At 36.4% G+C, this 271,155-nt stretch overlaps 8 protein-coding genes and 1 long non-coding RNA gene across 20 annotated transcripts; 4 read left to right on the top strand and 5 right to left on the bottom strand.

Moving 5' to 3' along the window:
• Positions 1-48,286: 48,286 nt before the first annotated feature.
• gna11b (guanine nucleotide binding protein (G protein), alpha 11b (Gq class)) lies at positions 48,287-88,542 on the top strand. Its single transcript, XM_058799342.1, has 7 exons — positions 48,287-49,143; positions 72,561-72,745; positions 75,925-76,079; positions 78,396-78,524; positions 81,180-81,309; positions 81,754-81,907; positions 83,742-88,542. The coding sequence occupies exons 1-7, from the start codon at positions 49,008-49,010 to the stop codon at positions 83,930-83,932; spliced, it is 1,080 nt and encodes a 359-aa protein (XP_058655325.1). The 5' UTR covers positions 48,287-49,007; the 3' UTR covers positions 83,933-88,542.
• Positions 88,543-89,564: 1,022 nt separating this feature from the next.
• On the top strand, positions 89,565-117,043 carry chico. Of its 2 annotated transcripts, none has more exons than XM_058753480.1 (7): positions 89,565-90,143; positions 108,782-108,879; positions 111,028-111,091; positions 112,432-112,476; positions 112,863-112,925; positions 113,120-113,194; positions 114,439-117,043. In XM_058753480.1, exons 1-7 carry the CDS (start codon positions 90,117-90,119, stop codon positions 114,661-114,663), a joined length of 597 nt encoding a protein of 198 aa, XP_058609463.1. In that variant the 5' UTR covers positions 89,565-90,116; the 3' UTR covers positions 114,664-117,043. The 2 variants fall into 2 exon arrangements, with proteins under 2 accessions (XP_058609463.1, XP_058609453.1); XM_058753470.1 differs by having other exon boundaries at positions 114,436-117,043.
• A 4,209-nt stretch (positions 117,044-121,252) lies between these two features.
• On the top strand, positions 121,253-142,255 carry tle2c (TLE family member 2, transcriptional corepressor c). The gene is made up of 14 exons (XM_058745657.1): positions 121,253-121,550; positions 128,790-128,890; positions 129,455-129,518; positions 130,627-130,671; positions 132,577-132,639; positions 133,073-133,147; positions 133,888-134,065; positions 134,582-134,598; positions 135,345-135,494; positions 136,619-136,669; positions 137,619-137,768; positions 138,461-138,580; positions 138,753-139,038; positions 141,901-142,255. Exons 1-12 carry the CDS (start codon positions 121,512-121,514, stop codon positions 138,578-138,580), a joined length of 1,053 nt encoding a protein of 350 aa, XP_058601640.1. The 5' UTR covers positions 121,253-121,511; the 3' UTR covers positions 138,753-139,038; positions 141,901-142,255.
• Positions 142,256-144,620: 2,365 nt separating this feature from the next.
• On the bottom strand, positions 144,621-176,039 carry plpp2a (phospholipid phosphatase 2a). Its single transcript, XM_058745658.1, has 6 exons — positions 175,755-176,039; positions 154,075-154,226; positions 150,000-150,262; positions 148,637-148,694; positions 147,966-148,142; positions 144,621-146,935 (listed from the first exon to the last, which is right to left on the bottom strand). The coding sequence occupies exons 1-6, from the start codon at positions 175,816-175,818 to the stop codon at positions 146,789-146,791; spliced, it is 861 nt and encodes a 286-aa protein (XP_058601641.1). The 5' UTR covers positions 175,819-176,039; the 3' UTR covers positions 144,621-146,788.
• A 13,636-nt stretch (positions 176,040-189,675) lies between these two features.
• On the bottom strand, positions 189,676-212,760 carry LOC131552597 (interleukin-6 receptor subunit beta). 8 transcript variants are annotated; one of them, XM_058796498.1, is made up of 14 exons: positions 212,518-212,760; positions 205,362-205,479; positions 204,399-204,577; positions 203,974-204,122; positions 202,361-202,520; positions 200,987-201,069; positions 195,556-195,778; positions 193,894-194,085; positions 193,480-193,578; positions 192,427-192,570; positions 192,215-192,343; positions 192,028-192,118; positions 191,695-191,776; positions 189,676-190,281 (listed from the first exon to the last, which is right to left on the bottom strand). In XM_058796498.1, exons 1-14 carry the CDS (start codon positions 212,591-212,593, stop codon positions 189,805-189,807), a joined length of 2,202 nt encoding a protein of 733 aa, XP_058652481.1. In that variant the 5' UTR covers positions 212,594-212,760; the 3' UTR covers positions 189,676-189,804. The 8 variants fall into 8 exon arrangements, with proteins under 8 accessions (XP_058652481.1, XP_058652488.1, XP_058652497.1 ...); XM_058796505.1 differs by having other exon boundaries at positions 205,362-205,476; XM_058796514.1 differs by lacking the exon at positions 212,518-212,760 and adding an exon at positions 207,968-208,639.
• Positions 212,761-215,650: 2,890 nt separating this feature from the next.
• On the top strand, positions 215,651-218,782 carry LOC131527335 (uncharacterized). The gene is made up of 5 exons (XR_009267632.1): positions 215,651-215,738; positions 215,833-215,930; positions 216,030-216,125; positions 216,360-216,455; positions 217,536-218,782. It is a non-coding gene; the product is annotated as an uncharacterized LOC131527335 (long non-coding RNA).
• Positions 218,783-222,458: 3,676 nt separating this feature from the next.
• Positions 222,459-240,361, bottom strand: spmap2 (sperm microtubule associated protein 2). 3 transcript variants are annotated; one of them, XR_009273685.1, is made up of 8 exons: positions 240,327-240,361; positions 239,971-240,063; positions 239,107-239,168; positions 238,931-238,997; positions 229,588-229,714; positions 226,922-227,081; positions 223,966-226,770; positions 222,459-222,571 (listed from the first exon to the last, which is right to left on the bottom strand). XR_009273685.1 is itself a non-coding variant. In XM_058793567.1 (7 exons), exons 2-7 carry the CDS (start codon positions 240,030-240,032, stop codon positions 226,529-226,531), a joined length of 720 nt encoding a protein of 239 aa, XP_058649550.1. In that variant the 5' UTR covers positions 240,033-240,063; positions 240,327-240,361; the 3' UTR covers positions 223,784-226,528. The 3 variants fall into 3 exon arrangements, 2 of the variants coding, with proteins under 2 accessions (XP_058649550.1, XP_058649557.1); XM_058793567.1 differs by lacking the exon at positions 222,459-222,571 and having other exon boundaries at positions 223,784-226,770; XM_058793574.1 differs by lacking the exon at positions 222,459-222,571 and having other exon boundaries at positions 223,784-226,770; positions 229,588-229,711.
• A 6,997-nt stretch (positions 240,362-247,358) lies between these two features.
• On the bottom strand, positions 247,359-260,219 carry shda (Src homology 2 domain containing transforming protein D, a). 2 transcript variants are annotated; one of them, XM_058763998.1, is made up of 8 exons: positions 259,868-260,219; positions 258,589-258,653; positions 258,061-258,397; positions 256,148-256,301; positions 255,727-255,924; positions 251,285-251,465; positions 250,185-250,304; positions 247,359-248,007 (listed from the first exon to the last, which is right to left on the bottom strand). In XM_058763998.1, the coding sequence occupies exons 3-8, from the start codon at positions 258,391-258,393 to the stop codon at positions 247,821-247,823; spliced, it is 1,173 nt and encodes a 390-aa protein (XP_058619981.1). In that variant the 5' UTR covers positions 258,394-258,397; positions 258,589-258,653; positions 259,868-260,219; the 3' UTR covers positions 247,359-247,820. The 2 variants fall into 2 exon arrangements, with proteins under 2 accessions (XP_058619981.1, XP_058619990.1); XM_058764007.1 differs by lacking the exon at positions 259,868-260,219 and adding an exon at positions 259,628-259,739.
• A 967-nt stretch (positions 260,220-261,186) lies between these two features.
• yju2 (YJU2 splicing factor homolog) lies at positions 261,187-267,946 on the bottom strand. The gene is made up of 8 exons (XM_058751616.1): positions 267,791-267,946; positions 267,383-267,483; positions 266,123-266,267; positions 265,869-266,003; positions 264,688-264,869; positions 263,996-264,140; positions 262,498-262,669; positions 261,187-261,769 (listed from the first exon to the last, which is right to left on the bottom strand). Exons 1-8 carry the CDS (start codon positions 267,812-267,814, stop codon positions 261,645-261,647), a joined length of 1,029 nt encoding a protein of 342 aa, XP_058607599.1. The 5' UTR covers positions 267,815-267,946; the 3' UTR covers positions 261,187-261,644.
• Between the last annotated feature and the right edge of the window lie 3,209 nt (positions 267,947-271,155).

The following is a 271,155-nucleotide window of genomic DNA, read 5'->3' as shown; positions in this document are numbered from 1 at the left end:
CAACTTTTTGGAACAATTTTTTTTTTTTTCACAGTGTATATGTTCTTCTGATGCCATTAACTAATCAATGTTGTCATGATTTCTGCAGCTCCAGAGTTATGGCTTAAAACCAGTGGGGTCCAGAACTGAGCGTCTGTGCACAAAGATGGTAGTCTACAAATCATGTACTTCTGATGGGTCCTGCGCCAGTCGAGAATGGATAGATTTCTCCAGGTATGATGGTGCATACTCAGAAGGTTTATTGTGGAACAATATCAACTACTATTTTAAAAACAGTGTTTATTTAAGTAGCAAACTAGTATTCCATTCCCAACATCGGCAAAGAGCCATTGTGTCCAGTGTTATTCCGGTCATAAGCATTAGATCAACCCACTGGCTCTATGGCTGCTGAACCGGTGACTGATGGCCATCTGTGTTGTGTCAAAAGCACCAAATTAACCCACACAGATAGCAGTAATTGCTCTAGTGTGTCGTCCCAATGGGTTTATGTGTGTGTGCGTGCACAGTTTGGCATCAGGATTCAGGGCTTTTTGTTGTTGTTGTTGTGAATCCGTGTGGAGACTTTCTCCTTATCTGTCGTAAAAACACATGTACTTGTTTATTTGGGTCTTATTTTGGTGGCATGAACAGGAATGATCAGTAATTTGAAGTATAGTATCTCAAGTTTTAATCTATTTCATTTTTCCCCGTGGTCTATTGATAATGTTATGGTTTCTTGTGCCAAACCAGTTTAGTTTTCATGACCGTTTTCCACCTTCTCTTTGACCCTTAGAAATAAACAGGCTATTTTTGCAGTTGTACCTTAATGAGTGTGTGTAAACACTCTTTTCACTTGCGCTTTGCTGCTTTTCCTCATGAGCTGTGGGTTTACAAATAATAAATAAATTAGTAAGCCTCACTAATTGACTTGTCATTCTAGTTTTATGTAATGGTTTGTTTAATGGTTTAGTCTCAGTGTAATGAATTCCGTTGCCACACATTTAGATTCGTAACAAGTCATTTTTGTAGCATAGTTTTTGAAACAATCTCTTTGGATGGAAGAATTGAGTTATTTATTTATTTTTTATTTTATTATTTATTTTTTTTTATACAAACCTCAGCACTGTATTGGGTGTTCATTTATTTATTTTCAACTACCAATAAGAGTGTAGCACTTTTCAGAGTTATTTTAGAATTATTTATATATGATAGGTTTTTTTTTTTTTTCATATTTAGAATTTTTTCATATTTTCTGTTTTCATTTTAGCTGTAGTTTAATTATTAGTAATTTTGTTTGTTTAATAATGTTACTATTTAGGTTTATTTATTTAGATTTAGTTTTAATTTGATTGTCAGTTAGAATGTAGTACTTTCTTTTTATTTTAGTATTATGTATATACTATTGTAGTGTTTGTTAATTTTGAATTGGCTTTTATTTTTATATTTTAAATTTTCAGCTTAAACATTTTTTATGAATTTGTCATTGTAATTATTATTATTATTATTAAATATTACTATTTAGGTTTTTTTTTTTTCAGTTGTAGTTATATCTTTCTAGTTAGTAATTTCTAGTTAGCTATATCTTGTAGTTGTATCTAGTAAACTTATTTCAGTTTGTTGCCAAGCAGGCAACATTTTCATTTTCAATTCTCAGTTTCCTTTTTTCATTTAAATTATTCATCTAATATTTGAATTTTATTTTGTTTTGGTATTAAATAAAATAGTTTTAATTCCACAGATTTTTCCCAGTAACAATCATGCTCCATAAACACACTCTTTTTTTCTCACTCAATCTATTTTTCCCCAAAGCAATTAAGTATCTCTCTGTATTTCCCGTGTTCACTCTGTGAAACTGAAATTGCTCAAATAATCATTCAGGGGATGTTTTGTCCTCCTCATTAGGAGACGTGTGAATGTCATTTACACTCGTGCGGGAAGACGAGTGGCCCATTTAGTGTCACTGTCACTAACCTTCCCAGCCTTTTATAATGAGCGTGCGGCATATCAGTGCCGGGATTCAAAACACCCCCCATCTCCTTCTTCATGTGCAGATTTTTTTCCGGAGATGTGGACTTGGAGTTATGAATAATCAAGCTATTAGTGCTCGGAGGGAGAACAGAACTCGAGAGATGCTGGTAAATCGACCACCAAAGATGCTGCAAACCATAGCAGCTAATGTTTTCCAGAAAATTAAAGATCAGAGATGACTGGAACAACAGGAATGGTTACCTTATAAATTTCCCTCCCTTGCTGAAGAAATGCTTAGAAATGCTTAGAATTTAAGACAGGTGGTTGGGAAATTAAATGCGTCAAGACACATGTTTAGATTAAGTTGTGTTGAGAAATAGTGCTCTTGTGGTTTATTTCAGTCAAACGTAGCATCTGAATGTGATTTATTAATAAGCCAACTCATTTAGTGTGTTCTTCAGCTTCCTATTCTTCCAGCTTCAGAGTTTATTTCTCTTTCTGTTCATATCATCATGGCTCTGAGGAGGCAAACTGTAGATTGATAAGGAATGATGTCCTGTAGTGTGAATAATACAGACATAGTCAAAACACAATGCTCACATGCAATAATTTATTCCTGTTTTTATCATTTTTATTAATAATATTTATTTTATTTATTGTATTAATGTATTATTATTATTATCCAGTGTCACTATAGTGAATATTATTTGTTTTTACTTTAAATATCTATTTTAATTTTCCCAAAGGGTAGATTTGTAAAATTTCCTTAACCATGGTTAAATGTATTATTTTATTTCTTTTTATTTTAGTGTATTAGAGTTATTTTTCTCTTTCAGATCAGTTACTGTCGTGAATCTCGTTGGACAAATAAGTTAAACTGTTGACCTGTTCATCACCTGTCTTCCTGAATAAACTTGGTTCAGGTGACACTATCATCCCTTAAGTACTGAGGTCGAGTTCTGCCACAATGACAGCAAAATGCATGTAAAATATGTGCAACAGGCTGATCACTTTCAATGCATTGAGCAAGCTTTCACATTTTCATGCTTGTACAGAATATATATCTTACCTGACTACAAATTAGCAGGTTAACAGAAGCAGGTGCTGAAGTAACAAGTTCGGCATCATCAGACGAAACTGTACCTCTCTCCAGCTGTTCTATTTTGTGCTTGTTAAATCAGTTCTCCGTTTCTGATTATGTGTCTATTTGTGTGTGTATTTATGTCTGTTTGCTCGCTGGTTGTAGCAACTCAACAGAGCTTTGTAATGTGCTGCATTAGAAAAAGCAGCAGGAGGACTTTATCAGCAGAGCGGCTCAATGTCAGGACGGTATGTAGAAGATTTCTAGAACATGTCACACTGCTGCAGCTGGGAATTGTGTGGTTATAGCATTGTTCTTGTATAGTATGTACTGTACACTTAAAAATAAAGGTGCTTCATGATGCCATAGAAGAACCTTTTTTGTCTAAATGGTTCCATAAAGAACCTTTAACATCTGAAGAACCTTTCTGTTTCACAAAAGGTTCTTTGTGGCGAAAGAAGTTTCTTCAGATTATAAAAAGGTAAGAAAGAGATGGTTCTTTAAATAACCTTTGACTGAATGGTTCTTTGTGGAACCAAAAATGGTTCTTCTATGGCATCGCTGTGAAGAACATTTTGTAGAGTGTAGTTAGGACCAAAATGCTTTTTGCAAGATTATGCTTGTGTATTCTTGCATATTTCAGAGTGAAACGGGATATTAAACCAAAAATGTAGGGTGGTACTTGACTTTATCCATAGAGAATTTGTTAATCATGGAAAACTGGGCATTATGACCAAGAATGGATGATGAATGGGAAAAGTAAGAGGGATTTGTGATGACAAATCATTATTGAGCAATGTGTAGGGTAGGCGATTTCGGAAAGGCTAGCGATAGGAAGTTAGCTTTGAAAGCAAGATCCCTGCCCTCCATCCATAATCTCTCTGCAAAGCCACACCTCCCCCAAAACACACGAACGCGCTCCGTCAGAGCAGAGACTAACCTGTGACACGATGAGAGATGGCGTTTGTGGAGGATTGAATGCAACACTGTCAGATTACCTCATGTCTCATTCACCTCTGAGAAAACATTACAGTACAAAGCGCATATTATTACAATAATAGTGCCTTTCATTCACTTTGGGACGCGCTGATGATGTATCATGTCTGTGCAAACAGGGTGCACATAGGTATGCAAATACATATTTGACAGGCAGGCAGGGCAGCTTATCGTAATGTTCGGACCGAACATTTTGATTGGACAAACATTTCATGGTCCTACACCTTCCAAAGATGATATGAATACATATAAATAAATTTAGACCACTTGACTTAGTGATTGCTATCGGCATGTGCAGCATGACAAAAACATTTTTTTTAACCAAATCACCTACCTTGAAACTACAGTGGAACTCCTTATATGGGTATTTCTCCCAGAAGAACGCGCCCGCGCACACGTCGACTAGAGCAAGAGCAAGAGCTGTGTGTTTGTTGACGAACGTTTTATAAACAAGACCCAGTTAGACACTGGATTTGCACAATACTGAAAGATGGAGCAGTCCCAGCTATAAAAGGTCCCGATCATGATTCAGAACTGCAGATGGTAAGTGAAACGGCATCAAATGTCTGTGTTTAGTTGGCGATCGGCACTCAAGTGCTCATCACTCTTTAGCTCCGCCCACGGCGTGCATCCAGGGGCTCGGCTTTTTTTCGGAGAGAATCTTTCTTTAATAAATATGATAAAACTAAAGACTTTTTGGAGATATGAAGGGTGCAGTACTACTCTATAGATACTCAAGGTTAACATGAGATTGGGTGAAACTGTGTGTGTTATGCCCTCTTTAAGTTAAACAAATCTCCAGGCCCTGATGGCCTCGCAGCTAATTTTTCCAAATTCTTTTGGAATGATATTAGATTAATATTATTTAATACTTTTGTTGAATCCATTGAAGATGGATCTTTAGGCCCCACTATGAATCAGGGTCTGATTACATTAATCCCTAAACCAGATAAAGATATGAGATGTATGGATAATTTTCGTCCGATCACATTGCTCAATAATGATTATAAAATTTTCACACATATATATGTTAATAGATTAAAAGTGGGCATTAATAATTTAATTAATGAATCACAATCAGGCTTTCTTAAAGGAAGATCTATTCATATTAATATAAGATTGGTGATGGATTTGGTGGAGTACAGTCACTTGATAGAGGATGATGGATTCATTTTATTTTTAGATTTCAAAAAGGCCTTTGATATGATAGAGCATGCTTTTCTTTTTAAATCCTTAGAACTTTTCGGTTTTGGTGAACAGTTTATCAGTGTTATAAAAATGATTTACAAAGACATGAATAGTTCAGTTTCTCTCCCTTTTGGTACCACACAGAGATTTCAGATTGGCCGTGGAATAAGGCAAGGATGCCCACTGTCCCCTCTTTTATCCCAGTTGTCCACTCTGGTTAGTCATGACTTGTCTGTGAAGAGATTACATGTATTTGGGAAAACCTTATCAATCAGTCAGCTAGCAGATGACACTACATTATTTTTACAAAACAAAGACCAAATTCCTCTGGCTATATCTCTAGTCAATTCCTCCTGCAAAACTTCAGGCCTTCAACTAAATTTAAACAAATGTGAACTTTTGGCCCTACACCCCATTCAAGAGTTGTCCTTGTATAACATTCAAGTTAAAGAGACAGTAAAATATTTAGGCATTTCTATTTCCAGAGATTTGAAGATTAGTATGAAAGAGAATTTTGAAAATAAAATACGTAAAGCCGGTGGTGTCTTGAATTGCTGGTTGCAAAGAGACATATCAATTTTCGGGAGGATTCTTCTATCTAAAGTTGAATACTTATCCAGCTTTTGCCTTAGCTCCCTCTTCAGTTATTATAAAAACAACCAATCAAAAAATGTATGACTTTAGGCACAAAACTCATTATATTAGAAAATCTGATAATATTAAAGTGTACGAAGAAGGTGGTCTGAATGTAATTGAATTTGAGAGTATGAATATTTTTTTAGAACTTAAGTGGCTTCAAATGTTTTTAGGTAATACCGAGAGCTTCTGGTATGCTGTGCCTTCAGCTTTGTTTTGTAAATTGCACTGTAAAAAAAAAAAAAAGTTGAGCGAACTTAAAAAAAATTTTTTACCAGCTTCAGCAGATTTTTGAGTTTGCTCAACTTATTTTTGTGGGATATTCTCAAATGTTTGTTGTATAAACTTAAAACGACAAGTTGAGAAAACTCAAAGATCTGCTGAAGCTGGTTGCCTTAAAATTTCAAGTTGGCTCAACTTTTTCTTTTTTTTTACAGTGTGGGTGATATTCGCTTTCTTCTCAAATGTGACTTTGACTTACCCAAACTTCCAGTGAAACGATCAGCATTCCACCAACAAGTCTTATTATACTGGAAATTGGCACATACACACAATTTTACACCTCACAATACTCCTATCTAGGGTTGCAAAAAGTTGGAAAATTTCCAATAAATTTCGGAAAATTTCCGGGATTTTTTGGAATCTTCCTGGGATTTTTGGTAAGTTTCTGGAAATTTACCGGAAATTTTCCACCCCTTTGCAACCCACGTCCTATCTGGAATAACAAATATATTCTACATAGAAACAAATCCTTATTTTATGAGGACTGGGTAAATAGAAATATTTGGTCAGTATTGGATCTAACGGATGAGAGTGGTAATATGTTGGACTACAATTCATTCACTTTAAAACACGGATTTGCCTGTCATCCAAAGCAATTATTTACTGTTATTAATGCAATACTTTCAGGTATAAAAATGTTAATGAGATGTTCCCTTTCCTACTCCAAAATTACTGCTGTCCTTCCTTTGTTGTATGTTGGTGATATTGAAATAGAGGATAAACTCTGCACTAATAAATATATAAGACAATATATCATCCAGTCACGCTACCCTTGCCAAACATTTAATATGTTATGCGTTTTATTAGACAGGTGACGACCGCACAAATGTATCTAGTATGGTAAAACAGCGCTGCATAAGCACGACTGGAAAGAGCGGAAGTAGTCGACTGTGGCATAATAAAAGCTCCGCTGCTTTCGAGCCATGTGTCACGCTCGTTCAGCGGCCTCGTTTCGCTTCGACGGCTTTCAGCCTCACCCTGCTTCATACTACGACGTTAATAAATCTTTAATACATTAGCTCATCCATGAACATGATTTCTGCCCAAGTCCCGTCGGATTGCATTGGCTGTGGGGATGAAGATGACAACTCCCATGATTACACACTCAGTCACGCCTTTGTTTCATTGTTTGATTTGAATACGTGCCCTCTAGCGGCGAAAATTACATATTGTGCCTTTAAGTGGAATAATGTGCACCATATAATCATTCAGAGTAAGACCATTTTTATTTCATGTCATGTCGAGACTTTTAATGTAACATAATTCAATTTTAAGAAATTAAAACTTTTATTCAGCAAGGATGCATTAATCAAAAGTGACAGTAAAGATGTTCAAAATGCTACCGAACATTTCTATTTCAAATCAATGGTGTTTTTAAACTTTATATTCTTAAAAGAATCTTCAAAACAAATTATTACCGTTTACACAAAAATCTGAAGTTTTCAACATTATTAATAATCAGAAATGTTTCTTGAGCAGCAAATCAGCATATTAGAAAAAGGATCACGACTGGAGTAATGATATTGAAAATAATATTTCACAATTTTACTAATTTTACTGTGTTTTTGATTAAATAAATGGAGCCTTGATGAGCATAAGAGACTTTCTTCTAATCATTTTAGAAGATTTTATGGTATATAGACCATAAAAGGGATAAGTAAACCGGTTTGACTTGCTGTTCTGAATGCAGAGGCTTGTACACAAGACCCAAAGCAAGTTCAGATGGAGGTTTTGGCAGAGGCGTCGTAACCATTATAACTAGACAATTTTGCCACCCTCATTTCTGTGCAGATAATCAAAACCCATGTCTTGAATGTGTCCCCATACTTGTCAAATCATTCCTACGCTCTTGGTTTTGGGTGGTGGAGGCATGCTGAGAGAATTATTGAAACATTGAAGCAGCTCTTTAGACACACGTTTGGTGGAAATAAATGAGCATATTCCTCCTCGGTTTCTAAACAGCATTAAATAAATCACTATTTCATAGTCAAAAGATCTTTTTGACTGGTGCTTCATTTTCCAAGTTAAAGTTTGTGTCATGAATAGGGATAAATCTAAATCCATCTTTCAGTCCTCAGAGGATATGAAGTACTTGCCTTGGGATTGTTGCTGTTTGCATAAGAAGTGAATGAAGGGTGAAAATGAAATTATACGAGGCTCAAAGGGTGTAAGATTTTCATATATTCATATTTGAAAGTAATCCAGAGATAAACAATCCTAGACAATAAGATCTAGGTGTACAATATAGTGTATTTATTATCATATTAAGATACGACTGCGAGCTGGAGCTTCTGCCATGCTGAGAGTATCAACTGTGCCATTGGCTGCGTCCCATATCACTAAGGTGCCAGATATGCAGTTTTTGGTGTCCCAACTTTTCACAAAAATTGTAAACTGCTGTTAGGCTGTCTTTCTGGTATGATTTCTGGTTCTCAATAAGGAAAAGCTGGTACTTTGCCATTGTAAGTTGATTTGCTGCTACTTTAACTAAGTGGCTAAGTTGGAGAAATGCTTGTTCAGTGTCATGAAGTCTATCTATTTCTTTTTGTAGTATACACAAATTGAGGTTAGCTGTTTTGTTTTCACTATAAATGTCCACTTAAAAGAAAATTGAAATAAAATGTATTTATTTTTTCTAAATGGTTTTTATTTTATTTGCATTTATTATTATTATTTTTTTCTGTATTAATTTCTCTGTGACCATAAAGATAAGCGGTTAAGAGAATGGATGCATGTATTTGATTTATTTTGTTTTGTTTTATGAAAAAGTATATTGCTTTTGATTCAATACATTAATATAAAATGTGCATTAATCTCCTTTTTTCAGTGGGATTCAATTGGAGATAGAACTGTCTGTTTTATAAGATTAATTCATTTTTAGGTTTATGTTACATTTATAAATTGCTGTGGCATTCTTTGAACTCTCAGCACCCTTACCATTTTTCTACATCTGAAAAAGTGTATTGAGAAATGTCTCCTTCCTTAATAAAAATTATTGTGCAATGCTAGCATGCACTTCAAAAATAAATAAAATATAGCTCAAGTGCTTAAGGCATTTATGCACATATGAAAAAAGAAACATTACATATTATTTAGCAAGCCTGTAACCACCTAAATCATTTATTAAAAAAGAATTTTTGGCAAATCCAGGGTAATTTACCATAGAAATATGATATTTTTAATGTCTGACTGTTATAGTGCCAGCTGTGGTCCGATCCCCTTAAAACTTTGCATGCTTGTTTAGAATCACCTGTCGCGTGTGCTCTGGAGGTTTCGTTAAGTTGAGTTAGGCTTTATAGGATTTTAGGTAAATTTGGACAGGCCCTTTTCTAAACAACCCTGTTATAGATTCCCAAAGGGCAAATTTCTCCTTTATATATATATATAAATTTCTCCTTTATATATATATATATATATATATATATATATATATATATATATATATATATATTTTTTTTTTTTTTTTTTTTTTATATATAATTATTAAAAGATAAGAGAGTCCAGAGAATTGTTCTGCAGTGTTTTTTCTCTAGATTGAGCAAAGAATCTAGGACTAGTTCGCAAAAAGTAGGTTTTTTACATCTTCTCAATCATTTGACAAACGATTTGATTGCCTCTAGAACCACTGCTGTCAAAGTTGTCCGGAATGAGGAGTTCTATCGTATGAAATGAATATTGTGCATATGGGCGAAAAACCGCGCGATGTACAATCATTTATGCCCTTGAAAAATGCGATATAACCCCCACCCAGTGGCCGATTTCTCTTAAATTTCTCTCAGACCTTTGGGGCCGTGAGTCGAACAGGCCCACTGAGTTTCGTTCCGATCAGCCTTCGATAACCTTGTCTAACAGGTTCTCAAATTTGTCGGTCAATGGCGGCCATGTTTTTTGAGGTACGCGAATGTCCTTGTAGACACTTGTGGCACTTTGGACCAAGACTGTACACACCGATTTTCATGTTGATAGGACAAATGGTATAGCAGTTATAGTCATTTTTATGTTTTTTAGTGCCACCAAGTGGCCAAGCTCCGCAATTTTTTTTTCCTGTGACCTCAGACAAAAGCCCCTTTCGCACTGCTTTAGTTCCAGAACTAAAAGTACAGTACTAAAGTACTGGGACGATTTTGCGCAAACTATTTCCCAGTACCATTTAAAAGGTTGCATTTGCACCGACAGTGGGTACTAAGAAGTGACGTAAGCCGGTCGACAGCGACGTCATTTGTGCGTGGCGTTCAACACCGTAAACAAAGAAGAACAACGTTAACAACAGGAGGATGGAGGACGCTGTGATCGGAGCTGTGTTTTTGTTGTGTCTTGTGGGGTTCACAATAATGGACATGGAATGTCGACGTAACTTATACGTCAAGCGATTGAAAGATCGGAAAGGAGTTCAAAATGTTCAAAAGTGCCTGCACTGAAGCGTCCATCCATCTATCGCTGTTCTCCATTCATGCGAAATATAAGTTGATGCGATGTTTACACAGTATGTGTTTACACAGTATGTGTTTACACAGCGTTTTAAATCATGGCGGGTGAGGGCGTTTTCCTACACGTTTAGCCAATCAGCGTACACTTAAGTCACGATAGTTCCTATGGAAATGTTTTAGACCCTACTCTGAAGTAGGAGCTAATTAGTTCCTCCAAACGGAGTTCCGGGAACTAAAACAGTTCCTAGTTCCCGCGGTGCGAACACGCCAAAAAGTGGGTAGTTCCACAATTAGTTGCGGTGCCAAAGGGCCTATAGTCCCTTTTAAGGAAAGTCCCTTCACTCGGCCGCCATATTTGCTACGCCTCCGGGCAGCTCAGACAAGACCAAGTCCTATCTAAATGAATGGGGGAATCCTGAAATCTCAAAAACGGCTCGCTGAACTCGCGATTAAATTACATATTTCAAATCAACAATAAAATCTTAAATGAACTGCCCCATGAATGTTGTTTCTTATGCTCAAATAGCGTTTAAAAAGCTTATTTTTCAGGCTAGACCAGGTCAACAATTGGCTCTTTCATTTAAAAGGCGGGACTATCCCGCCATATTGCGCGTTGCACTTTCTCCCATTCATAAGTATAGGAGTAAACTGTCTTTGTATTTCTATAGTCTTTGCCTCAGATTCAGGTCTTACATAAGCATTCTGAGTTTGGTGAAAAGATCTCATTCCATTCAGGAGTTATAGGCATTTTACTAAAAGTGGCCCTGCCCCTTTCGAACGATTTGGCACCCCTTTGCGACGGTGAACTTTTTTTTGATAGTTATTGATATTCACTCTCCAGAGAATCTTTCTGCACTGGTTTGGTTCCGATCAGGCGAAAAACCTCGGACTAGTTCGCAAAAGTAGGTTTTTAAAAAAATGTGAAATACCCGAAAATTTCAGCAAGCTCACGAGCGAATCTGAGGCATGCGTTTTGTCCGGCGTGAGCCAAGGACTCTTATAACATAAGACACTTGAGCCTGCGACTGACAGAGTTATGAATGATTTCGTACTTTTGATCGCTGTAGCGCCCCTGTCAGGCCGATTGATCACTGATCCGTGACCATTCTAACAATTACTACGCGCTTGAACCCCTAAAAACTATACTGTACCTATCGTATACTATTAAGGATTGCCCAATGGCATACATATGTTTTGACTTTTTTCAGTCAGTCCTCAGACCTCTTCTAATGCCCTCATGTCCGGTTCTTTCTCTGAAAGAATTTTTCCATCGATGCCACAAGAAAAGGAGAATAAGTCACTTTGCATCAGCTTCTTTTTATTTCTCCTCACGTTGTGCGCGAGTCATACTGACACACTTGATTGAGTCGTGGCGCTGTGAGCCGCTGTCAGTCTCTCATGATCTCATGCTGACATTTCCTTTGAAGCACGCTCCTATCCGCCGCGTGATGGCGGAGTATTGAGAACATTGTGACTGTGTTTGTCAGAATCATAATTTCTCTTTCATGTCTCCCCACTGGCAGCCGCTCAGGACGAGCTTTAATAACAATACGAGGAGGACGTAACAAACTGATTTGTCACAAAAGCACAGAGAAATAATATTTATTTATTTTTACATGAAGACACACGTGTAAAATCCCAGCGTATGGAACTGACTCAAGGCCTTTTGGTTTTGTTTTAACAGATGAAATAGAAGTGGAGGGGAAATGGAGAAGTTTTAGGTGTCTGGTTGTAAAGTGCCCTTAAATGTGTCCTGGAGGATTGTAACGTACAGCCGTGATTGAAGCAGCCTTGTACTGTCTTGTCGTATCCAGCTCTGGCTTTGTTTTCTTTCATCTGTGCAGCATCACAAGCTTCGTTTTTTTTTGTTTTTTGTTTTTTTTTCTTGCCATCACAAGCCTCTTTTTTTTTTTTTTATCACAACTCTTTTGTTTCTTCTCCTCAACTTGCCATCTTTAACACACATGCACAGCTGAAAGATGTGTGAAGTGAACTTGCTTTTAAGGCCACAGGTGAATAGGGTAAGAATTTTAACTAGTAGATATTACCACACTTCCCCAGTTAAATAAACCACAGTACAGTAAGTTAGTTTAGTATGTTATACAAATCAGTGCAATATGGATAAACACCTCTGAAAAAACCTTCAGAATATATTGTGGAATAAAACTGTATTGCATGTACACTACTGTTCAAAAGTGTGGGATTAGTAAGATATGCTCATCAAGGCTGCATTTATTTGATCAAAAATTGAAAAAAAAAAAAATTTTAATCCATTTTTTTAAATCAATTTAACATATTCTTGCTGAGCAAAAGTATTAATTTCTTGAAAGAAAAAAAAAGATTTCTATTTTAAATAAATTCTGTTCTTGTTTATTCATCAAAGAATCCTGAAAAACGTATCATAGGTTCCAAAAAATATTAAATATTACTGTTTACATTGATAATAAATGTGCATATTAGAATGATTTCTGAAGGAGCATGTGACACTGAAAACTGGAGTAATGATGCTGAAAAATCCTTGCATTGCATGAATTACATTTTAAAATATATTCAAACAGTTTATTTTAAACTGCACTAATACTTCACAATATTAATGTTTTTACAGAAATTTTGATTTAAAAAAATGCAGCAAAATCTTACTGATCCCAAACTTTTGAATGGTAGTGTACTGTATGTGCTTCTGAAGTGGAGAAGAAAAAAACAACTCATTTAGAGAAAATGGTGGCAAAATAGCTGAAGATCTCAGTGGTTTTGCCTGTTGTGACTTTTTCTTTTTAATTCAGCGGGGCTGATTGTCTCTGGAGGGATATTCAATGTGTTTTCCAGGTTCAATGGAGTGTAATAATTACACTTAGCATCAAGAGGCTTTTCGATCCGTTAGCTTCTTGCTAACGGCACTCAGAATGAAATAGAGTAGCATGACCCTTCACTTATGTGTGCTAAAGAACTATCAATAATCATCCCCTTTAACTGGGAGATATCTGGCTCAATAATATAACTGTAATATAACTCTACAGCTTTCTTCAACATGGCAGGGTGCGCTGAGGGTAGAAACATGCAATTATGAATTTTTATTTATTTATTTATTTTGCTCATTTGCATTACTTGCTGTTTTTAAAATTTTATTTGTCCTATCTTGCTTTTTCTTTTGGATTTAATTATATTAAATTTTATTTATTTACATAATAAACGAAAAGTCCAGTAAGTGTTTGAAAAATGCTAAACTAGACAAAAAATGTTTATGCAACTGGACTTTTGACTTAAAACATCTAATAATATATTTTAATGATGAAATATATGTTTTAAATATGTAAAATGTTTTTTTTATTGATTTTTTTTTTTTTTTTTTGCAAGACTTGAGATGTTGACACGGCTATTTTAGTATCACTGAGATGCTATCATAGTTTTTCTTAATATGTTAAATTCGAATTTTTACTTTTAGTTGAAGTAAAATAATATAACTGTGAGGAGATTTATGTCAAACAAAATACTGTAAATCTGACGCAGGATACCAGATAATGTTGCCTTTCTTTTAATCATAGCATTGCAATGTTCAAGTACACCAAAAATAACAGATTTGAAAATGATTTGAAGTAAAACATTACTGTAGTGGTGCTGTTATCAAAAGCCATTGCCATCATTGTGGAACAGAGCATTTTATAATAATGGAAACGGTAAATTAAAACTTTGTAGCACTGGTGTAGTTGTGTTTGTTGTTTTATTTGAGATAGATAGATAGATAAATCCAACAGGTGAACAATGAATGTTCATGATAGAAAGAAAAATGCATTTGTTGATTTTAGTTAGAATGACGTGTACCTTGAAACACTCTTCTTGTTGCTATGACGATAGGATGGGAGCCATATTATTTTCCATTTCAGCTAACTATCTAATTAGCTGTTGAGTGCTGTTGGTACAAGTTAGCTGCATGAAAACAACTATCTTCCCTATTAAAACACTATTTATCCCAATTTTGGATGGCTGATGGTTTCAGAGTTGGCAGCATTTACTGTTTGAACAGGTTAGAGCTATTTGTAAAAGCTTAAAATCAACATTAAACATTTATTCACATTTACATTTATTCATTTAGGAGACTCTTTTATCCGAACGACTTATAAATGAGTCTGCATTCTTAAGATGGTCTTAACTGGTTTTAGAAGAGCAGTGCACAGTTAGTGGCACTATATACCTGGTTAAGTTTATTAAATCCAAAGAAAAAAAAAAACAAAGTAAGCAAGTAATTTACAATTAATTGAATCAGGATGTGATTTGATGTCATGTTGACTTTAAATTGTAAGATGGTTTTAAAGCAATAGTTCACCAAATAGATGTAGATGAGGTTGTTTCTTCATGGGAACAGATTTTGAGAGAAATGTAGCATTGCATCTCTTGCTCCGCAATGGATCCTCTGCATTGAATGGGTGCCGTCAGAATGAGAGTCTGAACAGCTGATAAAAACATCACAATAATCCACACCACTCCAGTCCATCCAGTCCTTGTGAAGCCAAAGGCTGCTTGTTTGTAAGAAACAAATCTGTCATTAAGATGTTTTAGGAGAAATTTAGAACAATATTGCAAGCCATAAGAAAGGTTGACTGTATACCTGCTGACCAAAACATTACTCAGTGCCGCTTTTCATACAGAATGACCGGCATTATCGCAGCATGAATCAAAAGTGAAGAAACAGTCCGGGGTGAAGTGGCTAATCAAACAAGTGGGGTTCCACAGCCTCCAGCCCTCGACTGCATGCTAAGCGCGCTATTAAAAGAACTCAGTGAGTCAGAAGAGAGCTGCAGCACTGAAGGGTGTTCATGGACGAGCTCCGGTATTTATAGTCATCCATCAAGAAAAATCTGCAGGGGCCTCATCACTGCAGATGATCGGACACGAGCTGGGCATAAATGCCTGCCAATTCAGACCACTTCTCTACAGCTTTCTTCATCATGGCAGGGTGCATTGAGGGTGGAAACAAAGCAATTGTAATGCATTTTTATTTATTTATTTATTTATTTTGCTCATTTGCATTACTTACTGTTTTTTATTTGTCCTATCTTGCTTTTTCTTTTGTATTTCATGATATTAAATTTGCATTATTTACATAATAAACAAAAAGTGCAGTAAGTGTTTGAAAAATACTAAACTAGACAAAAAAAAAGTGTTTATGCAACTGGACTTTTGACTTAAAACCTTTAATAATATATTTTAATGATAAAATATATGTTTTAAAAATATAAAACTGAATGCTTTTTTGTGAGACTTGAGATGTTGACTAGGTTATTTTAGTATCACTGAGATTCTATTGTAGTTTTTGTTAATATTTTGAATTTGATTTTTTTACTTTTAGTTAAAGTTTTGTTGTTTTTAATTTTTTAATACTTTTTTTTTTGCTTTGTTTTGTTTTAATATGTCTACATCACTTTTAATTATTTTAATACTTGAAAACTAAATGAAAATGAGAAATGTTGCTTTGGCTACTAGCTGCAATAAAATAAAATAAAATAAATAGATTTTAACGATAAAATACCTGTTTCAAATCAACAACATTTTATGATTTAATTGTTTCCTCTATATATTTTTTAATTTCATCTAGCTGAAATTAAATGTTTTTTATATTTTATTTTATTTCAGTTAATGTTAATTTATTGTTAAGTTTTTTATTCTTTAGTTTTAGTTGTTGATAATTAAAGCAGCTTGTAGCAGCTGGCTGCAGATGGCAGGTCTGTGTCTTTTATAAAACCGAGATCTGACTGCAAAATCGGATGGTTTCTGACCTCTAGACCTGCGGGTTAACACCTCTCAGATGAAAGCTGTCTCTCACTCTGCAGAGAAGGTCCGGTCCGCAGCCATTCCTGAGGGATGTCCTCTGGGGAGAACATGCATGCCCATCGCTCAGGAATTCAGAAGAACAGGAAGTTTGTTCACTTACATCAAGTGTTCTGTCTGTAATAAAGCTGCTGGTGGTAAGTCGTGTTCTAGAACATTCAGTGTAAAAGGGAAACTCTGCTTCTGCTGAATGAAATGTGAGTGGGTGTTTGGTGCAAAATGTGGAAACATTAAACACCATTAATTAGTAAGAATTAATAAGAACGTGTCTACGCCAGACGTGAGTGGTGTAGCGCAACATGTCTGCGGTGCAATGTGCAGCAAGTAAACAGGTGAAGGTGCACCAAAAATGTGAAAGGTTCACAAACAGCTCAGGATGGTCACATATGTGAGTGTTTCTTCAATGGCCACTGTTGGCCCTGTGTACTTTTTGAATTTAAACTTTCTTAAAGCACACATTTACATTCTTACTAGTTCAATTTGTCTACTACCGGTGTCCAACTGTGGATATATGTGCGTCACAGAAGAATTTAGTCATTTTAACCCCTGACCCAACCACCACATTTCAAAGCCGCATTTATTTTGTGGTGGAAATTATTATTATTATTATTATTATTATTATTTTAAAAATTTGGATTCCTTGTCTTGTGTAGGGTAAATTCATAGCAAGGTTATTTTCGTAAACTGAAATAAAATTAAAATTTCTAAATAAATGAAAAACTAAAACTAAACGAAACTAACAACAGTAACGGAAAAACTAACGAAAATAAAATAATAATTAGCAAAACCTTGTTTGGTCTACACTGAAGAGTCCATTAACTCTATAATTATAGTTAAACTATAATTACTAAAACTGAAACTGAAACTAAAATATATAAAAACTAAATGGAAATGTGTTCACAAAATAAAAACTAAACTAAAACTAACAAAACCATTAATGAAACTAACTAAAACGAAACTGAAATTATAGGAAATTTGAAAACTATATTAAAATAAAAACTAATTTAAAAATTCAAAACTATAATATCCTTGTTTCATAGCTAGCATTTAAGAAATGTATGTATTTAATTATTTATTTAAATAATAAATGTTGTTTTATTTTTTTCTTTACTTTTATTTAGCAAGGATGAATTAATTTGACCAAAATTGACATACTTTTTATAATGTTACAAGGGATTTCTATTTCAAATAAATGCTGTTCTTTTGAATTTTCTATTCATCAAAGAATCCTGAAATAATAAATGTTTAAAAATTGTTTTTACAAAAATATTATGTAGTTTGACTGTTTTCAACTATTTATTTTTATTTTTTATTTTTTTCTGTATTTCTGATCAAATAATCAGCCTTTGTGAGCAACGGGAACTTCTTTTAAAAAATAAAATAAATAAGTAAATTATTATAATGAATTACATTACATTTTACATTATTATTATTATTTTTATTTATCAAATTTTACATTTTCATAATTTATATTTTTGGTGGATTTTCATCATCTATTAATAAATATCTGGATTTGTCACAAACAAAACAATATCTAAATAAATAAGAGTTTATAGTTACTGAATACTTCAGTATTATGTGTGGCCAACTAAACCAGCAAAGCTTTGGAAAACACAGTGATATTGTGTAGTCATACTATTTGGCAAGAAATACCTTCAGCTTTATTAATAATCACTTTGTGAGCAATTTCAAGCCATTTTCCATCGAGTCTCTCTTTGCAGCTGTTATACACTTTCTGGAGCTGCCAGCTGAGTTTCTGACTTGCACCCACATACTGAAAAGCAAAACATGTACATCATACACCACAGTATAAATAACATCATGAATATTTAATATGAATAAATATTGCTAAAATACAAAATGAATGAAAATTGCAGCTTGATACAGTATTAAAACTTTGCACAAGGTCAGTCGGTAGTGCTAGTTGTTAGTAGATGAACAGTGGAGTAAAGTTTACTTATTCTGTTGGCAGGAAACAATATTTTTATCCTGAGGCTGAAGGTCAGAGGTCACCTGAACCCTGTGGTGTGTGGGTGAGGTCAAATGATTTTTATTTGTGCTGCTTTGGTATTCATGCTCGCATCTTTGATTTTAGAGCGTATTGTGCAGTCAGAGAAGCTGCTCTGACTTCAGTGAGATTGTAGTTGGGAAATGATTCAAAACCAGCTGAGAATGCATCATACTGATTTGTTTCTAGATTTGCTAGATGTGTCCGTTTTTCTCAGTAAATTTACATTGTCACTGTCTTGAAAAACAGTGCAATTATACAAATGCTAGTCTTAAAAGTTGCTGTTAATTTTCTCACCCTCAGGCCATCCAAGATGTAGGTGACTTTATTTCTTGAGCAGAACAGTTCAGTGACTGTTGGAGGAACTGGAGCGCTTGGCAAAACCAGCATAGGATCATACAAAGGTATTTTAGCTCATTTAGAGTCTGAGTGACTGCTGCACATCCGAAAGTGAGTTTTAATTGAGTAACTTGTAGATCTGTGCTGCTTGAGCTGCAAATGATTTCAAAGGTTTCAGTCTGATTTGGTGAACGGTTCACTAAAAAGAATTGGTTCGAAATTATTTGTTCATGAACTGGACATCACTCTGGACTGTTCGCCTAAGGCTACAGGTAATGTTGTAAAAAATGTTCAGTATCTTGCACAGACCGACAGTTTTGCTTCATTAGACCTCATTATATCATCATTATATCATTTTTCTTTTTTTTTCTCTCTCTCAAAAGCCAGTAGGCACTGACTTGCATTTCATGAAACACAAAGAACCACCATTTAGCTAAAAAAATCGTCTTTACTTTTCTACTGAAGAAATAGTCACATACATCTTGGATGGCCTGAAGGTGAGTAAATTCACAGCAATTTTTTTCATTCTTAGGTGAACTTTCACTTTAAAACATTGGCTCTGCCTCTGTTTTGTCCATTTTGAAACAATGCTATACATTAAAGTTGAAATCCAAAAGAAAAGCAGAAGCTCCAAGAGAAACCATTGCATTAAATGGTTCAATGATAATAATGATAATAAGAAATAAGGATAATGTTACTTTTTTTAGGACAATGTTTGTACTTAGGCACATAATTTCTTGTTGGAAATAGTAATGTAACCCTGGAGCTTTCTTTGCTGAAAGGCACATAAATGGCTTATGACTCTGTCTTGATTTATTAATTGAATAATTTGATCATTAATACATATTATATGAAAAGTTTGAAATGTAGAAATGTTTGAGCTCATATTGAGGCATTTGACTTGGTGCACACAAGTTCTTGAGATCACATCTGAAATTTAGAGGAGATAAGTGTGAGAGCTTTCGAGTCTTTAGTGTAGGAGAAAAATCTGAGCACAGTGTGTGATTGTCACGTGTTTGAGTTCCTGTTTGTCCATATTTGGTTTAGTTCCTGTTCTCATTAGGTAATCTTCATTCATTCTGATCACCTGTGTTAATTTATCATCTCGTTTGCTCCTCTTGTTTGCCTGTCTTTTATAAGCCATCAGTTTCGTTCCCTTCTTTGTCTTGGATTAATGTCTTTCAATGGAATAGTGTGTTGATGTTTATTAAAGTCTCCTTTTTGTTTACTCCTTCGTCGTGCGCCTGATTTCTACAACCATATCCCGTGACAGAATCCAAGACCTATACAGAGAACGATTATGGAGATCGCTGCGCACGTCGCCGTCCTGGCCTGCCGAGATCTCCCGCTGGAGGAGTTTGCGCGAGAGTTCAGCAGGTTCGCCATGTGGTCGGGGCTCGACGACGCCACGCTCAACTCCTTGTTGTGGATCGGGGCCAACTACCATCGCCCCGTGGACCTCCCAGACACCACCGGACTCAGCTGGAGGCAAGGGATCCTCCGGTGTCTGGAGAGTGTTCAGCCCCGATCCAGAACCAGCCCGCTGTCTGCGGCAAAGTCAATGCCGCCGCTGCCGTCCGCAGCTCACTCAAGCCCGCCGGCTGTTCCTGTGGCAAGCCTGCTGGTCGCTGCTCTGTCTAGCCCGCCTCCAGAATCCACTCCGACTTGTATCTCTGAGCTCATGGATATGGCGCTACCCCTGGAGTTCTCAGCTCCTGTCCTCACCCCAGAGGCCACTCCAGAAAGCCCTCTTTCGTCTCCTGAGCTTCCTTCATCTCTGCTGGTCCCGTCCAGCCCTCCATCGTCTCCTGAATCTTTTAAGCCTCCACTGGTCCTGTCCAGCCTTTCTCCATCTCCTGAATCTCCTTCACCTCCGCTGGTCCCATCCAGCTCCCCATCGTCTCCTGAACGTCTCCTGTGACAGTCAGCTCCGCTACCCGAAAGCACCCTCCAGAGCACCCTCCAGTGCTCGCTCCTCCAGAGCGCCCCCCAGAACTCCTTATTATACCTAAGAAAATTTTTTGGGGGGGCCATATAGCCATGGCCATAGTGGCCGGGCTGAAGGCCCGAGTCTCCTGATCCGCCACGGCCTCACGAGTCTCCTGATCTGCCATGGCTTCCCGAACTATCTTTTTTTCCACCTTGGCTCTCTGATCCGCCCTGGAGGCTCTCCTTGGCTCCGCTCTGTTCCTGTCCTGCACCAGCCTCCAGGACGCCTGCCCTCCCTCCCCAATGGTACTGTTACGGGCGCGGGATGCGCCTTCTTGGAGTGGGGCGATATCTGTCATGTGTTTGAGTTCCTGTTTGTCCATATTTATCATCGTTTGTTGATGCTTATTAAAGACTCCTTTTCGTTCACTCCTGCGTTGGGTGCTTATTCCTACAACCACGTCTCATAACAGTGATGTTGTTGAGATCTTTTCTAAACTTTTGATGAGAGATCCAGAGTCTCTAGCTAAGGAGAAATATCTGAGCAAATATCTGTGGTGTTGTTGAGATCTCTTCTAAAGCTTTAAAGGAGACCATTGTGAGAGTGTTAGAGTTTTTGTCTCAGGAGACAAGTTTGAGAAGCAGGAGACTCAAGCAAAAGTTTCCATTCAATCTTAAGATATCCTCATTTCGGTCTAGGAGAAATATTTGAAATGTTAAAGAGATCTTTTATTTTATTTTTCCTCTGGTTAGCTTCAATGTCATTTATCCACACCAATTCAATTAAAGACAATACATGCATTGTCATATTTTAGACAGTGTTTTATTGCACAATGATTTAATAGAGGAAACCATAACCTATATTTACATGCATGCAAGAATGGGCTGTACAAAACAAAATTTTAATGCTAAACAAAGCAAAAAAAAAAACAACAACAAAAAAAATACGCTGGTACACTGATATATTTGTTACATTTGTTAAAAAAAGGTGTTGCTCTTATACTAAACATCTTGCACATGTAAGTCCTTTTACAATGCTGGACATTGAAGATAAATTTAAACATTTAAACTAGTAACCCTTGATATTCTGAAATGTTTAATGCTATTTAAATTATAGTTTTAGTATTTACAATATTAGTAAAAGTTTAATGTTTCTCCTCAAATAAAACTGAAGACATCTTAAGACAAAACTGATATCTCAATAAGACATACAAGAGAATCACCTCTTAGTATCCTGAGCGTACAATAACCTCTGTCAGAGCCATAGCCTTGTGGGCAACATCAATGTGAAGGTACAATTGCACCTCAGACAGCATGGGTTTGAATCCCAACTCAAGGTACTTTCCTGCTCCTGTTCAATTCTTACCTGTCCAATTGATTCCCGTCTCTACTCCTACTGTCCTGACCATTAAAGGTGAAAAACCCCATTGCAATACAAAAAGCAACCTCTGAGGAGTAAAATGTTTTTATAATGGAGTCTTGCAAGAGATTACAACAAGACAATAAAGAGATCTCCCATGTTTCTCACACGTTTCTCTCCCATTGTCATTTTGGATTCCTTTCTTTCAGAACTTTCTCATGTCTCAGTTGTCGACTTTTATTTCTCCTAAGGATTTTTAGGAGAAACATCTGAGACACTGTTGAGACTAAAATGAGAAATACATGAGAATCACAACTAAGTCTCCTGAGGTTAGAAAAAGCAACCACTGAGCAATAAAATTCCTATAATGGAGTCTTGATAGAGATTGCAGCAAAATAATAAGAGATTCTATGTTTCTTCCACCACATTCTCAGTTTTGACTCTTTTTTTCATTTTCTTTTTTTTTTTTTTCTTTTCCTTAAATATTTCTCATGTCTCATTTGTGTCTACTTCTATTTCTCCTAAGGAATTTGAGGAGAAACATCTGAAATGCTGTTGATACTAAAATTAGAGATATATGAGAGTCTCATCTAAGTGTCTCCTGAGCAACCACCGAGCAATACATTTTTTCCTATGGGAGTTCTTATGAAGTCTGAAATGACCTTTTCAAATTAACCATGAGAGAACAGGCTGTCCTCCAAACAAACGGTTCTGCTAATGAAGTGTTAAGTATGTACCGGATTTAAGAGCATCTTAATCTTCTGTTCTAGGCAAGGACAGCAGACACTGCATGTAAAAATAACTAGCATGTGACACTAACAAATGTCGTGTACAGACAAATATGGCTCTTATGGTGTTTGTTGGGTTCGTTGGGTATGTTAGTGAGCTAGAAAAGAGGCTAATGAGAATGCGTTTACCTGTGGCTTCCAGCCTAATGAGTCGAGATGTACCGCCAAGAGCGAAAGTTGAACATTAGGATGCAGGCCGGTCAGGACGATCTTTCCAGCTCTACATAAATAGCCAAAGCATTAACATTACATTAGAATACTAGTGGTGCGGTCAATGGTAATGAATCGTTTTTGTTAGCTAGTTAGGTTTTTTTTTAAACGTTGCATGTTAATGTTGTTTTTATTTTTTTTAAGTCATTCAAGGAAACGTCATTCTGGTTCCATTTGCAAATCGATTCAGAAGAATTCTTGAGTAACATTTAAAGGTTTGTTCACCCAAAATGACAATTCAATCAAAATGTCAAAATCTTAGACATTAAAGAGATCTTTTCTTATGAGAAATCAAAAGAAAAATGAGTTAATTGTAGACATACTATAAAAGCTATAAAATTGGCATTGCTGTTGTAAAATGGAGACAATGTTGATACTCTTTGATTACATATTTTGTCTTTTTCTTATGAGAAAAACTCTCCTAAGTATACATTTTCTCTGCATTTCATCTCACGCCTGTCCGGGAGAAATAGTTGAGCTTTTAAAGAGATCTCACTGGATATTTCTCTTTTCTATTGGAGTCCACCTCAGTCTTATGATTCTCTTCTTCTAAGAAATGGATGCTGTCATATGGTAGAACTTGAGATGCTCTTTTTCTCCATGATTTTCTGCTCTAATGTCAATAAGGGCACCAAACAGATGGAGAACGATCCATTTTCCAATTTCCGTTCACATATTGGCACCAACCCCCTCCAGGAGTTTATTTTATGGAGCCATTTCCATGGATTTAACTGTCTTGGTAAATATTTTCATTTATAGATTGAGATGAGATGTTGAGTGAATTAATAAGCAAGTGAGTGATGAACACATACAAGCACCTAATTGAACTGAATTGTTCTGGGTGCTCATGCTGATTTGGTTGCAGTCTGCTGCCCCGCGTGAAATGAGAACGTGTGGCAATGGATCCTGTTCTGCTCAGGAAGGTAAATTAAGGCCATGTACACACATTGAACTGAAAAATGCAGTAATGAATCGCCTGTTGTAATGGTTGATAACCATTACAACATTTTGCTGTTTCATGGCTGTAAACAGGAGACATGGACGACAATGCAATGTAGACTGTTTGATGCATTTAAAGCTGCAGTCCGTAACTTCTTTTGGTTAAAAATGATCCGAAATCAATATCTGAGCAAGTACATAACCAGCCAGTGTTCAAAACTATCGCCTTACTTTAGCCCGATTCACATTGGTTAGCTTAATGTTTTCTAATTTGAGTGGTACGGGTAGGTTTTCGTGGGAAATTAGAGCATGCTGCTGTGTCATTACGTCACGTCTGTAAACATAAAGAAGTTGTCCCGGCTACTAGGCTATCTCATGTGAATATCCTGCAGGTGGCGGATCGTTTATAGCCTTTTCTCACAGCAGCTAGAATAATTAAATGTATCATTTTGATGGCGGATTGAAATCCAGAAAGGATTATGTGTTTATGAATGGAATTAAATTATATTCCAGTTTTAAATGTGCTTCTGATTACAGATAGCCTGGGGTTACACAAGATTTGTATTTTAAAGAAAACCAGTTAGAAGGGAGCATAATTTGCTTTTTGGGTTAGAAGAATTTCTTAATATGAAATTCGAATGGCATGACAATTAGAGATTAGACTGTACAGAAATTGAAATCTACATGTTAAGACACACTATACTCATAGTTACTCAATGCTGATGTTGTAAACATTAATAATTTGAGAATAAAGTATAACAATAATAATAATTTGCACTGTTTGATGTGATATGAGCTAACCTATCGTTAGATTTAATCACCATTGGTAGTGAGATTTATGGTAATGCTTTTTTCCTCCGTTGGTCAGAACAAATGTGGCAGACTTGTTTGTTACTTGTTCAGATGGCAATATACGGTGACAATTCTTATTTGGGTCATATATTCCAAGACGTAGGCGAGAATCTGTGATTCTGAAGTACAGTGAATATCCATACCAGTGCAGTGACTGACTCCCACACATTCACCTCAAAACATTAGATTCATCCGCGCTGGAGCCGTGCCAGAGCACATCCCACGCAAGCAAGATAATTCCGCAAGTAACTGCAATTCCAGGTTTTCAAACAGAGATGGCAACAAAGAGGCAAAACTTATGGACTGCAGTTTTATAAACACATATAACACAATAAAACAAAATAATACAAACAGTTAAACCAAAATATTACTTATTATTATTATCATTATGAAAAGGGTTTTTTTTTTTTCTCCAAAAATGGTTTTAAATGTCATCTTATGACTGATATTTATGTTGATGATTATAACTATTATTATATTATTTCTAATACTAACAACAACTAATATATATATTTTTTATCATCTGATATGACTGATACCGATTATTACTATTTTTATTATTATTGTTTGTGTCTGTAAATCAATATGCATTATCATTACAAAAAATAAAACCATATTATAACATATAAAACCTAATAATAATAACTATTATTATAGTGTTATTTTGTTCCACAGATTCATCTAATGGATAGATGTTATATTCTCTTATTTTATAACTCAATATTATAGGTACAACAGGTTATTGTTAGTCAAACCAATTATCATGTTATCTTGTCTTATCACAACAAAAACATGGTATTTTTGTCTCCAGTTTTCCACACACACAAAAAAAAAAAACTTCATGACTTTCATGAAAACTGTCAGGTTGTAGCATGTACGTGATGTTGGGTTTGGCTCTCTGCTGCTAATTGAATTCAGAACAAGGAGAAGACTGTCAATTACGCTCAGTTTCCGGCAGCTTGACCAGTTGCGGCACGTCTCGGAACAGAGGAGCAGAACCGTGAAACATCTGCACATCAGACAAGCTGTGCAGAAAGGAAGGGGGCAGGCAGACGGGGAGATCAGAGGAGGATTGAGAGAATGAAATGCAGATTGGAGGTAAAAGAGAAAGAGCATTGGGAGGGCAGCTCTGTCAGCGCACAGACATACTGGGCCTGTCCAAAGCTTTAATGTTTGTTGGTTTGGGTGCAATTAGGAAGATACAGTGATCCCTCACCAGCCACACAGCACAGGAAACAGTGACTTCTTTCTAACTCTGAGAGTTTCCCCAACCAGTGGACTCGACGGCAGGTCAAATCAGCCATTACTAGAGTGTCACCATCAGCTCATATCAGACGCAGAACTGGTGATTAACGTCAGAGCTCTAGAGCTAACCTCACACCCTTCCACACATTCACTGCTCATTCACTTCTGTACAATAATTGGAGAAAATGTCTATCACTGGTAGCTCTTTTCTTATTGTCCATGCTCACACTCCACAGCTAACCGAAATGAGTGAAATAACTGGAGAGCTGTGGCCACCTGATGTGATTGGTTGAGCATAGTTATCATTTCTCATGAGATTATATGATACTGACACTGATGCATTGTTGATCTTGGGATAATTAGCATAAAATGAATGAAAACAGCTGGGCAAATTGATGTACTTTAGCACAGATGCACTCTAAATGCAGGTGCATGAAACATGAGTAAGTTTTTAAAAAAAAAGATTATTTTATTTATTTATTTTCAGATCAATACACTGCTAACAATGTCTGTATAACTAGAATTGCATATGTTTAATTAAAAAATGAAGCTACCTTTGTAATGGTTAGATATTATTCAAATGTATTACATGGCTCTGTGGGATGCTTGGATTTCAATGCTGTAAGTAACTGAGGTAGACGCTACTTTCCTGTTTCTCCTATCAAAGCGTGAATTTTGTTTCATACAAACACAAATGGTGCATTCTTTCGTGTCAGTTATTGTAGTGAAAATGACTTGAGAGCTTAAGAATAAATACTGTTCTAATATTGTTAAAGTATATGTTTATTAGTTGCTCACTTGGTTGATCAAAAAGTTTGGGGGAAACTTTAAGGTAGGCTAATATACATGTAAAAGTAAGCGGGATTCAAGCCGTTGCCCCAATAACTGACTGTTCATCTGGAGAAACCATCCTTCGTAACCATGCTTGTGTTTTTGCTCCACGTTCAAGTAAGATAATAAAATAAAAATTACAATTAGCAGGATAAATTTTACTTACAGTAAAATGTTACAGTAAAATATTTACAGTAGCGATAATAATATGACTAGCTGACCACTTAATCTTTTCCGTTACATGTAACTAATATAAAATAGCGTAGCAAACAATTTTGCTGGAATTGAGAACCACTGCATTAGTCAAAGTTGAAACCAAAAAATAAGACCCCATGATTACTCCTTGGCTTACTGCTAGTTGGTCAGACTAGTTCTTAAGACACTGTCTTAACATATAGGCCCCAGAGCCCCAGAGGCTGGTTGCATAAACTGCTTAGTCTTAAAAAGCTATAGTCATCTATTATTGTTTTCTTCAAGACTGGTTGTAACTTTTTAAAGTCTATTACAAAAAGGTAGACTGGGCTAGCTAGACTAACTACTAGCTGGTCAAACAACCAGTTTATGCCACTGGACACTGAACACCATGGCAACTGCATATATGTCCCCTAGCAACCACACGGAATCCTGGTGGCAAGTTTGGCATGGGCAAGCAATATTTTTTTCATCAAATGTGAAAATCTAGATCAAAAAATGAACTGAATCAGTAGAGTTAAGAGGAAAACCACTGAAGCTTGAAGGTGCAAGTGGGGTTTCTGAGTTTTCACCGCTGCCACGCTCTGGATTCAAAAGTCCAGGGATTTCGCCGTTCAGCGTGAAAAACACTCCTATTATCGGCGTAATTAGAGAGCGACACCCCCTCACACACCACAATTGACTGCCCACTGAGCTGGAGAATTTCAGAGATGATGATCTCCTAATTCACCGTTCTGGGAATTGCTCCTCTTGTCATTGAGGTGACAGCATGAGCACTCAAAAGACCACTTCAGCTTAGCAGAGCATTTGCGCTGTTTTCTTTTCTGTTTTCTCATAGATGGAGAGGAGCCCAATACAGGAGGCCTTGTGCAACTGTGTCACTTTAAGTTCAACACTATGAGATTATGGGAAATTAGACCGGCATACTTTACCTGCAGAGGTTTATTTAGCACTTTCACATTACTTTGAAGAGATGCATTGCTTGATGAATTTCTACAAAAGTGATGGTTGAGATACAACAAGCAATGCTTGATCTGCACTGATTGTCAATAGTATGTTTCAATCGCTTCAGCCAAACATCATAGGAAAATAGGAGCTCATACTCAAGGAGAAAAAAAAAAATTACATATGTAGGGTTTGATACATAAATTAAATTTATCTCGAACGGAATCATTTATGATTTTATAGGGAATTTGAACAATCACTGTTTTGCGGCTGATCACTGAGTCGGCAGCGATTCACTGAACGAGCCGTATAACATCAACTCTGCACTGGATATTAAAATCCAAAATATAGTGAAAACACTATTAATAAGCACAGTAACAAGATCGGCAGATTAAGACATTAACTTGTAAGCACAAAACACAAGATACTTCTCTTTTCAATATAAATAAGACTTTATTTATATAAACCTAAGACATAAACTAATCTAACACATGAACACACATTCATACGTTGCAGAAAGAGAGAAAGGAGGAGTTTAGAGAATGAAAATGTGATATCCCAAGTTTACAGCAATATGGGCTATTGCACAGACCTGAACAACCATCAATCACTTAATTAACCCTCGCATTGAGTTTCTCAATGAGGCTAAAATTTATATTAAATGCACCAGTTCAGTTAGACCTGGAGGTTACTTGCTTGCGTTGCCTTTGTGTCACAGGGATTCCCTTCTGTCGTCGTCGTTGCAGGAAAGGGGTTTTCCCGAGTTAGTGATTGGCTGGAAGTTCAGTAGTCGTTGAAGGGATGTCTTGGGCGTTGGCTGAGGATGCGGAGTTGGTCTGGTTGAAGTTTTGAGGCGGTCACAGGCTCGAGTTGAACTCGGAGACAAGGCGTAGCGGCAAAACTTAAACTGAGAACACAAAACAGAAAATAAACTAAAATAAAAGAAAGAAAGGGTGTAACGAGACTAGGTGGTTTTTCTTCTCATCGTGGTGTTAAGTAGCAACTGGCCTGTAGGCCAGAGCACGCTCAAAGAGCGCTAAAAAGCAGCGTCAAAACGCGGTGGCGAGAAGAGAGAAGGGCAAGAAGGGAAGATTTGCTGGTGTCCTGAGTTTTAAACTCGGCGTCTGGACACATCCCATTTGGTGTCTTGACCAATTAGATAGGCTATTATCTTAGCTAGGGGTGTTCCTTCCATCATAAATCAGCATGTTATCAGTCACATGGTCCGAATTTTACACACTCTTGCAAAGTATACTTTTGGATGTGATTTCTATAACCAGAATATGATACATTTGACAAAGAATCAGTTGGAAGAAACGTTTCAAGCTAGAATTGTCAAGCTCATACATACCAAACATGAATAAACCTTAAAGTCATTCAATAGTTATTAAAAAGACATACATAATATGTGCTTAAAACATAATAGTCTAATGTGTGGTTACATACATAATATAGTGTTATGCCTAGCAATGTCCTTTTAGGATGATTTTATGTGCATATGAAAAAGAAAGTCTCTGTGTAGTTCTATGTAGGACATAGGGACATGTTCGGTGAAGACCAGAGAGAGGTTAAAAGGTCTCCTAAAGATTTTCAGTCTCAGTCTTTGTCTTGTATGTGTGGGGGAAAAGTCAATCTAAAGAAGCTTGTGATTTCTCTTGTGGAACACATGTGATGGCCATCTCTTTGACCATTAATCTTGATTATTTGCCCCAAATTTGACGATCTCCTTCCTGCGTTGGACTTATCAATAAGTGTTCTTTTGTCTTAATGTTGTGAGCTGTTCTGTGAAAGAGGCTTGTTGGTAAGGCTTCCTTCAGAGGTTGGAGCAAGGAATCTGATTTATGACGTTGTCCTGTTTTCTTGGGGCCTCTTCTGGAATTTCGGCTCTTCATGTTTCGATGTTCTGATCGAATCTTAGTTTTGTCTGACTCGTTCTGATCCTACACATATTACATAAAGATATAGAGCGACAGCTGATATTTATATGCATTTTAAGTAAAATGTTTTAGAAGATAATATTTAAGTGCTTAGTTTTATGATCAAAGCTCTGGAGTTTCAAAATATGTAATGGAAGGCAATGATGATTGAGAGATGAATGAATAAATGCTCCTCCAAAGCCTGATGACCATATTTGTTACATTTGAACATGACTTATCTAAAAAAAAAAAAAATCAAGTAAATCTAGGTTGCTTCAGTCCAGTAAGTTTTCATCTTATTCTTACATATACTTTATTAAATGAATCAAGATTTTACAGCCAATTATTTATAAAATGATACTAAAAGGTCTTTTACATGCTAGAAAGTATGAACTATCGATCAGATGACAGAAGGCATAGACTGTGTACAACAGGTCTCTCAGCAAAGTTTTGATCATGTTGATTTAGAAGCCTTAGAAATTTGTTTAGCAAATATGATAAACAAATAGGCTTTATAGGGTTAAACATTGGGGCATGACTCATCATTCACTTGAATCATGCGCTTGTTGATTGATGTGATTTTTGATGGTTTTAATTGCATCTTTATTTGTAACCGAACAAAGTTTCTGGTCCTTTCTCTCTCCCCCGTGTTGGTCAGTGGTTGTATTTATTGTCGTCTTGTTATGATAAAGACAGATGGGGTTTCTTAGACACTCCTCCCAAACACATTTGCTGTCATCAGTGTGAAAAAAATAGATCTTGTAGGCATTAAAGATGATGAATCGTGTTCGCCCACACATATCGCATATTTCACATGTTGTTGTTTTCAATCCTTTTTCTGTTTCTCTCACTTCCATTCTCTCTTTTTTCCATTGTTTATTTTATTACTGTACAGTTCTTGAGTCTTGTATGGTACAAAATATCACCGTGGTAACCACAGTTTTTGCCATAGTTACAACATTGTATGTAGAAAATTTGAAAATTATGTAGAAAATAACAACAGTGATGGTTGCCTCAGCAAGCAATCAAACTTAGACTAGACACCCAAACAAACTTGAGCTTCAATTAAACTATCTGTTTGGATACATTTTGAAACGCAACCTCTCAGAAACAGGTGAAATAGTCTGATACTTTCTTCTAAAAAATTCTGCCAAACCCCATGTGCTCAAGAGATACTGCGGAGAGGTGATATTTTTTTCTATTGACAGATTAATAGAAACATGCGCTTCTGTGAAAACGTGAGCAATGGCTCAAAACGGCCTGCTCGATTTCGCCAGACCTTCTCATACGGCCATTATAAAACTCTTTTTCTCTCTTAAACTCACAGGTATTATAAAGAGCAAGGACTCAGCTTTAATGAGATATCACAGCCACTTATGGGAGGTGAGCAACGTTTTAGTTTTTTTTTTTCAAAGGATAAAAATTCTTTTCAAATGAACCTCACTTCACGATCTCGGCTTCCTGTAAGTCATTTGAGCTGGGACATAAATGAATGTGTGAGAAATCAAAAGCTTTAGTTACACTTTATTTTAATAGTCCACTTCAGACATTCTACTAACTATAAGTAACTTTGTAACTAATTCTCATTAATTTGCTACTACATGTCTACTAACTCTCAGAGTAGACTGTTAGGTTAGGTTTAAGGTTAGTAGAATAAGCTGACATGTATTTTCAAAGTTTCTGAAAGTCAGTATGTTGTATATTGTAGACCCATCAAAATAAAGTGTTAGAAGATATTAAGCAGACAGTCTGCTAATACTCTAATGACTGCTAGTTGACATGTAGTTGCAAAGTTACTTACTGTTAGAATGTCTAAAGTGGACTATCGAAATAAAGTGTTACCAAACCTTCATGCAACTAGTGAACTAGACAGTTACTGAGAGATTTCATTATTGCACTAATGAGCAATATAAAACTAGAATTTAGGATGTGGTTTGTGCAATATATTTAAAATAACAAAAAGGACAATTAGGAGTCTTAAAACTCGCCAAAAAGCTCCATTCTGAATACTAAATGTTTGCTTATATGTGTGTGGGTTTACTTGGCTTACTTTAGCTTTCTTCTGCAATATATTAAACATGTTCTAATTGATCTGTATGATCCTCTGGAGTGAATGGGTGCCATCAGAATTAGAGTCCAAAGAGGTGATCAAATGATTGTAAAGTGAGAAACTAAATCATTAGATGTTTTAACTATAAACCATTACTTCTCGCTAATAATCCATAATAATGCTTCCTCTAGCAATAAATTCCATCCAATGTTCCATGAATTTTTTTGATTCACAAAACGTTAATTGATAGACTGGAGTGTGGATTGCTTGTGAATTATATGATGTTTTTTATCAGCTGTTTGGACTCTCATTCTGACGGCACCCATTCGCTGCAGAAGATCCATGGGTGAGTAAGTGATGTAATGCTAAATTCCTCCAAATCTGTTCTGATGAAGAAATAAACTCACCTACATCTTGGATGTCCTGAGGGTGAGTGCATTTTAAGCCAATTTTAATTTTTAGGTGAACTATACACTAGTTGCATTTATAACAAGAAGCCAAGTCATAGTTCTTTGTTTCTCAGGCATGATTTTAAGATACTGAAATTGCCATCGTGTCCAAATTTGTAATGTTTCTAGTCAAAGTTTTCGAATTTTGTTAAATTAGTCCCAAAAGTATGCAAAAGTTGCATTTACAATATACTATAACATTTTCATTTGTGTGCAGACTGTGGAGAGTGTGCCGAACAGTCCATACTTGTTCAGGGTTAGTGTCTATTATTATTTGCCTTATACAAAAACAACAGAAGTCTACGTCTTCTTTTAGACAGCGAGGAAGATGTGTGCGTGCTTTAATTGCTCAGACAGGTGTGAAACAGACACCAGCTGTGATGTGGAAGTGAAACAGAGAGAGGTGCTGGGGTGCAGGAACACAGAGCGCAAGAACAGCAGTCAGACCCACTGAGACAATTACTCAGCATCCACACGCTTCCCCTCAATGAAATTAATGTTTTCTTAAGGCTAATTGTAGATTCTGCTCATTGATTTTAGTGTTACTTTTGAAATCGCATCTCCCGTCGCCGAATGTGTGGCTCACAATGTTACTTGGTAAAGAAATCACACGGTATAACAAGACATACTGAGAGGAAGAAACGGTTTTATGATATCGGTGAGGCAAGTAATTAAGAAAGATAAAATTATACAGCTCTATCACAGATCCTTTTATTTTCATAAATGTCTTTGTCAGTCTCTTTGCCACCATAACGTTAACCATGCACAGAAATGAACATGGAAACCATAGTTTCTGTAAAGTATCATAGTTACTATATTTCCATACTGACTGGTTTTCTGGTCTTAGCTGGTTTAAGGTGGTTTAGCTAGTGTCTAAAACTCTCTAAATCAAACTAGACCAATCTGAGCAGGTCAGCTAATAAATGATTTTAATACTGTAAAAACACTGTTTTATGATGGGATCTCTTTCTTTCACTTTGTTTAACTTGTATTCAGCGCTAATGCCAATTTTTAAAAAGGCGCTATTTTAAGTTTAAAAAAAAAAATGTAATTTATGTAAAATGAAAAAGAAATGCATCGTCTAGAAATGTAATGATATACTGTACATCACCTATGCTACTGAAAATGCATTGATCATGGAAGCCTTTTCAATTCCGGACTCCATCTACATGGCTCAAATTCTCCATGCTTTGCGTTACTGTAAAGAGCGTGAGTCACAGTGTAGCTTTAAATGGTCTTCGTTAGTCTTCTACATTCAGATGCGTCATTAAACTTGTGCATGTACGAATGATGAAAGCATCTCAGTGCAGAAGGCTAATCCCTTGCTTTTAAGACCCCTCTCTGGAGTTCAGACGTGTTGTTGCCATGTATTCTTTTGGCTTTATTGCTGTCGCACCAGTGCAGCATGTGAGCGCTAAGAGACTGTCCTCAGTGGGGGGCTCGTCTCTCCAGTTCATACCCGCTCTAATTGGCCACTGTTTGCATGTAATATTTCTCGGCACTAATAATGAAAATAGCTCATAGATGCCTCACATACACCAGTCTGAGTCTGATCAGTAACGACAAGAAAAATAAAAAGAAACTAACCATGCTATCAAAGAGGACGCAATGTGCAATAGTCTAGATAATACAGAGAGAGAGAAAATACATCAACAAGAGCAGGGATAATTAATAAAGGAAATGTTTTTGTTTATTTCATCGAATTGTATGGTCCTGAGGTTTCCTTTAAGAATCAGTTTTACCTCAGATCTTTTTTCTAAAATGCCTTTGGAGAAATATAAAAAACAAATTACACAGTTATTGACATGCAGTTATTGACATGCACTAAAAAAAAATAGTGTGGATAAAATGATAGTATTTGATGAGAAATATTTGAATTCTTGGCTCTTTGCAGACTTTGACATCTTGGCATGTGTGATCTCAGTTTGAGACAATATTGAGAGACTCACCTTTTCAGGAGAAACATCGGAGAAGCAGGTGATGTGAGCAAGAGTCTCAACTTGCTCTTTGTTTAATCTCATGCTGTCTGGGAGAAACATTTGAGATATTATAGAGATCTCAGTTCTTTCGTGTGTTTTGCCACTCATCTTCATTCATTTTATCAGTTTGACTTTTCTCCCTTAAACATTTTTCCCCCTGATGTTATAGTAGCCAGGATTTGCAAGGATTTTCTTGCCTTTTTCCATAATTCTCAGTAGATTTGTCTGATCTGTTAACAATTCATAATATCACACTCTGACGTACATATAGCTAATGTTAACCTGCATCTGATTTCCTTGTTTATGACACTGATGAGCTGTTTTTATGTTGTCATGCAGCCATTTTTGCAAATGTTGAGTGGTGCCTGGTGCTGGGTTCATCACATTCACATAATGTCAAGAAGAACACCATAGTCATTTAACAGGTCAATAGATTATAAAAGGAATTCAAATGAATCGTTTATACTATTATTTTATTCCCTCTCAGGATTTCTCTTTGGAAATCCAATTTTCCCCCTTGGTGGCGGTGATTTAATTTTGGAATTGGAAATGGAATTGAAAAAAATAATTGCTGTGTTCCAGTTCACGGGGTCCCTATGCAGTGTTGACTGCAACGACATAATACAGAGACAAAACATAAGCCGAGCAGACAACACTGAAAGGTGTTTTTAGTATGACTATACTTTCACGTTTATGAAATGTTTTGGTTCATTGCATTCAGGGGTTAAATTGGGATTTGTTATGTGGGGTGTCTCTGTGGTTTAAGTCTTTTGATGGGTGCACATGTGTATGCAAAGCCTACAAAATCTTATATTAGCTGACAAACTGTAAAATATAACAAGTTGAGAGAGACTGTTATGAACAATAAAATGCTGATCAAAATCATGTTGGCAGTGTGGAAAGTTTGAATCAAATTTAAGACTTTTTAAGACTAAAAAATAAATAAAAAAATCATACCATATTAGCAGGGCAATGTCTAAGGAAACATTAAACTGTAAAAACATGATTTACAGTTGAGAAACTGGTTTTCGCAAAAACAAAATATCTAAATTGATAAATCTTACATTTCAGCCTTTAAACCATTTTTTTAGGAAAGAGATGGGTCAGCAGTGTGATGGTTTAATGATCTACAACAAAATAGAATGAGTTTTGGTGATACCTAAAGGAATATTTAATTACTATTATACTGATTTCTTGCTACAAATAACATCAAAAGTGCAAAAAGTTAGCCAGAAACATACATTTACACACAAACTGACCACCAAATGCAGCTTTTGGACGCCATCTTTATTTTTAGCTCAACCGTCATGGAATGGAACGCACAGGATTGTGGGATATCAAAGGCAGCGAAGGATACATCTATGCTGCCTTCAAAATTTGATCAGAAGAAGGTACCTCCGGAGACAAGAAGTGAAGCAGAATTTGGATTCAGACGTACCTCGATGCCTTCCTGCCTTGGAATGCTTCCTCTGAAGGCAGCATTTTAGAGCTTTCGGATGCAGCCAGGCTTATTGAAAATCCAAAGTGACCGATCCTTTGACCGCATGATGTGGGTTCACAGCAACAGCTTCCAACTGCAAATGGCACACATAGAATCAACATCAGAACTTTTACCTGCTTAGTTATAATAGCCCACACCTGTCCATGAGTCAACTGTCCAATAACTTATGGTCCCTTGAAAAAGGGGGGAGGTACATATTAAAGAGATGTTATTCCTTAAGCACTCCTCCAATTTTGTGAATGTGAATACTCTCAAATGTTTTAAGCCCCTATTCATTATCTATCTATCTATCTATCTATCTATCTATCTATCTATCTATCTATCTATCTATCTATCTATCTATCTATCTATCTACTACATTTGTCTCTTTCTCTCTCACTGTATACATATACACATATAAACACACCATATGTTGTTTGTGGTGCCAAATTGAGCATATATGCTTCTTATTATTTGGAATTGTGCTGAATATTTTGTCCACTTTTCACATTGAACATGTTAAAAAAAAACATCCCTTTATCATCCATTATTCAGTTAAGCTGGGATATGAGAAAGCATTTTGAGATCCGAAACAAATCACATTTCTAAAGTTTATTGCTCCTTCTGGCTGATTTTGCATATTGGAGCAAACAAATGATTCTTCCCACTGTTTCAGTGTGACTTTCTTGCCATCTGGAAATGGCTCTCGGTGCCCTTGATACAGCCAAGAAATCTTAGCTTTTTGGCTCTAACAAGATTTTTTTAACAAGAATATTTGGCAGAAGTGTGAAAGGTCTTTAGAGCGAGTTGATTCAAAGTCCAGTTGATTCAGGCACACTCTCATTAACTTTATGCCCACTTCTCTCTCTCAGCAATGAGCATTTCATGATCAAAGGAAACCTCTGAGGTTAACACACTCTTTCCACACAGCCTGGATTAATGAACAGATTTACCCAGCCTTATCTTGGTCTGCTTCACCTCTTTCTCGTTTCCAGCCCTCTAAACCGCAGCAGGAAGCCCAACCGGTGGCACTGCTGGAACATGTGGCGCGCGTGTACCGGGTCTCTAGACGGGTGTCGGTGCACATGTTGCACATGATTAAAACCTTTGCGATGGATTTCTTCAGCTCACGGGACTCTCTTATATAATACCATCTCAATAATGTGGCTCTTTCTCACGCGGCCGACTTACAGAGGGATCAATCCATCTAAATGCCACCTCACAAAGGAATAGCACTAGTTCAAAACGATGAACTTGGCTCTGTAAGGTGGAAGCGCGCGATCAATATTTCCTCTCTTTTGATAAGTTCTGGTCAGTCAATGGTGCATTGAATATCTAAGACTGACCCCGGTACTGGAGACGGCAGGCGACGCCACTCTCCGGTGCTGAAGTCAATTACGGTAACAAAAGCCACTCCAAAATGCCAATTTAGTCACGACGGATTCATTCAGAGCGTACAGAGCACAGCTGTTGCGTTCCCATTTACAGACGTACGGTTGAAAAGAGTCAACAGCAGCGGTTTTAGCTGCAGAATCAGCCGCTGGGGCAACTTTCAATTTCAGCACTCAGTGTGTGCTGCGAAGAGATGGAAACAAAGGGAAAATAACAAAATATATCACATTTCTCAAACTCACACCTCCCACCGAGTACAATTTGCTCGCAGAGTAATTTGCGGTAATGGTTATTTACGATGGGAGGCAGCTGTAAAGTTTCTTTTCGGTCTCTAGAATCAGCCTGTGAAAAAAGCTCAGCGTTTACAGGTTATTACCAACCATAATGGTCGAATTCTGTTCCTGCAAAAAAAAATTTAATATGGCTTCAGATCCAAACAGGCACTGAGGCTTTTTTTTTTTCCTCCAGATTTTGAGATGACAGTATGGAGGTGGACAGCGAATAGTAATGTGTTTTGGAGGTGAAGTCCTGAACGCCCAGGGCTTGACACGGCTCATCGCCTCACCTTCATCTCACACTCCCACACTCCCGTCAGGAACACCTACAGGAAAGAAAAATCACTTTCACTTTAATTTCTCAATTGTTTATCTTGTAGAGCCAATTGAGATTTTTTAACTTTCAAAGGATTTTTTTTTTTCTTATAAAAAAGACTCCACCAATCATTACACGTGTCAAGCGTTTCAGAAGAGATCTCAGATTGTGCTAACTCATTTCAATTGACCAGTAAACATTTGGCAGATCCATTTCACTATAGGAGAACGTTGTTTTTTTGTTTTTGGTAATTTATTGTAATGTTAAGTTTTTTTTATCCAGGGACCTTATATGCAGATTAATATTGTTGAAATCTCTGTGTACTGTACATATTTTTCATTTTATAATGCTGACTTTTTTTGAATGAATGAATGAAAAAAAAAAAACTTACAAGTCTGCAAGCAAAAGTCAGAGATCTCAATATGAACTCAAATATTTTCAGTTATTTTTCCAAAACCATATGATCCGTGTTTTTGTAGTATCACGGAGATACTATTATAGGTTTTATTAAAATTAATTTTAGTTAAAGTATGAGTAATTTTGTTGTGTTTTGTCAAGTTTTTTTTTATAAATGTCTATATAGTTTTTATTTCAGTTTTAGTTATTTTAAGGTAAACAAAATGGGAAATGTAACTATTTGAAATAATTTGGTCGAATAAAATGTTTTTTGTATTTTTTGTATTATTATATTGTATTGTTATATTTAACAATAGCCATGCAAATGATATGAGCTGCTGCCCAGTTTTATATGGATGTGTTACCATATGCCAAAAAAGCGTAGTTTATGCCATAGTACATCAAAGAAATAAAAGTAGACACCACTGAAAATTTCGACGTATTTGTACATTGTAAAAACAGCCCATACAATTTCAAAAAAAAATTTGTTTTGCTTATTTAGGGTATTTAAGGAGAAACAGCTGAAACAAAGTTGAAATCAAAGTTGAGGTTATGAAAAAGCAATCATAGAGCATAGGTAGATGAAATCGGTGGAACTGCGGTAAAGCATGGAAAAAACACACAGTATAGCTTTTTAAAGGTAAGAAGGATTAGCCAGCTTTCAGGTGGGTATTTGCTCTCTTTCTTTAGAGTATGAACTAGTTTTGTTTTTTTTAGTTCACGCTTTCTTTTATTCGCCCTCTTCCTGCTGCTTTGCCAAGACCGCCGTGTAATTACGGTGTTTCTATTCACAGGTATGACTTATCTGTGTGGAAAATCAGCTCCGTGGTGATGACAAACAACTCTGACATTATATTTCACATCTTGATTTCTAACATAACCAATGGCGCTTGTTTGTTTGCATTATTATTGCCATTGCTCCATACTTGGAGTCAGTGATTTGGCCCCTAAATATTTATTATGATCTGATGTTTTCTGTCTTTCATTCAGACATTTTAATGAAAGGGACCCAATATGACAAGCTTCTTCCAGTTTAATGGTACACTGAGTCACAGGAACACCAACTTACTCTCATTATCTAAATAAATGAACATACATGGCTGTGTGACTGAAGATGAGGTGAAGACCAGCTGAGATTTAAGGAAACGTGGCTTCGAGGTTAGTGCACATGCTCTAACATATTGAGCTGTGGTGCTCATGTGTGATAGAAGTTCAAACCAAGTTTTTCCATCATTTACAATATCTTTATCCACAATTTTATGACTATAAAAGGGTAAAAAAAAAAGAAGAATGAAAGGAGCAGATCATACCATTCAGTACAAGTGTGAGTACTGATGTCCATTTTTTCATAACCAATTTTTGGAACAAGTCATTTATTTAGACTAAAGTTATCTCGTTTATGTATTAAATTCATGCAAATTTACAAACAGAAGTCATCTGTAAATTAGGATGGTGAGTCAGAAATATCATAATTTATAGATTTAAGCAGCTCATGAGACTCCAGGCCATTCACAATGAGAACAATTAAGATACCTATAATGATAATTAAATTAGCACCCACATCAATGCATGATAATATTCTGTTTATTATAAGCACAGGCTGCAGTTTTGCTGTCTTCAAATACTTGAGCTCTTCAATGCAATTGGATTTTGATTGGCTGTCAGTGTTTTTATCATTGGTCAGCTGGGGGAAAAAAAAAAAAAATGCTGTGAAATTGATTCCAGAAATATAATTACTTTCTGTCGTTATTGCTATCGTTGAGGTGTGGACTTTACTATTCTTACAGAATTAGAACAATTATTAAAACTTTCTAGTTATCTTAATCATTATAGTTATTGTCATTGGTGTGAACGAGCCTTTAATGTAGTTCTCTGTTGAATTATAAGCTTTGCCTCAGATGTTTCTCTTAAAATCCCTGAGGAAATTTAAAAAAAGACGCAAATAAGACAATAGTTGACATACAGTAAGAGTATAGAGCTATAAAGTTAATGTGGCATAACTCATCATTTGTTCTTGGAAGAATTTGATGAGTTCATTCCTATAAGGCTATGAGATTTTTCCTGGTAAAAGTCAAAAAAGAATATAAAACAATTTTAATGGACTCAGCGCAGTATGACTTTGGTTGTTCTTTATAGCTCTGACTTAAACCGTAACCTTTCAGCCTCCTGTTGCTGGACAATTATTTCCTTGATTTCTCATCCTTGCTGCTGTCACATTACATGGAAGCAGGGAGAACGCAGAAGGCGTGAAATGGCTTCAAACAGTCTTTAATGACAAAAACACAGGGCATAATCTAACATCGGTGCCGTTCGAAACTCACGAACATAACTAGTGACAAAGCATCAAGTAGATCCGACAAATGTAGGCAGAACAAACAAGATCTTAAATGCAGGGGATAATTAAAAAACACAGGTGCAAGGAATCATGATGAACTAAACGAGAAATAATCAATAAACTAAACAAGAACAGGAAAAAGACCATATAAGGAAAACCAGGAACAGAGGTAAAAGAAGGAAAAACAAGTCCAAAAGCCTGACAGCCGCCAGTGGACCTGTTCCAGGACCGACCGCTGTGCTTTCGTTTGCAGCCGTTCCTATTTAAATCCCCTCCCTGGCAATTAATCACTCTCTTAATTGGATCTGTGCATCTTAATTGTAAAGGGCCTCTTGGTTAGTTTCAATCTGTGACTCTGATGTAGAAGGAAGGAGGTTTTAATTAATGACTTGGGTTTGCAAAAGGCAAGATACCAGAGATATCCCACTGTTTTCCTTCACCGCGGGACCCCGTCTACCCCACGCTCTCTGTGATAGATAACTGCAAACTTGTCAAAAACATGCTGTCAGGGATTTTTGGAAACATGGTTTGTAAACGTGCAAGTTTTTTGGAGAACTATAGGGATAAAAAGTTCTCTGGCAAGTGAATTATGCTATGAAAGTAGAAGTGTTTTGGTCTTTGGCGGTGACTGTCCCTCATGTGGCAACTGTCTAATCCTGACATCAAGAACAGAAGACACTGAGCACTCTGGGTATTTGTGTGGCCGTTTCCTGCTGCAGCATTTGGGAATAATCCTAATATTGATGAATGTTTTAACCAAGCAAAACACTGAGCTGCTATGCATGCACCTCAGAAGCATTTAGCAACTAGAGATAGCAATTTTTTAAGCAACAATAGGAGTAGTTATTGCTCATTTAAGGATAGTGATTTGAACAACCTCCTATAGCAACTGCATTATAACATATCAATTTCCTAAAAACCACTCACTATGACTTAGTAATCACATTCTAATATTCATATAACTACATATTTACGTTCTATATTCTCATATATATATATATATATATATATATATATATATATATATATTGTATATATACAAATATAATATATTTACTAAATATTTTCACTTTTCACTGGCCCATCACAAAAATAAATAAATAAAATCAAAATTACACTCTGTATTAATACTTTCATATATACAGTGGTGGGCAAAATGATTAGAACACTCGTATTTTCACCAGATAATTTTTTTTTTATTTCTATCTTTTATTGTATATCAGTTTACATTTCCAAACATTCATTTAGCCAGTAATTGTAATAATCCAGTGAGATTTTTGTTTGCACAAGGAGTCTGGCAACAGCCAGTGCTCCACACGGAGATCTGATCTGATCATCATCAGTCTGTCTGGAATGACATGAAGAAACAGAACAAACTGAGACAGACTAAATCCAGGAGAACTGTGACAACGTCTCCAAGATGCTTCAAGAAAGCTACCTGCAAAGCTACAGAACTGTTAAAAGTTTTAGGCACTTGTGTAAAAATGCTGTAAAATGAGGATCCTGTCAAAAAATAATGTAATAAATAGATTTTCTTTATCAATTAACTTCTATTAACTAAATTAAATCAACATTTGGTGTGACCATCCTTTGTGTTTAAAGCAGCTTTTGCCCTCGGTGCACTTGTGCATGGTTTTTCAGGGAGTTTTGCAGGTAGGTCTCTTGGAGACGTTGCCACAGTTCTTCTGGATTTAGTCTGTCTCAGTTTCTTCATGTCATTCCAGACAGACTGAATAATGATCAGATCAGATCTCTGTGTGGAGCACTGACTGTTGTCAGACAGTGCTAACTGGATTATTACAATTAATATGAATTAAAAATACAATTAATTAAAAACTGATATTTCCTACTGACACACTACAGCGAAAGATAGAAATAACTGACTTAAAACCATTTTTTAGCTGGTGAAAATACTAGTGTTCTAATCATTTTGGCCACCACTTTTGCCAGGACAAATTGATTTGAATATTTTTACGCTTGTTAAATATTTTCACTGGCCCCACGACAAAAAAAATAATAATAATTTTTATATTTGCTAGAAATATTTATTGAAATGCTTAAGTTGAGAAAAAGAACAACAAATTTTTGCGATGTAAATAAAAATTAAAAAATTAAAAAAATTGGAAGTAAGCTGGAAATTGAAGTAAGCTTAATTATGATGCAAAACATTACTATACTGAAACGGTGTGATAGTGAATGGTTTGATTAGTTGGTTTTCAACATATTCTTAAATCAGCAATACATAGAAAACATCACAGTGAAAGGCATAAAAATCAATGTAAAATACTGAAATCAGAATAAGAAAGAGCTTTATTGCAAAGTATGCTTGCGCATACAAGGAATTTGTTTTAGTGACATAAGCTTCCAGTACACCGAGACAAGAACACACAGACAATAAAAATAAGATGAGAATAAAAAAATACACATATGTAAATATAAATGGGCAAAAATGTTAAAGTAAATAAATTGTATGTACAGTTGTGCTATAGATGATAGAATAGAATAGAATAGAATAGAATAGAATAGAATAGAATAGAATAGAAGGAGATGCAGGGATGTGCTAGGATGGAGGTGGTAACAAAAACATATAAGGTTATTGCACATTTTTATTGCATGATGTGGGGAACATTTAACTGTTCATAATGGAGATTGCCTGGGGGAAGAAACTGTTCTTGTGCCTGCTGTCCTGGTATTTGAGGCTCTGTAGCGCCAGCCAGATGGCAAATGTTAAAAAAGGGGGTGACTTGGATGTGAGGGATCCAGAGTGATTTTCTGAGCCCTTTTCCTCACTCTGGATGTATACAGTTCTTGGAGGGAGGGCAGGGGAGCACCAATAATATTGCACAGCTGGTGACAATTAGACCCAACCTCTCTTACAATCCTTATTACTGTACCGTTTTATAGTGTACAGGCCAGTATTTATGTTCTTATGGTCCAATAATAAACATTAATGATTATCACGTACATTTGCTTTTATGCTTTGCAACTTTGTTTAAATACTGTTTTGCCAATTCTTTTCTGCAAAGTAAATTTATCAAGCTGGCTGACATAGATGAGGTTTTGTTGTTTTGTTGAAGTCTGACAGTCTTGAAGTCACAATTGATAAATGACTAATGTTTTGCACTGTAGGCTATGCCATCAGTTTCCAGCAAAACTGTCACAGAGTTACACTATAACTTTACATTTCTTGCTATTATTGCAGATAGAATAGAACATCAATTATTTGTTGTAAAGTGTCTTTTCAGTGTTGATAAAATGTTGCATACATATAGCTTTTTGATACTGTTATAATTATTATTATTATTATTATTTTTTGTGAGGCCAGTGGAATGCAAGGCTGTGACGTCCCTATAAAAAAATCCCTATTGTTGCCCAAAATAATACTTCCCTGATACCAATGGTGAATGTCTCGATTAGCAGATATTTTAGCATCACTGTCAGTGCATTAATTGTAGAGGAAATCCCTGGGGAAGAGCCGGGGTTAAGAGCCCTAATCACGTGTATAATGGCTTGAAGACAGAACTGACGTCTTAATAATACTTCATGGGTCACCCCTTCTCACAAATGATCCCGTGACCTTTATAGCAGAAACGCTAATCCTGAACAATTACTGTGTGCGTCCACAGGCGAACAGTGGCGGGGCTTTCCAAATTATCGTCTTAAAGAGCTGGACGGCAGGCACTAGCAAGGGATTGTGAGATTGACAGTGCAGTGGAGCAAGCGGTGAGGGGGAAAAAAGCAGGATGGCAGCCATTCTCTGAGGTGAAGACAATCCAAGGTTGTGATGTCTGGCACAAATTGCTAGCTTAAAGGAAACATCCTGTCAAAAAATTAACGCACCATATTGTTCTAAACCATTCACACTGTTGAATCCAACTAGAGCAACAACAACTCAAAAACCATGGTTGTCAAGCTGCCAAAAGTACACTTTTAGAATAAAAGGTACAGAGACTATCACTGGGATGGCACTTTATCAAAATGTACATTTTACCTTATTTACCCCTATCGCTTATAAAAATGAACTATGGTTTTATTGTAGTAAAAGTGTATGGCTTTTTGGCGTATTGATTACCATTTGTATAACCACAGTTTTACTACAAATACCATGGTTAAACTATGGTTAGTGTAGTAAAACCATGGTTAATTTTCTTAAGTGATATTAGTCCCTAAATGGTACAAAGTAGTACTTTTTGAAAGGATATCTCTCCAGAGATTTTTGAACTTTTTTTTTTCCTGAGAGTGTAGAAAAAAAACAAAACCCTGAAAATGCAGAATGAGATTTGAGAGCTGCAGCAGAGAGGAAGATTTTCAGTGAATCCCTGCATAAATTTCACCCAGCAAATGCATTTTGCACAACTTCAGCGTGAGTAAATGATGACAGAGCTCTCATTCCTGTGTACAGAGTTCTGGCAACCGGCACGTTCCATTACTGGTCGGGTGGTAAGATCACAAACTTCCCGCTGTGCAATCAGATGACGAGAGAAAGTTTTGCTTCCCAGCAGAACTCTCTAGTTGCTGTGCTGAGCTGCACATATATGGTTGCTATTGGAAACAGAGGCTTGGCGGAGCTCTGGTGGGTATAAAGTGATCTCGGTCGCTCCAAGCTCAGATCCAGTTTAAAGCACATAAATCTAGGGCAAGACCTTCACTATCAAACATCAGTACTAAAATCAATACTGCTTTTATTTCAATCCACCTCATTTTTAACATGAGTGGGCGTGGCCATTTGTAACATTTGAATGGGCGGGCCTTCCGGTGTCATTGGCTTCCATGTACAAAAACAGCTTGATATTGGAAACTGGTATATAATTTTCATTTATTACCATAAATACTTTTTTTTTGTTGTTGTTGACTGCATTTTGATATTTCTTCAAGTTATTTACTTATAGGGATCTAATGAATCAAAGTCTCACACATTCACTGAAAAAAATTTTAATAAAAAATGTTTATATGTAGGCTAGAAGAGGATTTGTGTGCATTGTAAATTGTGGGAATCATTTTTGTATGAAAATTATAGATAATGGGGAGTGTTAAATTTAAAAGTCATATTAAAAGTTCTGCAAAACAGCCATCAAAGGAGTTAGAAGCCGAAGAGCACTTTTTTCCAAAGGCGGGCGAAAGCCTCTAAAGTCTGCATGGGGACGCTTTGGCAGTGTGTTTTTGTGCATAAGCTGCCAGTGGCAGCAATGCTGAAGCATCTTCTCTCGAGCTGTCAGCGGCCATGCATGTTACTCACAGCTTGTCTTTGCGGGTTCACAGCTGTGGAGAGGCCCATATTGCGTCTAGAAGCATGGAAACACAACATTGCCATCTGAAATGAGCTATGTGCTCTAAGAAAAGTGAAGAACATGATATGTGAAGTGAGTTTCAGTTCTGATAGCAATGAAAAAGATTAAACTGTTCTTGAGACTTTTTAGGCGAATTATGAGAACTTGAATTGGATCTGTACAGAGTTGAATAAGTATGCATGTCTGAGAGCATTTGTAGTCAAACAGTGCCCTCTTTTTGTTTGAGGAAATAGCATGTGCACAACAGGATAACCGGATTATTGATCACAAACATCTGCTGCCCTCTTCTGTCAGGATATAATGCACTTTACTCTGCAAATGACTACTGTTTGCAAAATAAAAATAAAAATGTTGATTTGTGAAATAGCAAAAATGTTGTATTGTATTACTGCAAAGACAAAGTCTACTATTATTAATATGGGAACACTATTTCCCATATTCAGACTAGAGTTAAGGATTAATGTAATATTATTTATTTTATTTCTATTATTTCTTTGTATCTACATTATGTGATTGATTTACATGATAGCAGTGTTCTGTATAGATTTATCTGCTATATTTTATACATTTCCATGCATCTTAAAATTAAATATAAATGTCTGCATAACATACAGCATCCACCAGGAGCACTTGATTAAGATTAAGATTAATTTTTTTGACATGTAATACCAGATGTGCCCACTAGATGTAGGCAGAGTTCAACAATTGTGATGTTTAATTACAGCACCGTTAAATCATTGACAGCCTACACATGCCATACCAAGATATCGCCTTGTCATATGCACAAGATTTTCATTACTTACTCCTTTAATTTCTATCAGGTTACATTACTATCGTTTTGTGAGGTACAGTAATTCCAGAATGATATGCTGACAGTCGCAAAGAGATTTTAAATTCCATGTGGCTAGTCAGATAAAAAAGTAGTAGCATTAGTAATCATAACAACAATGCTAATAATAATAAAAGAATACTCATATTTTCACTTTAATAACCATTATTCACATTTTTCTTCACATACTAAAGTAATAAAGTACTTTAATGGTCTCATAAGCAGTGTTGGGCAGTAACTAGTTACTAATAATTTAGTTACTGTAATAATATTACTTTTTGCAGTAACTAGTAGTGTAACTAATTACTAATAAGATTTCAGTAATAATATTACAGTTACCATCCATAAAACAGCTTAGTTATTTTTGATGCCTCAACACCGCTGATTTAAAATCCAACAATCAAATATTACCTAGATTTATTTTCATAATTCTCACGACTCGCACATGCATGTGATGTCCCCAGTGCAGCAGGCAAGCTTGGAATATGGAAAAGCTTACATTCATAGAAATACCGCATTATATTGATTTTGTCAGGAAAAAGATGATCTGAACATTGTTGTGTATTACTTTACTGGCATGACATCCCACCCACATCCCTCTCTGATCAGCATGTGGTACATTATATTACTATAAATAAATAAATATTTTTGGAATATTAAACAGTTTCTTACAAACTTATTTGAGCTGATAAAATACATAATGAAATATAATCACATATGGGTAACAGATAAATTACAATTAGCTTCAAGCTACACATGACGATTAATTAGATTAATACAACACTTCTACTCAAATGTCACTATCAATCACTATTGAGTGTTTGTAATAACTTCTGACTGTGATCCAGTGTGGATGTTGGTCAAATGATGAGGCAGAAATATGTTATTAGTAACATTCTAGAAGAATTTTATGTGGAAGATACACAGTTACAACTTCTGTGGGGCGTGAAGAAAAGTAATGTAACTAGTAGTGTAACTAATTACTGTTGCCAGAAAGTAATAAGTAAAGTAACAATATTACTTTTGAAAGGAGTAACTAGTAATGAGTAATATATTACATTCTTTGAGTAACTAGCCCAAGACTGCTCATAAGTGAAATAGCAGATCATAATTATTTCGTTTTATTATTATTATGAATCGTATTCAAAATTTCCCTTTTGGCATCATTAAAGTATATTGATCTAGTGCGAGCTATGCATGATATATGCAGAAATTAGTTCTATAATGCGAGACTTCAATGCACACTATTCCCTCAGAATAAGCGGCACACCCCGGGAGCGAGCACTTTCTGAATGCCTGACTGACTTGTACCGTCGACCAAACTTGACAGTTCCTGTCATCCGCCTCCAGAAGGTTTTCTTCACAGCTCCCGCCTCCCGTCTCCTGCTCGAGCCCTCGCTTCCTGTCAATCACCCGTTTGGAATCACGCTAGTGTGCGCACGCAGCTCCGCTGATGTAGGAGGAGACGCTGCTGTCATCTGCAAAAAAAAGTGGCATAATCCATTTTTAAAGGCAACGGGCTTTTCCCCCCCTTCCAGGAATTTAAAATTTTCTACAAGTATTGTGACTGAGGACTGAGCGCTCCCGTGACACAAAACGACACGAGAGGGAATGTTTTTGACATTATTCAATTACTCGCTGTGAAGCAGTGACGCTTCATTCACCTTCTTTTCTGAGGAGGAATCTCTTTTTTCCTCCATTTGAAGGGGTGGATAAGGCTGGAGAGGGGGGACATAGGGAAAGTGGATGTCGCGACTGTGCGATCTGTCCCGTTTTCACCGGGACCCGTGTTGGTGGTGAGCCGCCGCGGAGCCGTTGTGGGAGTGTCGCACGCACGCGAGGATAGTTTGCCCTGGATTTTTCAATCATTTGCGAGATAAGGCTCCAGGACCTCCTCCTCCTCCTCGTCGTTGTCGTCGACGCTGCCCTCCCTTCCTCATCCTCCCGGTTTTTTCTTCCTCTCTTACCTCCGTGATTTTGCCGCGGTCCGCACGCGGGGTAGAGGCTCGCGCTCACCGCGAGAGGACTGAACGCAGCGCGCGAGGCCCCCGACCCCCTCCCCCACTCTCAAACCCCCTTCAGATCATCTCCTCACCTCCCTTCTCATTTTTTCCCGTCTTCTTAATATTTTTCCTCAGAGGAGGAGGATTGGGGGTTATTTCATTTTCACCCGCCTTTTTTCCAGCGGCCACTCGAACCGAGTGATATTTTCGTGTTTTTTTTTTTTTTTTCCTCGTTTCTGAAGCCCCGACGAGGCCGGGCTGTGTACAGAAAAGCAGTGGGGATGACTTTAGAGTCGATGATGGCCTGCTGCCTGAGCGAAGAGGCCAAGGAGTCGAAACGAATCAACGCCGAAATCGATAAGCAGCTGCGTCGAGACAAACGCGACGCGAGACGGGAGTTGAAGCTGCTCCTGCTCGGTACGAATTCCGCCGTTGCCGCCGTTAAACTCACTCATACACACAAATATACAGTCAGTCGACAGGTTTCGCTGTGGTTTTCAGCGGTGACTTGTGGTGCTAAACACGCCACCTCTGTTTTATCGCGGTGGCAGTTTTGTAGTTTAGATTTAAAGTGCTTGCGGTTAATGTTTTTTTTTTTTTTTAATCCAAGTGAATAGTTTGAAGGCTGTCGGCGTTAGCGAATGGTGCTAAAGCGTTAGCGCGTTAGCATACGCGGGCCGAATGCTGGACAGGGCCTGGCATGCAACAACACACAAATCTCAGCATGCTCTCTGTTGAATGCATATGCACGTACATGTTGGTGTACATCAGAGGCGAAATGGTTGTACACTGGCTGATTTGTTTTTCTAGCTGTCAGTTTTGTGTTATGAGTCAACCCAAGTGGTCTGTTGTATGATAATGCATGTTGAATGCAGCTAGAGAGGAATATGTTGCAATTGAGGATGATTGTACTGTATGGCAAGAGTTGCTTTGCACAGTGTCAGTAAGTGCAAAGTAAGCGAGAATGTATTGTGGTTTGTGCAACTGCATGAATCCTGTCCGATTACAGTATTCAAATCTTAGGGAAATCAGGCTGAGGTTTGTGAGCATGTCAGCTGAGCATTTATTGCTTTAGTGATGGACGTGTAAATGCTTTTCAGTAGGTGCAGATTATGTTTTTCCCCTTGATAATCTCAAAGTTAATGAGAAAAAATCAATTAGTATGTAAGTATCAGCCTTGAGTGCAAAACATCAATCAACGTGTGCATCTTGGGAGCATTACCACGTCAGTCTGTGCCACCTGTCAAATTTGGGTCGTGTTGCACTTTTAGCATTTATTCCTGGGTTGAATTATCTCAAAATGGTGGACAGTTATTGCCTTATGAGGGCGTGAGTGCTCTGCACACTGGACTCTGGTTACTCCCAAGGAAGGAGAATTGGATGCTTTATCATGCCGTGAAGTTTGGTTGCTGTTCTGTCTATGACTCAGTGAGTTGGTAAGCAGTGATATCTGACACGGACAGCCTTCATTCATTTCCTATTAGTCAGGACTGTTTTTCCGCTTGAAACCACAAAATGAGCTGCTCGTATTAAAATGGATCATTAGGATGAAACCATGAGCTGATGACAAAGTCAGATAGGGAGAGACTGACAGAAGTGTGAGTTTTGGTGAAATCGTGCTGAAATGATGTCCAATTGACCCTCGTTAAACTCCGCCCACCTTGGTTACGGTTGCCAAGTCGGAGAAGCTTTACAGAACATCCCATTGGAATGAACTTGAGATTTCCATGAACAATATGATTTCTTTCTAGTAAAATGTTTTTTCTGAAATTAAAGGTCTACGGGATTCCCGACGAGGATGCATGTGTTTGACGTAGATGCATTTAACAACTGTTCTGTTTCATTAAACCAAAGATATCTCTGCTTATCGATATCAAAACAAGACTTTAGTTGACTGATAAGCATTTGTTCAGTTTCTGCGGGATTTTTAGATGTTAATGTGTCGTTCATGAGCATGTTTCGCTGAAAATGTTAATAGAAATTTCCAAGAGATGTCTGGGATGTTCTGTGACGCTAACCGGGGGGAAGGGGGAGTGTAAGGAAGGGTCAGTTGACTAGAAATTCTGATCTCTGTTATTTTGAATCTGTTAATTGAAACATTGGTCAACCTGTATGCAGGATTATTTTACCTCTCATTTGAAGTTGTCACCACGCAAGCTTTTCAAGGCAACCCAAGCTTTGCATAAGCCTTCCTGAACCCTGGATAGGAAAAGGAGCAGTTCTGTAACAGTGAATGATTCTGAGGACACAGTGGCTCCTATGTGGCTCTGTGACCTCTGTGAAAATACATGAGATTGACCTTTACTGCTATGAGAATTAATAAGTAAAAGTTCTCTCCCATTCACTATCCCTGTGCCACCAAAGGAAGTATAAAAAAAGCAGCTTGTTGGTGCTCAGTCATCCTATTAATGGCCCATCCTAAATAAGTTAAAACTGTCAGCCTAACTCTGGATAAGTCTTGGCTAGTCTGGATTAGCCAAGACCTTAATAGGCTTTGCGAACACATATTTGCTCCATTGCTGATACTATAGCTGCTTTGTGTTAACCAGTCTGTAAAAACAGCTTAGTCTAGATAGTTAAGCTTTAAAAAATTGTGGTTATTAGCAGGGCTGCGTGATATTTCAGATATTCACAATGCATATGCAATGATTTTCGGCCAAATTTGTGCTATCTTGTCTTGCGGCTCGGATGTACAAGAGCATTGTTTCTATGTGGCAATATTCCTGTGCTGAAATGCTTTTTCTTTATCATTTTTTCTTCGTTCATGCTTTCCCTGGGAATCAATCCCCTCTATGATCTACCTGTAGTCAAACAGTAGAGCATGGTGCTAGCAACACCAAGATCATGGGTTTGATTCCCACAAAATGCATGGACTGATAAAATGCAATGTAAGTTGCTTGTATAAAAGTGCTTGAACATTTTCTCATATTCTCTTACAAACCTTTTGAAGTAATTTTTATCATCTAGAGCATTTTTGTTTGTTTTAGTCCAGAAAATAAACCACCTTGTGCCTTTCAGGGCACGGCTGTTTTGAATCTGATTCAAGTTCGCATCCCCAATGCCTGTTTCATTAGGATCATCTCTTTGTGCCTTTAGTTTGCTTGGGCTACAGGTAATGCAGATTCACTGTTGAATTCAGTGAAATGTAGAATTTGTCCTATTTTTGAATGACTTTCATTGTACACTTTCACGCTGAAACATACTGGGACAGTGTTCTATTTTCAATGGGCTGCAAAATGGAAAGCAATGCATTGGTTTAAATTAACAGGACTAACATTTGTATTGCTGATTTTCTCTTCTGAGGTCACTGGCTTAACAATAATTGTTTAAATGTTTTTGCAAAAAAAGTGCATTGTTAAAGTTAAGTTTATGAATTTCCTGCTGTCTGCGCTCTAGTAATGTGCTGTGTATTGTTTGAAAGCTCAGAGAGTCTTTATGTAGCTGTGACCTTTTGAACTGAAATCTGGATGTTATGTCATTCACAATGTGAGATATTAAATCATTTCAGTTGCACAGAGAAACATATTTTCTGTATGACCTCTGAAAACAAAGTAGTGTTGTGCTTTTAGCCTTTAACCAACCTTAACAGTAGTACAGGAGATTAGGCCTGTTTCTGGAGATGTAACTGACTGTAAAGTTTTGTTAGGCCTGCAAAAAATATAGGAAACAGGCTATGATATGTTTTTAATAAATAAGAAATTGGAATTTTAAAATATGCTGGTCTACTTCCCTGCAAGAGGTTAGTCTGTGTTGTTTAGCTTCTCAGATCTTCTCAGAAGTCTTCTACACATTCAAGTTTGGTAGCAACAAAACGCATATGCACAGCTTAGTAGTGTAGCCATATCACTTAAGCATGATTGCTCATTTAAGAAATTCCCAGAGATTCCTAATTATGTAATCAGGAAGCATTCACAAATATGCTGTATCTTGCTGTCATCTTATGGGGTCCAAGTATGAGATTTCCACCAAGTTATAATCTCATGCATGCTCTCAATTATGGAGATGTTCTCCTGATGATACAATCCTACTGTTAATGTTAACAGTGTGTTTTATGAACCACGTTTTATGAGATGCTTTCACCCATGCAACCTTAACATAAATGAACAAGCATGTCATAATGGATTTAATGGACTGTTCATTATTGTATACTGTATATTGCTATCGTATGGACTAGTGTTGTCAAAAGACCCGGTACTTCGGTACCAAGTCGGTACTAAAAAAGTGAAAACGTCACGGTACCAGGTTTTTTTAAGTACCGGTGGTACCGAGTACCCGGTCAACCCGGTTCTTGACGCGTACGGACCGATGATTTCCGCGATGCAGAAAACGCGGACGGAATCTCGGAATCCAGTTATAAAAACGGAATTTACAGTTTAGCACGGAATGTCACGGAGTTTGTCAAAGTTTGGATGAATTAATCAAAAGTAGGTCATTGCACTTAAATCAAATCGCGACGTGGACTAGTATCTGTAAATATTAAGCTGCAAAAGTCGATTCAAATATGAATCCTGCATGTTCTGCGAGCCTCTGTGTGAGTGAATGAATGGCAGAGACGCGCGGTTTTTTCTTTTTTTTACTACATACACTGAAGCGCGCCTGATGCTCGCTGTGATTCATCATCTGCCGTCTCAATGAGGACATAAATACATAAACAACATCTACAGAACTGCTCTGAGAGTCCCCTCGCGAGCATTTTACCGTTTCATTGAGTAAAACCAGCGTCATATAGCTACACAGAAATGTAAAGGTATTCACAGCAACCCGTCAAAATAAAAGTTCATCTTAAAGACATTGTGCCAGAAATATAATTTTACATATATATAATTTTTTTTAATTTATTTTTTATTTTAAATTTTTTTTAAAGAAGTCACAATATTTCTTCCATAGTTTAATTTTAATAGTAAATCCCCTTTATTTACCAAAACAATACAATGTGTTTAAATTTAATTAATTAAAAGACAAATTCAATTTGGGTGAAACTTGTTTACTGTTTTTCATACTTTTATTACTTGCGAAAAAACTTGAAACACAATTTAAATAAAGTATAAAGAATGGCATTGATTTTTGTACATTTTTATTTTTGTTTGACTTTATTAAAAATAGTGTTTTTTTTTTAATTAGCATGTGGTACCGAAATTGGTACCGAGAACCGTGGATTTTGACTGGTATCGGTACCGAATACTGAAATTTTGGTACCGTGACAACACTAGTATGGACATAAGATGTTTGGCCCAGTTCAAATTTCGTTCAGAAGTCATTCACAAACTCGTTGTTCCAGTCATTGTATTTTAACTCGTCCTAATCCGCTTCTTCACCCATTTGACCCCCGCTCGGTAAAGAGTTCGTTTTATCCAGCTTCTCGATGGCTTAGTTTGACAGGGCCATGACTTCCTGCCAGTGCCATTCATTTTGTCTCTCGCTTCACTGAGCTGGCCGCTCCACCCTTTCCCGCTGTCCATGCGGTCTGTGTTGCCTCTGGTCTGCCCTGAAGCCCTTATCAGGCTATGGAAGAGCCGGGTGCACTGGGCCTTGTCACTCTCTGTACTTGGTCAAAACAGATTAAAGTTAGAATTTGTCCCCCAAAATGAGGTATCCTCTTTTGGAATGGACAGTATTGTAGAAGTGATTCTGGTCTGTAACTGGTGCAGAGGTTCTTGCACTGGGCTGCATATATTTCTTGCTTGTTAATGGTTTGAGGTGTGCAGTTGTATAAGGGTCTCTGGTGACGTACTCGCACTGTTCTGGCTTCAACCTTGAAGATTTTATAAAGATGAGTCGAATGACCGCTGCAGCAGTTTTAAACCTCAATCCCCAATCAAGCATGCAACACCGCAATTGTGTCATTTTAGTATTATTTACATATAGTATTTATTCATATTTTGAATTGGCTTTTATTTTTAAATGTTCAGTTCTATAACATTTTAGTACTTTTGTTATTTGTTTTCATTTCTATCTTTATTCATTTCTATTAAAATTTTTAAATGCTTCCATTTAGCTTTTTATTTCAGTTTTAAATTTTGCAATTTTAGTACTTAAACTTAAACTTTATTTCTGTTAGTTACCAAGGCGACATTTCTAAATTTAGGTCATTCGTCTAATATTTATTTTACTTAAGAGACAGAGAGACAGAGCGTTAGGCTATTTATCTATGTATCTATTTATCTTGCCTTGCTTTGCCTTAGTTATTTTTTGATTATTTAAATATTGTCTGTCTTTCAGTGCTTTTTGACATTGTGTTTTTCTTTTGTGTCCTGTTTGTAATTTCTTAGTTTAATGAAGTAAACTAATTCTAGCCAAGAGGTCAATCTATGACGTTTAGATCCTCTGTTGGAGTTTAAACTTCAGTCTGTAGCAGAAGTTGAAATTTTCATTCTCCTACATTTACTTGCATATGAGTGGAGCACAGTGTGTAGTTTCACCACGTCTTTGCACTAAACCTTTTACTTTAAGGGTAGGTTGGCCAGTGTCACAGATAAATGTGAACGACTAAACCAGCCGATTTGGTTTCAGCTTTTTACGCACCAAAAATGGCCTGGTGATTTGGTGTGAGTTTGCATTGTTGACAGCGTGTTAGCATTGGCAGGAGTTGTTTTGGAGTGCTCTGTTCCTGGCTGCCCTACTGAAGATTAAACTTCGCTTCTGTCGGCCACATCATGTTTCAGTAAGGGCCTTGGCTTCTATACACTTTCACTTTCAATTGTGGTGCTCCCAGGACACATCTGTCTTGTTTTTTAATACGCAGTCCTTTAATGAAACCCTGCTTTGTTTTCAGAGCAACACTTGAACTGTTCTCCGATCAGTCACCGTCCCTCTTTCCACTCCCTCCCAAGCAAGGCTTTACGGTGGTTTCCATGGCCAGTGCAAACAAGAGGATTTGCACTTTGGACTTCCACCTAGCAGGTGACGAAACTCTTGGCCGGAGTGTGCATCAGGTGTCTGCGCAGGGCTTTTGTTTGATTGCGACTCACCGTCGCAGGGCATAATGGATATATGAATGTGCTGTGACATCCGTCATGATCAAATAAGGCAATGCAGTCATGACTGTGCCTCTGTGACGAGCCGCTGTGACAGGCCCGTCTAGAGCTGGAGGGTTGCTTCCTGTCACTCCTGTCCATGTTAGGAGAGCTGATAGACCGAGTTTATCACAGAACCACCCGCTTTCTCTGCTTGGAGAGCGGTGGATCTATGCTGGATGTTAGTGCCAGTCATTGAGATGATTTTTCATCTTATCACTACCAGGAACTAGGAAACTCAATAAAAATCTCCAAGATTCACATTTATGCTGCAGCAAAATGTGGCTTTGCTTCATTATGATGTTTTTGTCAGCCGATTCAATCTGTTCGACTGTCTCAGCCCTCTGTCCACATGAATACAATATTTCAAGAGTTTTCTTTGCATTTTAGCCTTAATTACAGCAGAGTTGAGCATTTCAGAATTGAACAACTGACTTGCATGTGAATTTGAGTTGAAAATGGGATTTGTATTCGAATGACAGGAAGTGGAATTTATTGAATTTCAAGAGATTCAACAGGCATTTTAGAAAATGAAAGGGATTGTTCGTCCAATAATGTAAATTCTGCCATGATTTACTCACCCTCATGTCTTTCCAAATATGTATGACGTTCATTTTTTATAGAATGAAAATGAATGGGTTCAATGTTGTTTGTTGAGTAAACATAAGGATTAAAAGGGTAATAAAATCTTCAAACGTCAGGCCTTTTACATTTTTCTTTTAAACTTTTAAATAAGGCTGTCAAGCCAACTTTCAAAGTTTGTCTTGACAGACTTTACTTTTTCTTGCTAAGAATTACATTATTGGGTTTGATGCATTTCAGTAAATTGTAATTCATTATAATTTGCCTTGTTTAAATTCAAATTTCAATTCTGTGTCCTGTTTGCTACGTCAGTTCGAATTCTGGAATTTAATTGGAATCTACAAACCACTTCTGAGCGCAATGTAACACTGGAAATCATGCTTTTTGAAGATGGCTTCAAAAGTGAAGACTTTGGACAACAGTGAACAGTTTGTTTATTTATCAGATTCAAGTGTGCTCGATATTGATAGTTTTAGACTGTGATAATGGATGCCAGGTTGTTGTTTTTTTTGTCGGCTGTTGTAGGTTTGATGACACATTTATAAGTGTTAGGAAGTGGTTTGTATGTTTGTTTGACATCAGGAAAAAAGGAACTTCAGTTGACATATGCTTTGTGGCACAGTTTCAGCAATTCCTTGCCAAGCATAATCATGTCAATTGTATTATCACATGGACTAACTGTAGGTGTGGACAGGATTAGTTTTTTTATTTTTTGGTCCACAATTATTATTTTTACAACATTTCCTTTTCTTTTTTTTCTTTTTAAGATTTATTTTTGTCGTTTTATGCCTATTTATTTAGATGGGACAGGAAGTGAAGTGGGTGAGAGAGAGGGGGATGGGATCGGGGAAGGTCTGCGAGCCTGGACTCGAACTCGGGACTCCCAATGTGCAACCGCGCTACAGGTCAGCATGCTGGCTACGAGCGCTCATCAGCGCTGACAGATACTTTTTGTAAAATAAATGGTCTACATTTTCATGCAGCTGTGGAAAAGGTCTCAAATCTACCCTCACAATATTTGCCCTAGCATTTTTCAATATTTATCCTGCCTCCATTCACTCTCCTATCGGTCCTTTAAGGCCTGTATCAGAATTTTGCATGACAGCGGGCAAGTGTCCCTAACGGTAGGTGATCTACTCTTTAATGAGGCTGGATTTTAATTGGCTGCGATTCCCTGCTGTTACTCTTACATAAGCAGCCCCGCATCCTAACCGGCCTATAGCGAGCGCTGTTGTCTGAATGCACATGCTACCACACACGGCACCTAGAGCCAAACGGGGCCAGGTGGTCTCGGAGGAGAGCTAAGTGAAAGCGAAGCGATGCAGGCTGTGGTGCCTTGCCTTCACGATGATCAGAGAAATTTGTGAATATTTTCATGCCAAACCTGTGAGATTTCTATGTAAAGAGTCTCGTTTTCACTGACACGCATGTATTTATAGACGTATTCTCTGTTATCCTTGATGAAATTCTTCAAAGAGGTTAACTGACCTGAGTTCGTCCGCTGCTCCCCCTGTGGCAGTATTTATAGAACAGGTGCCATTCTCCAACAACGTCACAGAGACCTGCAGGGATGGATGGCGCACTCATGTCATTCTTATTGCTCCCTTTCTTTTCATCATTTTTCTTCAGCTTAAGCTCAGCCACTTTGTATGACAAACAGAAATTGGGTGGCCAAAAAATATGACTGTATGGTGACCGTGTATCTAATTATACACAGCAAACCTTGAATGGCCTTTCCTGTCAGCCATGTTGCTATACAGCCATACACGCTTTTCCTTATCTTGGACACATTTAACGGATCAATTTCCTTGCAAAGTAGGCCAAAGAAACGCAAGCCCACTAAAGTGAAGGAACAGATGAGAGAATGGGAGCTTTTAGCGAGTAGATGTGGAATACAGGCAATCTCCTTGCCATCTCATTGGTAGCAAATGTGCGGTTTCTAGTTTGCTGACGCTTGATCGCAGATGATCGACTATAAATGTGCTCACATTCCAGTCATTTTAGTATAATGCAGTAATTGAACTTAGCATGATTTGCCTCTTTTTGTTAATCTTTGGTTTATTGCTGGTGTAATTTGAAGGATATTCTGTGTTCATCTACAGGTTTGATGGCAAAGCCTATCAACTATCTGGTTTCCAGGGTTGTGCTTCATTCAGAATTGAATTGAAAATGGCTTTTCTAGTTCAGTTTTTGAATTAGATTTTGAATTGAGGTAGAAAACAGAATGTAGAATTGTCATTTGAATTTGAATGTATATGTAAAATTATTTAAAATTCAAAGAAATTATGTATCTGCAGTTTGTAATTAAAAAAGCAAAGTTTGTCAATACGAAGTTGGAAAGTTGGCTTAATAAAATGTATAAACTAAACTAGGTTTTATAATGTATGATATTTCGTCATATTTAATTAATTCACTGTGGTGTTACATAGTTGAAGAACACTTCATTTTCTGAGCATTACCTGTATTCACTTTCTTTGAATTTCTGTTCTGTAAAGTGCACTTCCTGTTATTCTAATTCAACGCCCCGTGTGTTGTGGGAAGTTCAATTTAAATTTACACTTATGAACTGAAAGGAGCCAATTCTGCAATTCAGAATTTTGCAAAATCCTGCTGATTACCAGCGTACGTTGTGTTTTGGATGCTGATCTCCAGCAATGAATGTAGGTGCAAGGAAAATATCATTTTATATACTATTTTTGTCTTGCTTTCCAGTAAATGTAACATTCAAACTGAATGCATCTATTTGCCAGCGGGGTTGGAAAAATAAACTTGTTTTCTCTTTGAATTAAGTTTATTTTTCTTACCCCATTGGATTTTTTTTTTACTTATTTTATGCATACAGATCACTAAATTATGCTTGAATCCTCTGAAAATCAGACTTATGTAATTTTGATTCTTAATTAAATGAATTGTTTTAAGGATGTTTAGATATGTTTACAGGTAAGCCAAACATCTTAGTTTTGCTGGTCCAGTTTTAACTAGTGCAGACAGGCATTCATTTTTTTAACCACATCTCTAGTTGATAATGCTTTCACATTGTTGTCTTTAAGAATGAAGCGTCGATTCAGGGTTTTGTTTATATGTTGGTTACTGTTCTTCTTTGTAGAAGGGGAAAGGCTTCTTTAATTGTTATTGGCTCTGTCCCTGCAGCATTTCCTGTTTTCCTGTAGTCGCATTGAGGCATGGAGCGTCCCTGGTTTTCAGCATTTCCCTCCGTCACTCATAAAGAGGACAGAGGGAGCGGGAGGCAACGCTACCAGTCTACAAGTAGCCACTTATTAACATTACATTCCATCTAGACAGCAGCTTTAACTAGGAATCATAAGGCAACTAGTGTGAGGAACTGCATACTTTTGAGAGATGACAGACAGCTCCAAAATGAGCACTTTTTTAAGGCGGTAAAATAGTCTTTGGTTCCATTAATAACCTTTTAAAACCAGCCAAGATGTTTTTGTGGACAGTATGTCCGCCTGATGTAAGAGCAGCTGTGCTTGTATACATTAAAGGGTGCTTACACAAATTTCTCAAAGTTTCACCAACTCATTTTGGCCTCTTGAGAGCTTTGTGTTTTAGAAAGTTCTACTGCAAATTCTATTGATTTATGGGATTGGAGAAATATGGCTATGCATTATGTTGTCAGGCAGGGTGTGTCTGTGAAGTCATGCTCATATTATTATGGTGGCATTCTGTTTAAAAATAAATCCACATCATCCAGACATGTTATTTGTGTAAATGATTAAATAATTAGTTTTTTTTTTGTTTTGTTTTGTTTTTTCAGTCATATAGCAGCATGCTCAAAACCCCTCAAAAACAGCTTGCAGTAGTGACTTTTGTGCGATCAAGCACCACTAAAATTTTCTTCAAATACTATTTGTCTTACATTTTGCTCGTCTTGATTTTTGTTTTGTTATGGAGTTCGACAGCAATCATGTGACTCTAGAGGTCATTTTTTTTAATGAAATCATCAGTTTGGAGCACATAATCAAGTGTCAAAGGTCACAAGCATGTTGAAGTTTGAATTTTGGAGGGTTTTAAATGTGTTTAAACGTGTTGCATGCAACCAACTGTAAGTTAATGGTAGTACAAGAATGAACTAAAAGAGCTTATGGTCATCAGGTTTGTAGGTAATGCTTTTAAATCTGTAAAAAAAAAGAATTAAAATAGGTTAAACTGGTACCTCATTGTTTAACATTGTGCATCAATCTCAATGACTGATGCGCACACATTCATTCTCATGTTTTGCAGACTAAAAGCCATATTTTACTGTATGTATTTTAAGACGTGTCCATTACTGCATTTATTTGATCATGAATATGGTGGGGAAAAAAAGTGAAATATTATTACAATTTAAAATAAGTTTTTTCCATTTGAATATTTAAAAAAAAAAAAAAAAGTAATTTATTCTTGCAAAGGCAAGGCTTAATTTTCAGCTGCCATTACTCCACATGATCCTTGAGAATGTGCTCGGATGTGGTTCTCAAGAAATAATGATTATTATGCTCTGTTAGCCAACTTCATATTGGTAACAAATCAGCAGCCCATATTTCTTTTTTTTGATCCGTGGAATTTTTGTTGTTGTTAAGACTTGAAATGTTTTACTGGCTGAACGTTTCAGTCATGTGACATCCAATATTGCATCTCTGCAGAATAAGATCCATTGCAGCCTGTTTTAATGCACGTTTATGAGTCAAGCTTTGAGACTCGTTGGCCTTTAGGAGAAAGTTTACCGCAGCCGGTGCTATTTGAGTTCACACAGTCAAATAAAATAACCGAGCACTTCCTTTTTGTATCATGTAAACCTCAGTAGGTAATCTCTACCGCTCATGCAAATTCTGTGGTTGCTGTTTATCTGATACGCTCACCTCAAACAGCTCACTGCGGTTACGACACTCTGCAAATGGCCTGCTGGCTAGATTTGTATGCTTTCCAGGAGCAGCCGTGTCACTTCCTCACGGTCTGGGCGTCTGCAATGATTCAAACCTGCACTGAACGTAGGGTCAGTGTAACGTACGGAGGAGGGAGCCCAGTGGAAGTGGGTGCAGCTTGTTGTGTGCTCATGCTGCTCAAAGCAGGAAATGCTTTATTAAAACAGAGCCGCATTTGCTGCTTGACCCCAGTTTTGGAGTGTTTTTTTTTTGACCAAATCTCTCCGTTTCTATCTCTCCTCCTCTTCCCAGCATCATCTCCTCGCTTGACTGCAGTGAAGTGATAAGATACAAGTGCTCTTGTTTTATACGTACACTCAGGGATTGGCGTGGTGGTTTGTAGCAGGGGGAGGGGGTTTGGCCTGTCGCTATGGCAACAACACAGTTTCTCGGCTCCGTCCGCCCACGTGGTGTTCGCCATGCGCGTGTTGGCCTCTTCCCCAACACATAGCCGCACGGTTTCAGGCTGGTCTCTGAATGAGACTCCTGCAGGACTTGAGGGACAGTTGTAGCCTAGATTAGAGTGACTTTTCTGGCTCGCGCGCTCAACTGCTGCCAGCGTCTCTGGTGTTATACAGGCCACTCGTGCTGGGCTGTAGCCCGAGGTGCCGCCATATCCTACATCCCAAACTGCTCTCCTATTTCCACTGTTCTTGGAGTAATTATTGGGCCTGAGAATTGGCAAGTGGTTTTGGGATGCTGTTCAGCCCAGATTCTCTGAGTTTTCCCTGATTAATTTGACTCGGAAATGGTGAGTGTTAAAGAGGACGAACATTGTTGAACTAGAATGTACTGCTGTCGGAGTTTTGAGATCTGAACATTGACATAACTAAGTTGCTGAACTACAAACTAAAATTCATATATTCGCAAATATATTTTTATTAGTGCTGTCAAACGATTAATCACATCCAAAATAAAAGTTTTTGTTTACATAATAAATGTGTATACTGTGTGTATTTATTATGTATATATAAATACAAACACATACATGTATATATTTAAGAAAAATGTTGTTTATATATTAAATATATTTATATATAATATAAAACATAAGAATATAAATGTATATACATGTAAATATTTTCAAATATATACTGTGTGTGTCTTTACATATACATAATAAATATACACAGTACACATACATATATTATGTAAACAAACTTTTATTTTGGATGCGATTAATCGTTTGACAGCACTAATTTTTATACAGAATATATTATGTGTAGTACTATGGGTGTAACAGTACAAACATGACGGTTCGGTACGTACCTCGGTTTTGACGTCACTGTTTGGTATGGTTTTGGTACAGCAGGGGGAAAAAGTGAACAATTTTTTTTTTATTTTTTTTAATTAAACAGTGGTTTACTGAACAAATTGCTCCTTTAAATTCAATTATAATTAAAATATTCTTGGAAAAAAATTTACTTCAGCTTATGCTCTAAACTATAGGGAGTTCTTTTACTTTACTGTAAAGTTAGTTAACAACAGAGCCCAAACTTAAATGTAATTACTGTTTATTTTTAAATATAAAAATTAACACTCAACAAAAATGTATGCAAACATGTAAATTGCGCATAATGCAGTTTTTAGATTAACTTTAAATAAAATATAAAATTTCAATTTGTTGTTGAAATATTCATTTACACAGACATCACTAACAGGTAAAGTAAAATATATTGAGTATATAGTCTAATATTTCTCGAATTTTCTTCTCTAGACTTAATTTCTTTAGCGAACTAATGAGCTGTGGACACTGATGACTTGCCTGAGGTTAATGAAATACTATGTGATTTAGTTTCCAAGCTGTTTTATTGATGTATTTCTGCAGTTGATACACTGAGCGATTACATGAGGCGTGAGATAGTCATTCATGTTTATTTCGCATTCAAACTAGTTACAGTACATAGATGGTGCTCACTCACGCTCTGAGTGATTTTGTTTGCTTGCCAAGGCTACATTTATTTGATCAAAAATACAGAAAAACAGTAATACTGTGAAATATCATTATAAATTAAAATAACTGTGCTCTATTTTAATATATTGTAAAATGTAATTTATTCATTTGATGGTAAAACTGATTTTTTTTCTGTTTTCAGTGTCACATGATCTTTCAGAAATCATTCTGATATTAACATTTCTTAATATTATCAATGTTGAAAACACTTGTGCTAATTAATATTTTTGTGGAAACTGATACACTTTTTAGGCTTCTTTGAGTCATTGTCAGACTTAGTCATTGTTTTGTAACTTAACATTGTTAGTATTCCCGTTCCTTGACTTCTGACATTAACCGTTTTTGGTTCTGGTTGAAGACTAGGGTTTAGAATTTTTTCTTCTTTTATGGCTGACTGAAAATACTTTTATGGTGCTGTATGAATGTAATTCACCATTGACTGTCATTGGGGTGAGTAAATTTACTAAATTGATAAGTCAACTGATAAGTCACGTATCTGCTTCCGTTGACATGTTTTTTTGCTCTGTCATAACTGTACTTTTCTTTAGCCCATAAAAAGTACAAACGTACTCTTTCCCTCCCTCCAGCTGAGCCGCTTGTCCAGTCGACGGGTCCTGTGTTTGGTTTTGTAAGGGAACTGAAGCCGAAGCGTGACCGCAGGCCTGCACCGTACTGGCTGGAGACTATAATAGCTGCCCCCTTATTTCTAGGTCGTTTCAAAAAATAGCATAGAGAAACATTTGAGTTATGAATATGCCTAATACTGGACGAGGAGGAGGGCCGGCTGTTCAGAGGAGCTAAACGACTGATTTAAGAGGAGCGGCTGTCTGTCCTCGTACACAAAGCAGAAGGAGAGAGGGAGCGAGAGGACGGAGATAACAGCAGCCCGGCTGCTGGAAGGGTGGAGTGCATGTTGGGGGGTGTTGTAATCTTGTGACAGGGTCACGAGAAATAAATCAGACGCTTTAAATTATTCTATTTCTTTTCCTCGGCTCGTCTGGGAAGGGTTTGGAGGAGGAACCGCTCGCTTCATGAATGAACGAGTGTGTTTAGAGCTTAGTCGGAGGAAACGCCATATTTAATTTGATGTGAACGAAAACAGCGCTGTGAGGGACAGAAGTACAGGCCGTTCAGTGTCATACTGGCCTGAGGTCATGTCTAAAATCGCCACATTTTAAGTCAACGATTAGTCTGTGACACAAAGCCACTGGTCAAAACCTATCTATACCGGTCATCCATATATCTATAGTTCCATCCATCTATCCATCATTCTATCTATTTATGCATCTATCTCTCTGTTTGTCTGTCTGTTTATCTATCTGTCTGTCTGTCTATCGTTCTGTCTACCTACCTACCTGCCGTTCTATCATTGTATCTCATTCTTTCTCATTCTATCTATCTATCATTCTTTCTGTCGTTCTTTCATTTTGTCGTTCTATCTATATCTGTCTTGTCTGTCTGTCTATCCATTGTTCTATCATTCTATCTGTCATTCTACCATTCTATTTATTCCTTCCATCAATCCACCCATCTATCTATTTGTCCATCTATCATTCTGTTGTTCTATTATTGTTTCTGTCGTTCTGTCTATGTATTTGCCTGTCTGTCTATCTAAATATCATTCTATTGTTCTATCATTCTATTTATTCCTTCCATCGGTCAGTCCATCCATCTATCTTTCTATTGTTTGTCTATCTGTCTATCTATCTATCTATCTATCTATCTATCTAAGCATGTAGTCAACTGATTGACCAAGTGAAATGTGACGTGCCAAAGTTAACGTTGTACTGCAGCAGGTGTTTTTTCAGATTCTTCCTACTGTAACCGCTCATTCACAAGAGATCCAGCACAGAGAGATGCTGATGCGTATAGTATTTCTGTGACGGAAACTGAATGCACTAAAACAAACAAAGGGGAGGCATTGTTACTATAGAAACCAAATGACTGGCACTTTGAACCTTGAATGCAGATTGTTTTTCCTTTAAAGCACTGCAAATATTTGTTATCAAACTTTCATTCTTTATAGTCATAGTTCGTAAAGGTATAGAAGAGTTTGTGCAACAATGCCGGATGTTTGGCTTTTTTAAGATATCCCACTTCATTGAAAGCATTTTGAACATGAGTCTGTTTGGGTTAAAGGCATGCACAGAGTGAGGAGCGGCCTTCGATTTTCACTCAGTGTATTGAGAATTAATTTCTCTTGAGATTTAATGAAGATCTCAGTAATGGAATGTGACTGAATGAGACAATTATAAACTTAAATACGAGAACTTAAAAGAACTTAAATTCTTGAGTTCCTATTGAGATCTCTGACTTTTGATCGCAGACTTTGGTATTTTGGCAGATCTAAGTAAGCACAGTTTGAGACGTTGTTGAGATCTGTTTTACTGGGGTCGTTTTCTCAGGTTAAACATCTTAGAAGCAGAAGACTTCAGCAAAAGTCTCCATTTAATCTCTTTACTGTCTTGGAGAAACCAATTTGGGATTTATTTTTCTGTCTTTTGGGTTTGCTGGACAGGGATGAAACGTTCAGAGATGAGAATGAGTCACATACTCATTAGATGCTTTCAAGAGCTAAAACAGGTCTATTCAACATCAGACATTTCTAGAAAATTCCCTGCTACCTGAAATGAATCATTGGCCATTACAGCCCAATCTCATCTATCTCTTCCCCAAAAAAGGCTTGGGGTTTGTTTTGATGGACATCCTATAATAAGCCAGGAGTCTCTTGGCATTAATGCATCCCTATATTTGGATGAGATGGGTTTTTTTTTTGTGATCGGGAAAATCCCCTTTTCACATGCTTTCCACGTTTAGGACATTTCCTGGTTGTGCGGGCAACAAAACCATCTTTTCTGCTTTTGTGCAAAGATTCAGTTAGAAACATTGTGGCATGTTGCTCAGCTGAAAGATAAAACAATTAGACCTGACGCATGTTTTGTGGGTTGCACGTGATTTTTGATCGATGCACGGATACTGTAATTTGATGCAGTTGGATTTGCATCTGTTTAGAATGGGAAGCAAACGCTGTTTGACCTGTTTGATATGAAGCACATTGACTCTCCAGGGATCCAGCCCTGTCATAACATAATCAGCGCTGACCCATTAAAAACCAGCTCGGGTTGAACTCTTCGTTTTGCTTTTGAAAAGCATTGTTCACTTTTATCTTCTCCCTTGGTTAAATCTCGGGTGTTGCCACTTCAGTTGTCTAATGCATCACTTCTTAATGTGTTTTCATTTTAGACCTGCTACACAATCAGCATGTTTAATGGTGATCTCCATTAGCATGAATCCACTGAGAGAAAAGAGAAAAATAACATTCTTTTTGTTTCTCCTAAAAGATAACCTAATTTCTATAGTTTGTATTTGGTACTTATAATATCTGCAGAGAGGCGGTTGAATTTGACCTGTATGATTGTGAAGAGCAGATCAATTTTTTTAAGGGCAGTAACTGCATTATGATGTTTCCTTTTATCTAACAACCTTTTCTGTATTGTAATTACCTATGCAAGTTTCATTTTTTTTTTTTTTTTTTTTTTATGTGCAGTTGTAGAGTTGCCATTTTTCTGCTTTGACACTGCAAAAGCCTAAGGCACAGATCTGAAGCATTCTATGATTTTTCTATAATTCTGTACTTTTTAAAATTGTAAGATTTAGAATTTTAAATGTTAGACAAAAATATTTAAAATTTTAGACAAATAGTTTAAGTATAATCGGCAATGTGCAATTTAATGGCACCAGTTAGTTAAAATAAAATAAATTATATTAAAATAATTAAATTACTTTTATTATTTATTATAAATTTAAATATTTAATTAAACTATATATTTAATCATTTATTAATAAATGTCTGTATATATTGAGGATAACATTACAAGCCCTTTGCCCTATGTCATGAAACTTCCAGGGGGTTTCTAAAAAATATTTAAATTGATTGTGGGGGAGATGACGTGACCCGTCGGTGGCAATGCACGCATAGTCCTTCGCTCTGCTCACTTTGTCAGAAATTGTATATATCCTGTCAGTAAATTTTGAACCACTCTTTATTTGGCTCACTATGAGTGCCCCAGCAGTCAAGAACAGCCGGAAAAGAGAGAGTGAACAATCGCCAATAAAGAAAAAATTCAAAGATTTCACCATCTCTAGAGAGGATCTCGACGCTGCTATAGCTAACGGTATCAAGCTAGCGCTTAAAGAGCTACAAAGTACGCTCGATTCGGTAGTGGCTTCGACTGTAAGAGAAGCGATAGACTCTGTACTGACCGCAGCACTTCGTGATCTACATTTGGATATACAAACGACCAACGATTCTGTAAAAGAGCTAAAAGCAGAAATTGAAAAGCTAGCCATTGCGGCGAAACAGACACGTGACCTGGTCGATTCCGTTCAAGCAGCTGCACGTGAGGATAGGAGGACAGTCACAACTTAAGAAATCACCTGGAGCAACTCACCGAAAAAATGACAGACATTGAAGATAGGAGCAGGAGAAATAACGTACGACTGGTGGGGTTGCCAGAGGGGGCGGAAGGCTCCGATGCAGCTGGCTTCCTCAGAGCTAATCTTTCCAAGTGGATCCCTTTACTGAAAGGCCGTGACATCGAGATTGACCGGGCCCATCGCGTGTATGACGGAAGGAAAAACTCCAATCGGCCGCGTTCTCTCATCTTCTGTGTACTAAGATGGCATGACAGATCGGCGATCCTGAGGGGTGCTCGGCAGGCTTATCCGGTGAAATATACACAGGACAATGTCATGCTACTATTTTTTCCCGACTTTAGTCCAGCCACGGCTACCAGGAGAAAGAGCTTTAATCCAGTCTTGAAGAAGATGACAGCACTTGGTCTCCAGCCCTTCCTCACCTATCTGGCGGTAATTAAACTACGGCACAAATGTGAGCAGATGATGTTTGACTCTCCTCAAAAGGCGGAGGATTTTGTTACTTCACTGTCACTGAAGACATATTCTGTAGCGCTACAAAGCAGCGGGAAGGCGTTGGCTACCGTCTCCTAGCTTGACTACGTCAGACTTCGTACTTCGGCTCAATTTCAGTTTGCTTCTGTACTCAGTCTGATATAGCAAACCATCTCCCAGATTATCTCCGGTTCCGCAGCAGCCGACCAACCAACAAACAGAGGGCGGGCTGCGAGCCGTGAAGTAGACGCTAAGCGCCGAATTTAAGATTGTAGTTTAGGTTAGGGAAATCTAAAATGACAGCGGACATGGAGACACGGGATGCTATTCACTCTGTTGTGGAGAATATTCGCGGCATTTGCCAACTGAAGCCCGAACAAGAAGACTGTTTGGTTCACATTTTGAATGAAGGTGATGTTGTGGCCCTACTCCCGACAGGTTTTGGGAAAAGTTTAATTTATCAACTGTTACCGATCGTCAGCGAGAAACTGGGGGGGCCAAAGTCCGGCAAGGCGATAATTGTGGATGCGTAGATTTACTTCACATAATCTGCAAAAGTCGTTCACAGCCATCTTCACTCCGGTATTTCGCTTGATGGTTTTGTTTTCTCCGCAAGCCCATAGACATAATATACTGTGTTTACAGTGGAAGTTCGAGGCGCCTGAGCCGGCGCATAACATACGTCATAACCAACCGTTATGTGATTGGCTTACGGGTACACCAGTGATTATAAACTTCAGACAAGCGCCCGCCCACGAGAAAGTAAAAGCTTGTCAGTTATGCCCTTTCAGACTCTGTCTACGAAGCAAAGCGAAGTAGCAGAGTTTGGTATTACCAGGCTAACCGTCTCCATCCTCTCAGCTCAACGAGGGAAAACTAACAATGAGGTCTGTGGTGACCCTAACTGCCCTGAAGAGGACAATAACAAGGTGGCCATGGACACTTGTTCATTTCTTTTTGGAATCTTGCCCCTGCCCTGTACGCTCATCCGCTGATTGGTAAATAATGATTTATTTTCTTTATTATTATTATTATTTTTATTATTATTATTATTATTTGGGTTGATGGAGAGCAGATTCAATCACTACGCTTTTGTCTCAGTGGGCCTTTTGGGGACATGTCTTGCGTTGAAGTGGACTGGTTACGCATCAACATTTGTTTCTGATGTTTATGCAGACCTACACTCTCGGTAATGTACGGTCTGCTTTGGTTTTTATACACAGTTGTTTGCCGTTACTACTTTTTGTTGTTGTTGTTGTTGTTGTTGTTGTTGTTTCTATGCCCTTCAACAGACATCAATACTTTTATTTATTCTGCTTTTCTTGGACTATGCATTTAGGTGGTTTGGTATCTAGGATACTAATGTTTACATGTCACTGGCAGTATGGCATTGATTTTAATGCTGTTTTAAATCCTGCACTGGATAAATCTCACCCTAGTGCTACAACTAACCCATCCTCTATGCTATTGAATAAATTTATCACTGAACTTAATTTAATCGATCTATTCGAATACAGAATACTACATCTAAGGACTTCACTTTTTTTTCTAAATGATGGGAGGACCTTTGAAATTTTGTAACAACACACCCTTATGGTACAACTTTAATTTTTTGTGTTGAAATTGGCCATTTGAAACACATGTGGTGACTTATATGATAACCAGGGACTCTGCTCACTTCAAGAACTAAGTTTTGTTTACCAGCATCATATTTTGTCTTTTTTCACTTACGTTCTGCTCTCAAGGCCTATGGAGTTCCCTGGGCATCCCCTATTTCTTCTCATCCTATGTGGGATTGGATCGCACCACCCTCTGGTCGGCCATCTGTTTCTTTAATGTATAGTAAACTTAATGATCACACTGCAAAGTCTCTTTCTATTAAATCTATCTGGAATCGTGAATGAACAGATTTTGATTTATCGGTCGACTGGGAGAGGGTGTGGTCTAATCTAATCTTAACTTTTAAAAACTTGGCTCATCATCTTATCCATTTCAAAATCATCCATAGAGCATGCATAACTCCTTACAAGAGGTTTAAAATGAAACTGCAATCGACCTATAACTGTCATATCTGTAACACTGTATCAGCAGGGACTTCTCCACAGGTTTTGGGAATGTCCAGTTGTTGTCAATCTGTGGACTCATGTGAATTCTGTTTTGTTCCTTTTACTACAAATTGAAATTGCTGATGGTGTGTCTGTTGTTCCCCCCTCCCTGTTGTTTGTTTGAGTGGATGTTGATTTGGAAAAATAAAAAGGTGATCACAAAAAAATAAATGTTGTTTGTGGGAACATCCCTAGTTAATTTTTTTTTTTTTTTTATTCCAACTAAAAAGCAACAAATATCAGGCCGAGAAAATATTAGCTTGTAAAAGGTTGACCCTGCCTGTTAAATGCAGCCTTTTTTGTTGAAAGAGAATGTTTATTGCTCTTTTATAAGATAAAGTGTTCCATTAAGTGGTTATGAAGAAGAATATTATAAACCACTTGACCAGCAATATCTTTTAAGAAGCAAAATATAACATTTGTGCAAAGTATAACATTTCATACTTGTTTAGTTAGGTAGTTAAGATGGTCAAAAATGCAGATGGGGAATTGTTTGGGAAACCTGTTAGTGGTGCTTGGCATTGCCTGGTGGACAATAAAAGTGGCAGAAAAATCTAGTAGGTTTTGTACTGCAAGTAGCATTGAAATCTCTCAAAGCAGCTTTAACTGCAGCAGCACATTTACATTCCTCAGAGCCTCAACGTTTTTCCAAAAACTGAGTAGGATTTGGCTTTATTTGTACAGATATGCTCGTGCCCCTTCGCTGATCGGTTCACTTCCTGCAGTCACAGAGGGGATGAAGGACTCCTCTCATTCTGAAAAAGCGGCCTTCCTTTGAAATCCTCACTCGGCTGAACCGAGAAGCAAAACAGGAGTGTTATGTAACAAGAGAGAGGGAAGGAGAAAGAGCTTTTAATTGTGTGTAAAACAGAGGAATTGAGAGGGGATGTTTTTTGTTTGAGAGGTTTGTACTTCAACAAAAAGAAACTGCATCTTTAGACATTGTCGGTGTCTCTTGAAAGGTTTGTGTTTCTGGTGCCGGAGGTGTTGCTCTTTAGAAAATGTCTGTGGTTTTCCCACCAAAACCTACGCAAAGGTTTCACCACCTCCTGCTGTGGCTGCAGTTTGAAAGATGCCACTTTACACAGTGATACCATGGAAGCACCATTTTTCCCCTAAATAACATTAGGGGTTCTTACCATTTTTTTTTTTTCCTAGTATGAATAACATTTTAAAAATGTAAACAACCTTTTTTCACTGGAAAGAACATTTTGTAGAATGAATAGGTTCCATGGACATTGAAGGTTTTTCATGGAACCGTAGATCCCAATAAAGACCATTTATTTTTAAGAGTTAAGATTGGAACAGTCAACTTGACATTAAAATTTACCCAATCTACTTTCACTATGTTCTGGTCATAGTGCTCTAAGCGATTCATGCTATTTTAAAGGACTTTCTCATTGAGTATCCTGTTGCATTTGGAAATGTTGCAGAATTAAAATGTGAGCGTCATTTCATGTTGACTTTAATCTGTGTTTCAGTATGAGGGTGGGTTGATGTGTCCGTCCGTGTGTGTGTGTGTGGGCGAGTTCACGTGTGACAGATCATACGAATCCTTTTGAAGTTCAGCCTGTACACTGGGCTTCAAAGACAGTCAACATTTATTTAGATTTTATTTTTAGATTAAAATGCATTGAATTAATGTAACCCAGGAGTTTCCCAAAGTTTCTTGTCAGCTGAACCTTTTAGATGTAAAATATTTACTTAAAGTACCCCTGAATTATTATTATTATTTTCAGTAAATGTTGTTTTTATTTGAAAATTACATTGCACGTTGTATTCCCAAAATGCATGCGTTAAACTCACAGCGCATACAGAGATCGAGATTGTGAGAAGCAGCGTTTACTGTGAATTGAGACACTGTTAATTATACTGTGATTTCTATTTCGTTTTGGTTAATTGTTCAGATCTGTGCAGTTGCTTTATGAACCCCCAAGGGTTTGCCATTTGGGAAATGCTGATGTAACCAAAAAGAGCATAAAACAAACCAAGAAGTGTGCTGCTTACAATTAAACGAGTAAAATAAATCCCATAGACTTACATTGAAGTGAGCCATGTAGTTTTTTGTTTTTTGTTTTTTTTCTGAAAAAGGACTGGCAGCTAGTATCGCACAGGCACGTATTTGCTCTCATTAATTAGAAGTGGCTCTTTTCTCTCAAATGAACGATTTAGAGTTTTTGTTGTTTAATTAAATAATTTCAAGTGTCCTGATTTGCTTCCACACTGTGACCAAACCACACAACTGAACGGATGATCATGAATGAAGGATGCTGTACCAATGATCTTAATCGTAGATCCAGAGTTTGAATGTAAACCTGACCTCCGACCCTTACCTCTGTTCTAGGCACGGGTGAGAGCGGCAAAAGTACGTTCATCAAACAGATGCGTATCATCCATGGCACCGGGTACACAGACGAAGACAAACGTGGCTTCACCAAGCTGGTGTACCAGAACATCTTCACCTCCATGCAGGCCATGATCCGCGCCACAGAGAACCTGAAAATCGGCTACAAGTATGAGCAGAATAAGGTGAGAATGAATCATGTTAAGTGTTTTAAGTTTTAAGGGTGGAACTGATGAAAACATGTCTAGTTCATGTTTCACACCTAAATCAAAAGACATGCTTTTTTTTTCCATAAAGGAAGTTGAAGCCTTTTTTGCATTATCTATGTGACATGTAATTTCTGCTCCACTACTATCATCAAGTGCAATTTGACCTTCAATCACCTTTAAATAAATAGGTCACCTAAAAATGAAATGTACTCACCCTCAGGCCATCCAAGATCAGGGCTCTAGACTCATTCTTCCCACTGGTCGGACTTTTGCGACTAACTTTCTCAGTCGGTCGCACGAGCACATAATTTGGTCGCAATATTTTTTTTTTATTTTTTTTTTGCTATAACATTTGATTAATCAGCACATGCTGATGAACTTTTATCACAGTTAATAGGAACCGGCTTTACTGACGAGATGCGCATGCATATTGCATTCGATATATCGCCCAGCCCTAGGCTACATAACATTTATTAACAAAAACAAATAAGACGAGGCATGGCATAGGATACATCACATGCTGTATTATATACCGACTAATAAATTACAGAATGTTTAGCAAACACTGAGGAATCAAATAAATAATATAAAAAAAATTAAGGAAAGCCTCCATAGCGTAACGTGAGGTAACCAGCAAAGATAACAAGCTTTTCAAAACGAAAACAAAAAGAAAAAGTAAAACTAAACTGGCTGTCGCTGACAGGACTTGCATGTTTTTTTTCTACAAGAATACCAACATGTTCACCTTCTCTGGTTTACGAAGTGGTCTTTTACTTTAGTTTGAAAAGCTAATCCTCCGTTGCGCGCACCTTCACACTCGTGCTGACGCAGCAAGTATAAACCGGGCTCTACACCTAAAGCGCCTCTCTTTCAGTGATCAGTGAAATCTGACTCCTGCTACAATGTGCCACGGCTCTGCAGCGTGCGCTGTATGAAGCAGACGCTTTGGAGCAGCACAGACCATGCACTCGCACAAAAGGGACCACGTCAAATTTTAACTCGCACATTCTCAAAAAATGGTCGCAAATGCATTTTGGTTGCAGTCTAGAGCCCTGAAGATGTAGATGAGTTTGTTTCTTTGTGGGAACAGATCTGGAGAAATGTAGCATCACATCACTTGCTCACCAATGGATCCTCTGCAGTGAATGGGTGCCGTCAGAATGAGTGTCCAAACAGCTGATTAAAACATCACAATAATCCACAAGTAATCCACACCCCTCCAGTCCATTAATGCTTTGTGAAGCTAAAAGGCCGTGTGTTTCTAAGAAGCAAATCCATCAAGATGTTTTTAAGCAACTTCAAACCATTGCATCCAGCTAAAATACCAGTCCTCTCTCCATAATATAGCTTTCTGCAGTGAAAAAGTTTGTCTCGTCTGAATCAGGTGAGAAATATGCACAGATCAAGATTAATTTATAAGCTATATGTGGGTGGATTTTGATGTGGGAGGACAACAGGGGATGGACTTTTTCCCCTGAGGGAAGCGTTATTATGGATTATGGCTGGAAGAAACCATTTGAAATTTAAAAACATCTTAATGATGAATTTGTTTCTCACAAACATGCAGCTTTTCACTTCACAAGTCATTAACTGATGGACTGGAGTGGTGTGGATTTCTTGTGGATTATTGTGATGTTTTTATCAGCTGTTTGGACTCTCAATCTGATGGCACCCATTCACTGCAGAGGATCCATTGGTGAGCAAGTGATGTAATGCTACATGTCAACAAGTCTGCTTCATGAAGATACAAACTCATCTACATCTCTAAAAAGATTATTTCTATATTTTGGCTGCTGTAACTGGTTGTCATTGCTTCTAACCAGCCATTTTAACCATGAATTGGTTTTCACAATTCATATTTTACTTTGGTGTGGCAAATGAAAAAAGTACATATATTCCAAGTGGTCACACTATTAATAAAACGTCATGCATAATAGAAGCTCCATAATTATAGAAGGACCAGAGCATGTTGAAAATAGGTTAGATGGAGTATTGCACATCTGCACTGCTGTAGATTATCAATATTTTCCTCCATTGCTTTTGCCTTAAAGGGGTCATATGATGCGATTTCAGGTTTTCCTTTCTCTTTGGAGTGTTACAAGCTGTTCATGCATAGATAAGATCCCTAAAGTTGCAAAGACTAAAGTCTCAAACCCAAAGAGATATTCTTTATAAAAGTTAAGACTCTGCCACGCCTTCCTAAAACGGCTCATTCAAACACGCCCCCACATGTCTACGTCACGGTGTGGGGAGATTTGCAAAACACAGCCCAAACGTATACGCAAAGAAAGAAGGCAGAACTATTATTCTCGCTGTAGTATTGTTGCTGCCGCCGGTGCCATGTCGTGGAGACGCTGTGTTTCGTTGTGAAAGCGAAACTAGTTTGGGCTTCCAAAAGAGAGAAGTTGTATTTACAACACTGTTCCAGAACAGTTCATCCCAAATATTAGAGTGTGTGCAGCGCATTTTACGGAGGACTGTTTCCTGAACCTGGGAGGAGAGTAGCCTACAATGCCGGCTGTGCACAAAGGCTGTTTCTATAAAGTGGGGCAATTCCAACTTTGCAAGGACAGTCTGGCGCTTCTGACTCACAGGCTGTAAGTACGTTTTCTTATTTAAAGAATTTGCTACTTAATATTCAAACGCGAGTTTTGAGCAGTGTAGAGTAGTGCTTGTTTGGCGTTTCTACGATCACTAATGTAAACATGGTGTTATGTTTACGCGGCGTGATGCAACACAACGCGTAAAAAGGCAGTATAAGTCATTATAATCAGTAATTATGTCCCCACTGGATGCAACAAATGCCTCGTTTGTAATGGGTTTTATTGTTTTTGTGTCATCGCACCGGGACACGGCATCACATTATGGTAAGGGGCGGTTAATACACGGATACCTCACACGCTTGAGGTATTCGGCCAATCACCATGCACTGGATAGCTGGCCAATCAGAGCACACCTCGCTTTTCGGGAACGATGAGCTTTGTAAAAATTGATGCGTTAGAGGAGCAGCAATAATGTACAGTATGTGGAAAATAATGTGTTTTTTGAAACTTAAACCACATAAACACATTGCATTACACCAAATACACAAAATAATGTTCTTTTTAGCAACGTCATATGACCTCTTTAAACTGTTCATCTGCTCTGGGCTGCAGGCAAACGCCATGCTGGTGAAGGAAGTGGACATTGAGAAGGTGTCATCATTCGACCACCCCTACATTGGTGCCATTAAGATGCTGTGGTCAGATCCAGGCATTCAAGAGGCCTACGACAGACGCCGAGAGTACCAGCTGTCAGACTCCACAAAATAGTGAGTATATCTGTCATCATCTTTGTATTGAATATAGTATGATCATTTATAAATAATAATTATATATGCACACTGTTGTGTATCCTCACAATCTACATGAACTCAAAAAAGACCCTGTTTACATTCCTAATATGTGTTCCTGGTGATATTGTGAATGATTAATTGGTGCATGTTATTTCATTGTAAAACATTTGTACATCTGGAATTTTGTCATTGTTTGCTAATCCTCACGCCATTCCAAACACTTGTGTGACTGTATTTCTTCCGTGGAACACTAAAGGGGATTTTTTTCAGTGAATTAGAGCTGAGGCTTTCCGGCTTGCAGAAGTTTTATTTGACTCACATACTCTAGTCAACTGAAGTAGACTGAAATGTGGGGTGGGGGGATAACTAATTCAAATGGTAAGTTCGAATTCTCATGAACTCTGAACGAGAACAATTTTCAGTGAATAACTCACACAATGCTATCATGTGACTTCAGAAGATTTACAATAAAGCACATGAGTCATATAGACTCCTTTTATGATGCATTTGTGTCCTGTTTAGAGCTTGAAAGCTCGTGTTCCTATTCATTGTAAATGACAAATACAATTAAGAAATTGTCCTCAGTTAAAAAGTCATGCAGGAATGAAACGACAGGAGGGCAGGTAAATGAATTGTTATTTTTGGATAAACTATTGCTTTCATGCGAACCGATATTAAATCTGGAAAAAAGAGGGGGAAAATCAATTTCTGTTTAAAAATAACATGTCTTTCAGTTTGTGCAAAACATTCAAATCAATTCATGTCTCAAAGACTGTTTTAGTGTTTCATGGCCTTTTTTCTGAATGGGTTTGTGTCCATGTCTCTCTGATGGTCTAATTGAAGAGTTTGGCGGCAGTCAGTCTTGTCCTATTTCTTTCACTGGCCCAATAAAATATAGAGGCAGTGTGTATTTCTCCACATTAATACACACAGACGTATGAAGCCTGGAGTCTGTTCAAGAATTATTGGCATCATGTGAATCGCACCCCCTGCTGGTTTGTTGGGGTAAAACAGGTCACATCAGTGCAGTAGGAATATCTGGGTGACAGCAATAAATTAAACAGATTTACACAAATTCAGCTAATAAAATTAGATATAATTATATAATTAATCTGCGTGGACAGCTGTGACAAATTACAGAATTTGACGAAATATCTTGCTACAAAACGCAAAGGTGTTGAAATGAATCAGTGAATCATTTTTTGAACAAGGTTATTTACATGAACCATCTAAATGAACATTTTCAATCAAATTAATCAGACTTTTCCAGCACTACATATGAGAAGATGGGATATTCTACAAAAGTATATTTTCTGTAAATATATATTCTGCGGAATATATTGTAGCTTAATTGGTTAAACAAATATGATGTTGTTTTACAGGTAAAACGAAAGTCAAGGATGCATATGGCCGCATCTCATTTAAAGTGTTCATTTTGTAAGATTTTGACAGCATTTGCAGAATTAAACATGCAACATAATGAGGTCATGTGACAACATTGTAGCCAGACTACTGTTTTACATGCTATTAAAAAAAATAGTATGCAATGTACAGTATGCATGTTGCTTGTTAAATTCAGAAAATGCAATTGAGGAATAATTTGTATTTTTTGTGCATTAAAAAAGTAAAATGAATAAAACAATGTAACATTAAAAATGAATAACATTAATTTCTTTATTCTTTTATTTATATTTTTATATATTTATATATATATATATATATATATATATATATATATATATTTTTTTTTTTTTTTTTTTTTTTGGTTGTTCTAGGAAGATTTTTAATTTTCCAGGGTTTAATTGCGTGAAAATAATTTCACAATGCAATAAAATCTTAGTTGTTCTAAAAACACCCTAATATTCTTTATGCAGAATATAATTTCTTTTGATTTTGGATAGGTTCTTGGCAGTTTTCATGGTGTTTTCCTTCTCCTTCGACATTAAGTTCAAATAAGCCAGTAAAGAGATTTATCGTTACATACCGCTGCACATACTTTTTCACTCATATGTTTTTCAGAAATATTAGACAGTATGCAATGTACATTCTGAACATAAGATAAGTCTACCTTAGTTTGACCAGACACACAAAACGTTTGTCTTCCCTATTTAGCCGTTGTGTTTTTTTAGATTGTCTCACAAGACAGCTTAATGAGCATCCTGTGAGATCTGCTGACGGGGGACGTCGTCTGACTCTGGAGGGTTCTGCTGGAAACATCCTTTACCAAACCATCCGCTTGTGATATAAAGGGGTTAATGATGTTTTTATCTCTCTTTCCTTGTCTTTCTGTAGCTATCTATCTGATCTGGATCGTATCTCCGAAAACTCCTACCTTCCCACCCAGCAGGATGTTCTGAGGGTTCGAATCCCGACCACGGGGATTATTGAATACCCATTCGACCTTCAAAGCATCATTTTCAGGTAGAGGACACAGAGCAATTATTCATCAGCTTTCGTTTGAAATTTAGGAACTTAGCACTGAATGTAGGTTAGCATTGAGAATACATCCATGGAGGAGAGTTATTAATATTTTCCCGAGCTGAAGATGACTTTCTAGTGTGTGACCTACAAAGATACAGCCCACATCAGTCAAAGTTGTCTAAATTGCACTTCTGTTGATTCTTGTCTTTATTGAGCCATCAAAACCCACAAAACAACTTCTCATTTTCTCTTCAGAGAGAAGCACTGTCATGGGCGGAAGCACAAATAAGTATTATGTACACTAATGTTCAAAAAGTTTGGGGTTGCATAATGTACTTTTAATGCTGTAAAAAGAAATGTTCACCCCGGCTTCATTTATTTGATCAAAAATACAATAAACACTGTAATATTGTGAAATATTACAAATAAGTATAATTTAATCATAATTATTACAGTGATGCAAAGCTTAGTTTTCAGCATCATTACTCCAGTCCTCAGAAATCATTCTAATATGCGGATTTGATACTCAGGAAACATAAAAAAAAGTTTTTTAAATTATTTTTTTTAACAGTATTCTTTGATTAATAAAACTTTCAAAAGAACAGCATTTATTTGAAAGAAATCTTTTGTAACATTATAAATGCCTTTACTGTAAGCTTTGATTAATTTAATGCATCTTTACTTGATAAAAGTATTAATTTCCTTTGAACTGTAGTGAGCGCAGAGACATGGCAACCCCTTGCTTATTGAAAGACGTTCGTTATATTTTAAAGAGGTTTGTTTTTCATGGTTGCAGTTTAAATGACTCTAAGAAGAAGCCTCTGTCATCCGGTCGCTGTGGTTAAACAAATGCACAAGGGGTAAATGGTAATCCCACCATGATTAGCATTTACCGACTTCCTCCTTTTAGCAAATCTAAATTCTAGATGTTTGAAACATTTTATTGGTAGCACTTCGCATTTTATTGCCTGCTTAGGATGAATTACTTCGTAGTACTTGTCATTTGTAAGTCACTTTGGATAAAAGCATCTGCTTTTAATTCATAATTTTAAATGTAAATCAGTGATGGTGAACATCATATATTGTAATTAATATTCATTAACCAGGGTGTTTGTTGAAGATTCATAACAAAATTTCTATAGTTGCACACATTTGTGGACATTTCATTTTATCATGTCAATTGTGGCTACACATTTAAAACATGCTTATGAAGAGACGCTGATGAGATTTACTGTGTTTTTGAATCGCTCCCACGTGCGTGATATGAAAATTCATGAAAACACACAAGAGATTAATTCTGCCCTCTCTGCCATATTGACTCCATAAATGATTACCATCAGGTCTGTGGTTGTTAATCTCTGTAAAACTGTCTTAAACCCTCACGCACCTTGTGTTGAGCTTCCCGGAAGAGTAAAAGTGAGCGCACGGCCTCTCTCGCTCTCTCTCTGTCTGTCCTCCTGCCAAAGTTCGCTAAGTGCAGAGTGAATGTGGAGACTCGTCCTACATTAAAGAGCGTGTGTATGTTCAGAAGTAGGTCACCGAGCCCCTGGCTGAAGGAAATGAGGACGCTTCTATCTGAAGGAGCTTTATTTTGGGCAGCCAATCCTAGAGGGCTTCATTTATCAAAGGCCCCTCTGTGAACTGCTGGCTCAGGACTGGAGCTCTGACTCCACTAGGGGGCACCGTAGAAATCCTGAAATCAGTGCTGGATAAATAACACCAGTACTGGCTGCACACATTTACCATGTTTCTGTAATCTAGGGCTGCGAGTATGTTCAGGAAAATAATTCTAAAATACTACTTTTACTCTTAATGCAGTATGCATATTGTGTGTAGTATGCAAATATTTCCACAATATTTATCTTTGACTCATTATGTGATTGAACTGACAGATGTTTACATAAAAACATTTGCATAATACCTTCTGGTTCAAATATGATTATTTTATTTTTTTTAAATAGTAGTCAGTATTTGTTCAGAATTAAATGTTTGCATACTACATTGTATGTAATATTGCTTACTGTTTTTTTAAGTATCATGTAAAACTGAAAAGTGTGCTTTATGAAATGGTACATAAACAGTGCCATACTACGTTGTTGCATCATGCCTTTTTGGAAATTTCCAAGATTCCAAATTTTCAAGAAAAAAAAAAGAAAAAACGAAAATATATATATATATCAAATATGATATTTTAAAAAATAATATACAGTATATACTGCACAGTATGCATAAAGTGACAGATTTTGTTTAGAATTAAATGCTTGCATACTGTGATGTATGCATATACTGTATATTGCTTTTTTTAAACAAACAGTACTATACTGTGTTGCTGTCACAACCTCGGTATATTGTAGATTCAACCCACCCAGCTGTCAGTCCAAATAATTTTATTCCAAATATGCTTTAAAGTTTCTTAACTGGCACATAACAGTGTGTCAAAAAGGAGTTCAAGTGTTTGCTTCCATTGCATTCAGCACACTAGAAACTGTGTAAGGTCTTTGCATTATGGGACACAGTGCTCCATGCAGCGTGTTCTGGTTGTGTACTGTGCATTTTAACATGTCTTTCCATGCATACAGAGGATTTGCATACTGTATGTAATGTAATGTCAGTAACAAATCAATAATGCAAACGCTTGCTCTCTTTGTCTTTCAGGATGGTTGATGTAGGGGGTCAGAGGTCAGAGCGCAGGAAGTGGATCCACTGTTTTGAGAATGTGACGTCCATCATGTTCCTGGTGGCTCTGAGCGAGTACGATCAGGTTCTTGTGGAATCGGACAATGAGGTGAGCAAGTCATTTATTATGGATGTGTTTCTTTACACTGCATACTATTTCACATACTGTTTCTATGCAAAGCAAGTTTAGTTATATAGCACAATTCATACTCAATGGTAATTGAAAGTGCTTTACATAAAGGGGATTTAAAGATGATCATAAAAAAATGCATAAGAAATAAAAAATCAGTAGAAGTTGGAAATAAAAACTGATTAAAAATTTAATTAAAATATTAAAGCTAATTTTAAGAAATATTATCCATATTCAGTCTAAAATTGCAGTAAGCAGCATACAGCTGTTGCTTGAAGACCAACAATGTAAACATTTCTACATCTTTCATAAATGCTAGCTCTGGACTCAAGGCTCTAAAAGCTTTATTTTATTGGTCGGGGAGTAATTTTTCACTATGCATTTTGACATATATGGCGATCCACTCTTTGTGTCTGTGTTCAGAATCGTATGGAGGAGAGCAAGGCTCTGTTCAGGACGATAATCACATATCCATGGTTCCAAAACTCTTCTGTCATCCTCTTCCTCAACAAGAAGGACCTGCTGGAGGAGAAGATCTCCTACTCCCACCTGGTCGACTATTTCCCAGAGTTCGATGGTATGGGTTTCTTTGCGTTTTTTTAAATTTTTTTAATGCAAACAGTACCAATGTATGCATGTGTTTTATTAGCTACTGATATTATTAGTTTTCTTTTAAATATTTGAAGGGCCACTATAGAGTGTAACAGCAGTGAAAATGTTTCGAATCTCTGAATCGACAAAAGGTCGTGGAAATTTCTATTGTCAATACATTTTATAATCTATACATTACTGTTCAAAAGTTTTAGGTCATTAAATTAATGCTTTTATTCTGCAGGGATACATTAAATTGATCAAAATTGACAGTGACAATATTTGTAATTTTACTAAAGATTTTTATTACAAATAAATGATTTAGCCTATATTTATCAAAGAATCCTGAGGAAAAAAAGAAAAAAAAAGATCAGTTTTTTCACAAAAATATGAAACAGTTTCAACTGTTTTGAACAGTGATATTATTAAAAAGAAATCTTGAAAAGCAAATCAACATATTAGAATGATTTCTGAAGGATCATGTGACACTGAAGACTAGGGTTGGGTACCGTTCACATTTGAACCGGTATGGTACCGGTATCGGTACCTGAATTTTCGGTACTTTACTCTGTGTAATAACAAAAACATTTATTTCAGTGAAAAAATAAGTCCCAAACTCTCAATTTCAACATTTTGAACAATAGGACCCTACGATTTTTTTTCTTCCAGAAATTCTTGTTTTATTTTTTCTGATAATCAAATGAAGGCATGAAACATTTATTTATTTTTAATCAAATCAAAATGAAAGCCTTTTATTTTATGGCAAACAAACAGAGGTTTACTGTTAAAATTAATACATGGTAGAAAAATTGTGTGAATATACCTTTAAAAAGGTTTTAAAAAAAATTCTACAATTAAGTCGTTAATGTGGTTGTAATTATTTTTATAATTTAATTTTTATTTAAATTTGTCAGTAAATGGAATATATAAAGACGTACATTATACTGTACAAAAAAGTAATACAAGAGTAATATATTTCTGTTACATGTTAAACCGCACTTTTATTTTGACAGGTTGCTGTGAAGTTTCTGTGTGTATACAGTATGATATGATGCTAGTTTTCTCAAATGAAACGGTAAAATTCATGAAAAAACATGAAGTGACTCGCAGCCTGTAAGTTCATGTGTTCATGTTGTGAGATGCAGAGTCCGAAAATCACCGTGAGTTCACGTGTGCTTCAGTATTTGTGTAGTAAACAAAACCGCGTCTCCGCCATTCATACATACCAAGACTAACGGAACATGCAGGATTCATATTTAAACCGTCTTTTTGCGTTTTAATATTCACATACACTAGTTCATATCGCGATTCGAATTAAGTGACAGAGCTTCTTTATTCATCCAAAACTTGTCTCTCTCTCTGTCTCTCTCGTATGCGCCCAAATGCGTTCTCAGGTACCGAATGATTTAATGTGAATCGATACTCGGTAGTACCGACGCAATTCGGTCCGTACCCTTAAAAGTACCGAGTTCGGTACCCAACCCTACTGAAGACTGAAGTAATGATGCTGAAAATTCAGCTTTGATCACAGAAATAAACTACAATTTAAAATATAAACGTCATGTGACCCCTTTAAATAAACTACTGGAAAAATCACAGAAATTCATTGATAGTTGGGTTATTCTGACCTTAGACAAGTTTCTCATTAAAAAATACACAATACTTTACAAACACTCTTTTGGCTCCAAATCAAATATTATAATGTGATTCATCTTGGAGCTGGTTGGTTTGAATCGTATGGAACAAATAAACAAAATAGGAAAGATGAACTTGTTCAGGTCTCCTTAAGTGATTAACTCCATCTACACATTGTTTTGTAGGGCCCCAAAGGGACGCCCAGGCTGCACGGGAGTTCATCTTGAAGATGTTTGTGGATCTGAACCCTGACAGCGACAAGATCATCTATTCGCATTTCACCTGCGCCACCGACACGGAGAACATCCGCTTCGTGTTCGCGGCGGTGAAAGACACCATCCTGCAGCTAAACCTGAAGGAATACAACCTGGTGTGAGACGTGCGACGAGTCCGACACAAGAATCAGCATAGAACAGGCACCCACAGAGCGTGCGCACACCTACGTCCACACACCCCACACACACACACATACATACACGCACCATGTACACTTTCAGAAACACGGTTCTATTGATTTCTCTTTCCCAGCTTCCAGAGTTTTTCTCTTTCTGTCCAGCGGAATCATAATGGATGTGTCCTGCTCGTCATTTGTTTTTTATTTGTTTGCCAAAGTCTGTCCCCGGCAGCTCTCGTCAAAGGCCTCTTTCCCTTTTATCAAATTTGACCACCGAAATAAAGTGGCTCGGATTTGACAAAGGGCGTTAGACTCCGACTCGCCGCTCCAACGTTCACGTATTTCATGGAAATGTTGTATTGGCGGAGCTACGATGAGAATGATCTGTGATACGCTGGCCTGAAAAACTGGAAGTGACGTTCCTTCCCCTTTCCCGTACTATCACTCGCTTCAATCACGCCATCTGCTCCGAGTGTTTCTCGGGAATTCTGCCTGGATAAATGGAAAAATGTGGTTTTCACAGCTCTGCAAAAAGACAAAAAAAAAAAAAATCACAACATATTTACATACTTGTACATGGACACATGGACTAGTGCTGTGGTGCCGGAAGTTCCAAAATGGGTCCTTCTAGAATTCCGAGGATTCCGGCGGATTCTGAAATCCAGTGGGTTCCAGCGGGTTCCACTGATGGTGTGGAGAACCTTTTACTCGCAGAGATGATTCTCTCGACGAGGCTAGTCTTCAACTCGCATCGATGAATGTAAACTTCATGTGAGAGCATCGCAAATGCAAAAAAAAACAACGACAAAAAAATCCTAAAAAAATGATAATGAACGAAAATAGTGTAAGAATGCCTATATAAGCAAAACGATACAAAGCACGCAAGGGAGAGATGAAACTAATTAAATCTGTGTATATTGCTGAGATGATCATTTTAAAAACTTTTTAATGATAAGTAACTATAGCTACTTCTACTGCTATCGAATATAAAGTAAATTATAACAGCAGTCGAATTATTGATGGGTAAGAGACAACGTTAAGGATTTTTAAATGTGCGCAAAACAGGATTACACATTTACGATAGGTATTGTTCTGTATTTCCACATTTAACGTTGAAAATGATTGCATTGCTTCCTTTCCCCACGGTTGTTATGTTTTATCCTCCTTCCTGGTATCGTTTTAATTTCGCAGTCTAAAAAAGTAGTTTCGGAGTGCGCGATTATCTTTTTTCGCTCATGAACAGATACTTTATTAATTCACGATCCAGGCCACAGACTCGCGGGTATCGTTGTCGTCTAGCGGCACGGATGCACACAATCCATTATTTGTTTACGCAGTTTTTTTAATTGTCATAACGTAACTTTTTCGGTCGACAATTTCAAGAATTTCGCACGAGTTCTGGGGGTATCGCGGGAGGACGGGGTCAGGGGGACAAGAAAGCATTTATGCGCTGAAGTTAATTGATTGTGTATATTTATATTTGTAAATACGTATACACATTATTGCTTATGTACAAAACGTCTGTGGTACACTATCTTTGGCAAAAAAAGAAAAAAAATCACTTTTTCGTAATTGTGTACGGTTCTGTTGGTTTTCTTATGAATTACAATATTATTGATACTGTGATTCTTCGTTTTAATTTTTGATTTTTCTTTTTTGGTCACTATGAATACGTCAAATGATATACACATAGCTGTACCTGACGGTAATGTGTGGAGGACGGACGTGATGAGCAATAGTCTAGAGCAGACTTTGGAAAGCGTTTGGAAACTTCGGAGACGGATAGGGAAGCAGCCTCCTCTACTGTGTGAATGTTATATAACATAAAAAAATACAAATATGATTTTTAAGTAAAAGAAAAAATTAATTAAATAAAGAACATTTTATTTATATAATTTATGGACCAGATCTGAAGTTGTTGATAATTTGAATGCTATTGTTTCCTCTTTCCTATTTGAAGCACTCCCATGTTATGAGACAGAAATAGGAGACTAGTGTCTGTACTGCTGTATAAACCTCCGTTCTGGATAAAATAATCAGCCTTTTTTTTTTTTTTTTTCCAAACACACAATAAATTGTACTATAAATATTTTCCCTAACCACACTTTTCACTTTCCTACAGATATTTTTTTTTTTTTTTTTTTAATTATTAAATTTCCAAATGATGTTTAGGTGAAGTGCTTAAAAACAAACATAGGAAATGTACCATATGAAAATAGACAGCTTTTTATCTGTGATTGAAGATCTATTTGGTCAACGCTTGCAAGTAGTGACTTTTTCTTTCAATTCTAATTTCATTTTGATTTCTTTATAAATTCACAGCTTGTTTCCTTCATTGTGTATGTGATGCACACATAGAAAAAAAGTGTTCTATGATTCTTTTACAGTCGATATTTTATACAGGTAATGTTTCATTCATTTTCATCAAGGGCTACGAAAAACACGCCACATGAAAACCAGAAACGATTGGTCACAGCTCTAAGTGTGATTCGGTACCGGGAGAAACGCGATCAGAAATGCACCCATTTGCTGCCATGCATCCGAGTTCATCACTTGCCACGGTCATCGGACGCCCACTAGAGAAGCAAACTCCCAAACGCTTTCTTGATGGATATAAAACCTGACGTGTTATTTGTGAACTGAACCCTTGTAATTAAGTGTTTAAGTGGGGTTTGGAAATGTCACAGCATTTTGTAAATCCTGCAGTGTTTTCTTCACTGTTCGTAGTGAGTTAGATTTTAAGAAACTGATGAAACGAAGCAAACTGAGCACTAAATCTTCTGAAATACCATCATTTTGATGTATGTCTTACTCTAAAGTGTTCGAGTGGATCTTAGTTTACTGCGACTGTCGAGCTGATGTCTGCTCGCTATGAGAACGTGTTGCTTTGTTTTATCAAGCCATCGATTGTAAGATCAGAAGGGGGCGTTATTCGGCGCAGCTTGATTGTTCTTAACGCACTTTTTGTTTTTTCCGTGCCACAAGGCAAACGCTTCGAGCTGCAGGCCGACCGTTCGAGCTACACATATCTATAAATGTGCCAGTCCCAGAAGTCTCGTATTCGACGTTCCCTCAAGAACCTCTACCTCTGTGAACCATGAGATGGTTTTCGGGCATTTCAGGATCGGTAGTCACGTGACAAGCACACTTTTTAGTCCGTAGGGCACAGTCAGTGAGGTTTGGAGGCCAAAATTAGATCTTGCCAATGACCCGCATGTTAACACGGCAAAAACAACACCTTTCTCAGGCCAAACCAATCTTCCTAAATGGTCCGCCGAGTGGTACATGGAAAATAGTGTCTGTCCCATGGCTTTTGTTTCAGTTCTGCAGCGGACAAGTGAATAGACATATCAGTTATGAAGGCTTTGGCTGCTCTGGGTAGCAGCTTAGATATAATTTGGGCTAGAAAATACCATATACAAATGCGTAAATGCTTGACCAAAGCATTGCAAACATGGTCCTCAGTACTCAAGAGGGAGCTAGAGTTTCCTTCAAATGTCTGTGCCATTAAACCGGATGTTATTATTCCTGAAAAGGAAGATAGGCTGTGGGTGTTGCTTTTGTGGCAGCCAATTTCACTGTATTCACTTTTCGAAAAAAAAATCTTACGCATTCCTATCTTTCTCTAGTGTGCATAAAATAAGTCTCCAGGAGCAGAAAAGAAGGTCGCTTGCCTCTTGAGTTCTGTGTCTATTTGAGTTCTAATGATGGTTGTGATTCAGTTCAATGACTCTTTGCATTTGAGTGCTTGTAAGACTCGCTTGGTGAGATGCAGTGAACACACAAGCGTATTGACATGGAGTCAGATTTGCTGGCCCACTGCAGACAACAGAGCGAGACGATTATATTATTTCCATGCAAGCATGTTTACCGGTACGGTTAGGTGCATCTGTGTGGTGGACGGTCGAATAGTTGACGTCCTGACCCAATGAAAGAGTCATTAAAATGTGATTTCTGCTTTCCATCCCCTGTCCTTTCATTGTAATGCATTGCCTGAAAGCTGTTATGTCCAGGACCACTTGATCATGTACATTTTATTTGTTTTTTTTCTTTCTCTGCTTCTTTGTACCCTTTTATTTTGTAATTACACCAAATGTAAATGTTGTATAATATTGTGCGTGCCAATCCCCTTCTCTGAGACTGACTCATAACAAGTGCCAATTGTTGTCCAAATCACATGCGGACTGTGAAATTAGACACGGTCCCCTTTTAAAAACGAGTAAAACACTAAAGAAGAGAGTAAATGGATTTTTACTTTGTATTTAAGTTGGAAGATAAACTGCTGTTTTTCTCTTTTTTTTTTTTTTTTTAAGGAATTGTAATTATTAACGCATGTGCTCTTTGTCCAGGTGGGAGTTGTGGGCTCAGACAAACATCAAAATCCTCAAGATGAGGAAATGTAGTGGAATTTTATTTTACAACATTCTCGCCATATTTTATTGTTGTTTTTATTTGTATTTGTTTCATTTCAACCACTGTTGCCTGAACCTCATTCAAACATGGAAATGATTTTCATAACCGCCTTCTAAAAAAACAAAACAAAATTATAAAGTATCTGTTTTAAATTTAAATAAATTTGTTCCTATACTTGCTGATGGTCTTGTAACTTGTTTTCTTTGCAATGCCTGAAATGCTGAAGTGTTAAAAACCTGCTTTGAAAGTCATTTAGTTTTATCTGCATTATAATTCCAGCACATAAAGTCTCTCATGCCCTTTATTTTAAATTGTTTGCCAAATATGATTTAGTTGTTTTGTCCAGAAGGGGGCACACAGAGCTTGCATAGAGCAAAATGATCGTAAATCTTAAAAACTTATTGTATTATATTATATTAATCCAAGGATGTCGTCTTCAACATGCACCTGCAATATCTCCTCTATTAGAGGCATTAATAAATAACGTGTTCAATACAGTGGAAATGCTCCCATGGGTGCAGTTGCTATTATTGCAGGTTGGAGTCGCTGTACACTTAGCAGGAACAAAAGCAGCGCAATTCCAACACCTTCCACCGACAGAACGCACTTCCGGCCACTGTCATTTCATCCATTTGACATCTTAAAATGGGCCTCCTGAGCGCCACCTTAAATCCCGCATGCGAATGTAACAAAGTACGAACCCTACTACGATAAAGGATAGTCTCATGAATATTAATGACGCAACGTGGCGTTCGCCTGGTAAACCTGTCGGATTGGCTGCAATGTAAACAGGACCAAACAGGTCTTGTTATAAAAAAAAAAAAAGCTTATTAATGAATACAAACTAGTTGATTTTCCCAGTTACGCCTTCCTAAAATAAATATTAATTAGTAATAATATAATATTGCATATACAGTTACTGTAAAACAAATTTATTTTGAGATGTTAAGTAGGTGTCAAAAATATACACTTGGGTCGCCAAAGAAGCGCAAAATAAAACGAAGTAAAAAAAAAATATATATATATATATATATATATATATATATATATTTCGCATCGGAGACCCATGAGCCAGAGCAAGCCAGACAACTCATTGAATATTAATTAGATGATGTAAACATACGCTCCTGGAAGGTTGCCAGGCAACGCGCACACGGCGTAATTAATATTCATGAGTAACGCCTTTCCCGTAGTAGAATTCGTAATTTGGCGTCTTGCATCACATGAGTCCGTCCATACGAGTCCTGAAGCGGCGGAAGAGGCATGATTTTCCAAGCGCAGGCTGCTCTTTCACCGCCTTTAACCAGACAGACGCAAGATTAGCGCACACACGACCAGATTTAGACGTTTTTCCCTCATTTTCAAACGCGTTTTGCTAATTTCCTGCAGTATAAACTTATTTATTAGCTTTAGCCAGGTAGCTTGTATTTCGAAATTGGATAAGTATGATCAGCCTGGCGGTGGATTAATCGGCCTGTTTCAGCAATGTCACATACTGTAGTAAAGATAGCCTGTTGTTTTTGTTCTTCCAAAAGCAGAGCAGTCTGAAGTTGAGTTAGGTTTGTAAAGCTGAACAAAATCCAGGAAAACTGGAGATCACAGCCAGGAAATCTGTTCAGGAGAGCAGACTAAAGCCCGTTTTGCTTTTAAACTCACCGGTTTAGACCAAATCAAGGCCTAACAAAGAGGACATCCTTCCAAAGCCTTTGCATTTCATCTTCAGAAAGAGAATAAAGCACAAAAACAGGCTGATATGATGTTTCCACAAGCCAGGCACTCGGTAAGTGTCTCGTTCTCCTTCATTCATGCTGATTGTCACACAGCAGGTGTTGTGGACATTGTATCACTCGATGTATTTTACGGATGATACCAACGCAAAAGTACCATTTTATTCATATCTGTAATGTTTTGTGGACATGAACCGTCATAATACCAAGTTTTTTGACTAGCACCATGGTAATAGCATGTTTTTCGAAATGGTACAATGGGAAAACTATGGTAAAACGTGTGCCATGGCAATACCATTGTTTTTAGATATTTATCCCTTTACTAAAATGTACTTTGGCAGTACCATGATACAGTCACGGTATCAGATGGCACTTACCTTTTATATATGAAATTCATGCTTTTTGTTGTATTTTTTAAAATATGCTGGCGTTACATGTAAATACTATGCTATTTGAATATGCTAGTGATTCAGTGTCATGAAATTATCATTTGTACCGTGGTATTACCATTATTATTGCCACGGTATGGACAGTAATATTTTTGTAAGGGGTCATCCTGAGCTTTTCTGTTGTACCAGTCAAATAACTGATAATAACAATTGTTTATATTTATATTAAAGTGATGTTATTGATGATAATTGTTCAGTTGTATATACGCGCGCGCACACACACACACACACACACACACACACACAAACACAAACACAAACACACACAAACATACATACATACTAGGGATATGCCGGTATAAAATTTTCATGTTGCGATTGATTGCTAATGCTTTTATCACGGTATTGAAATTTAGTTGCAAAAAAGTGGTGTCAATACAGTATAACAGGTTTAATAACTTAACAAAAATAACTGAACATTTAAATACAATAAAGCATACACAAAAAATTTATAAAGTTAAACATTTTACACTGATTAAAGTGCAAAAGAATTAGAAAAGACCAGTAGGTATCACTTTACAATAAGATATCATTAGTTAACCTTAGCTAATGCATTAAAGTGCCCCTTTTATGGGTTATGAAAGGTTCATATTTTGGTTTTGGGAGTCCCAAACAACAGGTTTACATACATGCAAGGTCAAAAAACACTTTCATTTTCTTATAATATTGCTCAAAGATTCATTTTTCCAAACCCCTCCTTTGTGACTCTAATCTGCAGCGATTGGTCGATTTCATTTAAAGCAGCGTTTGTGAGCGCAGTGCTGCTTTGTGTACAGCCGTTACCAGGGAAACAGCTATTTTTAATGCTCAAAAAGGGGCACCTAGTGGCAAAGAATGAATTTGCATTTTCATTCAGACCAATGCGAAAATCAAGTTTTCCCAAGTCTGCGCGCACAACAAGTGGGCGGGCAATATGCTAATGTTTCATGTTGACGTCAGCATGAACGGCTTGGGATTCGTTTTAAAAATGACTTGTTTCAATGATTCAGAGTCGACTCTTTCTTTTGAGAGACAATAACTTTATACATGGTGCACTTTCAGATTTAAAACTTTGCAGGATGTTTTCATTCACTTAGAGCTGTGTTACACACTGCATGAAAGGTAATTTTCTAAAATCCATAATAGGGGCACTTAAACATTCACAATGAGCAATACCTACATTTGCTACAGTTGTTATTAATCTTTGTTAAAAAAAAAAAATACAACTCTTAGTTCATGTTAGCTCATTAAATAACGCATTTGCATCTTTTGATTTTAACAATTTGTTATTAAATATTGGAATTACCTAAGATTAATTAATGTTTAGAAGAATTTTTCATTGGCAGTTTAACTAATGAATTAACTAATGTCAACTAATGAAGCCCTGTAAAGTGTGACCAAACAATAAGGAATCAAAACACTTTCAAACAATACCTAGGGCATGTTGTAGTCCAGATTAAAATGTAAAAAAGTTTGAAAATAATTAGCCTATTAGGTCTAAATATTTAAGCATTTGGCGCTGTGATGAACACCATAGCGAATACAAAAATCTGAATAGCTATTTAGATCATTTTAATGCGTTTTAGAAACAGAAAGTAGCATCTGCTTTGTTTACGGGGTTTCCGGGGTAACGTCTGCATTTCTGCTGTTTAGCGCCATCTGCTGTCAGAGAGTGAATGTGTGCTTTCATCTATCCTTCGCTCTGCCATGCGCATCTCATCCCTGCTTGTTTACATCAGAGTGTGCATGCGCATACAGCGGTGTTGTGCATTGTGACCAGTTGATGGGAAAAGTATTCTTAATGCATTCAAAATTCTGAATAATTTGTAATAAATAATTATTCTCTGTATTTTGAAGTGCCCACAAGAACAATATCGTGCATTATCGTGAAATGTCTGTCTATCTATCTATCTATCTATCTATCTATCTATCTATCTATCTATCGTGAACACTACTACTGAAAGACATAGGCCTACATAAAGCATATTGTTTGCATGCATTGTCAAAATAAGCCTCAGAACACATTACTAATACTAATATTTACTAATATATATCAATCCAGTGTCATTAATTCCAGTGGAATGTTAATTTATGCAAGATTTTTGCATCAACCTTCACCTCAGAGACACATTAGATATTAATTAATTTTGCATTGCTATTTCATTGCATTTTTCCTCTTACTATGTTTATTTCTTGTTCTCTGGCAGCTTTATTTTAGATATTTGGTCTTCATCTCATGAATCAGATGTCAAATTTGCATGTAGCATGTCAAAATGATAGTGTTTCTGGTTCAGGTAGAGTCTGAGATGTTTGTTTGCACACCAGTTGCCTGGTTCCCTCCCTGTAGAGGCATAATTGTGTCGTTTCCATGAATTGTTCCTGTGCACACAGTGGGCAGCTTGTGTTAATGAGTCCCCAGTCATTATTTTGTTTGCACTCAAGCCTAATTACCTTTTCCCCCCATGCACACAGTCGTATGTGAACACACAAACATGGGAACCCTAAATGAAAACCTCACAAGTGGATGGTTTGTTTAATTGAGGCCTTTTTGCTATTCAGAGAGTAGATTTGGGAGAACATTTCAGTCTTCAGCTAGCTTGGGATGTGTGTGAGGAAGTGAATGGGACCTTCTGACACTTGAACCTGAAACTGAAATTTGACTCTGAGAAACATCCTGAAGCAATTCCTGATTCCGATATTTCATTTTGTAGTATGTTAATGATGGTGTTTTCTGTTGGTATTGATTTAGCCTTATATACACATTTTTGTGTATCTTCAGCCCCTTGTCCAGAAATCTGTGAATGCCCATGGAATTTGTTCGCAATTTGAAACTAGTCTTAATAAGATCAAACAAGAATACTATTAAATAAGATCTCACTGTATTATTTATTTTCTTTCTTTATCTATTTTTATTATATTACAAATAGTACATTATAATATATCATGTACAGTATATCCAAGTACATGTGATTAATGTTAAATAAATACATATTTAAACATTTACTAAACTTTTAATAATTTTTATGTTTATGTTTGTATATATTACATAGAATATTATAATTAATGTACACTAATCTAAATATACATTATAAGATTAGAAAATATTTTGATGTTAATATTATATATATATACGCAAACTTTTATGAATGATATAACATACCTAGATATACATAATACATTTTAAAATTCATGCAATATTAATAATATATAATAAAATATATTCTTAAAATAATATCTTCTATCTTTTTTCATATAATGTCAGTTTATTTTTAATTTTGGTTTAATCCTATTAGGGTTGTTTTCCAAAATATGACAGTAACATTTCTTTAGCGTCTTTTTGTTGTTGTTGTTGACAAGGCTCTAGTGTCTTAAAACAACAGATTATACCTCAACAGTGAAAAATGACCACATTACAGTCGTTAACTTGACATGTCTTACTGCCGCTGATGAATTCTTAAGTGCACTGACCAAACTTTGATCTTAAACCTCTGAGATTTCAGCAGAAGTGGGAATCAGCCGGAGATTAACTGCGGGATCCCAAATCTTGGATTAGGAGTTACAGACGACTGCTCCGTTTAATCTCAGCCTCAAAGATTTACTGTGTTCTCTGGAATTCCGGATCTTCGGGATCAGTTTGACTTATCAAACCTCTAAAGTTACTTAAAAACAGACTTTCGGTCGATAGATTTAATAACTTGTTGTGGGACAAATCCTTCACAGAACTAGGAAGGGCAGAATATTTTGCTGCAAACAGTGGCGCTTGTGCTCACAGTCAGGACTGAGAATGAAAAACATGCAATTCTAAATTAAGTGTTTGGGAAACCATTACTCTTAATCCAATTGTTGGTCCTTTTCGGCTTGTTTGTGGTCATCAGTCAGACCCAGTGGATTATGAGTAGGGATTACTGCTTCAGATGGGTTTGGTGACCGTAAGCAGCTCTTCGTCAGATTGTGTTGACCATCCTCATTCTCTCTCCATCTGAACTCTTCAACTCGGTGGGAATAATGGACAAAACCAGACTCCATTTCTCTAAATTCAGCAGCCGTTTTGCATTTTGTCTTTAAGGAACATTAGTTTTTCCTTTTGTCTTTTTCATAAAATCTAAGAAATTTATGGTTCCAATTAGCTCCTGCTTACCTGTGGTTATGTGCCAAAGTGAAGTGCTTGGTGTTAAGGGTTTGTTCAAGTCTCTGACCCTGAGTTTGAGCAGTAACAACAGTGATGCTTGACTTGGCAAACACTGCAAGGATTTTACAGTCTGATGCCATAAAGAACCTGCTTAACTTCCACAAAGAACCTTTTATACTCGTCTACATACTGGTGCTTTGAAGAATCCAGAAATCAAAACACTGATTTGAAGAACCTATAACAAATCATCAAGAGCTTTAGAAGTATCCAAAGAACCATATAACATTACATGGTTGTTCGAATATCACACTAAGAATAACGGATGATTCATCTGGAAATTCTCAGAAACGCTGATTGTAGGTCAGTCGTCATATTCTGGGAAATTGGACGTGAGTGATTCGTGTTGTTTCAGCTTGTTCTTGTGATGTTATAACTGAGCCGTTAGAGATGTAATTGATGCAGTTCTTAACTCATGTTATGATGTCACAGCATAATTGTTAGGGGTGGGAGAAAAAATTGATTCTCCGATGCATCGCGATTCTCTCTTCAACGATTCTGAATCAATTCTGAGCTTGTTTTTTTTCCCCCCGCATTTGGCACGTGTGCCCGCTAGAGATGCGGCGGGCTTCATTGCACAGAATTTGCGTGTGAGACACATGCTCATTGCTTGACGGTGTGTGTGCGCTTCCACCCACCGTGTTTTACTTTAGATATGCTTTCATTTCTGTCGTTTGAAATGCAGTACTATTAGATGCACGAAACTCGCGCACTGACAGACTTTCAAGTGCTTTGTGTTTGTTTGTCCTGAAGCTCGATTGCGACTGCGGTTAAATGCGCTTGCATTTTCTAATACTTTTATACGAAATTGATGTAGGCTACACACAGTAGTGCTGTGCTCCGAATATCGATACAGCGATACATCTTCATCAACTCCTGACGATGCGCGTATCGGTACAGCTGCTCCTGTGTCGATACTGCCGCATCACGTGACGTCGAGTGGCCATTTTAGCAACATGAGCAGCAGCGCACTATCAAAAATATGGGACAGTTTTGTGTTTTACACTCAACCGGAAAGTGAGACATTAGACATGAGTCATGCCATATGCAAGAGCTGCAAAGCCAAAGTTAAGTATTCCAGCAACACGACGAACCTCTCTCTGCATATGATGAGACATCATCCAGGCCAGCTAGCCTCAGTCGGAGCAGGTAGCAGCACACACCTGTCGTCTCAGAAGCAGCCAACTTTTCCTGATGTTTTTAACTCGAAACTCCCATCCACGTCTCAGCGCTCTCAGAAGATAACACATGCTTTAATGCGTTTCATATGTAATGATTTACGGCCATATAGCATTGTCGAGAATAACAGCTTCAGACAATTGCTTCACGAGTGTGAGCCACGTTACACAACACCGACACAATACTGACTCACGTCAGTTTTTAACAGAAACGGCAATTCCTCGCTTGTATGATGGTTAAACAAGACGTTCAGCTGTCACTCTCTTCTGCAGAGAGAGTTTCCATTTCCTGTGATACATGGACTTCGCAAGCAACCCAGTCGTATGTTACGATAACCTGCCACCACATAACGCCACAGTGGGAACTTGTCTCCAACGTTCTGCAGACTAGAGCAATGTTTGACAATCACACAGGAGCGAACATGGCAGATTTGCATGGCAGATATGATGTGATGCACGAATGGGGAATAAAGGACAAAGATCCAGTGCTAGTGACTGATAATGTATTTAATATGTCAGTAGCTGCAGAAATAGCCAAATTAGTTCACGTGAGATGCTTTGTGCACTGTTTGAACCTGGCTGCTAAACAGGCTCTGAAGTTACCGACAGTTTCCCATCTTCTCGGAAGAGTTCGGAGCATCACAACATTTTTTAGGAAAAGTACAATTGCCTGCCATGCCCTGCACGAGAAGCAAAAGTTACTTGGCCTTCCTGAGCATAAGCTGATTACCGATGTCTGCACGAGGTGGAACAGCGCACATGACATGTTGGAGCCATTCGTAGAATAACAGCCTGCAATTTGCACTGCATTACTCTCAGCTGATTTTTGGAAAAATGCCAAAGATCTGTGGGCATTAACAGAAGCAGACATAACCTGTGCTGAAGATGTAATAAATTCACTGAAGCCACTTAAATTGGCAATGCACGTTATGTCTGATGAGAAAACCCCTACAGTTTCAATCATCGCACCTTTGCATTCTCAGTTAAGTCGCGGCACTCGGATTGAAAACACTGACTCGGCAGTGCCATGGGACATAAAGATCGCTGTGGCTGGAGATTTGGAGAAAAGATATGAACGTGAAAAGCCCTTTCTGAACATGACCTCAGCGCTGGATTCACGCTTTAAAGCACTGCCCTTTTTGGAGGAGGGGAACAGACAGGATGTCTACACCAAAATGGCAATGGAGTTATTCATTATAACACATTCATTATTTCAGATCCAGAATAATGAAGAAGAACAGAACAGAGAGCATGCTGAGACAAATCATTCCCCACTCTGCAAAAGAAAGAAAGTAGATGCTTGTGCTCTTGAGGACTTATTTGGAGATGCATTTTCCCCTCCCAAAACAAAACATCCACCCGTATTACCGTATAATCAGGCAGAGGATGAAGTCAGGAAATACAGAGATGCAGAGGCTTTACCTCTTACAGGAGATCCACTCATCTGGTGGAAGGAGCACCAGTCTGATTTTCCATTACTATCAAACTTGGCAAGCTGTACCCTCTGTATCCCTGGTACAAGTGTAGCATCCGAGATGGTGCTCTCCACTGCTGGAGATATCATTACAGCAAAGAGGAGTGCTCTAAACCCCGAGCATGCTTGTTACAGTTTTTTGCTTTTATGGAATATGTTTCAAGTTTTGTTCAGTCATTGAGCCTTGTTGACATGTTGCAGCACTTGACATTATACTTAAGTTATTGAGCCAGAGACTTAAAAAGCCGAAGGAAGATCTATTCTCTTTTTTTCTTTTCTTTTTTTTTTTGTAACAATTATTTATTTATTTTATTTCACTTACAGTGCCCTCCAAAAGACAAAATTGCTCTGTTGGCTGTGGAGTCAAGGCGTTTGCAAATATGATGAAAAGATGAATATGAGACAGAATGTCACATTTTATTGTTGGGTGATTCAACACATAGATGTTTTACCAGCTAATAAATTTAGCACTTTTAGAGTTTCATCCCTCTAAGTATTGGAACAGTTGCCTCACAGGTCTTTCTAAGTGATCAGCTGTGTCCTGTTGCATTAATTCTTCAGATATTAAAAGCAGGGAATGTGTAGTATCAGTTATATCCATTACTTCTGCATTCTGAATCTTGACATGATTACATACACAAACCAGGATGAAGACGAGGGAGGTGACTTTGAGAGAAAAGCAAGCAATTTGGATGCTAAAAGAACCAGAGGAAGTCAATTAGAGCTATAGCAAAAACAAAGGGCTTGGAGAAATCAAGAGTTTGGAAACCACCAGCAACCAACAACTACCTGATCGGCTGAGAAAACAACAGTAGTTGATGACAGACAAATCATAAAAGCTGTGAAAATGAACCCTAAAAGACGTGTCTGTAAAATCACCAACAACTTCCAGAAAGCTGGGGTGATGCTCTGACAATCTACTGTCCTCAGGAGACTTTGACACAGAATTACAGATGCTACACAGCAAGCTACAAACCTCTGACCAGCTCCAAAAATAGAAAGGCAAGATAAGAGTTTGCAAAAAAGCACAAAGGTGAGCCAGAAGAGTTTTGGAACTGTGTTTATGGACCGATGAGACAAAGATGAACCTTCATCTAAGTGATGGGAAAGCAAAAATGTGGAGGAAAAAAGGAAACTGCAATGATCCCAAGCACACAGCCTCATCTGTAAAGCATGGTGGAGGTGGTGTCATGGCATGGGCATGCATGACTGCCTCTGGCCCTCTCAACTTTACTGATGACTTAATTTATGATGACAGTAGCAGAATGAATTTGGAAAGATACAAAACCATCTTGCCTACCAATATTCAAGGAAATGCCACCAGATTCATTGGGAAGTGCTTCATATTGCATCAGGACAATGACCCACAACACCCTGCCAGTTCAGTCAAGGAGTTTATCAGGGCAAAGAAATGGAAAGTCTTAGATTGCCCAAGTCAATCTCCAGATTTAAATCCGATTGAACATGAATGTCACCAGCTGGAGAGGAGAGAAAAGGCAGAAACTCTTCAAAACAAGCAACAGTTGGAACTGGCTGCATTAAAAGCTGGGAAAAGCATTTCAAAGGATGAGCCCAAGAGTCTGGTGATGTCTATGGGTCACAGACTCACTGCTGTGATTGTGCGCAAGGGATCTGCAACTAAATAATAGCTTTTAATCTTTTACATCTGCCTTAAGTTCAACTGTCCCAATACTTATGCTCACATCAATGAGTGGGATGAACTCTAAAAGTGCTGTTCTTTTTATTTGGTAAAACATGTATGTGTTGAAACGGCTAATAATAAAATGTGACATTCTGTAATTTTGTCTCTCATTCGTCTTTTCATCATATTTGCAAATGTCTTGACTCCACAGCCAACAGAACAATTTGTCTTCACTGTTCCAATACTTTTGGAGGGCACTTTATATTGTTTGTTAATGACAAAGCAAAATAGTTTTTCAGTTATTACAACTGTTATAACACTGGCTATTCAACGTACAATAAACAAATATTACCTTTACTAAATTCTGCTCAAAATAAATTTAATTCCAAAATTGACCCGTATCGTGATGCGTGTCATATCGTGACATTTGTTGGTGATGCACAGCCCTAACACACAGTCAGTTATGTTTTCAGAGCAGGACAAAACATCTGATATATGGAAATAGATCTGTGCATTAGTGTCGATGCAGCCTTTTAAAGCTGCCACTGTCTATGATCTCATCAGTAATAATCAAACGGCAATAATGAGGAAAAAAGAAAAACCCATAACTATTGTCTGTAAACTTTCGGATACTTAAAGAACACTTATTTTAAATAAGTAATTTTTTTTTTAATTAGCCTGCTTATATAATTAAAAAAAGTTAATTTTGCACAAAATAAATTTGAGAATTTATATGAAAACGTAGCCATGTGCAGTAATATTGAAAACTGACAATGTGACGCATCGTGATATTGATTCGATTAATGATAATCGTAATTGAATTGAATCGTGAAACCAGTGAAGATTCACACCCCTATTTTTAAGATGGCAGTACTGACATACAGAGATTCTAACTATAAACAAAAAGCATAGAAACTGCAGTTTTGGGTAAAATGTAAAGTTGTAAAGATGTATTTGCACAGCAGAAGAATTAATTGGGGAAAAAATGTAGATCATGAAACATTTTGGAATCTGATCGTGACTCCCAGAATCGGGATCGGATCGGATCAGATCGTGAAGTGCCTGAAGATTCCCACCCCTAATAATTGTTACATTTCGCTTAAGAATAAAAAGCCACTATTTAGCAGCTCTAATTACTAATTGCAATTGTGACTTAAAATGTTATTTAAAAAATAAAATAAAATAAAAAAAAAAACGTTCCAGGTTTGCATTGCTTGTTTGTAACTCTGCACAAATTGGCAAAACATTTTGTGATTTATTATTTATCATCATGACTATATTATAATAATAATAATAATAATAATTTTATTTACCAATAATATTTATTATTATTAAATAAAAAATAAATATTGCTAATATTTAAAAAAAAAAAAAAAAAAAAAAGTTAACATTCAGAAAATAATTAAGTACAAATTTATATACTTTTAAAAATATTTTTTAATATTGATCTAATTTTAAATGAAAACAAAAAACATTTGCATTTGCGACCATTTTTTTGAGACTGCAAGTAAAAATTTGACGTGGTCGCACGTGTGCGAGTGCATGGTCTGCGCAACTCCAAAGCGTCTGCTTCATACAGCGCACGCTGCCGAACCGCAGCACATTGTAGCAGGAGTCAGATTTCACTGATCACTGGAAGAGAGGCGCTTTAGGTGTAGAGCCTGGTTTATACTTGCTGCGTCAGCACGAGTGCAAGGTGCGCGCAATGGAGGATTAGCTTTTCAAACTAAAGTAAAAGACCGCTTCTTAAACCAGAGAAGGTGAACATGTTGGTATTCTTGTAGAAAAAAACATGCAGGTCCTGTCAGCGACAGCCAGTTTAGTTTTACTTTTTCTTTTTGTTTTCGTTTTGAAAAGCTTGTTATCTTTGCTGTTTACCTCACGTTACGCTATGGAGGCTTTCCTTAATTTTTTTAAATATTATTATTCATTTGATTCCTCAGTGTTTGCTAAACATTCTGTAATTTATTAGTCGGTGTATATAATACAGCATGTGATGTATCCTATGCCATGCCTCGTTTTTGTTAATAAATGTTATGCAAGCTAGTTTGTTAGCCTACTGTTTTATTGTTGTTGTGCTTTTTAATTAAGAATAACAATGAATCCATCTTTCGTTTGAGTCTTAAAAAGAGAAAGGTGTATAGATATAAGCAAAAGGCAATTATCTTTTCTTGTAAAACATGACACCAAGATCGTGAAAGTGAAAGAGCACAAAAAAAGAAATTCTTGTTCACAAAATGTAAATCACAAATAATACTGATGAAAAAGAACGGGTTGAATGTTGAACACTTTTGTTACCATATAACTGTATACTGTGATAATAGCATGTATTGATTAATCAAATGTTGTAGCAAAAAAAAAAAAAACAATTGCGACCAAATTATGTGCTCGTGTGACCAACTGAGAAAGTTAGTCGCAAAAGTGCGACCAGTGGGAAGAATGAGTTTAGAGCCCTGAAAAATATTTAATTTTATTGTATTAATTTTATGAATTACTAATATGTATATAATTTTAAAAAATTATATAACATTTTCCTGGAACATTTTATTTATCTATTTATTTATTTACTTACTACTTTTGCAGTGTAATTAAAAAAAAAAAAAAAGTAATTAATTTAAACAAACATTTTAGCCTTGCTCACCTTGCTCTGTTTGTAATACAGTGGCAGTGAATTTTTTTGTTTACAATCAAAACCCCAAAACTTTATTTTTAAAATTTATTCTATTAGTATGAGACTCTCTCTTTCAGACAAATGCACACACACACACACACACACGTGCACAGCAGTCTGGGTTCATTATGTGTGTATTGTGTTGTGAGGGTGGACAGGGGTCTGGTAGACATTATTAAGGACAACTGAATTAACAAGACCCCCCTCTCACTACAACACCCCCAACAGAGAGAGAGGTTAATCCCTCTGGTACACACACACACACACACACACACACACACACACACACACACACACACACGCACATGCTTTCATATTCTCTGAAATAATCACACACACACATACACACACTTTCAACTGTTAACTCTGTGTGTGTGCAACCGCTGCTGCCGCCGCCACACCCCGCCGCTGCTGCTGCTGTTAATGTGTTTGTGAATTACTGAAAGATCAGTCATACTGTGAAACACACACGCATTTATATATATATATATATATATATATATATATATATATATATATATATATATATATATATATATATATATATATATATGCTTGCACACATGAGCTTGAGTGTAATTGCAAGACGGTTTTTGTCTGCGGTGCTCAGCCCCCACCTCCAAACATCTCACTTCCTGTGCTACAACACACACACCAGCTGCAATTTCGGAGACAAAAAAAGCAGATAAGAGCCTGAGGGCTGTGTGTGTGTGTGTGTGTGTGTGTGTGTGTGCGCGCACAGCAGATGTCTGGGTCACTCAGGCCAAAGTCCCTCATTAGCATCACAAAGGGGGCAATAGCAGAGCCTTTAGCCCCAACAGCCTCCAGAGGAGAGGAAGATTTGTTTTTTTTTTGTTATATTCACATGCTTTTTGTTTCTATTATTTTTTTCAGTTTCAGTCTAGAGGCTTTAATTTATTTTTTTATTTGTTTAAATATAGAGGCTTATGTTTATTTTTATTATAATAATAAAACATTTTTGTTCTAGAGGCTTTATTTTATTTTTATATTCCAATTGTTTCATTCTAAAGACCATATATTTTTTTTTTTTTTTTTTTATTCTTTATTACTTATTCTTGAGATTGTTTTGTTTGTGTGTGTTTTGACTTGGAGTACATTTAACACAATTTCTGTCATGACAACTCTCGGAGGGATTGGCATGGTAATGTACATGTTAATGTATTTGGTCTTGGCGGAATAGATCTGCTACGCTGCTGCTGCTGCGGCAGAGCAAGTACCGAGACTTGCTACCGCCAATACATCCACAACATGCTGCTGTGAGCATGTAAGAAATACTGCTGCTGCAAATATAACATACATGAAATAACCCCCATTAGTGTTGTCACGGTACCAAAATTTCAGTATTCGGTACCGATACCAGTGAAAATCCACGGTTCTCGGTACCAATTTTGGTACCACATGCTAATTAAAAAAACACACTATTTTAAATAAAAGTCAAACAAAAATAAAATGTACAAAAATCAATGCCGTTCTTTATACTTATTTAAATTGTTTCAAGTTTTTCCGCAAGTAATAAAAGTATGAAAAACTGTAAACAGTAAAGTTTCACCCAAATTTAATTTGTCTTTTAATTAATGAAATTTAAATACATTTTTTTTTTTTTTTTTTTGCTAAATAAAGGGAAGAAATATTGTGATTTTTATTTCTTTAAAAATAAATATTAATTTTTTTCAACAGTAGTAATAGTATCACATACATTCTACTAAATAATAGTAATATATTTCTAGCACAATGTCTTTAAGATAAACTTATTTTGACGGGTTGCCGTGAATACCTTTTTAAATTTATGTGTGTAGCTATATGATATGACGCTGGTTTTACTCAAATGAAACGGTAAAATGCTCGTGAAGTGACTCTCAGAGCAGTTATGTAGATGTTGTTTATGTATTTATGTCCTCATTGAGACGGCAGATGCTGAAATCACCGCGAGCATCACGCGCACTTCAGTGTGTGTAGTGTAAAAAAAAAAAAAAAAACGCACGTCTCTGCCATTCATTCATACAGAGACTCGCAGAACATGCAGGATTCATATCTGAATCGACTTTTGCGGCTTAATATTTACGGATACTAGTCGGTGTCACGATTTGATTTAAGTGTAATGACCTACTTTTGATTAATTCATCTAAACTTTGACAAATTCCGTGACATTCCTTGCTAAACTGTAAATTCCTTTTTATAACTGGATTCCGAGATTCCGTCCGTGCTTTCTGCATCGCGTAAATCACAGGGCCGTATGCGTCAAGAACCGGGTTGACCGGGTACTCGGTACCACAGGTACTTAAAAAAAACTGGTACCGTGACATTTTCATTTTTTTTAGTACCGACTTGGTGCCGAAGTACCGGGTCTTTTGACAACACTAACCCCCATATAGCATACATGAATCACCTCGTAGCAGATCTATACAGGTGGAGCTGGGGAAGGTGGAGGGTTTCTGAAGCACGCTGCGAACTTCTACAACAAGCACTAGTCATATATTTGTATGTTGAGCAGCGAGCTCATTGGCTACCGATACAGGAGAGAACCAATCAGCTGTGCCATGTGATGATGTCATTAGGTCAGATTGAGTTAGACCTATCAGACTGCGCCATCTAGAGTTTCATGCCAGAACTCTGTATATGAGTGGTGCTTGCTTGTGTAAAGCTCACAATGCTGTGATAATGCCAAGACTCCAGCTAGTCAGCATTATTATTTTTTTTTTTTTGTCTGCAAGAAGTCCTTGTAGTGTGCACACTAGTGGCAGAGTTTCGAATGGGGAAAGATGCAATCGCAGGAAGCCCCGCCTTCTGAATGAAAGAGCCAATCGCTAAAAGGTAAAGTCAGCGCGTCGCTGCCGTTAGAAGTCCCGGTTGCTATAGAAACAGTCAGCGTTCTAAAACGTGCGCTTAGGACTGCGCATGCGCACTGGCTGATCTAGCCTGAAAAATAAGCTTTTTATAACGCTATTTGAGCAAAAGAAACAACATTAATGATACAGTTGTCAGATTTCTTTGGTGACTTCAAATATGAAATTTAATCGTAAGCTTAGTGAACAGTTTTGGAGATTTTGATGTTTCCCCATTCAAAGAGATAGGAGCTGCACTTGCATGCCCGAGAGGCGTTTCAAAGATGGCCGCCGAGTGACATGACTTGTCTTAAAGAGACTTTGGCTACGGCGGATTTTCTGCTAGCAAAAGAAAGCAAGGCATTGTGAAGCACGAGTAAAGAAAAATAAATAAAGCATCTCATTTTCCTTATTTGACGTGTAAAACGTGTTGTGTGAGTATTGAAATATGTGCATGACTTCTGTCCTGTAGCGTGTGCCTGGCTTAAGGTGTTCTGACTGGGGTTTAGTGTCACTAATGTCATGCCAATAAAGCGCAGTAAGAGAGGGATTCTGGAGGAGGAGGAACAGCCTCATGTGTTCAGCGGTCACAGGTGATGCTGCTATTTCTCCTTCTCTAATTGATTTCTAATAGCAGGAAGAGACTAGAGGGATTTACTGAAACACACACACACACCTCTCCCGCCCCTGGAGACACTATCATCTTCTGGAGGAGAGACATGGAGGGATGTTATGTGAGGGAGGAGATGGGGGGAAAAGTTTCAGTTTAAAACTTCAAACTTTTCAATGTCTTTTCATTAAACAAATAGTTATACTTATGAAGACATTGTAAAATGGTAAATAAAAACATGCATATTCATTGAATTCTGCATTAAGGCACCAAGTATACAGGTCAGTATTTATATATTTATATATAAAATACTGTTTTCCTTTATTTTGTTCTTCTTCATAATAGTAATATTAACCTTTATTATTCATAATGATAATTGTTATATATTATTAAACACTAGGGGGTCCAGCATCTCAAATGTATTTATTTGTCATCTGGATAGAAATCTGAAAGAAAAGCTTAGAATATAGGATAGAATTAGGACTGATTGGCAACATTTACAGAGCTCTATTATTTAGGCTAGTTTACATTTTACATTTACATTAACTTACATTTTCATTTAGACATTTTATCCAAAGTATTTTTTCTATTTGCATATTTCTCATTTAAATGTAATTTTAAAAAAAATGTATATAAAATGTTTTAGTTTAGAGTTTGTTTTGACATTTATATACACAGTTGGCATCATTTAAAGCTGCAGTCCGTAACCTTTTTTGGTTAAAAATGTTCTGAAATCAATATTTGAGCAAGTACATAACCAGCCAGTGTTCAAAACTATCGTCTTACTTTAGCCCGATTCACATCGGTTAGCTTATAATAATGTTTTCTAATTTGAGTGGTACGGGTAGGTTTTCGCAGGAAATTCGAGCATGGCACTGCGTCATTACGTCACATCTGTAAACAAAGAAGTTGTCCCGGCTACTATGCTATCACATGTGAGGATCCTGCAGGTGACGAGTCGTTTATAGCCTTTTCTCACAGCAGCTAGAATAATTAAATGTATCATTTTGATGGCGGATTGTGATCCAGAATGGATTGTGTTTATGAAATGCATGTGAATGAAATTAAATTATATTCCAGTTTTAAATGTGCTTCAGATTACAGATAGCCTGGGATTACACAAGATTTGTATTTTAAAGAAAACCAGTTCGAAGGGAGCATAATTTGCTTTTTGGGTTAAAATAATTAATTAATATGAAATTCGAATGGCATGACAATTAAATTGGACGGTACAGAAATTGAAATCTACACGCTAATACACACTATACTCATAGTCACGCAATGCTGATGTTGTTAACATTTAATAATTTGAGAATAAAGTATAATAATAATAATAATAATTTGCACGGTTTAATGTGATGACAATATATGGTGAAAATTCTTATTTGGGTCATATATTCCAAGACATAGGCTAGAATCTGTGATTGCGAAGTACAGTAAACATCCACACCGGTGCGGTGACTGACAGACTAACACACATACTCCTCAAAACATTAGATTCATCCACGCTGGAGCCGTGCTGACTCACAACCCACGCAAGCGAGATAATTCCGCAAGCAGCTGCAATTCCAGGTTTTCAAACAGCGATGGCGACAAAGAGGCAAAACTTACGGACTGCAGATTTTATTTTATTTTTTTAAATATACATAAAAATTATTACTACATGAATTGTAATATTTTTTTCTGAATAATAATAATAATAATACAATTAATAATGATGATGATTATTAACTCGTGTTGGAAATGAAAATAGTGTTTTTATCATATTGAATCTTTACTTCTGCTTGTAAAATAAGAGAAATAATAGGGAAGCTGCTTTTCGTGAATTGATGAAGAACATTATTTCACAAGAGATGCACATTGACAAATGTTTCTGGAGAGAGCCTTCAGTGTGTGTGTGTCTGTGTGTAAAGCAAGCATTCCCTGCTGAGATGTTTTGTGTTCCTCCCCTGGGGGCTAACACACACACACACGCACGCATACGTTTATCCAGCAGTTTCTATGTATATCTGTTTGCTTTCAAACCGACTGTTTGCCTATGAAGCACACTGAACTGGGTGTGCGATATTGAAAAATTATATCTCGATTTTTTTCAATAACGATATTTATTATTGTGCTGATATCTGACTACCGTGGACAGCTGCAGTTTTTGATATTCTTCATATTCTGTGTGGTCAGTTCACATCAGTGATAGAAATTAATCTTTTCATATAAGTTTAAATTCATTTGTACCTTTTTATGGGCAATTTTATCTTTAATAAAGCCATTTTTTTCTAAAAATGTGCATCTTTTGAATCAAATTGTTACATTTAATCAGTCAATTAGAATAAGACATTTAGGCTGTTACCAAACAAATGAAACCAGTATCAACACAATTAATCTTTATAGAAGTTGCATCTGAAGTGGCATTTAGATTAATTTACACACGGTTTAATGCAGCTCAGAGGGACATGGAGTGCTTTAACCTGCAGTTGCAAATGCATAATATTTTGATATTTTAAACATAAAACATTGAATACTGATATTTAAAATTATTTTAAAATGAAAAGATACTTTGAATGTGAAATTAAAATCGCCAGTAACAAGTGAGTCATTGCGATTGAACCGAATCATTTAAACTGTTGATTCATTCAGGAACGAAACAATATCGTCAATTTGCTCAGACGCAAAACAGTGCTGTTTGGAATTATTTTTTGGTTGGCGAAATGGAGCAAAAACAGGCAATATGGTGTCTAAAACTTAAGTCTCTTAATATTAACTTATTGATTTTATACAACAGTTCAGTAAACAGCATCACATTTATAATCATGCTTATTTTTGAAGAAAAAAAATGCCTCTCTTCATGTGGTTTTAACCATATGAATTTTTTATATATATATATATATATATATATATATGCATTTACTGCCCCCATATCTTGAATTTTGTGATCATTCTTATAATGCATTTTATTAGACTAAATCATTATTAGTCTAGACTTCATCACGTAACATAAGCGCGCACTCCGTAGGTGTTCTGTTTAGTTTTTGCAAAATACTCGATAATGTCAAATTGCACATCGTTAAACAACAATTACGATATTATCGCAGACGATATATATTGCACACCCCTACACTGAACACAGTTGCATATCCCGTTTCTCTCTTTCTAACGTGTGATGGTTTGTTCCTGTCTGTCAGGGCTTAAGGTCACAAGCCAGTGACCCCTGGTAAAGCAGGTCGGAGGTGAAAAGCCAATGGCCTTTCTTTTCTATTTGCTCAGCTTTAATTTCAGCCTGACCTGACACGCTCACCTCAAACACGTGATGCAATCACTGGCTCTGTTATGGCGTTCAGCAGAATTGTTTTAGCCTGTTTGCAGTAATGAAATGTTGCTGTTATAACTCTGATCAAAAGGATTGTTATCATGGCTGGGGTTTGCTGCTTTTCTTTTTTTTCTGTGGTCAAAGTTCAAATATTGAGTCAAACCTTTTATGCACTTTATTTTAGCAACAGTTAAGACTAAAATTAGCTTGATAACCACAAAGCAAGAGTCTTACCAATTGAATATCTTTTATGGTTCAGTATGTTAACCTACAACTTCCTAACCGATGCCTATGTTGTTCATTGGAACATTTAGAGGTCATGTCGAATAAATTTTCTTTTGTCTTTGTTTTTCAGGCTTCGTCTCAATCGACACAGCCGCTCAAATTCACCACGTCAGACTCTTGTGATCGCATCAAAGATGAGTTTCAGTTCCTGCAGGCACAATATCACAGGTATACCAAACACTGACAAAACACTACACACAAGTTTCAAGTTGCTTTTTTTTTTTTTTTTTAAGGGAAATTAATATGTTTATTCAATAAGGATGCAGTACGTGGATCAAAACTAACAGTAAAGACTTTCATAATGTTTCAGAATATTTCTATTCTGTTCGAACTTACTATCAAAGATTCCTGGGAAAAAAATTAGTCACAGTTTCAACAAAAATATGAAGCGGCACAACTGTTTTCAACATTATTAATAGTAAGAAATGTTTCTTGATGAGCAAATCAGCATATTAGAATGATTTCTGAAGGATCATGTGACACTGAAGACTGGAGTAATGATCACAGCAATAAATCACTTTAAAAAGCAGAAAACGCATATTTTAAATTGTAATAATATTACTATTTTGCTGTATTTTTGATCAAATAAATGCAGCCTTTTTGAGCAGAAGAGACTTTGAGAAGCACAGGCAGTTTCTCTCCTCCTCACTTTCACTCTACACCCTAAAAACACCCTGCCTGTGTGAATTCCTCTCCGGGACGCTCAAATGGTGTGAACGCAGCCCCTCCTGGAAAAGCTTCCTGTCATCATCTGTCAGCACCAGAGATAAGAGCGATCACGGAGGCCATCCGGCCATCACACATCAGAGAAACCGCGGACGGAGGAAGGAAGAGGGAAATGGAGAAGGATAAACAGCAGAACGTGTTGATGTCTTTCAGATCTGTCGTCACCATCGGACCGCACTGCGGCGCTTTAGATTCGTTTAGAAGATTCACTCTCAGCGTCAATAGGCTGCAACTCTGGTGTATGTTTAAAAAAAAAAAAACAATTCACGGCCACTTCACCTTACAGCTCCATGTCTCTGAGTATTTCCACAAGTAATGCTAATGAATGAGTGATTATTCTGTGGAGCTGCTTGTGATCGCATAATGTTGTTATTATTATTGCTTTAGTGATTAAAGACCTCATAAAATGGCCTGCCAAATGCAATTTTCTCTCCTGTGTTGATGTTACGGCGTGGGGATGGGCCGATTCAAAAACGAGTCATTTATTTTAACCAGTCAGTCAGCTTTAGTTTACATCAGTTATAAACCGTGATTTACTACTTGCTATTAGTCGGTGGCAGGTGGTGTTGGGGGAGGGACGTTCTCATTCTAGAGAGCATTTGTATATCCAAAATTTGACTGTAAAAAGGTTTCCCAGAAGAGAAAGAATATAAATATTTAAATGCATGAACATCATTTCATAGTATTTAACTGTATATGCTACTGTATTCTTTTTTTTAAGAAATTAACTTTTATTCAGCGAAAATTTATTAAATTTATCAAAAAGATTCTATTTCAAATTAACTATCTTCTTTTGTAGTTTCTATTCATCAAGGAGTCCTGAAAGAAATGTATGATGGTTTTCACAAAAATATGAAGCAGCTCAACTGTTTTCAACATTAATAATGATACGAAATGTTTCTTGAGCAGCAAATCAGCATATTAGAAGGATTTCTGAAGGATCATGTGACACTGAAGACTGGAGTAATGATGCTGAAAATTCAGCTTGGCATCACTGGAATAAATTACGTTTAACAATATATTCAAAAAGAAAACGGTTTCTTTAAATTGTAATATGTCACACATTTTTACTGTATTTTTGATCAAATAAATGCAGCCTTGGTGAGCACGAGAAACTTCTTTTAAAAACATTAAACTTTTGAACGGTAGTGTACGTGTAACTATTTAATAAAAAAAAGTTTTATATGAAGAAGAAAAACATACATTCTTTCATGATTACATTCTTCTAAACGCATGGCCAGCCAATCACAAGCTTCCATGAGGCAGTCCAGACAGGAAACTGGTTGTCATGGTGATAGAATGTTGCAGAATTCTTTCTGGCTTTTTTTCCCCCGCTTCTAGAGCGAGAGGGAGAAAGTGAGGTGAAGTGCAGCTGACAGCCTCAATGAAGTGTGTGTGTGTCTGTGTGTTTTAGGGTGATATGTAAATATTGAAGCTGTCATACACAGGCTGTGTCATTCAAACCATGTCAACATCTCTACATTTCCATTACTTAAAGATGCATCATGTAATTCGCAACATATAAACACATTTAACAAGAAGCGAGTCATCTCATGTTGTCTTGTATTTTTCTCTCTTTCTGTGTTTCAGTCTGAAGTTGGAATGTGATAAACTGGCGAGTGAGAAATCTGAAATGCAGCGTCATTACATAATGGTGAGTAAAGCATGCATGTTTAAAATATTTGATTAGACCTACAGTTATACGCAGATCATATGGAAGCTGTTTCCGCCACGAATAAAACAGAGAATTGAACTCTTAATTCTGAGATGAAATGTCAGAAGTGTGAAAAATAAACTCTCAATTGCGAGAAGTGGTGTCAGAATTGTGCTATATTTTTTATTTAGTTCTTATATGTGCATTTCTTACATTTCTTTTGGTTTGTTTTGGCTTTAGGTCTTGTATAAATCACTTGTTCTTATTTGTCATGTGATTGAATGTTGTTTTTTGGTTTTGTCTGTAAGCCTGTGGGCGTCTGCAGTAATTCATACACAAGCGTCTCATTGATCAGTTGTATGATGGGCCGTAAGTGTGCACAGGAGTATTGACGTCTTGCTGATGGATCGATGTGAATCTGTGTCTGTAACAGCTGTGTCTGAGATCTGAGTGATCTGCTGCTTTAGCCCTAAGCATGAGCCCAAACCACAGTCGGGCCGGCTTGCTCTGAAGTTTCAAGGAAACTGATGTTAAATTGATGTCTTCTCCACCTCTTTTGCTTGAAGAGATCGCTTTGCTCAAAGTGCCAGCGTTGTTTTAGTATTATCGATGTACTATTATAGATTTTATTAATATTTTATATTAGTTCTTATTTTAATATTTTGTAATATTTTCAGTTTTCATCTGAATTTTAGTTTAATTTTTAGTCATTTTATGTACTTTTGTAATTTAAATTTTTTTAATATTACTACTATTTAGCTTTATTTTTGTTTCAGTTTTAGTTTATTTAATTCCAGTTTTTCAGTTTTACTTCCAGTTCATTTTAGTGCTTCAACTTATTTCACGTCAAGTTGATATTTGTAATGTTGGCTTTCACAATATTTTCATTTTGAATTTTGCCCTTCTATTAGTACAGATGTCTTTGCCTTGCTGTTTTAGAGTCTTATAGAGAGTCCACACATTATCATGAAGGATTTTCTTTGGGTTTAAGATTTTTAATGAATATAAAAATTATATTCATTAGTCCTCTGATGTTCTTGCTGCGTTCAATACACTTGTTTACATTGCCTCTTTGAGACACACATTCAAGTGATTTTTTTTTTTTTTTTTTTACATTTTGAGATGTCTGTTTATCCCAAATGTCTAAAAATGTGAATCATTATATGTGCAGCTGTGTGGCTGAAAAAGTAAATATACAGTAAAAAAAAAATATTGTGAAATATTATTACAATTTAAAATAGCTATTTTCTATTTGAGTATATTTAAAAAACAAAAAATCCTGAGATGGCAAAACTGAATTTTTGATCTTATGTTTCTCTTTCCTGTTTCTCTGACTGCAGTATTATGAGATGTCATACGGACTCAACATTGAAATGCACAAACAGGTGAGAATCTGAATAATGTGTCAGAATCAGCACAAATGTTGCATCAAATGTGGGGGAAAGTTAATGCATTATTATATTTGTAAGAAATATGGCAGGAGGATATGTAATCCTTTAGACTTATGTTTGTGCAAAATCTGTGGTTTCCTTCAGCAGCAGAAAAAAAATGTGGTTTCCTTTAAACCACAGGCTTACTTGTATGGTTTGTACATATGCAGCGTCCTAGATTCAGTATCGTCTTTCATCAAACACGGTCGGTCAGCATACATTATCATGACCGACTGTGTTGTTCATGTGTTTTTGTGCAACATCAGCAGCCTGTAAGCGCATCCCCAGCTACCTTATTAATGGATGTAAACCCCTGAGATGTGCTTGTGTTCTGTCTGCAGGCGGAGATTGTGAAGAGATTGAATGGAATCTGTGCTCAGGTGTTGCCTTACCTGTCTCAAGAGGTCAGACTGTGTGATTTATTTATGACACACTCTCTATAATGACTCTCAACCTCATCAGTGACATAAATGTGCCGTTGGTTTGTGTCATGGGTTGCTTTTATGGCCAGAAGAGGGTTTTGTTGGTTTTTGTATGCTGTGCTTTTTACCTGAAGAGAAATGCATGCTGAGATAAATGTGTGTGTGTGTGTGTGTAGCACCAGCAGCAGGTCCTGGGGGCGATTGAGCGAGCCAAACAGGTCACCCCTCCTGAGATGAACTCAATTATTCGGGTAGGAACCTCACACCATTCAACTTCAATTGTTATTGTGTAGGACTGGCAGATTATTGCTAGAAAACTAATAAATCACTATACCTTTAGCCTCTCGTTATTTGTATATCTATACCTATGTACAGATATCCATAAAATATATACCTTTTTGAATTTTAGCCAGTTAGATTTAAAATGTTTTATACAATAATTAAAATAGTATTTTTTTAACACTATCAAAAAATTATTCTCTTATACTTGCAAGACATATATATGTTATATTGTGAGGAAAATCAGAGGAACCATCGTTTCCAACTAGATTTTAAATGTTTTATGCAAGAATTTAAAGTAAATTCTGCTTTATTTATTATTATTAATAATGATTCGTTTTTGCACGGAACAAAGTCAAGGACGAATAATTGTTTATATATTAGTGCTGTCAAATGATTAATCGCATCCAAAATAAGTTTTGTTACATAGTGTATATTTAAATACACACACATGCATATGTATATTTAAGAAAAATATGGTATATTTGTATATAAATATATATATGTAAATATTTTCAAAATATATACTGTATGAGTGTCTTTATGTACATGTATAGATAAATGTACACGTTCACACACACACATATATATACTATGTAAACAAAAACAGGCTTTCCTGTAGCTCAAATAGTAGAGCATGGCGCTAGCAACGCCAAGATCATGGGTTCGATTCCCAGGGAAAGCAAGAGCTGATAAAATGTAAAAACTGTAACTTGAATGCAATGTAAGTCGCTTTGGATAAAAGCGTCTGCTAAATGCATAAATGTAAATGTAAATGTAAATGTAAAAACTTTTATTTTGGATGTGATTAATCGTTTGACAGCACTAATATATATGTGTATTTATATTTCCATTAATATGTTTTGAGTTATGGCACAAGCAAATCATAGATTCATGTTTACATGATTCATTAAAATAGACAATAAATATGTTTTGTAACTAGCAACACTATTAGCAAAAATCTTGATTCTCTCATACTCCTAAGACAAAATAATAGCAAAAACAGTGTCAAAATAAATGAATGCAGAATAAAAGTGCATTGAAATCATTATATTCTTATCAGTAAGTGTTGTAAATGCAAAGTAATGCGAGTACATTTATTCTGCAAACTAGCCTGTCATAACAGCAAACATGCAATTAAATATGAGTTATGTGTGATCTCTCTCTAACCTTCACGGATGTTTGTTTGTTTGTTTTGTTGGTGTAAACGCAGCAGCAGCTTCAGGTTCACCAGCTCTCTCAGCTTCAGGGTTTGGCATTACCCATGACCCCTCTGCCCCTGGGCTTGACTCCACCCACCCTGCCCGCCGTCACCTCCAGCTCCGGCCTCCTGTCGCTGTCCAGCATCCTCGCGTCTCACGCACACCTGGCCAAGGAGGACAAGAGCTCCCGCGACGGGGCCGAGGGCCACCGCGACGACGACGCAGACAAATCCGACTAGCCTTCATAGAGACGCTTTGATTCTACGCAGAAAGAGAGGCAAAAACTACTCCTTCTGTTTACTCCTTCTCCTTCACCGGATTGGGTCTGATTCAATATCTATCTCTCTCTCTCTCTCTTTTACTACAGCGAATCTTTATTCTGTAATTCTGTTTGATTTTATTTGCTTTTCATTAGTGGTGTTTGCTAAGGCTCTATTATTATTATTATTATTATTATTATTGCTCATACTTGGGGTTAGTGATTTTAACAAACCCCCGTCCCTAAGTATTCAACTTCAGCATGTAACATACCTCAAATCGTGTGTCTTGTTGAGGAGAGGTGTATTATTACTGTAAGTGACTTAATGATTTTTCCTGGCAGACAATAAAAAGGGTGGAAAATCCCATAGATACTGAATATAATAGAGACTTCATGATGCACTCTTATGAGTCACCCAGAATGCCCTGGCAATGCTCTAGCAACAACCTAGCAACTGCATGCTTGTCCTCTCAAGCACCCAAAACACGTGTAAACGACCACTAAGACACACCGTTTAGAAACCATACAGCAACAGCCTCCAGCAGTCAGTTTCTCTGATACCTACTAGTCAATATATTTCATCATATTCTATTCTGGGCGTACCTAGTTAAGGGTTTTACATAAAAACAAAAACATGTTTTACATAAAAAGATGACACACTGTCTATATTGCCCTCAGAAAGGTACAAATGCCTCACGAAGGCCTTACCAAGTGTCTGTGTAGGACGGTGATGGGCCTGAAAACGGTTTTGACAAAAACAAAGAGATTTTCCTAATTCAGACCCACATCCTCATGTCATTTCTGTGTATAAGTGGTTTGTTTTTCTGTTTGCGGTGAATGTGTTTCCGTGTGTGTCCAGCAGGTGGCAGCCAGTGAGTGTGTGTTGAATGATGTGTGCAGCTGTAATAGGTTATTTGAAATGGAATACTATCATACTACTACAGCAGTGGTTCTCAGTAGATTTCAGTCTTGAACCTTGATTTGATGTGTTTTTAGCATTTTAGCTGATACTAAAGTTCAGTTATTATTAATTAGTGACTAAAAACATTAACATTAAAATGATTGAACTTTAAACTAAAATGCAAAAAACAATTCAAGACTTAAGACTGAAATGTATGTCTTATGTAATATTATAATAATGAATAATACAAGAATTAAATATTAGTTTTTCCCTCTCAATAAGTGTTGTTTTCTTGACAATGAACAGTGCATTTTTACCGCACTTGTTAACCTTTGATAATGTTAGTGAATAAATATGTTCATATTACTTCACAGTTGAACTAAACGTTAACTAAGATTAATAAATGCTGTATAAGTATTGTTCATGTTAACTAATACAATATCAGTGCTCACAGCTTTCTCATCATTTTCAAAGGCAATTTAATAAATATAACTGTGATTTGTGGAATAACCTTTTGGCTTGCTGAATTAACCCTGCAAACTAATGAGGTCGCCCCAGTGTAGCATACAGTACATACTGCACCGTTAGTAGTACGCTAGTATTCCAGGCTGTTTTAAAGACAAGACTACCTAAGGTTGTACATATGCACGGGTGCATTGTGGGTATTTTCTAATTGTGTGCTCCCTGAACATTTATTTCTTGTGTCCCATGATTCCTTTGTGTTTTTTGTTTTTCAGCACACCAGTGCTGATGTATGCTAAGAAACGCTCACCGTTGAGCCCTGGATTGCTTATTTTAATCTATTAATGAAGTTTTCTGATTTTTTTCTTTAGGTATTTTTCCAGTTGATTTCGCTTGATCTCAAAAACCGACGGCCAATTTATATACATGTATAAATATATCAATATACATTTAATTTTGTAAACATTTTTGTATGTATAAAGCTATGTTCATGGTGTATATGGCCCCGGAGGACATTTAGTGCAGGTTATACACAGAAATCTATGATCATTAATAGTCAAGTCACACATTTCCACTCTGATTTGTTTAAATGCGTGTAGCACTGGCTGGTCTCGACTAGTTATAGATGCTAAAGGATAAAGGATAAATGATGTGTTCAGCAGTTCGGACTTTATCTCAGTCTCGTGAACATCAGCTGAAAAAGTTTCGTAAATCCATTGACGCGAGCGATTCCTGAAGCCCCTCCCTCTTCTGATGCTTCTCATCTGATATTTGCCACATTTTGGAGCTTTGTAGTAGTTTTTTAAAGTGTGTGTGTTGATGTGACATGATGTAATTGATGGAAATGTATGTTGTTTGTGTTGATAAACTGCTATTATAACTTCATTTAAAGACGATTGTTGGAAGAAAAAGGTTAAAACATTTACTATGAACGAGAGATTGAGCAGTAAGGAAGTATTTATGGTGCCTTACAAATAAAAGATTCATTGGACCTTTATCAGTGCTGCTGTGTGGGTTTTATTTATTTATATATGCCATCCTCTCCACTGTATAGCCCCTAAAATATCATTGTTTAGAAAACATTAAAATAATAATAATTTAATAATGAAATAATAATAATACAAATTTAAATATTTTTTTACTTTTCTTTTTTTAACTTGTATTTATTTATTTACTTAAAGAAATGAATGCTTTTATTCAGCAAAGATGCATTAAAATGATCAAAAGTGACAGTAAAGACATTTATAATGTCACACAAGATTTCTATTTTAAATAAACGCTGTTCTTTTGAACTTTCTGTTCCTCAAAGAATCCTGAAAAATAAAATGCATCATACAAATCAGCATTTTAGAATGATTTCTGAAGGATCATGTGACTCTGGAGACTTGAGTAATGATGCTGAAAATTCAGTTGCGCATCACAGGAGTAAATTGCATTTTGAAATATATTAACATAGAAAACTGTTATTTGAAATTGTAATAATATTTCACAATATTACTGTTTTATTATATTTGATTAAATGCAGCTAAATCAATAAATAAAATCTCACTGAGTAGTGTACATGCATTTTCATTAAAACACGAGCTAGAGAATCTAGTGCCTGACATGTAAAGGTTAATATTTGACCTCTATGCTATATTTGTGTATTTTAGTGTTGGACTGTAACATTGCATTGATCCGGGAGCAGAACTGTCTTTTTCAGGAGACCGTTTCTGTTCTGTACAGCAGGTGCTGCTGTTGCTTCACAGTAATGCATGCTTTGCACAGTTCCTTCAGTATTAAGTGTATCAACATTAAACATGCCATCAAAATGATTAAATTGCATATTTGTTTATAGTCTAAATCGCTTATGAAGCAGAAACGGTTTATGTTTGTCCAGCTTCATTTGTGTGTGTTATAATGTCTGTCTAAAACGAGCTGAAATTACAGTCATCAGTGTGTCTCATTTTCATCTGCACCACAGCGTCGCTTTAGAAACACACCATTAACCTGCACGCTTCATCAGCACTGTGTCAGCAGCTATAGAAGGATAATTAGCATATCAGGCATTACACCACAGATCACGTAGAACTTACCATTTTTGTGCACTTCTGATGCACTTTTTTGTTTTTACTTAAGTTTTCATTTGTTATTTGATTTGTTAACTGATCTGGGGCTTATTTCAGTTAGTCTGACTTATTTTGAATCAAATCAACTGACAATAAGTCAGACTAACTGAAATAAACTTATTGGTAGCTTATTGGTACACTTGTTTTATGAAACAGGCCCCTGGTTTCCTTGTGACTTTTCAGGTGTTTTTTGTCTGTTTATTTATTTGTTATTTTTACCTTATTGGTTATGTTTTAATTGATTTTCAGTTATTATTTTTTTTTAAGTTTTTATTCATTTTTAACTTATTTATTTGATATTTTCTATTATTGTTTATTATGTATTTGTAAACTTTTTTATGTATTATTTTGTTTGTTTGTTTATTTTGAGGTTTTTTATTTGTTTATTGGTTTATTTTGAAGTTATTTATTCATTTTTCAATTCAATTCACCAATCTTTCTTTCTCTTGCATACAATCCAAACTGTATGCGCACATTCTGTCGGTCTGTTCATTTCCTCTGGTTGATGGAGATGTGGCCTGTGGCGGAGCTCTGACATGATATTTCATTAAACTCTTTCAGGCGGTGTGTGTGTGCTCGTGCGTGCATGTGTGTGTGTGTGCGTGTGTGTTCTGTCACTGTCTCTCACTTTTCATTCCTCAGCCTGTCGTCATCATCCCATCGCTGTTTTATTTCCGCCACACTGCACCACTCCTCCTCTCCTCCTCCTCTTCTTAAGTTCTGTGGCTCTCTCTCTCCCCCTTTTTCCACCTTTCATTTTTTTCTTGTCTTTATATCTGATAATAAATGTTTTGTGTGTGTGTATATATATATATATATATATATATATATATATAATTAATTTTAACTTGTAATGCATTTTAATTTTCCTTTAAGCAGATGTGCATACTTCATTGTGATTTCGTGATGATAGAAAACTCATTAGCCTAAATAAGTGAGATTAATATACTATCCAATATAGGCTATGCATGGTGTTGAAATTATAATGCATATGAAATGACACACCCAAACATCAAAATAAATCAAATTATCAAACAATCTAAAAATACATATCTGGAACATTGGGATCAAGAGACTAAAACACAAAGTAAATTACAACTATATCGGACCATAAAATCAAATTATGAATTGGAAGATTATCTCCAGAGTGTCAGAGACACAAAGTAGAGACAGATCCTGACCAAGTACAGGCTCAGTGAGCACAGACTAGCCATCGAGACCGGCAGACACAGAAAGAGCTGGTTACCCAGAGAGCAAAGAGTGTGTGCTCACTGTGAGACAGGAGAGATCGAGACAGAGACGCACTTCCTCCTTCACTGTCATAAATACATATCAATAAGAAACCTCTACTTCAACAAACTCACCAACTTAATAAAGAACTTTACAGCCATTAGTGAAACAGAGCAAATAAAGATAATACTAGGAGAGGGACAGACAGCAGCACTGGCTGCGAGATACGTGTGGACGTGCCACAGCCTGAGAGGTCAATGAACATAATGTGTGTAATATGTGTATTACGTCTGACCTCAAAGTGTTTCCCTACTGTCCGCCACGGTGACCCTCAGCCTTGTGTGTTTATGTGTTAAACACTGTGGTATGAAATGTTCACATAATAAGTTCTTATTTGTTACACTGTTTATTTAAGTTTCTATTGTTATAAGGTTTTTATTCTATTATTTTGATCCTTTCATTGTTATTATATTTCTCCACATATATTTCAAGCTTTGGCAATATTGTATTTTTACAGTCATGCCAATAAAGCAATATTGAATTGAATTGAATTGATTATACAGGCTAATGCAGTTCGGTCATATGTCATCACAACCGTGTTCTATTTCTTAATATTATTCACTTTCAGTTTGTACATAATACCTTTTTTGTACAGATTGTCAGTGTGGATTATTATCTCATAATCTCATGAATATTCATATCAATTCGCTTCTTGCAGGCCGACTGGATCTCCGTCTTCTTTATGCGGTGATTGAGAACATAAAAGACTTCATTACCCATAATGCAAAACTGACGCGCCTGCGCTGAAGTCCTGCTTCACGATTGGTCCAGATCAAAGCAGATGTAATGACCCAACGTGGGCACTGGGGTCACTCATTGGCCTTGACTTTAATCTTGTTAACCAATCAGAGTCCAGTCGTGAAAAGAGACGTTAAGGCTGCAATGTTTGTACATTATGTTCTGTGTTATGATACGAGCGGCTTCCCGCTTTGTTCTCTTTCAAACAGTATTTCATTTTAAATAGCTGAGTTTAGAATACTAATGTAACACATACCAATATAATTTGGTTTCAACTGTTTTATCACTTGCATTTTTTTTTTTCTCTGTTTTATCCTATTTATATAATCTTCATAAGCAAATGTAAGCGGTCGACCTTAAAAGCAGCTTTGGCTCTCCGCAGTTAATGTCAATCTCACAAGCGCAGTAACACAGGCAGCACCGCTGAGAAGAGCTGCTGTGCGTTTTCTTTTCTCTTCTGATCTTTCACCCCTTTCTCTCTCCCTCTCAATCTCTCATATATTTATTTTAGATTTTCAGAAATCCAATACACCCCTCGCTGGCTGCAGTTTGGCTCGTTGACAGCCGATTCGCAAGCGAATCATTCTTTTGAACCGGTTCCTTTTAGTGATTCGCTCGAGCCGATTCGCAGAGCCTTCGTAAATTGACTTTATTGTAGGATTTCGCCATGCTAGCTATATTTTCCTTTACTTTGGAGAACTAACATTACAAACAGAGAAGATCACTTTGTAGTCAGATACAGAAAAGAATTAACATTTTCGAGCCATAGGTTCCCCCAGGATTTGCTTACCGGTTTTCGCGGTTTTTAAATTTGAAAGTAAAAGTCTGTGGTTAACCTTTTTGAAGAGACTGTTTTGTTCTTCAACAGACACAGTCATTCCTAAATCGTGAATTTCTCTGATCACAGCGGCGACAAATTCCTCAAAACCCATGGTATTTCACATTTCACAAAAATGTACTTTAACACGGTACATTTTTTAAGGAGACTCAAGTGAATCAGTGAATCGTTCGAGCGAACCGATTCGCTGATTGTTCAAAGCGCGTGTGCGCGCAGGTCAGCGCTGTTTATGTTCCTCTGATCTCCGACGCGCGCTCGTCGTGCACGCGCCCCGCACAGGATGATCTTGTTACATTGTAGCGCGGCGTAACTGCGCGTCATAAAGAGGAAGAGCGTTTGATTCTACGCGAATAGAACGTTTTTAAACTTTTCATCGGATACCTTGTAATTCTTCAGCTGCTCGAGAACGTTTGGAGCGCGGAGGAGCGAAGCTGATTTCCGCAGCGGACGCGGGGGTTCGGTGTCGGTCCTGACCATCGAGATCCCCGTGGATGACCTCCAGAACCATGTATCCGCACGGAAGACCCCAGGTACCGCAGCCTAATGAACTTTCCGTTCCAGATCTAGCGGGTCGCTGAGTTGCGCGCGGGGGCCCGTTTAAACGTGCATTATGTTTGGTGTTAGGGTCAGGGTTAAGGTCACGATGAAGAGTTAATTACAGCGTTATGGGTTCAGTGATTGATGGACGGGCTGAGAAAACACACAGGCCTAGAGTCCCATTACAGTCACCGTAAGATATATATAAATGAGCCTATTATTAAACAGCCTACGTCTTTTAGATTGCGCATGATTCTGTTCTGCGTCCACAGTTTTACTACACTTTTTACTTGTAATATTTTAATTATATAGTGATATATAAATATGTATTGTTATTGTATATCACACACACACATTATTTAAATATATGACTGTACTTAACATGAATATATATCTACATTAATCTACAATCAAGAAACCTCAAGAGGAACCACAACTTCTCCTCCAGCTGGCACACATTTAAACACTTTAAACACAATTATACAAAGCACACATGCACACACACACACACATATATATTAATTGATTAATTAATTAATTTATATAGGCTAAGTACATGCACAAATGTTAATTAGAACAGGTGTAATTCTTCCACAAAAATTTTTATTTCACATATACATACATACATAATTATTCTATTTTATGTAATAATTATTTCAATTTTTAATTATTTTAAATTCCTTTATATGTGTGTGTGTGTTTGTGTGTGTGTGTGAATTAAGAACTAATAAAATGTGTATGTAATATATATATTATATACACTTTTATTTTATAATTATTTTCAATTTTTTATTTTTCAATAATATTGTATATTTAAAAGTCATGCCAATAAAAACACTTTTGAATTGTGAGAGATGGGCAGATGGGCATGTGCAGAAGAGGAGGAATGAGGCATTATTCAAGGCAGAAATACAGTAGAAGGACATTCATGAACACAGGGAGAGATTTGTGGCTTGAGTTTGCACTGTGCGGTGGAGGGATGGACAGATGGAAGGACGGGTGAATGAATGGTTTGTTCGAGTTATTGCTGCATGTTGCTACATATGGATCCAGGCCACCCCACTCTCCACTGCAAATGTCATGTTCCATCATCGTCACCGGGCAACACGATACCACACACTCACACGCTGAGCTGCACTTCAAAGCTACCTTTGCTATGATGGCATGTTATTACAGGCCCATGCAGACCCAGGTTTGTGGTAACATGCATTAGCTTTAAAGTGAGGAATTTCCGTGTGCATAATGAATGACCTTTAGAGAGTGTGCAAATGTGGTTTGGTTTGTTAGTGTGTGCTGTTTTTACATCTGTGTGTTTAGCGGACAGTATGTGGTAATACGTAATGACTGTGTGTGCTGTTGCCTGCTGGGCCGCTGATGATCTGACTCCAGTGGGCAGCTTCTGTCTGCTCTCAAAACCCTGTCGGATCTGATACAGGACGCTTTACACCTGGGATTAACATCTGCCTCTCTGATCTCAACCATTCAGATACTGTTGTAGTTTTTATAAATATTTTGAATTGTTTTTTTAATTTTAATACTAGATAAGTTTGAGTCATTTTTGTCATTTTAATTCTTAGTTTTTATTGTTCATTTCAGTTAAAGTTTTAGTAATTTTGTTGTGCATTTTTTGTCATTTTTTTTAAAAGTATGTCTATTTACAATTTATTACATTTTATTTCAGTTAGCACAACTTAAAAAAGAAATTTGCATTAGCAACTAGCTGAAAAAAGAAGTTTAGGTTTGTATTTTATTGTTATTTTAGTATCATTGAGACACTGTAAAAATGTTTATTTGTATTTTGAATTCCTTTTTATTTTTCTATTTTCCATTTTAATTTTAAAATTGTAGTAAGTTGTCGCATTTTTATTTACATTTTTTATTAATATGTCTTATTATATTTTATTTATTTCAGTTTTAGTTTATCAAGTTAAACTAAATTTCCCTGGCAAATAGCTGAAAAAAAAAGTTTTATTTTATTGTATTGTATTGTATTTATTTATGTATTTATTTCAGTTAACTATATTGTTTTGTTTTTTTTGTTGTTGTTGTTGTTTTTTTTTTTTTTTTTATATAGTTTTGGCTTACGTTTTAGTTTAGTTAACTATAATAACCCCAATATATCACAAGTGCACAGCTGAGAATTGTTTCCAGTTTTTTTAATCAAACATTTTAAAACACAGATAATTGACAGTTCAGTTTGCAACACGTTGGTGTTGTTTAAGGATGCATAATAAACATTATTATTATTTGAAATTATTTAAAAAGACAAAGATGCATACTGTGCATTTAAATCCATAAGTGAAAGAATTGCTCAGGAAACTAATAACTCATGACCAATAGTCATTGTTTATAAGTAGAAAAAGAATATATTATTAAAAATGTATAGATAGATTTGCAAATATGTAAGTGGATTTAAAAGGAGACATGATTATGACATTTGCAGTGCTTCATGGGAGTGGACGGTCACTGCTGAGCTCTTTTGCTTTTGGTGGATCTCGTATGCTATTTTCACAAATCAATTTTGTCAAATGGGGAATTTTGTCAAATGGGGAAATGAATGTGAATCGTACAGTTGCACTATGCTCAGCACTGTGCATTTGTGTTCGGCTCGTGTGATGATAATACCAGATGTAAGCAGCATCAGACATGAAGCAGCACAGTGTGAATCTGTGTATGAGTGATATTCGCATGTAAATATGTGTGTTGTTTGTGTATCTTTCACCATCTGTGCTGTATTTACTATCATTACGTTGATGGTGTTAATGATCAGATCTGGTTTTAGCACACACTAGCTCTAACACTTAACATAAAATCACACACAGTTTAACATCTCTCAAAAGCCCATCCTGTCAGTTCTATGTGCATATTTTTAAAATTCAATAGAAATACTTACAGTATGATTTGCTGGTGGTTAATCTGTAGAGTACATTTGAGTACAAAAAATACATTTTTGCATTTAGCTTTTTAATAGAGCAACATAAGCACACTGGGGGGGGGAAAGGAAAAAAAATTACCATCTTTTCTGTAATTTTGCAGGTATTTTGCTCAAATATGTATTTTATTTTACTTTACTTTACTGCATTGTATTGCAAAAGGCATAGTCCATGTCCATACATATTTTTTTGCTGTTGTCTAAAACACAATACAATTCAATACACTATTCAAAATATGAATAAATAAAATAAAATCAATACAGAAAAACCCACAAATAAAATCCATTCAAGGCATCATTGACCTACAGTTCACAGCAATGTTTTTCACTATTGAGATGTCAAATAGCAGAGGGAAGATCTGTTTACACAGAATGCAGTTAGGTTCAATCTGTGCTAATTTTCTATCAGTGCACACATGTGCTGGATGGACTGATTTGGATGTTATGTGATGACAGTTTTGAACCATTAACACTGTTTTTAAGACACTGACTTTGTTGTGTCAACTTAAAAAGTTCAGCTTTGAAAACGCTCTCATTCCGTGCCGTCTGCTCTCAGTAAATGTGGTTTGATGAAACATTGCATGTAGTAGAAGCTGTGACTGCACTGACTGCAGAATTTGCAAAAGTGCATTTAGGTGGTACTTCAAGCTTGAATTTCTCAGATGGTAGGAATGGTTCACCTAAAAATTAAAATATGGCTGAAATTGTACTCACCCTCAGGCCATCCAGAATGTGTTTCTTCACCAGAAGATTTGAAAAAGGGTATCATTCCATCACTTGCTCACCAGTGGATCCTTTGCAGTGAATGGGTGCCGTCAGAATGAGAGTCCAAACAGCTGATAAAAACATCACAATAATCCACACCACTCCAGTCCATCAGTTAACATCTTGTGTAGTGAAAAGCTGCATGGTGGTGAGAAACAAATCCATCATTAAGGCCGATTAGCTTTGAACTGTCGCTTCTGGCAAAAATTTAAGTCAACATAATCAATAATGAACACTTCCTCCAGTGAAAAAGTCCATCTCCTGTTGTCCTCTCACATCAAAGTCCACCCACATGTTTGTTTAGAACTGTTTTGCACTGTTTGCTTGTAAACAGTGTTTGATCTGTGTGTATTTCTCCCCTGATTCAGACAAGATTACTTTTTCACTGGAGAAAGCATTATTATGGGTAGAGGACTCATATTTTAGCCAGAAGCAATGGTCTGAAAGTAAAAACGTCTTAATGATGAATTTGTTTCTTACAAACACGCAGCTTTTTACTTCTTTAAGTCATTAACTGATATTAACTGGAGTGGTGTGGATTATTGTGATGTTTTTATCAGCTGTTTGGACTCTCATTCTGACGGCACCCATTCACTGCAGAGGATCCATTGGTCAGCAAGTGATGTAATGCTTCATTTTTCCAAATCTGTTCCCATGATGAAACAAACTCATCTTGGATGGCCTGAGGGTGAATACATTTTCATGTTTGTTTGAACAATTCTTTTAATCATTATTTATGTTGAGTTTTGTTATTTTTTGATAATTAGTGGCATCAAATGAAGATGTAAAGTAATGAACAGCCCTAATAAACAGATAAAGCGCAGTGTGTGTGTGTGCGCGCGCGTGCGTGTTGGAGGCGGCGGTGCATGGTGTCAGTTCTCATCAGAGCAGTATTGTGTATCGAGGCCTTAACAAGCTGCTCATCAGAGCTGATGTACAGTACAGATTCAGTCTCCTGGAATGAGACGATTGCTCTGAACAGATGTGCTTGTTTTTTCCTGGCCGAACAGTTCTGTTTTTGCCAATAGCAGCAATCCGCAGAGGAAGCATGGATTGGGAACGCAGCAGGTTCATGTGTCGTTTGCACACACGCGGCTGTTACTGCACTTGTATTTGTGCCACATGTGCTGAATATTTCAGCAGCCTACGGTTATTCACGGCTCTGTGATTTCCCCCCTCCCCTCTCCATCTCTATCTCTCGTCTGAAAGTGCCCTGCACAGTAAACAGTGTGAGATAGATGACTGCGTTCTTTCAGGGCTGGTGTGAGAGGAACAGTTTGTGTGACAATTCATGGCTCTGTCCCGCAGCACTCGGCTCTCGGTACAACGCCCTCTTGTTTACCGACCAAAGCCTCCATTCTTCTGAATATCTGCTCTTCAACATTTCCCAGCATATATCTCAATACAGCATTTGTTGGCATGGTCTTATCAGACAAAATATTATTTTATTTTGATGCAAAATCATAGTGCAAGTATCATTTTTGGTTATTACAGACTAATAAACTATTTAATTAATTTATTTTCTTATTTAATTTTACTTTGCAAAAGTGCAAGTCATTTTTGATGGCAATGTCTACCAGACAAAATGTTAAATTAATTAATTAATGTATTTATTTATTTATATGTGGAATGCTCTTCCCCAAACCATCCGTCAGGCATCCTCCCTTCTCTCCTTTAAAAACTTCTTAAAAACCCATTTATTTTCTGACCATTACTCTTCAAGTCATTGACTGTGAACTGTACCCTGTTATGGATGTTTATCTTCATTCTTTCTGTATGTAATCTAATCTTGTAAGTGGTTTCTATATATTACTCTTATTTTTTTGGTATTAAGCCTGATTTGTAAAGTGACCTTGAGCGCTATATAAATAAAAATTATTATTATTATTATTATTTATTTTTAATTTTTATGAAAAGGGCATAGTGCAAGGCCATACATTATCATTGCTTGGCATTGTCTAACAGGAAAAAGTATTTTATTTTATTTTATTTTATTTCATTTTATTTTATTTTTGTAATATTATTTTTATTAAGTTAGTAAAACGTGCTGTTAGCTGTTAGTGATGATCTGGTTTCTATCAGGGGTCGTATCAAGGTGAATATTGAATATGTGCCTGCAGTCAGTCTCATGTTTTTGATAAAGCTGACAAAACAAAGCATTTATTGTCAACGGCAGGACCGTATAAAGTGTCTCTTTACTCATGCAGTGAAGCCTCCTTTCTGTGGTCAATGTGTGTGTGTCAGAGGATTTGATTGCGTATTCCCACTTGCACTAAAGGAATTATTTCATGTTTAAGTTCAGTTAAACATCTGTTTGTGATAGTTGTCATTAGTGCATGTGATGAATTATTATGGCTGGCGTTGATTCGGCCATAGACACAAGCTGCAAGCTTTTCACACAATTCTTTTCTTCTCGTTTTAAACTCTTGGTAATGGCATTACCTGTTTAATGGAGTCTGACAGTGAGGTATCTGAATGTAACTTAAGCATGATAAGCAATATTGAAGCATTAGGTTTTTATTAAGTTTGAGTTGAACTTTACTGTTTGGGCCACATCTCCACTGAACATGTCATCATAATGCATTACTATAATCAGATTAGTTTTTTTTTTTTAATGTAATTTAAGGGACAGTTCTCTATTTTTGCTGTGACTTGCATGTACAGATTGGTTAACCATGACTAATTTCACTTTCAACAAAAAATGTTGTTTTGCATGTTCATAGCACCTGCTTTCTTTTGGATAGCACACAAGCACTTGCTTTGTGAACTAAATGAAATTTAAATGCTTTTGTTGTTATTATTTTTTGATTTGTTAAGGTCGTACTAACCAAATGTGTCTGTGGATTCCTGGCTATTATTCAACGGTGATGCCATGTTTTGGAGAGCTTTTATCATGCTGTTTTACTATGGACATTTACCATAGTGTGTCATATGCAAAATGTTTTGCAAAATAAAATAAAAAAAACACTGAATTTAAAACAAAACAAAAACAAATTATGTCATCTATGCAAATCACACACACACACACACACACACACACACACACACACATGCTGGTCCTCACACAAGTCCATACTATTGTTTTATATTTCATGAAAAAGGTGCATGTTAATACATTATTTTATTTCATTGTGCATGTTAATTCAGTGTTTTATTTCATTTTATTTTATTTTATTTTATCATCAGGCATAGTGCAAGTCCATACAGCTTAATCATACAAGATGCTTTGCAAAATGAAAATAGTTGTGCCCCACCAAATAACACTGTTTAAATGAAAACATAACAACATAAAACATTTTACATGGCATCATCATGGAAATAATAGCAGCAGACCCACATTTATCCACACTGGGTATGTTAAATGAAGAACTGAAAATACAATTTGCCATCTATCTTTGTATTGTCCTCCTGAGATTACCTAACATGATTACTCCATTCAGAGTAATTAGCAATGTAATCCCATTACAATGTAGAAATAGTAAATAATAGGCTAACTGAAGGCTGTTTTGGAGTGACAATACTCGTGTGTTTTCAGGCTCCTCTGGTGTCAGGCCACGCCGGCGTGAAATTCACAGTCCTGGAAACTCTCGACCATATAAAAGAGGAATTCCAGCTGTTCCAGGCCCAGTATCACAGGTACAGATGCATGACCTCCTTCATTTCACCTCATCCTGGAGGATTCATCGCGATATTATTCACACAGACTCTCCAAATGTAACTCAACTGACTCATAAAATTAAACCGATGTTCAAAAGCTTCCCATGTTCCTTGATGTTTACTGCTGTTTACTTCATTTCCTATAATTGCATCTGCATTTTATTCAATTATGTTGTGATTTAGATCTGTATGATGATCTCCGTCCTCTCTGAACTGCAGTTGGGATCACCTGTGCAAAGCTGATGAGATTATCTAACCGTAATGCTCTAAAATCACTCCAGCGTCTAGAAATGCCTATATTAGCTGATACAGACTATTAGCCTGCTAATCCTCATAGTCTCATTAGGAGCAATTACAAAATCTACTGAACATTTCTTTAGAACAGTAAACATCAGCGTACATTATAAAACGGGATCGGCTTCAGTAATAGTGGTAGTAAAAGTGGCTCTGTTTCATGTTGGAAGGGCTGATATCGTGGCCTGTCACATGACGAGGACACAGTGTCACATGACCTCACAATGTGTGTCGTTTTCTGTTTTTCAGTCTGAAGCTGGAATGTGAGAAGTTGGCGAGTGAGAAAACAGAGATGCATAGACATTATATCATGGTAAGAGTGACATCCAACAACATTACCCATAATCCCCAGCTGTGACTGAGCTGATAGTTGTGGTTGATCGATATGTGTTTTTTTTTTTTTTTGTGGCCAGTTTGCTCTTGACCAATATAATGGAAGTACATATAGTCAAAGACCACACACTGAAAACCTGGGATAAATAAATAATATAAAAATTAATACAATTTTATATATAAAATAATATTAGATATAAAATTACAATTAGTAAGGTAATCCATTATATTACACGTTTTAGGTAATATTTTTTGATTACTTTTAGATTACATTTGACCTAATTTGTTTATCACATTGATGTAAATAGCAAAGTCTTGTTTAAAAGATAAGAGAGAAGAATTAGGAAGAGTCAATAAATTATTAATTATTGTGTGAATAATATGTTATCATGTAATCAAAGGTAACTGTAGTCTGATTACGAGCATTAAAATGTAATATAATCTAATTACAAGTACTTAATTTTTGGAATCCAGATTATATGTAATCAATTACTACCCAGCACTGTATATACAATTGTGAAATGTTAAGTTTAGTGTATTTTACATATTGTCTATTTGAAATTCATTGAAAAAAAAAATGACTGTAAGAGATAGACTCTTTAAAAAGATTGACAGCAGGAAAAAATGATCTGCACTCAAGGCATTTTGGAATAACTAACTTTTCTGTCAACTGGCAAAGCTGCACAATTATTGGTTGATGCCGATAATTTCAAATTGGCCGAAATGGGATAATTAATAGGAATAATAATAATAATTTATAGTTATGCCCTACCAAATAACACTATTTCATTGAAAACTGGGATAAAAATATCTGAAAAGTACGAAGGTCCTGTAGCTCAGTTAATCAGTATTGAATGCATACCCTGAATGCACTATAAATCGCTTTGGATAAAAGCATTTGTCAAATCCATAGATATAAATGATGATCTACACACATTAATATGAAAGAGAAATGAGTGTCAGGTCTTTCACTTTGAATATGGGTCATTTCTGGCCTCTGGTAACACATGTAGAGCATTTCTGTCATTTGGGTGGATGTAACTGTGATTTATGTCGTGTAATTGAACTGCCCTTGTTTCCTTCCACAGTATTATGAAATGTCTTACGGGCTGAACATTGAAATGCAGAAGCAGGTGAGTGACTGATGTGCCGTTTGCAGTCTGATTTCATTACAGATCAGCATGATCTCGGTGTAATGAGCTTTACAGTATGAGGTGTCATGTGTGCGGGAATTATGGGGTCTGGCTGGCAGGTTAGTGATGGCACTGGATGAACCAAACACTAATTGCAGGGACGATAACGCTGAAACTACATGATCAAGGGTTTGATAGGAATGGAACAGGATTTTGTCTCCAGCTGCAGGGATTGAACCTCAGACTGTTGTATCAGCAGCACAGACATTTACACATTAGATTTCAGGTTTTACGTTCATTCAGTTCAACTGTTTAAAAGTTTGGGATTAGTAAGATTTTTGAATGTTTTTGAAAGAAAAAGCTGCATTTATTTGATCAAAAATATGGTAAAAACAGTAATATTGTGAGAAATTGTCATTTAAAATTATTTCTGTGATCAAAGCTGAAAGAATTTTCAGCATCATTACTCCAGACTTCAGTGTCACATGATCTTTCACAAATCATTCTAATATGCTGATTTGCTGCTCAAGAAACATTTCGGATTATTATAACTGTTGAAAACAGTGAATTTATTTGAAATAGATATCTCTTTTGACATTATAATAGTATATGTGATGTTAATATATTAATATTTATGATGTGTGTGTGTGTGTGTGTGTGTACCTGGTATTTATCACGTTATGGGGACCAAATGTCCCCACAAGGATAGTAATACCAGTAAATTTTGACCTTGTGGGGACATTTTTTAGGTCCCCATGAGGAAACAAGCTTATAAATCACACAGAATTAAGTTTTTTTGAAAATCTAAAAATGCAGAATGTTTCCTGTGAGGGGTAGGGTTGGTGTGATAGAAAATACAGTTTGTACAGTAAAAAAAACATTACACCTACGGAATGTCCCCATAAAACATGGAAACGTGTGTGTGTGTGTGTGTGTGTACTGCATGCTGTTTTATGGTAGCTTTAAATGTGGCTCATCCAATCAGATTTCAGAGCTAAAACTATCTGTATTTTCTTCAAACATATTTAAAAGAAAGCTTGAGGTTTGTCTGTTTTCATTTTTCTTTGTCATTTTGAGGAGGAATGTACTGTATACATGCGATGTGCCTGATTCAGTGTTTTGTTGGGTATTTACTCTGAAGCAGGGTTTAAGCCTGACTACTCTATATGAGCGAACACACACACACACACACACACACACACGCTAGAGTGGGCTAATCCAGATAAGACCCCTGCATCTCTCCTCGTTTTCCAGGCCATCTGTTGGAAATGCCTGGATTTGAGAGTGTATGTGGGTCAGAGTGTGTGGGATCAGCCTGTATGCAAGTGTGTACATATGTGATCCGTGTGTGTGTGTGTGTGTGTGTGTGTGTGTGTGTGAGCAATGTATTAAATGCACCTCTGGCAGTTAGGAAAGACCCCTTTGTGTCTGTCTGTCTGTCTGTCTGTCTATCTATCTATCTATCTATCTATCTATCATTTTTATTTTTTTATTTTGACAAAATATCCTTTAAATTTAGTGAGCATGTCATTGTAATCATTTGTTTTATCTTTCATTTGTAATCATTTATTTTAGTCCATTTTACTTTGACAAAAATGGCATGTAAGTTTTGATGACGAAAATAACATTTTTGTTAATAATATGCCAAACGGTGTCAAACTGCAACAGACCAAACTTTAATAAAATTTTATAAACCTATAAAACATACAAGGTTTAAAAGGTTTCTCTGCATATAATAATAAAATAAAATATCTGATGTGAAAACGGTCCTGAACGAACAGCACATACTGATGCATTAGCTACTGTACTATTGAACAAACAAACCAATAATCCTGAATTAGCCTGACTGTTTTCTTTAGTATGTCGTCTGTTGTTTGATGGGAATTTGTGTGTTTGTTTCTGTAGGCAGAGATTGTAAAGCGGCTCAGTGCTATATGCACTCAGATCATTCCACTGCTGTCCCAAGAGGTGAGCACACACACACACACACACACATGCTCTCCGAGCTGCTCTCCCCCCGTGGGCTATTTACACATGAATTATTTACAGCAGAGGTGGTCATCAACAGAGAGCTTCCAATCGCCCACCTCTTCCTAGATCAATATTTCATACTGTTCTTTTCTAAGCCTCGCTGAGTGGATTTGGTTATTTTGTAATCGTAAGGCCCTCTGGGAACATCAGGCCTGCCACAGAGACAACAACAACTCTTTTCAGCTGACCTGCTGTTTGTGGCACATGCGCTTCTGCTTTGTTTGTGGTTTTTCACAATGAAAGGTGCTGTCGTATAGCAGGTTTCGCCTCGGGTGCAGTTTTGCATGTTTGCTCTTGATCTTTGAATATCTTCTCTATTAGCTGGTTTGTTTTATTCATGCTTCATGTGTGAATTTGTGCGTTCGAGCAGCATCAGCATCAGGTGGCTCAAGCAGTGGAAAGATCCAAACACGTTAGCATGGCCGAGCTCAACGCTATCATCGGGGTGAGTCTGTTTACCTTCCTGTCCTCCCAATCAATCAAACATCAGTGCAGTTTTCAGTCTGAGCAATGGCAAGCTGGCCCTTCATCAGCCTCACATATACATTACAGTCAGCTCTCTACTGTCTCTCAGCGTTATTATAGTTCATTAAAACTATTCAACTTGTTCTCAAGGAAACATTTCTCATTTTCATTTAGCTGAAAATGATGTACTAAAAGAAATAAAACTAAAAGTTAAATAAAATGATTAAAAAAAACGTATTAATATTAATATTGTACTAAAAAATGACAAAAATGTACAAAAATAGTAAAACTTTAAGAACAATTCAATTAAAAAACATAAAATATAAAAATAAAAACTAATTCAAACTATTAATAAAAACTATAATATAATAGTATCTCATTTATACTAAACTTGATTTTCAGATGTGGTCATATAATCTTTAGACATTTGGACATTTATATGCAAACATTTTATATATAAAAAAAACATTCTGACTTGTACTTTTTTAAATATATAGAAGAAAAAGTGCTAAATTTCATATTTTTGAAATTATTAAAAGCTTCTTAAAACCTAAAGGTTTGAAGGATAATGAAGATTGGTATTAATTAGTATTTTAGGCTCTGCACTGTGATCCATCTAATGATACTTGTTCTAAATATGCCTGACAAGACTTTTGGTGTACAAACTGTGTGTGTGTGTGTATATATAAATATGTTTTTCTCTCCATTCCCCCTTTGTAGCAGCAGCAGTTCCAGCATCTATCCCATCATGCCCCGGGCTTCCCTCTGACGCAACACCCCTCAGGACTGACCCTGGGAGCGGGTGCGAGCCTCATGGCTCTTCCCGGGGCTTTCCCATTTCCCCCGCACCTGGTGCCTAAAGAGGACCTCACTCACCCCGAGCCCCTGGACTCCAGAGGTGAGCAGGAATCTATTAGTGGTTTTAATCTATAGTCATTTCAAATGATGGTAGCGTTTCTTGTACGACCCATTAATTTATGCAAAATTAGCATTACTACTATCCCTTGAGGCCTGACTGCTTTTTGCATACTTTAAAAGGAAGTACTATACATAGGGAAAACATGTGTATTCAGTCATGGAGACATGGACACTGTTTACACAGATCAAACTCCATTCACAGCATTTACATGAAATGAAATTATTGAAGTAGTCCTACCTCAAAATGATTATTTAGACAACTAGACAGCTCAAATAACAACATTTGTATATTAAAAAGTCCCATAGACATTACTGTAAATGAGTTTTTATTATTATTATCATTATTTTCTATAAGCAACAACATGCCTTTTGATCTACAGACATTAGACTGAAATTAATCTGGAATAATCCTGATATTATATTGTGAATGCTCAGGATAACAGGATCATCATATCTCAGTGAGTCAATCCTTCTGTGTCTCTCTTCATTTCTGTAGATGGAGCTCCAAACAGGGTGAGTATTAAACCTCAGTGTTCTGTGGCGTTTTGTGAAAAGTCATTTTCTCGTTGGTCCATCCATTAGAGAAGTAGATTATTCATGTGTTTGCGTGCTCTTGTTTTCTGTAAGGATTGTGCTGCTGATTGGATTTTATATGTTCAGTTTGATTTTTGTATATAATTGCATTTTCTAGAATTAAAAGTTATTCATGACATGCGTTAGATTATCATGGAATTATTTTTAGTTGTTTTTGATTATTATATTTTTTATTGGATTGTCTTTTTTTTTTGTACTTTTATTGTACAAACGGTGGAGTCATTTTCCATTCTCCACCATTTCCATAGGAATTGTCCATTTGTGGATTTGACCCATAGAACCATAATATTGCAGTCTAACAGTTTACTTTTCATTTCTCATGTTGTAAAACTATTGGCATTTGATCAAGCTTCAAATTAAATATGATTTTTAACAGTTTCAACAGTCAAAAGAATTTCTATTACCAAACCCATTCCTTCCTTCCTTCCTTTTGTACATATACAGTATGTATTTTGTATGAAATTGGCTAAAGTCATGTGATACAGTATAAAGGTTTAAAATATGCATTAATATACATGATCATTTTTAAAAATATTTAGTGAATTAATTCACATTTTAAACATTTTTTGAATGAATAAGTTGTATACTATACAGTCTAATTAAAAAAATGAAAGTGTGAGATTATAGTGTTTGTGTGATGGATGTTGTGTCTGTGTGTATTTCAGAGCGGTAGCGGCTCTCCGGTGAGCCATCGGTCTGCAGGCCTGCGTCTGGGTCTTCCTCCTCCTCCCCCTTCCTCTTCCTCATCCTCTCACGCTGATATGGACAGTAAACGGGGCGGCGCAGACCAGAGCAGCACAGGACGAACACGGCGGGTAAGTCGAGTCAAGACCAAAACACACCGCTTCCTCGCTTTACAGTTTAAAAGCGTCTCTTTATGATGCATTTGAGTTCATCCTGAAGTCTGTGTGATTTTCGCTGGTGCTTCCATGTTCAGATAAATTACATCAAAAGACTGCTGACTGCGATTGAATATTAATGCTCATTATTTATTGAAAGTGATATCATTTCATCTCTGATTCACTGACTTGTGAAGTCACTCACCAAACCAGAGGAAAACTGCTCAGATGTTGCTCTTTCGTCGCTTCTGAGACATCGTGCAGCTTTCAGTGTTAGTTTAAGTATCAATAAATCTCAGATGATTCCCCCATTATTCCCCTGGAGAAATAAAATGTAGACATAAATGAGTCAATAGTTGTTATACAGTAGGATTATAGACCTATAAAATGAATATAGTTAGTTTTGAAATTTCATGAGAAATGAAATGAAAGCTGTATCATGAGATACAGCTTTCCTGTAGCTCAAATAGTAGAGCATGGCGCTAGCAACGCCAAGATCGTGGGTTCGATTCCCAGGGAAAGCAAGAGCTGATAAAATGTAAAAACTGTAACTTGAATGCAATGTAAGTCGCTTTGGATAAAAGCGTCTGCTAAATGCATAAATGTAAATGTAAATGAGAAATGTTTGTTTGTTTGTTATTTTAGTATTATTTATATACAGTTATGCTTTTCATTCATATTTTGAATAAGTTTTCATTTTTATATTTTGTTTAATCTTTAGTTTATTATTATTATCATTTAATATTGCTATTACTATTTAGCTTTAATTATTATTTTGGTTTTAGCTTTAGTTCAGTTTTAGTTTTCATTTATTTCCAGTTATGTCAGTGCTTCAGCTTAAACCTATTTCATTTATTTGCCAAGGCAGCATTTCTAATTTGAGTTTTTCTAAATATAAACAAACAAAAAAATCTAATATTTATATTTTATTGCATTTAACTTTATTTTCTTTGGTATCTTGACAAATCTGAGGACAGTTTGGGAAATATTTGAAGAGAAATATCTGAGAAACGAGAGATTTAAGCAAAAGTCTTAATCTCATTGCTGAAGTTATTTGGAGCTCATGATTGGGTTGGTCTGATCATGTGTGTTTCCTGCAGGAAAGTGGCGGGAAAAATGAAGACGTGCTCAGAAGAGACAGCAATAAAGAGGTGTGAAAACTTTCTTTCATTATGCAACAGTCACCAGCAGCCGGTTTTGATTTATAAACTTGACAACATACGTTTTATTACATTAATAGATTTGATAGTTCATTAGTTTAATACTTTTACATTTCTAGAAATGTCATGATACTCGGATTCATATATTTTCCTACATGTTCATATTTGAAAAAACTGAAACTATTGATCGAACACTGTGAACCAGGTTCATAAATCATAAACTTTAGTCATAAAGGCTACATTTGGCATCACAACATTTTTACCTGGTAAACAGAAACGGTAACACTTTAGAATAGGGAACACTTATTCACTCTTAACTATGACTTTTCCCTCATTATATTCCTAATTTGCTGCTTATTAATAGTTAGTGCGGTAGTTGTTAAGTTTAGGTATTGGGTAGGATTAGGGATGTAGAATAAGGTCATGTAGAATAAGGCATTAATAAGTGCTTAATTACCACTAATAAATGGTTAATATTCTAGTAATATGCATGCTAATAACCAACTAGTTTAGAGACCCTAAAATAAAGTGTTACCACAGAAACATCAACTTTATACCTTGTATTTTAATTTTTTTTTTAAGTAAATACATGTAAAACCTAAAGAAAAAGAAGTTTGTTCCTGTTCAAACTATTCAGCCCCCAAAAAGCATGCCAAACTTTACCAGGAAACATTAAATCTGATCAGAAATGATGTTTGTTAGTGGTATTCGCTAAGGTAGGCATCACTAAAATGTTCATGAATGGGGTTAGTGATTTCAGCAGTTTAACAAATAATTTCATCCTGCATTGTTTGTCTGTGCTTTAAATCACACTATATATTATACCTTTAAATCCCATTGCCTTCTGTTGAAGGAGTCATGGGCAAACACTGCTGTAGCTGCTTTTAAGGTCGCATGATTTGAAGTTTTTGATGACATCTTGCACCTTATGTGTTTGCAGAAAAGTGCGTCACCCGCAGGAGTCTCTCCCAGATCGACGGAAGGGAACGGACTGAACAGCTCTCCGGTCCTCCGGAAGAATCCGTCCAGAGAAGGCTCTTCCTCCCCTCGCTCTCAGCCACGCTCGCCTCTCTGCAAGAGCCCCACTCAGGTACGGATCGTTAGGAAATCATCTCATGCAAATACTCAACATTTCCCATAAAATAGGGTCTGAAACAGACCACTGATGTGTTTAAATATGTCCTGAGACATTTCATAGGGTCGTCTTGTTAAAATTGTAATAAATTATTACATTGTTAAAGATTTATGATTTCATTGAGTAGACATCCTTTTGGATTATTAAAATTGTATTTTAAAAAATCCAAAACATAATCCAAAATTTTTAACCAAAAACACAGAAATTGGGGGAAAATAACATGGAATTTTTTAAAACGTAAAACACATTTCATAGGGCCCTGTTATTGTTAAAATTGTTGTAAATTATTACATTGTTGTTAAAATATTGTTAATTCAACTAATTAGACATTCTTTTTTCTTAATAAAATTGATTTAAACCATTAAAAGCATAATCCAGGAGAATTAGAACCACACAGAATAAAACAAAATTAGGGGGCAAAAAATGCATTTTATATTGTTCTGTTGTTAAAATTCTATTAAATGATTACATTGTTAAAAATTTTGTGTATTCCGTTGATTACACATCCTCTTTAATAAAAAAAATGAAATGGATTTCACAGAGCCCTAGATATTATATCTAATCTTTTTTATTATTAAAATAAAATAAAAAGAGCAGTTTGTGTGGACATGGGCGTGGTTTAGTTGTTTTACTCTCTGTGCTCTCAGGAGAAAGTGAGATCTCCGTCTCCTTCAGCGTCCCATGAATCACTCTCTCCTGGCTCTCCAGCACCTCCCCGCCCTCTCTCGTCCTCCACCCGCGGCCCGTCTCCCGCTCTCAAACACTAGGTATGTCCTGACTCATGCTTTTACTGCTTACAGTAAACGTGGGTGGCAGGGGGATGGTTTTCAGTCGGATGTGATTTCATCTCTTGCTCGCCTCCAAATGGTTTTTCCAATTCCTGCAATTCATTTACAGTGACGAATGGTTATACACCTTGACATCTGGTTTTCCTCACAGGACCCACTCCAACCCATGGAGTGAGACTAGTGAAAGACAGCCGCTACCCCTCCCCAGCCCGCCCTTCCCAGAAAGCACGGGGCCAGTCCCAGAATGCACCGGGGCGGCCCCAGAGTGCTCGGGCCTGGGCATCAGGTGCCTTGTCAGAAGCCCTTCATCCGTCCTCGTGGCCCTCCGAGCCGAACTCTGAGCGAACCGCATCTGTGTTCTCACATGCCGGACGTAATCAGCCAATCAACTGCCTGACAGATCTGTCAGCCAATTAGAAAGAAAGCTGAATATTCTGGTGAGTAATATATTCTGCTGTGTGTAAGTGTGTAATGAATGTAACTTTTATATAATACACATTAATATTGGCATATAATTTATTTATATTTAATATTTAATATTATCGTATATGTTTATATATATATAAATAATTAAATAGACACACACACACACACACACACACATATATATATATATATATATATATATATATATATATATATATATATATATATTAGTGTTGTCAAACGACTAATCATGATTAATCGAATCCAAAATAAAACTTTTTGTTTACATAATATATGTGTGTGTACTTTGTATTATATATATATATATAAAGACACACACATACAACATATATTTTTTAAATATTTACATGTATATATTTATATTCATATAAATTCTATCACATAGAAATATATTTATTATATAAACATAAAATATTTTTCTTAAAGCTGCAGTCCGTAAGTTTTGCCTCTTTGTCGTCATCTCTGTTTGAAAACCTGGAATTGCAGCTGCTTGCGGAATTATCTTGCTTGCGTGGGATGTGCTCTGGCACGGCTCCAGCGCGGATGAATCTAATGTTTTGAGGTGAATGTGTAGCTGTCAGTCACCACACTGGTGTGGATGTTTACTGTACTTCGCAATCACGGATTCTAGCCTATGTCTTGGAATATATGACCCAAATAAGAATTTTCACGGGATATTGTCATCTGAACAAGTAACAAACAAGTCTGCCACATTTGTTCTGACCAACGGAGGAAAAAAGCATTACCATAAATCACGCTACCAATGGTGATTAAATCTAACGATCGGTTAGCTCATATCACATCAAACCGTGCAAATTATTATTATTGTTATACTTTATTCTCAAATTATTAATGTTAACAACACCAGCATTGCGTGACTATGAGTATAGTGTGTATTAGTGTGTAGATTTCAATTTCTGTACAGTCTAATCTAATTGTCATGCCATTCGAATTTCATATTAAGAAATTCTTTTAACCCAAAAAGCAAATTATGCTCCCTTCTAACTGGTTCTCTTTAAAATACAAATCTTGTGTAAACACAGGCTATCTGTAATCAGAAGCACATTTAAAACTGGAATATAATTAAATTTCATTTACATGTGTTTCATAAACACATAATCCTTTCTGGATTACAATCTGCCATCAAAATGATACATTTAATTATTCTAGCTGCTGTGAGAAAAGGCTATAAACGACCCGTCACCTGCAGGATCCTCACATGCGATAGCCTAGTACAGGGGTGGTGAACGTCGGTCCTGGAGAGCCGCAGCCCTGCAGAGTTTTACTTCAACCCTAATCAAACACCTGAACGAGCTAATCAAGGTCTGAAGGGTTACTAGTAGGAAGCTACAGGCAGCTGAGTTGTAATTAGTGTTGGAGCTGAAGTTCGCCACCCCTGGCCTAGTAGCCGGGACAACTTCTTTGTTTACAGATGTGACGTAATGACGCAGTGCCATGCTTGAATTTCCTGCGAAAACCTACCCGTACCACTCAAATTAGAAAACATTATTATAAGCTAACAGCTGTGAATCAGGCTAAAGTAAGGCTATAGTTTTGAACACTGGCTGGTTATGTACTTGCTCAAATATTGATTTCGGATCATTTTTAACCAAAAAAAGTTACGGACTGCAGCTTTGAATATATACATGCATGTGTGTGTACTTATATATACATAATAAATATACACAGTACACTCTTAATTATTAATTATTTATAATTAAAATTTATTATAATTATTTATAACTATGCATTTTAATATAAAAGATAAATATAAATAAATAAATCAATTTTATTAAAATATTAGTATATAAACATAAAAATATAAACTCATTTTCTTCAGGCCATCAACTAAATATATATGACCATTTTGTCTAAATGATTATATTTGTCTAAAACAATATATTTACTAAAAAACTTCTTAATGAATACATTTGATAAAAATGTAAAAGATTACCATATAAAAAATTAACATATGTGACCCTGGACCACAAAACCAGTCTTAAGTCGCTGGGGTATATTTGTAGCAATAGCCAGCAATACATTATATGGGTCAAAATTATACATTTTTCTTTTATGCCAAAAATCATTAGGATATTAAGTAAAGATCATGTTCCATGAAGATATTTTGTAAATTTCTTACCGTAAATTTATAAAAACTTCATTTTTGATTAGTAATATGCATTGCTAAGAACTTCATTTGGACAATTTTAAAGGTGATTTTCTCAATATTTAGATTTTTTTCAAATAGTTGTATCTCGACCAAATATTGTCCGATCCTAACAAACCATTCATCAATGGACAGCTTATTTATTCAGCTTTCAGATGATGTATAAATCTCAATTTCGAAAAATTGACACTTAAGACTGGTTTTGTGGTCCAGGGTCACATATAATTTTAAAAATTGTCCATTTTCACATTTTACATGTAATTTTGTAAATTGTAACCCATTTTACTTTTGTAATGTGACATGTTTCCGAGTAAAATAGATATTCAATGAGGAAAAAATATAGTTTTGGTTCTTTTCCATCAGTAATTAATTTTTAATTATTAAAATGTTTCAAGTGGACATATCTAGAATTTGATGAAAATTACAATGAAAAAAATCTTAACATTTTTGCGATATTTTTTTAGCTGTTATGAAACATTAGATACTGCATTTGCTATATGAGCAAAATCTCTTCATGAAAATGGCTGATAAAAATCTATTGTTTATTTGAAGATGATATAAGATCCTAACATCTTATGTTTTCAGTTCTGTCCTTAAGGTCTCCAGCAATGTTAATGTGCACAATAACTGCAGCGAATGCTGTGCTTCTGTGGTGTAATCCTGTGTGCTTTGTTTTGTCTTTCAGTGTGACAGGCAAATGGAGGCAAGATACGGGCTTCTCCGTATCATCTACAAATCATCATCGAGATGCTTTTACTGCCAATTTTATGTCAAAACGATTTCAAAACAAAGACATGGAAACTTCTAGACAAACGGACATTGAGGTGTTCGTGTTATAGCACCATTTCACTTTCTCCCCCAGAGCTTTTAACTGTGTCAGTGAAGAGCTGAAATCACCCTCAAGTCATCGCACCGTTCCCCCTCGCTGAAGCAGACTTTAATAAAACTGTCATTTTGAGTGCAGAGCATTAGTTTCAGACAGTATTCGAAGAGAAATGATGCTGTTTTTGCTTGTAATAAACAGGCTTCTGTTGTTCATATATGAATACTCACTTTATGATGCTAAATGAAGCAATAAAGCATGAGAATCTGTGCTGTGTTGTGAATTAAATCGTGTTTATATTCACAATACAGCATCATCTTGAGTGCTTTATTGCATTTTAAAATGGTTAATGCGTAATGAAGACATATGAAGTACGCAAAGGTTGATTAAGATATCATTTTATTAAACAAATGCATGTGTCAGTTTCTCTCCTGTGGATAATATACACAGAAAGTCTCCTAGAATTTTTAAACCGCTTTTGATTGTAAACCAGCACAGTTCATGCTTTGAACAAACACATACTCGTTCTGTGTTGTTGTCCTGCTTGATTTCAACACTAGGCTGCGCTATAATCAAACACATATCAGTCTGATCGGGTTTATGTTTGCTTTGCTCCATGTGGAACTAGTTATGAGATCTTCACCCCCAATCTATGCAAATGGAATGGCTCGACTGTTTGTTTGCAAAAGTTTATGGCGTTAACACTAATTGTCAAAAATGACTTGAAACGTGTTGAAACCTGCTCGGCTGACGTCAAACACTGATAGATTTAGTGCATCCAAAATCGTTTAACAGATGAGCGAATGTTTTGGCTGAAGTGGCAGAACAGTTTTATCTGACTGATGTAAGACAGCATCGTGAAATATCACCGGTCAAACGCGGGCCATACATCTAAGAATGCCTTGAGGATGAAGCACTGGAAACATTTTTGGGTTGTGTTCTCATACTAACACTGATTCTTGAATACTGGGACAGGAGTGCAAAATGAAATTTTGGAGTAACATGTTGAGAGGATTTCATTTGAATTTTGGTGAAACTTGCTACAATTTTCTCTCAAAAATGATCAAATAAAATAGAAAAAAATGAAAAACAATTATATGAAGATATTGTAAAAACTTTACTAAAAATTGCTAAAATGGAAAATATAAAATGAAAACATTCTACATTCAAAAACTTGTAAAAATGACAAATGGACTAAAATCATAAAATTAAAACGGAAAATATAAAAACGAAAAATATGAATAATAAAATTGAATACATTTCAAAACATAAAATGACAAAACAAATTCAAAATAAGGCTTTAAAATGAAAATGGTAAATCAAAAAATTTTAACTTTCAAAATATCAATAAAATTATAATAATATCTCAATGATAGTGAAATATGATAGTGAACATGCTCTTAAAATGAGAAATACAAATACAAAAGACTTTTGGGATAATATTTTTTTAAGATACGAGTTATTGTACATACTTTTAGGGATAGTAAGTGTCAATTTTGATAAAATAAGGAGGATTGTATGAAATGATACTTTTGTGATAATGGTTAAATGATCATTCATTTCACATTAACTTTTTGTCCCACATCTCAAGAATCATGCTAGATGGAAAAACTCTTGCTAGATCACATGGACTGTAAATAAAGCTCTTTGTATAGTAGCAGTACGTCATGTGTCCAAGACACAATACATGAATGAAAACAGCCAAACCGGTCCCACCTATACACAATATATAAAAGAGATTTTCAATACACACTCATTACAATGGACGCTTTGCCTTGAGAACTTTAAATGTGAAGTCAGTGTTTCTCTGACCTGCCTGCAGAGAATCATTTACCCGGTTACAATGAAGCTGATGGGAATCAACAGTCCTTGAACACCATTCTGATGAAAAGAAGCAGGACTTGTGCGAGACGTTTTTGGCTGCTTCAGTTCCCATGATTCCCTTGTACAATTAATCGTCTCTGTGTTAGATAAGGACGAATCTTTGGCAGAATGGCACCAGACTGAATTTCACAAAACTTCATCCAATTAAAGACAGATGCTGAATATGAAATCATATTTTTAAATGCATGTGAGCATGCTATAAATAATTAAGCCTGATTACTTGGAAAAGTTCAGTGTATGTATGGTTAGTGATTTGAACAAACCTTTAACAGCAAATATGAGCAAGAATAATAATAATACTTGGACCAGCAAACATGTAATTCAGATAACAGACATTGAAATATGAAGTGTTAACAACTGATGAGATAAAACTATTACAGAACAGTTTCAAAACTTTTCATTTGTTTCCATTTTGAGTTCATTTACAGCAACGGCAGAAGATGCTGTGCAATTTTTTATTATTATTATTATTATTATTTTGAGTGTTAGGTATAAACCAATATAAAACATACCAAGAAAATAAAAAATTATATGTGCAAGATTTATATGCAATATTACACACAAAACTTCTTATAAAGTCACAGAAGCCAATCATTACAAAATAATAATTGGACTAAATAATAATTGGTTCATATATATAATGCATGGAGCTCTAAGCATAAGTGGTTTAGAATTAAAAAAAAAAAAAAAAAAAAAAGTTCAGTAGCTTCAATTTATTCAGACAATATTTTTTTCTTTTGGTTTTGACACGTTGCAATATGTTAATTTATGCAACAATGCACATTTTTTATAATGTATATTTCACAACCAAACAATTTTTGAAAACAATGTATTATCCTCGAAGTTGTATGTATGCATGTATGTATGCATGTACGTGTATATATATATATATATAGATGCACAAACTTGCAACAATCCTGCAAAAATACTCATCTTTGCACTGGAACATTCAACTACACAATACTTGCATTTTACACATAATGGTAAAAGTGTAAACATGAGCCACAATCTTCTTCACATTCAGTGTGTAAGTCACTCTGTGAGCTCAGTCCTCATTTATTTTAAGGCCGTCCGGTTTTCTGTGACTAAATCAGAGTCACAAGAGAGTCTCTGTTCCACATAGAAGCAAAAAAAGAGGGAGACATCATTCATATTCACTAAATATAGTGTCCATAAAAAAATTGCAGCATTAGCAACTCACAGTAGACAGCAGGTTCTGTTGTGCAGGGTTTACATGAACAATTGTCAACAACTTCAAACTAACAAAGGACTGTATTTTTCTCCGTAAACAACATAATAGGTGAGCAGGGAACGAAAAAAAAAAAAAGTTTTTCCTCCATAAATAACGAGGGAAAGTTATTATTTTTACCAAAGTTTCCCCACACTAATAACATAATAGGTGAGAGGGGAAGTTTAAATATATGCCAGAATGCATCATTTATTTTAGAAGAGGAGGAATATGTGACGTTCTCCTTTTTCCTGGGTAAAAAAAAATGGTCTCTGGAGAGATACAGGTGAGCGAAAGCTAATGGACCAATGTTTAAATGCACCTACGTTTAAAATGACATTTCATCATATGCAAAAGGCGTGACGTGAAGAAAATAAATCTAATCTGATTCTTGAATTAGCTGGTGATCTTGACAGGCGTTTTTCACTGGAAATAGGCACATAAAACGAAACAATCATGATGCTGTGGAAACATTCAGTACAACATTCTGCAAATACATTTTAATCTACAAGCGTCAGTTCTTTTGTCATGTGTAGTTCCGCCCCTTAGTGAATCATCATTGGTTCGGAATCAGCATTCAGCTTTTTGATTGGCTGTGATTTAAACATTACAAGCAGCATTCGTTCACTTGGTTTGGACGCGGTGATAATATTCAGAGATAAACAGTGTAGTAGATGGTTAATATTTCCTAATCCTTATAGTTGGATAGGATGGTTAGTAAGACTACTTTCCATGAAATATACTGATATATATGTGCCTTGGTTAGCTAGTGGTTTTCATTAAACAGTTATGTGAGCGAGCGACGCAACAAAACTACATTGAAATCATGAGTTGTCATGGTAGTCTTTTTTAGCAAATTAAACATAAAAAGTATTATTTTCTAAAAATCATTCATGTTATGCAGACGTGTGCAGATATAATAAGTAGTTCACCAAAATGTTAAGTTTAGAAAAAGTCCCTAATCCTACAGCCACAGTAAAAGACATTTTTTTTTCTATATAAAAATAATAGTCACTATAATCGTATGTGTATTATATATATATATATATATATATATATATATATAGTATAAAACCGTACAAAATGCCTAACTGACAATGTGAGAAAGACCTTTTTTGGCATCTGTTCCATGTTCAGACTTTTCTTCCTGGATTTCTTACTCGGGGAAACATGAATTCTTGTCTTCTGATGGCTTTGAATAGTTCACTTTCTTTCCCATGCCGAAAGAATCGCTTCCAACAGCAGAAGTATGGCGACTAAGTAAATGTCAACCGGTGGTTTTGAGGTTGTCATGGAAACGTCCAGTTCCCCTTGGAGAAGTTCGTCTTTGTGCTCTGATACAATAAAGTCCCTCACGGTTCATTAGATGTCAGGCGATGTGTGCACATGGCGTATATGAGCGTGCATAGGACAAAACTGGGTATAAACACAGACTGTAGAGAAGTATAAAATCTAATATTCAGTGTTAGTTCATGCATTCACCCGCTCTCTCTCTCTCTCTCTCTCTCTCTCTCTCTGTGTGTGAAATGGGAGTGTTGTCCTGTGGAAGAGAGTGCAGTCAGTGCCAGTGTACAGTATGTGGCTGTCTGTACGAGACGCGCTGCAGCATCCAGTGCTCTCACAGGTCAAAGGTCAAGCTCATACAGGCCTGCTGTAGGAGTAATGGTTTCTGTCCGTGTCTGCGATCTGAAGGCTGGGCTTGCGTTCGCCGTCTTCGTTTTCAGCATTTTCAACAACCATGCAGCGAGAGGGGCGCTCTTTGAAGAAGTCAGAGATGTATCGCACCTGTGACAAAAAGAATGTCTTAATGCAACTTGCAGATTTGTAGAATCCTTAAATAAATAATAAAAAATCATTTAAAATATCTATTATATTTTATTATATATTATTATTAATTAAAAATATTATTAAAAAAATGATTAAAAAAGTAAACAGCCATATATATCAAAAATACTGTATTTTTATTATTTATTTTATTATTTTAAAATAAATATATTATACATATATTATTTTACTTTTTCATGATGAAAGATTAAATAAATATTATATTATTTAATAAATATTATATATACACTATATACACACTTTATTATATTTAAGTATATTATATATACACTTTATTTACTCATTTCTAATATTATTCATCATTTATTTATAGTGTTTTTTTTTTGTTTTGCTTTGTTTTTTATTTAACCACGAGAATAAAAAGTCTTAAAATCTCTTTTGTAGTTTCCAAGACAGGCAGCACAAGTAGTTTCACAAAAATAAAACTTACCAATTTAACCTAAAATAATTCAAATAAATTTTATTTACATAAAGAGCATGTTTCCAATGTATTTAGGATCATTAAGATTTTTACATTTTGAATGTATATTTCTAAGAAAATAATAATAATAATTTGTTAAAATTTTAACATTTGAAAAAGTGTTTTAATTTTCAGATTCCTGGTGAAGAACTTCTAAATAAATAGTACATAAATAATACAAAATATAGACCTTTTTATCCCCATGACTGCTAAAAAATTATTATAAATTATTTTTATAACATTGTTATAAAATGTATAACATTGATGAAAAAAAAAATTAACATTTTTTCATTCTTGAGTACAGAACTTTTTTGGATACTTACATATTCTTTTTTCAGTATTTTTAAGCTTAGTTTGGGCTTAATTGTGGACATATTTCACAGTATCCCAGTGTTCCTAAAACAGGATTTATTTTCTTTAAATGCAAATTATAATTATTTTATAATTTGTCCTTTTTTTGTGGAGAAATGTGACCCGAACATGAGATTTCATGAGATGTACCCCACTCACCGTGAGGACTGCGACCAGCGCCCCTTGCAGGAGACCCACAACCACATCACTCCAGTGGTGCTTGTAGTCAGACACACGCGTGTATCCCACATAAATGGCAAAGGCCACCAGGAAGAACTGAATTGTGGGCCGGAGGAGGCGGGCCCACTTGGATGCCATGCGTGCCTGGACATACAGCTACAGAGGAAAAACCAGGAAAAACAATGACATATTACACCACACTTTAAGAGAATATGGCATTGCAATTCCTTAAAAGTTACAGGAAAGCACCTAGTGACAAATACAGACACGTCTGAACATGAGTGAAGCAGCCAGAAAACTATTAATTCTCCATCATGTTGCTCCAAACCTGTATGACTTTTTCTTTTTTGGAACACATAATGAGAAATTTCAGCAAAAAAAAAAAAAAAAAGATCATGCTGTGAAGAGAAAACATCACGCAGGTTTGAAATAACATGAGGGTGAGGAAACGATAAGAGAACTATAATTATTGGGTGTACTGTTCCTTTAAGCACCATGTACTGTCGTGATTTAAAGCTTGAGACATTGGGAATGTTTGCGGTCGTATTTTATTGTCTCCGCAGTGTTTCCTGTTGCTCTCCTTTATCTGTCTACACAAGTCTTCTGTGTCAGCATGATTGCAGGAGAGGAAGACAACTGTGACAACTCACCGCCAGAAACAACATGCAGTACATCCCGAAGGAGGAGTGACCCGAGTAGAACGACAGCCTGGCGCAACACAATCCACCGAGGAAGGGCGGATCGGACAGATACAAGACAAAAATACAAGGAGAAAGGAAAAAGAATCATTTTCACAGTCCACGAATCATTTAGAGTGACACATTTATGGGACAATCTTCACTTTCATACTACGTTTCATGATTTCATCTGTGTTAAAACATTCATCACATGTTCATAATAGCCTTGACCTCCATGTGCCTTTTGGTATGATGTGCGATGCTGTGAAATTTTTCTGATAGGTTTGGTAATAATACTTAAACGTAAGCCTACTAACCTTAAACCTCCGACGAGATAATCACTTTAGTGATATGTGATGTAAAATTTTTAATCTTCAAACTCTCAGAGGTGGCACTTTTCTCATTTATATCATAAGTTTTTTAATAAACATTGTTACCTATAATGTTCAGCATATTGGTTATGACAGCGATATCGATAAAACCAATTCTTTGTTAAAAGCATTATTTATTATATGTATGTATTATAATTATTATATTTATTACTACATTAATATTTATTATATTTTTAATTATAGTATTTATAAATATTTTGAATTAGCTTTTTTATATTTTCAGTTTTTATTTTCATTTAAGCACAAGTCTTAATCATTTTGTTATATGCTGTTGCCATTTTTACACGCTTTTTTAATCCTTACTTTAATTTCAGTTTTAGTCATTTTGGTACTTCGATTTTACCCTATTTCAGTTAGTTGCCAAAATTACATATCTAATTTTTATTCAAGTTTTTTTTTAGGTTTTTCGTCTTATATTTATATTTTATTTTATTTCAAATACCAAAAACATTTTAAATAGGTTTAGTTAATAACAACACTGTGTGGGATGAAGAAATTCTGAAAATGTTAAAAAGTAGGAGAAAGAGACAAAAAAAACACCATTTAAATCTATTTTAATTTATACTTTAAAATAAGAAGGACTACTACTACTACTACTACTACTACTACTACTACTAAATTTCAAATCAGAATAAAAAAAAAAAAAAAGTTCATCTAAAGGACTCCTTACAGAAAAAAAGATGTGCCTGACCAGTGACCACACATCATACTTTCTAGTGCATGTATAATCAAAATCTATTATTATTTCAGGTCTCTTGAGGACATGTGACATTTGAGAACATGAGCCAGACCTTTGTATGCAAAGGTCAAAACCTAAGAAAGCGCCAATGTACTGGACAAACAGGAATTGAAACAACGGGTGACAAATATAAAACAAGTACAGGAAGTGAGGTTAGCCGTTTACGACCTCTTACACCGACCCTTCCCGTCCCCTGCTTCTGTACCTGGATTCGGTCACGTTGCGAAGGCTTCCCGTGCAGTTTAGCTCCAGCATGTAGCCCTCGCACACTTCTGGAGCGCACACCGCGATAAAGTTGGGCCTCAAGCGTCCAATGGTGTACTTGGCCATATCGGTCAGAGACTGGCTCACACACGCGCCGAACAGAAACGTCCCCACCACTTTATAGAGCGCTGCAGCGTACTGGTTAAAGTCTGAATTGGAGTAGAGACGTTTGGTGTAGACCAGGTAGGCCTCTCCGGAAGTGATCTGCAAGTGAGAAAACAAGATTTGTAGGTTTATTAGCATTTTTAGCTTCTTTATTAGCATCTATGGTTCCATGAATACACATTAATATCCATGGATGGAATCTTTCCATCTTCTTCACACTTCACCTTTAAAAATAAAGGTTCTATATTGGCATCGACGATTCCATGAATAACCTTGAACATCCATGGACTCTTCATTCCACAAAAGGTTCTCTACGGTGGAAAGAGTGGTTCTTTTAAGAACTGTACAGTGAAAGGTTTTTTTTCTATGTCAAAAGCCCTTTTGGAACTTTTATTTTTTAAAAGCGTAGTAATACTTATACATGACTAAGTATCGACACATTGCAATAGTTCAAACATTTTTATTTAAATGTATATGGACCAATGTGTTATGTAACACACTTTCGAATTACCATTGTGTATCAGATGAGTTACATAAACTTGCCTTAAGACTCATTGTTAGTAATGAGAGTAAATGAAAGTCAGAGTCTGAGTCTGTCTGATGTAGATGACTCATGTTTTGAATTGTCCTCTCGCTGATGAATCATGTTGAACTAAATCACAATGTTCTCTCAGAAAATGTGGACACAATACCAAACCAACCTGCAGGTTTTCGCAACCAAATTACGTCACATAAAATGTATTTCAAAATTGGTTGGTTCCCACGAGCAGTTCAACATCAAATCCTTTCAGATGTTTATGATGCTTCTTAAATGAACAGTTCACACACAAATGTTAATTCTGTGGTTACTTAGTCACCCTCATGTTGTTTCAAACCTGTATTACTTACTTTCTTTCATCTTTAGTACATAAAGATAAAAATGTGGCCACTATTAATTAAGGATGGTTACATCTGTCACACTCAATAAAAGTAGTTCATATTGAATTATGCACTATATTCCAACTCATATGAGAGCTTTGTGAGAGGAATAGACAGATATTTAAATTGTTTTTTAAAAGAAAACCTTCCCCTTCAGTGATCTATATGAACTGAACTCATGAAACACATTAGTCTGATTCTTTTGGTGTTCTACACTACTTTTCTGGTATCTTTTTGTCCTTTTTGAAGCTTTACAGACACAGTCACTATCCACTTTTCCCAACATAGGCTCACTGGAAAAACATAACATAAAAACATCTACTTAATTGTACAATTCACTCCAGTTTCCAGCTAAATAATCATTAGTGGCAGTAAAACACCAACAATTTTTATTTATCTTCAGACAAATTATGATTAAAGGGGCAGAATATTTACTAAGAAAAACTTATTTTAATGAGGTTCCTTGCACAAAACTATGTTATGACCTCAAAACACTTTTACCATAGTGTATGACTTGTAGGAAAATACATATTGACATTTGTATCACTTCATCAGCCTTATATGAATGGCTTTTCTGGCATAGTAAGCTTGCTTGGTATCTCACCCGGTACAGCACTACCGGTCTGAAGTCACAACACTTAAAACAGCTCAAAGACTAGCCAAAGCAGGTTGTTTCATACAAAGTGGTGTCTCTCACATTTGCTTTTGTTAACACTGTTGGTTAGGTTTAGTGTACAGGTGTCTCTCAATAAATTATAATGTTGTGGAAAAGTTCATTTATTTCAGTAATTCAACTCAAATTGTAAAACTCGTGTATTAAATAAATTCAATGCACACAGACTGAAGTAGTTTAAGTCTTTGGTTCTTTTAATTGTGATGATTTTGGCTCACATTTAACAAAAACCCACCAATTCACTATCTCAACAAATTAGAATACTTCATAAGACCAATAAAAAAAAAAAAAAAACATTTTTAGTGAATTGTTGACCTTCTGGAAAGTATGTTCATTTACTGTATATGTACTCAATACATGGTAGGGGCTCCTTTTGCTTTAATTACTGCCTCAATTCGGTGTGACATGGAGGTGATCAGTTTGTGGCACTGCTGAGGTGGTATGGAAGCCCAGGTTTCTTTGACAGTGGCCTTCAGCTCATCTGCATTTTTTTGGTCTCTTGTTTCTCATTTTCCTCTTGACAATACCGGGGTTCAGGTCTGGTGAGTTTGCTGGCCAGTCAAGCACACCAACACAATGGTCATTTAACCAACTTTTGGTGCTTTTGGCAGTGTGGGCAGGTGCTAAATCCTGCTAGATGAATGAAATAAGCATCTTTAAAAAGCTGGTCAGCAGAAGGAAGCATGAAGTGCTCCAAAATGTCTTGGTAAACGGGTTTTTGGTTTTCAAAAAACACAATGGACCAACACCAGCAGATGACATTGCACCCCAAATCATCACAGACTGTGGAAACTTAACACTGGACTTCAAGCAACTTGGGCTATGAGCTTCTCCAGCCTTCCTCCAGACTCCAGGACCTTGGTTTCCAAATGAAATACAAAACTTGCTCTCATCTGAAAAGAGGACTTTGGACCACTGGGCAACAGTCCAGTTCTTCTTCTCCTTAGCCCAGGTAAGACGCCTCTGACGTTGTCTGTGGTTCAGGAGTGGCTTAACAAGAGGAATACGACAACTGTAGCCAAATTCCTTGAGTTTGTGGTGGCTCTTGATTCCTTGACCTCAGCCTCAGTCCATTCCTTGTGAAGTTCACCCAAATTCTTGAATCGCTTTTGCTTGACAATCCTCATAAGGCTGCGGTTCTCTCAGTTGGTTGTGCATCTTTTTCTTCCACACTTTTTCCTTCCACTCAACTTTCTGTTAACATGCTTGGATACAGCACTCTGTGAACAGCCAGCTTCTTTGGCAATGAATGTTTGTGGCTTACCCTCCTTGTGAAGGGTGTCAGTGATTGTCTTCTGGAAAACTGTCAGATCAGCAGTCTTCCCCATGATCGTGTAGCCTAGTGAACCAAACTGAGAGACCATTTTGAAGGCTCAGGAATCCTTTGCAGGTGTTTTGAGTTGATTAGCATGTCACCATATTCTAATTTGTTGAGATTAAAAGAACCAAAGACTTAAACTACTTCAGTCTGTGTGCACTGAATTTATTTAATACACAAGTTTCACAATTTGAGTTGAATTACTGAAATAAATGAACTTTTCCACGACATTCTAATTTATTGAGATGCACCTGTAGGTGCTACATTTTCTTCAAACACAACAGAGCAGGGTGTCCAATAGAACCAAGGTCTAGCAGATTTTAGCAAGAACCACGTCCAACTCACTTGCCTATAAGTTTCTAGTGAGTCTGAAGACCTTGATTTGCTGGTTGAGGTGTGTTTGATAAGGGGTGAAGCTAAACTTTGCAGGATAGTGGGCCTCCAGGAATGGGTTTGGACACCCCTGCAATAGAGTATTAACATTTTTGCATCACTCACAGACATTTAAAGAACAGATCAACCAAAAATGATAATCTGCTGAAAATTTACTCACACTCAGGTTATCCAAGATGTAGATGAAAATTCTGTTTCTTCATAGGAACAGATTTGGAGGAATGTAGCATTACATCACTTGCTCACTAATGGATCCTCTACAGTGAGTGTGTGTCGTCAGAATGAGAGTCAAAACAGTTTTGATTGGTTTCTTACAAACAGGTTTTCGCTTCATAAGACATTATTTAATGGAGTGGTGTGGATTACTTGTGGATTATTGTGATTTGTTTTATCAGCTGTTTGGACTCTCATTCTGACGGCACCCATTCACTGCAGAGGATCCATTGGTGAGCATGTGATGCAATGCTAAACTTCTCCAAATCTGATGAAGAACCTAACTCATCTACATCTTGGATGACTTGACGGCGAGTACATTTTCAGCAAATTTTCATTTTTGGGTGAACTATTCCTTTAAGGGTTCACTCAGCTGATAGACTGATGTAGACTCACGATAATGATGGAGCAGGAAATTGTAATGGCCGCCATCATTTTGTGAGAGATGGTGTCTGGTCTGTAGGGGTAACGGATGGTCTCGTCATTGCAGTAAACGCCACGCTGGTACGGCCGGAACACGATGGTCATTATGATGAATGGCATCGCCACTGAAACACAAACAACAGCGTTATTATTGGCCCCAGATTGCTGGCTTTAGTAACACATATCAAAACAAATCATCTAGTGCATGTCTTTTGTTGAATTTTCCATGGGAACAAAAAGAAAAATGCTTTCATAATAGGAAACAGGCAACGTGCGAGTTCATCAGTACTTCTGCGATACACACAGTTATGAATATGAAAATCGACACAGCTAGTGTACAACGCATCAGAAGGGTTTCCACATCAAGAGACACTGACTAATCATAAACATGCTCTGGATTCAGTGACGCTGGATAATCTTCCGCTTGCTGTCTGTATACAGGAAGTCAGTGGGAATTATTGACAGGGTCACGGCACCAGATGTCATTTCAACGGATGCCCACAACAGTATAATCGTAACCAGGAAAACACTGATTTATGTCTCCAACATGTGCAACTCCACTATGTTTTCTATCTGAAGTCATGAGAACCAGGAGAGGGAATATTTATAAACCCTAGCCGCGTTTCTCAAAGCCTGAATATTCCGCACAGCTCTTTTTCCCATCGGACAGCACAGATGCCAATCAGATTTATCACGGACTGTAGAGGGAAAATAATCTCAGAATATTAGGGCAGTGTGAAATATATTTGCTTCATCTCAGAAGTTCATCAACATAGTTTCTATTCCCAAAGCCACATTAACTTTCCAAGGATCAGGACCTTGGAGTCCAGTCACATATTATATTACTTGGATCCACACACAAGCATTGAAGCAGATGTACTTAACTAAATGACAGATTCAAAGCGTTCTGAGTCAAAGCAAGTTTAAAGATGTGCTCCAAAAGGCCAAAAAAAGGGCCTTAAAAGTATTTGGACACTTAAGAAATGTGTGAATGTCATTGCATTAGATATATCACACCAAATGGCATTTATGTTGAAGAAACATAAAATTTGCATGTTTCAAGTAAAACATTTCACAAAACAATATTTTCATGTTTTAGGCTATTGTGATAAATATAGCACAATGTTAAACAAAAGGTCATTTAAAGTACTTTATATGAGCACAAAAAGTAGACGAGAGAGAGAAAAATAATAAAAATGTAAAAAGTAAATTCCAAAATCATTTAAAAATATAAAATGAAAAAAAAAATTGCATGATAAATATATAATAAAAAAACAAATATAAACATTAAAAAAAAGCCTAAATTTAATTAAAGGAACATTCAATGAATTAGAAAAACACAAAGCTATTGATAAAAGTTGTTTAAGTAATTAAATAAAAATGATTCGAAAGAAATTTTAAAATGTTTCATTAAAATTCCTTCTCAAGTAGGTAAGTATGAATTTCTTTCTTCTGGTAAACTGCTGATGGGACCCTTTGATTTCCATAGTCATTTTTTGAACCATCCCTTCAAGAAGGATTTTAGGGTTTAAGAAGCATTGTTAGGTCATCTGTGCACCCATAATCTATTCTATTTCCAGCAAGAAAAATCCCCATTTTAGTTCCAGCAAAAATCCCAGGTTGTGTTGAGTAAGCATGTATTGTTTTCAGGCACAAAGAATACAAAGAATTTTCTTGCACAAAAGGAAATGTCCATTAAACCCGGACAGGGCTGTAAAAGAAAAAAACAAAAAACAACTGGCCTACATTCATAACATTGACACAATGGCACCAGCAACCACACACATTTTTACAATGACTTCGACTGTAAATCTGTCTTTTAACAGATGCAAGAGATGACAATGTGCTTTGGGGGTCCGTTTGTTGGGAACTCATAAAACTTTAATTAGAACCTTACTGTGTCAATGAAGGCAGAGTCATCAGTTACCATTAACCTACAGTAGCTGTTTACTGCCTACATAAGCAGCTGCAGTGTGAGTTCATTTACACATGATGCACTATCAGTCAAAAGTTTGTAATAATTAAGATTTGTATATTTTTTGAAAGAAGTCTCTTATTCTCACCAAAGGCTGCATTTATTTAATCATAAATACAGTAAAAACAGTAATATTGTGAAATGGTACAGTTTTAAATAAGCGTTTTCTGTATGTGAATCGATGTTAAAATGTAATTTATTTCTGTGAAGCGCAGCTGAATTTTCAGCATCTTTACTCCAGTCTTCAGTGTCACGTGATCCTTCAGAAATCATTCTAATATGCTAAACTGCTGCTCAAGAAACATTTCTGATTATTATCAATGTTGAAACCAGTTGTGCTGCTTCATATTTTTATGGAAACCATGATAAAGATTTTTTCTTCAGAATTTTTAGCACAACTGTTTTCAACACTGATCATGTGATCCTGAAGACTGGAGTAATGATGCTGAAAATTAAGCTTTGCATTACAGGAATAAAACACATAATATATATATTTAAATAGAAAAAAAAGAGTTATGTTAAAATATCACTGTCTGTCCTTACTATTTTTATTTATTTATTTATTTTCTTTTCATCAAATAAATGTAGCCTTGGTGAGCTTAAGAGATTTCTTTCAAAAATATTTTAAAAAATCTTAATTATTCCAAACTTTTGACCGGTAGTGCAATTAAAGAAACTGCATAATAAACTACATAAAAGTAAAAAAACAAAACTGCTATTATAAAAGAAACACATGGTGAATTAGACTTCCAGGCTAGTATTTTAGAAAGCAGCATAACCAGACTTTCACTGGGTGCGTTCGTAATATGCTTCTTACGTAGTTTACTAGATTTTGGAGCAGAGCCACATTCTGACTCAGATTGATAACATTCAACTGGGTTATGTAAAGGTTGAACCTAGTTTCAGTAATGCGGCCCTTCATTTAAACGTTACGTGTTACTTTACACGAGACTCTTAAATCATGTGTGTGAAGGTAAAACGGTTCTTTAGGAACATGACTGTCCACTATTACATGGTATTCAGAGCCTTAAAAGATTCACGAAGGCAGGTAAACAGTCTTTATCAGATCTCTCTGAATGTAAATACACACAAAAACAACCTTTAACCTCGTTCTACTCAAAGTATTTTCTCTCCCTTACTTTTCATTATCTGCTTTTTACACATCTCCCTCTTCCCTCTTGTTTGAAGAGACCATATCATCATTTATCAGTTTTCCTTAGTTTAAAAACATTCACGTCATCTGTCTGATATAACAAGTTTAAAGGGTTACTCCACCCCAAAATGAAAATTTTGTCATTAATCACTTACCCCCATGTCGTTCCAAACCCGTAAAAGCTTTGTTTGTCTTCGGAACACAATTTAAGATATTTTGGATGAAAACCGGGAGAATTGTGACTGTCCCATTGACTGTCAAGGCAAAGTATTAAAGACATCTTCAAAATAGTCCATCTGCCATCAGTAGTTCAATCTGAATGTTATGAAGTGACGAGAATACTTTTAAGCAAAGAAAATCACCACTTTATTCAACAATTCGTCTCCACCGTAGCACCATTTTGGAGAGTATCTGCTGAACGCAAACTGCGTACGCTGTTCTGTGTCAGCTGCACCGCAAGGATATGCTGTTTTCATTCAAATCAAAGTGTAAATAAATGTAGAAAACATATCCGTGTGGCACAGCTGACACAGATCAGCGTACGCAGTTTGCGTTCAGCGGATATTCTCCAAAATGGCGCTACAGTGACCTAGAGGAGACGAATTGTTGAATAAAGTTGTAATTTTTATTTTCTTTGCGTACAAAAATAATTCTCGTCACTTCATAACATTCAGATTGAACCACTGATGGCCGATGGACTATTTTGACGATGTCTTTCATACTTTTCTGGGCCTTGACAGTGTTATTTACTTGGCAGTCAATGGGACAGTCACAAGCCTCCCGGTTTTCATCCAAAATATCTTAAATTGTGTTCCGAAGACAAACGAAGTTTATTAAGTTTATTAAGACAATGAAAATGAAGTTGAGGAAACCTGTTTGCAAACAATCATTATTTTGTTGTTTCTTATATTGATGCAATTGCCTAAAAATTACACACTTCACCATAAAAAGTGTTTACTGCAGACAATAGGCTTTAATTTTAAAAGTTTTAATTTATTTGCAAACACTGTGTGTACGTTAGGACAGCAGTTAAAGCGACATGAACTATATAGCAAGTCTTAACTGCTTGAGTGTTTATATCACTGCATAATGTAAACTACTGCATATTATCACCCAGCTCTAATCTGCTAAATGCAACTATAAGGCATGAAAATATTAAGATATTATAAACATTAACAACATGGTTTTCTATAAAGCTGCTTTGAAAGGATGTGGATTGTGAAAATGCTGTCAAACTCTGCACTTTTTAGAGAAAATGCATCTCTCATTTAGTAAAAGGTATACTAAGCCAATATAGACAATTTTGAAAACTGTCAAATAAATAAATACCAATATTTTATTCAAAGGACTTTTTGTCTAATAAAAGCATTTAATTTGAACATAAATTCACATTAAATGCAGTTCAGTCATGTAAATAACATTTAACAAAATATTTTGCTAAAAAAAATTCTGTGAATGCTGTTGACTGATTACTCAAATATCAGATTTTATATTTTATATCAGCTCTCTGAAAATTAACCATCCAAACAAAGTGATTTGCTTACAAGACACAATTCAGAACAACCAAAAATTAAATGAATGGACCAATTTTGCCTAGGACAGAAATAAAATATGAATGGCTGATGTAGTAGACCAACTACAACTGAAATGATTCAAATTTGTATTTGGTAATTGAAATAAAGATAATTAAGTGTCTATGACGACAAATGACAAAAAGCACATATACTGAAACTAAAACAAAAACTGAAAATATAAAAGACATATAAAGTCTACTTATGTACTGTATGATAAACAAATCTGGCACTGTGTCAGATAACAAACACAATATAAAATCTGCGTAATGCAGCATAACATCCTGAATAATGTTTCTGCATGTTGTTCTAGACCATGTTATACATGTGTATTAACTTTAGGGTTATGCAAAGGTGTTTTTACAACAAATGATAAAAAGTACTAATATAAAAACTGAGGACTGCTCCTTTGAATAAAAAAAGTATAACATGCACTAGCCAAGGTACATAGACATTTATAGAGCAGCTCTGATATTTAGCATGACGGGTCTAAATGTCAGCATAGGAAAGAAAAAAGTTCTTCAAGCAGGGTCAGTTCTTCCTTTTGCATCCTGATGGTTAATGTGACATGGATGAGCTGTCTTAGATCGACACGTTCACTCTTATAGCTTGTGCCGAATGCTGGTTTAACCTGAGAGATGTGAAACTCTCTGCGAAGATCACTGATGTAGTTTAGAGAACTGAGATAGGAGCAGCTGAATATCTCAAACTGAGCACTTTAGAAAAAAGGGTGGGATTCGATGGAGAATTGCAGTCAGATGGCAGAGTTCAAGCATTTGGCTTTTAATAAGAGTACATGTGCGGGAAATTTCCACTGGCAGAGGTGCTGCCAACTCAGAGGAGGCGGATCGCAGCACACTCACAACAACAGAGTTCAGACTTACAAACTGCTCATCACTTCAAGTAGCTCAACTGCAGGCAAACTACCCTTTAAAAGGCAGTTAAAGCAGTTTAAAAAGTTGTTCTCTACACTGAAGTGATTTAAAAGGGCAATGACATTTTAGATCGCACAAATAACAGTCTGTATTGACATGTTCTAAAAACAATGAGGATCTCAATTTGAGTGAAAACATTAAATGTGAACAAATTCACACTAAATCCAGTCAAGTATTTTATATAACTGAGTCAATAACAAAGAGTTTAACAAAAACAGTGTGTTAAAAAAAACAAACCAACATAAAATGTGTCACAGGGACTTCTGGGAAAGCTGCTGACCGATGACTCAAATATTACCATTTATATTTTACATAATATTTTTTGGGATCAGTTTACTGAAAATGAACCAGCCAAACAACTGATCTGCTTAATTAATTGAACTTGTTTACTCAGTTGTAAGGCCATGTTCAAAATACAGTTTTAACTAAAATGAATAATCATCATTTTGGTAAATACAATAAAATATTATACTAAAATTACTAAAGCTGAAACAGAGATAGATGAAGCTTATATATATATATATATATATATATATATATATATATATAAAAATGACAAAAAAACCCCAAAAACATTAAATTACTAAAACCTAATCTTAAATTAAAACAAATACTGAAAATATAAAAATAAAAGCAAATTTAAAATAACAATAAATATTATAATAATATATTTTTAAAAAAAAATCCTATGGTAATCATGACAATACTTTTTTTTTAGACCATTTATAATACCATAAAGTATTAATATTGCATGAATATTCAGTACCGTCAAGATATAAAACAAATTGTACTGCCATAACACCACGGTACATTTGTAACACTATTTCATTTCTACCACAGTGCTAAAGGGCTAATGGTTTCTAAATGTCCAGCATGAAACATACCATGTTACATTAAATATGGAACATACTCATATTATACTTGATGGAGCATACCAGCCACATGAGGCCATGATGGTAAACAAAACGTCTAAGAGAGCTGGAGCACTTCAAAATGTCAACAAATGATGACATTCAGCTTACAGAAGTATCTTTGTAGCATCAGGAAATGTCTGTCTAGTAGAAGAAAGACAGGTTCCTGTCTTGCCATCTGAACAGGTGTCTCACTTCATTTGTCCTTTTTGTGTGTGTTTAATGTCACCTGAAATAAACATGCACCAGATTAGATCTTTTTTATAACATCTGGAATTTTCTCCTGAGCTACTTTGTGAGGGAATTGCATTCCAGCTAAATACTGACACTTGCGTCCACACTTACATCTTCGGGTTTAACCACAGGTCAGACTTAACAGATCACCCAAAAATGTAAAATTAGTTTCTTTATACGAACAGATTTAGAGACGTTTAGCATTGCTCAGCAGTGAATGGGTGCCGTCAGAATGAGAGTCCAAACAGCCGATTAAAACATCACAATAATCCACACCACTCCAGTCCATCAGTTCACATCATGTGAAGCCAAAAGCTCTGTGTTTGTAAGAAACATTTTAACTTTAAACCATAATTTCTGGCCAAAATACGAGTCCATAATAACTCTTCCTTCAGTGAAAATTGTCCTCTCACATCAAAATCCACCCACATATTTATTTAGGACATTTTGGACTGTTTTTGCTCATAAACGGTGCTTGATCTGTGCAGATTTTTCTCCTGATTCAGACAAGACGACTTTTTCACTGTAGAAAGCAATATTATGGATAGAGGACTCATATTTTAGCCAGAAGCAAAGGCTTGAAATTAAAACAACACAGCTTTTCACTTCTTATGATGTTAATTGACATTTAACTGGACTGGATTAGTTGTAGATTACTGGTATGTTTTTTATCAGCTGTTTGGACTCTCATTCTGACGGCACCCATTCACTGCAGAGGATTCATTGGTGAGCAAGTGATGTAATACTACATTGCTCCAAATCTGTTCTGATGAACTCATCTATATCTTGGATTGAACTGAGGAGTACATTTTCAGCAAATTTTTATTTTTGGGTGAATCCTTTCTTTAATGGTATAAAGTCCTCATGCTGCATTAATGTACTGCCAACTGTTTATGCTAATGAGAATAGAATGTAGGGCATAGTTGTATTGCATTATGATTGGCATCCATAACACGCATGCATGAAATCAAGCAATCCAAACCTGCATAAAGTTTTGGTTCTTACAATGATTATAATCATGCTCTTGGAACAACATTCATTTCAACGAATCCGATTTTAAGGTTACTGGGTTCATTTCTCTCTGGTTTTAGGGTAGTTTATGATAAGGATGGGTTGATGGAAATTTGAATCCACACGTCAAACTTGGCTAAAATGAACCGTTCCAGATGAAATGTAGCTGACAAAACAAAACACACCTCACATGTCTTTTCAATCAGAACATACTGCTGTGATATTGGCATCTAAAGTCATTTACCGTAAGTGGATGATGTTTGAGATCAGCTGCCGACTCAGAACATACATCTGTTTTAACTTTCCTCTTTCCACGCAGAAAAATAAAACCTGTCCATTCACATTACACGAAGAAAAGCGTTGATCATTTTGTATTAGACGACACAAGATTGAACTTCAACATGCACCACTCACTAAAGAACTACTTAGAGAGTATTTAAGCGCATCATTGCAGCATATCTCAGAAGTCAAGGCCTAAACATTCACTCACATTAACTATGTACACTACAGTTCAAAAGTCTGGAATTGGTATAAATGCAGCTTTTATTAGATCAAAAATAACAGTGATATTGTGAAATATTATTACAACTTAAAAGGTTTTCTATTTGAATATATGTTCAAATGTAATTTATTCCTGTGATCAAAGCTGAATTTTCAGCATCATTACTCCAGTCTTCAGTCTCACATCGTTCTAATCTGCTGATTTGCTGCTCAAGAAACATTTCTCATAGTTGAAAAGAGTTAATATTTTGTGGAAACCATGATACATTTTTTTTCATGATTTTTTGATGAATTGAACGTTCTAAAGAACAGCATTTATTTGGAACAGAAATCTTTTGTAACATTATAAAATGTCTTCACAGTCACTTTTATTCACTTTAATGCATTCTTGCTAAAAAAATAAAATAAAATAAAAATAAAACAAAAAAAAAAACCTTACTGACCTCAAAATTTTGAATGTTAGTGTTTGTGTATTTATGTAAATTGTTTTTGGAACAAAAGTTCTTGCTTGTTATTTCTGCCTGTCTTTTAATGAAACCCCTCCATCCAACTCCAGTCGGGACTTTATCAAAATACTCTCAAACGGTCATTAAATTAATCCAAATGTCACTCCAGCACAGAAAACCATCTACAGAGAGTCTCAAAACAAATGTCCGCCTCTGTAATCACAAGAGATTAGCTTGTTTCTTATTCGCCGCGATGGTCAGGGATGCGTTGAGCTCCTGGTAATCCCGAGAGCTCAAATTCCTCCCCGAAGAGCAAAACTCACGCACAGCTCTGGCCTTATAGTGGATGGACTGCATGGCAGGCATATTTTGAAGTTATTACAGTGCCGAGTGATCGGGAGCTGCGCCAAAGGATCGTTTGTCTTCGCGCTCGCATGGGTCCGGAATAAGAAGAGCTATTGTCTTGGGGCCTGTCGCAATGTCATCTGGCTCTCGCGTTTCAGTCAGGATGAAACTGGATAAAATAAACGGCCAAGAATTCACATTTGGACACAGTTTGCTATCCTTGTGGCCTTTGACTCTGTTCTGCGTTTCCCAGGGCCAGAGAAATTTGAAATTATACATGTTATTGGTCTTCCAAAGCTCAACAAAGCCAAAATACACATCATATCACAAAAGTATCCGTGTTCAACAGCAGCCAAAGAGATCCTTAAAAAGACAGCTGTTCAGGTCTCAAATTTAAAATGGAAGAAATGCTCTTTTTCTTTCACAATCACTTGGAGAATGTGGCAGCATTCAGCCAAAATGAAGGCTTTACAATGATGGAAACGAGTGTTGCCACGCTGGAATGATAAAGTCACAGGACAACATTTGAACAGGAATGTTGGCTGAGACAGAGATGATAAAAATCTTAAGGAAGACTGCAAAATACAATGAGCCATGACTGTTAAATGCTCTTGGATTTGCCTGAATTAAATTAAAATTATTAAAATAAATCAATACTTTTATTCAGCAAGAATGCACTGACCAAATTAATTCAAAGTGAGAGTAAAGACATTTAGAATGTTATAAGATTTCCAATTCAAATAAATGCTGTCCTTTTGAACATTCTATTCATCAGATAATCATGAAAATGGAAAATGTATCATAGTTTCTACAAAAATATAAAGCAGCACAACTGTTTTCAACATTGATAATAATCAGAAATGTTTTTGGAGCAGCAAATCAGAATATTAGAATGATTTCTGAAGGATCATGTGACACTGAAGACTGGAGTATTGATGCTGAAAATTCAGTTTTGAACAGAAATAAATTATATTTTAAAATATATTTAAAAAGAAAACAGTTATTTTAAATTGTAATAATATTTTACAATTTTGCTGTTTTTACTGTATTGTTTTTATTAAATAAATGCAGCCTAGGTGGGTATAAGAGATTTCTTTAAAAAACATCCTACTAACCCCAAAAAACAAAACAGTGCTCTTTGTCAGGTACTATAAGTTAATTACAGAACATGCAAATAAGTTGTAAATGACCATTTTAAATGCTTGCCAATAACCACTTTACAATTCCATTATATTTAATGTTTTCTATGCACATGGCAACCCTGAATGTAAAACCCTCGAGTTATGAGCTGGATGTGTGCTTGTGAAATCTCACTGTCTCTCTGGACTGGAATCAGTGTCATTTTCACACAAAACTGCTAACCCGATCTCAGTACGCCAAGTAAAAATGAAAACTTGTGGTATTGATACGCAAAAATGGACTTTGGCGTGTATATGCTACGCCGATGGGTAGGATTAGGGTTGTGAGGTAGATGCGCATCATATGTACGCAAAAACTGCGTATCAAATGCATGCCAAAAAAAATTTGTATCATATGCACGCCAAACACGTTCGTATCATATGAATGCCAAAGTCCATTTTTGCGTATCGATACCATGAGTTTTTGTTTTTATTTGGCGTACTATTTATACGCATTTTCATGAGACCGGCTCAAACTGCAGCCACTGAGAGAGAACATTGTACGGTCAAAACATGATGACAGAGTTTGCATCCACTGTTTCAATAGTTCACACATTTACTAAAGAAAATACGAGTGATGCGTCACTGTACATGATAACAACTACCAGGTAAACACTTATAGTCAAATTACTTTTCTCAACAAAATGCATGATTTGAGGAATTATTCATGCCTGTAATACTTAAACTGGCACTAAATATTGCCCAGCATTGACCCTATGTGACGTTCAAAAAAAAAAAAAAAAAAAAGGACTTCCTTTTTTTCCAAGAAAGACAATGACAGGGTCTACAAGAATGTACAAAGTAAGTCAGAGGAAATTACGGAAAAAAAGACAGGAACAGAACAAACTCTGAACTGAAGTTAAGTCACTTCACTCAGACTGATCAAAGCTGTTTCAAATACGCTGCCCTTAAAATCACAAGTGCTGACATATTTAGTGTTTAAATCAGGGGGGTCAAACTCAGTTCCCCTCCACAGTTTAGATGCAATCCTAATTAAACACACCTGATCCAGCTAATCAAGTCATTAAGGCTTATTTGAGAACTACATGGTATCTGAGTTGGAGCAGCGTTGGAACTAAACTCTGCAGGGCTGCGGCCCTCCAGGAACGGAGTTTGACACCCCTGGTTTAAATGATGTAAAGTGCAAATTAATAATCTGGTCAAGTGCAGGCTGTAAGAAAGCACACTAAGAGGACAATGGCCTCACAACATTTAACAGACAAGCAGAAAGAAGAGCTGAGGTCAACACTCTTCATCTCTAGTGGTGCTCGAGGCTTTTCTGCTGGCTATTCAATGACAATTTACATAGTCTTTTACATTTGCATCTTTTATTAGTAGTTAGCCAAAAAAAAAAGAACAAAAAAGAAGAGAAACCCACAAACTTACACCGAATACATATCTAGAGACCAGAAACTTAAGTTTTGGGTTTCATTCATGCATGCATGCTTTGAAGGTTCCCACTTCTGAGAAAAAAAACACACACAAAAAAAAAAAAAGCAAAGCACTTCTCAATGAACTTTAGAAACGGATATGCTGAGAGGGTCGATACGTGTGATTTCCATCAAGCTGACAAACTGAAACGCTGAGCAACTAACAAACACCCTACAGAGTCTCTGCACCAATCAGAGAAGAGGATTTTAAAAGCGGTCACTAAACAACAAGCATCTTTCAGTGACCCTAGATGAATTTTAGCTGTTTTGCAGCTGTTGTTGTTTAGCCAGAAGAAAACAATCTGGAGAGAAGACAGTGAGTCTGTGACCTGCTTCAGCACAGGTTAGACATTTAACTTCTGCTGCTTAAAACAGAGAGGACTGAGTGAAAGATGATTACAGAGGAACTCATTCATGATTACTGTATAAAGAGCTGCATTTATTTGAGCAAAATACAGTACAAACAGTAACATTGTGAATTATTATTAGAATAACTTTTCTATTTTAAGTAAATCTTTAATAACATTATAAATGTTTTAACTGCCACTTTTGATCAGTTTAATGCATCCTTGCCAGTGCTGGGGAGTAACTAGTTACATGTAATGGAATTACATCATTTAATTACAAAATAAATGTAACTGTAATCTGTTACAGTTACTGAGAAAAAAAAAAAAACGAAATTAAATTAGAGTAGAAATTTCTTTCAAAAACAAACAACTACAAAAATGTATTCAGGTCAAAGATGAAAAAGGGTTTAAGCATAAAAACAATAAGTGTAATACTGCTTTAAATTGTTGTTGTTGAATTTGAATTTTTTACTAATTTAAAACATAATAAAATTTAATACGCTCCCTTATTCTTTTATACATTTTAATTAGTGCTATCAAACGATTAATCACGATTAAATCGCATCCAAAATAAAAGTTTTTGTTTTACATAATGTGTGTGTGTACTGTGTATATTTATTATGTATATATAAATACACACGCATGTATATATTTAAGAAAAATATGTTACGTTTATATATTTATATATGATATAAATTATATAAATATATACATGTAAATATTTTCAAAATATATGCTGTATGTGTGTGTATTTATATATAGATAATAAATATACACAACACACACACACACACACACGTATATTATGTAAACAAAAACTTTTATTTTGGATGCGATTAATCACGATTAATCGTTTGACAGCACTAATTTTAATATGTACAAATCAGAATAAGCATGTTGTTTTAATTTTACATAAATATTGTGTTATACTGAATGACAATGTAACATTATTTCAACCAAATTTTGACATTTTATTCTCCAAAAACGTATTTGAAACCTTAAAAGTAGACACTTTACTTACATTTAATGTGCTTTCTATGGACATAACATCACTTTTGTAAATTTCTTTTGATGCGGACATCTTAACGTCTTTGACCCATTCACAACAAAACTTTCCATTATATTATTAAAAGTCAAAAAAAAAAAAAAAAAAAAGATGACGACTTGACACGAAACCAAGTTACATGGACTTAACAACAAGCACAAGATCCTCCTTTTTCTCTTTTGTGGTTTTAAATACTCCAAAACTGGAAATCACATCAATTAAATTTCCCCATGAGGGTTAGATGAAAAAAGTTGGCACATTTCTAAAAATAAATAAATAAATAATAATAAAAAAAAAAAATGTATATATATATATATTACACACACATACACACAATTTATTCAGTTCTTGCCTTAGGAGTGTTGAGCACCATGGCTCTTCAACAGACCATAATAAACACATCAAAAAGAAAACCATTAAATACCCCCAAATCCTTTTAATTAAAACCACATGACTCAAATAAATCAACAGCCCTATAGAAACATCAGATCCACACTGCAGTTTGCCAAAAAGTAGTTCCAATTTAAACCAATGAGGCATTAACAGTCAACAAATAACTTTCTAGCCCAGGTCTTTAGAAAACCATCTACATGTACATGCTGGTGCTTTGAAGAACCTAGAAACCAAAATGCTGATCTAAAGAACCTGTAAGGAAACATCAAGAGAGTTCCATAAACAACCTTCAGAAGAACTGTATTCTAGCTCTGTTCCAAAATTTGAACTTGAGCTTTCTTGCCTACGCAGGCTGCTCACTAGGTTTTGGAACACTGCCAAATGTTGTACACTAGTATGTACTAGTTCCTCAACAGTTACATTCAAATGTTCCTTTCAGTTCTTGATCTACTCACACGTGTATGTGTGTGTGTGTGTGTGTGAGAGAGTGAAAGTATGTGTGTGTGTGTGTACTGGTATATATGGTTTATGAGTACACAAATCTGTATAATAACATGGGTACTACAACGTGAAGGTGGTTTAGGAGGACACTGCCTATGTCCCCGTAAACCAAAAGGCTTAAAAAAAAAAAGCATACTAAATGGTGTTTTTTTGAAAATCTAAAAATACAGACAGTCTCCTGTGAGGGGTAGGTTTAGGTGTAGGGTTGGTGTAGGACAATAGCACATACAGTTTGTACAGTATAAAAACCATTACGCCTATGGAGAGTCCCCGTAAACCACATATGCCAGACTGTGTGAGTGAAAGTGAGTGTGAGTGTGTGAGTAATACTCAGTGGTATGTGCTCACAGAACTGGCCGTTAAACCTGACACATCTAATCCACACAGGACAGGACAGGAAAGACCCCCTCCCTCTTCCAGTCCTCCGCTTTCTTTCCCTCTTTACCTCAGCCTGCTCTTTTCTTTCTTTTTTACCCCCATCTCCAAATATCTCCACTCACATCTCCCCTGCTCTCTTCTGATCCCTCGTTCGGTCTGTCATGTGGTCTGTGGTTTTGTTTCATGCATTCTGAATGTTCAGCAGAGTGAAGACAGACCTGATTATCTGATTCATTCACTCTTCAGTCTACTAAACAAGACACACACACACACACACACACACACACAGATTATTTTAACCCTAAAACACAGCCTGCATATGTATTCTATATTACACATTCAAGTATGAACTTCTGTGACGTCAGCATAAGCTGGTCTGGCTGGTCTGGTTGGCTAGTTTTAAAAGGGTTTTGGCCACTTGTCAGCCTGGGAAACAAGTTGGCTGACAAGCTAAACATCAGTTTGGCCAGGCTAGGAAACCGAGTAATACTTGTAAACCAGCTTAAGCTGGTTTAATCGGTTATTTTAGCAGGAAGTTTGTAGTATTTGAGAGATACGACCACATCTTGAGATCACAAACCCCATGGTTGTGAACGGTTTACATTAGCTTTGTTGGCAAGTTCACATCTAACTAAATTCATTACTTTCAAATTCACTAAACTTTTACTGGGTTTAAACTAGGGCTGCATGATATATTGCATGCGATTGTCATGCGCATCTAGTCAGTAAAGCCGGTTCCGTGATTAGCGTTAAATCTCCATCACCTGTTTTCAAATGGAACGGCATTTAATACACAGAGCCGTAGTTCACTGACAAGATACGCAATATCATGTTCAATATCGCAGGCGATTCATCTGCGATTCTGAGCGCGAATTGTGTAGTTTGTCAGTGAACTACTGCTCTGTGTATTAAATGCCGCTCCATTTGAAAACAGGTGATGGAGATTTAACGCTAATCACGGAACCGGCTTTACTGACGAGATGCGCATGACTATCGCATGAAAAATATCGTGCAGCCCTAGTTTAAACACTAAAAAGTTTGGGGTCAGTAAGCTTTTATTCCGCAAAAATGCATTATGATGCACTGTGATGTCAAAAGTGACAGTAAAACATCATATAATATTTTAAAAGATTTCAATTTCAAATAAATGCTGTTTTATTGAACCTTATACTCATTAAAGAATTCTGAAAAAAATAAATGTATTATGGTTTCCACAAAAATATGAACCAGCACAACTGTTTTCACCATTGATAATAATCAGAAATGCTTCCTGATTATTTCCTGTTTGATCACAAGAATAAATTACAAATATATTCAAATAGAAAACGGTTATTTTAAATTATAATAATATTTAATAATAAAAAAAAAAATACTGTTATTACAGTATTTTTTATCAAATAAATGCTGCCTTTGTTAAGCATTAGAGAAAAGCATTTAAAAATCTTACCAATCCCAAACGTTTGAGCTTGGAGACTTTGTATTTTTCAAATTCTGTAAATCAACATGAATTCAGAACTGCCCGTTTACTTCCTTAACACCTGTTCCTGATTTTAACTTCAAAAATTGTTTTTTTTAAAGTCTTCACCATCTGTGCACCTCTGACATGCTATTTTTAACATACTATGATTTGGGAATCCTAATTTTGCATACTTAAGAGTATGGATACTATAGTCTGCAAAATTTGGAATGGAGCCACTGCAAATGAGCTGCGTGACACAAAAAAAACCAGAATGCTTCCAGTATGTCCTATTATTTTATCTTTTTGGCGGTCATTTGCGTCCACAGACATAATTGCTTGAACATTTAAATGAGGAAATATGGGCATCTGTGAAGAATATGACCCGATCTGACAGACTCGCATAGATGTAGGGTGGGGAAATTGAAGCATGGCTTAAAAGAAAAGGAAGGAAAACATCTGATAAGAATTAAATAGCCTCTAAGTGCTCAGCACAACAGCTTCTCTGAAAATCAGAGGATTTGGGTTAAATCAGTTTGGCATGTTTTCTGATGTTATCTGGCCAGAACGCCCCAAACTAATTCAGAGAGAAGAGAACGAAACACTCCAAATCAAATGTTAAAAGCTTGTCCTCGCTTCTCAGCCTCATCAGTGTAAAATAAAGCTAAATATTTGAATCAATATGCCGATGACAGCTTGTACTGGACCATTCTCACAGATATTCACAGGGTGTGTCGGAGGCAAACAAAAGAGTTTTAGAACTTTCTCAGGTCCAGATCACATCTGGAGCATTAGAGGAAATGTTTTTAAGTATTAAAGGGACCAAAAGTGAAAATTCAGTCATTACTATTATTCTCATGTCATTCCAAACCTGTAGACCTTCTTTCTTCAGCAGAACATAGAAGATATTTCGAAAACGACGTCTTAATGTTTTTTGGACCTCAGCGTTCTTCAAAACATCTTTTGTGCTCCACAGAAGAAAGTCACACAGATTTGGAACGACATGATAAATGATGACACTCCATAAATTTTCTTCTAATTAAACTCTATAGTCCAGATAGTTGGAGGAAATTCTATAATTAGCATTCTTCAAGGAGGCTTGGATGTTTGTAAATTCTATACATACTTAAAGAAGATGGAACATTTCCAATAAGCCTGAGGGAATCATGGGACATAAGAAGCGGAAAGGCAACAGCAGAGACTCAACCTCTGCATCCTGAGAAGGACTTTACAAGCAAAGCACAAACATGAACTGCTGATGCATCACAGGGAAGAGGAAATTGAGCCACAGAGATGAAGCCTCACTGCTACGGGTCCCTGTACACCTCTTAAAAATAAGGTTTTTTTTTTTTTTTGCTAGTATACATCATTTCTTTTGGAACCTTTTACATCCATGTAATCTTTCCATTCCACAAAAGGGTCCCTTATAGTGGAACAATGTTCTTTGGATTATTAAAATGGCATTTGTTTCTAAGAATTGTTCACTGAAATGTTCTTTGAAGAACCAAAAATGATTTTTTCTATTGCATCGCAGTCAAAACCCCCTTTATTTTTAAGAGTGAGGCTTTAGTTAATGGAATATTCAGCATTTGAAATCCAATATTTTATCTTCTAGTTTCAGTATGAAGAGCTTTGAAACGTTTCTACAGCCACTGATGTGTACGTATGAAGTTCTGAGGGGTGTGGACATAAGGATTTGCTCAAATGCCACAAACAATGCAACCTGCCAATCAGAACGCTGCAGATTTTCCAATACCAAACCCCACAAAAGCCTACCATTGAGGCGTGAACTGGTCTAGAAAAGCTGGTCTAGCAGAGCTGAACCATAACCATGGAATATTAGTACCGGAGATGGGCTGCAAATCAATTTATGCACCCAAAAATGAACAATATATTTGCAAATGATAATTTAGGCAATCTGAAGGGAGAAAGTTCCACCTACAGCTCTAATTTCAGCAATTATCAGCAATTTAACAGTCCAACCTCAATTTGATTTGGTTCAGATATATGGATGCACTGGGATTTGGGGATTTAGATTAGATAAAAAAAAAAAAATTGCAAAAAAAACACCAAGTTTCCTGTGCCTGTTTGTAGGGCTGCACAATTTAGCCCCAAAAGTTGATTATATATCAATATTTTTTATAATAAACAAAATAATTTTTAACAATATTTATTGTAATAATAATAATTATTATTATTATTATTATATGAAATAATAAAACAAGAAATATTACTATTGTACAATTTCACTGTAAAAAAAAAAGATACATTTTATTTTAATTATTTAAAAAAATATCTTACAGTTCTGTGAAATTAAAATACCAATATTATCACCGTCTTAATTTCTTAATTTTCAAATGCTAAAGCTTTTATTTAGTGGAAAACTGTGGGGTTTATAAGTACTTCTTTTTCATTTGGATAGACAGTTTTATGCCAGTCTGAGACACTGAAAACACTGGATCACAAGCTGCTCGTGTGTAAAAACAGTGCTTCGCTTCACTCTGAAACATGAAGCACATTTGCCGATTAAATTCAAGCCATATCTCAATTTTATTTCTATTAATTGTGCAGCCCTACTTCATTCTAAGCATATGAGGGGTTCTTGTATTAAACTGCAGACTAATTCTGCCCTTCTGCCCCAACAGCCAGTCCAGATAACCAGACACATGCACAAATATTTGGCTTCGTCTGGACAGACACGTAAATGGGGATGATTTGAGAGCAGTCCCTCTCCAGTGTTGACAGCAGAGAATAGCGTGAGACTTTGCTGAAGCTGAACTTGCACAGACCTGATTCTACAGCAAGCCTTGACACGCAGCACATTTACAGATGCAAACAGCACAGCACAGCAAGAACACACAGACAAACACAAGCATGGGATTCATTACATGGCCCACATTGTTTGAGGTTGTCTTTCCTGTCTGTGCACACTGTCTTTCCGATGAAAGGCACAGGTGGGCTTCACTTGTAGGCAGGGCTGTTCCTGGCTGACGTGGAGCCCGGTGCGAGGTAGGTAGGGAGGGGTAGGGAGGGGTGGGGGTGGGTCCGTTCGTGTTCCTTGGGGTTGTCCCACCAATTGCACCGCCCAAAGGACAGCCCTGCCTTTAGGCCACACCCACACTGCCAGGAAATGTCATTCACACAGTCAGTCTCTGCTCTCTAATACAGACATTTGCCTTGTTTAGTTGTTTTAAAATAAAAGTTTACCCAGAATTTTTAAAATAAAATAAAATATACTAAAATAAAATGCAACAGTCTGGTTCTGGAAGTTAAAAAAAATAAATAAATCACATTAATTTTCTCTACATGGGAATTCATTTTTAACACTAACACTACCCTTTAAAGACATACCTTCTATGAGCTACAACGTTGTTAATCGGTATATGCTTTTGTTTAAGCCGTCAGTCCCACATTATTTTAACTCATTTTAAAAGATTAATGTTTAACAGTGGAATTTTTTTGGGGGAAAAAACAATTATGCAAATAAATCTCCACTAATCAGAGTGCCTCAATGAGGAAAATCACACCAAAATAAATCTTTACTGCCTGAAATCTTAGTCTCACCGTGCTCTCAACTACTTAAATATTGTCATATACATGCACATTTTGGAATAAACAAATTAAATTGTTTCTATACGTGAACTATCCCTTTAAATCAATAGTTTTATATATTTCTCTATCATTTTTAGTATGTCATTAGCAGTACTGCACTGTGGTTCTGAATCCTCGTTAAAGCTATAGTCTTGTACCTTTGTCTCTTTGTCCAATTTTCAAGTTTTCTGCTTCATGTTAAAGTTGCAATGTTGTGATTCACCTTGTAGCTGGTTAGTTTGGTGCTTATAACTCTTTTTGCAAAGACTTTTTTTTTTTGTTTGTTTTTTTAAATCCCAGTTGAAAAGGATGGCAAAAATACTTCCAGAACCGAGGTGCCTGAAAAGTGAAGGCAGTTCATACAAATCAAACAAGTCCTTTGAATCATTTTGTTTGCTTTGTGTGAGGAACAGACTGAAAATCGAACCATCTGCCATTTAAACATATCGTAAGGATTCTTGCACACAAATCACACGGCTAAATTTACAGTGCTTCTACTGTTCTTTTGTAATTTTTGAAGGCAAATGACTATTGATTAAAACTATTGCTGCAACTGAAAACAGATCCCAACACATCATCAATCCTGGCACTGATATCAAGATTTTGAGACTCATCAGTCCTCATCTGTGAGAGAGTTTGCAGCGTCAGCAGCAGTAATGAACACTTCTCGGATGTAAATCTGACTCACGCTAAGTGAACCAAGTGAAGCTGATTTACAAATGTAATTCACTCTCTGCTGAATCATCTGGACAGACCACACAGATGAACTGGAGCATATATGAGCTGCAGTATGTAGAAGGCATTGTTCTTTTCAGCTATAACCATGCATTGATGGAGACACTCCTAAAGGTCGCCATTGTTACTGTGATGATTTATGCTTCAGAGGGCACAGCTGAGTGCATCAGATAATGCTTGCATGCTTCATTTCACCGGTGTAACATTACAGGTGTTATTATGTGCTGTCAGTGGGGAAATATAAAACAGAATCTTCACAACAAACAGCTCAAACCAAAGCATAGAGACCATTTGAAAGATTAGAGTGTGAAAAAGTGAGGAGAACGTGAGCAGAGTTATAATGATTTCTATTTGATTTCAGTGTCAAACAAAGAATCTATTTTGATGTAAACAGAATGATTCTGCTGTATTTCTAGGTCACTAAAATAAGCAAAATAGTGGCATTGATCATGTTGCTCACACAGATTTTCTTGCTTCCACTGAAGCTCAAGATGCTCCTTGGAACATCTCAAATCATGATCATCATATATTAAGTTAGAAAAGGATGCACATTTTCAATAGTGGTCTCAGATTTTGGACTCCACTGTAGATTATTATTTTCACGTGCCATGGCATTAGCACAGCACTGCAAGGCACACACACACACACACACTTGTTTCTGTGAATTGTGGGGACTTTTATACTGACCAGACGATATTTTCGATCCCTTAACCCAACACCTACCCCGCAGGCCCCACAATGTCAAAAATTTCAGGTTTTACTATATTTGTGGGGACATTTGGTCCCCACAATGTAGCATAAACAAGTACACACACACACACACACAGTATTATTTAGGATGAAACCATCATATAAATTAGTGAGGAAGACACAATATTCAGAATACTTTGTATTTAATCTCCACCCAGTCTCGGTCACATGCTTGATATGTTTCTGCAATTTCTTCATTTGTTGCTTTGGGACAAATATATAGTTATCACTTATGATGCACTTGAGAGAAATGTTATACTAGACATAAATTTAACACTTCAGGCATTATATTGCTCAATATTTACCTCATATATACTGTATATTCCAGTCCATAAGAGTACATTAGAGAGACACAGTTTGGAAGTTTGAATTTTCATTTTATCCAGATAATATTCAGATATTTATTAAAAATGTTATATATAACATTTTTAATAAATATCTGAATAATATCTGGATAAAAAATATATATATATTCTATGATGAATATGTTTTTGAATTCAGGCTAAAAAGAAATAATTAAAAAAATATATATAAATGCTGACATTTGACCTTTTTATTAACATGGATGTTTAGATCAAATAGAGTAACTATGATTAGAAAAGTTTAATACATGTTTAAGTTTCATTAATGTGCTTGTATTCAGTGGAAAGCAACAGTTAAAAGTTGAAGGTGGCAGGTGAACTTTTGTGAACTCAGGATGGATTTCACAATCATCTGCTCAGATCATGTAAGGCAAAAATGCAGATGTAAAAAAAGATCAGACTTACCCACGAGCACACACACGACATCCATCAGCACAATAAACAACTTGTTCTTCTTCAGCTCTGACATGACTGTGATCTGCTCGGTTCTTCTGGGCTCGATTGAAACTCAAGTGACTCGTGTGATAGTCGATGCGCGTGTTCTTCCGGGTGTCCTGTGTCACCTGCGGTAAGGTGCGCTGATGATGTAACGCGTCCGCACTCGCGTTGCGGAATTTCACGGACGCGAGTTTCACGCGAATGAACGAGACGAGTGAAGAGTGAAGACTGAACCACGAACAGTTTGAAGCGACTTTACTTGACCAGGTACACGCCCACTGCTGACGTCATCGGTGTTCTCTCTCTCTCTCTCTCACACACACACACACACACACAGGAGTTGAAGATATAATACAAGATTAACCCGTTCAGACTACACTAGAATTGTGTTACAGGCAAACACAAATGTGACAATATTAGTAATATTTCTAGTGTAAATTGTTGCATCTGATGTCCGTTATAATTTTTATATTTTATATAATTTACAGCCTACATTTTGAATTATATGAATATAGCCATATTTATGTTATTTCAAGAAAACTTATACTTAATTATAAGTAACTCTATGTAAAACAATTGTATATTCAATTTTTTTTAAAGGTGCCATAGAATGCATTGATACAATATTTTAAATTGTTCTCTGATGTTTACATAAAAGGTATGTGGCTTAGGTAAGGGCAAAAATTCTCCAGAAATGGTTTCACATGTGCATTTACAACCCTAAGATTTCTCCCTAGAATGAAATGGTCTGTTATTGGCTTATTTGGAAGGGTCGTGAATAATAATGTTGAGCTCTGCTCTGATTGGCTGTTTCACAGTGCTGTTCATTTCAGTAGCTCACACAGCAGGAAGGAAACACAGGGAGGAATATATATATTTCAATACTTTCTCTAGCAGTTATATCGTCGGGTAATTATACTGTATATAAAATGCGGGCATCAGGGAGCCGCTATTAATATGCGGGGCACTGAAACTGCTTTCAAATGCACAATCGCTTTTTACTTTCACTTTCTCTTTCGAGATTCGCCATCGCACTTACTCTGTTTATACTATGGAGCGGCAGTACTTACCACACATTTTACAAGATCAGATGCTTGTCAGTGGTGCTCAGGATCTGTAAATCATTCGCCATCATCCTCAGTCATCTCTCCTTACTCTGTTTATGTGGTAAGTGAAATCTTATGTACTGCAATATAACAGGCAGTGTTGGGGAGTAGCTAGTTACATAATGGATACGTAATGGAATTAAGTAATTTAATTACAAAATAAAAGTAATTGTAATCAGTTACAGTTACTAAGAAAAAATGTGTAATTAAATTACAGCTACTTATGAAAATGTTAATAATTACAAAGGGGTTTACATCTGATTTTTTCTCACACACTCCCACATACAGATTTAATTGAGTTCTTTCATAAATTGCAGTGACTGCTCTAAAATATATAAAATATTTCAGACGTTTATAACATGCTTATCCGATAACTTTTATATTTGGGTTTATTTGCTTTATTTTTTTAAGATTAACTTCTTTTTTTTTCTTCTAAGGCACTGTTAGATTCAAGTGTTTCCTGTCATAGCTATGCTAAGATTTTATTTCAAAAACAGTATCATAGCTATTAAATTATTTCTTGTTATGATCTGTATTTAACCCCAGATTGATTTTAAAGTAAGTCTGATTTTGTGGTGGCTGTGCTTCAGAGGGGACATCGGATGCCCATTTTCCACAAGTTGATATGATTCTTTAGGGTCTTCTCGAAATGCTCTCAGTGGTCATGAAAAACAACACCCTTTTTACCTTGTCAAAAACAGCTCTGGTCACAGCGACTTGTTTCGGTGCATATCTCTTTACATGCTAATGAGCTCTGCTCACCCCGCCCCTCTCTTCTGTGGAAGAGCAAAGGTGATTCGCAAATAATCATAAAAAATAAAAAGTGAGACTTACTTCTTCTGGAGGTGCAGCTGGATCATGAACAATGGGTACTAATCCATCCTTGAGTTTTAACTTTTTAACAAAACCTGCCTTGAATTGCCCCTCATTCAGAAAGCATGATTTGCGCAGCCAGACATAAACGAATTTAGTGAAAGTATGGTGACCCATACTCGGAATTTGTGCTCTGCATTTAACCCATCCAAGTGCACAAACACAGCAGTGAACATACACACACACACACACTGTAAACACACACCCGGAGCAGTGGGGAGCCATATTGCTGTGGCGCCCGGGGAACAGTTGGGGGTTTGGTGCCTTGCTCAAGGGTCTCACCTCAGTCGTAGTATTGAAGGTGGAAGAGAGTGCTGGTATTCACTCCAAAATCAAAATGGCTTGATAATTGAGACTGTTAAGGTTTTTGGGGATTAAAAAAAAGGAGTGAATTTTTATCATTGTTAGGTGGTTGTGTCAACACACTGCTAAGACACATTTATATGCAAATTAAGATATTTTGCATCCAATGTCTCCTTTAAAATTAAAATATTATAATCTTAGTTCAAGTGATGAAGGATTTCGAAGTCTGACGGTAATCAGTGTTGAGCACTACTGTAAGGTTAACCCTGTCTGGTTTACATGTTTGAAAATGATAAACAGTTGAAAACATTAGAAATTTAGAAAAGTAATCAAATGTAATCAATTACATTACTTTAATAAAGTAATTGAAAAGTTACACTACTTATTACATTTTAAGTAGGGTAACTTGTAATCTGTAACCTATTACATTTCCAAAATAACCTTCCCAACACTGGTAACAGGCTACGCCTACCGCTAGCAAGGGGCTAACCATATCCCTTTAGTGCAGGGCTCCTTAAATCTTTCCCTGGAGGGCCAATCTGCTGCAGAGTTTAGCTCCAACCCTGATCAAACTCACCTACCTGTGATTTTCTAATGATCTTGAAGACTCTGATTTGCATGCTCAGGTGTGTTTGATTAGGGTTAGAACTAAACTCTGCAGGAGTGGGCCAGATTTGAGGATGCCTGCTTTAGTGGCTCGCGTTATTTTATTAGAACACGTTATTTGCTTTCCGTGCATTTCTGAATACAGACACCAACCCATCCCTGCACTTCACATCCCCTGCACAGCCTGGAACATAACATTCATTTCCATGATCTGTCACTGTTGTCCTGGTTTGTTTCTTTACAATACCTGCAGAACTTCTGATGGTTCGGCTGGCGGCTGGCCTAGAACATAGGCGGGTATGTGCAAATGTTGGGGGCCTAACTATTAGTGATCCCGACTGTTGCATCACAGTCAGTGTTATGTTCTGATTCGCCTGTTTTTCAGTGGTCTTTTTTATTCACGAGATTTACATAAGGAGGAGGAAACAATGGTGTTTGAGGCTCACGGTATGTCATTTCCATGTACAGAACTCTTAGTATTCGGGGGATCACGTGACCCTTCGACGGCGATGCAGGCTTAGTCTTTCGCTCTGCTCACTTTGCCACATATTGTAAGATCCTGTCAGTAAAATTTGAACCACTCTGTATTGGACCCATCATGAGTGCTAAGGCAGACAAAGGGGATCGGAAAAGAGAGATTGAGCAATCGCCAATGAAGAAAAAATTCAGAGATTCCGCCATCTCCAGAGAAGACCTCGACGATGCTATCGCTAGCCGTATTGAACTAGCATTTAAACAACAGCAAAACACTTTGAATTCGGTTGTGAATTCGGCAGTAAGAGATGCGATGGACTCTGTACTGATTCCAGCATTGCGCGAACTGCGTGAGGACATACAAGCGACCAACAAGTCTGTTAAAAGCTAAGAGAGGAGTTTGAGGCCATAACTACGGCGAAGCAGACACGTGACCGTGTTGACTCTGTGCAAGCAGATGCACGTGAGGATAGGAGGGCAGTCACGGACGAAGAAATCAGCTGGAGTGACTCACCGAGAAGATGACGGATATGGAGGACAGGTGCAGGAGGAACAACGTACGACTGGTGGGGCTGCCAGAGGGGCTGAGGGATCCGACGCGGCTGGTTTCCTCAGAGTTCATCTTCCCAAGTGGATTCCTTCCTTGAGGGGCCGTGACATTGAGATTGACCGGGCGCACCGCGTGTATGACGGAGGAGAGGCTCCGATCGGCCGCGCACTCTTATCTTCCGTGTACTGAGATGGCATGACAGATCAGATATCCTGAAGGGTGCTCGGCAGGCCTATCCGTGAAATGCGCACAGAACAATGTTACACTACTATTTTTCCCGACTTTAGTCCAGCTACAGCGATCAGGAGAAAGGCATTTGGTCCGGTTTTGAAGAAGATGACAGCGCTTGGCCTCCAGCCCTTCCTCATCTATCCGCGGTGGTTAAACTACGGCACAAAGGGGAACAGAAAAGCTTCGATTCCCCTCAGAAAGCGGAGGATTTTATCAGCTCCCTGTCTCAGCAGAAGACATATGCCGCGGCTCTGCGGGCGGCGACGGGAACAGCGGCCGCTGTCTCTCCGGTCCAGCGGGAGGAACTTGATGGCGGGATGGACATGGTTCTAGCTGCCCAGTAGGGGATGATGGTAGGATGGACATGGACGCTTGTTAAGTCTATTTTTTGCTTTTTCTTCTCTCCTCTCTACTACCGAGATATTGTGCCTATATATCCGGTACAACGATCTCGTTGCTGGTAAGACTGACACTCCCTTTTTTTTTTCTCTCTCTCTCTTTTTGGAGGGACTAATTGAGAGTAGGTTTAATTAAAAATATTTTTGGCTGTGTGGGCCTTTCGGGAGACATGTCTTGCGTTGAGTGGATCGGTCACGAACCATCACTATTTTTGTTGCTCAGTCAGACCTATGTTCTCGGTAATGTGCGGTCTGAGTTGTTCCTCGTTTATAGTTGTTGGTTGTTCAGGTTTTTATGTTGTTTTACTTTTTACAACAGACATTTATACTGTTATTTATTTTACCTTATTTCTAAAGGGATTTTTCTTCTAGGAGGTTTGGTATCTAAAATGCACGTCAGCGTTTACATGCTATTTACAGAATGGAAGTGCTTTTGTTTTTTTCATTTATTGAATACAATTTAGGGATTGTGAATATTCAATGCATACTCTAAATATTTTATCACTGAATGTGAATGGTTTAAATTCGCTGTTAAACGAACCCGTGTGTTAGAATATTTACACCGTAAGTCTATTTCCTGTGCCCTAATTCAAGAGACGCATTTAAAACAAGCTGATGTGGCACGTTTTCAGAATAAATATTATAAATTAGTGGCTTTTTCCTGCGCTCAAAATAAAACTAAGGGGGTGCTTATCCTTGTTAATCGAAAGTTAAATTTAACAATTGAACACCTTGGTAGTGATGAGAAGGGTAGATTTGTGTTTATCCGATGCAAAATATATAATAATAGGTTAGCATTGGTCTCTATTTACGGTCCGAATGAGACAGACAGTGCGTTCCTTACACAGATTTCCAAAACATTACTTGAGCAGACTGACTGCCCATTAGTTGTGGGTGGGGATTTTAATGCTGTCATAAATCCTGCTTTAGATAAATCTCAATTTGATACAACAGCCAATCCATCTTCTAAATTACTGAATAAATTTATCAGGAGCTCAACTTAATCGATCTTTGGAGAATTCAGAATACTAAAGCTAAGGACTTCACTTTTTTCTAATAGACATAAGACTTTCTCTAGGATAGACTACATATTTCTCAGCCCATCTTTAATTTCGTCGAATTAGTCCATCTCTATATTACCAATTTTATTATCTGATCATTCTGCTGTGTTGTGCAGTGTTCCTCTCTCCGATGTTAAAGCCAAAGCCCTAGATGGCGCTTTAACATATCATTATTAAGTAATCAGACTTTCATTACTTCATTAAAAGAATATATTAAGGAATTTCTTGAAATCAATATGCCCTCTGATGTGGATCCTCAAATAATGTGGGAATCGACTAAATGCGCCATACGAGGATTCTGTATATCTTTTCTTCTACTCTTGCCAAAGCGAAAACTTACCAATTTACACAATTAGAAAATAAAATACAATCATTGCAAAACCTACAAAAACAACATTTTACTGAGCAACAGGCTACACAGTTGTCCTCTTTAAAAGAAGAATATGATTTACTTTCACACTCAAAGGCGGAATTTATTTTACATAGGACTAGGCAAAAATATTATTTTGAATCAGAGAGACCTAGTCATTTATTGGCCCTTAGGTTGAAAGAATGCGAGTCTAAGGCATATATTAGCGCAATAAAATCATCGGATGATCAGGTCACCATGAATCCTCGGCAATTAATGACATATTTAAAGGTTTTTACATGAATCTGTATAAAGCCGAAACAGATTTTGATGAACCAATTTGTAAGCAGTATTTAGATAAATTGGAACTGCCTCGGATCTCACAGATGGATAAAGAATCTTTGGAGGCCCCATTAAGTTTGGAGGAGCTGCACGTCTCTAAAAAGCCTTCAAAAGGGCAAATCGCCAGGTCTAGATGGTCTCCCGAATTATATTTAGAAATTTGGGATTTGGTAGGGACACTTATGCTTAATTCATTTAATTTTGCGATTGAACATGGGGTTTTCATAGAGATCAAAAACATCACTGATTTCATTACTTCTTAAAAAGGAAAGACCCATTAGATTGTTCCAGTTACAGACCGATCTCGCTTATCCCATGTGATCTTAAAATCTATGCTAAAGTTTTTGCTTTTCGTATGGAGAAGGTAATTCATAGTCTGATCAAGGAGGACCAAACTGGTTTCATCAAGGGGCGCAATGCATCTGACAATATGCGTCGACTCCTTCATATTCTGGACTTTGCAGACTCCCACCCGACCCCTTGTGCGGTCTTTTCACTTGATGCAGAAAAAGCCTTTGACAGGCTAGAGTGGAATTATATGTGGGCAGTTCTGCAATGTTTCGGCTTCGGCGAACACTTCATTTCTATGATTAAGACATTATACCACTTACCTGCAGCATCAGTCATAACTGGTAATATTATTTCCCCCCCGTTCCCTTTGCAGCGGGGAACAAGGCAGGGATGTCCGCTTTCACCCTTATTGTTTTGTCTATCTCTTGAACCCTTAGCACAAGCCATCAGGAAATCTGAAGTATCGATTAAGATTCATGATCATAATCATAGTATTTCGTTATACGCTGATGATATTATTCTATATTTAGACCACTTTGATGTTTCAGTCTCTAGTGTAATTAAGGAATTTGATAATTTTAGTAGCTTATCAGGATATAAAATAAATTGGAGCAAATCTGCTTTAATGCCAATTAACAATGTTAAAGTCAATTCTTCTATTCCTCATTTATCCCTATTAAGGAATCTTTCATCTATTTGGGCATTACCATATATAAAAACATTCATAAGATTGCCAGAGACAATTTTAATAATATCTTAGTTAAAGTCAAAATGACATTCAAAGATGGAAGAATCTTAAAGTCTCTCTTCAAGGAAGAATTTCCACTGTTAAGATGAATTTGTTACCTCGATTTAATTTTTTTCTCTATGCTACCACTTTCTCCCCTCCAGGTTATTTTAAGGAGATTAACTCCATAATTTCTAAATTTATCTGGAATGATAAATGCCCCAGAATTAAACTTACCACATTACAACATCCTAATAGCGCAGGAGGACTGGCTGTACCAAATTTTGAACTGTATTATTGGTCGCTCCAGCTTAAGGCTCTTCATAATTGGGTTGATCCTCAATCTACAGTTTCTTGGAGAGTGATTGAAGCTGACAAGGTTAAACCAAATAGACTCCAAGATATGTTATTTACTGGCACAGGAAAAAAAGGGGATAAGTATAAATTTGGTCCGGTTGTGGCCAACTCTATTAAAATCTGGAAAACGGTGGAACGTCGGATAGGAGGAACCTTCAAATTTTGTAACAGTACACCTTTATGGCACAATTTTAATTTTGTATGCGGAAATCGTCCATTTGTCCAACCCTCTTGGTCCTCTTTGGGTGTAAACACATGCGGTGATATATATGATAACCAGGGCCTATGTTCATTTCAGACATTAAGAACCAAATTTTGTCTACCAGCATCCGCATATTTTGTCTTTCTTCAGTTACGTTCTGCTCTCAAAGCGTATGGAGTTCCTTGGGCATCTCCCATCTCCTCTCATCCTATGCAAGATTGGATTGCACCATCTGTTGGTCGGCCGTCTGTTTCTTTAATATATAATAAGATTATTGATTGCGTTACAAAACCTCTTTCTATTCAAACTATTTGGAATAGGGAGTTATCTGACCTTAATTTATCTGTCGACTGGGAGAGAGTGTGGTCTAATCTCAGTTTAACATCTAAAAATCTGGCTCATCGTCTTATTCACTTCAAAGTCATTCATAGAGCATACATAACTCCTTACAAAAGATTTAAAATGAAACTACAACCGAATCTCAACTGCCATATATGTAATACTACATCATCAGGTACTTTTCTGCATATGTTTTGGGAATGTCCTGTCGTCATCAGTCTATGGACACATGTAAACCTGGTTTTATCATCCTTATTGCAAATGGATTGGTCTGTTAATCCAAGTTTGTGTCTTCTTAATGATGATTCTGATCTCTGTATAACCTCAATGCAAAAGAGAATGATGTTTGCTGGTTTTACAGCTGCGAAGAAGACAATAATACAAAACTGGTTTACACCGCACATGTGTGGAAAAACATATTGGATCCGTAGTCTCCTGCACATAGTGGCTTGTGAATGTACAACAGCACGAATCAATGGGGCCAAGCCTTCTACCATCGATGCTTGGCAGTGCTTTCTTTTTGATATACGTGACTGTATAAAGGAGTGACTTTTGTGTTTTTCTTGCCTTTCCCTCTTTCCCTCCCTTTGATTGGACTTTGAGATATTGAGTATGTGTCTGTTGTTTTTTATTTTTTTATTTTTTTTATTTTGGATGTTGTGTAAAAAAAATAAATAAAAATGTTGATAACAAAAAAATAACTCTTAGTATTCAACTATGTCAAGGTAAATATAGTTTTCCATTCTATGGCACCTTTAAATCAATATATTTTATAAAATGTAATAATCTATTAGATTATTGTAGCTAATCTAACAAACTATTGCAGTGTATTTAACACACTAACCTTTGTGATGGGGCAAATTGTCACAATGAAAACTGCCATTCAAAAAGTTTATTATAGGCTAAATGTAAAGTGTGAAACAGTTATACAGTGATTCAACAGAAAACAATTGGCTATTTATAATTAATAAATTGTATAAAGCATTTAAAATGCAACTTGCCCCAATCTTTTATTTCTGAAAAACATTGTCCTGATAACATAATCCAGACTTTTACTTTCATTATGCTGTCAACTCTAAACTGTGTGAATGTTTTATTGTCATCACTAGTTAACACAACAGCTATAGCAATAATCCGCTGATATTTTAGTATCAAGGACAGAATTCTCAAAAAAAAAAAAAATGTTTTTTTTGAAAAATTATGCACTTTTATGAACCTTTATCCTTCTTCCCAAGGATGTTTTGTCAGGTTGTGCTATTGTTCTGTTGATGTTAGGGAAGTAAAATACAGAAATACCCAAAGTTAACAAATGTGTACACAAAAGAGAGACTTTTACATGAATTTCTCCATGCACAGAACATCTCCACTGCAGAGCAGTCAAAGTGCAAAGGAAATTCACCTATGTTCAATCACCACACCCAAGAAATATCAGTAAATATATAACCAAAGTCCAACATATGCTGGCATTTCAAAGCACTCAATATGGGTATAGCCTATATATAAACACAAATGTTCTCAAATATATAGCAAGATATGCAGTATTTACAGTACTTTCAAATATTAACCTTTGTGACTTGTGATAACAATAACACAAGCTGATTTTCTGTTCACTTTATTAAACAAATAACAATAACATGTGCTTTATCAGAATATATATACATATTGTACAGAGCCTTGAGTTTCTCAACATTACTACAGGAGTGACAAATATCGTGCTAAGCATTAATCTGTTCCTTTTTTGAGCCATATTCACAGGCTGACAAATTCCTGATGGAATGGTGGAATACAAGGAGCATGTTATGTACTAATGGTTCGCACGGTTCTGGCAGGTCAGTGTGAATATCCATCTACTGTCAACAATAGCACATTTCATCCACAATAAATATTGCTGCACCAGCTCTGGCACACGGCCGATCTGCACTCCTGTCGCCAAAGATCAACTCTCTGGAGCCGGATGTATGTGTGACACTGCCCTGGCCCGTCTCTGTACAAACAAAGAGGGACTTTATCGGGAATTCCAGTCACAGGAAAGATGGTCCAGCGGTGGTGAACTCTGGCCTGAAGCCACAGCATTCCCAACAAAATGTTCCCGATGCGGAGTGTCCCTCTCACTGTCCTTTCCTTTTCCGCAGAATTTATCTTCAGATGCATTTCACAAAAATAAACCTTTGACATTATTTTGGAATGGCATTGCTCAAATCTTTTCATTAGGAAATGAAACAATATTTAGTCCAGATCAGGTGGATTATGTTGTTTTTTCCACAGCTTTCCAGTCCGTCTGATTCACAGACTAAAATAGCTTACATTCATGTGTAGGCTGACAGCACAAATGTGGTAGTTTCACCAGACAAAATGTAGGTCTTCTGATGGGATCTTGTAAAAAGACTGGATCTAACATTTCTAGAAAGGTTCCAGTTTTGTCTGTAATCTGTAGTTCTGTCCGATATCCAAAACCAGTTAAAATTAAGTTCTGTCCAAAAACAGTTGTGACTGAGTTCTGTCTGATACCTAAAACCAGTTAGGATTGAGTTCTGTCTTACACCTAAAACCAGTTAGGATTGAGGTTTTTCTGATACCTAAAACCAGTTAGGATTGAGTTCTGTCTGATATCCAAAACTGGTCAAATTTAGTTCTGTCTGATATCCAAAACTGGTCAAATTTAGTTCTGTCCGATACCTTAAACCAGTTAGGATTGAGTTCTGTCTGATACCTAAAAACCAGTTAGGATTGAGTTCTGTCTGATACCTTAAATCAGTTAGGATTGAGTTCTGTCTGATACCTAAAAACCAGTTAGGATTGAGTTCTGTCTGATACCTTAAATCAGTTAGGATTGAGTTCTGTCTGATATCCAAAAGTGGTCAAATCTAGTTCTGTCTGATACCTAAAACCAGTTAGGATTGAGTTTTGTCTGATACCTAAAACCAGTTAGAATTGAGTTCTGTGTGATACCTAAAATCAGTTGGGATTGAGTTCTTTCTGATACCTTAAACCAGTTAGGATTGAGTTCTGTCTGATACCTTAACCCAGTTAGGATTGAGTTCTGTCTGATACCTTAAATCAGTTAGGATTGAGTTCTGTCTGATACCTAAAACCAGTCAGAATTGAGTTCTTTCTGATACTTAAAACTGGTTAGGATTGAGTTCTGTCTGATATCCAAAACTGGTCAAATTTAGTTCTGTCTGATATACAAAACCAGGTTGAATTTAGTTTTGTCTGATGTCCAAAACCAGTTAACACTATATTTTGTCTGATATCCAACAGAGGAAACCAGGACAGAGCAGAAAGCAAGAGACGGCAGGTATAATGCAAACAGCAGTGCCACATCAGAAATACGCACTAATGAAAAACAAAAAAATCCAGTTTTTCAGTTAAACAGGTCAGTATAATTCCAAGCTGTGTCCATGATGTAACCAGGGGAACGTGTTGTCCTGTCTGGGTCTGTTTGTCCTTTATTGTGTCAACAGAAATGGGAGGGATTATAATGACTAATTATGTATTAAAATAGTAATATTAAACCAAATATCACAATATGAAAGTAACATAATCTGGATACTTGTATTTTTCAAGCACCATTTGCTAATAAAAAATGAGAAAAACAATATTATTTCACAAGTAAAATGGTACTGTTTGATCTCAAAAATATATCTCAGAAGTATAGGCCAAGTTTCCATGCAACGAAAGCTAATTTTCCTACCCGGCACATATTTTCCACTCAACTGCCAACTGGTATCAGTGGTTTATGCACATTTGACTCCAGACCAGAATGGTTTTGTAAGAGAGGTGTCACATGTGGAAATGACTAGCGGTCCTCATGTAGTGTCCTTGATCTAGACTAGATCTGACAGGAGGTGCTCAGATAAAAAGGCTGCTTGGAAAAAGTTCACAATTCATTTTCAAGTGTTGGGCAAAACAGCAATCGGATGCAATCTCTTGAACCAGTCCATGAAACTATTGTAAATCCAGTGCAACTACTATGATCAACTGAAGTTGTCTACACAGGACACAGTTTACACAGTAAACAAGTTTTATGTGCCAGCCTTATGCCATTCCAACAATCCCGTTACTGCACAAGCCTGTGTACAGTATTGTTCAAAATAATAGCAGTACAATGTGACTAACCAGAATAATCAAGGTTTTTAGTATATTTTTTATTGCTACGTGGCAAACAAGTTACCAGTAGGTGCAGTAGATTCTCAGAAAACAAACAAGACCCAGCATTCATGATATGCACGCTCTTAAGGCTGTGCAATTGGGCAATTAGTTGAAAGGGGTGTGTTCAAAAAAATAGCAGTGTCTGCCTTTGACTGTACAAACTCAAAACTATTTTGTACAAACGTTTTTGTTTCTAGGATTTAGCAATCCTGTGAATCACTAAACTAATATTTAGTTGTATGACCACAGTTTTTTAAAACTGCTTCACATCTGTGTGGCATGGACTCAACCAACTTGTGGCACCTCTCAGCTGTTATTCCACTCCATGATTCTTTAACAACATTCCACAATTCATTCACATTTCTTGGTTTTGCTTCAGAAACAGCATTTTTGATATCACCCCACAAGTTCTCGATTGGATTAAGGTCCGGAGATTGGGCTGGCCACTCCATAACATTAATTTTGTTGGTTTGGAACCAAGACTTTGCTCGTTTACTAGTGTGTTTGGGGTCATTGTCTTGTTGAAACAACCATTTCAAGGGCATGTCCTCTTCAGCATAGGGCAACATGACCTCTTCAAGTATTTTAACATATGCAAACTGATCCATGATCCCTGGTATGCGATAAATAGGCCCAACACCATAGTAGGAGAAACATGCCCATATCATGATGCTTGCACCACCATGCTTCACTGTCTTCACTGTGTACTGTGGCTTGAATTCAGAGTTTGGGGGTCGTCTCACAAACTGCCTGTGGCCCTTGGACCCAAAAAGAACAATTTTACTCTCATCAGTCCACAAAATGTTCCTCCATTTCTCTTTAGGCCAGTTGATGTGTTCTTTGGCAAATTGTAACCTCTTCTGCACATGCCTTTTTTTTAACAGAGGGACTTTGCGGGGGATTCTTGAAAATAGATTAGCTTCACACAGACGTCTTCTAACTGTCACAGTACTTACAGGTAACTCCAGACTGTCTTTGATCATCCTGGAGGTGATCATTGGCTGAGCCTTTACCATTCTGGTTATTCTTCGATCCATTTTGATGGTTGTCTTCCGTTTTCTTCCATGTTTCTCTGGTTTTGCTCTCCATTTTAAGGCATTGGAGATCATTTTAGCTGAACAGCCTATAAGTTTTTGCACCTCTTTATAGGTTTTCCCCTCTCCAATCAACTTTTTAATCAAAGTACGCTGTTCTTCTGAACAATGTCTTGAACGACCCATTTTCCTCAGGCTTTCAAATGCATGTTTAGCAAGTGCTGGCTTCATCCTTAAATAGGGGCCACCTGATTCACACCTGTTTCTTCACAAAATTGATGACCTCAGTGATTGAATGCCACACTGCTATTTTTTTGAACACACCCCTTTCAACTAATTCAACTAATTGCCCAATTGCGCAGCCTTAAGAGGGTCCATATCATGAATGCTGGGCCTTGTTTGTTTTCTGAGAATCTACTGCACCTACTGGTAACTTGTTTGCCACGTAGCAATAAAAAATATACTAAAAACCTTGATTATTCTGGTTAGTCACATTGTACTGCTATTATTTTGAACAATACTGTATATCTGTCAGTCAGAAAGCACACAGAGATGGTGGGCTGGAGAGAGTGGGATTGTGAAACCCCAGTCTTGCAAGACTTCTTGTTTATGCTCCAGTGAACTACGTGCTGGTGTCCTCAGGTAAAACCTGTAGGAAATGTGGACACTCATTCAGGTCAAGAGTCCTGTACGCATCTTCGGTTGGAATGAATGGCGCGTAGCTCTGGGACACGTGGATGTAGCCGCATAAATCTGCTTGATTACTTTTGTAGGTGAAGAGTGATTCAAACAAGAGATCGTCAGATGAGGGCTGTGGGTCTTCTTTATATCCAGCAGGAGTGACTTGTTCTGGTTTGTTGTAGCTCTGGTTGAGGAAATGTGTGGGGAACACTTGAGCTGGTGTGCGTTTGGAGTCCTGGTGTGTTACAGCAGAAGTGCTGCTGCAGGTCTTGGTTTCAGTCTCATTGCTGTCTTGTGGAACAGTGTGGTAGGTGAACACCTGGACAGGGACATAGTCTTTCTCACCATAATCCTGATAGATTGTAGTTTGACCCATAGAGATGATAGTGTTCATGGTGGACAAGGATGGTAGCTTATGCTGTTGAAGAGAAAAATGAATGAAACTGATACACACACACACCACAATATAAATAAAATAGAATAAAACGACAATTCATAAAATGCATAAATCTTAAATATAATGAATTATTGTTAAAAAAATTGTTATTGCAATTTAAAAAAAAAAAAACACTGGGTTTGCAGTACTTGTTTGCAGGGCTGCACAATTAATGCTTAGCACAAATGTTGTGATCTTATATATATATATATATATATATATATATATATATATATATATATAATGCAGTAGTATTTATTATTTTATATAATAAATAAATATTATTATTAATACTTTTTCTCATTAATATTATTTATAACAACAACATCAATTATTACAACAATATTATTATTATGTAGTATTTATAATTTTATATAAAAATGTCATTAATAATAATATTTTCTCTCATTAATATTATTGATAACAATTTCTATTTCTTTGTTTAAATCTGCTTTGAAACCCCATTTTTATTCTGTTTGTTTTAATTCTGTCTGAGGGTGTAAAATTTTATTTGTCCCTTTGTTTGTCTTGATTGAGTATGTTTTTACTTTGTTTTATATTTGTTGTACAGCACTTTGGTTGCAACTCCTGTTGTTTTTTAAATGTGCTTTATGAATAAACTAAACTAAACTAAACTAAACTAAACTAAACAACAACAACATTTATAAATTGCTAAAATGTATACTGCCATGAACGCATTAATGTAATGTAAAGCAGTTTGGATAAAAAAGTCTGCTAATGCATATTTTGCAAATATAGAAATATATTATAGAAATCTTAATAAATAAAAATATTATCTTCACAAGTGATATCTTTGTTTGTTTTTTTATGCATTGCATGTCCTACATTTCATGTCATGCTCTTTTCTGACACAGTTTTTGACACAGTAACTCCTTGGTAACCAAGTACACTAACTTTAAATAAAACTTTATTACGGGCAAAATTGTTTGTGGTGGTGTTAATGATGCCAACTGAGCATATATTTTAATAATTGATAGAAATAATTCAAAATAATGCAATAAAAACCAATTAAAAGAATCTAAATAGTATATACATACATACATACATACATATTTTTAAAAAAAAATATTGTTTTTAAGCATCAAACCCTGGGATGTAAAAGTGCTAATGTTAAAGAACCACCCATAAACTGATTCAGCTGTCTCCACTGTCAAACATTATGGCTGTATATATATATATCTTTAAACAACATCTTTGGATATTAATTTGGAAGAAACTATCTTTCCAGACATAAGTCCCCCTGCTGGCAACAATAGATACAATTCAGTCAGTAAAACTGCATTATTGATGCAATGAGGTCCTTCTAACAACATGTGGGTTTTAATGAATTTCACTGACACAGCTTAATAAATATAGAACTATATTTGATCTTACCTGACACGGTTTAGTGTTAGACCAGAACGACAGGCTGCTTTTTGAAGGGTCTGGTACAGTCGGACACAGACACTGTTTAATCCTAAAACAACAATAAACTGTGACTATTAGACTGCATATTAGTGTACGATGTCATATTAAATAAATACTGAAATAAGTAATTTCATAATAATTACTTTAATAATAATATTATTGTTATTATTATTATTTTTTAAATAAAAGAACATGTGCATTAGTGTTTTAATATGCTATCAGTAATCCACATCCATTGAAAGAGAACCACTTTTATTAATGTTCTCCTTTAATGAGTATGGATTGTACAAGTTATCTTACCTCACCCTCATGCATACTGGGATGATTAGAATCAGAAAACACAGCAGAAGCGCACACAGCAGTATGGGAATTACTTGTACATCCTCAAGCCCTGTGAACACACACAAACAGGTTTAAAGATAAGGCCATGTTTATACGGGCAAGAATGTTTAAAAAAAAAAATCAATCCAAATGGCCTCATTCTTACCCACAACCACCATCTGACAGGGCCCAGCGGCACCCCCTACTGCAGTATGAGCCATTACACAGATGTTATAGGTTCCTTCCGCCAGTCCACTGAGAGATATCTGTTCAACATGAGCGTCTACCTTCACACCTTCACAAACAAGAGCTGTCTTTCATCATTTACTTGCCCCGCATTGCTTTTCAACATTTTGCAAATAAATATTTGCATCTTACTTTTGTCTTTGCCATTTATGCTGTACAGTACGGTGTAGTTCTGGATGAAGCCGTGAAGTTTCTCTAAAGGAACAGGATCCCATTTCAGAACAACACCGCTGCTGCTCGTCTTCAGCACTGTCATATTTGGGCCGACAGAGGGCGCTGAAACACAGGAACACATCGATCACTGCAGCCACACGAGAAAGCATTAAAGGGACAGTTCACCCAAAAATTCTAATTCTGTCATCATTTATTCACCTTCAAGTTGTTCCAAACCTGTATGAGTTTCTTTCTTCTGTTGAACACAAAAGAATGATATTTTGGAGAATGTGGGTAACCAAAGACTACCATGGAAATGAATGGCAAGCATAAACTTGTTACCTAAAGAAATTCATACGATTTGGAATAACTTAAGGGTGTTGACAGAATCTTCATTTTTGAGTGAACTGTCCCTTTAAATGTTCCTGCCTGTGCCTACTGTTTTTAATATGCCTTTATTTACAGACTAACTTAAATTATTAAAATGTGTTCATGTCCAATGTGTTCTGTATATATATATATATATGTATGTGTGTGTGTTTAAATACAGGTGTTGCCATGAGCTGGATCGATGTGTACATTGACAAGTTATGCAAATCCATGAACAGCTGCACATTTTAGTTTTTTTTTTTTTTGTTATTCATTATTATATTGATATCCTTTCTTTAGTTAACAACATTTTCTTGTGTCTTTGCATCTTAATTGGTAAGAAAATGATTGGGAGAAAAAAAAAGAAAGTAATAAAAAAAAAAAAAAGATTATGTTTAAGGGAGAGTGGGGCATGTTGTCACATTATATGTGGTAAGTTGTCACAATGGGAACCTGCTGTCTATTGACAGTGATTTAAGATTAATACCTTATATGACATAAGATATCCTGTTTCCCCTAAAGATAATGTTTCTATATTATATTATTTTGTTTAATTTTTTTTTTTTAGCATGGCTTATGGCAAAATACCTGATGAATACTACTGCAATACTCCCACACCTTCAGTTCCAATAAATGCACACATTTTCAGTGTAAAAATCTGACCTCCTTCCCGTGTGAAAGCAATGAATGACATGTCACTTCCTGCCTGTCGCCCATACAGACTCACAACCAACAAATTATATGGGACTTCTGGCAGAAGACCTGAAACACACACATTATTATTAGTAAAAGACTACAATATAAAAAACCAGGCACAGCTAAGGATAATATGACTATACAAAAATAAATATACAAATAAATAAATAATCATTACAAAATTTTTTTATTTTTTTTTATTATTTAAACTTTAAAAAACAAACAAAACAAAAAAACAGAAAAAGACGACAAGAAATATATTAATGGCATCATTAACTGTAAACTTTTGTATGTTGTGAATCCACACCAACAGGCCACTGTCATACCGACCAGCAAAACAAAAAATGACTTTTTAATTGGAAAGAAAGTGACTTTTCAGACCCGTGACAGTAAAGCTTCTTGCAGTTTCATTTATATGTTCCCAGTGCAGACTAGTTGCTTCACTGTAAGGCAGAGAAGTCCACTGCACCACAAAGCCGCTCTCTGATTGGTTCAGTGCAGCTGTCCATTCCACCGTCATCCGAGTGTTGTCCAATGGGGTGACGCTGATAGCCTGAGGGGGTGGGAGTTCTTCTAGGACAGGAAAAGGGAGATACGTTTAGGATAAATGACCGCACAGTTTCCAATAATGATGTTGTTTTTATGAAACTTTGTTTAGAATTTCCCATAAATCATCACTATTTCATTAAACAACCACAAAAAAGTTGTTTTTTTGTTTGTAGCAGGATGTTAGTCTTCCATTCTGTTGAAAACATGATTTGACCTGCCTGATGAAGTTTTGCAGAATAATGGAGAGAAAAAGGAGGAAGTAAACAACACAACAAAATAAGACTTTACTGGAAGTACGGATGGGCTGTACATAGTGTGTGCAGAATTATTAGGCAAGTTGATATTCTGGTCAAATTTTTTTTCCAAGAACATTTTACCAATTCCAAAACACATCAATCTTAATAACGACTATTGATTTTGTATTTAATAATTTATAAGTCATATATAATTGTCCATGAACGCTGAAAGTCAAAAACTCCTTATTTCAGGTGTGCTGAATTATTAGGCAGGTTTTCTTTTACAGATAAAATGAGCCAAAAAAGAGATTGAACTCAAGAATAAAAGTAAAAAAAAAAATAATAATTAAACGCCCATGAGAAGGATGCAATACTAATGTAATAATAGAATTAGCAAAGTTAAGGCATGACCATTAGGCAGCGAAATGTTCATTGGGTCAGCACGGTCAGAAAAAACAGGTGGAGAAGAAAAGACACGTTAACTGCAAAATAATTAAGAATTAAGGTGAAGAATTAGGTGAGAAACCATCAGGAACCATTTAGTCTCCAGCACCACCATTTTCCAGAACTGCAACCTTCCTGGAGTCTCCAGAAGTGCAGTGTGTGAGGTTCTCAGAAACTTTGCTTGGGTAAAATAATTCTTTAAAATGTGCCTTCACTTATTAAGAATAACACACTGAAGTGTTGTGAAATACATGAAGACTGCAGATTCTGGAAGAAAAATTCTTCAAACAGTGGCACAAGAGTATGTGATGCTGGTCCTTCAAGAGTCACTTTCAACTTATCTGTCCATAAAGCCTATAAAAAAAGAAAAATCAGTCTTCATGTATTTGGCATCCTGGCCAAAACTTTGTCCATTGGCCTCTGACCATCATGGCCTCCGAAATTATCCCCGTACAATTATTGGCTTCATCACTCTGTCTCCTCTCCACCAATAAGCTGGTGTGTGGTGGGCGTTCTGGCACAATATGGCTGCCGTCGCATCATCCAGGTGGATGTTGGTGGTGGTTGAGGAGATTCTCCCCTTCTATGTAAACCACTTTGAGTACCCAGAAAAGTGCTATATAAATGTAATGAATTATTATTTATCTGTAATCATCTGTATCAGCATAGGCCCTGATAAACATATCGGTCGACTCCTAATCAAGATTCAAGACCAGCCTGGACCAGCTAGAAACCATCTCAAAAGTTGTTATTAGCTGCACATTAATTCCACTGAAAATCCTAAACACACTGAAGCATCCCTTCAGTGATTTACCTGCATGCGTATGTGCAGGTATGTAGATGTGAGCTGGAGATGATGTTCCGGCAGAGTTTGTCGCCGTCAGGCTGCAGTGACAGGGATCATCAGAGACGGTGAGGATGCAGGAGTATCTGGATGCATCTATAGAGCCACAGGTCCACTGCGATGAATCCAGATCACTGCGACAGGTCGCCGAGTAACTGAGCACAACACCATTGGCCTCAGGCCAGGAAACAGGCTGAAACAGACACATAAAACCAAGAGATATTAGATGAATAATGTTTTAAAGCAGGTCAGTGGAGAAAGATGTTAACTGCAGTCAGATGGTGTAGTTACAAGATCGACCAGGATAACCAGATAAACCTTGACCCTTAATCACAGCTAGACTTTTGTGTCATGTTAATTAAATATTGATTAATATGCATAAATTAGTCATTCAAATTATTCTGCATCATATTTGTTGGAAGGTTACAACAAATCAAATCAAATCTTCAGGTATATAATTGAGACTTTTTGAAAGAAAGAAAAATGCAACACAAACTAATTATAAAAAAAAGATTAGTTTTTAATATCTATATGTTAAGAACTTAAAGCTGCAGTCCGTAACTTTTTTTGGTTAAAAATGATCTGAAATCAATATTTGAGCAATTACATAACCAGCCAGTGTTCAAAACTATCGCCTTACTTTAGCCCGATTCACAACGGTGAGCTTATAATAATGTTTTCTAATTTGAATGGTACGGGTAGGTTTTCGCGGGAAATTCGAGCATGGCGCTGCGTTCATTATGTCACATCTGTAAACATAAAGAAGTTGTCCCGGTTTCTAGCCCTGCGTTCCATTCGGAAGGGCTCATCCATATGCCCGAATCCCTTCAAAGGGTTTACCCTCCGGAGTGAGAGCTTCGAAGGGTTGAAGGGTGTAGGGGACCATACAACTGTTTCTTGAGTGCCCTTCTGCGTCATCATCCCGTGCCCACACGGAGGCGCCGTCATCATGCAAAGAATCTGCGCAAAGGATCATGGGAACCCGAAGTGTCCATCAGTTGTACCCTTCGAAATCCTTCATTCCGAAGGGCCCTTTGAAGTGGCTAGTTTTGAGCACTTCGTTTTGGAACGACCCTTCAATATGGCGGCCATGATTGTTTTCACTCCGAAGTGCCCTTTGGAGGGTGATATATCCCGTTTGGAATGCACCGTAGGCTAGGGGTGGCGAACTCCAGTCCTGGAGAGCCCCTAATTACAACTCAGCTGCCTGTAGCTTCCTACTAGTAACCCTTCAGACCTTGATTAGCTTGTTCAGGTGTTTGATTAGGGTTGAAGTAAAACTCTGCAGGGCTGCGGCTCTCCAGGACCGATGTTCGCCACCCCTGTACTAGGCTATCGCATGTGAGGATGCTGCAGGTGACAGATCGTTTATAGCAGCGTTTCCCAATCCCAGTCCACAGGATTTTTGTGCAGATTAACATCTTGAAGGGGAGAACTGGTTATGTAGTCTTAATGGGTTGCGTTTCAGTCACCATGTCATATTCATTCAGTTGTCTGACAACAGAAACAGTAAAATATATCAATATCAAACAGTTTTATTGAGAATTTAGCTGCATCAAAATACAGAAGATTTTCAGAAGAAGTGAGCTGCCCTGTTGTGCAAAAATGTAAACAGGTTTGTGTAAGTGAAATTTCTTAGTGCAAAGAAAGAGAAGTAATAGGAACCTGGAATTTATTTTTTCATGTGTCTAATAGACATGAACAAGTTCTTTGAAAAACATCTATGACCTTTGAAACATGTGTACTCTTCATGCTCTATGTTGACTATGGTTTCAATAATAATAAACTTACATTTGCATAAAGCATCCATATTTGTCCATGCCCATGTTGATTAGAGTATTAAAAACTTGAAAAGTATTAATTTAAGGTACATTTAGAACAAATAAAAATGTGCGATTAATCACGAGTTAACTCATGACAATCGTGCGATTAATCGCGATTAAAGAAAAAATTATTGATTGACAGCCCTAATATATATATATATATATATATATATATATATATATATATATATATATATATATATATATATATATATATATATATATATATATATATATATATATATATATATATTATAATTAATTTCATTAAACGTATTTAATTAAAATGTTATCTGTAACAGTCCTTAAAATTTTGTTAATGTAATTCACTAAAAATCTTCATTATAAATACTTATTTTAACACAACTTCTAATGAAAATGTAAAATTCAGTGAGTATAAAGTAAGAAAATGTTTACATAAAGAAAATTATTATCAATCAGTGTTATTTTAGGATTGAGATACTATTATAGCTTTTATTAATATTTTGAATTGGTTTTAATTAATATTTTTCATTCTGATTATACCTTTAGTTAAAGTTTTAGCAGTTTTTTTGTGTGTTTTTAAAGTTAAACTAAATTAAAATTAGAAATTCAACTAGCTGAAATAAAACACATTTTAAAAATATTTTATTGTATTTCTTTCAACATTTAGTTTAAAGTATCAGAAATGTTTTGTATGGTTTTAGCTCAGTTAATAATAACCCTGCTATGCATAAATATGTAAAGCAATAATCACGCATGAATGTAATTGGCACAGGCTTAGTTGTGGATTCTGTGTTCATTTCCTGTTCCAGAAGTTCCCCTGCGAGGGGATGAGTAATATCACCTCACACCGAAAAACATTAATCACAGCAGCTGTAAGCCTGGAATCATTCTGAGGTTATTATCCTTTCAAATGTTATTGTATGCATTGAAAGACTGGAGACAAAACAGCTTATGAAAACCTATTAAAGGGTTTGTTCACACCAAAATGAAAATTCTGTCATTAATTACTCACCCTTAAAGAGCGCACATGAACGTAATCTGCGTAATAAGTGTTGTTGACGCTTAGGGGAAAGTGTGCATATGCATTGTGATACTCTCTAAAATGGCGGACGACGTAACTCGGGGGAGAAGAATGGTTGAATAAATTGTTATTTTTGTTTTCTTTGCGCAAAAAAAAGTATTCTCGTAGTGTCGCAAAACTGAAGATGAGCCACTGATGTATTTACTACGTTTCTGGACCTGGGAACATTTCAATTGCATTGCTGTCTATGGGAGGGTCAGAGAGCTCTCCGATTTCATCAAAAACATCTTAATTTGTGTTCCGAAGATGACTGAAGGTCTTACGGGTTTGGAACGACATGAGGGTGAGTAATTAATGACAGTATTTTCATTTAGGGGTGAACTAACCCTTTAAGTTTAACTGAAGCCACGGGTGAATAATCATTATTTCAGCAAACTAAACAAGAAAGTGAGCAGACGGACCAGTCAAAATAATTAGTTTCTCTTTTTTAATCGTCTTAAGTGTGTGTTTGTGCCTACAGAGTAAATCTAACCCACATTAAAACCACAAATTCAGGCGCTGAGTGCTCAATACATCAGACCTGTACTCAAAGACATGATATAGTATCAGTTGTGAAAGGAAGTTGCACAACATCCAGATACCAATCAGCTTAGTGCACATCAGAGCATAAAATAAATGAGTCTTCTGGCAAAAATACATTTCAAATGTATACTAAATATATGTAAACAGCATGGCTTAAGGAAATATATATTTTTAAACCTTCGAATGCCAAAATATATTACAAAATGTACTTCAAAGGACAAAAAATTATATATTTCCAATCTTTATTTTTTTTTATTAATCGTTGAATATTTGGGTGGGTAAATGAATGATTGAATGAATGAATAAAGTTTATCGTTTAAGCTAAAAATATCCAATCTCAAAATACATATATGCATCTAGATAGATAGATAGATAGATTATCCAGTCTCAAAATACATTTTGGATGGATGGATAGATGGATAAATAAATACACAAATACATAAATTATAATTACATAAATTATCTCAAAATACATTTTGGATAGATATATAGATCTTCCAGCAGAAGGTTGATATATTTAATGAAATTGCTTAAATGGCTAGTTCTGCCATCATTTACTCATGTCGTTCCAAACCTGTATGACTTTCTTTCTTCTGCAGATCCCAAAAAAAAGACATTTTGAGGAACATCAGGGTCTAAACAATTTGGATCCCATTGACTTACTGTTACAGAGGAGGCTCCTTTACCGCCTCCCTCGCACCACCAGAGGGAGCCATCCCCCGAATATTAAGCATTCCATTTGGACTCCATTTCCCATCATCCTCATACCTGGGACTGATTGATCATCCACACCTGCACCTCATTAACACTCACACATATAAGCCACTCACTCACACAAACTCCTTGCGAAGTCTTGATTTGCCCTTGCTGTCATTTCTGAGCGTATACCTGTGTTTGATTTCTGTGCTTTTTGACCTTGGACTGTATCCTGTTTTCTGATTGTTCTCTGCCTGCCCCGACCTTGGCTTGTTTTCCCTGGACTGTGTCTGCTTGCCGCCTGCCCTGATCTTCTGCCCGGTTCTTGATTCTGTCTCTGTCTAGCCCCTGCTGCTCTGCTTTGCCGGTATTTGACCCTGTATTGTCTGATTACTCTAATAAAAGCTGCAAATGGATCCAAACGCTTCTGACTCATCACAACACTTACACTGTACGGACAAAACACACTGACATTCTTCAGAATGTCTTCTTTAATGTTCCACAGAAGAAAGAAAGTCATACAGGTGAGGTGTGAACGACATGAGGGTAAAGGATGACAGAACCATCATTTTTGCGTGAACTATCCTTTAAAAACATGTCACATGTGCAGATGGTTTAATCAGTAAATCAGGTGCTAAATTCAGGTGGTTGATAAGCACGGAGAGGGTGGGGAGGCAGGATGTGGTCGTGCTGTTTGTCAGATTTAAGCTGACTGAGGAAAATCTGAAAGAGTGTTATTAAAACAGGAAGCGCTTGGAGCCACAAGTAAAAAGACACTTTCATGCCTGTCGCTGATCTATTTACATATCTATATTCAAGTTGTTGCTTTGTTTTTGTTCGTATGGCAGGTGGAAACTTATATTAAACATTAATTAAAAATTGATGATCGAGCCATTGTTTAGTTTTAATACATTTTCCAGTGAATACACCCTGACTGTGCTATCTCAAAGAAAAGGAAAATCACAAATTAGATCACTTTGACATCTCAATAACGTTAAATACAGATGCTTCTCCTGTGAAAAAGTCCCCAGTGAAAGAGACTGCTCAAACTTGGCAAGATAACAAAGTCTGAGATCTCTGTCAACAGATTCATTTTTGTCTGTGTTCAATTCTTCATGCAATTAATTTTAGGTGAGTCATCTTAATATTAAGCAATTTAACTGAGAACTACGCAGGATGCACTTGGCATAAAGAGGTTCCTGTTTTTCTGCTGGCTCCAGTCGTTCTACCATCCTTTAAATCACATCCTCATCGTGTATACTTAGAGGCAGTTTTCTAAAGAACATAAGCAAACCTTCCAGAGCAGAGTGAGGCTTCTCCTTCCAGCTTCTTCTGCAGGTTGGATGAGTCTCCAGAGCTGAGGAGCCGCAGACGGAGCTGAGGAAAGATCAATCCAGACTCATATTCATCCATACAGCCATATTTAACAACACTAACAAACTCAAACACTCAAACTGCAAACTGATCATAAAAAGAAGTAATTGTAGTGTACATCAAATACTATTTCTGTACTTGCAGAAATCATAATACTAATAAAATAAAAAGTACTTAAAAGAGTACACTTTCATGACTGTTTCTTGACACACTTAAGTACACTTTTAAAAACTGCACTTTGTAATAATGTCAAATTAAAGGATTTACTTTAAAGTACATCTCAAATGATTGTTTTAATAATCTTTTGTCATGCACATGTAAATTACACATTTTGATGTGTTGACAACCATACTGCAGCGCGCACAAAGTATTTGATACTAATGTTATTATATTTTTTTATATACTAAATTGCAAATTCATCATTATAAATGTATATTTACATGCATGACATACAAGTTTCACTAGAAATAACATTAAAGTATATTTTAGTATATATGATGTACTTAAGTCCCACTTAAGTGGGTCAAAAACTACTCTTAAATTCAACTAATACTAATACTGTATTTAATACTAATATCAGTTTAAACTAATTTATTTTCTTTTACTTGCAAATAACATGCAATTAAGTGTCTGAACACATTAAATTCGTACACATTTAAGTATATTCTTTTAAAGTATATTATTTCCGTAGAGTACTCTTTTTAAAAGTATGTTAATGCAAACTTCTTTTTCACAAAAAAACTGACATATGATTGGACCAAATATAAAATTATACCGTCAAACCTAACTGTATAATTATAATTAAAGATAACATATTTTAAAACTACTAAACTGCAAATTCATCATTACAAATGTTCTACCGTACAATTACTATGTATATGTACTTAAATGCATAACGTACAAGTATCAATAGAAATGACATTCAAGTATATTTTAGTTTACCATAAATGCTTGTCAGTTAATTTGACAATACACTTTAACCATATTTCAAAGACAGTACAATTATGAAATTACACACAGAGATGTGTAAGCGAGTCAAAAAAGCACTTTTAGGTTCAACTAATTACATGTAATATACGTTTAAATTATAATTTTCTTTTACTTTTTACTTTAATTGTAAACAACATGCAATTAAGTGTCCGGAAACATCACATTAAGTTCACTCTTAAGCATATGATTTTTTTTTTTACTTTGAAAGTATGATTCGTATTGCTTTGACTAATTGTCTGTTTGGTTGCATGTAGAAATGCATGCTCATTTTAAGAGTTCAAGGAGAACAATGTTAAAGTCTCACCTTTCTCTGCTGTGGTTGTGTCTACAGATGTCCATGAGCTCCAGTGAGCGGCCGCTCGACTGTCCTGAACTCTCAGTCTCACTGTATACTTGGATCCTGGGTGTAAGTCACAAAGCTCCAACGTCTCCTCAGGAAACGCTTGTATAGTCTGGGATCGGGTCTACAGGATCATAAGAGAGAGTTTCATTAATGGTCTAATCTTGTATATGGTCCGACTAAATATCAGTTTTATATCAGCTAAAGTTCACACAAACATACTTTTAAAAAGAGTACTCTATGGAATTATTATACTCTAAAAAATACACAGAATGTAATGTTTTCATACACTTAACTGCATGTTATTTACAACTAAATTAAGTTGTTATTAATTGCAGCTATCTGAACCTAAGTGTAGGACTTAAGTACATCTTAACATTTCCTAATTACTTCCAATATGTGACCTTGGACCAAAAAAACAGATCATAAGGGTCAATTTTTCGAATTTGAGATTTATACATCATCTGTATATGAATGATTTATGATTTATATTTGAAAATCTGGAATCTGAGGTTGCAAAAAAATCTAAATATTGAAAAAGAATCGCCTTTAAATTGTCCAAATGAAGTTCTTAGCAATGCATATTACTAATCAAAAATTAGGTTTTGATATATTTACAGTAGGAAACTTACAAAATATCTTCATGGAACATGATCTTTACTTAATATCCTAATGATTTTTGGCATAAAAGAAAAATCTATAATTTTGACCCATGCAATGTATTTTTGGCTATTGCAACAAATATACCCCAGCGACTTAAGACTGGTTTTGTGGTCCAGGGTCACATATGGTAAAGTGTATTGCCGAATGTACTGACAAACATTAATGGTAATTAAAATATATTTGTGTTTTACGTAATTTCTATTGAAACATGTATGTCAGTTAAATAGACCTATATTTTTAATCACACATTTGTAATGATGAAGTTTAGTACAGTTTAAATGTAAATTCAAATGTAACTTCAAAATTTAAATAACTCACTACAGTTAAACTAATTCACTATAGTAATTATAATCAAGTAGTTTACGTGTGTTTTAGTATGTTAGTCAACACATCCAAATAAATAAAGCATGACAAAAGATCATTAAAACAATGATTTAAAAGGTACTTAAAACGTAACACTTTTTGATACGTTTTAAAAGTGAACTTAAGTATGTCATCAATGTGCACCCTTTTAAGTACACTTAAGTGGCCTTTTATTTCAATAATTTTACAATATCTAAAAGTACACCTTTTTTAAATGCTTTTCAAGACTTGGCATACAGGTACACTTTGAATGCACATTTAGTATAATTAAGTGCACTTCTTTTTTGAAAGAGAAGCTTCTGTCATTGTCTATGGAAGACAAAAGGAGATGTTTTGAAGAAGCTTTTAGTGCATAAAAGCTGTCTAAATGACTCATGCACTGCAATCTGCCTTCTGAAGTCAAACAACAGCTTTGTGTGCTAAACCGAAATATAAGTCATAATCATACGTTTAAGTTTGGAAAGACATGAGGGTAAGTAAATGAGGACAGAATTTAGATTTTTAGGTGAACTCTCTCTTATAGCTCTTATATTTTAGTCATATGTATAAACCTGGTTGTGTGTTGTGTACTCTATTTGGAGCAGTATGTAGTCTTTTTCATTCTTGGGAAAGCTCTCAACCATTCTCCAGGTCACCTGCAAACACCCGGACCTTCTCTCTGATGGCCCGAGATTTGTTATCTGTGGAGGACGAAGTTGCACTGCAGTACAAATAGAAAACATACTGAGAATACAGACATATTGCCGAGAAAAGACTCTTTATTTACAGATTGTTTACTGCGGCAAGGAATGAAATGCCTTTGGCGAAATGGACAGAGTTGCAAAGCATGATGAATAATGACATTAAACATTACAATAGACAGAAATGAGTGATTTATATGTACTGCTGATAAGCGTTTTTCAAGGTATGTCACCAATATGAAAGGAATAAACAATGTGTACAGTATGTTAATGTTTTTTCGTGATGTGCAGTATACCTGCATTGACCCCACTGAAGAAGTAAGGTTGTGAGCGTATGGATCCGGTGCGTGTGGACGCGAGCACAACCGCACAGAAACAGTGTAACACTGAATCAATGGTCTGAACAGAGCAGTCAGAGCCTGTGGCATTACAGAAACCCACCGGGATGATGCGGTGTTTACTTTCACAAGAGGTCCTGTGCAGAATAACACAGGAATATCTCACTCACTTACATGCTTGCAAATAAAATGAATGGTGCTTTAAAGATCCCAGAAACCAAAACACTGATCTGAAGAACCTACAATGCAACATCAAGAACTTGTTTCGTCTGCAAAGAAGTATATAGCAGATGAAGAACACCGTGTAGCAAATAAAGCTGCTTCAAAAACCATTGCAATGAGTCAATATGAAAACAGAACTTGTGCTTGGCAATTTAAACCACTTGTTGCGTTTATCTGTTCTCTTTCTGTCTACTCAAAACCATACTGACAGATTGGTAAGTACTTTCAAATCAAGATAACAAGATAGATAGTTAGGAGACTTAAAACTAATAAAAAGATCAGTTTGTAAATCCCCTAAAATTAAAAAATTGCGTTTACTGATGTATATGTAAACTAATTTAAAAACCAAGTGACATCCCAATGTGTGAGACTTGGGTTAATGGGCTTTAACCTGTTTCCTGAAACATCAATGTTTAGTCATTACCAGTTTCACTGATCGGTACAAATATGCAAATTGGTTGACTATAGTCACGCCAATCAAAGCCACTGCAAGCGTAAGCATTTGACGAGATGTCTACCACTAAAACACAAGAAACCTATAGAATCAAATCAGCAAATGTAATATGCAAAGTTAATTCCCTTAAATATATTATTATTATTTAAAATATACTGTATGATTTAGACAGACAGACAGACAGACAGACAGATAGATGGACAGACAGATTCTGGACGGTTTTGTTAGTGTGAAATGTAGCTTACTTGTTAATCTGAAGCATGTAGCTGCTGATGTTCAGGTGGTGGTCAGTTGTATCCCAGTAACAGGTGATCTTGGTGTACGGCATGATCACACACTGGGTGATTGACAGTGCTGATTCTGCTGTGGAGACGGTCGTGACATGTAGAGAAAAAAAGCCTAAGAGAATTTCTGAACACGAACACAGGCTTCACTTTTTATTAAAATTGCATAACATAACTACTTACACATGACTTAAACACACTTGACATGAGAACATGGTTCAAAATCACAATCATTCAGTTAAAATCTTTGTTATAGGCTATCATTAAGAATTTGGGTAATAATGATTAGCCCTCAGTGTGAAAACTAGCCCCGGTCTGCCCTATACAGTAGAGGGTGACACAGGAGTGGATTTTCCTACAAAAAAAAATCTCATCCCGTCCCAATCCCACGAAAAAACTGGGGGGAAATCATGTCCCATTCCAATCCTGGAAGAATGACTCCCATTCCCTCCCCTGTTTTTTTTTTGTTTGTTTTTGTTTTTGTATAGTAAATATACTGTGCAGATCACAGCGTGCCCACCTTAGTTGAATAAAAATCCAAAATGTAGTTTTTTGTTATTATATTGAGCTGAAAGCCAGCTTAAACAATGCACAGTGTGCATTGCACACACATTAAATTTCATGTAAATCATTCATGCTAACACACACTTTTCTATTTGAATTTTTATTTTATTTTTTCATTTGAAAGTAGAAATTTCACTCTCTATAAATATATTTTTCATAGAGGGAGTTTTGAAGTTTCTCACTCAAGTTCACAGAGACCGAGACGGCAGAAAGCGCATCCTGTTTGCTTTAATTACTTTACAGAAGCGCAACGTTTCGTTGTTATTCTGAGTGCACACAAATAAACGTAGAGTCTTTACAGATTCGAAAGATGTATTCGGCTACTTTTATCTGTATGACCAAAAATTACGGAGATTTTAAGAGCAAGTGAGCCCACCGGTGCCTGTCCTGCAGCGAGCGCGCTATTCAGCTTCAACTCTCCACACAAACATCTCAATAGCGCACATTTCTCTAGGTTAACATCATATTGAGCGGCCATGTTGCTACTACATACATCTTTCAGATGAAAAGCCATATTTGAGGTCGATGAATGATAGGTGAGCGTTTGGATGTCCTGCCCAAGTGTATTACCACATAGACCAGCCGTTAACAATCTGTCCGTCACGGACTGCATCATTCACTTAAAAGTCTGTGTAAAGATAATTCTGAGAATTGTTTCTAAACACATTACAAATGTTAGAAATGTATTGCTTAAACACATTACAAAGACTCTGAACTATGTAGTACTGAATTGTGGAGTTAAACCGTTAAACAGATTTTCACCAATTCTGTGTTCAGGATTTTTTTACTCAAAGTAACACTCAAGAGGTCAAGTTCTTGTCTTTTTGAATGTAGGGACGGTTCTAGGGTGAATGGATACCCGGGTCTTAGCCCAGAGACATATAGGTGGCAGAATACATACAATTTAAAAACATGGAGCGTTCACAATTCGCATCTAAAAATGCATGGAAACGCGAGCAGTACCGCTTTCTCTTCTTTCAAAGCGCACCGGAGCTCTTGCTCTCTTGGTGTTTGCCGACTTGGTCTTGCTCTCTTGGCGCGTGGAGCGCGCTTGCCGAGCGTCTACAATTAAATAACGAGCTTGCATGCAATATTGCACAACTTGCAATATGTATGGCTGTAGCATCAGTAGCATCCATTCAGGTTGTAGCGGTATTTGACAGTTGAGAGAGACTGCCGCTTTCTCGCCAAGTGGGCGTGGCTTCAGCGCCGACAGCGGACACGCCCCTAGCATTTTGAGAGCAGAGAGTCCTGCTTATTTTTCAAAGACTTTGATAACTTATTTTAGTTACTTTTTTATCATTCAGATTTGGCTGGGTGGTTAATAACACATTTTTCCTGTTGTGTGACAAACTCAGAACACATATTTTAATATCACTTTACACGACTTTAAGCAGCCACACCAAAGGAGGAGAGCATAAAGAGACAGCACAACTAGAATTGAGTTCAGAATTAAAATATACAGTTTATAGTTTATTTATATAAAAGGTATATTTGTGTATAAAGTTGGTTATCATTACTTTTCTCGGTCCCGCCCACTCCCGCTGACATTTTTACCTGTCCCGTCCCAATCACGTGATTCGTAGCGATTTTAGGTGTGTTCGACTTCATGTGGCGCCATGAAAACCAATACTCACAACCGGCGCAACGTCATAGAATGTCTCTGAACAGGTTCACGCCCACTTTTAGGGGAAAACAAACCGCCATACAGCATCGGATCGAGGAAGTGAACTAACCTTACAACATGCCAAAGAGTTGTTGTGTGGTTGGGTGCACCAATAATGTTTGTAAAAACCCAAATTTAGCCCAGGCTACCTGCCATCATCATCCATATCTTGCTGTTATGGAAATATCATGAATTACGGATGATGCTATCGAAAGCTAAGCCAGGCTAGTTGTATGGCTGGACAGAAAAGTGCACTCAGTACTCTAAATATAAGGACATAATATATACATTTAAAGATGTTTACTTTCAAACGAAGTAAAATCATTCACTGGTTTACCTGGTGATTAGATTAGGTACGAGTAAATGTCCGGTAAGACACCTCTGGCCATTGGGTGGGGTTGTTACACCAATTTGACGCTGGGAGAATGAGTTTTTAAATTGACCAAATTAAGTTTGTGGATGTATCTTTCACGCTCTATGGCAGGCAGGGTGGACATAATTACTTGACATGATTAATCCTAGTGATTTCTTAAGTTATTCACGTCTGTCGGCTGTGTACGGATGTGCCGGTAGTGCGTATCGGCGGCTGACTTGAAGAAGTGCATGCTGGTTAGAATTTTTTTTTTTTGTTTGTTTGTTTTTTACTTTTTTTTTCATTCCAGAAAGCTTTGTTTTTAATTCCCTTCAGTTTCATTTGAGTTTATTTTTTTATTGCATATGAAAATATATAACCACAAGAGAAATACAACTTTGCATACAAATGCCATCAGTACACATGATTACAAGTAAAATAAAAATTAGCCAGAGGAAGAAAAAACATAAAATAAATAAATAAAATAATGAAGATGGTACAGTTTACTTGTCCACTTCAAATTTGCAGATAACATCAGAAGTCCTGAGAGCTTTTTTTGTTTTACATTTATATACCATATTACAATATTGTTTAAATTCGTTGATAAAATAAAAAAAAATTTGGTTTACCACCCGACCACTTCATTTTGTGTATATGAGATTTCCCCATTACAACCAGTAATTGAATAATATACGCTTTATTCTTTTCTATCCCATAATCATCAACATATACCATTATATCAGACCCACCCAGTTTAACAGCTGTATTAAGTTTTCTTGTAATGAAATTCTCGACATCAACCCAAAATATCTTTGTATAGATACAATGAAAAAATAAATGAAAAATAGTTTCTTTTTCATTACTACAAAATTCACAGGAGTAGTCAATATTCAATTTAAAACGTTCCAATACATGTTTCAGTGGATAAATTCTATGCAATATTTTATATGAAACTTCCTTTACTTTGTTATTAACAAAGAATTTATCAACCATCCTCCAAGCCTTGGTTAGAAAATTTGGCCGACTTGAACCGGCGCCGACCACTGTCACGTGTGGCATCAAAGTACCGCGAGAGCTATCGAGACTGACTGACTCAGCTCGCGCAGTAGGCTTGTTTGAGATGTGCCTCGCCTCGCCTGAAATGTAGGCGAGAGTAGGCGGCTGCAGTGAGGGGAGGAGTGAAATAAGCGCAGTCAAGACGGACAGTTCTGACCTCTCGAAGTGGTACAGATACCAACGTGATCAAAAGCAGATATCGCGTTATTCTCACTCATGCTCTGTGTTGCTGATAAACATGATATAATTTCAGTTATGTTGCTTTTATATGAATATAAATATGATGAACAAGACACTCAAAGTGCTTGCTATTTAATTCCATACAAAAGGCATATTTATCATCCATTTTTATTTTAATTCAAACATGTATTTTAGATTTTTATAGAAAATATGACAACAATCACATATCTCACAAAGAGATGGCACTGTCATAGTGTTTGGGAATATTCATGCACAATGTAAATTAACTACATTAGATAAAATTAAGAACAAAAAAGCAAGAAAGACCTATGAAGCTTTTTGTTACTTTAAATTGCTGTAATTTTACCCCTGGCATGAATTGTTTCACTTTACATATTCTTATGAATGTTTATTTGTTTTTGTACTTGTTGTGAGTTGTATATGCTTGTACAAACCTTTGTATAATTTTTGCATAATAATAAAAAAATACTGCCCACAAATCTGTTTTTAGAACAGTAAAAGCTTTTTTTACTGTATAGTCACAATGTTATAATGAGTCACATTTAATAATAAAAAAAAACACCGATAAAGGCTTATTGGTATTTAAATAGTACATGTGTATGTTGAACTTTATTCTTGAACAGATGGCCCTGTATTAAGCAGTATATAAAAAGTGTTTCTGTTGCTCATGAAAACATTTCTGAAACGTGAGTGCATCTGACAAATATTGCATGTTATTCACTCCATCTGTGATAAGAGTATCCAAACAGAAAGAGTCCGACTTCACGTCTCCGCTTTCAATTCCGCCCCCGACTGCAAGCGGCTATTCTCGCCGATAGGTCTGTGCGACGCCGCATGAAGTCGAACACACCTTTTGTAGGCATTCCCGTGACCCGCGGGATTCTCGAAACAATGTCAGCCTCTACTACTATACTGCCTAACTCATCAGTGATTAGCAGCAGTCTGTGAGTGAACTGAGCCAAAAAACAACCAGGATCAGATTTACGATAAAAACAATCCAGTGCCAGGAATCATACATAAACTCTCAACAGGACACAAATTATGTCACTAATACAACATGAATTGAAGGAAGCATTTATGTTGCACAATAGTGCACTGTTGTTTTTCCATAACAGAGATGACTCAGTCAAACACTTCTCATTACATAGAGAAGAGCGGGGACGGTTGCAACATGACTTATTCCTCCGATCAGGAATGAGGTAGAGTGATGATAGCTTTATAGCATGGCGCTAGCAACGCTAAGATCATGGGTTCGATTCCCAGGGAAAGCAAGAGCTGATAAAATGTAAAAACTGTAACTTGAATGCGTCTGCTAAATGCATAAATGTAAAATGTAAAATGTACTCATACTGCACATGCTTAGTTAGCCCCTCCCCCGATCTGAAAGAAATCAGCCATTTGTGACCATTCCTTCAGGGAAAAGCTAATTTTGAGGTAAAAAAGTATTTTTTTTAATGTTCAGAATATTTCTCATACTGTCTAAACTGTTTTTGTGAAGCATTATTCATTCATATAATTTAAATCAGTGTTTTTTTTTAGCTTCTAATAGGCATAGCTATCAAGTGTTAAAGCTATTGTATCTAGCTAGTATAGTAAGTTTCATCATGGCTGACAGAGTGGGGACAGTTGCTGTCCCTTATCACAACATTGATGTGAAAGCTTGTCATATTAACATAATACAATTATAATTTCATGGATTAATAAATAACCCGTTCAATACCCAGGTATCCCTCCTTTTTTTAAGTACATACTCTCAAACTAGGCCACAGTGTAGTCTGTAATTTTTCTTTGTTTACAGTATGCCACGAGCCACGAGAGAGGAAACGCACAACAGATAGGGGTGTCCCTCTTCCTGTTCTGAAGTCAGCAGCAAATATAGTGAAGGATGAACTCATTTATTTCTCTCTAAACCTCTCTCTGTTACACACGCATACACTATCTTACACACAGACACACACACACACACACACACACACACACACACACACACACACACACACACACACACGCACACACACACACACACGCGCACACACACACACGCACACACGCACACACACACACGCACGCGCACACACACGCGCACACACACACACGCACACACTTCATTTCAGGAGTTCACAGAAGTAGTTCAGTAAATTTTCAGTCTAGATTTTCATTAAAAATATTTTGTTGGTCAATTTTTTTTTAGGCCTAATAATTAACCAAAACATGATTGTTACTTGTTCTTTTACTAGTCTTTGTATTTTTATGGCCAATTTAACAAATTCAACAATTTAACCAATATACATTTTGAATGTTCACAAATAAAATAAAGAAATTGCAATATAATGTTATATAATGTTTCTTTATTATTACATTTTAATAAGTGTTGCAACCGTCCCCTGCTAGGGGTCAGTTGCAACGTTTCACTTTGTCTGTTCAAGTTTAAATTGTACATATATTATCATATGTATGCATGTAACAGCACTGTGGTTGGGTATCTGACAGATGTGGGTTTAATATATAAAGATTTTGGCTTTGCACAAAAAACTGTCTCTGAGAAACTGAAGGAAATACAAAAAGTGTTGCAACCGTCCCCTACAGAATAATATGGGCGAAAACTGAGCCAAAACTGCAAAATGTTAAATGACTGATTCAGCTGAAATATTAATTTAATTTTTTATTGTTATTTTGATATGAGAGGTGACATACACTTGCAAGGCTTTGGATCGAGGTACAAAAATATCTAATATTACCCTTAAGCTACAAGGACAGTTTATAGAGTGGCTATTTATTGTTCACATTGCCTAGTAGCGATTGTTTGCATATATCCATCTAGAGTAATGACTGAAAAGTAGTTTGACCAATAGCGTGCACGCATTGTGCATAATCGACCAATCGTAGTGTGCGAGAAGGCGGGATCTACAAAGAGTGGTCAATGCAATGCAAATAGGCGTACGTAACGAGGACTGGAGTGAGAATTTTATTTTCATTTTATACAGACTTTGTATAAAAAATAATATTCTATAAAAATTCTGTCGTTTCTCACAGAAAAAAATACATAGGCTACAAAACTGAAAAAGGATGAGATGAGAAAAATTCTGACAGCTTATTCATTCACTTACTACAGGGACTGTCCGGTTAGTCTCGAGCACAACAGAGATAGTTTACCCCTCAGACCTGTCGATTACGAGCCCAGATTTGTAACCACTACATTACAGCTTTGACACAATCAAGACTCATTTTAAATGAAAAAAAAAAAAAAAAGTGCGTTTACATTCATCATAAACGCTTACCTGCTGTGTCCAGGACCCTGTTCATTACACACATCCAGAGGAGAAGTCCAGCTTGAGGCAGCTTCATTTGGCTCATCTCTGGCTTGAAGACTGTCAGCTGCTGGGAAAGTAAAATCAGGATGTTTTAGCTTAAATATTCACAAATCAAGTCACCACAGGATCACAGCCAAACTTTTACGCAGCGTTCCACGTTACAGGGCTTCTCACGCAAACACATTGTATCTAAACCTAACCAGTGTCACAATATATTAAGTTCCTGAAATATTTGGTTCCAGTGGGTGGTGCTTACGTGAATATTCATCACATCGTGGGCGGAGCTATCCAGTTGAGGCAAGTGGAACACAAATGATTAGTTCGAGCACTTCAGATCGCGTTTTGTTTTATGGATTATTTCAAGCAGGTAATAAAGTTGAACGAACTTAAGCTTAAACTACTCCTATGACTGTTCACATTTTGTAAATAATTAATCGTTTCTGTTATATGTGTTTCTCAGTTACTCTATTTAGGTAGCGTTGGAAGACAGCTACAATATTTGTGACCCTGGACCACAAAACCAGTCTTAAATCGCTGGGGTATATTTATAGCAATAGCCAAAAATACATTAAATGCCAAAAATCATTAGGATATTAAGTAAAGATCATGTTCATGAAGATATTTTGTAAATTTATTACTGTAAATGTATAGAAACTTCATTTTTGATTAGTAATATGCATTGCTTAGAACTTAATTTGGACAACTTTAAAGGCAATTTTTTCAATATTTAGATTTTTTTTGCACCCTCAGATTCCAGATTTTCCAAATATTGTCCGATCCTAACAAACCATACATCAATGTAAAGCTTATTTATTCAGCTTTCCGATGATGTATTAATCTCAATTTCGAAAAATTGATACTTAAGACTGGTTTTGTGATCCAGGGTCACATTTCTCCCAGATTATTTATTGACATTCTATGACAGTAGAGCTGTACGTTTCTCATAAATGACTGAGATTAAGCTTTTTAAATGTGTATGATTTCATGTTTAAATAAATATATGTTCTTGTGTTTTTATTCTGTGTCTCCCAATGTTGTCTGTATATTATAAAAAATAGCATTTAAACTATATGCTGATAGCTCAAGACCACAATAACTTAGAATTGTATGTTTGCGTGCTTGAATGTTGCTCTACACTCAACTGAACACATTTTGATACACAACCCTGATACTTTCTTTATCAAAGGTTATCATAAATGTTAAGCTTCACTTGCATTAACTGTATTCTGTAGCATGTTGGTCAAATTAAGACAAATTTATTTAAATTGTATTTATGCCTAACCTCTAAACAAATTATAGCTCATCCTTCTCATAAGTGAACAGAAAAATGCACTGGTGTCAACAAATGTAACTTATATCAGTGAAATAAGTAGTTTTAATAGTTATTATTTGCATTTTCTGCTGTAGTAATATTTCCCCCTTCTAACCTCATTAGTGACAGCTAATTTTTGTGCCAAAATGTTTACTAAATTACATTATGGGTTAGGATTTGCTCCATGAATGTAGTTCTAATTTAAAACGGAGCTGTACATATCCCATAGGAACTTGTGATTGAAAATGTTTTCCAGAAGTCTGTGACAGATGTTCCTTGATGGCAGGCTCTGTGCATTCAACAAAAATCAAGAAGAGAAATAATCTTTTCAGCTTATTGAATGTTGAATGCTTCACAAATTGAATGTTTCACATATGTAATGAACTAAATATTTAATGGCCAGAGCTGTGTACAACAGCAAATGCAAATTGCCAGGTGTGGTGGGTCATGTCCATAAATAGAAAATAGTGTAATTTAAAAGAAGAGCATAAAGCCATATTAATAATATAATGTGAACTATACCTTTTCCTGTACCTTGTAGACTAGTGTTGTTGTGCAAGCCTCAAATTTGAAATGAGCTCATTTTGTGCATAAAATTGTAAACATTTATGATGTTATCTATGTTCTATTGTGAATAAAATATTGGATATATGTGATTTGAAATTCTTTTAGTTTTCATTTTATTCAAATTTAAAAAACGTCCCAACATTTCTGGAATTCGGTTTATATATATATATATATATATATATATATATATATGTGTGACCCTGGACCACAAAACCAGTCTTAAGTGTAAATTTTTCGAAATTGAGATTTGAGCTGAATAAATAAGCTTTAAGCAAAATTCAAAAATGAAGTTTTTATACATTTATGGTAAGACATTTACAAAATATCTACATGGAACATGATCTTTACTTAATATCATAATAATTTTTGGCATAAAAGAAAAATGTATAATGTATAAATGTATAATTTTGACCCATACAATGTATTTTTGGCTATTACTACAAATATACCCCAGCGACTTAAGCCTGGTTTTGTTGTCCCGGGTCACATATATATATAAAATACCATAATGGTTTAAGGTATTTGACTAAAACTTTAGAACGTTGTAATACAATGCAGCTTTGAATAGAAACAAACAAGGCAAAGGAGTCTTAATTGTTAAATATGAAATTTGAATTTATTGAAAATGGTGACTAAACTGAAACCAAATGAAAGCTAATCCTCCTACAGTATGGACAGGTGATGTTTAGAATATTATAACGAGTTTTGCATGATATTTGTAACAGATCAGAAGTGGTTTAGGGCTATGTTTAAATTGCTCAGAGAGAGAGGGAGGGCATGTTTGTGCATCAAATGGAAAACGTTCATCATGTAATTGCAAATCCCCCTCAGTCAAAACAACCTCATAGCACCCTTGTGGAGATTCAAACAGAACACACAATACTGTGATGAGACTACATTTCTCACACTGCTATTATCCATGAACGCACAGACGACACTGCCATATCCTTCCATTAACACTGGAGTTGCAAAATGACTTACAAAGCATGTAACTACACTGTAAAAAAGCCAACTTTCAAAAAGTCATCCTAATAAACATAAAACAGTAAAATGAACTATGATATTTTCATTGGAAGTGTTCCTGCATTATACTAAGTTGATTCAACAAATTCGTTGCTTAAATGTTAAAAACATGCAATATTTTGTTGATCTAACTAAGAAGTTTAAGTTTTCATTTATTCTAACGTTTCTTGTTAGCGCGTGCGCAGTTTGAACCTTGAACGCATGCGCACTTTGATACTTCAGCTACTTCGGCTGTATGACGCAGATTTCAAAATGTTGATGCTGATGAGGGGTGATATCGTGCCTGGTATGTAGTAATAATATTTTATAATCGATCAATTTTATTTGCCATGTATAATGAATGTGGTCTTCTCAAACTTACGGCCTAATCTATTTTGCAGCGTGTTTCTGTTTTCGCGCACTTTTGTGTGGTTGTCGATGCTAACGTGAAGGACGAGTGGCGTCGTGCTTGATCGATCCAGCTTTTCTATAAAATTAAGTAAGTACTTTTTTTTTTTTTATAATCGACTGTATTTTATTTGCCATGTATAATTAATGTTTTGCTCTTCTCAAACTGACGGCCTAATCTATTTCGCAGCGTGTTTCTGATGTTGTGCACATTGAGTTCTTTTCAAAGCTGATGTGAAGGAAGAGTGTCGTGCCAGATAAATCCAGCTTTTCTTTAAAATCACTGGTACGTAGTTATCATGTTTTATAATCGACTGTATTTTATTTATCATGTAAAAAATGCATTGACCGTGTAGACATCTTCCTATATTATATGGGTTTGGATTAACGTGGGTTAGAGTAAAAGATGACAGAATCATTTTTGGGTGTACTGTACCTTCACCTCCTAAAGCAGAAAGAACAAATGCAGATTTTATAAACAAAATATATGTTTGTCTGTTTTTTGTTTTGTTTTTTTAAGGTGAGTGACATTACCAAACATCGTAAAACAACGGCTCTTGAGGGATTGCTACTTTTCCTGCTTGAGAAGTCTGCAAGTTTGCTCAAGATATGCCTGGTAAATTACCATTTTCATACCCTATTTCCAAATCCATTTGTAAACTATATATATTTTACATGTATTCAGTTTATTTACACAACAAACAATAATAATAATAATAATAATAGGGGTGTAACGGTACGTGTATTCGTACAGAACGGTTCACCGGGCAAATTCCAAATGGAAGGGCAGGCACGTGCCCAGCAGTGTTGCCAACTTCTTTCAATGGAAAGTAGCTAAAGCCAGTTTGAAAAGTCGCTAAATGTCGCTAAATGACGTCATACGCTAATTAGCATATTCATGACGTCATCACGTTGTATTGCCTTTTACATTGTCTGTCTCTCTGTGCTCACATACTGTATTTTAATGCAGCCAAATTAATAATAACTGTTTTCATTTATATATTTTACTGTTTCTGATGTCAGACAAAAGAATAAAATATGAAATAGTGACTGAAACGCTGCCCTTGTAACTAACGTTACATCTCCCTTTCAAGACAAAATCTGCACAAAAATCCTGATTTATAATTGAGCTGTCTTCTGATTAAATCAAATACACAAAAGACGAGACAATTTCTGTGCTGTGATATCGGCTATATTTGCATGTAAAATTAGAGAAACAACATAATATCTATTTTAACTGAACGCGCTGCTCCTCTCAGCCGCTCGCTGAACAGAGCAGATGCAGAGAAAGAGGTGTGTACGCGCTGACCTCGCGCCGTTGCGGCAGTCCGAGCGATCACAGAGACTCGCTAAGGTTTGTCCAAGAAGTCGCTAGATTTGTCGCTAGTCGCTTTTTTGGAAAAAAAGTCGCTAGGGGGTCTGAAAAGTCGCTAAATCTAGCGACAAAGTCGCTAAGTTGGCAACACTGGTGACGTGCCCTGCTCACCCAAAAGTCCCCACTCCAAGGACTCTACCTTTTGAAGGGAGTAGGACATAGGGATTATCACTTCCATTTGGAATTTGCCCAGTGAACCATTCTGTACGAATACACGTACCGTTGCACCTCTAAATAATAATAGTTATTATTATTATTATTATTATTATATGTAAATTTACACTTCCATTAATACCTACCTCCCATCCATTATTCTCCCAGGATACGAATTCTGTGAACTGCTGCACCAAAGGTGTAAAGATTGGAATTCTGACTGTGGAGGAAGATGATGTTGCCGGTGTTACATCGCAGCCCACTGTTATCAACATGGCCATAATCTTGGAGGAGGCCATTGTGCTTGAGGACATTAAAGATCTTCCATCTGCATTTGCATATTTGTTTGGCCTCTTATATGCACTTAACATGGAATATCCGAAAGAATTGAAGTACACTTTTGAAGTCATCATGGATCTAGGTGGTACCTGCTCAGCTAGAGTGCAGTCATTAAAATCCAAATTTTGCTAAATGGATGAAGCCACTTAAATGACGTTGTTGTGTTGGCTTTTTTTTTATACTTTTATACTTAATGACTACAAAAAACACCTGTTTTCATTCAGTGTGCTAATTACTGCTAAGGTTTTTGTTTATTTGTTTGTTTGATTGTTTCAGCCTTTGCCTTAAAGGGAAAATTCACCCAAAAATGAAAGTTCTTTCATTATTTACTCACTCTCATGTTGTTCCAGACCTGTGATTTTCTTTCTTTTTCTTGAACACAGAAGAATATATTGTGAAGAAAGCTGACAACTAAAGGGTTGACTGTCATAATATTTTAATCCTATGGCAGCCAGTCAGTGACTACCTTCAACTGATCGGTTATCAGCATTCTTCACAATATCATCTTCTGTGATCAAAAGAAGAAAGAAAGTCAGGTTTAGAAAAACTCCAGTTGTAAATTAGAGTAAATGATGAAAAAACTTTCATTTTTGGGTGAACGATCTCTTCAGGCTGGAGTTTCTCCTAGTGTTTTTTTTTTTTCCTGGACAAAGTAATTGTATTTTATTTATGTGTAGACACTCTACTTCCAAAGATCTGGGTCAAGATTCGATTACAGGCATATCAGTGTATGTTCTGACAAGAAAAAAGTATAGTGTACTTATAGCTGCTGAGTAGGGTTTGTAGTGTACTCGGATGCTTTATTTTTTCTTATATATATATATAATGGTAAATTGTTTTTGAGGAACATTTAGGTTGATGTTAAAATATGCAGAATAGGAGTTTTCACATAATTGTTACTTTAAAAATCTACCAAAAATGTTAAGTACATTTGCAAATGTGCCTCATGTCACAGGACAGCTAACATTGTATGGTATAATTAACACCGGTTTTGTGGATTTCTTTAACATTCAATGCATTGAATTCAGTGTATAATGTTAAGAAGTTAAAAGGCAATATTTGATACTGTTATGTCATTGCTGTGCATTGGCAAAAAAAAAATTATTTGACCTATGTTATGGTCTCTTCTTTAATTAGACTATTTAAATAATATATAATAAATCAGTCTAGGCCTATTTGTTCAGTAAACAAAAAATATTTAGTTCTGTAATTCATTAGGTAAACATGACAATTTATGTTGTGTCAACTTGTAACCTTAACGTAATCTTTTGAGTTGGGTGGACTTCAGTCCCTGTTTGTTGAGTTTACTCAAAAAAGCGCTTGCGATAGGTTGCCTTATTATTTTAAGTTTACTCAACTTTTTTTTTTTACAGTGTAGGGCTGCAACAACGAATCGATTAAATCGATAAAAATCTATTACTAAAAGCGTTGGCAACGAATTTCATAATCGATTCGTTGTGTCGCGCGACGCGGAGACCTTTGATTATTAAAAAAAATAATAATAACTTTAGTTGAGCGCGGAGCGGAGTGAACACACTCTCTCGCACACGGATGGTAGCAGAGTTTGGCGCCTCATAAATAAATAAAAAAAAAAAAAAAACGAGCGGAGGTAGAGGAAAGATACATGGCGGAGGCAGAGAAATCCGTGCGACCCAAGTCATCCAAGGTGTGGGAGCAGGGGCGGCGTTTGCGTATGGCAGAGTATGGCAGTTGCCATACCCTAGCCCAGTCAGGTGCTGTGAAAAATTATCCAAACTTGAGTCGCTTATAATTCGTTTTTATTATTTTAAATCAGAGAGTTTTAAAAATAGTAAACCAATGATAAGCATTAAAATAACTTGTCAGTAAAACTTCGTAACGCCATTGGATCATCGAGCTCTCAGCGAGACCTCGTAACTTCACCCCACCTCCGTTCAGATTGACGCGCCGCGCACAGCCTGGAGAAGATGAGATCTCTGCTTTTTCGCAATGCAAGGGTGAATAAATAATTGGTGTTTGAATAGTACAGCGTTTTCTTTACTCAAACACTATGTCAGTAAAGGATAATGTTTTTGTGTGTTTGAAGAGTGGAGAAGAATTAGTTATTTGCTGTCTATATACGTTTTAAATATCCTGTGCATTATGTGCATAAGCGCTTAATTTGAGATTTTGGCCAAGTGTATTAAACAACAAGAAAAACTAAGCGCCCATATAGCTACAATCAAAGTTATATAACCTGTAAAAGTTGATGAAAGCATAATGCACTTGCTGCTTCAGATAACAGTTACAGCCGTTCTAATGACAGACAAAACACTCCATCTCCGTCATTCTCTGGTCAAAAACATTATTAACTCCATTTGAGCTTGATTTTCATATAATGTTAAGTGCAAGTGTCTGATACAATACCAACGCTAACGACGCAGTGTTGTTAAATTATTTAATTTTTGCACTCCCCAAAAAGTCTATATATTTGGCAGATGTAAAGCATACATGTGTATGTTTTTTGTGTTAGTCCATTTTTATTTTATTTTATTATTATTATAACAGCTCAGGGATGTTCAAGGAGCAACATGTTTGTGCACTTTCTAAAGATTTTAGTTCTGTTTTTGAATAAAGGGTTGGAAATGAATGCTTTTCTTTTCTTTTTTCTTTTAAATCCGATTAATCGATTAATCGAAAAAATAATCGACAGATTAATCGATTATTAAAATAATCGTTAGTTGCAGCCCTACATGTAACAACAACAAAACATGAACAATATGTTACAAAAAAGCTGATTCAAATCATGCCTTACAGTGTAACTAAAACCAAACATTTGCTTAATATTTGCCATCAGAATGAGAGTCCAAACAGCGGATAAAAACATCACGCTAATGCATTGCATAAATAATCCACACCATTCCAGTCCATCAAGTAACATCTTGTGAAGCTGCGTGTTTAAGTAACAAGTCCATCGTTAAGACGTTTTTAACATCAAAATGTTACTTCTGGCGCGAGTCCTCTATTCACAATATTGCTTTCTCCAGTGAAAGAAGGAGAGAAATATGACCAGAACAAGCACCATTCACAAAGAAAACAGTTCAAAAATGTGATGTTTTTATTAGCTGTTTGGACTCTCATTCTGACGGCACCCATTCACTGCAGAGGATCCATTGGTGAGCAAGTGATGTAATGCTGCATTTCTCCAAATCTGTTCTGATGAAGAAACAAACACAGCTACATCTTGGATGGCCTGAGGGTGAGAACATTTTCATTTCTGGATAAACTATTCCTTTAACAACACAAGTTCAGTTCAGTCATGTTCATACAGAAATGCATTTTGTTTCCTGCTATAAATGTTTCCGCAATTAATTTTTGTCACGTGGAGTGATGAAAACAGCAGAAGTACTTGAACAAGAATGACTCAGAGAAATAAACAAAACATTTGGAGAATACAAAATCAAATGAGTTATGTACACTCAAAAAATTACTCTTTGAATGAACATAAAAAAATCATGGAAAGGATTTCCACATGATTAACTTGCTTTATTTCAGCATTATGCAATTCTGTTATTCCAATTTAATGTACTTACGTTGGGTCAACTTAATTTATTAAGGTTGATTCAACTTATTTACTATGGTTGGGCACAGCTTAATTTAATAGTGTCAGCCCAACTAATCAGCAATGTTTTGGACCAACTAATTTATTTAAGTTAGCCTAACAAAAGTGCTTAATGCTGAAAGAAAGCCATTTAATCACATGGAAATCCTTTCCATGATTTAATTACATTACTTCAAAGAATAGCTTTTGAGTTGAATAAATTAAAACCTTTTTAACAAACTCTAATGGTGGAAACAACACACAACAAATGAGAAAAGGTGCAATCAAATTGTATTTCCAAAATTATAATGCACATTGTTTTACACAATTGAGTTGCTTGTTGATAACACAAGGAAATATATCTCAAGTTTGTTATGAGAATACAGGGAAATGGGCCCTCTCACTCGCATCCCACTTAATCTACTCTTAACATTTGCACTTTGTACATCTTGCACCTGTGGTTTTATGTGATGGTGAACTCACACAGAAGTTAATAAAAAATATTTACCAAACTTAGAACATTTTTTGCATAAATATATATTTACATTTTTTACATTGAAACGTAGGGACATTTTTTTAAACAAGTTTCAACAATGTCTACAGTATGGTTGGCATCAAGGGTAAAAACAAGACAAATGGAGATCTTACAATAAAGTTTAAAAAATTAAACATAGGTTAGTCTTAAAGGGATAGGCGAACTATCCCTTTAATTTTTTATGAGAAACTGAAAAAATAATTCAGCATACAGCTTTCCTTAAGTGCCAATAGACTGGACCTTGCATCAGAGAGAACATTTTTTTAATAAAAACAGAGCACAAAAAACCCCCAGATGAACTGAACACTGATATACTGGAAAATGGGGCCCTGTCTTTATACTCACATTCCCCTTCAAGATTTGCACTTACACCTGTAGTTTAATGTGCTGGAGTACCGAAACAACAAAACAGAAGGTACAAGTTTTCTGGTGTAGCTTTTGCTATGGCGATGTTTCTTAACGGGAAAGCAGTGTTTTGAGAACTTGTCCTTTGTTGGATAGTTTGTTTCCATCCAATTCCATAATGATCTTCTGCAGAACCTCAAAAGTGTACTTGAGCTCCTGGGGGTAGCTCAGGTTTAGCGCGTAGACAAGCCCCAGCAACATCACCACAGCAAAAGCTACATTGCCCAACTCACTCATCACTTCCACCTCCTCCAGGACAATACCAACATCCGCGGGGTCATCGCCAGGCTCTGCACCTTCTTGTCGAATGACAAAGATTCCAAATACTGTCTCCGCTATGGCCATTTGAGTGCTTTCATCGACATCCTGTGACAAAAAACAAAATGAACAAGGACAAAGATTTTTTTACTGATGTGCATTACATGCATATTTATAGCACACAATCTTTACAGTATTACTGTAAAACAGCTATCACTAACTTGATCCATATTCATAATATAATAATGCAAATGTAATCAAATAACCAATTGACATTAAAATTGTTTAGCTGAGTCGGTGAAATACTTCAACTAAGCCATACCAAGGGCCCTGTCTGTTGTAATCATGAGTTCAGTGTTAGTTATTCCATTCGAATAAAGGTATATTGTCTTATTAAAGGGGGAAAAAAAGTATGGGGGGTGTGTGTGTGTGTTACTGTCTGAGAGAAAGACAAGGAGAGAGGCTCCCAAACCGCCCGGTTATTTCCAAAAGATCAGTAATAAGTTACTTTACCGCAAACAGACATTTGATACACTGTTTTTGTTCATGTATAGAAGAATTACATGATGAAAAAAACAGGCCAAATAATTTTATGTGGTAGTGAGTTTTTATTTAAAGGATAATTCTGGTATTTAGCACTTTGAGTCTCTTTTCTGGTTTATGGATGAACTAGAGTAGTGGACACAGAAATGTTGACGATGGGTCCTGTCTCGACTTTTTGACTCGTTTAGATTCGCCTTTGACCGCTTCAGAGTGGCTGGCTACCGGCATTCACAAACATGTCCTTAAAACAACCTTAACATTCGTTTTAAAACTGTGCAACTCACTGAGTGGTTAGTGGTGTTCGTTGATGATTAAAACAAATATATCGGCGCAATGTATGATTTCAATCCGTGTTATTTGCTATAGTGGAACTATTTTTTCAGATACCTCACAACCGCGTATAAACTTCCGCTCGATATTTGAGTCTGAAGCGCAGTAATATCAACGAGCAACGAGTCCTCCAACAGAAATCAATGGGATTTTACAAAATGCCAAATAAGACACGACAGAAACTGTATTTCGCTACGCTACTTGTTTTTAATCATCAACGAACACCACTAACCACTCAGTGAGTTGCACAGTTTTAAAAACGAATGTTAAAGGTTGTTTTAAGGACATGTTTGTGAATGCCGGTAGCCAGCCACTCTGAAGCGGTCAAAGGCGAATCTAAACGAGTCAAAAAGTCGAGACAGGACCCATCGTCAACATTTCTGTGTCCACTACTCTAGTTCATCCATAAACCAGAAAAGAGACTCAAAGTGCTAAATACCGGAATTATCCTTTAACTGCGAGCCAACTATCGTCACGTATGTTAGCATGAATGTGCCAGCATGACATTAACGGCCTGAGTACAAAAATAACAAACAAGCATGACCAAATATTGCTGAAAATGATGGACAGTCTGCTGATGACTTTATACACATCGTTTTGTAGATGGATGAAAACAGATTTTATCTTACCTTTTCCAAATGAACTCCAGGCACGCCAGGCAAGTTCTTCATGTGATAATCTCGTTATTTTCCGAAGCACGCGGTTTGTCATCTCCCGTGATCTCGCTAATCCATTTTCGGTGCAAGATCAGTCTGACTATATTGAATCACGTTATCTCAACATGACTGAATTTAACAAATGTTAATTTGTTGAATTTCATGCTTATCCTACATTATTTTATCACGTTCACCTTTGAAACATGAAATAATTTTGTTAAAATTACACGTTACGCTTGTTTTAATGTAATAACCAGCTAATTTCCTTTTTTTGAGTGTACCTGAAGTAAAGCAACTTTGTGAAACCTCTCATGAACAGAGTTTAATAATCACAAAGGCTCAGAGGAAGCACACATTTCAGATATCAACTTCCCTAAAGTCCCATTACAACAGGTTATTGGAATGCGTACAGTATACTGCGGATTCTCATTCAATAACATGCAAATGAATGTTTTAGCTCCCTTTGGGGTGAACATTGCGTAAATAAAACATTAACATTTGTAATATGTGGTTTGAGGAACAGGCAGGAGCAACAACACAATTATTGCTCATCAAACACAACAGTACTTTCAACTTAGTAACTTGTAACATTACACTGTGTAAAGAAAGCCGATCCACAGTATGCTTGCTGCAAACTGTGCACTGTATACTCTGCATGTATTTGTGGAGCATCGACAGATCCAGACTGTAAATCGGGTAGTATAGTATATTTCAGCATTAACGTACATTAACACTGTTATGATAAAGGTAACCACACTGGCCAAAGAAAGTTGGTGCTGTGGTCCAAAAATGTTGAATTAAAGCAAAGATGCACGTCATGTGTTTTTGTTGTGAAGATGACAAAGACTTTCCAGAAGACCTGACACGAGTCATGTCTTGCTAAATGACATCAACAAAGCACATGCTAAGGAGACAGTGGGTAAACGAGTTCCATAAATTTACATTTCTTAAATGTAATGCAACATTTATTTTTATGTTGAAATGATTATTTCAATATCCCAGTGCCCATGCACATAATATTGCATTATTCATGCTGTCTCCATAATTGCCATTTACTTCCTCGCTCAAAACAAACATATCAGCATTAATCCAAGTCTCTCATGAGTTCAGTCGTGATGAAGAATTAATGGGGAAGAACTTAAGATGACATAACAAAGACAACATACAATCAACCTCAAGTAAATACATTCAAACGAGTCATTTGTTGTTTGCTGAATACCAAAATGAATAATTTGTTAAACTGATATTGCATAGACAATATCATTATATTAAATAGAATAACACTCATTGAGAATTAAGATTCATTTCAATATCATCTGATCACACATTGATCTTTGTTGGAATTACACCAGGGTCTTTGAGAAATCAACTGTTAGTCAAACTGCAGACACAGCAAACAGAAGCAACACGTGCATGCTGTAAATTACTTTTAACCTACTTTTAGGTTAAGAGATGTACATTGTAGTCTGTAAATACGGTTTATTTGAAGTTTGGTAGCAATTAAAATAGATATTGAACTCATTAGTCAAAACACAGATAATTTATGGTTTTAAATATTGCTGAAAGAGGAACAGTGCTGATGCTCATTATTAATTCTGTGATCTTTTTTGTAAGAGTCGATGTAACACAGCACTATGTTAACCTGTTGAGCATTGAGCATTTTTATCGCACTAATAAATGCATTTCATGTTGACATGAAGTGCCTTCAAAGCATTGTATTTCAGAATTTTTTCTGACTTGAAACATTTTGGTAAACGTGAAAGATTCAACTTTCAGAGCTCAAAACATGCTTATTTTAGATTAACATTATGAGTGTAATTCTGGGGAAAAAACTACACGACAGTCAAAAGGTTGAGTAATAATAAAGATTTTTTTTGTTTGTTTTTGAATGAAGTCTCTTTTGCTCACTAAGGCTGCATTTATTTGATTAAAAATACTGTAAAAACAGTAATAGTGTGAAATATGATTACAATTTTAAAATGTAATTTATTCGTGCTGAATTACTCCAGGCTTCAGTGTCACATGATCCTTCAGAAATCATTCTAATGTGCTGATTTGCTGCTCAAGAAACTGAATTGAAAACCTTTGTAACATGGTACATTCAAACGTTTTGTGTAATATTAAAAAAAGAAGAAACTAATACTTTGATTCAACTTTCATTAAATTTTACAAAATATTTTTATTTCAAATAAATGCTGTTCATTGAACTTTGTTCATCGACGAATCATGAAAGACAATGCATCACAATTCCAACAAAAATATGAAGCAGCACAACTGTTTTCATCATTGATAATGTTTAGAAATGTTTCTTAAGCATCAGATCAGCGTATTAGGATGATTTCTGAAGGATCACGTGACACTGAAGACTGGAGTAATGATGCTGAAAATTCAGCTGCGCCTCACAGGAATAAATTACATTTTAAAATATATCACAAATTGAAAACGGCTATTTTAACCGTTTCACAATATTAAAGCTTTAATTGTATTTTAATCAACTTTTGAAAAAGAGCTTGACTAAGGATGGTGGGATGATTGCTTATTGGCCTTTACATTTGCGTGGTAAGGGTAAAGACAGCTCCAGCAGTCTGGGGGACGCAGTGGCGGCCCGAGCGGCAGGACTGACACGGTAGGGGTCGTACCCCTCAAACAGGGCCTGACGGGTCTTGGGTCGGGCCAGTATCTGCAGTCTCTCGCTGACTACGGCCTTCAGAACATTATCTGGAACCGGCCAAGAAACAGGCCTCGCGAGAGAGTGTTGTGCATGAACCTGCTTAGGAGCTGAGAGTGGAAAATAATGATGGAAAAGAGAAAACGAATTACCATTCAAACCCAACTGAACCCATGTCAGGGTTACTTTCTGAGCAGTTGTGGACTGTATATGCAGCAGATGATCATTTACAGTATAAAAAGGGCAGTGATATGCACTCACAGGCCAGCTGTAGTATGCGTGAGGAGGGTGTGATGGGAACACTGATCGCATGGGCGCTTGAATCAACACTGCAGTACATCAATAGCGTCTTCGCCCGCTTTGGTTGCGCCAGCTGATCTATTCTTGCACTCGGCTTGGCAGTTTTAACCGCAACACTTAACTGTAAGATCACAAGAACCCAGATGTGCCATGTGTCTCACAATTAACAATTGAAAAACACATGATGTGCTCGAGGGCCATGCAAATAACAGTCTGATGCAACATTTTAAACCTGTGATGCAAAGCGGCAAACCCAGTAATAAAATGAAACTAGGTGAACAATGATAAAGCAAGAAATGACCAGGCCTGCTCGTGGAGATCTAACATTTTGAGTTTAGCTTCACTGTTTGTATCTTAATATATACTATAAGTTTATGTTAATATTTTTAAATACATATAAGTTGTATATGTTCTGTTTTCACTTTAATTAAGGTTAATTAAAGTATCTGTTATTTTGCTGTGTGTTTTTGTCATTTTTATAAATTTTTTAATATACATACTTTTTAAGTTAATTTAATAGTTTTCGTTTATTTAGTTTTGGTTATTTTCATATCTTTCAAATCATAACTTTCATAGCACAGATATCATATCAATGACCATTTGCACTGGCATGGGTTAGTATCCTGCTACATTGAACTGCGAAAAAAGAAACCAGAAAATGAATGTAATTTTTTTCTTCTGTCTATATTTCATATTGAAACAGGAAGGTGTGGTGAGACACATTGAAGGGATTGTCCCCATTTTAAAATAGCTAATAACCTTTAGTTTAACTCACACCTAATTTGCTACTTAGGGAACATTAGCCCAAAAAATAACACTGCAAACTTTGAAAACGCACTGGAAAAAGTGTAGTAAAGTGCTACTTTGCATGAGACCACTAGTGCAATTGAACAAATTCCATTTATTACATTAAGTTTTCTAGTTACTACAGATCTCAAAATTATTCAAAAATGATTTGAATGCCTCATGTCATAGGATATCCTTTGTTCTTACTTCAAACTTATGTAGTGGTGTAAAAAAGTCTTTGCGTGTCGTCAGATTGTGGGTTGTGGTAGTATTTAGGCACTAATTGTACACTGTAAAAAGTGATAAGTTGCCTTAAAATTTTTAAGTAAATGATAATTAAAAAAATAAGTTAATTGAATTGTCAAGTTCACTTAACTTTTTTTTTTTTAATTATTATGTACTTAATAATTTTAAGGCAACGGGTTTCCTCAATTTTTTTTAAGTTAAGTCAACTTTCAATTTTTACAATGTAAGAGGTATTGGTGGGAGTCTTCATTGTGTTTGGTGTTCAAGGTTCCAATGACGTAATCGTAAGGTGTAAAAAGCCCTCAAATGTCACTGAACTGGGAAAGTTCTGCTAAGAGGAGAGTGGAACTTCCTCCACAGAGGTGAGAAACACTCATGCGTAACTACAGGAAGTGTTTGGGTGCAGTTAATCACTCTTCCACACTTCTTGATCAGAGACAAGATGACGCAAACTGAAGCTGCATATGTTCTGAATCCTTGCAGAACTGCCTCAACTCTCGATATTTGTAGGCTTTTAAACACTTGAAGACTGCACAATTTAAAAAACTGTCGCATTCACCAGACTTTAAATACTACCACATACCAAAGATTAATCTGACAAAATGTGCACAAGCTCAGAAATTAAGATGAAAAGAATTCATTACAATTCTGTTTTGGTTTCTGGGTCCCTATAAATTCTGCTGTATCATATTTGATACACACATTTCTAAGGCCTCTAAATGATCAACATGATCAAAATCTTTGCTAAAAAAAAATCTGTCACACAATCTACAAAACAACCTTCTGTTATCTGATTGAGCTTATTTTTTTAGCAAGTAAAATGCATTTTATAATTGTAAAAGCATTCAGGTCATGGTTCACGTGTCATTTTTATAAAATAGACATAAAAATAAAAAGTCTACATCATATTTCAAGATGAACATGTAGGCCTACTGAACTTAAGCAACTTACATTTACATCTATTTCATGTTAAAATGTGAGTATCAGATATAGTACTAAGGCTTTTGTGTATTCGTTCTTCTCTCAATCATCATTGCATTTTGCAACTCCAGAGCTTGGACCATAAAGTTAAGCATTCACATATGATCTTACTAAGACATATTATTTGGAGATATAGAGTGACAGCTGATATTTATATACATTTTATGTCAGTAGTCTGTTATACTGTTATTCAGATCTCACTGATTTACAAGTTATTAGAATTTCATCTAAATATCTGCAACTGCATCAAGCGGCATATTTGTGCTCAGTTTGAGCCTCTGAATAAAATTGAGGTGTTTTATTCCTCCTCGAGTCTGAGCTCCATTTTCTCACTATATCATTGTGTATGAGCAATAAAATCCTCATGTATTAAATACGGCATGTGTATTTGACAAAAAAACATATGCATTTTTAAAATAGGTATATTTTGTCTGAAAGTTCAATATACTGTTTCATTTAAATAAATCAATCAATCAGTTTTCTGACTATTTTTTTAGTCAGGCTTTACAAGGTTAAAGAACCAGCGAAGAGCTTTTATTAGGAATTGCAAGACGGAACACAAATTCATTTCGGCAATGCAAAAGGTCATTGTAAGATGCAGTGCATTTACTTACAGTGGTCAGCAGAGGGCGTTCAGGCTGCCATCCATCAGCTGGAATACGAGGCAGTGCCAGTGAACACACTCTTTCAGAAGGACATGCTTTTAGCGCTGCTGCACTAACCATCCACTCCGGTGACCTTCTTTAAGGACAGACATATGAGCTATGTTCAGAACAGCACACCGCCATCATGCTATTTCTGCAGGATTCTCTGTATGCAAAAAATCCCTTGTGACCTACTGCATTTGCCAAATGTGTAATGTAGGATGAGAGCACACTATTCAGAATGCAAGGCAATGCACTTAACTGTGGAAAAAATGTTTTGCATTATGTTTTCTAGAAGCTGAAAAAAAAAATGCTTCTGTCATGGACTGTGATTCTGATTTATTCGCTTTCAGCTTCTTTCTTTACTTCAAATCAACTAGATGATACCTGAGAGAGCCAGATTCATATTTTCATATTAACTAATTACAGATGCCATCCTCAGTGAAGAACCCAGCCAATTAAAGCCCAACGATGAGCTTTGAGACTGAGTTTAGGGTTTGAATGGAACCACGAGGACAGTGAGTACAGTCGGACTGGGAGAGCCGTTATTGCATGAAGACATCGGTTGTGCTGCTGCGTGATTCTCTAAATTGATGCTGAACTTATGAGATGTGCATCATGAGACACTGTGGAAGTGAAATTACTGTTTGTGTCTTTTAACGAAGATAAAATGGAATGAATAAGAGTTTAACTCTCATTGCCTACTGCATATTCACATTAATGAGGTGTGTAAACTGGCTATAAATACTCAATATACATGTACAGTCCAGTGTAGAGCGCATATTCACTTTTCATGGGAACAGATTTGGAGATATTTAGCATTACATCACTTGCTCACCAAGTGGATCCTCTGCAGTGAATGGGTGCCATCAGAATGAGAGTCCAAACAGCTGATAAAAACATCACAATAATCCACAAATAATCCACACCCCTCCAGTCCATCAATTAACATCTTGTGAAATGAAAATCTGCATGTTTGTAAGACACTAATTCATCATTAAGGTGTTTTAACTTCACTTCGTCAAAGTACAAAAAAAACAAATACAATACAAAATAATGTATAACAACGCTTCCTCCGGTGAAGAAGTCCATCGTCTGTTGTCCTCTCACATCAAAATCCACCAACATATTTCTTTAAAACTGATTTCAGTTGTAAACGGTGTTTGATCGGTGCATATTTTTCTCCTGATTCAGACGAGATGACTTTTTCACTGAAGAAATAAATATTATGGATTTGTTTCTTACAAACATGCAGATTTTCACTTTGCAAGATATTATTAATGGATTGGAGTGGTGTGGATTATTGTGATGTTTTTATCAGCTTGAAAAAATGGTTAGCTTTAGTAGCTATTCACCATATAATTATTTGCCGGTTCAGGGTACTGATCCACCAAAGACTGTCCGATTAGAGACAAAGCAAAGATGCACTCGTCTTATGAGAATAACCCATTTATTGTCATCACTCAACAGACTGTAGTCGAGGCTGTGATGTTATGTAGTTGTGGTTTTCTACAAAATAAAGCAGTGACATAAACATGAATATACAGAATATACATGATAATAGTCAAATTATAACAAACTGGCAATAACACAACACAATAAGTTACGCTTAGTAATTAAACATGAACATTATCAGCAAAGATAGATAGCAATACAAGGCAGACTGTAATTTCTATCTTATAAGCAGCGCACAGCTGTAACTTGCTACCTTATTAGAGTCACGCTGCTCGTACAGCGCCACTTTGTCTGAGTGACGACAGCGCATGCGCGTAGAAGGTTGTTACAACACTTTTCCCGTTATATATAAAGAATACGATGAACTTGCTTCAAACGGGAACATAACTTGTACTAATAACAACAAATTTAACTCTAACACTCACAAGATGGAAGATATGTATAGACATAAGCAACAGGGTTATACGCATACTTAATATGAATGCACGCATACGCACGTAGATATCGTTACCTCACAGGCGTAATAACGTGTTTACAAAGGCAAATTAGTCTCACATCAACTACATCATTAACAATCCAAACTTACTTTTGCATTCACGCACAACACTTTGTCCAAAAGGTGATCTTTAAACAGTCCGTAAACTATGATGTCGCAGAAACTTAAACGTCCGTCTCCGCATGCCGCTGCACTCAACTACAGTCTCTGCAAGGGCGGGGGAGATCACGTGGTCACGGTTTCTGAACACTGATTGGCTCAGGTGAAGTGGTCTGTGTGTGCGTGTCACTCAACATGCAGGAGGGAGAGATTTAAAAGAGAGATATTAGAATAGTAGAAACTTATAGCCTTTTTTACAGCCGCCCCCAGATTTCCATAAGGAAATATGTACATGTACTAAAGGCTTCTATTCTACTGTGGGATTTACAATTACTTTAATCAGGAATGGCAGGTAATTGTATGAGGCGTACAACTGGTCGGGTGTAAGCCTTGTTTCCCACCTGAACCTTGGCTGTCCTCACTTTAGTGTCAGCTCCAGGGTATACTTCTGACACCTTTCCCACGGGCCAGAGAGCTCTGGGCAGTTATGGTCAATGATCAGCACCGTGGTGCCAACCTGGATGTCTGGAGTGTCCCTTTGCCATTTTTGACGACTTTGAAGACCCGGGAGGTAGAATTTGAGGTAATGTCTCCAAAATTGGTCCGCAAGGATTTGGCTATGGCGCCATCGACGCCGACTGACCATCTCAGACTGAGGGTATACTGTCAGGGGAGTGAAGCATCTGGCCGCCCATTAGGAAACAATTTGGAGTAATGGGGTCAGGATCGGAAGCATCGGATGACGATATCCCAATGGTTTGGAGTTCAAAATTCCTTCAATCTCCACCAGTACAGTTTGCAGGACCTCAAAGGTCACAGATTGAGTTCCTAGAGTAACCATCAGTGCATTTTTCAAAGAACGAATTTCTCGCTCCCAACAGCCTCAAGTGTGGTGAGTTAGGGGATTGAAATGGAATTCAATCTGCTGTTTTGCTAATTGTCTCTGCAGATCTGGGGCAAGAGCTGTAAAGGCTTCTCTTAGCTCTCTTTCACCCCTCTGAAATTTGTGCCTTGGTCTGACAAGAGTTCATGGGGTTTTCCTCGTCTAGCCATGAACCGCCTGAGTGCCATAAGGAAGGAATCGGTTTCAGACTATGGAGAATGTCGATATATACTGCTCTGGTGGTGAGGCATTTGAAGATTATTCCCATTTCTTCTCACTGCGCCGACCGTTCTGACAGCATAGGGACCAAAGCAGTCACGCCAGTGGAGTAAAGGTGGGCTTGAAAAGACGCAGCCTGGCGGGGAGGTCCGCCATTTTAGGTACCTCTGGTTTTTCTCCATTTCTGACACTGGACACACTCGCTGCAAACTCTTGATGGCCTCTCTTCCACGCAGGATCCAGTATTTACGGCGGAGTTCAGCGAACACCCTCTCAGGGCCTGGATGACAAAGTTTAGAATCATAGGTTTGGATGATAAGTTTTGTGATGGGGTGCTTTGGATCCAGTACAATAGGGTGCATGTTGTCGGTCTCCAGGTAAGTGCTATGTCGTAAACGTCCGCCGACTCGGATTAATTTGGATTCTCCATCGAGTTCCGGGGCCAGTGCTCTTAGTCGGCTGTTGCACGAAAGTGGTTTACCAGCCTTCAATTGTTCCAAGTCTGATGGGAAGCATTCCCGCTGTGCTTGCTGCAAAACATTAATCTCAGCACTTCTGTAGTCGCTGGCTGTGGGCTTACCATCGGCCGCCCCTTGAAGAGCCGTGGACTCGATTAGCTCCTCGAGAGTCTTAAACTGACTGAAATCAGAAAAAGTGAAGCAGACAAGAGTACAGGTACCAACTTTACGAAGTTCTTTATCATTTGGTTCCTCTGGAATGGGGCATTCAGGCCATAGATTGGGTGGCTCTCTCAGGAAGAGGGGTCCTTGGCACCAGCGGCTTTCCGGGCCAAGCTCACAGAGACTCTTTCCCCTAGTAATGTGATCTGCTGGATTACTTGCGGAGGGTACATATCGCCAGCTGTGTTTATCTGTGAGATCCTGGATCTCTGCGACCCGAGTCCCCACAAACACTTTAAATCGACATGAGTCAGATTGTAACCATGTGAGGACGGTGGTTGAGTCAGTCCACAAGATTGTCTGACGTATGGGCAGATTCAACTCAGTTTGGAGTACTTTGGCAAGTTGAGCTCCAGTCAGTGCAGCGCATAGTTCCAGTCGGGGAACAGATTGTTGTTTTTTTGGTGCTACACGAGATCTGGCGGTTAGGAAAGCCATCTCCGTTTGCCCATGTTGGTCCTCCGTTCGAAGATATGCCACAGAGCCATACGCACGTTCGGAGGCATCACAGAAAACGTGTATGTCTCTTAGACTCGTTGCGGTGTCTTTGATGGGGCTACAGTAACACCGAGGAAGAACAATATTTTGTAGGGCTGGTAGCTCCTCCTCCCACTCAGTCCAGGTTTGTAACAGATCTGCTGGCAAGTGTGGATCATCCCAATCCCGTTTTTTATCCCACAGGCGTTGTACAAGAATCTTGGCACGGGTGGTATAAGGGATGAGATAGCCCAACGGGTCGTACTGGCTAGCCAGTACTCTATATATGTTGCGCATGGTGGTTTCACAACTGTTCTTGGCACGGTATTTGTAGGAGATTGTGTCAGACTGATGGTTCCAGAGGAGCCCCAATGTCGATTCCTGGACGTCTGTTCGGCCTTGTGAAATCCAGAGCTCTGCACTGTCTGATATGGAATTGTGGGACAGGTGACTAATCGTTGATGGGGCATTGCTCGACCACTGCCTCAACTCAAACCCGCCATCTGCCAGCAGGTTCCTGATTCTGTCAACGAAGGATTTTGCTTCTTCTACTGAAGTGAAACTTTGTAGGCAGTTGTCTACATAAAAGGACTTCAGCACAGAATTGTAGACATCATCTCCAGGCTGGCTATGGTCAAGGACGTGTTTCTGGAGTGCAAATACGGCGCAGCAGGGGCTGCAAGTGGTGCCGAAAGGGAGGACCTGCCACTCGTACACGCTGGGTAGGTCCTGTACATTTAGATCTCTCCAGAGGAAGCGCAGAAGTGATTTGTCCTCTGGGAGCAGTCTAACTTGGTGGAACATCCCCTTGATGTCGCTGCTGACCGCCACTGAATGTTCCCTAAATCTGAGTAGCACCGCATAGTAGGGATGGCCCCAACGCTGGTCCTGGGAGCAGAAGCTCATTCAGGTTTTGTCCATGATATTGGAACGAGCAGTTGAAAACTATCCTGTTTTTCCCGTTGTGATGCACCATGTGATGAGGGATGTACCAGGAGCAGGATGAGTCTGTCACAGCATTTAGTGGCAACTTGTTAACATAACCTGCTTGTTCCAGTTTTGCAATCTCTGTGGTATAAGCGGCTGCTTGTTGCGGATTTTTGACCAGTCTCCTTTCAGTGGCCCTCAGCTGCGATAAGACGGCCTCTTTAGGTGCTTTGAGTTCGGGCATGTTCTTGACACGCAAGAGAGGGGTTGCATATCGCCTGACACCATCCACCTCAACCCTTATGGTCTTCCTTTCCAGAAGTTCTACCGCCTCTTGGTCATGTTTGGATCTGATGCACATCTTTCGTTGCACCAGGAAGTACATCCACCTGCCATAATTTCTCTACTTGCTTGTAGAGATCAGATTCCGGGAATGAGACTGAGGTGAAGAGACAGTGTTGTTCGGTCATGTCCTTCCATAAGTGTTGGACCGGACCCTGTAATGTCCAGCCAAGACGAGTGTTTACGGCAGCTGGTCCACCTGGAGGCCCCAACCTGATTGGCTCCACAGGAGTGATCAGATGGGGATTATCTGATCCAATGAGCAACACAGGAGAGACCGCTTCAAAGTCTTGCAGTGGGAGCCCTTTGAGGTGCTGATATCTCTCTCAGATTCTTCACTGGGTGTGAATGTTCTGCTAAGCTTAGCTGTTGAGCAGTGAAGGCACCTTTGATATGATACCTTTTAGTCGGCTGAGCAATTGGCGAGATCACAAATGAGACTGCTGCTCCTCTGAGAACTTGTAACTCCTGCCTGATTGTTCGGAGTGGGAGGTCTTCAGGCTGACCTTTGAGGCCCAACTGCTGAGCTGCACTGTGGAGGAGGATAGTTCTCTCTGATCCATCATCCTGGATTGCGTATGCATTCATCCTCCTCTTTCCATTTCTGAGAATCACTTTACTGATCTTAAGCAGAACCTTCCTGCTGGTAGGTGGTTTATGAATCAGAAGAATCTCATTCATAGTGTTGAACAGACAGCTGTTGGAATCAGCAGTTTCATCTTGGACGAGCTTTGGATTCTCTGTTTTCCCAGCACTGATGTCATGCAGAGCCATAAGGTGTCGGCTACTGCACTGTCTGCAACGCATCTTCAGGTTACATTCTGCTGACTTATGGGTTCTGCCACAACGCCAGCATCTATTGTTGTCTTTGACCCAGCTTCGTTTTGCTCTTTAGTAAGCTGTTTGAAGTTGCTGCAGTTGTTGAGGGAGTGCTTACTGTTGTCACAGTACGGGCAGTACGGTCTCATAGAACTCCTTGAAGGTGGAGCAGGTGGTGTAGACTCAGGAATCGCCTTCTCAGTACCCAGGAAGATTGTGGTGCCTTCGTGGCTGACTTAGAGTCTCTGATAGTCTCTCTTGTTCGTGTCGAGGGCCCTCTGCGCTGATTGCTTACAAACCTGGTAGTGTCCTCTTGAACTTCAATTTCGAACTCCAGCCATTCTGCAAAATTCAGAAGAGTAGGGATAGGCACATAATGTGGATGCGCAAATCTCGAAACCCTGATCTTAGGTCGTGGGAAGCTTCCCAAGCAGCCGAGACACATGAGAACCACACTGTAACTCGAAAGTGCCCTTCCTGCCTAATTGCTCCAGCATGCCAACCAGTGAACGGACTTTAAGAGCGAAAAGACGAAATGCCTTCTGGTCTCCACTAGCTATACAGGGGCCATCCATTAACTCTGCAATCCGCTGGAGAGCCAGTTGATGTGGCTGGCCATACTGTTGGTCTAAAGCAGCCATTGTCCTTGTGTAAGGATGTTGGGAATGGCAGTATGAGTCAGCGATTAGTAAAGCCTCCTCTAACTTCAGATGGTCCATCAGTATCTGAAATTTGAACCTTTCTGTCGCATTAGCTGGGAGGACATTCTCCAGAGCAATTTTTAGCCGAGAACTCTCTTGGGTTGGGATGTATGAAGTCAGGGACCGTGGGAGTTGGACCTCGATACATCAGTTCTTGATCAGGTGGAGGAGATGGAGTGAGTGACCGTGGTTGTGGATGCCTGGCAGGGTCTTGAGAGTCCCTGTATGGAGAACTGGAAGAGTCCTGTTTCTGGGAATAGTACACGTCTGATCTCTGACCCTTTTGTGGCATATAATGATAGGAGGAGGTCTGTTTGGTAAGAGGAGCGGATGCTGGAGTTGGACTATGTGATGGACTTCGAAACTTGTCCTCAGTCTGAGGCTCCGTTTGTATTCTGTGGCGTTGAGCTGGTACAGGTTTGAAGCTCATTTCAACAGGACGTACCAGTGACTGGACGCGTGGTGCAGGTATAGGACGACTGGAGCTATGTTGCCTCGGAGGGGCAACAGGTGAAGGGGGCTGACTTCTAGGACGTTGCTGATCCATCTGAATTTGTAGCTGCTTCATCTGTTGCTTGAGCTGAGAAAGCTCCTCTGCATATTTGTCATTTACGTTCTGGAATGAGTCTCTTTCCTGCTGTATCATCTGCAAGGCAATGCGGAGATCCTCATTTTCTCTCCTTATGATGTCTGATGCAGATTCATACTCTTCGTCGGACCACTGTAGCGGACTGTCAGCTTCATCACCTGGTAGCAGTGGAGTAAAGCCAGTTGCGCCTTCCTCTGCTTGATCGCCTTCAGCCAGTCTGGTCGAATGGATGAGTGGTGACATGGGTTGGGTAACAGGCTTAGTGGTGAATCCAGTGAGATCGTACTCCTCATAACGTACGGGAAGGACCGTCTTCCTTCTGACGCGCACAGTTGACTCCTCCTCTGCCTGCTGAGACATCTTCTATTTCTTTGGCAAGTCCAGAATCCGGCTCGAAGGACCATGAAAAAATGGTTAGCTTTAGTAGCTATTCACCATATAATTATTTGCCGGTTCAGGGTACTGATCCACCAAAGACTGTCCGATTAGAGACAAAGCAAAGATGCACTCGTCTTATGAGAATAACCCATTTATTGTCATCACTCAACAGACTGTAGTCGAGGCTGTGATGTTATGTAGTTGTGGTTTTCTACAAAATAAAGCAGTGACATAAACATGAATATACAGAATATACATGATAATAGTCAAATTATAACAAACTGGCAATAACACAACACAATAAGTTACGCTTAGTAATTAAACATGAACATTATTGGCAAAGATAGGTAGCAATACAAGGCAGACTGTAATTTCTATCTTATAAGCAGCGCACAGCTGTAACTTGATACCTTATTAGAGTCACGCTGCTCGTACAGCGCCACTTTGTCTGAGTGACGACAGTGCATGCGCGTAGAAGGTTGTTACAACACTTTTCCCGTTATATATATAAAGAATACGATGAACTTGCTTCAAACGGGAACATAACTTGTACTAATAACAACAAATTTAACTCTAACACTCACAAGATGGAAGATATGTATAGACATAAGCAACAGGGTTATACGCATACTTAATATGAATGCACGCATACGCACGTAGATATCGTTACCTCACAGGCGTAATAACGTGTTTACAAAGGCAAATTAGTCTCACATCAACTACATCATTAACAATCCAAACTTACTTTTGCATTCACGCACAACACTTTGTCCAAAAGGTGATCTTTAAACAGTCCGTAAACTATGATGTCGCAGAAACTTAAACGTCCGTCTCCGCATGCCGCTGCACTCAACTACAGTCTCTGCAAGGGCGGGGGAGATCACGTGGTCACGGTTTCTGAACACTGATTGGCTCAGGTGAAGTGGTCTGTGTGCGTGTCACTCAACATGCAGGAGGGAGAGATTTAAAGAGAGATATTAGAATAGTAGAAACTTATAGCCTTTTTTACACAGCTGTTTGGACTCTCGTTCTGACGGCACCCATTCACTGCAGAGGATCCACTGGTGAGCAAGTGATGTAATGCTACATTTCTCCAAATCTGTTCTGATGAAGAAACAAACTCCTCTACATCTCGGATGGCCTGAGGGTGAGTACATTTTCAGCAAATTTTCATTTTTGAATGAACTATTTCTTTAAGAATGGTAGCTTTAATAAGTAAACAGTTTTAATGGAAATCACATTAGTCACCTGCTCTCCTCAGTGAAATGGCTTAATTGTTTGCTCTGGGTGAGCAGCTCCAAGCGAGGAGTCAGTTCTGTGGAGACAATTTCAATACATGACTTGAAACTGGACAAATGGAAACAAAAATGATGATATATCATTTTCACATTGCATAAAGGCAGTAAATGAAGTGATTCTTGTACCAAAAGCAGTAGTGGAGTTCTTTGACCTGGTTGGTAGTTCATCAAGCCAGTATACTGAGCGCCTATAAATATTAAAAATATTAATAATTATTGCATTCATGCACAAAGATAAATGGGCGGTTTGAACCCATATGTCTGCTTTATTTCATCATAAATATACAAAAGTATTTTTAGAGTCAGTGTTATAGCCCGGGGATGTGGCCGTGATGTGATGATTCACAAAAGGATGCCCAAGTTATCTGCTGTTTAAATGAGTCAAAGAGCCCCCTTGTGGGCAAATATGCCAGTTCATTAAAAAAACTAGGTCAAACACTAACAGAGGTTATGACCATGTGTGAGAGAATGACAGTCTTTATTCTCCTGGGATGTAGCAATTCAGTTTTGTCCTCTGTAGAGGATGTTGCCACAGATTTATGTCCTATACAGTAAATATTTTCTTAACCGATTTTCAAAGCAAAGTATGATTTCCTTCCTTTTACAAGAAATACATTAATTTCATGCATGTCTTCTGTATAGGATGCTGTACATACATTTTCATATGTCACATGGATCACATGGAGATATTTCTCTGAAAACGTTCTGGTTTATTACTCTCATTATTGCAGTAGCCTATTTTCATGCATTGCAAGTTACACCAAAAAACAACAACAACAACATTTTGTTTATTGGTTGGAACACCTATTTTTGAATACATTTACAAAAAAAAAATAATAATAATTTCTTTACGACCTGTCACTGAATAAACTGGCAGCAGGATGTTGATTATAAAACTAGGGTCATATACATAAGTCATACCCCTCTGTGTTCATCTATATTAGGAATCGTATGTTATTGTGATAATGTAACGTTACCGCAGTAACGCACCTGTCAGGGAACTTGAGCAGGTTTGGTTTGGGCCTCGAGAGCTGCTCTATCCGTGTAGGCATCACTGTTGTAAATACAACAGTTTCCACAAGCCTAGTTGGTGTGTTTGGAACAAAAACATGTGCTTTAAAGTGTATATAAATCGATAAAAAACATTCTGAATGCATCTGCATAAACAATTAATTAAATAAAACATTATATAAGAGTGAATGTCGCAAAGGAATTCCACGCACTCATTAATAATTTACTGCAGAATTATAAAACAAGTTCAGAAAACGAAAAAGCAGCTAGTCTTGTTTTCATATTTAAATCAAGGTTGTTTATTAGATTAACAGAAGCCTCCACAAGTCACTCACCGATCCGAGAGTCAGGTGCGCTGCGGCGCGTTACGTCTCACCATAGCAACAGGTCACGTGAGTGCGCTCTAATGAACCAGGATCTTCATCTAATAAATCTTGTGTAAAACAATCTTTTAGTTTGTAAACATGCTACATATGTAGAGGTTTCGCATGAATGTGTTTATAAAAGCATATGGCATAATGCATATACGTAAAATTTAAAAGTGAACAAAAATATTAAATAAAAACCTTGTCCTGGAAACACAATTCAACTTTAGTTACAATCTATCTTAATTATAATGTCTCTTGTTTTAATTTATGCTAGTGTAGTTTTATTGTGTTCACTTGATAACAGATTTAACAAAATATGATGACATTGTAGTTTTAGTTTGAACAAAATTGAAGTTTTTAAAAAAAAAATTTTTAATGTGAAACCACGATTCCACTGGTAATAAATAAATAAAATTAGACGCTTTAGGCTTGCAAAATACAGCCTATGCTAGAACTAGCTCCAATCCCTAATATATATAAAATATTAAAATTATAATAATAAAAGTAAACTGTTAATTTCATGAAATAAATACTTTGAGGTGTAGCTAATTCTGCTCAGGTGGGAAAAAGCACCAGATAAATAATGTGAAACACTGTGTCGGACCCCCTGAGGGCCTCAGTCTGTGAAAGACTCTGTCCGGCAGCAGCAGCAGTAGATGGGAGCCAGAGCTAAGCTTGCATAATGACCACCAAAGTGAACTGTTAGACTGATAACTGAGCGCAAGAGAGCATTAGCCATGAGGACAAATGCATCAGATCTGCTGGCATGGGCTTCAGTGTGCTGCGCTTTCAGTCAGATCACATGATCTCTGGGGTGTTTGTTAAATATATATAGCATCCTACCCACTGAACTGAATATGTATCAAACTCACTTCTGATTGGCCAAATACAGTGCATGTTCATACAATGACCTCAAAACTGGTAACCAATCTTCTGCTAGTTTCACATCTCTCATAGCACACGTTCTTCATTTAAAAAATACCGTTGGAACTTTCTGCCTAAAAACTGATAGCTAAAGTTTAGGTGTTCATTACTTTCTCTCAATTTAATTAGTTTTTTTAGGACCCCCTCTGAACTCTTAAGCCCCTCCTTAGCACCCCCAACAAAAAAATCCTGGAGCCGCCACTGGCTGAATCAAACTGTCATTATATAATTATGATATCTTAAAGTCATAGACATAATTTGTTAGACATAAGTCATTAAACCCTGTAGAAGCTTGAAGATCTTTAAGAATAGAGGTGAATATTACAGAAAGGCTCTTGAGAACTGCAGGGCAAAACCCTGAACATCAGTGTGTTTGAACATGCTGAAGTATGCTTAGATGAGCACACATCATCATACATGTAGACACAAGTTAAAAAATTACCACAGAATTGGTCTTGCCCAATAAATTTCACAGATGCTTTAAAATACTACTAAACTTGATCTATATTCACCCTGAGTTTGCACAGAATTGTAATGTCTTCTGAGAGTTCTGGGTCAGGCAAATAATGAATTGAATTCAGTTTCAAACTGCATTGTGTAGCTTTTGTCCCTAGTCTAGTTTTGTAGTCTACTGTTTTGGTCGTTATGTCAGTTGTTGTGTGTGGATGGTTCTGATGGCTTGAGGCGGATGATTGCGTTGATGTCAATAATGACATCAAAAAAAAAAAAAAAAAGCCTTATGAGCAGGTAAGCAGCTGATATGCCGTTGCTTTAACCATTGAAATCAGTAGTTTTATTGTTACTAATATTTCGCAACACTGTCTTTCGACATAACGACTGTTTTTCTTATCAAATAACGGTGGAAACTATAACTTTGCAAGGCTATTTATATGCAAATAGATCAAAGGCTAACTGGTTTAGAGGCTGCCATTGTTAGCAACAAAAACATTGTTTGTGAATCCCCTCAATGCACAGCAAATGTGACGCTCTGCAAACTGTTGATTCGTGTTTTATTACTGGTGATGCTTTGCCTTTTTTCTGTTCGAGGTTCAGTTGTTGTCGCTTCACGATAGTTTCACTGCATATATTAGTAGCCTGATACCACATTTAACAGAAACACACATGGATGAATGATGCAGCTTCCCGGGAATTCCGTCTCGACAAAAATATGAGCAAATACAAAATAATGAATAAATTATGAATAATTATTATAGGCTTCCCATTTGCTCACTTTTAGAGCAAAAATATGGTCTGAAAGATGATTTTATGATGTATTGCTCGCTCATAATTTAAATGATGTTAATTTTGAACCAAAAAATTACATAGTTTAGCTTTAAAATGAAGACTTTATCATTTCAAATACAGAAATATGATTAATTATACATGGTTACCTGTACAAAACTAACTATCATCATGATTCACTTTTGAGTGTGACTGTTTAAAAAAAAAAAAAATTAATTAATCAGTTTTGAGCAAAAATAATTAATGCTTGTCTTAGAGGAATAGCTCACCCAAAAATAAACTGACTCAACCTCAGGCCGTCAAAGACATTAATTGATGGACTGGAGTGGTGTGGATTGCTTGAGGATTATTATGTTGTTTTTATCAGCTCTTTTGGACTCTCATTCTGACGGCACCCATTCACTGCAGAGGATCCACTGGTGAGCAAGTGATGTAATGTTAAATCTCTCCAAATCTGTTCTGATGAAGAATCAAACTCGTTTTGGATGGCCCGAGTGCGAGTACATTTACAGCAAATTTTCATTTTTGGGTGAACTATTCCTTCAGCAAAAACTATTACAGTACTTATGTTACCGTGTTTATATGCTAGTAATTCTGCAGGAAGTTTAACTTGCCCACACCCTTCATTTGCCCTTCTCTGCTTTCTGAAACGTGAAGGTCTTGTTGGATCAGACCAAAGGGAGGCTGGAGTCCAAGATCAGCTGTTGCCGTGGTGACCGAGGTGGTTTCCTGGTGGTTGTTCAGGAATTTTCTTTGACCCGACACTGATGAAATGTTCTTGCTTCAGCGAACAGTACACCGACACACACACACACACACAAATGAACAATTACAGCCAAAAACACATTAATCACAAAGCAAACAAGAAATAACTCAGTCTCATCCCCAAATTTGTCTTCCACATATGCACATGCAAAAACACTGCATAAATGGGCAATTGAAGTGCAACGTCCATCAACATTTTAGGATGAATATTACATGAATGTTTAAATCTTTGGTTATGTGACTGTCACCATGTATTTTACAATTTTTAAGAATAATTATTAAAATCATTAAAAAAAAAAAAAAGCTAAATTATGTTTAAAACCTTTTTGATAAGAGTGTAGCGTGTCACAATTACGCAAATGTAAACACTATAATAAGTATTAATATTATAACAATAAACAAACTGTTTGGTCTTGACACTTACTCATAACCTTAAGACAGTATTGTATTAACATATGCCCAACATACTGACAATAACACAATGCAAGGATGCAGGACGGTCGGTTATTTACAGTGTGACTCAGGACAATGTTGGCACTTGTTTCCTCAGGATTATAAAATTCCAAAAATGTTTACATGGTCCTGTGATGCTCAATGCGAAGACACAAGGAGAATTCAAAAAGTTAATGACAACGAGTCTGTCCAGATGCATGTAAACTTTTCAGAAACATTTTCAGGCCGATCATGCTGAGCCATAAATGCCATGTGTCTATCAGTCTACACTAGATAGAAAAACTTGTGTAAGTCACATGGTTAAAGCAATAAATGGCAAAAAACAAAAAAAACATCTACTGTAATATAAATCACAAAAATATGCTGTTTGCACAGACAAATTGCATTCTGCTGGCATCTACCTATAGATGGAAAATTACTGAAGTTAACCAACCAAGCCTAAACCCATCTTTCAGGTCAACTACTGTCAAGGTAGAGCAACAGTTTAAAGAGAATCTTGATAAGCAAGTTAGACCGTTGACTAACTGAATTATAATTATGCTTTGGTAAATTATAATGACATAAAATGTTATAATTATAACAGAAAACGTCTTAACTGACATAAGTCAAAATCAGTATAATTATTTGAGGTAAAAAGCCATAATTATGACAAGTCAGTTGACAAATAAATTGACTTGTCATTAACAATTTATTTTTTTTTTTATTAGTATGTCATCATTTTGACTTTCAATTTCAACTTAACCGTCATATGACTGTCAAAATTCTTTCTTTTTGTATTTTCATAACCATCTTAATAGTAACTATCAACTTTAACTTCTCATAATGACTTTGTATGTCACAATTGACTTTTTGTCTCATAATAACGACTTGATGAAAGAAATGATGACAAAAAAATATAATAAAATAACATTTACATATATACAGACAGAGAGAGAGAGAGAGAGAGAGAGAGAGAATTTTTTTTTTTTTTTTTTACAGCCACAAAGACAAGAACACATATCAAATATATACAACAGATCCTCAAGATCCTGGCCAAACATCTGCATACATAAGAGTAGGTTTCTGGCCTTAGGCTTGGTATTTTGAAGCAAACACCAGTAATTGTTGGTTTAGAGAAAGGGACAAACAAAAAATGAGAGCATTGAGAGAACGGCGCTTTACAAATTCACCAAGCTGGTCGTTCTCATCTGCGACAGTGTGATATGCGAGACGTTTCGGATGGGCATTGTCTTGACAGCATATATCAGCTGTACGGAGTCTGATTCCCAGTAACACACACACACACACACCCAGAAGCATTAGTGCTCAGAGTCAAAAACAGTGTGTGTATAAGCTCGGGCACATGGAGGAGGTCTGACCTATTTTTTTTTTACAGTGTGTTGCATGAACGCTTTATGAGAAGGAACTGTTTGGGTGCCTTCTGCTGAGAGACACGGTTCACCCTTCAGCCCAGTAACGTCACATCCAGTCAGGATCCAACCGTACAGATGACAATTCAACAAACACACACTTCATTTTTAGAAAACAACTCCTAATTTATTCCAAAGAAAAGAAAAGCTGGAAAACAGCATATATATATATATATATATATATATATATATATATATATATATATATATATATAGATATAAAAATGCACTAAAATTACAGTCATCATAACAAACAATAGCTACCGTGCGATTTCTATAGCAATAGAAACCCTGTGTAGAAGTCTAAACGCAGTAGTGTGTGTTCGGAGGACATGCAAGTAAACTGATCCCAAAAAACCATGTTCATTTGAAAGCGGTTTACTACAACATTCACTAAAAAGCGGAAGATTGTGTTTCTTCAGAGGAAAATGCTCGAGTTTCATCTGCATTTACAAACATATGGATGTGGCTTATGATTATAGGTGACCTTATTTTAAATATCACGAAAACCCAGATTAACTCAGAAGAGGCGGTTCATGTAAGGTTTCTCATGAAGCTTTAAGTATTGCTAATAACCCGACGGCACTAAGCGGTATCTGGCGGAGTGAAATGACGGGCACCATTGTGACAGCTGCCTTAAGTGAAGCCAAATGCCACTGTAATGACTGCTTCCTGTCACACTACAAGACCGGAGCACTGAAGCGAATGAAAGTGCAGCTTTAGATGGTCGGAGGACATCACTTCCTGTTTTCATCATCCTCAGCCGCCCGGGATTCTGGGAGCAGGACAACTCTGCGTGTTTGCAGATGGCCATCCGGACAAGCGAAAGTCACATTCGGAACATTCCAGTGTCGTGTATTCACTTCCTTACCACTTTACCATGACTCAATGCTTCTAGTTAGTGACAAAAGGAAGTTAAGGGCCGGTTTTCTGTTCCTAAAAAGAGGCCCTAATTTTTACTTCCAGTCAACCAAAATTTAAATTCAATCATTATTCACTCCCGTTCACGTCATTCCAAACCAGCATGATTTTATATAGTGGAACACAAAAAGAGAAATTTACTAGAATAGTACTAAATTTACAATACAATGTAGTGGATGGATCAGCAAATACTGTAAATATAGTCCATATGACTTTTGAGGCCATACATGCAACAGCTTTGTGATAAACAGACCAAAATTGAACTTATTATTTGTTTCTTTCCCTCTGCCCTAATTTGAATATGCAGAAACACAAATGAGAATTGAGAGATGCAACATAGTGAAACATTCACGTAATAGCTAAAATTGTAGCGTTTAAAAGTTAAAATGAACAAAAAGAGTTAATTATGGTAAATTATGTAATTGACAAAAATGTTCTGGTCATAATTACGACTTTCTTCATTTCTTTGTCATTTGAACCTTTTATTAGCACGTCATAATCTGACTGCCAGTTTCAAATTTGTCATAATTATGACTTTGTATGTCAATTCTGACTTTATACCAACAAACCAAACGAGTTATTTGTATCTTTCCTCCTGCCCTAATTTGAATGTGAAAACACAAATGAAAATTCAGAGCTGCAACAGACATTTACGCATTTATGCAAACATTTAAGTTTAACAACTAATATTGTGGCGTTAATATAATTAAGTTAAAAAAAATTTATATAAAAAAAAATATGTATTAGTCTTGAGGTAAAAAGTCTGATAAAATTTGACTTGCAATTATGATTTTCTCATTTCTACTTTTTTATTAGTCATAATTTTAACTGTCAGTTTATAATTTTTGTTAATTATGACTAATAATTTGGATAATTATGACTTTTAATCATCATACTTTTTTTTTTTTTTTTTAAACCTCATGATTATGACTGCCCTAGTTTCGACATTTGTCAACAAATATTGATTTGAATATGCAGAAACAAATGAGATTTGACAGCTGCAGCATAGTGAAACATTTATGTATAACTAAACTTGCAGTTTTTTTTTTGTTGTTTTTTTTTTTACACAAAGCTATTGTGCGGCTTTAGAAGACTTATATGAACTACATTTATGCTGATTTTGTCCTTTTTAGAGCATGACAGCCATGGTCATCATCCGCTTTCACCGCATTGAAAAAAACAGCTTTAACATCATTCAAAATATCTTCTTTTGTGTTCAACAGAAGAAAGTCAAACAGGTTCTGAATGACATGAGAATGAGCAAATGACGACAACTCATTTCAGGTGAATTATTTCACTTTTTAAATCAAGAAATCCTACAGAGAATGGGATTTGAACTGTACATCATTGCTTTTTAGTATTCAGCAAAATCTTTATAAATACTTTGGTCGGGCTACATATTATCCTCAAATGTTAAATCTATCATTTGAAGAATTTGGAGCAGAGAAAGTAATAATATTGCAGTTCCCAGTGTGATGCGAAGACACTTTAGAGTCCAGTGGTGTGGAAAATATTCTGCACACGCGTGTAGCACACCGATACAGTGTCAGTACAGGCCGACTGCGTTTTCATTCACACCAGGTATGAATCTGATCACACGCCTGAAAAATCAAATTCCCACTCCAAACACAAATCAAACTCTCGAAGAGCCTGCGATATGTGATTGAAAATGAAGCACTGTAGTAACCGTCTGAGTGAAGCCCTGAGTGTGTCTGTGTGCGAGCGCGTGATAAGCGTGTGTGTGGTCTCATAGCGTCTGCACCAGCACCGGGAACAGCAGAGACAGGTGTTCGGCTCCGCGGATGGGCAGTTTGTTCGTGGTGTAGTAATGAATGACTTCAGGGATGGAGTCAAACGGAGGACTGTTCTCTCCCAGGATGAACTTCCCATCACGAGACTGAGAGAACTTCATGTGCATGAACCCGTGACAGCTCCTGCAGAGAGACAGAGACAGACAGATGGAGGGGGAGAGAGAAAGTCATTGAGTTTGCATATTACTTTGTGTGGCCGACCTGGAACGATAGTGTGTCAGTCGGTAGAGATGGTGCTATACTGTTTATACAATAGTAGTAGGCGAGACCGCTGTACATTATTATATTTATGTTCATTGAAATAAAATAAATGTTACATGAACAGTTTAACCCTGTAATGCCTACTGTTTCATATTTTACATGCAGATTTCTAAGTCCTCTAAAAGATAAACAAAACTATATATAAATATCAGCAACTGCACAGAATTTCATATTTGTGAAAATAAAAAAAATTAAAAAAATTGAGCTCCATATTGGAGTTTGAGCTCCATATTCTCACTATATCATATGAGCCATAAAAGCCATCAAATGTGATTTTGTGTGCATGTGTGTTGTCTAAAGTTTCAAACTCTTCCATTAAAAAATAAATAAAAAAATTCCGGTCAACCTATAAAGGTTTAGGCTGAAGCTACTAAAAATACATGCTGATATTAAAAAAGCTGAATAGAATTATTAAAAACTAATACTAATAAGAGCACATAAAATTACTAAAGATAAAATGAAACCTGAAAAGTATAAATAAAAAACAAATAAAAATATGAATAAATACTATAATAGTATATAAACAGTACTAAAGCACTAGCAGCACTGAAGCAGAAGCAGTAAGGAAATGTGTGTAAATACAGAAATGGTCCGTGTCACAAAGACATCGAGGATAAAATTGTTTATTTATTTAACAGGGACAATACACTAGGCATTGTTACACACAGACAACCGATGCCGTGTACATAGGGCATATAGCATAAAGCTAGTTTGCAGCCCTTGTCCCTGGTTTAAATTAAGAGTTTATGGTTTCTAAATGATGTTGCAACTCGCCACAATAAAAAAGTAATAAAAAGGAAAAATAATTTAATGAGGTGAAGTACATTTCATTTGTAAAGTACTTAATTTACTGGATCATTTCACAATAGGAATTATGACAATAACTAATAACTAATATATAAACCATTTTTTGTTGAATTTCCAACCAAAAAATAAATAATACTGTGATTTACACAATCTAAAAATTTACTAAAAGATAAGATTAAAATATCATGATGTAAGATTTTGGTCATACCGCTCACCCCCATAAAGCTGAAAAGCAGCCATACTTTTTGGTGGGCACTACATTATTAATAACATGCTAAACACATTCAGACCCACACAAAACACCTCAAACCTGAATATATTACACAGAACTAGAATAACAAGATGTAACTGCCCTCCAGCAGCAGAATGTGTAGGTAGCATGAGGGGGAAAGAAAAAAAAAAAAAAAAAAAATCAATAATTGAGAGCAGATCTTGATAGAGAAAAATAGAAAGGGGTTGCAAGGTAGGACCAGATGGCTGCCAGAGAGTTGCTATATGGTTGCTAGGGTGTTCGCTAATTGGTTGCTTGAAGTCTAATTAAAACCACCCTCAAGTCTCTATGATACCCTGGTTTTAAAATTGTAAGAAGATATAAATATCAAATGTTTCATTTAGAGTAGTACATTGGAGTAGTGCATAAAGTAGTTACAGTTGTACATAATCATGTAAATATTAGTGGCAATATTGTGTCCAGAGAAACACTAAAAACATTCTAGCCATAACGGTTATTTCAAAGGTCTTTAAATAACCATATAAACATTTCCTATAATAATGCAGAAAGAGAAACCTAGTTTAGCAAGAACAATTTGCTCTATTTATAGAGTCAAACGACTCTGACTGTTTCATGACACGAAAGGGAATGTGGGACAAGTACTTCACAATTATTACACATCTGAAAGCAATCACTGTACACAGCACAAAACAGTAGCTGGCGGTTTAATGGACATGTACAGCACACTAATAGAACGCCCAGGTCATCAGTGGCCTTGTTTCTACAAAGATGTAATTTTGATTCTCAGGGACTAAACCAAACCCAAACACTCTGAGAAAAGTCACAACAATATGACTCTGAATCGCAGCAGAAATTTATATGGAAATCAAAACAACAAAACGGTCTACTTGTGAGGGAATGACTGAACTATTCATTTCATTAAACAATGTAAATCATGCTCCTGAATGAGTTTTTGGTTGTACGAGTAGCCGAGACAGTGAGTTTGTGTGTAAGACTGTACCTGAGAGACAGCGAATAGTCATTTCGGCTCGTCTGGCTTTTCCTCACCAGGTAACTGCACTCCTTACACAGGGTGAGCAGAGATTCAGCTTCTGAGCGAGTTAATGCACCATGGTACCATCTGAAACACACAGATGGGCCACTATTAGGGTTTTACAACACCAGTGTTTCAGTAGCTGATATCAATACCTGTCAAGTGTCACGATACTCAATACTTCTGAAAATGAAGAGAGATGACATTCAATTCATAGACAATATTACTCAAATATTATTCAAATGTAGTTTTTTCACAAAACCAGCAAACAAAGTTAAATGTCAAACTTTTTGGTTTTAATGACAAAAAGTAGTATTCAAAATGCACCATTTAACTTACAATCTGCAACGGATTGAAGACATATGTTCATACATTTAATGTCAAGGAAATTTACAAAAACAGCTTTTTCCCACAAAAACTGTCATTTTCTGTGGCTGTTTGGATGTAGCAGAAAACATCTGGTTCACGTTTGCATTTTCTTCAGTAACCGGCCATAATTCTTCATAATTTTATCCTTGATGTCAGGATTAGGCATAAACAATGTCTTCAGAATCATTCATACATGCAAAAATCATGCAAAAATAGTAGTCATCTGGCTTAAAGGAAGACAGGAATCGTGTCTTTGTGGCAGTTGTTCTGCTGATTAAGGGATAAAACAAGACTTCTCCACCTTACAAATGGTTGCTGAAAGCAAAATGCAACAAAATGCATTTTGTGACAAAGTGTGATGTGCTATAGAGCAAAACAGACACTATTTTTGGAATCAGCAGTAAGAAATGTGTATTGGGTTTCACTCAGCAAATATGACGCAGGGTGGTGTAATAAATAGTAACGACACTTGAAATTTTAGCAGAATGCTCTTCTCTTGAATTCAACTAGCCACTTCTGCACACCACAGAACTTTCCTGAGGGAAATGTTTCACCACACCACATCATTTGTGCACTCATCTGACAACCATGTCTGTGTGTTATTTGTGATTAAATATTACAACTTTTCACATATTATGGTTTCTTGTATTAAATACTTTAAGCAGCACAGCTCAGGTGGTTCATGTGTTAATACATACACCTGTTTGTCCAGGGGCAGTGTGGGATCCACTCTCTCTCCCAGGATGCCGTGTGTGTTGCTGGGTTTGTGCAGGCTGGTGGCTCTGCTGGACGAAGGGCTGACTCTGGATGCTCCTGCCTTCCTCGGTGCCTCGTCACGGGGCAGTGTGCACTGATCCCAGTCTCTGGCTTCAAAAGTTACTAAAAGAAACATTAAAAAAGGGGTCACACTTTAATTTGGGGACCAGTTCTCACGGTTAACTAACAATTAACTATGACTTTTGCATCGATAAACTCTTAAATTGCATCTTATTAATAGTTAGTAAGGTAGTTAAGTCAAGTCAATGAGGTTGGATTGAGGGATCTAGAATATCGTCACGCAGAATAAAGCATTAATGTGTGTATATAAGTATATGCTAGTAATATGCATGTTTATTAAGGATGTGCATCTCCATAACTGAGGCTGATGCGATGCGCATCTCGATGCATAGCCAACGATACGATACATTGAAGATACATATGAAGCAGCTAGCGATGCGATGCGATACGATTCAACAATGTGATTCGATGCAATGGAAAAAATATGATCGCTTTTATTTCTTTGGTTCAGACAGCAAATCAAAAATTCACTAGTGTCTTCTGACGTCTAACGCCTCGAGGCCTGTTTCATAAAACAGGTTTACCAAATAGGCCAGGCTTATTTCAGTTAGTCTGACTCACTGTCAAATGATCTGGTTCCATAAAGCAAATTTAACAAAGATCAACCTCTGTGGCAACCTGTGTCACTGTGGCTACTTATGCTGGAGAGCTAACCTGGTTCAGGGCAGGCAAACTGTCAGGCTAAGCTGAGCTCCTCTAACCAACAGGAATGCAATGATATTACCACTCACTCTCTCACATACTATCATAGCCATGCAGCCTCTCTCTGGTTTTATAACAGCTGTACCTTTTATAGTTAGAAGAACAGATAGCATTAGAACATTACAATCAATCATTGCTCTTTAAAGCATTAACAATTATTAAACTAAAAGTTAAAATCACTCAATTAAAACTATATTTTAACTGCTATAAGAAACACACATTAACTCATCTGAGCTTAGTAATTAGGACTGTATTAGCTTACATTTTATTTATCCATTACAATAGTCCCTTTACAGTTCCTGCTATCATAAATCCTCAGAATTATTACTCTCCGTCTGTTTAGTGTGAAGCAGCGCTCGTCCACTCCTGACAGCAAAATGGATATATTTGCATGACTTTCTAACATTTACAGATGAAAAACATACTTGTGACGTCAGTTATGCACTGTGGAAAACACAATGTCTCAAATGCATTAAACAGCACAAATATATTGCTGTTTGTCGTGGATCGATTTGATCCATGATCGAAGGGCTGCTTAAGAATAAGTGTTAGATTGTGTGAATTTACATTGTCGTTTATAACCGCTTTAGCCCCGATTTATTTCAAGTCAGGTTATGGACTTTAATCCCCGCTTTTCCTCAGGCCTCCGCAGTGTTATGATTCCTCATATTCACGCACAGAACTGATGATAAATCAGTTTTTACCGATGCAAATGTTAGAAACGGTGCATCGCAATACAAATGCCAACTTGTATCCGATGCACACTTTTTAAACCTCATCGTTAACTTTTTTTGCCAATGCACCGAGCGAATCGGGGAATCTTCCCATCCCTAATGTTTATAAGCATCAGTGAGAATTGCACCCTAAAATAAAGTGTTACCAAGAAACAAAAACCAAAAAAAAAAAAGTTACTAAATAAAACATTTCTAAACAAACTTTTAAAAATGCAAGCAAACAGAGTGAGTTAAGAAAAGTATATAATAATTTTATATATTTAAGTTTTTTACTTTTATTTATATATAAAATATTCCAGATTTTTTAATTTGTATAAATAACATTATATATTTGAATTAACTTTTTAAGTGTGTTTTAATTGTTTTCATTTATGCTTTCCCCCATTAAATACATATCTACTGCAATAATACCATCACATAAACAAAAGTATTAACTACTATTCATGATTCTTTATTTAAAATATGATTTACTCATTATAAAACTACACAAATTAAATACATTAATATCGCAAAGGTTACTACAAAGCAATTAGAAACTTTAAAAATGCAACCAAAAAGAGTGACTTAAAATACCCACTTTGCAATATATAACTGATATATATATATATATATATATATATAACTGATATATATATATATATATATATATATATATATATATATACACACACACACACACACACACACACACACATTACAATTTATATATACACACATTGCAATTTTATCTATTTTACTTTATACATTTTATTCATATTTAAAATATTATACATTTTTACATTATTTTAAATTAAATTATATATCTGTATTAATATTTAAGTGCATTTTAATTGCTTTTATTTATGTTTTTATTAAATAAAAAACAGCATAAAATTATGGAGTATATCTTAAAATTATATTTTGAAACATAGAACAGTTAACAACAATAACTTTTGTGCAATATTAAAAAAAATAAAATAAAAAGCATTAACATTGTATATTTACGATTTAAGGGTTTGTTCAACTCACTATCCCTCAGTAGGAGGATTCCCGCTTTGATTTGAGAAGCTCTTGCCATGTTTGTGAGGAATATGCATCTGACAGAGCGTGAACAATCCATGAGCAACCGGCAATCTGATCAGAAGTGATGAAATGACCATGTGATGAAGAGTATGTGACATTTCAGTCACATAGGGAGAGATGATCTAAGAGAGTGTGTGTGTGGACGTGATGCAGAGCAGAAGTCACACAGTGGCTCTGATCTTTCTGCATGACTGCTCTACTTCTCTCCTCTCCTCCAGTCTCCATCTATCAAGACCCCCCATCCCTCTTCCTTTCTCATGTGCAGGATAAAAGACAGACTGCGCCTAAAGACCATTTTATTGAAAACAAACAAATCCAGTGTTTAGAGCTGCGAATGATAATACTGTGCTTATGAATTAATCTGTTGATGCATCACACGGTAGTCAGGGTTCAAAACAAACTTTCTGCCACACCTGCCAATGGCCGGTGACTTAAGAAAATTTACTGGCCATAAAACATTATATTTTTAAAGTAACATTATCCTTTTTTTCTGCCACAAAACAGTATTTGTATTATTATATGAAAAGCAGGCAGTAACTTAGGCCTGAATGATTTATAATAATGTGTGTAATTTGTTTAATAATTATTTTTAATATTTATTATTATTATAAACTACACAAATCAATAAAGAAATATTATTGCAATAACACCATGCAAATAATGTAATAAGTTTAATAATAATAATTATAATTCTTTGTTTGATGTAGTGTTGTCAAAAGACCCGGTACTTCGGTACCAAGTCGGTACTAAAAAAGTGAAAACGTTGCATATATATATATAATTTTTATTTATTATTTATTTTTTAAAGAAATCACACAATATTTCTTCCATATTTAAATTTTAATAGTAAATCCCCTTTATTTACCAAAACAATACAATGTGTTTAAATTTAATTAATTAAAAGACAAATTAAATTTGGGTGAAACTTGTTTACTGTTTTTCATACTTTTATTACTTGCAGAAAAACTTGAAACACAATTTAAATAAAGTATAAAGAATGGCATTGATTTTTGTACATTTTTTTTTTTGCTTGACTTTATTATTAAAAATATTGTGTGTTTTTTAATTAGCATGTGGTACCGAGAACCGTGGATTTTGACTGGTATCGGTACCGAATACTGAAATTTTGGTACCGTGACAACACTAGTTTGATGTTATTCAGTTTATTATTATATTTAAAAACAATCAATACAGAATCAATAACACTAAGTAAACAATGCAATTATAGAGTATTATCATCATTATTATTAATAATAATAATACTAATTATTATTATTAATTTGATGTTATTCCATATATTATGAATATTTAAAAATCTATCAATAAAGAATCACTAAAGAAAGATTACTATTGCTATAATATTAAACAAGTAATGCATAATAATAATAATAAGTTTATTCTTCAAAATATATTACACAAATAATTATTTTTATTACAATAATTATTTTTTTTTAAATACACAAATCAATAAAGAAATACACAACTATTGCTATAATACTATCAAATATAAATAATAATAATAATAATAATAATAATAATATTCTACAGAACAACAGTAAATTTGATTACAAATATTTATGGCCATTTTCTATGCTTTCAAGTGCTAAAGCTTTTATTTTGGCAGAAAACCAAACAAAGCTGCTCCCATACACCGACTGACTGTCAAATAACACTGTTTGATTTACTCACATTTGCTGACTGTTCATTTCAGACCCTGCTTATAGTGTGGTAAACTATATTCTCAAAAAAGGACGCAAACGTACTGGTGTAGATGGAGCCCATCTCTACCCAGCAGCACGTCTTACCAGCGAAGGCTTTGGAGATGTTCTCTTTCTTCCACTCCCAGGGCTGGTCGTACTCATCCGCGGGCCTCTCGTCGTCCTGGGGCAGACGGCTCTCTCTCTCGTCCTCCGCAGGGGCCTCCTGGAGCCGAACTCTCTCCTCGTACGGGCTGTCGTAGAGCTGTGGGCTGTTTCTGCCCCGATCTGTGCTGTGCTGGAGCTCTGACACGCGACAAACACATTCAACTGAACCAGACGACATGATATTACATTACGTCTGAGTATTATGAAAGTGAATGAGGACTGGAGTTGTCGAGCTTCAAAAAACATACACCAAAGTACCACATAACACAGTCCAGACCACAAATTAAACCGACTGGAATAACAGTGGCTGAATAAATGCTCTCTTTGGTATTGTACGAGATCCAGTGGGGAACTGCTGTACCGCTTATGAATCGCTGGGCCTCAAATGGCTCCATGTAGCTGCTGCAGGCTTCTACGGCGTTCTGCTCCCAGCCGGGTCTGGGCCGCGGGTCCGGCCTGGCGTCAAACGGGTCCGAGTAATCAGTCTCCCCGACCGCAGGAGCCGAGGGAACCACCTGGGGAAAAAGAACAAGAATGATGAGTGATCCTGATGATCATATGAATCAGAAACGAAGACAGCTGCACAGTTTTACACATTATGCAATTCTGGCAGCTTTTGTGCAAAAACACATGAAGCATTTTCAATCCAGTATTTTCATCCGTTAGGGTTATTATAGTAAACTTAAATTAAGTACTTCTCATTTTCATTTAGTTTAACTTGATGTACTAAAATAAACTAAACCTGAAATATAAATTAACACCACATTAACTACATATAAAAACAAAACAGTAACTATCATTACTAAATGACAAAACCACACCTAAATTACTAGAACCTTAAAATTAAACTTTAAAATGGAAAAAAACAAAACAAATTATAATTAAAATTATAAATTATTTTATTTGTAAGTATTGTAAGTATTACCCAAAATTTAGAGGTTGCTGGTCTCAAACCCTTTGGTCTACAAAATGTAATCCTGGTCCCTTTTGAAAGCAGACACTTAAAATACTATAATAGTACATAAATAACACTAAAATTATTCTTATAATTCTTTTTTGTCCAGTCTGAAAATTGTCAGCCACTAATCGCATTATGCTTACGTTGCACAGAAAAGAGCATTTTGCTAATTTTTGTTTCACTGAAGAAAACGGAGATATATGAACCAAAATTTTGAGTGACATAACATTTTTGGACACACAATGCCTTTATAAACCGAAACATGCGAGAGAGAGTGCTGGTGTGTGAGTCTATAAAACCTGCAGACATTGGGATTAAATGTATTTGGGTTAATGAAATTGATTCCCAATGCTCCCACCCTTCACCTCTGATGACAAAAGACAATCATCGCCGGCCGAGTTCAGGAAACACGAGCGAATTGTGCATCTGCTTGGTTTGTTATGACATCTGCAAAACTCATCCATGACACGTGCACCAAAGAAATCTACTCCAAAACAATCACACATCACTGTAATACTATTAAAACAACCCCTGCGACTCTCATAACCACCTAATTATGATATGGAACCCTGGACCACAAAACCAGTCATAAGGGTCAATTTTTCGAAATAAATTGAATAAATAAGCTTTCCATTGATGCGGTTTGTTAGGATTGGACAATATTTGGCCGATATACAACTATTTGAATATCTGGAATCTGAGGGTGCAAAAAAATCTAAATATTGAGAAAATCGCCTTTAAAGTTGTCCAAATGAAGTTCATAGCAAAGCATATTACTAATCAAAAATTAAGTTTTGATACATTTAGAGTAGAAAATTTACAAAATATCTTCATGGAACATGATCTTTACTTAATGTCCTAATGATTTTTGGCATAAAAGAAAAATGGATAATTTTGACCCATACAATGTATTTTTGGCTATTGCTACAAATATACCCCAGCGACTTAAGACTGGTTTTGTGGTCCAGGGTCACATATATTGATCTATTCATGATGACTGGAGTGTCTTTACGTCAAGATAAACAACCGTTTAATTAATGTGCTGGTAAAATAATTTCATTTAAACAAACAATTGTCATTATTACAACATTCAAGTACACATTAGAAGAAGAAAAATGCTTGAAATCGCAATTATTTACCAAAATGAATACACTACAAAACTATGTTTTTACATTTTCTGGGATTGGTTCTTGCCCAATCTCAATCATTTCTCTATACATCAACACAGAAAACCTTTTGAAGTACATAATTCTTACTGATAACGGTCCAGTAAAACCCATTTAAGCTCTCTATATGTTAAGAAAACAAGAACTTACAGGGGCCTGCGGTTCCTCAAAGGTCACGATGTTCAGTGGTGTTTTGCTACGCCCGAATTCCTGAGATTCCACTTTTATCAGTCTGTGTTTGGGAGACACGATCTTCACCTCCACGCCGTTGGACAGCACCGTACCAAACGCAGGGAACGTTTCCACCGACCCTGAGCCGTTCACCACCCGGTTCTCACAGGGTTCGTAAGGGTCCTCAAAGTCCAGGTCTTTCTGAGCCCTGTAGGCCCGTAGGATCTCGCTTTCGGTGTAGTCCGGTTTCGGGGGCTGCGGCGGTCCTTTCCTGCTGCCAAAACTTAGGTGATCTCTAAACCACTTTGCCATGGGTCTACGACCAAGACAAGAACGAAACAGATCCAAAACAAGAACGTCAAAAGAGCTGTTATGCTTCTAAATAGGACTTTATCCTAGTTCTTCCATGGAACACCATCCATAAATCCTGAAACACCTAACCAATAAGTTACTTATTACTCACAGAGTGTCAATAAACGGCAAATATGATATTGTGCAACAGCTCACCTCAGTTTCCCCAATGCATCGATGCTTTAGAACATCCAGCGCCGATTTGCTTGCAATAAATTGATCTGGAAAGCAAAAGCATGGCCATGACGTATTAAAAAAAAGCAAGAAACGTAAAGACCTGCCCCACTGGAAAAGACATATTACAGTAATAACTGAAAACACTGTCATAATTTACTCAACCTCTTGTTGTTCCAAACCCGTATGACTTTCATTCTCAAGTAGTTAGTTAGCAGAATGACTAGGCAGCTCTTTTTCATACAATGAAAGTGAATGGTGACTATGTCTGTTGATCGAAAATTTAGTCAATAATAACTTAATTTAGGTATTTTTCCTCACAGAAATCTCTCATATGACTTCAAATACAGCAAATTAGTTATATAAGCAACTTTCATGATGCTTATTTTTCTTTTTAAACGACAGAATCACAGTCCCCTTCACTTTCATTGGATGAAAAACGATGCATTTAAGGTGAATAGTGACTGAGGTTGTCAGACCCCCTCACATTTAGCCTAACAACGGCTTTTTGTTTCAAGGAAGATGGAAAACAATAGGATTTGGAACAAAATCGGCGTGAGGGAACCGTTACATAATTTAAATTTTTTTGCGAGCGGTTCCTTTAAACAAACAGATATCGTCATATATATATATATTAGCTGATAAGCTTTACACTAACGCATTTGTACTTGGGTGACAAATTAAACGTGTCGGCGATGACTTTATATAAATGAAAACAAATAAACCAATATTATTCAAAAAGAAAGTTTCACACACACAAAAAAACTCGCACTGCTTAATCTTGGCAAAGAATCCTGTCAAAACAAGAACATGCACCAACTGCACACACCCACTTTCTTATTGTTCCCCCTTTAATTCAGCACATAACAGAGATATTTTGATGTTTCTTAGACTGAAATAGACAAAAACTGTCATTATAGATTAAAACTAATGTTAGCAACCCGGCTAACATTTTTAAACTCCGCTACCTCATATTACAGTCACTTTATTTGTCGATAAACATGATTATAAACATGCTTACTATAATAAATTGAACATAGAAGTCGAATGCTGAACTAATTTGGAGCACAAAAGTAAAAGCCAACAAATGCAAGCTGCATTTTGTTAGCCGGCTGGCTTGCTTGCTGGCTAACTATGCAACGCGATCCCGATGGATCCTCGCAGACGAGCGTGTGCAAACTGTTCATCTAATACGACAGTTATAACTCATAAAAACAGTTCAGAAGCCCACAAACCCCCAAAACATTTACAAAATACTCACCTCTCAATGATGGACGGATGGAAGTGAGTATATAAAGCAGCTGTGAGGGGAATCTCAGAAGTGAGGATCGTGTGCACGTGCAGATGGATGGATGAGTTGCATCGGATTGCATTGGGTTGTTGCAGCTCAAGCTCAGCTGGTGAACAACACATGAGCTCGACTTGTTGTTGAAGCCAACTGGAGAGTTGCATTGTCTTTGTTCTTGCTGAGGCATTTCATTTCGCATGCTGGCCCGTGCTTTGGCTTGCACTGTGCAAAATCATGCATGTCTGCAAAGCACAGTTATTAAGAAAGTGCAGGGTTTTAAATGAAATAAAGAGATTTAAGTGCAATAAAATGCATATAAGCAGGGTTAACCACACACACACACACACTAAAAGATGCGATCCAATTCAATACATGCCCCATCTGTCACACCAGCTCTCATTAACACCTTCTCCATCAGCATACAGAGGTCAAATTGTAAGATTTGAAGGTCACTGGCACTTTGGTGGATCAATATGGAAGATGGTGAATAATGGCTAGTCCACATATTGGATTGCATTAACATCACATTAGCAAGTGTTTCCTTTAACACCAAAACAAGCCACTGATCCCATTAGTGGAATGTCAAATTAAGTAACATTTGCCAAATTTACACTGCAGAGGTGGCACAGAAGTGCTTCTGAAGTGGCATTTAGGTGTATCTATATGAATCGTTTAATATGAAAGCCTGTTTCTTGCACGGATTAAAAAATTATAAAGGTAATTGCAAGTTTTTATCTTCTGACTTCTTTTATCTCACAATTCTGACTTTATCACAATCGCAAGATCTAAATTTAAAATTGCACAAAAAAGTAGCAATTAACATTATTTTTATCCTGAGTTTAAATCTCGCAATTCTGTCCTTTTCCTTAAAACTGTGAGATATAAAGTCAGAATTGCGAAGAAAGTCAGAATTGCAAGATATAAACTCAGATAAAAAGTTGCAAATTCCTTTATTAATTTTTTTCCATGGCAGAAATGGCTTTCCATAGTTTTATGCTGCTCAAAGACAGCATAAATGCAATACAATGTGATGCGTTATATAGATACAATTCATCAATACAATGCTTTGAAACTAGGAGCTGAAGTGGGTGTGAGACAACTTCTTTTAGTCTGGCTTTTATGCTGCATTGGGCCTACACTGAATTTTGATCAGGCACAAAGCAGCCTTAACTCGGCTGTGTAAAATTGCCTTTTGTGACGCTTACAATACAGAAAATATTTGATAATAATATATCTGAAATATATTTCAAAATATTTGCTAAAGCCAACACAACTGAAAAAATGGTCTGTGCTCGGAAACAAAACATGAGGAATGTTTTATTTGTTTGATGTTTGGGAAAATGAAATGAGATTATATGGGATTAGAGATGATCAGTGGAAAATTAGATTCAGATTCACTTATCCCCACTGAAACCCTCAAATGCATTTCCTCGTATTGATTGTGCTAACATGGAGAAACAAATACTACATTATAGAGTGCATAATACATTAGAAGCACATTATAGAGTACATTAGAGACAGCAGGAAGATGTAGATCTAATAGACCGAATGAAATCCAGGCAATGGAAACAGCTTCTCATAAACAGTACTCCAGCTAAAAAGTTAATCACAGAAAAATAAAAATCTCTTGATTTGCAGTCCACGTTAAGGAAACAAAGTGGTCTGTGAAAAGAATGGTGGTCATTTTTGCTGGTCTGAAAATAAACATTTAATTTCAGGCAGCCCAAAACGCCACAGCATTCTCTCCATCCTAGTCAGAGTTGCTGTCATCGCTGTCTGTATACGCCCCCAAGAGGCTGAGAGAAGAACCGTTCTGAGTTGCGACTGGCTGTCCATTGGAAGCTGTGGAGGACTCAGGTTTGGCAGCACCTGCGCCTGAATGATCCAGAAAGACAGAGAAAGCACAGGTTAACAGAGATGGCAAAACCCTAAACTATGTCTGATACATAAATACATTAGGGTTCATGGTGGAAACTGCAGTGGGTTTTATCATAGGTAATTTTTTTTGCCCCACCAGTTTATTAAAAAAAAAATGGCTTGAACACTTCACATCTGTACCATTCCTTGACTCTAGAGAAATAATAATAATAATTCCTGATATACATCCACTGCCATTCTGGTTTATTCAATAATAAATATCTATCTATTAATTATATAAATAAAACAAAATTGCAGTTTGGATTTATTAAATAATAATAATAATAGTTATTTATAGTTAATTAATAGTTATATTAATACATTTTATATTAGCAAAACAGTAAAAAAGGTTAATAAAATATTTCATTCTGGTTTATTAAATTATATCATCTTTGATTATTTCTTTTATAGAGGTAATAATGTTAATAAATAATCACTCACTTACAATTTTGGTTCATTAAATACATAAGACTTTTTTATAATAAAACTTATATATTCGCCACCATTTAAAAATCTGGGGTCAGAATCTTTTTTTTTTTTAGAGATTAATACTTTTATGGACATCAAAGGATCTTGAAAAAAAAAAAAAAATCAGTTTCCACAAAAATATGAAGCAGCACAACCGTTTTCAACATTGCTAATAATCAGAAATGTTTCATGAGCAGCAAATCATGATCGTCATGAACCTGTTTGTGTGTCAACAGCCTGCCGTGGTGCAGCGGCAGCAGGTTTACAGGCAGAATCTGCTGGTTTCTTCCTCACAACCAGAGACCCCAGAGCTCCCTTCCCACCCAGACCTCCGACACTCCTCTCCCAGCTCTCCACCTTCTGTTTCTTTACGCCCACAGATGATGATCCCTGTGGAGATGAGGAGGAAACCAGCACAAACATTAATGAGAGAAACAGATGGGGCGTTTGATGAACAGAAAGACAACAGAAAAACACATATAAGCTGAAAGAACAATTGATTTTTATAGTCAACAATCCTTGTGAGTCTTTATTTTGCAGCAATGCCTGGCTGACTGTGCATTATTCTGGTTAATATTTATTGTGATAAATAAACAAATGGATATGAAATACTGATTTGAGCTGAAATTTGTGTGAGAAGATTGAGTGTGGAGTGATATGAGAAACACAAAACTAGCACAGCTATCAGGGGTTTAAGCAAAAAAAAAATCTTTCGACTGAAAATTTTCCTCGGCCAAACCCCATTCCACAGCCATACCTGCCACACACCCAGTTTAAGAGCCGTGTTTGTCTTCTTGTAATTAGGAGCGCTTGTCCTCCTAATTTAAAAAATTTAGGAGCACCTTCTGATCAATAATCAAAAATTCTGATAAAAAAAAAATTAGCCTTCCTAACACGAGGTGACATTTGACTCCTTAAAGTGACTTACAGGGGTATTTTCTTTTTACCTTTGCAATGGCATCATTTTCATCTATGTCAAATTAAAAAAAATTATGTTTATAAGCTTTTTAAAATCTCTATTTAAAACAATATAATAAGAAGAATAAGACACAAGTTACCAATCATATGAAATTAGTATTAATAAAAAATTAATTTGTACTACAGAGGTGCCACAGAAGAACACAAAAGTGGCTTTCATTTTCAGACATTTAATGAGGCTCAGAGGTGGCATGAGTGCAATTAAATTCATAGATTCCTGTGGAGATTAATGTTTTAAATATAAAATTTTGAATACAGAAATATTAAATGATTTAAATAACTGAATACGCTAAAAATGAAACTGAAACCGCCAGCAGGTGGCGGCAAGTCACTGATTTTATCACTGAATCATTCATTCAATTGATTCGTTCGAACGGCTGATTCATTCAGGGATGAAGCAAGTGACTGTCTTTATGAACGGGTAATCATGAATCCCTGACTCACTAGATCTGTTCAAAAACACACTTTCATTCATGAATGAAACACTACTGTGTTTGCTTTTAGAGATGTGCAGCGGCTCAGCTGTTACTTTACTCGGAACTATTTTCGTTGATGATATAGAGCAAAATCATGCAGTACTTGTTTATTATATCTGTTGTATTAAATCAATATCACATTTGCAAACTCCCTTAATTATTAAAAGCTGTCACTCTCCTTATCGCGATCTGTGGGCGCACACAAAATGAGAGAGTTCTCAAGACTCAAAAGCACGTGCAAATCTGCTGTCTTTTTCTCCACCTGTGGTCCTGTGTTTTCATCTGTAGTGAGGATGTCTGTGGGTTTATCAGCTGTGGGTTTCCTGCTTTGATCTTTTGCATCTTCTGTCTCTTCTTCAGAGTCTGAGTCCCTCAGTCGTTTGACCAGAGCTCTATCCAACATCTCTCTATGTGGAGCAAGAGAAAACAAAGTCTAAAGCACACTATATTATATAATTTATGCTTCTTAATATTGACATTACATGCTTTGGAAAAAAATACTTTCACTGTGAATGCATATGACCCCATAAAGGTGCAATTATTGTGATATGCAAACGTACATGGTAAATAATACGGACAAAATTATCAAAAAACATCAACATTTTACTACTCATTTTTCTGATTAAAGAAAAAATAAAAATCCAGGTTTGCTTTGCTTGTTTGTAGGGCTACACAATATAAAATTTTCATTCTCATGAATTTCATTTTCAAACATTTAATCATCTAACTTTTACTGACAGAAAACGGCAGGGAATCCTTAAAATTTCTCTTTCGTTAATAAGTGCTCATTACAAGTGACTACAAGTCAGACTAACCCTCTACTCTACCCCTGGTCATTTTTGTGCACTTAAATGAACCTGTAGTGTGACCAATGCATTTTTAAAAGCTCCTAATCCAACATATAGCATTTGAAGCAAAAAGGTCAAAAGCTTCGAATTATTTAAAGTTTCTTACTTGGTCTCTCGTTCATCTTCCTCCTTCTCTCTCTCTCTCTGTCTCCGCTCCATCTCTTTATACTTGTCCAGCATGCCCTCAAAGTCCACCTGCGCCTGCCTCTGGTTTAGCTCCTTCAGCTCCTGCAGGTTCTCCAGCACCTCCATCTCCATCTTTGAGTCCCGTGTGCGGTTCTCCAGGACCTGTGACAACATTCAGGGAGTTATGTTTTAAGTTTGCATGGGCTTTTGTTTGACAAATAAAGCTTTTGTCAAAAAAATATTCTGGAAAATGGAAAAAACTAAATCACAAATTAATCAAAAATAGCACAGAATAAAACTATAAATCCCTAACAAAACTTCTAATATCATTAAACACACATAGTCTTTAAAAGGGGTCATATGACGCTATTTTAAAGATCATTATTTTGTGCATTTGGTGTAACAGAATATGTTGACATGCTTTAATGTATTTGCAGTACACAAGCCGCGGTTAAGACAGCTGACTCCACTGAGAAGTGATCCTGTCTCTCTCTCTCACACACACACACACACACACACACACACACACACACACAACGCGTTACTCTACACTGCGTAAAACTCCGTACTTGAACAGTCAATACCAAATACTTAAACTAATAACAAAATGTACTTCCAGTCGCTGATTCAGAAGAGCCAGATTGTTATAGCAAAGTAAGAATTGACCCTTTTTTTTTTTTTTAGAAATAGCCTTTGTGCAGCCAGCCTTGTACTCTCCTAGGTTCACGAAACTGTCCTCCATAAAATGCGTTGCACAAATTCAAACATTTGGGTTGTGCTGTTCTGTTGTAAACAAATCTTTACAATGATTCCTAATTGCATCTACTTTCAGAAGGTCAAATAAAGTGCTTTTTCTTTCGCATAGAAACACACAGCGTCTTCCTGACATGACTGCATCAAGGCTACTGCGGTTACTGAAACCACGCCTTCTTTCTTTCCGTGCACATTTGGGCAGCATTACGCAAATATTTCCACATTGTGACGTAGACATGTGGGGGCGTGTTTTAATGAGGCGTTTTAGCCAGGTCTGGATCAGCCTTCTCTTTTAGATAGAATAAATCCTTTTGTGGGAGACTTTGAGCTTTGTAACTCTGCAGATCGTATACATGCACAAACAGCTACATAACACGCTAAAGAAAAGGAAAACAAGAACTATCAGACCTTCATGGGGTTATTGAGTTCCTCTTCCTCTCGCTCCTGCTGGATCTTTTTCTCCTCCTCTTCGATCAGTTTCTCAGCCTGAAAATTTCTTGTTGCACCATGTTCCATGGCATAATCTGTGTTCTCTGGATCTGTCTGTGAAACACAGCAATCAGATGAAGCGCAACTAAACAAACACACAAGAATATCAATAAAAACCTTAAGTGTTTGTCTGCTGGTTTGAAAGAGTATGATGTGCGTGTTTATTATAATACCTTGAAAGTGATCTCAGCCAAGCATCTGGTGCATTTAATGTAGAATCTGAAAATAGGAAGCCCCAGGTACAGTTCGTTCTGAACGGTCTCCTTACGGGCATTGAACTTCTTCCCTTTGTAAATGTACTCTCCACACGTTTTACACCTGTGTACCAACAAGCAGTATTGTCTCAAAGATGATATAATCTCTAATGTATTCCTCACTACTAGAGAAATCATGAGATTTTCACTTGTTTCACATTTAATATACTTAGCTTGTTGTATTGAATTGTAGTGCTGTCAAACGATTAATCGCGATTAATCACATCCAAAATAAATGTTTTTGTTTACATAATGTGTGTGTACTGTGTATATTTATTATGTCTATATAAATACACACACATACATGTATATATTTAAGAAAAATGTTATGTTTATATATTAAATATATTTATCTGTAATATAAATATATACATGTAAATATATACATAATAAATATACACAGTACACACACATATATTATGTAAACAAAAACTTTTATTTTGGATGCAATTAATCGTTTGACAGCACTATTGAATTGATCATTTTCTATCTTGTTTTTGCAGTGATATATATTGGTCAAAGAAGAGACATCCTTTTGTGTCTACATCAAATTAAATTGACCGAAGGTTTTTGTTTTTTATAGATATACACAAAGCATATTAAATGCAAATAAAGTGTCTACTTTAAAACTTCAAATAACTTTTGTGGGAAAAAAAAAAGTGTCAAAATATGGGTGAAATTATGTTACATCATCATTCAGTGTAACAGATATTTATGTAAAAATGAAATAGCATACTTATTCCGACCTGTGCTTATTAAAATATATAAAATAATCAGTAAATTCTTTTATATTTTAATTTATTAAAATCTTCTCACTGACAAATGGGGAAAAACCTAGCGGTTTGAAAGTTAGTGGCAAAAGATTTTACATTTTGGGGCTGCACTGTCATCCTTAAACAGAATCTTTTAATGTCATTTGATAACTCTTGTTCAACACGATTTTAATACAAACTATTTTTACACTGAATGACATTGTTTTCTGTAAAACGTGGTAAAAATGTATAATAGTCATTATTTTTTGCTCAGAAAATATAAAATAAAGCATGAAACATTTGTTCCATTATCCTTAGTCGAGAAGCTTTATAAAATGATTATTATTGCATATTATTCATTTCTAAAAACATGTATTTATTTGAAACCTGAAAGAATTATTGTATATGCATACAAAACCGAACATACCTCATATTAAATGGTGCCATCAATCTGACCACATACTGACGGTCTTTGGGCAGTTTGAGTTTAGGGATTTTCGACGGATCAAAATCCGGAGGATAGTATTTCTGAGGAAAAACAAGAACAGATGCTGTAAGGTGACAGTTCACCACAGTAATTACCTTTGTAAACAGAAACTTATTTCAAAGTTTACCTCAGGAGGTGTATTCAAGATTATTTCAACATATATGTACTTCATGAACATCGAAAATATTACACAGTAAATTAGGAAAACGAATTCACACGACCTATTTAACGTCTAAATTGCGTAGCTAACGTTAACGTTACTTCATTAGCATGCTGATATTACTACTCAAATAACTGCTTAAACCGGTACACAACAATAATATAAAAATAAAAGAAGGAGGTACTTACATTCAAAACTTTTCTTTCCGACATTGTTCTCTTTAATTGACTAAAATGTAAACTAAAAACGACAAATTACTGCTCAACTGTGTTTGTTTATACACCCAGCGCGCAAGACCCTTCTTCTTCTTCTTCTTCTTCTTCTTCTTCCCCGACGTCACACGCTGAGTGTAAACCAGGCACTCACGCGCCGCAGTGCTGCCACCACCGGCAGAACGTCGGTATTACAGGCGACTAGGGAAGGCAAGTGTAGACGAGATAAAGAATTACATATTTATAGAATAATACAAGCAGGGTAATATGAATATGAATAGCACGCAGAGATTTGTTATAAACCGGAAGGTGCTAAGGAGAGAAAGGTGGTTTATATATTAAAAATAGAATTATACATCGAGGCCACTAGAGGGAGAAGCTGGATAATAAATCAATTCTTAAACAGGAAAGACTTTTTAATGTTGCTTCTTATCAAAATACAAGTGTAATATTCATGTCATGAAGGAAAGTAAATCAGAAGTGTTCTATTTGTACTAAAATAGACTAAACAGTTGACTGCAACCTTAAAGAAAATGTAAACAAACATAGATTTACGACTTTTGGTGGTTATAAAACAGACTGGAAGCACAAATCCTGATGTTAAAGCTATACTGTATGTCTAACCAGTTGCGCCCGAAGTGAACTCAGAATTATAAACCAGTCAATAAACACGTAATACAATCGATAAGTGCAATGAAAGAGTCGTAGAGTCATATTTCTTGCTGTTTAACTCATTTGGCGCGCGCAAATGTTTGGTTATGATGTGCGTAATCCTGCAGCGCAGCTCAAGGGCGCGCAGGGTGTTTGGCAACAGTTCCTGCGCACGAGAGACGCGCAAACTGCTGCTGTGCGCCAAGTAAACTGGAGAAATTAGTAAATGGGCTGAAAATGCACTCTGATCTTCTGAAATCACGGACGACGTTGGGATACAGAGCTCTTTTTATATGAACGCTGGGAAAATATAGTTAAACTTTAAATTCGGAGCGCGTAAAATGAACGTTGCGTGGGATTTGAGGGTGATGCATTTGTGCGGAATCCAGATTTCAGTGAAAATATATGTACCTACAGCAGTAGAGACAGTCTGAAAAATCTTCCAGAGTCCTTTGCGGAATATTTTTGTTTTTATTTTTTTCTGGGATTGGGGTTATATTTACCCATCATGGATCAGATTGGGATTTTGGATTTACATCAGCGCAATAAATGGAAAACGCGTGGACGCAGTGCTGCGATTAACGGAGTTTACATGTAAGAAAAAATATATTATTAATAATATTTTAGTTTTCCCATTCATTGCTGGTGTAATTACACATATTTAATACATACGTTAAAAAGGGAAATGCATGTTGAACTGTATATAGCAGAGGCCAAGGACAGAAGAACATTCTTAAAAGTGAAGATTCTTCATGGTTCAAAGAACATTTTCTTCGATGTATTGTGGATATATGGTTCTTTGGACATTAAAAGTTGTTCTAATAGGTTCTTTAGATCAGTTTTTAGATTCTCATCTGTTATCACAGAAAATCTTGTCGGTTCTCACCATACTGCACATCGAAAATAATGGATTTCCTTTTCAATTAAACTTGAAAATAAGTTGAGAGATTTGAGGATTTAGAATAATTTAAAACAAATAAAAGCATGTATATTGAAAAAAAAAAAAAAAACGTGCACAAAAGATGCTAACCACTAATGTAAGTAAATAAGCCCTTGTAAAGAGAGTAAGATATTCTTCCACTGGAGCTCAGGATGCTCTTCATGTCCACTCCTGTCAAATTCAATCTAAATTCAAGGACATTATCAAAATCATCTTAATTTGCACAACTACAGTGCTGATTGGTTTCAGGAACTGTAAACAGTGAATCCAACCTGAAAACTAATGTCAATTGTTTGTTGACCTTATACGGTGACTTGTTCACCTTTTGTAACACAACTGCTAGGTTCTTTATTGAACATTTATCATCCATGGAACCTTTCCATTCCAGAGAAAGGTTCTTCCCAACTAGCACAATGTTCTAAGAATGTCTGAGAAGTTATGAAAACATTATTTTTGAACATCCAGTTTAATGTCCACTTTAGGTTTTAAAAACAGTTTTTTTTCTTGGTTATACGAATGTTAGGGGAACAATCCATTTCATCATTTGACAGACATTTTGTGATTATTACCTTTGAATGTTCTGTGAATGTAGTTACACTCTAAAAAACATAGATTAACATTCAACTAATGCATTTCATAGAACAACATAATTAACAATTTTGTGTTACCTTTATGAGAACATTATCAAAGACCAGATAACTGTTATTTGAGAGCGCTCCCTGTTTACAGGTCCATAGAGTTTTAAAATTTTAAGAAAACAATGGTTATTTTAAAAACTGTTAAAACCAAAATGGTCCTTCTATTTGCTGCAAAAACCCTTGTGATGCAGAGGTTGCGGCTTTAATCTCTGTACCTTGGGTGCACTTTGGACAAAACAATCTCCTATATGCACTAATGTCAAGGAGGATATATTTCTCTGTGTTGAGTGTTTGAACCTAACTGGTTCTCTGTCCTCACTTGTCTCTCATCAGTTGGAGTTTAGCAGCCAATTCAGATGGCCTGCAGGGAGAACATGGATATAATGCATTATGGGACAGCATTCTACATGACACCTCCCATTTAATGATCCTTAATAGATCTGTTGGTTTTCTCACACCAGTCAGAACAGCGAGAAATCAGTGAAAGCTAGCAATTGCGTTGTTGTGAGTTTAACGAATTTTGGAGGAAAGGATCGTGACTCTATCTCACAGAGACTCTCTGAAATCACAGTAAAAACTAAATAAAAAATGAATAATAAAAATAAATAATTTTTTTCTAATGAATTAAAATGATTCATAATTCATTTAAACAGTACTGTAATATTTCACATCTTAACTCATTTAAAGTTAGAGCATGTTATAATGCTTTTTTTTTAACAGTGTAAGGATGGACTGCTAAGTATTATATTGAGTTTTGATTCGTTTCAAGCAGATGTTGATTCTTATGATTTTATCTAGAGTGCAGTCTGGCCAATAAAATCCCAACAGTTTGCATTATATGTTCATAAAATTAATTGAATGTAATGAAAAATTTACTCACTTTTGAAAACGAGCTGAATACAAGAGCTGATGCTGACAATCTTAAAATGAGCAAATATTGATTTATCGGTAAGACTGATCACAATTGTTTATGAAAAGTTATCTTATTTTATATGGTGCTACAATACAGATTGTTTTAAAGCAGCTTCACACTCTTAAAAATAAAGGTGCTTAAAAGGTTTTTCACAGCGATGAACCATTTTTGGTTCCACAAAGAACCATCTCTTTCTTAC

The sequence above is a fragment of the Onychostoma macrolepis genome, chromosome 02 (genome assembly GCF_012432095.1).
Source record: "Onychostoma macrolepis isolate SWU-2019 chromosome 02, ASM1243209v1, whole genome shotgun sequence".
Taxonomy (NCBI): domain Eukaryota; kingdom Metazoa; phylum Chordata; class Actinopteri; order Cypriniformes; family Cyprinidae; genus Onychostoma; species Onychostoma macrolepis.
The sequence above is the reverse complement of the archived record's forward strand: the minus strand, read 5'-3'. Positions and strand labels throughout refer to the sequence as shown.

What these genes read in the sequence shown, in the direction of transcription:
- gna11b (XM_058799342.1), top strand. Translation starts at nt 49,008, where the DNA reads ATGACTTTAGAGTCGATGATGGCCTGCTGCCTGAGCGAAGAGGCCAAG. An exon ending in GTTGAAGCTGCTCCTGCTCG is followed by an intron (nt 49,144 to 72,560) that starts GTACGAATTCCG and finishes CCTCTGTTCTAG; the next exon opens with GCACGGGTGAGAGCGGCAAA. An exon ending in TTGTGGAATCGGACAATGAG is followed by an intron (nt 81,310 to 81,753) that starts GTGAGCAAGTCA and finishes GTCTGTGTTCAG; the next exon opens with AATCGTATGGAGGAGAGCAA.
- chico (XM_058753470.1), top strand. Translation starts at nt 90,117, where the DNA reads ATGATGTTTCCACAAGCCAGGCACTCG. An exon ending in TGCAGCGTCATTACATAATG is followed by an intron (nt 111,092 to 112,431) that starts GTGAGTAAAGCA and finishes CTCTGACTGCAG; the next exon opens with TATTATGAGATGTCATACGG. An exon ending in TGCCTTACCTGTCTCAAGAG is followed by an intron (nt 112,926 to 113,119) that starts GTCAGACTGTGT and finishes GTGTGTGTGTAG; the next exon opens with CACCAGCAGCAGGTCCTGGG.
- tle2c (XM_058745657.1), top strand. Translation starts at nt 121,512, where the DNA reads ATGACCTCCAGAACCATGTATCCGCACGGAAGACCCCAG. An exon ending in AGCTCAACGCTATCATCGGG is followed by an intron (nt 133,148 to 133,887) that starts GTGAGTCTGTTT and finishes CCCCCTTTGTAG; the next exon opens with CAGCAGCAGTTCCAGCATCT. An exon ending in TCTGCAAGAGCCCCACTCAG is followed by an intron (nt 137,769 to 138,460) that starts GTACGGATCGTT and finishes CTGTGCTCTCAG; the next exon opens with GAGAAAGTGAGATCTCCGTC.
- plpp2a (XM_058745658.1), bottom strand. Translation starts at nt 175,818, where the DNA reads ATGTCAGAGCTGAAGAAGAACAAGTTGTTTATTGTGCTGATGGATGTC. An exon ending in TGTCGTGTGTGTGCTCGTGG is followed by an intron (nt 154,227 to 175,754) that starts GTAAGTCTGATC and finishes TTTGTGTTTCAG; the next exon opens with TGGCGATGCCATTCATCATA. An exon ending in ACTGCATGTTGTTTCTGGCG is followed by an intron (nt 148,143 to 148,636) that starts GTGAGTTGTCAC and finishes TTTCCTCTGTAG; the next exon opens with CTGTATGTCCAGGCACGCAT.
- LOC131552597 (XM_058796482.1), bottom strand. Translation starts at nt 207,198, where the DNA reads ATGCTAGGGGCGTGTCCGCTGTCGGCGCTGAAGCCACGCCCACTTGGC. An exon ending in ACCTGCACATACGCATGCAG is followed by an intron (nt 194,086 to 195,555) that starts GTAAATCACTGA and finishes TTCCTGTCCTAG; the next exon opens with AAGAACTCCCACCCCCTCAG. An exon ending in CATAAATGGCAAAGACAAAA is followed by an intron (nt 192,344 to 192,426) that starts GTAAGATGCAAA and finishes TTGTTTGTGAAG; the next exon opens with GTGTGAAGGTAGACGCTCAT.
- spmap2 (XM_058793567.1), bottom strand. Translation starts at nt 240,032, where the DNA reads ATGCCTACACGGATAGAGCAGCTCTCGAGGCCCAAACCAAACCTGCTC. An exon ending in GAACTCCACTACTGCTTTTG is followed by an intron (nt 238,998 to 239,106) that starts GTACAAGAATCA and finishes TTGTCTCCACAG; the next exon opens with AACTGACTCCTCGCTTGGAG. An exon ending in AACGCCCTCTGCTGACCACT is followed by an intron (nt 227,082 to 229,587) that starts GTAAGTAAATGC and finishes GTGATCTTACAG; the next exon opens with TTAAGTGTTGCGGTTAAAAC.
- shda (XM_058763998.1), bottom strand. Translation starts at nt 258,393, where the DNA reads ATGGCAAAGTGGTTTAGAGATCACCTAAGTTTTGGCAGCAGGAAAGGA. An exon ending in GGCCCAGCGATTCATAAGCG is followed by an intron (nt 255,925 to 256,147) that starts GTACAGCAGTTC and finishes GTCGCGTGTCAG; the next exon opens with AGCTCCAGCACAGCACAGAT. An exon ending in CATCTCCAAAGCCTTCGCTG is followed by an intron (nt 251,466 to 255,726) that starts GTAAGACGTGCT and finishes TGTTTCTTTTAG; the next exon opens with TAACTTTTGAAGCCAGAGAC.
- yju2 (XM_058751616.1), bottom strand. Translation starts at nt 267,814, where the DNA reads ATGTCGGAAAGAAAAGTTTTGAAT. An exon ending in CGGAAAGAAAAGTTTTGAAT is followed by an intron (nt 267,484 to 267,790) that starts GTAAGTACCTCC and finishes GTTTTTCCTCAG; the next exon opens with AAATACTATCCTCCGGATTT. An exon ending in ATGAAAACACAGGACCACAG is followed by an intron (nt 262,670 to 263,995) that starts GTGGAGAAAAAG and finishes TCATCTCCACAG; the next exon opens with GGATCATCATCTGTGGGCGT.